Source organism: Lates calcarifer, linkage group LG7_1, assembly GCF_001640805.2.
Source record: "Lates calcarifer isolate ASB-BC8 linkage group LG7_1, TLL_Latcal_v3, whole genome shotgun sequence".
Lineage (NCBI taxonomy): Eukaryota > Metazoa > Chordata > Actinopteri > Centropomidae > Lates > Lates calcarifer.
Window position 1 is genome coordinate 22,045,595 of NC_066839.1, and position 221,704 is coordinate 22,267,298.

At 40.9% G+C, this 221,704-nt stretch overlaps 7 protein-coding genes across 10 annotated transcripts; 5 read left to right on the top strand and 2 right to left on the bottom strand.

The window, feature by feature from the left end:
- The first annotated feature begins 5,953 nt into the window (after positions 1-5,953).
- On the top strand, positions 5,954-19,611 carry si:dkey-119m7.4 (uncharacterized protein LOC560629 homolog). Its single transcript, XM_018699695.2, has 10 exons — positions 5,954-6,543; positions 9,026-9,129; positions 9,264-9,418; positions 10,186-10,354; positions 10,856-10,979; positions 12,782-12,888; positions 15,773-15,984; positions 16,229-16,337; positions 16,679-16,891; positions 18,846-19,611. Exons 1-10 carry the CDS (start codon positions 6,193-6,195, stop codon positions 18,925-18,927), a joined length of 1,626 nt encoding a protein of 541 aa, XP_018555211.1. The 5' UTR covers positions 5,954-6,192; the 3' UTR covers positions 18,928-19,611.
- Positions 19,612-23,300: 3,689 nt separating this feature from the next.
- On the top strand, positions 23,301-93,985 carry fynb (FYN proto-oncogene, Src family tyrosine kinase b). 3 transcript variants are annotated; one of them, XM_018699692.2, is made up of 14 exons: positions 23,301-23,470; positions 40,525-40,593; positions 65,029-65,285; positions 69,991-70,087; positions 76,979-77,077; positions 78,505-78,608; positions 78,741-78,890; positions 82,708-82,872; positions 83,187-83,342; positions 84,652-84,831; positions 86,027-86,103; positions 87,725-87,878; positions 90,044-90,175; positions 92,284-93,985. In XM_018699692.2, exons 3-14 carry the CDS (start codon positions 65,039-65,041, stop codon positions 92,490-92,492), a joined length of 1,770 nt encoding a protein of 589 aa, XP_018555208.1. In that variant the 5' UTR covers positions 23,301-23,470; positions 40,525-40,593; positions 65,029-65,038; the 3' UTR covers positions 92,493-93,985. The 3 variants fall into 3 exon arrangements, with proteins under 3 accessions (XP_018555208.1, XP_018555209.1, XP_018555210.1); XM_018699693.2 differs by lacking the exon at positions 83,187-83,342 and having other exon boundaries at positions 23,302-23,470; XM_018699694.2 differs by lacking the exon at positions 82,708-82,872 and having other exon boundaries at positions 23,302-23,470.
- A 3,938-nt stretch (positions 93,986-97,923) lies between these two features.
- Positions 97,924-99,840, top strand: LOC108899305 (probable G-protein coupled receptor 139). The gene is made up of 2 exons (XM_018699691.2): positions 97,924-98,002; positions 98,818-99,840. Exons 1-2 carry the CDS (start codon positions 97,924-97,926, stop codon positions 99,825-99,827), a joined length of 1,089 nt encoding a protein of 362 aa, XP_018555207.1. The 3' UTR covers positions 99,828-99,840.
- A 2,381-nt stretch (positions 99,841-102,221) lies between these two features.
- traf3ip2a (TRAF3 interacting protein 2a) lies at positions 102,222-109,270 on the top strand. Of its 2 annotated transcripts, XM_018699723.2 has the most exons (10): positions 102,222-102,315; positions 102,817-102,860; positions 102,973-103,485; positions 103,986-104,121; positions 104,245-104,429; positions 104,525-104,613; positions 104,696-104,764; positions 104,852-104,956; positions 105,560-105,634; positions 108,295-109,270. In XM_018699723.2, exons 2-10 carry the CDS (start codon positions 102,845-102,847, stop codon positions 108,439-108,441), a joined length of 1,335 nt encoding a protein of 444 aa, XP_018555239.1. In that variant the 5' UTR covers positions 102,222-102,315; positions 102,817-102,844; the 3' UTR covers positions 108,442-109,270. The 2 variants fall into 2 exon arrangements, with proteins under 2 accessions (XP_018555239.1, XP_018555240.1); XM_018699724.2 differs by lacking the exons at positions 102,222-102,315; positions 102,817-102,860 and having other exon boundaries at positions 103,301-103,485; positions 103,958-104,121.
- A 4,268-nt stretch (positions 109,271-113,538) lies between these two features.
- rev3l (REV3 like, DNA directed polymerase zeta catalytic subunit) lies at positions 113,539-179,249 on the top strand. Its single transcript, XM_051072055.1, is given in 34 exon segments — positions 113,539-114,228; positions 140,709-140,898; positions 141,553-141,627; positions 142,957-143,117; positions 146,442-146,568; positions 147,407-147,501; positions 147,823-147,927; positions 149,560-149,644; positions 152,315-152,457; positions 152,982-153,110; positions 153,488-153,725; positions 154,397-154,539; positions 156,009-156,238; positions 156,240-158,702; positions 158,704-159,848; positions 161,524-162,443; positions 162,599-162,684; positions 162,829-162,954; positions 163,657-163,852; positions 165,034-165,145; positions 165,399-165,514; positions 166,250-166,368; positions 167,450-167,568; positions 167,970-168,111; positions 169,034-169,278; positions 170,319-170,427; positions 172,093-172,299; positions 172,763-172,872; positions 174,341-174,455; positions 174,612-174,749; positions 175,131-175,321; positions 175,937-176,183; positions 176,868-177,083; positions 178,036-179,249. Coding segments are annotated over 34 exon segments (9,123 nt in total). The 5' UTR covers positions 113,539-114,089; the 3' UTR covers positions 178,177-179,249.
- mfsd4b (major facilitator superfamily domain containing 4B) lies at positions 179,171-188,623 on the bottom strand. Its single transcript, XM_018699700.2, has 4 exons — positions 187,488-188,623; positions 186,055-186,223; positions 185,648-185,764; positions 179,171-181,252 (listed from the first exon to the last, which is right to left on the bottom strand). The coding sequence occupies exons 1-4, from the start codon at positions 187,767-187,769 to the stop codon at positions 179,946-179,948; spliced, it is 1,875 nt and encodes a 624-aa protein (XP_018555216.1). The 5' UTR covers positions 187,770-188,623; the 3' UTR covers positions 179,171-179,945.
- A 702-nt stretch (positions 188,624-189,325) lies between these two features.
- Positions 189,326-205,198, bottom strand: slc16a10 (solute carrier family 16 member 10). The gene is made up of 5 exons (XM_018699701.2): positions 205,026-205,198; positions 201,740-202,169; positions 194,560-194,703; positions 193,938-194,166; positions 189,326-192,175 (listed from the first exon to the last, which is right to left on the bottom strand). Exons 1-5 carry the CDS (start codon positions 205,148-205,150, stop codon positions 191,946-191,948), a joined length of 1,158 nt encoding a protein of 385 aa, XP_018555217.2. The 5' UTR covers positions 205,151-205,198; the 3' UTR covers positions 189,326-191,945.
- Positions 205,199-221,704: the final 16,506 nt, after the last annotated feature.

A 221,704-nucleotide genomic window follows, 5' to 3' on the forward strand; every position in this document is an offset into this window, starting at 1 on the left:
CATTTTCTGTGAGAGTTTGAAGAAATAGGGTAGGGCGGTGAGGAGCAACGATTGTGCTGGTGCACCCCCAAAAATTCTGCATTGTCACAATGCTATGAGCTGTCGCATTTGGTCATAATCCTGACCTGATGCATCATCTTTGGCCTTGGAGACTGTGGTCTCCTCCACTGCAAAGACTGCTATTTGGTCTCTGGGTTGTAGCCATGGACCCAGCTCTTATCACTGGTGCTAATCATCAACATGAGGGTTCTCATCCTGGGCCTATTGGGCCATCTGCGACAGAGTCCCTTGCGGTCCTTGACGCGATGCTGCTTCTGTTCCATGGTGAAATGTACACCTGCAAGTGGTCACAAAAACATTAGAAAGACAGGCCCCCCGATGTTGATCACATGATGTAACCTGGAATTCTGACTCATGAAGGTTATTGCTTGTACCTGCTGCATTACCATGCATTTCGATCACAGCTGTATATCAGCTATTGTAGTTCTACCATTGTCACTGTCCTGAAGGATGACTGCTTCTGACTTGATGGTGATCAAAATTTCAGTTTGTCCAACACTTGCCTTATGATCTGTAAAACAAACCAGTCCCATCATAAAGCTGTACTGTGCAACTTTTAGTATGCCAACATATTAAACTAAGATGAGAATTATTTCATGTTGCCAAACTAGCATTAGTATTCATGGGTCAGACTCTTGGTAATGTAGAAAAATCTGCCAGGGTGTGCTGTTTGTTGATAGCTGTTCAACTCTCAGTGGCACTTCACAGCTCTAAACTCCACCAGCAGAGAACAATCTTTGGACAGAACCACCACATGTGTGTACCTTTCCTTTTGGATATAAACACACACTCCACCAACACAAAAGCCCCACTAGACAGCAATGACTCCATGTTGTTCCAGTAGCAAGTTAGCAATGGCCTTGTCTGGAGTGTTGCTGCATAGCCATGTTCCAATGAATACAAAGCAGTTCTTCATTTCCTGCTGGATAGTCCATTGTCTATTTGATTTTTATGTAAAATACTGTAGACTATCAGTGTCTTGACACACTATAACTGTCCAGAAAAAACAGCAATTTCAGATCTATCCCTCTGGCTCTGCACACCCCAGCTACTGAATGTTGATGACTACTTCTCTGTGTTTGGAGCATCTGATGTCTGTAATAGGCATCTTCAAATGCAATGCTTTGCAGTGCTACCAAACTGCTATGTAACTACCAGCCCTCCTGAAGGGCAGCAGAGTTAAGAAGATAAGTGGTTGAGAAAAAGAATGTCAAGAAATACACTAAGCAGAAACAATGAGCTCTGGAAACCATCATCAAGCATCATCAACCATCATCAAGCATTTCTAATGAAGCATACTGGCTGCTTCAGTGTCAAATCACAGGGGTGACTCAGAGAACGCAGGTTACAGTTACTGGACAACAGGTTTACATGCACTGTACTACTGGTGTAGTACTGGTTACACTGCATATATACATGTAGCACATCAGTATTAAGATTAAGATTAGTTCCTTACCCTTTACTTTGAAAGCAGACCATTTATCTGTAGTAGTAGTAGTACTACAATAAGCTGCTTCCTGGTTTGTTTGTTTGTTTGTTTGTTTGTTTGTTTGTTTGTTTGTTTGTTAGAGGACAAGCTTTGTAGGGAGAACACAAATTTTTCTTACAGCACAATTATGTCTCAATTTGACAAATAATCAAAATGTCCACTGGTGGAAAGTGACAGCTACAGCTACTCTGTTATTTGTGCTCTAGTTTCACTCTGTCTTTGGATGGTTTTAAATATGGAATCTTTCCTGTCTTTCCTTTCTGTCACAGTGTTACTTCCCCTTCCTACAAATTATAGTATTCTTTGGCAGCTTGAACTATACCCTTCTATTATCTATATCTATCTATTAAAAGTCGGAGACTTGCAGAGCAGTAATTTATTTAAACCAAAAAAGAACAAAAGAAGAACCAAGAACTCTCTGTTCAAAGGAGCAGGAGAAAATCTAACAAACTATAGTCCACAGAAAAACACAGGGAGGAGGAGCATGAGGAAGACAACACAACATAGCATAACATAACGTAATACTCTGGCACAGACTAGAATATATATACACAGTGGGTAATGAATAAATGAGACACAGTTGAGACACAGGAAGTAATGGCACAAATGACAAGCCAGGATCTCATTACAAAAACAAAACAGGAAATGAGCAAAACACAGCAAGGAATATCAAAATAAGACAACAGAAAAGACCAACGACACACTCAAACACACTTTCAAAGTCCCAACTAAAACCAAAAACAGAGTATCTGAGGAAGGGAGGTCATGACAGGATAAAAAACAACGGTCTCTGATTCAGATTTTTTGTGGTGTACAGTTTTGTTGTCAGCCAACCAGAGAAGTAAGAACCTGATAATCAGTCACTTTGCTGCTGTTTTGGCAACTGAGATCTGTAAAAGTGTGTGGCAGTATGATTGTATGGAGACAACTGTGTCACCCTGAACCAAGGCTGATAGGCTCATGACGCATTTGTGTATCTCAGGCAGAGCAGGAGTGTGTCAAAAGTCACGTGTAAATAGACTTAATGTCTAAGGTGCACCTGAAGAATTGTTTTGGCAACTCTTGAAACCAAATACTTGAATGAATAAAAGGTCATTTACATTCAGTTTTTAAATGTGATATTTTCTCAGTCTTTCATTCTTACACAGATTTAGCTACACGTTCACAAATCTGAGCACAATGGACTGAAATACAGTGTCACGTTTTGAAGATTTACAAAAAAAGCTGCACAGTTTTTCTGTTCAGCACCCTGTCCCAAACAGTGGCATCTGTCTTCAGATGGAATGTAATGACTGTCCCAGGCAGCAGTGTAAGGGGGTGTTGATGGGGGGGGGCAGCGCAGGTCCCATTGCAACACAGACCAGAGTTGTATTCTGGTCATAGGAAACACTGCGGTCCAAACACAAGTCTTGAACAAGTAAAAGTAGCAACATTGTATTGAGGTACTGAGGCTACAGTATAGACTGCTACTTAATGCTATAACATACATGAAATACAATCAACCTTATAACCCAGTCTAAACACAACATTTTGTTTGTGTTTACTTTATTCTCAAAATAAGACTGAGACATTTCCCTTAAAATGTTTCAGAGAAAATTTCATGATCATCAAAAATATTTTATATATATATATAATATTTCATATTTTTATGTTTTTCTGTAATGACATTTTAATTCATCTCAGATTCTTTTTATTTCCCTGAGTGTGGCCCTAATATTCTGCCGTGGCTACATAGTAAAGACAGTGGTTAATAAAAACTCTCCAGATAAAACAACATTTGTTGTTCTGTCGTTGACTGACAATGGACAAATAAAGTTGAGGGCAAATAAGTTTTTTTTGCAGATGGCCAATTTCCACTCAAGTGAGTTTGACCAGAGCTCCTTTTACACAGAGATTGTGCAATACTGGTGTTAAGAATACGCTTGGTTACGCCGCCGTTTGTTTATAACCACACTGCTGCGGAGTAATACCGCCCCGGTGTGTGCCTAACTCAGCCTGACTGCAGTCAGTGTATGCTCCGCCATGCAGCTTCTCCTTCTTATACAGGCATCGCTCGGCTCTGTGACATGTGACCAAAAGACATTTTGCATGATAAAACTGAAATGATGACATTGCTCTGAACAACTGTAATAAATAAAGATGCTGACTGCACAAGTCTGCAGTGTGATCTGCAGTTTTAAAAAACTACCCCATAACACAAGGTTATATTGGAGTATATGAAGAAATAGACAGTAATTCCAACCATCTCCAGAAAACCCACACTTCCAATGGGTCAAAACTATCAACAGACACAATGTCATTAAATCAGCTGCATGACTTCCCTCATGGAATTTGAAGAATGCTCTGTGGTATATCCTAAGGAATACACATCTGTCAGTTTGATTGAGTTGAATGCAGAATGTAGGACTCAAGCTGTCAATAATTAACATGCAGACTTCTCAATTAAGTAATCATCTAAGAATGTAGTGGATTAGAATATTGTTTTATTCCTCTAACCTGTCTTGTATTTCAAGCCTCCTCCCTTGTTGATAGTTTTGTGTGTGAAGCCGGAGTCAGTAAATAGAGGACTAATTGTCTCCTCTTGTGCTTGAGGGCAGGTTTCTCCCTCCTCTTCCTTATCTCAACTTTAAAGACCATAATTGAGCTCTGTCTTTGATCTCACGTACTACATCCTGCAAGGTGTGTTAATCTAACATTCCACCCAGCAGGATGTAAGCCATCACTGTGACAATACAACTGTAAAAATTCTACATTTTCAGATAAATGATATGTTAGTAGTTTCCAATAATTCTATATCATTTTTCACTTAACCTCCATAGGAGTTTATTGTGATATAAGTTATTGCAGTTTGGCCTCTTGTTTTTCATTCTAACTTTCATATCAGTTGTTGTGTGTAATAACTTTTAAATCATATGATAAGTTGCCACATTGAATGTATACCATAGAGTCAGAACCATTCAGACTTTCCACTGTTTTTCAGCTCGACTTGTTATGGGCAGAAATATGTGAATTTGAAAATGTGTATTATTTAATTTGAATAGTTGCATTATTACATATTTCCATATTCAGCTCTCACAATTCAAATTCAGGTTTTGCAATTCAATATCAGGTCACTGAGACATATGTGGTCACAGAGGAGGAGCAGTCAAGTGCAGATTCACGTTGCAGATTTCCCACTATAGTGTCATTAAGAAGACTTAATGACTAATGAGACTAATGAGAAGACTCCTTGTTATGCTGCCTTTGCTTGTTTACACTGAACCAAACAAAGGTGGAATAATACCCCCCCCCCCCCCCCCCCCATGTGATTTTAGATTGCACACCAACATTGTGGAATCAGGGGTCTGACATGTAACACAACAGTGTCGGTGTATGTCCCACCATACCATCTCTCCCTTTCACACAGATGTTGATTCAGCTCTGGGAGTGCCTCCACTGCCAGCTTAAAGATGGGACAACAATGCCCCCCAGTCTGTGTTTATACCTTTTAAAAAGAACAGCAAGGTGTGAGTAACGACGGAACATTCCCGTCTTGAACAGGCTGTATAAAAGGGGCTTTTAGCTCCAGCTCACTCCTGCTGTGTTTTTGAGTTGGAAATACACAGACTTGAGCACTGGAGCCCCACGCCTAATCAAACACTGCCAAACATCAGTCTTATCAGATTACCACCAGGAGCTCTGTACCGGTGTTGTGAGTGGTTTTGATAGTGATGTCCACTTTGAGTTTATGTAGTAGTGTGAGGCTCACCTGGAGAAAGAATCACTCTCGTGTTCAAACTATGCAACAGCAGCTCAAGCCAAGAGATTAACTGATGGGACAGAGAAATGGGACTTGGTGATAACGAGAGAAAGTATGGAGTAGTCAGAGCCACCCTTAATCCCTCCCTGCTGTATTTATCTGTTTCTTTTGTGTCACCAGCTTAGACACTCACTCCCCCCACACTGCATCCCATGGTAGATGAACTACTGAATACCAGTTGGAATGTGCATGTCTCTTAGCCAGTGATACTGACTGAGAACAATTGGAAAAGTTTTACCGCTCAAACAAAGGCCATATGATCCCTCTGCAGTTTTTCAAAAGCACTGAAAGCACATGAGAAGGACATGTCACTGTAAAGGTGTTTGTTACTATAGTTTATAAAATTCTGACTGAGCAGTCTGTCCCATAAGAGGTATCACCACAAACTCTTGACATGAAGCCAAAATGGGTTACTTAAGATAAATGTTATGAAAGTTTTTGAGTGAGAGAAGGCTGGGTGGAGGGGTGGGTCAACAGCTCAGCCATCATTACACTGCAGCTCCGCCCACAGGGAGCAGTCACCTCCCTCCTGCTTTTGTTCACTCCCATCACACTAAGGTTGAATCACCCTCACAGAGCTCCATAACTCACCACAGATAGCCACAGGCTGCTCTCACAGTGCAGAGCAACACAGGTGTGACTGTATCTGAGTGAGGACATTTTCTACTGGTTAATCATCAGCTTGGTTCAGACATTAATTTCAGTCTTTTATGTGAGACAGTTGACTGTTGCTTGGCTCTCTGCCTTAATCTTCTTGTGCATCTTTGGCAGCTGCATTTTAGGAGAACTTTTGGACCTTTCGACTTGATCGGTTACAGAGCAGTACATTTTAAGAGTCAGAGAAATGAATTTTGATGAAATTCTCTGTCTTATCGGAGGCTTTGGGAAGTTCCAGAAGATCTTGTATGTGTGGATCTGCCTACCTCAGATCTTTCTTGCGTTCCACATGCTGGTCTCGGTCTTCACTGGGGCTGTTCCTCCTCATTTCTGCCGCTCCACGTGGCCCTCAGCAGGTACCCCGGTGTCTTCAAACTTCAGCCTTCTGACCACCCCTGATGGTCAGCCTGAGCTGTCCTGCATGTTCTCCTTTAACCACAGTGGTAGTGTATCTCTTGATGGTGGAAACCCTATTGGGAGCTGCCCAGGGGGCTGGGAGTACAGCAACAAGACCTTCCAAAGCACCATAGTAACTGAGGTGAGTCACTCAGATATAAACTTTTCGGATATCTACCTTATGTGTTTAACATGATGACCCCATGCAGCTCAGGAATGTGGAGGGGCTCAGCAGTTTTATTATAGTGGGCTCTGGTGATATCTGAGACAGGCTTAAACAGGGTGTGGGTTGAGAGATGAACTCCTGCAGTGCAGGCATCGTCTAGGTCTTCTCACACAACCTCTCTTCCTGCCAGGTTTTGTAACAGATGAACCTGAGGGGTGGGCAGCAGGCGGGGTTACATGACCAAAATGATGTGATTGGACAAACCAGTGTCACATGTGGCAACATAACAGGTCAACTGCAGTGACCACTGTAAGCAGGCAGGAGATCTGCATTTGATTTAGAAGTGTCTGGAAGTTGGCCAGTCAGCCAGCTCTGACCTTGTTGGGAAGATTCTCAGGGATCTGTAACGTTCCAGCTGTGGATAATATTCAAGACCTTAATGGTATATACAGTAGCCAGCTCTCCAACAGAGCACTGCTTATGTACAACCTAAAACCACAAGGACAATGACTGTAGTCTAAATCTAGCCATGACATGACTTGTGCCTTTTTTTAAAACAAGACAAAATCTCCAGAGGCTCAGGAAAGGTCCTAAAATGTCGCAATGTTATTTACACCACACAAAACAAATGATTTCTAGATTCTTACACCTATACGGGTACTGGCATTTGCCTATTGGTTTCTAACACTAGAGGAAAGGTTTGGGTTCGTAGATTCGGAGTGTCCACTACTAATAAGTAAGAAGTGATATCCAGTCATTGATGAGAAACCTAGGTCCAGGTGTTTGTCAAGTAGAACTGTGGGTGTAATCTGGCATCAAAGAAGAAGTCAAGGGGTGTCTATCCTCTGGTAGGCCTAGCCAATTTTGTCCCACTCTTTTCAGCTGTGTGACAGAACTGTAAAGCTTGATTTATACTTCTGTGTTGACTCAATGCTGTAGCTACAGCATAGGTACTGCATAGCCACAAAATCTGTACCAGCCTGACGCACACCTCCCTAGAAATGTAACTGCACGTCACAGCGACACAGACCACAGCAACGATTGGTCCACTTGGTCGGCTTGTATGTATCTCTCAGTGCAGAAAACTCATTGTCATCTTCCTCACTCAGTTCAGTGGCCTTACACATCATCTCCTCCAGTGCCTTCTCTTTTTTCTTCCTCATAGTAATTTCAGTTAAAGTAACTGTTCAACATTTATTAACTCCAACATGAACTACATGCAGAAACTCAACACAGTAGCACAGAAACACCACTGCCCACTAGCATTTTGGTGGTGTGACTGCAGAGCCTCCCCACTCAAACCTGCACCTTGATATAAGACTTTCTAACAAACCGCTCTCAGACTTTCAAACTTGGACCTCATCTCTCCTCCACTATCACACACTGAGCCCAACACTGTACACACTTTACACCTATGACTGTACACCTACGCACTCTACAAATACCATCATAAAATGTGCAGATGATACTACAGTAGTTGGACTCATATCAGGGGGGAGATGAGTATGCATACAGGGACGAGGTCCAGAACCTGCTGAGGTGGTGTCAACAATCTGACACTAAACACAAAAAACCCCAAAGAAGTAGTCATTGATTTTAGGAGGCACAGAACAGACCCCTCACCTCTGTTTATAAATGGTAACTGTGTGGAAAGGGTTCAGAACTTTAAATTTCTTGTCACCCACATCTCTGATAACCTCAACCGGTCTGTTAACGCCTCAGCTGCTGTGAAAAAGGCTCAGCAACACATCCACTTTCTAAGGATTTTGAAAAGGACTGGACTGAGAGAACAGCTGCTGGTGATGTTCTACCACTCGTCCATCGAGAGTGTCCTGGTGTACCGCTTCACAGTCTGGTACACTGACAGCTCTGCGGAGGGTAATAGGTACAGCCCCAAAAAATCACTGGCTCCCTTCCCTGGATGAGATTGCTAACACCCACTACCTCAGCAGAGCCTCAGTCATCATCAGAGACTGAACTCACCCAGGACACCATCTGTTTGAGATCATTCAAAACCCAGACTAATAGACTCAGCCACAGCTTCTTTCCTGCAGTACGCACACTGAACAGACTTGAATACACAATGAATGTGTCTTTCACTCGTGCAATATTCTTAATTTGCAGTTTTTAATTGCTACTTTTTGATTTGACCCATTATTTATTATCTTTTATCATTTATTAATATGTGAAATATGTATGGATGAGTGTAGGAGAATGTGTTCTTAACTTGTGGCACCTTACAAGAGTAGCACTTTAAATTTTGTTGTATGGTTTTCTGACAATGAAAATGAAGGCATTCTATTCATTTCTATAAATGCACACATTGTATAAATGTCTACACCGTGGTTCTGCATCAGTCTTACACAGAAGTATAGACCAAGCTTTAGACTCAGTGAGCAGATAGATTTTCCAAAAGGGAAAATGTTTTCACTTAATTTGCTGTTGCTGTTCTTTGCAGTGGGACCTGGTTTGTGACAGTGCCAATCTGAACAATGTGGGCTCCTCCATTTACATGTTTGGCCTCCTTATTGGAGCTGTGGTGTTTGGGAGCCTGGCTGATAGGTAAACAATCTATCCTCAGGGCACCATTGAACGTATGTCGTAACACCTTGTTCCCTGATTCCCTTAACTTTGCATAAGTACATACACTTTTGTTTTCATGGAATGGTATTGGGAAATGTCTTGTCTTGTTCCAGGTATGGTCGCAGGATCATCATCCTCATCAGCCTGGCTATCCAGACAGTATTTGGGGTTGGAGCTGCTTTCGCCCCTAATTTTTACATCTACACTGCCCTTCGCTTTATGGTTGGGACATCCGTCTCTGGTGTTATAATGAATGTGTTTGTCCTAGGTTAGTGTGCTGTACAAACTTTATGCTTTTCCTGTCCAATTTAATCTTTTTATTTTTGATTTAAAGGGTTCCATGGTTAAAGTTCCATGGCCGGGAAGCATTATGGTTCCGGGTTGTCTGTCCAACCGCTCTTGGGAATTAGTCACTGGAATTGTGCATGTCAATATAGTGATAACTTATTTTTTTCACAAAAAAAAATACACTTAATACCTTTTATTCAATTCTTATTATTAAATTCTAAGTCTCCATTACATATGTTTTATGAGTCTGGGCAGACATGGATAGAGGCATACAACCACAAGATGGTAATTCTACTTTATTGGTGAGAAAAATAGAGCAGTTTTTGTCAATCTTAGAATATCTGAATGCTTCAACAGTATAAGCTACAGATACTAAAATGGATGAATAAACAGGATAAATTGTGGTCTTGAAAGGACAGCATCAGTTTTACAAGAAAAGGCTATTTTACTCATCAAGAGGAGTACTAAATCACTAAATCATCACTTGAGGTATCTCAGCTTGGGTTTGAGGATTGCCAATTTTTAACAGACCAAAGGTAGTGACTACAATTCAGGATATTTAATGGATGCACATCACTAAATTTCTGGAGTAACCTTCTGATACTAGGTGGAATAATAGTGAAGATCCATGACACTGAATTTGAAACACTCTAAAATGGTAACATATTTGTAACATATTTATATTTGTGTTGTTGTGTGTACATTCAGTATACTGTGTGATGCCTGTCCTGTTTGTATCTCATGCAGGAACAGAATGGACAGGATCTAAGCAGCGGATGTTAGCTGGTATAATCACTGACTACTTCTTTGGTTTTGGCTACATTCTGCTGGCTGGAGTGGCGTACCTCATAAGAGACTGGCGTAAACTGCAGCTGGCTATTTCAGTACCTGGCTTCCTCTTCATCTTCTACATCTGGTGAGTGGGCAGCAGTGTGACCCAGATTTGATGCAGTATGTATAGTTTTTTTCCAAATGTTTCTGAAAAATGACTGGCAGTCTGAAAGTCTATGATAGGGGAAATAAACTTTCATTTCCTGCAATTGAAAACAAAATATTTAGCTAATGCTCATTGTCATGCATGTTTGGTGCCAAATTCCTCTCATATTGTTGGTAGAACTGCACAGGAAAATGCACTGACTTGGTCTGAGAAGTTTTTTTTTTTTGTTTGTTTTTTTGGTTTCTTGCTGTAGGTCAAGTAATTCTCATTTCCACCTGTCAGACATAATTGATGAAATTAGAAATGGGTGCACTCCATGCAGGTGTTACACCTGTTATTCCTGCCCTTTTTCTTGTTGTGACAGGTTAGTTTGTCTATTGTGTCAAACAACAATCTGTGTACCCCCTGCAGCACAATGAGGCAGGTACAGGTGTTTGGAAGTAAGTAGGTCACTTAAGTAATCTCTCCTTATATTTTAAGGGTGTTGCCAAAGTCAGCTCGCTGGTTAATGACCAATGACAGAAAAGAGGAGGCATGGGAGCTGATCCAGAAAGCAGCTCAGATGAACAGGAAGCCCCTCACCAAAGATCTGGAGATGTGTCAGGTACTGCTGCAACAAGTTTTTATACTAGTCTATAGATATTTTTAGTTATTCAATCTTTACAAATACCAGCAATAATAAGAAATACCTGTTTCACCCAAAACAGATTGAGAACAGATGTAAAATTGCTCATTCACTGAAGCCTGTCCTGCTATGCCTGTCGAGATTTTTGTCCTTACACAGCACTGTGTACAGTGACTATGATTTGCATAACACAGCACTGTGTTTACAGTGACCTATGATTTTGCCAGCTGAAATGACCACTGTACTTAGCAGATTTTAAAATCTATAGCTAGCTAATCAGGCTAAAGTTAGCGAGTTGACAGCATTTTTATTTCAAGTTTACAGCTGATCTTTAAAAGGTATCTTAAATATGCCCTCAATGGTTATATACATATATACATTACGGCTTCATATCAGGCTAAAAGACTGAGGCTAAAGTTGCATTCCCCTGGCAAAAAGTCACCATGCTGGGCTGTTAATGGTTCATGTTGAATTCACAAGAAATCAAGAAATAGCATGGCTGACACAGTGGCACAGTAGTTAACACTGTCACCTCACAGCAGGAAGGTTCCAGGTTCAAAGAAGGTTCCAAGGCTTTTCTGTGCAGAGTTTGCATGTTCTCCCTGTTTCTGTGTGGCTTCTCTCCAGGTTCTCCAGCTTCTTCCCACAGTCCAAACACATGCAGGTTAACTGGTGACTCTAAGTTGCCCATAGGTGTGAATGTGAGTGTGAATGGTTGTTTGTCTCTATACTGTATGTCAGTCGTGCGATAGACTGGTGATCTGTCCAAGACGTCAGCTGGAATAGGCTCCAGCAGTATAGATAATGGATGTATGTATCATATATTTTGTTCTAATGTAACCCAGTATGTTTTAACATTAATTTTGGCTAGGTTTAGAGTGTTCCCTAAATTCTAAATGAGCAGGACAAAATGAGTCTAAATCAATGCTGCCAAATGTTTTCAGTGGAAAGATACACAGAAGCTTTCTCGAGATCTTGCAAAAGTTTTTCAAGATCTCAGGAAAGCTTAGCAAGATGTCAAGAAATTTTGTGAGATCTCAAGATTTTGCATCTTTTTATTTTATTTTTTATTTTTGCAACCTTTTTTCCTCCATGTCCCCTACAGGGCTCTGTAGACAGAAGCTAAAGCATGCTCTAAAAGTCGCTAGAAAAAAAGATTACTTCAAGCTTAACTTAACTGACTCTAACTAGCTTTCTCATCAGCTGATGTTATTTTCCAAGCTGCTGTCATATCATCAGTATGTATCAAAATCTAACTCTTTTGAGTTAGAATTGTCACTGGCTGGTCATTAGTTACGCCCATTTCAGCTCATTCACTCTTCTGACATGCATACCTCATTGGACCAGCATCGAGGACCAGCTCATACACAGTGTGAATGTGAGTGTGAATGGTTCATATTAGAAATACTACACAGTGGATGTGCTAGCCACAAACAAGGCTTTTTAAACATAATCTATTAGACCAGAAACTAATGTGGTCAGAAAATGTACTATTCAACATGTACCAAAATCCTATTTTATATTCTGTGATAAATGGATATCAAAATCATTACTTGAAGACCACTTAATTGTAGTTCCTCTTGCTTTAGTGGCAGTGAGAGTTTACTACCTGTGTGACACAGGTAGCTTTACTTGTGTCTGAAGCAACCATTATTACTTTGCATAAATGTTTTGATCACTGGTTATCATTTAAACATGCAAACCACTTATATAGCACTCATTCGCTTTATAACCCTGTTTCCAAACTGTCCTATTTACTGTATTACTCACTGTTTCACCAGGTCTATAAAATTAAGGAGAAAACAGAGGTGAAGAAAAAACACTCATTCGTAGACCTTGTTCGAACCCCAAAGATGAGGAAGCAGTCTTTGATTGTTTTTTATCTCTGGTGAGTACGAGTTTAAAAAATAAAAGCATTTCTACACACTGGGGGTATGATGAATAAACTACACAAAATGTGAAATACTCATACTACTAATATACAGAAGCTGAAGCTCTACCACGGCCTCTTCTGGACACATGGTAGGATGTCTACCACGACATCTGAAGAGGCAGAGGACCAACTACTGGGATCCTATGACCCAGAGCAGCCTCTGGCAGTCTGTGTGATTGGTTGATGGATGTGAAAGCTCAGGAAAATCAGATTGAAAAAAACATGTTGACATGCCAATGATGCCAAAAAAAAACCCCATCCCCACCCCCAGTCTGTAAAGACCTCAAGTCTTCAAATGGTCTTGGGGCTGTGTGGCAGCTGACTCAACAGGACAAATTTCTGTTGGCTATTCTATTGTTAGACAACTTCAGAATCTTTACATTGTGATTTGATTGATGGGTGAATGCAGCAGTGCTACTGTCTGAGCATCCTTTCTGAGCATTTAGGTGCTGCTAGTCAAACTACAATTTCTGCTCATTCAACTGTAACACAATAGAAAAATATGTAAATGACACTCAGCAAGGAGGATATCTACCAAAATGTCCTGCTAATGTGGCCACATCATTTTCACATATGAACAGCATTTTTAAATTTTGCATAATAATGGCATAAATACATGTGAGTGTCAGATCACTTGTTTCAGAAAGCTACAACAAGCTAGTATGATGCCTTTACTGAGGACATACTATACTGTACTGTACACCAGACAGTTATCAGTGATCAGAACACATACACTGTCTTCAAAGCACATGTGTTTCCACAGCAAGAACCTGAAAAAAAACATTGCTGACCTTGAATAGTACTCCAGTCCTGCAGTCAGATGCATCCTCTTTTTTTCTTCTTTTGGCTTGTGATTATAAAACACTAAACAGCAGAACTACTCCACTTTGCCATCTGTTACCAAAGATATGTTGAAGCACATTCCTCCATCCCAATATTTGTGTATAAGTGATCTACTGATTTAAAAAAAAAAAAAAAAGAAGAATTTTTTCATAGTTTATATATGGCATTTACATGTTTTTTTTACATATGGGACAACCAAAAACACAAACTGAATGATTCATATGTAAAACCCATACAAAAACACAGAAAAAGAAAATAAGTGAGAAAAATAACAGGGGAGTAAATGTGTTTCGCAGCAGTCAAAAAGGTTATGTTGTACACTTCCATTATTTTTCATGACCATTTATAAGGCCAAATTTTTTCATTTATTGCCTCTTAAACAGATTCAGACCAGACATTTTACAGACTAAAGACAAGTATCTGGAAATGCTACTTTTGAAGAGGCTTGTGTAACATAAACTAACCAACAGTTATCTGAACGTAACATGAAAATAAATTCTGTTCTAAGTATTCTATTTTCTAGATAACGTAACAGATAACTGTAAATTAAGGTCATTTTGTGCAAACAGCTTTGAATGAGTTGTAGGAACAGGACTGTAGGGGTGTAAAGTTTTTTAAATGTTAGTCTTCTCCTTCCACCTATATAACATATCTAACACAGTTTGGCATTATATGGTAGGAAATAGCATGGCCTGTGTGCTGTATTGTATCAAGGCAAAAACAGTATTACAAAAAAGAAAGAAAGAAAGAAAGAAAGAAAGCCCACTTGTCCTCTTAGAGGGAGGGGTCACTGGATAGTTTGATGAGTATGAAAATAATGCAAATCATACTGTATGCTGTAGCTTTCACTGTGACCAGATCTCAACCCACTGAACACCCATGGGAGATACAGCAAATGGTCCAGGCAGCTGGGCGATGAACTGGGGCCTCACTACTCAGAGCACTTACACCCACATGGTACATGTGACCACTCAGGTATTATTTGACAGTCAGTGGAAAAAGACAGGAAAGGAGGGGAGAGAGGGAGGGGATAACATGCAGCAAAGAGCCCAGGCTGGATTCAGACCTGGGCTGCTGTGGCAAGGATCCAGCCTCGCCATATGGTGAGCACCTAACCAGCTGTGATGGATGACTTCTGGAGTTACAGTCATGGTGAAATAAACATAGAAAAAAAATGGTAGCAGGTGGTATGCTAATGTGCTAACAGTTTAGGAATGCTACCATTAGCATGCTATAGTTTGCTAACATTCAAATTAGCACTAAACACAGCATGCAGCTGAGGCTTATGAGTTCATTAGTTTTGCAGGTGTTTGGATGTAAACCAAAGTCATGGACAAATTTGAAGTATGATCTGAATATGGAAGTGGAGAAGGTGAAAAACATTACCTGGTGATTCTACATTATCCCATTATTATCCCATTATCCCAAACTGATATTTAGAGGATTTCATTAAGGTGTTTCTGAGAAATGTTTCTAATCCCTTTATGTGTCTTTGTGTGTTTGGAAGCTTTCATGCAAATCAAAAGTTTTGCTCATAAAAAAGCCCTTTAATCAAATTCAATCTCTAGTCTACAGTAAAACATTTTGCTGCAATGGCATCTGTAAAAGTTGCTTCATTGCTTCATTGTAGCTGTATAGTCATAAAGATGCAGTGTCAGATTATGTGGAGAGTGTGGAGTTGATCTTTAACTTTATAAATTGTGGTAAACCCTGTATGTTTAGATCATAATACAACAGTGTGCAGTTTACTTTGCTTTGCCACAGGAAAACTTTAGAAATGGTTTTACTGAAAATACCAAACTGCAATTTTACATTTTCTAATATACTGATTTTCAAGTGCTTAGAATTAGAACGTGAGAGTCTTTATCTCATCTGTCTGCTGAATACAGTGACAGGGTAATGATTATATGATGAAGGTAATAAAGAGGTCTCACTATCTAACAGCATTCTCCAAAATGATGCTATTTTCCATCCTTGTCCTGCCCACCTGTCTCAGGTTTGTCAATGTGCTTGTGTACTACGGCCTGTCCCTCAACATTTCCGACTTTGGAATGAACATCTATCTGACCCAGATGATCTTTGGCCTGGTAGAGATGCCTGCACGCACCATCACCCTTTTCACCCTTAATCGCTCACGCAAGATCTCCCAGCTCGCTTTCCTAGCTGTGGGTGGCACAGCCTGTCTGCTTACCATCTTCATTCCTAGTGGTATGGACACACGTCAATGACTGGGAAATGACCATATAGTTAGAGCCACATGCTGATAAACCTTTGTTGTTGCTGGTGACTTTTTTTGATTCTGTCAACGTACATATTTAGGTCCTGTCAGTTCTAAAAATGTAGTTGGCAGGTGGGAATAAGCTACTTTACATAATCCATTTTTCTCTTTTTTGCTTATTTAAAGTCTGTGTCAGCAGGCTTCTCCCTCACTTTTCTTTGTCCTCTCTTCCAGACCTATCTGTCATCAAAACAGTCCTGGCCATGATTGGGAAGTTTGGAATCACAGCTTCTCTGTCCATTATTTATGTCTACTCAGCTGAGGTGTTCCCCACTGTCATCAGGTGAGTATGATTTTCAGAGGTTTCTGACTCTGTGCTGTTCATTTTCATTTTATTATTATATTATTGTCTAAGAATAGGGGGGGGGGGGTTCACTGCAAAGCTGATCAGCTTCTGGTCTGTTAACAGTGCAGAGTTTGCTAATGCAGACATTTGTTATATTTATCAACAAATATTTACTCATGACACAAGCTAGTATTCTGAGTAATCAATGACAAAAACGACAAGACTAACACTATCTCTGAGCACTGTAAAAGAAGTCTGCAGTCTTGATAATAATGATAGTAATAATAAGACATTCTGACTCCAGTCTCTCTTTCTTCTCATTATTCTCTGATTTCTAGACAAAATGGGATCGGTATAGGCTCCATGTGTGCTCGGATTGGAGGAGTTCTGGCTCCCATGCTGTATCTGCTGAGGAGCATCAGTCCTCAGGCTCCCATGGTCCTGTGTGGACTCTGCCCCCTGCTGGGCTCTGCCCTCACCCTGCTGCTGCCTGAGACAGCCAATAAGCCCCTGCCAGACACTATTGAAGACATAGAAGCAACCAACCTCAGGTCTGATGCCACCACTTTTATACCATTGTTTTCAAAGGGTCAGTTCATCCAAATTTGGAACAAGAACAAAGAAAGCCCTCTAGAACGATCTAAACTGGCAGAAAGTGGTATATCACAACCACAATGATAGTAATTATAATCAACAACCATAGGGTCAAACATTTGGATATTACATATTCTATACATGCAGCCCAGCAGCAAATGCTCTGTGGCTCAGTAGTGATCTGCAGCCCAGGGGTTGGAAATCCAGTCATACCTACTCACACATACACACATACTCTTTAAGTGACAATTTTTCTGTTAGGTATGAATGAAATGATAAGTGCAGGCCTGTGGTATGACTTATGTAAAGCAGCGAACACATGTTTGACCTAAAATCATAAAGCCTTAATCAGAACAATGTTAGGGTTGAAATATGAAGCAGAGATTAACTCTAATAAAATACATGACCAACATGTCTTTACCATCATCCTCTGATGAGAGTCTGACATCACCTACTGTAGGCTGTAATATTCTTTTCTTTAATATCTCTGTGAAACTTACTTCCCCTGACTGTCACTCAAATTAGTCACTGACTATTTTGCCTTAGAAAGATGTTTTCAGCTGCGCTGAGCTGGTCTGTACCACTGCCTCTCCTCTGTCTGTCCGTCTGTCACAGTGCAGCGCTGCTCTGATGACACGTTGTCTGCTGCTGTACAAAGTGATCTGCTGATTTCTGACTACAGACTTGAAGCTCAGCAGTATACATTTTTCCTTGTCTTTCTTTCTTTTTTATTTTATTTATTTATTCATTTTAGTTTTTTTTTGGTAACATTTCTGTGAAGGAAACTTAAATAGAAATAGAGCTGAACAGTTTGCTTTGTTTGGCAATTTTAGAGGCATATATTATAATGAACATGCTCCTTATGAATGGGTACAGTTTATCAGACTGAAACAAGAAATTAAAATGTACAAAATGATAAGAATTAGAACAGAATAAGAATATGAAAAGGTTTTTGCATGAGGTCTAATGTCTCATGCAAAAGAGATGCTGCTGTCAGCTCTAGTTTTTAGTTTTAAAAAAACATACTTTGCGCTTTTCAAACACATCATTTATCTCTACCATGTTCTGGTAGAGACAAATATCTCAAACACTGACTGGAAACCTGGGCAAATGAAACCAAAGCTAACTGCACAGAGAGATACCACTAGAGGACAGAGAGAGAAAATCTATTTGATTCATTTTTATCATTTTGGTGAACAGATCCTTTAAATATCTATATGCTATATTCCATACATCTGTTATCTATACCACTTATCCGTTAAGGTGTGTGGGGGGTCTGGAGCCCAGTGTCAGCTGGGGTACACCCTGTACGGATCGCCAGTCCATTGCAGTGCCAACACATATAGACAAATAACCATTCACACTCACATTCACATTCAGTTAACCTAACCTGCATGTCTGTGGACTGTGGGAGGAAGCCAGGGTATCTGGAGAACACAGGGAGAACATGTAACCTAAATGAGTTTCTGCTGCATGAACTCAGATATTTTGTTCATGGATCAGGGAATGTCAAGGTGTGTGATTACTTCACATTTGACTTCCCAAAACCAAAAGTACTTGCACCTTCACATTGTCTTTCTCACCACTTATTTACTTCAACCTACACTTGGAGCTGTGACACTTAAAAAACTTAATGGAACATTAACTAATGTATTGTGGTATTTAGACAAAAACTATGTGTTGCTTGGTTTGTGTAACCAAGCAATTACTGTGTACAGGTGGTCACACGTGTTCCAATGGCCATTAAATCAGCAGTAAAAAAACTCTTTGATTAGCATTGGAGTCAAGGCAGATTATGTTTCACTCAGTCTGAAGATTCAGTATTAGCACTGTTTTCCCTCTGCAGTAGTTCCACAGCTGTAGTGAGGCAGAAAGCAGCTGCTAAATAAAATGTTTTCATCTCTTTGTCAGTGAGGAGGATGACAGCGTGAAGCCAGTCATCTTTGACACATCTCTGAGGAACACAAACGTAGGCAGCACCAGGACGGACTGACAAACAACAGCAACACCAGTGTGAGCTGTCACATCTCATGCAGCAGTCAGTATTTTTCAGGACTATACAAAGACAAAAGTCTATGCTTCCAGTGGAAGTCAAGATTTGTTTTTGTGTGTGTGTCTTTGCAGGATATCCAGACTCTGAATACAAATACAAAAGTTTGAGTGCAAGGTTTTTTTTTACTCTTTTTCACTTGTTTATGTAGAAGTTTTTTTTTTCATTGTTTCACCTGCCTTTTTTTTTTTTTTTTTTTTTTTTTTTTTTTGTTTGTTTGTTTTTTGGATGGTATGGAATAAATGGTAGAAAATTATTCACTTTGAATGTTATGTAATGTTAAGAATGAGACATGATCCATATATTAGGATGTAGAATATTGCAGATGACAAGATGCAGCTTGCTCATTGCAAACCCATGCCACAGTTGAACAAAGTGACTTTTTAAATCCATATGGAGGTAAAATATCCACAGAGAGCCAGTAACTAGGAGCTGATGACACTGGTCCCATGCTCGTCCTCTTTCAGCTGCCATAGCACCTATTTCTGAATTTCAGGTGCATGATGCCATCCAGCAAGGCACTGTGTCGGCCAATCACATACATGCAAACTGGTTCCTCCAGTTGGCTCAGTGTCTGATCAGTGTGGTACATGAAACAACACACCTCAACCAGTGAAGCCTTTTGTGCTGTTTAACACAGTAAAAATATCACTAACATCAGTGAACAAATCCTAGCAGTTCAACATCAAGCAGCTGAACTAGAGAGTGAAGGCTGTACGCATTTTCATGCTCACGATTCTGGAGTAGCTTCTCCTTTCAGTTTCAGTGTGGTTGTATTTTGAATGTTGTAGCTTTATCAGTGCTACATGTACAGTGCATCCCTCTGTGGGCAGAGAGTTACTCCTCCTGTCTTATGCAAACACACTCCCCACGACCTGTCTGAGGCTTTGATATGATGCACTCCAAGAAAACACTTCTGGCCTTTGCTGTAGAGGTCCAGTTATCTGCACTGTAGGGTTTGACTTGACAAATTGGCAACATTGCAGACACTGTCAGCTTCGTACAACCAGTGAAAACTGAGTGATTACCAGTGTACAAGATATGCCAGCCTGTAACATTGTGTTTTGCCTGCTTTGGGGACTGATAAGTGGGACATTTACAGAGTTCATTTAATGTAACAAAGTCCAGATAATAATAGACACATTTGAAAGTCAGTCAGGGATAAAGATGAAGTGAATCTCTGGTACTCAGTCTCTGGACAACACAAGTCTCGTTGTGTTCATTTTCACAGAATAGGAAGTTGAATGGTGGTGAGGTGCAGTATATTTAACAGCAACATGTTTACAGAAATAATCAACAGGAAAACAGCTGACAAAGGAAATGCTGACACTCACTGGTGTGAAGTGAGTATCACATTTTTTCTGACAGCTCTGTTATCAGGTACTTGAAACAATGTTTTACATAACTGTTTATCATGACTCGTATGTGCTGTCTTTTCACTGTTTTCACTGTAAAAATGTTTCCGTTGATGCATATATATACTGTAGTTTTACATCTATAAGCAGGTAGGTTCATTTGCATGTCTGTGACTAAAAGTTTTTGATATGCTGTATCTGTATTGATGTCATTTGTACAATTATGGTTTGTAAAAGTTCAGTCTGGACTTTTAGCTAATGAACCACTGCCTTCACAGAACTGTCTTGTCCTTCTAGTCAAAGAAAGAATTGATGATATTAAAATGCATAATAGGCTGGCTGCAAATATAAATACTAGTAACCCATTAATCCATTCACACACTCACTTCTTGTTGTTCTACTCCAGTGGTTGCAAAACTGGGGAAAAATGAGGGGTGAAACTACCTTCTTCTGTATTATGTGGAACAATAAAAATCATAACTGCTCTGATGCTTGCGAGGCTATCAAGATTCAGAAAGAAAAACTGAAGTGTAAAGTACAGGAGTGATGGATTTGTGAAAAGGACACCAGCAAACATGTCACTCAGATGTATGATATGAGGAAGCTTTTATGGCCTTTAAATAGCAGGACACCCATGTGTTTTTTGTTTGGATGGATGATTGATCCTATTCCAACTCTATCCTACTATATCAAGTCTAGATGTAAGGTGATGATGTTGCTGAATCTGGTATTTCAGTGGATGATGCCAGGGCTGGTTACATGTTAGGATCTGAGTAATGGTCAGTGTGTGACTCAGTCCTGCCAAATAGGAACAGCTGTAGAGTCTGAGCTGTGGGAAACTAGTAGATGGCAGCGTGGCTGTCAGCACTGACTGACCAGCCTGTAGACATCAGACAGCAACTGGCACTCCCATTAACAGAGGGTCTAGTGAAGCAGCAAAGGCAAGGACACCACTATTCTCCCCTCACTGTCAGACTCTGTCACAGCAGCTCTACTTGAACTGTCTGCAGCAGTTCAAAGATCACAGGCTTTCAGATATACACTCATTTTCAGTTTATTAGGAACACTTAATGCAGTCTACATAACAGCCCTGCTACAAACCATCCCTTCATGAAGGTTAGAATCTTCTTCTGTACTGAAACTGTGGAGGAGAGATGTCAATTTAACTGTATGATCATTTGGAGGATGTAGTCTGTGCTGCTGTTAAACTGTATGTCATTATACAGAGACGTGTTTCTGTTAATTAGCCAACCCTCGCTGATTTGAAAGAAACACCTCTAAACATAATACAATTTAACAGCACCACAAATTGCTGCCTTAATTAAACTGACAACTGAATGTGTTGTACTAATGGACTCATCCTGATATTTTGTTATGAGGCTGCTCATCTTTGATACTTTGCTCCAGTGTTCATTATTTACACTTTTTTTTATTGTAATGTTTTTATCAAGATTTTTTTAAAGCCTCTGAAACAGCATTCAGACCACAGTATATACACTGTAAATGATAATATTAAAACACTTTTTTCAGCTCTAAATATATGAATTAAATATATGATAGTCTTAATTTTTGAATTTTCAGACAGTTTTGATTGTTTATGAATGGTGAATGTGCATGAACAGTCAGAAAAAAAATAAACTAGAAACTTATAATTCAGTCCATTTAACAATTGTGCTTAAAAATCTGCATTTTTTAAAATAATACTTAATAACATGAAACTACTTAAGGAATTAATCAAATGTGAAAAAGGTACATAATTTCTGTATATACTGTTTTATGTCTATAACCAGGGAAGAATCTACTAAATACTCCAATATTTAAAAATGAATGAAAAGATGCATCACTTGTTAACCCTACACACAACCTGGTTTGTTAATGTTCAGAAAACATGTCATTTTTCCAGCAGCAGGAATTATTACATTATATTACATTTCAGCTGTGTGTTTCTTCTCTCTGTTTGTTCTCATATTTCATTAGGCTGCTTGCTGGTCTGTCAGACAGAAGATGGCGCTCCAATGTAAATTTAAAAACTGTGCAACTAATGCAGCGGTTTATCATTAGTCAGAGGTCAGTTAACAGACATCAGGTCACTTACCACCAACACAAACACTACATTTAGATGGTTCAGAAATTGAACATAGCGCAATCAACCTGAATTACATGGCAGCATCTATAACTGCTTACTGGGCAGACTGGTTCACCTCCCTGTCACATGGCCTCATAAAGGAAATCATTCCTGCCCACAGTAATAACTCTTCTCAGCTCTTACAGCTCCCCACTTCTGCCTGACAGAAAACTCTAGAAAATTCTAAAACTTTAGTTTCTGCTTCAGCTAAGCTCTACAACCTCTATCTATGAAGACCTTATAATGTTATTTTTCTTCTATACTATTAAACCTATAAAAGCTAATAAAAGTCTGGAATATTTTAGTTTTCCTGTGATACCTGCATGAAATCATTTCAAGCTTTGGTTTACTTGACATTTCATATGTAGAAATCGGTTTCTACAGCCCCCATCCTATGCTATTCTCTGATTGGACGGGCGTCCTGTCAATCTATGGACCGAGCCCACTGTGTTCACTTCAATTGCTCCTTTAAAAAAAAATAAAACTCATCAGTTCATGTATTTTTACACAATGGAAATAAAAGCAGCAACGTAATCATTAGAGTAACGGTAACAGGAACTTTCTATTTAAATGCTGCCATGTAACAATGCTACTTCCAAGTAAGCAATGTACATCGTATAGTAATAATGGTTGCAGTTTAAATAAAATCACCCACCAGTTACGATAAATAATTAGCATGACTTTTGCGTCCTCTTCCCTTGAGAAATCACCTTTCGACAGCCTCGCCAGTACAAAAGTACATCATTCTTTTTCGTACCCTACACCCCTTTGTTGTTTAGTGACGTCTGCTTACGCCTAACTAATTGTACTATTTCCTACAGCTCGTGAAGGCAGCAGCGGTTTCATTGTGGCCCTGCAGAGCTAACGCCATCACACGCAGCGGCTACGACGGGCAGTACGGCGACATCAGGGCCACCACAGCGGCGCAGTCTTTATTACTGCCAATCTATTTCATTACAACGGCAATGGACCCTAGAGCTGTGGATTATTAGACGCGTTTTAATCGGTAAGTACCATTGTTTTCCAATTTACTTATCATTCACCCGCTGCTATTTCTAAAGCGGAATGAATTACTTTGATTTTTCCAGATATTGGTATTATTGTTGATTTTTCTTGAACGCAAACGTGTTCAGCCTGTTAGCTAGCTACATCTCTGTCTGCCTCAAATGGAAAGACTGTCTAGGTGAGGCGTCGGCTGTTTTTAATGCTATACCCAGTGTATATTCAATACATAGAGCAGCATACATCTAGTCTATGTAACTAGAATACAGAAACAACACCCGAAGCGAATAAGACAAGTGGGTTATCAACGGTCACTGGCCAAAAAAAGAGTTATTACGCTGTATTAATTATCACACAGGAGGCGTTTAGCCTTCAAAACATCTTGACGCATTGGTTTTTGAGCCTCTCTGCTCGGTTGTTTACCATGCTCTCCCCCCTTTCCACTCTTCCCTTTCTCCCATCATCATCAGCATCTCGGTGGAGTCAGATGAAGGACACAGCCTCACATGATTCAGAGAGGCTCTCTTATCTAGGATGCTTTTAGGCTTATGCTTGCAGTGGGGAAACCACAGTACTCAGTTAACTTTGAGGACCAGGTTGCATTCCTCCACACAAGGTGTGTGCATGTGAAGTGCTACCCCAAGCTATTGTATCTCTCTGGATGTTTGGTTGTGATTTCTAGAGGGTAGCGTGGTGTTCACCTCACGTATCTCCGCTTTGGAGAGAGATGTATTGTAAGTTTAACTTACAAACCCTGCATTATAAACAAGCTTGTATGCACTGTGCTGAGAATATTATACTTTCTTGAGATGCAAGCCCTCTTCCTCTTCATCTTCCTCGTGATGAGAGGGAAGTTTCTCCCCTGTTTGTGATTTAGGATTAAATGCTTTTGTCGCCTCTGTCTTCTTTTAAAACATTGATGGACATCCATTCCTTCAGACCAGGTCTGAACTGCAGCCATTTGTTCTGCACATTGTTCCTGCCCAGCACTTTCACTCTTACATCAACCCCCCACCCCACCCCCAGCCTCTATTTACAACATGTGATGGACAGCAGGTCCTACTTGTAATGAATTTATTTTAGGTGAAACTCAAGGGAGAACTGCAGAAACTACAATGAGATGTTAAACTATAACCACCCCTTTAATTTTGTTGTAGAAGTACTATTATCTGTGGTTTTGAGAATCCGTGTGTTTTGAGTTTTGGCAGCAGCTGGCAGACAGCTCGCTGACTCCACTTAATTTAAGATTTTTGCACCAACAATACAAAACTGCTTGTTTTACAACCTGTGATGTTATAGCCAACTGAGTTCAGGAGCTGCAGATGCAGTGTGTGGAAGTACACTGTAGTGTTAGGCTCAGGAACCATTGATCCTTTGTGCTTAATGTAGAAGCTGTATATATGCACAAAGTGCAGATCATAATCTCATGGTCTGAGGGTTTGAATTTGTCTGCATGAATCCTGCTAAATCAGAAAACTGCAGATATGAAATAAAAAATCTTTACTTCTTTATGTTGAATCTGGCATTGTTGCCGTGGAGTTTTACGTATTGAAGATGTCCCCATCTGACTTGTGGAGTTTTTGGATTCAGACTTTTCGGGTTGAGTTCTGAGTTTCGAGCTGCTCCTTTTTATTCTCAGTGCTGCTGCTGTACAAAAGGATGAGGCATGCATGGTATCACCATGATGATGAAAATCAGTCGCGTTAAGCATGTTGGCCCAGACAGTTTTAAACAGATCGTTTACACTGTGGTGAAATGCTGCCGAAGAGCTGTGTTCTTAATCACAATTCTCCCTGTCACTGACTGACAGAAGGATAGTTTGGGCTGGCAGGAGAGCCCTGATCAGGCAGGCTGTCACACAGAGGTGAGAAAGGAAGGACATTAGAACACAGGAAATGTGATGCAGTAGAAGTGTGTGCATGTTGTGTCTGCTAATGAGTCGCTCTTGTAATTTGAATAGTTACAGTAATAAACTTGGGCAACTTTAATCCACAATCAGTTTTTTGATATCATGGACTTGTGGTTTTTATATACTGTATATTGTTTGATTTTAAAGCATTTTTAGAGGCTCGAAGAGCTGAAAATATTTCAGATTTTACACATGAAAAGCAAAACAGCCTGCTAGAAAAGTCACTAAATGTTTCTAGATGACAAAATATGCAAATGTATAATGTATTTGTAACACTGTCATGTTGTATTTGCATTCAGCCCAATTTCAAGTATGAAATAGTGACTGAGACGTGGCCCATTAAGACTACATGATAACCAGCAGTCACTTCCAAGCTGTTGCTTGCACTGCTAAAATCCTGATTTAATAACTTCATCGTCATCTGATAAAATCACCAGATGCCGATGTTAGAGTCAACGGCTGTGCTGTGATTTTAGCGATGTTTCCCTGTGAGATGATTATTCAGGGAGAACATTAGAAGCTCATTCACATGTATGTCAGCTACTGTGCAGTCAGTTGAACAGGACACAGAGAGGTGTACCCTGGGGGAGGGAAATGACAATGTTTTTTCTGTTTTATCGTTTTTGTCATCTCTTGACCTCTTAGATTTATGTTGTGACTCCTAGTGAGTAAAGACTCCAGGGCTGTGAAATACTAATTTAGCAGGAGGTATAGTGGGTGGGAAGGTAGAGTAGGCCATGAGCCATGGAAAAAGTGATTCATTTTTTGTTTGCTTTTGCTAAAATTGCATATTAGGATGAACTTTTTGCTGATAATCCATATGTACCATGAAATTATATTTTGTGTATTACTATGCATAGAGATATGCATGTGCTGGATTATTTTTATATGCAGATCTTGATCAGATTAAAAGACTGATGATATTTTCTGTGATCACAAAAACCCATTTGGAAGATCGTGCTGTCTTGGTCCAAGTATCTGCTCTTAGAGCGATTTCTACTTTTAAACTTGCCTTGGCATTGACCCACTTTGGACTAAGTCAGACTCAACCTGGATAGCACCTGCTCTTGGAATTCGCTCAGACTCAGACTCAGTTAGTGTGGCCCCCATTCTTCCCCGTTATGTAGCTTTGATTCATGCTGCTGAGGTTTGCCTGGCTCTACTGTACACGTGTGATGTACTGTGCTCCCATTGTGCTCAGTTTGCCTGCTCAGTGGGGGACATATACTTACGCTGAAGTGCGAATCTGAAGTGTATTTACAGTGGTTACATCATGCCTAATGTCACTCTGGCTCTGTGGCTGGAGCCTTTTTGAACAGATTTGGACCTGTCTAGCAGCCAGTGCACAGAGCTGGATTCAGCCATGGTAAAGCTCTAAACCTCATCATTTTGCAACTTTATGTAACCTCTAATCTCTGTTACTTAAGAATTACACTCTCTTCCAACTGTAAACATGCATCATTTGGTTCCTGCATACAGATGACATTCAGACAGTTTGTTAATAATAATGAACAAACTGTTAATTAACAAATTAGCAGGAGAGGCACCAGTGGCCTGCTAGCATCTCCACCACATCTACGTTGTGTGTGTTTACAAAAAAACCCACACACACACACACAAGATATTTTGGTCTGACTTTCTGACATTTGGGGTCAACATCTGTCCGTCTTTGTTTTTAGAGAGACTTATAAGCTTGTAGGAGCTTTTATTGTACTTAACGTAACAACGTGTCAACCTGTCTCCTCTGCTCACTGTGTGTGTAGACTGTCACACTGAGCTGAGATGAAATGTGTAAATAACAAAAAATAATAACTTGGGTTTTTTTTTTTTTTTCTAATTCTTAAAAAAAAAAAGTTTTTTGTTTCTTTGGAGAGTATGGGGGTTGTTGTTTTTACCTGGTGGCCTTAGTAACCTAAATGAATTATAAATAAAGGTAGAAACCTATTTGCAGCATTCTCAGGTCAGCTGTGCAGGATCCCGCTCTCACTTGGAAAAAGTTTGCAGGGAAAACCAAAGAGCTGGTGGTGAAGTTCCAAAGGTGCAATCACTCCAGTAGGGCTGTGTGATATGACAAATCTCATATCGCGATAACAATATATATGATTCCTGCTGCAGAGATAGACCCTTATTTAGGAATGAGCTCCTCGATTTGTCTCGGCCCGGTCCTTGTTAAGAGCCACCTGGTTCTGTTTCACCTTCACTTCACGTGCTGGTATTCACATTTCTGCCTGCCTCCATGTGGTGGCATGTAAGATTGCAAACTGTCATCCAAATGATGTCAAACTATTGCAATAAACTGTGTATTTTGAGTTTGCACTAGACTTTTTTTGGCAGCCAATTTGTCCATAATATTCAAGAATTCCAGCCATATAGAACAATTACTGGAGATATGTTTTAAATAGCTATATAATAGCCAACATTTAAATAAAAATAAAGCACAAACACTATGAAACAACTAATGTCATTTATTTAAAGTAGTCAGCATGACTGAACTCCCTGAGCGATGTCTGCTTAGACATGTCAGAGTCATCCTAAAATCTTAAGATGAGAGTCAAGTCGGTGCGAGTCACACACATTGATAGGGACAAAATCTTTGTTAACAGTGCAGGATTAATCAGAAACAGTGAACCCGGACACTGTGAACAGCTGCTGCAGTGTGAACAAACTGCACACATCCACATCAACACGTAAACTCAGATTTTGCAACACCACAATGATAGAACATAATTTAAAACAATAGATGTTTTTCTTTCCACTTCTATGGAGCAGTCTACTGGGGCAGCAGCATCTCAACTGCGAACAGGAAGAAACCTAATAGACTGGTTAAGAAGGGCAGTTCTGTTCTGGGGTGTCCCCTTGACTCAGTGGAGGTTGGAGAGGGAGACAGGAGAATAATGGCTAAGCTAACATCCCTTATGGAGAACATGTCCCGCCTGATGCAGGACACTCTGACAGCACCGGGCAGCTCCTTCAGTGACACACTGCTTCACCTGGGCTGTGTGAAGGAGAGATACTGAAGGTCTTCCCTCCTGCTGCTGACAGACTTTACAGTCAACACTCTTTAACAATAGACCACTCACACCAAAACTGATAGATTCACTCATGTGCAACATCAGTATATATGATACTGTGCAATATCAATATTTCCTATGTGTAATAATGTGGATTCATCTGTTGAGCCTGTTTACTCATCTATTTTACTTCCTTCCTTTCCTTGTGTAAAAAACAATACGATCATGTATAAAACAATTATTAGACCAAACATGTTGGAATATGCCAGTTCTGCTATTTTCATTTTCAAAGCCTCAAGTGTTAGACATGAAAGTTGACAGAGCATCCTAATGCAGACAAGTTAGCCTGCTGCTGTCAGATCAGATGATATGCCATGTTTAATATTTGAGCTGTGATAGAAAACCGCTGTTTGCAAAGTTTACAGTTGACTCTTTTGTCATCCACCAAATGCAGCCACACCAGTGACATCTTTGACATGGTGTCAGTTAGTTTGGAGCCGACTCCAAGTAAATCCGCTCACTAAACAATAAGTTAGACCTAGCAGTCTCCATTAGGTTGGGCGAGTTCCGTTAGTCAAAGGTAGCCTGTCCATCCCACTGCCTGAAAATAACAGATTAACCGTTTAAGGCTATTGATGTAGTAGTAATACTGACAGTTGTCTAATGAATGAGTATTTGGTGAGATGATATCAGTCGATCAGTCGACTGGGAGATCGCAGCCCTAAAAGAGACCACAACAGCACTGTCCTTTGTGTCACACTTCCAGTGAAGAGGGGTAAAATGTGTGTCTCTCTCTGTCTTTTCTTTCCCCTGTAGTTGGTGGCTGAGTCGTGACGCACTCACAGGCTCAAATGAAGTTATTGTTACAGATAAATAAATGTCGAAGCACAGATGAATGCAGGCTACGAGGAGCCGGTGGAGACGCACATAGACATGTGAGAGCAGAGCTACAGATCATATGATCGCCTCTGAACACCCGCAATCCCTCCAGTATCTCCCCATCACAACTCCTAGTTTCTTTCACTCTGCTGATTAAAAACCCAGAGGATGTGCTTTTTAACATTTTACGATTCATCAGCTGCATTTAAAAAATAGGACTGTTTGTCAGCCAGGCATATGCCGCTGGGTCATCGTTGCAGTGATATCATGGGAGGAAATGATGTGTGAAAGTGATACACTTGCATGAAAGCTTGTCAAAACTGGGCCCACTGAGATGTCCATCTTAGGAGTGTTTCTTGAGAGGAATTCAATTAGCAGGAGTTGTTTGTCTCGCTTCAAAGAGCTTGAGTAACACAGATCCTATCGCGCTGATCACATCACGCACAATCCCCTATCAGCCCACCACTTCCACCTGCCACAGCTCGTCTTTGTGTTTGTTAATGTGCGTACTGGCTCAAAACGTGCAAAGTCAGTTACTGGTCTTTGAGTGTGGCTTCATTTCCTCTGAAAAGAATCACAGTTGCTCATTTACATCTGGAGCACAGGCAAGGCATGAGAGCACCAGCCAGCGTAGCTTTCTCTCATATCCTGCTCAACATTTTCCATTTTTAATCTCCCTCGCTTTTTTTTCTTAATCTCTCCAATTCCATTTAGCTCTCTAGTCCATTTAGCCTTTATTCAGGAGTTCAATAGTGCATTGGAGCGCCTCAGTCTATATTTAAAACCTTACCACTGAATAAATCGAGCAGAAATCTTTTAATTCTGCCAGCCACCACCCAGCCTGAAAGTTTATACTGCTACAGAAGCTGTGGAATGGCAGTGGCAGGTTCCTATAACAGGTTTTAGCCATATGCGGGTGTCTGAGCAGCTAGCCAGAGATCCAAGGCATTATGTGGTGGTTAGAGAAGCAGCCAGGAGAGCAGAGAGAGCTAACACACCATGTATTATGACTTTTCCTGTGCATTATATGCTATATCTCTTCAGCTCATATTACTTAGTGTATTTTTTTATATATTTAAGCACATACATAGACTTAATATTACTGCTTACCTTTAGAAATCAGTATTTTCCCACCCTCTGGTGCTTTCTTTTCACAGATAATACAGACACACAGACCTGTGCTTACAGCTGCTTTACAATTTACCATGCAATAACAGTGTACCTTTAGTGGACAAAAATGAAGCAGACATCTAGAGGTGAAACAATTAGCCAGTGGATCAATTAGTCATTGTCCGAAAATTAATTGTTAAATATTTTGGGTGTAATTGTTTTCTACAGGCCAACCAATACTGGATTTTAAGGCCCATTAAAATATTTTAAATTAATCCATAACATGAGCAGAACTTTTTCATATGGATTCTTTAATTTTGCAAAGAATTGTGGTCAAGACATGCACTGAGTGGGACTTTATGCATCTGAAAACTAAACTTGTCAGTGCTCTCATGTGGACAGACAATATATGTGCAAGTGACACTTTCTAAATTACTTTCAATTCAATTCAATTAGTTCAAATTTCTCAATGTTTCTGTACTGCAATGTCTTGTTACCTACCAGCTGATATACTATCTGGGTTTACATCAAGAAATTGGTTAGCAGAGGTGGTAAGTTGATGTGTTATTATAAAAATTATAATAATTTCTGACATTAATGGAGGGTCCCTTTGTATCAGGCACAGTGGGGTATACTGGCACTGTACCCTGTAGGCTGATAGCAATATCTGTGTTTGGCTATTAGCTGTTATACCTGACTGACCAGTTTATCAATTCAGCTCCAATTTGGGCTGTTAGGAAACAATTGCAAATGGATAAGGTATAATTGAGGTAATTAAGAAACATGCATAGTTTGTAAAAACCACTTAGTCCCACCTTTTACTTATCTTGGTCATAATTCTTCACTTAACACATATAAGGGATTCTTGTTTATGTGGTTATGTAAAATCAAAATGAAAATCAACTCAATATTGTTCTATTTTTCAACTTTCAAATATCGATGTGGCTATTGGCCTCATAAACCCAGAATCACTTGGGTTCTAGTAATAGATAATGTAGTAAATGCTGGAAATCATGAGCTAAAGCAGAAGGAAACAAGGCAGGTGGAAAGAAAGAAGGCATCAGATACAGTGATGGTTCATCACAAAATAGCTGATTAAATGAAACAAATGTTGATCAATGACTATGCCTTACAGTAGATTTTAATAGTTTTTCTTGACTAGGGATAGGCATTTGAAGAAATTTCCTCGATGGATCATTGGGAAAATCAATTAATTGGGAATTATCAATTAATCAGAATTTTTGAATACTGAAAATGCCCATGGCTGAAAACAGGCTACTAAGAAAAGTATGTTTTCCCTCGATGAAATCTTTATTCCAAGAAGAAATTATAGTCCAACAACAATCCTCTCTTAAAGGCAGCGGAGCCTGAGGCTCAAACCGAACAGATTAACAAACCAAAGCTACAGCGTGTCATAAACGCAACTGAGAGTCTTTTAGACACAGTCCAAAAAAGTTAGCAATCACATCAAAAGCTAATAAAACACTAAAAAAATATTCAGTATTAGGCTATTTAGTGCAGACAGCTTTCCCAAAACTCCACCATGCTCTCCTCATGTTACCTGCGATTTCTTCAACAGCTCAATGGCACCTATTAACACCAACCCATGTTTCTGCTAAATTTTACTTGCGCCTCCTGCTGGTTGCTGCCACAAAGTTAAAATCATTATAGTGCTTCAAGGACACACTACACAACGTCACTCATACAACTGTATTAATTCAATTCCACGTGATTGACAAAATTCTTGTGATCAATAATCAGTTGTTGGTTAATTATGCCCATCCCTACTTAGAGCCACAAAACCAAACAGAAACAGGAAAGTTGGCAAATTTTCGTTTTATGCAGCCATGGTGACTTAACACACAAAGATATGGTGAAATGCTACCAGTTAAGCTTCCTTCCTTGTACTTTGTGGACTATAGACAAGTAGAAGAAAAAAATGGTTTTCAAAAGTAAAATTTGTTAATTGATGATAATACTGCTCTTCATCTTTAAATGGTGTTCTGATGAGGATTGTGAAGTGAAGGATGTGATATTTGGGATCAGACTGGTGGAATGGCTATGTGTTGATGATTTGTCTGTATAATTAAAAGCACAGTGCCTCTTCAGTGAGCTTTTGAGCATCTTAAGGCTCTCTGTCTGCCACAGACACAAGTAGCAATCATGTGGGCGTTGCTCTCCTTGCTGAAATGATGAGTGAGACGGACAATACGTCTCACTACGCCTTATCATTTATTAATGATATGTTTACCTATGGTGGCAGGCAGACTGAAAACAAGTGTTTGTATTTTGAGGAGAAAACAAAAGTGGTTACTATACATATGTTAATGACCTAGCACATCTTCATACATAATTAACTTGCTGTGAAATTTCTGTGTCTAATGTCATGTGTGAGTGACAAAGGCTATATTCTGTCTCAACAAAGCCTGCCTGTGCTGCATGTGGATGATGCTGTTTGTAAATCTGCATTGCAAAGAAGCTTTCTTTTTTATGAATTGCGTATGCTGTTTCAGATTTTGCGTCATGAACACAGATTTCCATCCAGAGCACAGCAGAAGAGTGGCTGTTTATATGTAGAACTCAAACTTCTGAGCCTTCATTTTATCTCAGATAGTAACTATGTATCAGACTCCTCTCCGAGGGATTCTATTATGGCCAATTTCCACAGTATACATACTGAACTCTGCTTCCTGTTTGCTCTCTGTAGAACGCTCTGCTCTGTGTTCGACTGTGCAGTGTCATTTCTCTGCATTGCTGATGCAGCTGCGAGATGCTGACAAAGGCGATGATTGCTCATCTTGGCTGTGGTATCATGTTGGCACACTAGACCTGGGTCTTCACCCATTAAAAGGCTGTGATGTCGCCAAGAGATAAACCCATGTTGACAGAGTCACAGGGCTGTATTACCAGGATCAGGATGCTCTGTCACATTTTAAATTTCCCCCATAGCTAGAGATGTTATTCTCACTCTGACCATTTTGTACCTATGTTTTGACTGGGGTTGGAAGCACATACAACCATCAGAATGTGATTAGTTTTTATAATTTCACAGATACCCTTGGAAATGAAATGTATAAGTATCAATTTGGTCTAAATAATTTGTTATGGTAGGTTCTTCGTGGCATGGATTCCACAAGATATTAGAAACTTTCCTTTGAGATTCTGCTACATGTTGACATGATTACATCACATAATTTCCACAGATGCAGTTGATCTCATTGTTATGTTCATGACACCAGTTTGAGAAAGTTTTGCTTTGTGACATGATGCGTTATCATGCTGGAGGTAGCCATAAGAGTAAATTGTGTCCATATAGAAGAATCTTTATATATTCAAGTATGTTATTACATACACAGGAAATTAGGCCTCTGTATTTAACTTATGTGAAGAAGTGATTGCATGTACAAGGAATACACACCCAGAGCAGTTGCAGGGCAATATAGCACTTGTCTAACTACTAGAGCACAGTTGTCTATTAATGGGATGAACATGGTCAGCAACAATACTCAGATAGGCTGTGGCATTAAAACCATGATTGATTGGTATTAATGGACCAAAAGTGTGCCAAGATAAAATGCCCACAATAGTACACCACCACCACCCAGCATGGATTCATACTGCTGATGCCAAATTCTGAGCCTACCATCTGCTGCCTCAGCAGAAATCCAGATTCATCAGACCAGGCTACATTTTTCCAGTCTTCAACTGTCCTGTTTTGGTGAGCCTGTGCCCACAGTCATGATTATCCGATCCATTTTTATTCACTAGCTGAGATTAGTGATAGGTCAATAAACATACAATAGGTCAAGCTGATAGTGAATTTCATGAGCACCTTCTGCTGGACCTCGAGGCAAGCTACTTCTCTCCCAGAGCAAAGACAGGATAACAAACCCAGTCTATTGTTGTGGTATATTGTTGTTTTATGTTAAAACTAAACAAAACTGTTATCACAAATAAAACATTATTTATTTACATTTAATAATTCAGAGCATTCACAATAATCACTCAAAATCAGCAGGGGGAGGTACATGGAAACAGCTGTTTAGGGCTTGCTGTTCGGTCCTGTTGTTTCCCTTCAGTCTGTGTATCTCTACAATGGAGGGAAAATGGAATTCGGGTCAGAAGTTATATTTACAACCACAATCGATCTCTTCTGCTCCGTTTAAGTGCTGTCAGTGGGGCACCTACACGCAACAGGCAGCGCTGTGTGTGTGTTGTGTGTGTGTGTGTGTGTGTTTGGGTCATAAGTGTCAGTTATATGCAGGGGTGTGAAACTTTGGCAGGCAAATCAAATTTAATATTAACTTTACACTATTAATAATGATAATTGCTCTGAATGTCGTCGATCACTGAGATCATTGTGTATTGGCACAACCCCTACTTTAATTCAAAATGAACCATCTATAAGGACGTCAAACAGGTTGGAATATTTTATTTGATTGTTCTTTGAACAAGATGATCACAGCCCTGGTAGATGCAGACAACCAGTGCAGGGCCTAATGTGCTGTGAGGATAATTGTCCATTTTAATCCAGTCCTTAGCAGTGTGTGTCAGTCAGCCTTTCAGTGAGGGCTGGCAGCCCACAGACAGTCCAGTCAAAATCACTTCCGTCAGGGCTCACAGGAACAGGGATGAAACATTCAGGATTTAATTAGTGCTATAGCATGTCATATCTTTACCATGACCTATATTCATGGTATTTCAGGAAAAACCACAGGCTGCTGAATATATTATCACACTGAACTAACCCACAGTCTGTAAGGTTGCTCTAAATCCATGTAAAGGCTGTAGCCTGCAGCTGTAAGCTTTGCAAATGCAGCTATTATTGAAATGGCAAAGTGCCCTGGATACCCTTTAGAGACTGAAGTGAACCAGAAGTGGGTGGCTGTCGGTGAGTTTTATGTTAAACTGTACAAGGCATGTGTGACACAGATGGAAAGGAGTTGCACCCCACCAGAGACTTGGGTCCCTTTCCCAGCAGGGGCACCTCAAGCTTGGCCTCAGCCCCCAAAACAATATGAGTGGCTGTGTTCACTGAGGGAGCGTGTCCCTGTTGCTGAGACAGAGACTTCTGCAGACCTGTTCAGAGTGCTAAGTAGCTTGGTTCCTCTCCTCCAAGTCTGTATCTACTTCAGAGTACCTTTTCATTCAAAAAAAAAAAGAGTTATCATATGCATTTTCTCAACCAATAGTTGAACCTGTTAACAATCAATAATCTGTTAATCATTAACCAGAAAAAAAGATACAAAATGTACATCTCAGTTTCCTCAGTTAAGGTTTTATTGAAATAACTGCACATTTGTGTTACAATAGTTATGCGACATTCATGTCATGAATCATAAACAAAAATAATAAGGCTTTAGCTTTAAAAAGCCACTTTTGTCCTTTATAGACTAATAAGGCAGACTAAAACAAGCCCCATTTTAGACAGATAAATGAGGTGCTGTATAAAAGGAAAAGACCCCTCACCTCTCTATAATAAACCTGCAAGGTCAGGTCAGGACTCAGGAGTGAGTTGTGAGTGCAAAGAAAAACTCTCAAGCTCACAACACCATATTTACAAACCAAACCCATTTTTTTCATAAACACTAAGTGCTGTGTATAAAAGGAAAAAAGTCTAATTCTGAACACAATAAACTTATGCAGTCAGGATTAGTCACTTCTAGTGCAGAAAATAGAGGAGAATCTGGTTGAAAGTAACACGGGACAAAAGTAACAAGTTGATTTTCTCTGAGCCTGTACAAGTCTGAAATGTCTGTGTTTTTTTTTTTTTTCTCTCCTGCAAATGTGTTAATTATTACTAATTACCAACAGTGTTAAGCTTCTCAAATGTGAATTTGTGAAGTTCCTTGGTCTTTGGAAGAAAATTGAATATCTTTGGTTGGGACGCACCAATACTGAAACCAGCACCAGGTATCGGTCCGGTACCCTGTTCCTCTACTCGTACTTGTATTTATAAAAGTGTCCTAATACCACAGCACCCAATACCACTTTACGGCAGTGTGACGTTGAGTTGGGCGGTCAGGTGCTAAATGAGAGCAAGGAGGAGCAATGTCGACGGATGTGGAGGTGGATGATGGTGACAAAAGTAAAGCAGACTGCAAATTATGCTCTGCAAAGTTGTCAAGAGGAGGACGAAAGCGAGTACTTTCACCACAAGCAATCTGATGAAACATCTAAAAAACCAACACGACGCCGAGTTCAAAGAGGGTTAGGGTCAGTCACAGCAATTTCTTACAGCCAGGAAATGAAACAATATCTGATGAAAATAAAACACGTTTTCAAGTAAATCAAAGTGTAATGGCATTATTAAGTATTCATATTGGTACTCGGTTTCCGCAAGTACTCAAATGTAAGTACTTGTAATTGGATTGGAAAAATGTGGTATCAGTGCATCCCTAATCTTTGGGTTGTTGGACTGTCAGTCAGACAGAACAAGATAACTTACCATGTCAAATAATTGGCAGATAAAGCAATAATAACAATAAGCAATAAGCAATGACTACCAGAATATACTACAGCTTCTCGGGCCCATCAGATAGGGGTAGGTGGTGACAGTAGCTCTAATAGATACACACAGTATACTGTACAGTACATGGTGTGCCTGCCTTCCTGCCCAGAAGTCTGTTACGTTCTGTATGGATCCTGCTGTGTGTCTGGCCAGTTGAGTGGCCCACTCATCTGTCGCAGTACCCGAGCAGCAGCAGCAGCAGCAGCAGCAGCAGCAGAATAACTGAACCCGTTGTGCTTTAGCTGGTCATGTGACAGCTCAGTGTGGCTGAATGACTTCCCCCACAGCCCCACTGCCATTATGTTTTATTGGAGGGGCCTGCTGATGAAAAGACAGAGTCAGCTCTCCCTCCAGGGCCAGGAGATCCACACAATCACAGCAAAGCCTGCTGGGAGCCCGTCTCCATGACTGCTTGGGCCAACAAGGACGAAACGGAGAGGAGGAAGGAGTCCACAGACATGTGGGGCAGCCAAATGGCAATTTTCTGCTGGTAAAGGAGACTTAAATCACATGTTTCAGTCACACACCGAGGTCAGCTGGAGTATTTTTGGACACCCTCAGTTCTTATGTGCAGACACACTGAAACCATCAGCTGAAAAAGCTGTTGGTTTCTGACTGAACATTTGAATACTACAGGAACTTCCCACATCCCACTATAGTAACAGTTGTTTTTAAAGATACTTTCTGAGCTTGTGAGTGAAATTCTTAGATGGACAGTGCAGAGACATATGATGTCATTCATAGTACATGAGAAAATGACACCGCAGACCTAAGGAGAAAGTTAGGGGACCTTAACATCAGGGACCTCGGCCCAGATCCAAGTACACTTGACCAAGTCCGGTTTGTTTGATAAGTCTACCTGAAGGTGGGCTCTGTACACTTCATTTGTACTCTGGTATGTTTTGTATCAGATATGAAAATAACTACCAAAACAGGGACGCAGACTGTGTAGATATCCAAGTGCTACTTGGGTATTGAACAACAATACCAATGTGAAAGCTGACATGGGGAAGGGGGGCAATCGTACCCAATATGAAAACCTCAGAAGAATCTCAAACCAGATCTCTTCTCCTCCTGTTGTCCTCATTATCATTATTTTTTGTCTTATTTCCTCTGTCTCTTCTTCTCCTTTGTCTCTGTGTTTTGTGTTATCTGCTAAGTGACAAAGAGGCCAGAGCAGTCAGCACTTAACGTCACTATCTAGCTCCTCACATAATCCACCTCACTATCTACATCCACGTATCTGCCATTCAGCTGTTATACTCGAGGATTTTAAATTAGAAAGTGGTGTTTTTAAAATTAGTAGGGAGTGTGTGTGGGTCGTCAAGCAGGCTGCGGCACCATGACATTGGCTGATAATATCTACAGTGACAATCTCATGACCATTCCACTTGAGCATAATTGTCTGCATTGCCAGATAAAAGGCTCCACACAAACTAATTTATATTTTTCTGGTTATTTCCCATCATGCCCTGCTTCACATGTTCACATTTACACACACACACACGCATTTTCACCTGTTCACATTTACATTTACATTTAGTAGGCCATCACATTTGTGAAGACCTAATAAACCAACAACAGGAAATTTTCATGTAATTGACCCAGACAAACACAAACCACCACCAGCAGCAGCAGCAGAAGCAGCAGCAGAAGCAGCAGCAGCAGCTTTCCACGTGGGCGGCTGCTGTTGCAGAGCAAACAGTTGCATCACATTGGAGAAGCCTGCATGCACTTGCAGTGTCATTACTGCTCTGCTCCAGCAATCAGTGAAGCCATGGAGACAGATTAAATTAGATTAGCAGGGCTGAGCTTTAAAGTCAAATCAGCAGCTAATGAGTTCTACAATATTTGGCAGCAGAGACAACTCGTCTTTTGTAAAGAAAGGGCAGTTAGGAGGCGTGCCATGCAGTTAACCCCAACCCCCCCGACACACAATGATTCCACTGTGAATTCTGCTGTCATTCAAAGAGCTGGCAGCTACTGTAAAGTTTATCCACGCCTGGTGGAGATTTATCTTGTAAATAAAAGTTGCCATGCAGTGTATCAGAAATGCCCTTTATGGTTTTGTGCTGTGCTTCTCTTCCCTGCACACTTTTGGTCACAGTTCTGAGATTTACAAAGGACTTATTCTAATCCAGAAGTTACTGAAGGCTCTATCAGTGAAAGCATCAACTGAATGAAAAATTACTGAGGCAGAATTCTGGCACTTTTTTAGGATGTGTTTGTTTGGCCAAAATGGACATGTTGCAGCCTTTTTTAATACTACCTCGGTTTGGAAAGATGGAAATAGTTGAAATGTTGCAATTAAGATTGCAAGTTAATAGATTTGGCTGATGTGGAGAGTTGATGTCCCGATAAAAACAAACTGCAAGAAAGAGCAATGGAAACAGACGTTGCAAAAAATCATAACATACTTAAGAATGTGACCACTGAAGAGACAAAAACAGTGGCAGATGAAAACATCAGATCTGTGTGGAGTGATAAGGAGACCGTAGCATTCCTCAAATTAAGACATGAAAGAAACTAATGTTATATTTTGTATGTGTTAAAATGTTATATGTTATAATTATGTCATCTTGTACTTATACTTCTTCTGCAATGGTTTAATAGACAAAAGGACAAAAAAACAAAGATCAAAATTTATAACATAAATGTGCATTTTTCCTCTTTATACCCCATTAATTTTCTCAAGATCCTTATCCTTATCTTGTGACCCTTCTTCTTGAACAGTGCTGTATGTGGCAGTCTAACAACCCTTGTTATTACTGACGCCTGGCCACTAAGTGAACTGCAGTCTGCGACCAGTCTGCACTTCATTATGTAGACTATGGTTAGTTGTCAGGCGTGAGCAGGGATTGGTATAAAGTGGCTGTGTGTCCAATCAAATATTTTTGACTTGTCTTATATTTTTACTGTAAATGAGAAAAGCTGAGAGGTAAAACTGGTGAAGCACCTTGTTTTAGCAGCACTGAATAGGTTTGTTTTGCCCATGTGGATGTATTGCAGTTCTTGCATGTAAAGCAACCTCCTTTTAATGACATGCATGCATGAAATGAAAACACCAATGCCAGATGGCAGTGGGGAGTTTTTTTCAAGCCCTCTTGAGATGCCCTACATTTTGTAGAATCTCCTCGTTCACACCTGGAGAAGAGAATGAATGGATTTCTACCCTCCACCTGCCTGCTGTAGAGGCAGAAAAAACTACAGTAGCAAAATGGGGCCATCACACATGCTTTTGATTAAAGCTGGCAGCTCATTTGCGCTTTGCGGCAACCTGTTGTTTACTAGTTGAAATATTACAGTCACAATACTTTGTCGGTTAGGTGAGGGTTTTTTCCCTTCTAACTGGATAGGGGTCATTTATTCCAGCTGGACAAATCCGTGTTTATCAACCTCTTCTTTATCCTCTGTCACACTGTTTCACATTTTAGCACTATGACGATTGGTCAGAAAAGCTGTACTAATAGAAGTTAAGGCTGACAGTCTCTTGGCGTGGTCCCAGAGCATTCTGGGAAAAAATTTGCAAGACCTATTTTCCCAAAGAAGCGTGAATGACAGCAGTTGGCACATGCAGTTGATATTCATGTTTTATTGAATGGGATAATGAATAATTGAGCTTCTCTGTGTCCCTGCAGGGCCTCTGTTTTGGTGGCTCTCAAAGCAATGTGGAGGAAATAAAGATCCTGACAAGCTGAAAACCAGAGGTATGACTTCACACTCCACTGGACTCTTAAATACTCTGACACACAATTGTAACTTCACACAAACACACTTGTAGACTAGTTCAAGCGTGTTTACTCACATCACATCACAGTATAAGAATAACCTTGTGTACATTCTGATAGCAGATGGAAGGATGGTAAAACATACTCATTCTGGAGAACCTTTAAATGCATGCATCATTAGAATAGCAGAGCAAGCACATACACATTCATTAAACCATGCACAGTTACCCACCAGCTGGCCATCACTAGCTCAGATTGTTAACCAGAGGCTAAGCTGCTGTCCCAAGTACATACACATACCTTTGGTGCATTAGCATGGACTGTGAATTCTATACTGTGCAGCATGTTTACAGTTCCCTCATAAAAGAAAATTATAGCAAAGGCCACCTTGTGTTTCTTTTATCACTGGAGTGGTACACTGATGTTGTTACAGGTTGAACCACAGGACAGCAGATGGTAAAAGAAGCTAACGCTAAAATGTTGCACTCCTTTATATCTTTTACAGTATGACCTGACCCAAGTGTCTGTTTCTGCTGCTTCCATCTTTACCCTGCAGTGCAGCAATAAGGTTGCCCCATACATTGTTGAGGGGTTTAATGGGTTCAGCCAGTACATAACACCACAACACAATCCTTTTTTAGCTTTGACTCCATCGTCACTATTCTGATTTCTAATGTATACCCCCCTGATCTGAAGGGTTTTTTTTGCCTTATCAGATGCAATGTATTTCTGGGCTAAAATAGCAGCAGATGAAACATCCTTCACTTATTTCCTAATCCAAGTGTTAGCATGCTGGTCCCCGCTAGGTTAGAGTAGAACACAATAGCACTGAGATTAGTCATCAGCAGTTAGCAGCAGTGTGTTCTTTACCTCTACAAGTCAGAGAGCAGTGACACAGGTTAGACCACTATAGCTGTTCGTAGGTCCTCAATCTACCTGACTCTAAGGACATTGAGGTAGAATTTTGTCATTTTGAAAGTGAAAATGAAACTAGGTGCTCTCTAACACCACACACTGATTATATGAAGGATGGGTGACACTGAGACAGGAGCATAATGTCCTTTCAACCCTCCCGCTGCCCTTCGGGTTCCGTATACTTTTTTCTTCTTACTATTATTCAAAAACAAAAGATAACCGCTTCAGAATCATGAATGTCATGCACAACAACAAATCCTACTACACACACATACACACACACACACACACATGAAGGCATGTTGTCCGCCACCGGTCACTTGACCAGAGGACAACACGAGGGTTAAATTCCAAGCCTTTGATCTGGATTCAGTTCTCAGATTATTCTGTTCTCTATTCTGTTTTTTTTTTTTTTTGTTCTTTATGACCTGATCTAAAGAGTTTTTTGATTGTGGTTCAGCATCCAATAAACAATGTATAGTTCAAGGACACGTCTCACATTACTGGACAGAAACAGCTTTCTTGACTGACAAAATCTGTATATCAGTATGAACCACAGTATGAACACAGACAAAAGAAACATAGAAGAAAACAGTATTTATTTTGGAAAATGCAGACAGTCACCACATAAGTTTAAGACAACGGCTTTCCCACTTAAAATGGTCCCTAGGTAAATCTCACCAGATGATTAAATGGATAAGAAAGAAAGATTTTCTTGTTAAATACTGAATACCTATACTTTGTTAAGGTTGAATTGCTCATAACTCATGTTCATAACCTCATAATCTGTGAAGTGGGCTGAATTTGGGCAAATGATGGTGCTAAACACTTTTTTGTTTGTTTGTGTGTTTGTTTTGTTCTTACACTCTGCATCTTGGCTTCTTGTTTTATGTTGTATTTATGATGGATGAATGTGTTTTTTAACACCTGACTGCAACCAAATTTCCCTTGGTGGGATAATAAAATTTGACTTGGCTTACCAATCCAAAAAAGTTTGGGAACCGTTGTTGTACTGAATGGTTCAGAATTCAAGTCACATGTCAAGTCTTTACTTTGACAAATATGTCATGATGGTGCTCACTGAAACCTTTTTTTTTTACATACAGATGAAGGATGAATGAAAAAGATGAATCTGCTGCTTCACACAACGACTATCTACAGCTAGTACAAATCTGTAATGCAATGACGATGGTGAATAGAGCAAGTATGCAGAGAATTCACAAAGACTGAGTCGGCGTGTTGATGACATTTTGTGCTGGTCTCCCATGTCTGCAGGCACCACTCCTCACCTAAACCGCATCTCACACTGATATTCTCCAACTATTTGCTGCTTGTGTTAAAGGGCAACACCGCATGGCTTAAGTGCATGGAAAAACATAACAGGTGTTTCAAAGACACAAGGGCTCAGTGAATGGTTTTATGAAAATGCTGTGAATCACTTCACAGTCATCGGACCTCAACCCAGTTGAGCACCTATGGGAGATTTTGGAGTGGGACATGTGTGTTGGACAGCACTCTCCACCAGTTCCAGAGATAGTGGATCTATGACAAAGAGGCTTGTGGTGGCCAAACACCATGGGAACACCATATACTGTGGTAAAAATTCTAAACTCAAAGTTCATGTAGCAGGTAAGAACACTTTATCAAGACACTTGTTAGTTTTTCTTTTAATTTATCACCCACTGAAAACAAGAATTGAAACACAAAACCTGTTTTGGCCCAGCAGCTGGCAACCAGACCTCATCATATTTTCAGTTTCCTTGGCAATTTCTTTGGGGCCCAAGTTAAGAGCCATCTCTTCCACACAGCAGCCGTTTGTGAGCTTCACTTGTTCTGTGACCTGTTTTGAAGCCAAAGAGATGTCTGTGTCTGGCCCGCTCCGAGCTCTTTTAGTCTGTAGCTTCCTCTTCTTGAGTGTGAGCGGAACTTCCAACAAACTGAACCCAGCCTGCTGATAAAGAAGACACATTGTGAAAACCCCAACAGAGCAACCAACAAACTTAAAATGGAGATTTGGGGGTAGATTTATCAATGGGTTAGTAGAAACGAGGGATTTTTTCCTCAAAACCAGAGTCAGCTGAGCATCCACAGCGAGAGTATTCATTCTGGCAGGCTCAATCATCGCTGCACTAAAAACTCCTTTACTATGTGCGCTCCAGTTTCCTACAGTGCTTCTGCATGTTGAACAGCTTGGCAATGGAGCCAGCAGAAGCGGGCTCGTTGCAGAGCAGAGTCACAGTTTTGCGCGTGACTCAGCTTTATTCGGAAGAGCCTCGCAGCGAGTGAGGTGGCCGTGATATGGAAGACATGCCACAGTACACAGCGGGTGTCAGAAGAAGCTCTGCAGAGCTGCAATGGTAGCACATCAAGAACCCTTACTGTGGTAACGTGGAGCAGATGTATGTGTGAGTGTGTGTTTCAACGCTCTTGCTGGGTGGGTGGCATTGTAGGCTGGTGAGAAACAGCAAATGAGTCACTGATTCCAATCATGTTTTCATGCTTCTCTCCTTCTCTCTGTGAGTTTCTGCATTGTGCAGAAAGAAGAGCTAAACAGCACAGTGGTAATTATCCTCACATTATCCAGACATTGATATTCATTGCTAGAATAATTTGCAGCCATGAGACAAACACATACTTGTGTTTGCCTTTTGCCTCCTCACAGCTCCACTGTTCACCCTCCCCTCCTCCCTGCTTGTTACCTCCACGATAATAACTGAGCCACTGTGGGCTGTGCAGCTATTCACTGAAATGTCAGCATTGCCCTCAGACTGTGCCTCCATTGTGGTTCCCAGTTTTCCTGATGGTAAGGAGATGCAGTCAGTAGGTGCCTTTAATGACAATAGTTTAACTTCACTCCATTATATCGACACATCTGGTGGCATTTTTCATCTGCTTGCTTTCCCTCCTCCACCTAATTAAGTAATCTGCTCAGGATCTGGGCTGGAAACAGAAGTGTACCCACCATAGCTCACACAAGACATACTGTACTGTATGTTAGCTCTCCGTGCTTGTTACAGCAGCCTAAAGGCCACTTGAAACTCAGCGTGACACATCACCAGCAGTCACCAACAGATTCTGATCATAGAACGTCCCTTCCAGTCTTTCTTTGCCCATTTGATGGCCATTAAGTAGCCTGCCTCATAGAGAGAATACTCTGTCTTGACCATCAGATCCACTCACATCAGAGCACCTTTCTCTCATCCTCACCATCCTTACCCTGAGGTGCTGTGTTTGAGAAAGTGGAAACGTCAGTGAATTAGCTGCAGCAGCAGCACTGCTGGACCCCGTTGAGAGACGTCAGCTATGGGAAACATCAAAGCGTCGCTGTGGTGAACTGGATCCTGGGATCCTCAGTCAGCAAGCAGGGACTGAGATGCCTTACTGTCACTGCTGCTTCATAATTGTAGCAACTGCTCCGGTTGCAGAAACGATATCTATGTGTGACGTGCTCGTGTGCCTACACACATACTGCAGAATGTGTGTGTGTGTGTGTGTGTGTGTGTGTGTGTAAATGTAAATATCTTTATCATTCAGGGGTTGCTCATGTAGACAAAGTGAAGGAGGAAAATCTCATCTCTTAACATTTTGTCCTTTAACCTGCATTTCACGAAGGGCAGAAGTGAAAGTGTATGATGGTATTTACTGAGGTAACAACAGAGGAAGGTAGATTAGACTTTTTCATTAAGCATAAATCCCAATGAAGATAGGAGGTAGGACACAATCCCATTGAGTCTTGATGCTGGTGGTGGTGGTGTAGAGCCAGCAGGTGGATGCTGGAAACCTTCAGTTGCAGAAAACTCTGCCAGAAATATCTTAAAGAAAAGAATATACATCCAAGCAGCAAAATGAGCCTTTGCTAATAATGTTTTTTTTCTGTTGTTGTTTTTTTTTTTATGGTGAATTTTTCCTTCATAATAAGGTCTTTTGTTTGTTTTTCTGAAATATTCATAGTTTGAATACCCTGCTGTTGCCCCATTCGCCCGTCCAAACTATCTAGCAAAGGTGTATGGAGAAAAAAAGGCTAGAGGAGAAGGGTCGATTGACCACCTGCTGCACCTCTACAGAAAGTCGTCTTGATGTTAAGCTCTCTCTTCCATCCCTCATCCCTCCATCTTACCTCAGGCAAAAGAAGTGAGGATGGGTGGAGGTTGCCTGTAATAGAGACTGGTTGGGTGGATAGAGGCCAGCTACAGGGGGCTGCAGTTTGGCCTCAGAGAGGACTGGGATTATATCCTGATTTGCCTGGTTTGTTAGACTGGGGAAGTGACATAGTTAAAAGTACACAGATTGTCTATTCAGCACTAACATGCTGGTTGCAACATGTCGTTCTGCTGCTTACAGGATATAAGTGTGTGTGAGTGTGTGTGTGTCCTTAATGTATGTGGTTGTGAGTGTGAGTGAGAGTGAGAGAGCCTGCTGTGCGGATGGTACAATACCATAACCTCATCCTGTTTTACTGACTCGCCAATTTGTTAAAGAGCCCACCTTCAACACATCTGCTGCAGCATACTAATGACTTGCATTAGAATGTTCAGTGATTTATGTCTCAGGCATTTCTCCTCCCAAGTCAACACTCACATTGTCATATGACTACACCTCTCATTTTTCCTGTTAATTTCCACTGCATGTTTCTAACAGAGCAGAAATGGACCTTTAGACACTTTCAAGGCTAGCTGAGCTCCCTGTCTATATGTATGCAGATTAAATGTCAAGGCCACCATATGACTCAGGAGAAGAAAATTAACATAGATTCTTACTGACTAGTTGAAAAAAGTAGAGGTGGGGAATCAGACGGCTGGAACAATAATAGCTGTGGCTTCTCATTGACAAGTTTTAGACTTACTGCCCAGCCTGCTGAGAGCTGTGACAGGTATATTGTCACCAAAGCTGTGAGAAGCTCGGAGTATAACAGGTCTTCCAATAGCTTCACACTCGGATGGGCTTAGGACACGGCTGCGCAGAGGCTAACAATGGAGTCTTTCACTTGGCCGTGGCAGGACTGAAAACCTCGCACGGAAACATTTCTGGTTTGCAAATTAGCCTAATCTTAACCCACCCAGACATGAGGGCCATCAGTCCCCACAAAGAAAACCTCTGGGGCAAAGAACCCCTACAAATCCCATCAAGTTAAGAAATCACCTCATAGAGCTTCATTTACCTAAATTCACTACATGACTAGACTGCACTGTGATTCCTCAAAGCTCTGTGTTCCTGTGTTATTTACTAATGTACTGACTGAGGGTCGTCAAGTGGTTCAGTGCTGTTAAATTGTGCCAACACCAGCACTTTTGATGTTGTACTAGCTTCCGCTGCTTTGGGCAGTCTGGACTGTCAATAACCGGCCACAGTTTCCATCAGTGCTCCACATGTTGGAGGTTTAGTGGCGACGTGGTTTTAATTATAATGGGGGATAAGCATTGGGAGAGGGTAGCTGTTGGGCTGTGGCCATATGCCGGCCTTGGGTCCCCAGGGACTAAGCCAGAGGCTTAATGAGCAGCCCCGTAGGAATTAGTGCTACTTTAACCTCAGTGTTTTGACTGCTGGGAGAGGCCCACTGCTCAGCTGATTTACAGCCACTGATGGGTAGAAGAGGAGGAGCAGAGGAGGAGGCTGGGACCTCATCCTGTCTGCTAGCAGACGTGGTGACTTCTTCCTAAATTGTTTCAGATGGAGTTTTAACACATCACTGAAAGTAGCACAGTTGTTTCCTCCTCCATCTAAAAGCAGTTAGGAAGACGCTAAACAGTCTTTCATTGCTAAAGAATAAGGCTTAGAATAAGATCATCATTCCAATCATACATTTAATACCAGCTTTGAGCACTGGACAGTTTTTGATTTCCTCAGTACAAGAAAGTATTCAGGTACCACTAAGTAACTAAGTATTATTAGCGCAAATTACACATATGAACAAAAGACCCTGAACATTCAAATCTGAAAAAACAGAGACTCTAAATGTCATTATATTGTGCCATAACCTAACCCTGTGCAATAACTCTACCATGGTCAGAGAGGACTAAATTGGGACACTGAGGACCCAGAATAATGCTTGTGTAGTCCTCATAAGATTAATTGCATTCACCTTGCATTGATTGAGTGGCTAAAATTAAACTATCAGGGTTTTACAGGAGTCTAAAACTAAGAAAGGCAAAATCTACAAGCCTCTATTCTGTGGAATCAGTTTCACTTCAATAAAGCTCAAAATAAATCCTCACGTTTTGCATTTGTGACAATTCAAGAAATCATGCATTGCAAGTTTGATGCTTCAAAATCACATCATCATCATCTGTGTCCACATGATGCAATTATGACGCAATGAAGCACATGAACAGTGGTGGTATTATATTGCTTATATGAAGTAAGGTCAGGAGCAGACTGAACAAACCACCACCACCAAAACTGAAGATAATAGTAACTGCAGTGAATCGCTTTCTAATCTGCCCTGGATTTTACAATCTCTTTATTTACTTAACTCTGTCCAAATGTCACTGAAACGTCTGTATTCAGAATGTATGTACACTATTAGTCAAAGGTTTTAGAAATGTACATGTACAATTTAAAGAGTACACTTAGACTTTACAGTGGAATCATGGAATCACAAATACTAGATTTCATCTACATTTTTTATTTCATTCAGCAGCTAAACACGTTCATGGCATTCATTCTGCAATGGAAACATTGTTTGGTTAATTCATCCCAACACTGTTGCAGAAGTTCCCACAAATGTGTTGTACTTGGGTTGCTTTGTTTCAACCTTCTGTCCATTTCACCCCAAACCAGCTGTGCTTTGGCTTATTATCTTGCTGTAGGATAAGCCCCTGTCCAACCAGTATGTCTTCCTTTGTTACTGCCTTTCTCTCACCATTCTGATAGCAATATACAGTCACATCACAGTTCCTGCAAACACACACACTGTCAGACAAGGGGGAGGAGACACAAGGGGAGACAAGGCAGGAGAAAAATACATGGAAACACCAGGGAAGCTAGATGTCAGTGGGGGAGCTGTGACACTTAGCTTCAGTAGTTTATCATCATTCTATTATTACTTGAACTGCTTACATTTCGGTAAAAACTGGAACAATGAGGGACGTTCTAATTCTTTTGACCAGTAGTGTGTTGACTGCCCTCTTAAGACATTATCTGTTGATTGATTGTAATGTCGCCCACCCACTGTGTTGTACTGTGGCCTCAATAGAAACAAGAGGCAAATAACATTAGGCCTGCTTCCCTCATACCATATTACTGTGGTCTGAGAGATGAAGAATATACACTTAATGCATCGGTGTCAGTGGTTACAAAGGAGAAAATGCTTCCATCAGACATTGATTTGCATCAATGTTTAAAGAGAAACTTTGACAGCCAGGAGACAGAAACCAGGGCACAAATTCCCACACTCAATAGTGTTATATCATCTGAGTTTACCTATAAACCTATTTATAGATGTATTGACTGGGACCCGTTGTGTCTGATGTTGCTCCACCTGGGGACAGGTATGGTAAGGCCTTTCCAGGAAGTGCTTGCTGTGCTGCAACAAGATTGACAGGCTGTGTTTGTTTCCACATGGCCTCACATGATTGAACCATGACTGGTGGTAACTCAATCACAGGAAGCCCCCTGACCCATCGTTCAGCCTGCCCTCAAAGCAGCAGTACTGGCTCTCCTCCTCCTGCGTCACCAGTTTCACTTATTTCCATTGATGGATTCTGGTCTAGTTACACCAGGATGTTGTTGTTGCCAGTTAGTCAGTCAGTCTGCATTTGTAGGTCCATCCATCAGTCTGACATCACTTGATATTGCAGCATCTACTGGCCAAACTGACATGAATGTATGGTAACCCCTGACCTCTTGCTCCATGGCCAACATCAAGCCTAAATTTCCCCTTGACCAGCAAATTGTTGATAACAAAGAAACTTGCTTTGAAACCAATTCTTGGTCCCTCTTAAAACCCCTACAAGCTTTCCTCCACCACTACATATTTGCCATTATTTCAAAATAAGACTTTTAGTCTTTTTAGCTTCTTGTCTTCTTTTTCTAAACAATTTAGAAATTCAAATGCAGATACACTTTGCAAAAATAGATTTTGTAAAGCCATGGTCATGGTCTAGCTATTCAAGATTCTGATATTTGTGTTTTGTTTGTTTGATTGTTTTTCCTAAATGTAGGCTATCAGTAAAAGCTGCAAACTGACCTACCACAGTGGCACAACATGAAAACTCACCTGTAGGGGTGTCACAATACTGGATATTCTCTACCAGTACCAATCAAACACCATGATAAAAAGGAAGAAGCAGCAGAGGCTGATATAGACACGTGCTAAGACACAAGTCAATGTTATATTTTGACTGAACACAGTGACAGAAGCCTATTAATATTAAGAGCTCCCAGCTCACATTATGAGCTATTGCTACATTAGCCTATACAAGACAACGTTAGTCTTTGTCGAGTCGTCTTGATGAAGCTGCTGTTGTAAAAAAAGGTGCACTTTGAAAACAGTTGCCACTCATCTCAGTAGAATAAAACATCAGTGATGTGGGAACATATGGGGCTAAGGTAATCACTGGCAGGTCAGTAAACAGTAATATTGATTTATCATCAAGCCCTGTGTACACACATACATGTGTGTTTGTGGCTCATCCATCGAGATGACATTGCGAGAGACAGGGTAAACCTTGGACGGTCAATCACACGGTTGACATATAGAGACAAACAGCCATTCACACTCACAGTCACACCTATGGGCAATTAATAGGACCTAACCTGCCTGTCTTTGCACTGCGGGAGGAAGTTGGAGGAAGGGAGAAAGAGGAAAGCGACAGTGCAGCACTTGTGTATGGCTGTGTTCTTCTGGGTTTGCATGCATGTGTACCCATCCATATCTTCTACATAAACCATTTGAAGAATGGCGAGCATTAAAGATTATCCTCAGCCGGAACACAATCCTCTTTGGAGATGCTGAGCAGTGGGGGCGTTTCTGAGTCTGGGTGCTGTCTAGACGCTGCTGCTCTGTGTGCAGGAACGTGCTGTGCTGAGCCAGGCAGTAGCACACATTGGCTAACAGAGTCACAGCTGGATCACACTGTCTGCTCTGAGGTACAGCATATTCTCGTGTCAGAGGTCACCCCGTCACACACACATACACACTTGCAGAAACCAAGATTTGTAGTTTTATCTTTCCAGATAAAATTTGAAGCAGTTGTGACAAAGAATGAGTAATGTTACTCTGTCTAGACTATCTGCCAAAATGTGTCTCCTCGTCCTCCATCATTCACAGGCTCTTAAGTCATCATAGCTGCTGCGTCATTTCCACTCCCCAGACTCTGCCAACCTGGCTCTGCCAGCAGAGCAAAGACCCATAGTACTCACTGTGCTCTGGAATGTGGTAACCTAGCAACGGGGCTATAGAGACAGATCACTCTGTTGGGTCTGTGATGGGCAGTCGCGCCTCATCTGCTTAGAGGTAAATCCTGCTACTGAAGGGCACGTGTGATGTTCCCCTCTGAGGTTTATTTGCTGTCTTTGATACACCTGAATGTACACATTTAGATGTTTAATATTACTAGTCTTCAGTTGTTTACTTTGTGGCAACAGAAATGTAAAATGGCACAATTTCCATTTTTTAATGTGTGTAGCACTTCTAACCTCTGATGCCTATGGGAGCATATATGCTCCCAATTATCATATTGTCTTTGGAGCATCATTACTCTGCAATGGTTTGGGCTAGAGACCTTACATTTTTCCCCTTAAACTAGAGAATCAGCACCAACAAGCCTGTTTGCCATTTAAATCAGTTGACAAACTTATATGAATAGTTGGAAAAGATTAGAATGGTCTCACCTATTGCCTGGCCCATTGCTGCATTCTATCTGTGTGTATTGATCAGTTCTCATCCAGCATCTTAGTTGGTGACATCAACAGTCATGTTTCTGAATCAGGCGCTCCAGTTGACTCCAGTGACACATTTGCTGAGGTTGTGCTGATTCTGTATAAAACTTGATGATAGTGTTAAGAATGGTCTCAGAGGAGAGTGAAATAAAAAAAAAACACACAGATAAATCAACTAAAAAAGTAGTGCAAGCCACCAGAACAGATAGTGTTAAAGGTTAAGAGTACAGTTGGGTGGGGCATCCTGGTGGAATAGTGATTAAGATGAATGCCATATAACCTAAACATCCTTTCTTCAGTTCCAACCCTTCCCCCTCTCTCCATGTTTCCTTTCTTTTTTGTCATAGTTAAATAAAAACAAAGTATCAAAAATGCCAATCTAATAAAAAAATCCAATAGAAAGGACAAAACCAACAATGCAGGTATATATATATGTATGTATATATACTTCCATATATCATGATATAAAAATGAAAGTTGACATACAGTAAAAGAGCATATCATAAAAACATTTCTGTGAAACCTTTGTGGGTGAGTGGGTAAGTGGGTAAACTATATAGGCAGAGATGTTCTAATTATGGACTGAGTTTATAACACCTCATCAGAGAGGTAACCGTGGGTATCACACACACACCATGTGTGAGTGCAGAGGATTACATTTTTGCTCCCAGTAGTGTCAATATGTAAAAAGACACCAGAGAGTTTAGGGTAAATGTAAAAGGCACAGTGTCAGTGTCAGAAAGGCACACAACTGCTGTGTGTGGTGCTCTCTTCTCATCTGAAAGGTAGAAGAAATTACAAGTTACTCCAGCACAGAACAGTATTGCATCAAACTCATTCATCCTGTCTATATAGGCCATGTAAAAAAACATGCATCTGTTGTAAAGGGGAAGGCATAATAGCTCTATATGAGAAACGCTGTGTAGTTCAAAGCAAGCTTCTTTTTTTTTTCTTAGAGGCTGTACAGGCAAGGGTGAGCAGGGAGGATGACAAGCAACATGAGCCAGAGTCAAACCCATGCAGCCTTGTTTGACTCCAGGTTGGTCTAGTCATTGAAGTGAAACTGTGAGGATGAAATACAGAGAGCTGGAGCAGGACACAGAGGCCTCCTTGGCCTATTTATAGAACGACTGATCGACTCAGCTGTAAGTCACCTCATCAGCAGATCTTCCTTCCTCCGAATGGAAGAAGTGAATGGTTATTTTCAGCTAAACCATATTATTACACAGCTCTCCTACAACATTGCTCTCTGATGAGGTGAATGGAAACTTAACACACTTAAAGGTGTATTTGTGGCTTTTAACCACATCCTGTAGGCAGTCATAATGATGGCGCTGAGATAGTTCTCAAAGTGTTAGGTCTCTGTCAGGGAGGTTTTGCATAGTGTTGCAATTGCTTCACATCTGCACATCTGCAGGCAGGTGCTACACCCACAAGTTGAAATGCTCAAAAGCTTTTGTTGTTTTCTGGCTCTGACCTTCAGTTTGTTTTTGTCATATTTGGGTTGTTCCTTTTGGCATTTGGCCCCTGGAGCATTGTTACTGTCATGCTGTGTCCGTAGTCCATAGGCTATTCTATTCATGCATGTAAATGGGCTATCTTGGGTGCCTTGCATCACTGCAAGACCATGTATATTTAAAGTGGAAGGACCCAGTAGGTAGCAAACAACATTTTCTACTACCACTGTCAGTGAAAGCATGTGCTTGGACATGCTCATCATTGTATGCGCAGGTTCTCTTCTAATAATACAGTATTTGAATAAAGAACAACCTGACAATACTGTCCTATGTCTTACAGACCTGAATGTTGAGGACCTGCGGGAATTACAGCAGTGTGTTCTAACCAACATTTATTTTCTCCTGATTCAGGAGATACTCTGAAGATGTCTTGACAGTGGGGTTTTCCTGTATATTTCAGTCGTCATAGTGAGTTGAAAGTTGTCTTTCTCTGGCTCATAGTATTGTGGATCTAATTTAGCATGATCCAAACATCATCAATCTTTTTTTTTATCCTAAATTCATGTGAATTATATCTCTGTAGGTTACATTCTCCTCATATCTCACACAGATCTGTATGACGTTTTCGTCTGCTGCTATTATTTATGTCTTCAGTGGAGAAGTCACATGATTCATGTACGTAAGGGGGGGTTTACTAAGGTGGTTTCCTTAGCTTTTTTCTGGTTAGGTTGTGATCAGATTGTCACAATGCAACACAGTAGGAATCTGTGGCCAGCTATGTGAGAAATCTTTCATGCAAACCGCTTTTTCTGCTGCTACTGGAAACACACTCTACGATCAATCACCCAAGATGAAGTACATATAATTTACTTACTCAGTGTACTAAAACAGAGAGATAAGTGTTATTACGTAGCTCTTAAAGAAAGCATCATTTGTCATAACATTTACTGTGAATGATAAAATCTCTATATGCAACTAAATTTGAAACTACAACTGAAGGTAAATTTAAAGTGTAAGACTTCCTGTCTTGTACCATGGAAGCAAAGCAGTGGAATAAAATTCAAAGATAATTGATGGTTTCCTTCAAGGAGCAGATGAATATTTCAGTGAGTAGAGCAGAGGCAGGATCTTGTGTTGTGTTGTGGTGTTGATTCACCCAAAGCCCAGGGGAAGGAAAGAGTGTGGGGGCTGCCAGGTCAAGTCCTGGACACAGCTGCATTATTAACAGAAGGTCAGCTGTCAGCACACGTCTGCAGGGCTAACATCAAGCAGCTCACTCAGTTTTGTGCCTCTGACTGACATGTTTGTAACCTTGTGGGCCATTTAATGAAGGTTCACAAGCCCTCTCTTTTACTTTCTTCTTTTTTTTTCTTGTTCTAATAAAACAGAGCCAGACCACAAGGAGCATATAATGCACAGTGCATCTGGAACAACTTTTATTACATTGCCATAAAAAGATGTTCAAGATATATTGGGCAAGGGCCTGCACATATTCACCCAAATAGTTTATAGGACTGCAACAAAAATAAGCTTCACAGTATTTTTGTGCAATATTTGATTAGTCTCTGAAATGTCAAAAAGGGAAAATTAATATTCATGTACATAAAACACATACTTTTCATAATAGTGTTTATTTTGTGTGTGTGAGCACAGTCAGAGAACAGTCAAAGTTCCTTTTGTCAAGTCTCATAAAAACAGTGTGATGAGTCTGTTTGTACATGAACAACAACCTAATGCCCTGTTTGTTTGACTGCACAATCCTGCACATTTTAGTCAGACAGCTGAGTATTGACCAACAGCTAACTCTAATAGATAGCAAACAGTAGTCTGGATCTCTTCTTTTAAGCACATAACATCAATATTTTAATGCCATCAAGCAGCAAATTGTCATGTCAATTTGTAAAACTCTTAATATCAGCTAATGTTAACTAACGTAATGTTAGCTTGGCAGCCAAAGGGAGACAGAGCATATATAGCAGGATCTTTTTAGATGGTATCTTTAACTGTCAGATGTGACTAACTAGCAGTTGGTCGTTATTGTGGGTGCCCCAATTTAAATTGATGGTAATTTAACAATATAGTAGGAGAATAGCTATAACTAAGTAGCTACTACGTAACTAAGTCATTTTAAGTGTCTCACCCATGTATCTATTTTTTCACTCCATGTGAGCTATTTGGCCAGGTTGTCAGAATACACACAGTCATATGACTGATATCTGATAAGGACTACAGTGTGGTAGGAAAATGTTGGCATTCAGGCGGTGAATAAAGTGAAAGAATGACTTGATAATTTTGATGAGTTTTATATACTGACGAACTGACAAAACTGCTGCTGCTTTTTGTCTTGAAGCCTTCAGCAGATCAATACTCCTAACATTATTTTGTAGTATTCACTACATGTTCAGGTATGTAGGTTTCATGATATAGTTTATGTCACCTTGGAAGGGGGAAATTAACTAACTGACCTATTTGAACTCCTCCCAGACATTCCTAGTTTAGACACCAAACATTTGGTTAGTCTGCTATCAGAACTGTCAATAGTTTGTTTTCTGTTGATCAACCAATTTATCAACTAATTGTTTCAGCAGCTACAGATTTCACCCCTACAGTTTCACTAAGAAAGAGTGTAGTTGGCTAACAGCTGAGCTAATCCTTGTCAAAAGCAAATAGTTTTCATCCAACAAAAGCCATGCATAGTGCTTCATCAAAAAGCACTGCACTTGGGTTTTGTTTCTATGACAACAGTATCTTGACAACATATCACCTGTTGATAGACTAGCATCAGCCTTTGCTTATTACCATTTGTTTGACATTGTTTTTTCACCATGAGTACCAACCAGAGGATGCTTGCCCTCATACTTTGTATGGATGACCTTGTCAGACCTCAGTCTGCTTAGACAGTTGTAGAGAGCAAGAAGGATCTGGGTACATGACGCGATCTGTTGGAAACAAGAAAACGATGAATCACCTTGTCCAAGAACTAGATGGAGCCCAGTTCCAAGTCTCTTTCATTCAATTGGTGGCCTGAAAAGGAGCTACAGTGATGACACCAGCAACTTTCTGGAAAGTTCCAAGATTTTCAACAAAAAAGGCTCTGAAAAAATACACTGGGTGCGGCTCCTTTCTCTAGGCAGCCACATACACTCTCTCCTCATTGGGGACAATTGGAAAAAAGATGCTAGCGCTCTGCCTTCTTTTTCTCCAGCTTAGAGGATCATCAGGTGTCCACTGTCATCTTCCTCCAGCTTCTTCCAGTTTTGCTGCTGCTGCTGCTGTTGTTGCTGCTGCTGCTGACAATGAGCTACCCTGACACAATGGTGTCACCACTGGCCCCGCCCAGCTTGAATTTGACTGACACGAGCAGGGAGGACAGAGGCTGCCGCCCTTCTATGCAATATGGAGAGAGATGAGAAAGACAGGGAAGAGAGGATCATGGGAGCAGACATGGTTGAGGCCTGTGTTGTTGTGATCTGTGCTCAGCCAGCAGGAAGGGCTGTAGACAAGCATGTGGCCTTTTCCTTGTTCCAGCGGAACCACAGACAAGCCGTGTGGCAGAAGGAAGTGTTGTTCAAGTTTTGACAGCTCATAGTTCATGATCCCAGCCAGAGAGGAGAGACATAAGCTGCTTATTTAAAAAAAACAAACAAAAAAAGATGAAGAGACTGGATTTTAAATTCTGTTCTGGATTTTACAGAGAGCCAGTTCAGAGAAGCTATTATGGGAGAAATATGACCTCTGTTCTTAGTTCCTGTCAGTAATCGTGCTGCAGCATTTTGAATCAACTAATTCTGATGAGAATTACAATAATCCGGCCTAGAAGTAACAAATTCGTGGACTAGTTTTTCTACTTATTTTTGAGATAGGATGTGAGCAATTTTCACAAAGTTTTAGGGCCACTTTGCTCTCAGTTTTGTCTGAATTTAAGCCGAAAATTGCAGGTCATCCATCTTATGTTCTTGGGGCATGCTTGAAGTTTAGTTTACTGAGTGGCATCATCAACAAGTACTTCATGATGTGTTGTCTGTACCACGACAGGGTGGGAAACAGCAGGTTTGCTGACCAAGGAAAAGACCATTGCAAACATAGGAATAGTAGAAATAGGTGGTGCAGGGAACTTTTTGTCGTGATATTCTGTCAACTTGTGGGTGGTGCCACACAGCTGTCGTGATGGCTTCCTCCATTTTGGACTCTGATTCTTTCTCCCTCAAAGGTCACCACTGTAAAGACAGTTAACAAAACTTTCGTGGCATGAATTATCAAATGTACTTTTATTGAAAGGAAATGATTTTGTTAAAAGGGCAGTAATGCAGAGGACTATGGCAGCTTTCAAAACTTTAAAGCTGAGTTTAATATTTTTATATGAACAGTGGGACAATTGACTTCATAAGGCAAAAGATTTCTTACTCAATGCTGCTGTGACTCAGCCCTTCAATGACTAAAGGGATGTGAAAAGCCTTTCCTGGGGGTTTATACAACACTGTGCCCTCCATCTCCTCCTACACCAACCAGACTCCCCTCCCTCCTCTCCTGCTTCTAATGAACCCCACCCCATCACCTTCTCATCTCACCATAATTGGAGGAATCTCTGTCTGTCTGTCCCTCGGTTTTCTCAACAACCGCTCGTCTGATCGACCTCAGATTTGGTGGATGTATTGTTGAAGACCCAAGGAATTGCATTGTAAAGAGAGTAAACAGAGTAAAATTTGAGTGGTTCTCAAGAAAGCTTTAAATATCACTTTCCCTGAGGGAAAAGGCGGAGTTACATCGCAGGGGCAATGCATGGGGCACATGTGGACAGCATCTTAGTTAAGCAATTTTCATCCCATGAGCTCCTTTAATCACAGTTTTTACATCTTAAGGTATTTTAGGTCTTTGGCTTCAATTAAAGAACCTAATGAATTTTGTCCATCCTGTGTTATGTGAATAGCCTTTTGCGTTAACTAATTATAGATCTGACTCCACTACTGATCATGTCCGGCTCTGTAATGGGATTTTCTCCAGGGGTTCATCGATTTAATGTTGAAAGTGGCTGAAACACGGTAGGGGGTGCTTAGTCTGGTATGAATCATGGGAAAATATAGTGTTAGCTGCATTGTCAAGCTTTTATTTTGACAAGAGAAGAATAATTCATGATGCCTGCATTTTCAGACACTCTTTGCAATGGACCATTTTAGTGAAATGATCCTATGAGCCTCAGTTTTGATTGTTTCTTTAGTTGCCTCTAGAGTTGCTTCCTGCAGCCCTCTGGGCTGAGGAGTGAAAGACTGGGGGAGTAAACAGCAGAACAGCCCCTATGGCAAGCAAGGAAGAATAATTAATCAGCAGAGAGGGCTGTGTGAAAAGGAGGGAAGGAAGGGGCAAATAAAGAGATTAAAGAGCCTTCAGTTCAAAGAGAGCAGTCAGTGATGACATTGGCCCCAACTGGGCTGCAGAGGGCTGTGGAGGAGGGAGTTGGACAAATAGGGCTAATAACAGTCACGGCTGTCTGTGTAGAAAAGCAGATTGCATTTAACATGATTTCAGTAATCTGACTGCTTAAACAATTGTTCTAATTGATTAGAGTTGGTAAGAACAACACAGTAATTGCATTACATAATGTAATATTTCAGACTTAATATGACAGGGGGCATTTAAGTTGTTCTGTGGGGTTATGGTGGAACCACCCCTCACTAAGACACTTTGTGTTGTTGTTTTTTATATTTCATTTGTCACCTATCCGTATGAAGCTCTGTCACCTCAAAGCAAGAAGATTCAGGGTTTGCTTTTCTGTGGAGTGTGCATGTTCTCCCTGTGCCTGTGTAGGTTCTGTCCAGGTACTCCAGCTCCCTTCCACAGTCCAAAGACATGCAGGTTAATTTGTAACTCCAAATTGCCCATAGGTGTGAATGTGAATGGTTGTGTGTCTATAAACATTACCCCTGTGATAGACTGCCGATTCAATCCAGGGTGTACCCCACATTTCACTCAATGTCGGCTGGGATTGGCTAACTGCAGTGGTGGTTGTTTTACTTGACCTTTCCTCTGTATGTGCACTTTCAACAATCTGCACAACTGCATCAAACTTCCTCCTAGCTTGTTGCGTTTTTGTGGCCATTTTTCTGATTCTATTTTTTATGAATACAGGGAGGCAGCTAGCTAGTTACTGTATGTAGGAAAATGACACAGCCACTCTTAATCTCTTAATCTTTTTGAAGTGCTGAAAAAATTCAGGAATGGCATGGTGATTCATAGATATGGAACCAGGCTAAAATATTTGTAACCTATATGTCAGAATCAGTTGACCTTTTTTAATAAAGTTATCCTAAAATCACTGCATTAGCATAATGTGCTATTTGACTAATTAGGTCTGTACTGTTAAAGGGTAATGTGGAAATGCATATATGTAATGAAGGTAACCTTCCCATTTAGGGGTTTCTGGCTCTTTGTGCTGTATATGTCACTGACAGCAGCAGAGGAGAGTAATAATACTCTAACTGAGCCTCAGGTAGCAGCAGATACAGTTAATTACTGACTGATGTGTAATGTTACTCAGGGTGACAGCAGTGCCTCCACAGTGCTTCACATATCGCAGTGATGAGAGATAATAGTATGTGTGTTTGCAGATGGTTGTGTGTATTTATGTGTGTATCCACCTACATCCAGCACCATATAACCAGCTGTTAAGTCAGCTCGCTCCCTGAGAATAGACTTATCCGTCATCATCCTTCCTCCAAAGATTATCATTTAACAACTGCACCAGAACAGCTTTCATTCCAGCTCAAAGGGATCAATACACTTGTTTCCCTCCCAAAAGCTGATTCAGTCTGCCTCTGCCAGTCATGGCTTATGTAAAGAGAATGCAGAGCAGTTTGTGGTTTCAGTCGGTGTTGGCTTCTGCTGTGAGCATATATACGATTAGAAATGCTCTGCAGTCTTGCACTGAGCGTAGCATTGCTGCTGTTGTTGCCTGGCCCCCTGCCTGCCCCTCTGTCCTGTCACACAGGATTACAGCACTGGCTGACAGTGTTATCATGGTGTGTTCTACTGCACTGCTGCTGCATATGTGAGTCGGCCATTTCTCTTTGCCTGTGGGTTTGATGCCAGGTCATTGACATGGATCAAACCAAGTTGATTACAAGAAGCACAAAGGTGATATTCCATTCTTCCTGAGCCCCTTTTTTTTGCATCACATAAGCTTATTCTTGCACCAGCACTGACATTTTACAATTCTGAAATTTAGTAAAACTGAAGACAAAAACACTTCTGCTTTTCTCAAAAAAATAATATAATAATATAATAATCAAAACCAAGCAATTTAAAGGAAACACTAAAAAGACCCAAACAGGAAAAAGAGAAACAGAATCAATGTAAAAGATAAGAGAAAGAGAAAGGACATGGCATTCAGTATGAAAGGCCCGTCCTTGGCATAGACTTGTTATCTTGTTTGGTTGAAAAAAATACAAATAATACGGTAGGATTTCTCTCCCTCTAACACCCCCACTTCCTGTGACAACCTCTGATTGTACTGACAGGCATTTCGGCCTCTGTCTGCACCAGTGTGCCATCTGAGGGATCAGTCTGTAATTATGTTGAAAGAGAGTGGTCACGGTGTGTCAGTCAGTGTGGGGCTGTTGTGCTAATTGGTAGAGGAGAGTTTCTCTCAGTGGCTGCGCTGGCATTAACAAAGACCCAAGCCTAAACAAGGGTAGCACTTGATAATTTTGTGAAAGCTGTGATCTTGATACAAATCGCAGCATGGAATATCAACAAGACTACAAGGTTAAAAACCTCCTAGTGGCCTCTACAGGCGACAATATTTTTATTTTATATCTTTATTGAAGGAATAGAGAAAAGTTAAAGGCTCTATCGCTCTTGTATTGACAATTCCCTCTTCTTCTTTTGTGAACATACACATCCCTGGAGAGATAAGAGGTAAGATGAGAAACACTGAAGCAGCATGAACCCACTCAGCCATTCTAGACAGCTGTAGTTACTGAGGTACTGTACCTAACAGCAGTGTACTATATTGGATAGAGCAACAAGGGGATAAAAACATACATTCAAACTTGCATACACCTGCCCTATATGTTATATTATGAATTATGACTAGGGTCAGGATTAAATAGGATTAGACAGACTAATACCAAATGCTTTGGAATTCCTTACTGAACCTCATTAGATGCAGTCACAAGTGTCAAGTATCTAAAATCCAAATATTCAATTCACCCTTTGTTGACTGAGAAGGCAGAGATGCTGCAGTTCAAGATGTGGCAGCCTTAATGATGTTCAAAATCTGAACTTGAAAATGACATAACTGGGAATCTTGGGCCCTGGCATTCATCTGGATGTGACTTTGACAGACAATATGAAACACAATATGGAAATGTTGGGCAAAAGCAAAAACAATGTTGATGTTCTCCAAGACTTACAAATAGAATTAAAAATGTAAACCTGTCCTGGGCTGGAGTGGTCAAAATGGAAACTCAAATTTTGGCCTGAGGCAAAGGTCATTGTAGTCATGAAAGCCACTAGAAATCATCCTCTGGGGAATATTGTGCTCTTGTTTGGATATTCAGCTGCTTACGGTCTTTTATCTTTTCAGCCTCTTGTCTCCAACAGCTTGTCATTATATTGGTGTGTGATTATCTCAACTTAGAGTAGTTATTGTTTGTCAGGGACACTGCTGATTAGAAGAGGTTCCTTCCTATGATCCTCCACTTGTTTGTTGCTGCTCCTAAGACAGGGAAGGCCATACTCTTCCTTCATTTTTCTTGTCTATGTCCTCACAGTGTGTCACAAGTGAATGCATTTCCTGCTCCTCTCTGGAGTCAAATGGCACAAGTGAGGCAGAAGGCAGCAGGACAGCAGGGGAGAGAGAGAAGAAGCAGGGAGTGATATATATTCTCAAGTGACACATTTGAAGGACAGATTGGTGCTGAAGGCAAGACTGGCACCTTGTCTTCCAAGGAGAGCCTGGATTTATTGCCTGTTGTGTCTGCACTGAAAAACCATGCCAACACACAATTGTTTTTTATTCTTGTTTGCAGACAAACAATTAGATGGCTTTAATTCCTTTGGGAGTGCACAAAAAACTTTTTAAACTACTCATTTATTTATTTTTCAGTAGCAATTACACTGAACAAAATCCACAACAAAATGCCATAAATGACAAAATTAAAAATCAAATAAACATAAAAGTATTTTTTAAGAAACAGACTGGGCTCTTCTCTCTTTACAATCTTTAATCCATCATTTTCAGACCAGCTGAGAACACAATACATCTTTTCTCTTGTATTCAGTCATTTTCCCCAGTGTAGCTCTTGGGTCCCTGCTTTAGTCGTCAGATAATGGGTCAGTTCTCCCAAGAAAACTATATTCCTCTACAATGTGCAGCCCTGTCGTGGTTGTGAAGGGTCACATCTCAACCATCTTCTTGTGATGGCCTTTTTACATGTATGTATCAGGATTTTGAAGAAATAGGTGTCCCTCTTTTGAATTATGTCCCCAGGTATCAATCTCAGACACCCAATCTGGATCTGAATAACATTGTCACAGAATGTTTGTATTTTTATACATGACCAGAAAATATGTGAGCGATTGGAATTCTTCGGCCCACGCCGTCTTCAGCATTGCTGTTATTAACCCCAATTTTTGAGGTTAACAACAGCACTGGACACTACACTTTCCAGAATGCAATTTGATCTTCAAACCCAGGCTCATATTCCCCAGTTATGTCACTACCACTAAATGTCACTACTAAAACTCTACTCATTGGACAACTGTTTCCACAGTTTGATTAGTAAATTGACATGTCATGTCAAATTGGTGGAGTGCTCATTTGTAATTGTAATACCACAATTGTCACGAAAGTCTGGCTCCAAAAAAGTTGCACATTATCATGATAGTCTCAAAGATTCCAAACTTTTCTCTAACATAAAGTCAGAAAAGTGAGGGTTTTTTCCCAAATTAAGATCCATTTAACAGTTAATTTCACTGTGTTTTTATTGAGCTTGTACATCATGTTAACTCACACTACATATTTTAATTGGCTTGTCTGCAGAGCCAGAACCTGCAACATTTAGACTCACACTTATCAGATTAGTTGACTAAACACTGATTCTCACACTGAACGTAAGCATGGAACCACCATTTGGTTCTATATATTGACATTTCCAGCATCTCCATTCAAATAAACATCCTACACAATGCTATAAAGAAGAGGGAAAGGCAGAATTACACAGTGCAATTCTAGAAACAGAAAATCAAGAGTAAAAAAGACTAATATTGGAGCTGGAAGATACAGACAGTATGCAAGCTAAGTTCAGCTTCATATATCACAGTGGTTTCAGTCAACACTAGTTTTAGCCACACTGTGCTAAATAGTTGCTTATGCAACTGCACATCCATCCAGGCTTTACTTTGACTAAACTTGAATTTTCCAGGCCCAGTAAAGACTGTAAATGACATCAAATCAAACTTAAAGAACTTTAAGGACTTCCACAGATTTAGACAGAAGATGAGTTACTTTCATTAGTGTACTACTATAAAGCTCAAACATGTATTAGATACTCAACCCAGTGTACACATCAGTGATAAATGGCAGTGGTTGTGGTGAATGATAATGAGGTTGTTGTAGTGGTTCTGACCATAACACATCAAATCTATCCCATCTATGTATTCTGGTTCATGATAACATCAGTGTCAGTCATTTTTCCTCCATGGATAAAGACAGCACAAAGGTTTATCTTTATGATTGGAGGCAACTGATACACAAAGAAGGTGTAAAACTGGAGGTCTGGATCACTGATAAAAGTGAGTTTTCGGTGGCATCTCATGGTCTTCATTGGAGGATATAGTTTGCTTAGTTGTTGTGATTTGATGATCTTGTGAGCAGAATCGGTGAAAAGTCTAGTCAGAATGACGTGGACATACACCTGGCAGTGAGCTATGATGCTGTTGGGTTGCATTATTAGAAGTATAGGATACAGCTTTTCAGATCTTGACGTATAATAGGAACTACAAGAATATGGATGTTTCAGCCACTGCTGCTTTGGTTTTGGCTGATCTGTCTCTTCTGATAGGCTTGACATTATGGAAATATAATATTAAATTGCTCTACTAACCTTCAAAGTAACCTAATTTCTATTAATGTTTTTGTACAATCAATGTCATGCTTAGGACTTAGGATTCTAGCCTGTAAAGTAGAAAAGTAGAAAGTCAGAATTTGCAACTTGTCAACATGGAAGACTGCATTAGAACTTTTAATACGTTTTAATAGGTAGACTGCAATGTAAAAAATAGAGCTGAATGCTTGATAGCATCCAACATGTGGAAGACAGGTGAAGATTCTTACTTCTGGCAGCTCTGACCGACATTGGTTGTTCAGCTCCATGATTATACCAGCGTCCGGTCGCCAACAGGCTCTGTCCTCCCACCTCTCTCCACTGAGATCAACTTGGCAATGTTGACAGCACAGTGCCGTGCCTCCACGTTCCCCCTTCTCTCCAGCCAGCCTCCCTGACATCAGTGTGATAGGAACTGTTATTCCTCCTGACCATGAAAGAGAAACACTGTATGAGTCATCCAGAGACCAAGCTGTGTGTCCGGCCGGACCTTTGCTGCATGTCATTCCCCTACTCTCTCTTACTCTAAATAATGGCAAAAAAGCCCAAAAAAATACTGAAGGTCTCTGCCTCCCAGACCAGAGTGCTAATCGGTGGAAGGGTGTCATCTGTGGAGGAAGCAGTGTGCACACCTTAAACGGAGTAATGAGTTCAGTTCTGTTTGGTGTGCTGTGCAGGCGAGCACTGTTCTTTTTGCTCATTTTTCTTTCGAGACAGCATGATTCATCTTATCGATCCACCAGTCAAGGTTATAGACTATAAGTTGAATTCATTGCCTGCATTAAGGCTCTTTTAGCCTGTTTATGTTTTTATTTCTACATTTCATTTCTTATTGTTGATGCAATCTTCCACTGCCACATTTTCTTAAGAGTTATGATCCAGATGGTCTTTATATACCCTTAACCTGCGGTCTTTTATAACTCTCTTGAGGTGGTGGTAATATTTTTATGTAATGTGTTTTGATGTTTCTAACCACTGATTTATCACTCAGGTCCAGTTTCACCTAAACCACCCTAATGTAATATAACCTAATCATTTCCTTTTTTGTCATTCTCACCCAGATTATAGATAATGGGCTGTGTGCAATGCAAGGATAAGGAAGCAACCAAACTCACAGACGACAGAGATACCAGCATCTCCCAGGGAGCAGGCTACCGCTATGGGGCGGACCCCACGCCACAGCACTACCCCAATTTCGGGGTCACCGCCATCCCCAACTACAACAACTTCCATGCCCCTGTCGGACAGGGGATGACTGTCTTCGGAGGGGTTAGCACTTCCTCTCACACCGGAACCCTGAGGACTCGTGGTGGGACGGGTAAGAGATGGAAACAATAATGATCAGAAGTTTGTGAAAACCACTCACAATCTCACTATAATTCATGTTTGGACTTTCTGCTCAAATATAAAATATGAAAAATTATACTCCCCTGATATGTTTAAAATTCTTTTTATTTAAATATTTTTCATTCCGTTCAATTCAATTTTATTTATTTTATTTATATAGAGCCAAATCACAACAAAGGTCATCTTTAGTGAGTAGGGATTCCTGCCTCAAGTCATCATTACTGTTCCATTCACTCACTGCAATACAAATTTAAGGTGTGTTTTGACAGAAAGCAAACTTTGCTTTGCATCATTCGTACAAATTTTACAGCTGGACAGATGATAGCTGCAAACTTGCTAGTAATGAACCATGTGAATGGGAGGGTGCTTGTGTGTGTTTGTGTTCACTGCAGCCTCTGACTTGTCTCAGAGCTTACTAAAGAATCCAGAACACTTTGCATTCTGTATAACAGTAAGTTTGTGCCCAGGCGTGGGACCCTGGTGTACAGAAGGAAACTTGGATATTTCACAGTAGCTCTGCAGTGTGAACCTGACAGTTGAACTGATTGACTTGAGCATAATAGTGAGTAGCAAAATCAGAGTGCAGTGCTCAAGGTAATGCTGCCTCAAAGTTTAGGGTCTCAGACTGATGACAACAACATGTTAAAGCAGAAGTGTCTGTAAGTCTTCTGTTGTAGCCTCCTCCTGGTTAGATTCCAGTGCCTCTGTGATCTCTCTCAGTGTGTCTTTTGCTTGCCCTTGTAATGTTAATGTGATAAATCATACAAAGGGGAAATACAGTGCACACTTTCAGACAGACTGTCCTTGGAAACATCTGTGCATTCACACTCAAATGGTTAATCACTGCATAAATGGGCACAATTGCCCAATTGTTTTGGGCCAGCTGTGGCTCAGGAGGTAGAGCAGTCACCCACCAATCAGAAGGCCAGTGGTTTGACCCCCAGCTCCTCCAGTCAGCGTGCCAAAGTATCCTTGGGCAAAATACTGAACCCCAAAACTGCCCCCGGCTCTTTGAGTGATCAATATGACTAGGAAAGTGCTATATAAGTACAGTCCATTTACCATTGTTCTGTTTTGGAAACTTACAAAATTGTTGGAAACTGCTGTTAGACTGGAGCTTTAGAACCTCCTGACAATCCGACAGCCACCTCATTTGAAGGCTCTCAGCTAATCACCAGTTTGATCCCTCCACTAGCATGATAACCTGGGGTGGGAGAAAGAAAGTGCAGTGCCTGTCCTGCACCTGCACCACCACTGATGTTCCATTGTACAGAACAGCTCAGTGGCACACAGATCAGACTGTATATGTTTGAAAAAGAGAACATCACTCTCAATGACTAACTGAGAACTAACCAAGCTGATTTTTACCACACAAGTGAAGTAAAACACTGATCAGTTCCTGGGTTATCAAAAGTTGATCTCTGAGCAGTTATGTAGGAGCAAGTGTGAGGACAGACACAAACTGAAGTGTAAGGGTCATTTCTCTTTTTTTCATTCCCTCTCAGTTTCAGCGTTCTGTTCCCAGTGATAGTTGAATAGGCACATTCACTCACAGCCGCCCACACACACACACCTCCATATGCGAAAGCACAAACATTATTTGTTCTGCTAAAGACTTCCCATGGCATCCCAAAATCCTGACAATCCTTGCCTTACAGCCACTACAGCCCCACTCCCGACCCCACCCCAGCCCTGTCAGGAACGTCCGGGTGGCATTAGCACCAGGCTTTGTGCAGTGGGCTCATTGTTTAGGTAGGGAATATTCCTACTCAGGATATCCTTTATGTTCAACTGAGCCCAGCCTGCTGTGCAGAGGAACTCAGCATTTCCACTCAACTTAGCAGGAGTCCTCTGCCTCAAAGTGTGGATTATTTTCTGCATGGTATAATCCAAATCCACAACAGTGGCAGAGGAGGAGAGAGGTTTAGCTTTTTAATTTTCTCCCAGTGGGGACATTTGGACATAAGCCACCTATTCCCGCTCAACCTCTGTCATAACACAGCTGCCTAGCTTGTTTGCCTAGTTTGTCAGCCACAATCACCCCTCCACAGCCATACTGCAGAGGAGCCCAAAGTGCAATTGGCATCAGACATCTTATTGATTATCAGTTGATGTTTTGCTGATGTCATTTTCCCCACATGGAAATTTACAGCTAGTCCTGTGACCTTATGTAACTAATTGAGTGGGATCCTGGCAGATAATTGTGAAGTGAATCAACAAACCACTTTGTACGTAGTGCCCACCTCCGCTGACATAATGGAACATCTGAACATTGCAAACCACAGCTGTGATGCACTGAAGGTTTTGTAATTGTTGTGAAGGTTAGAAAACCAAAGTGTTTCAATCAGATACTCTTGTTTTTAATAGTCTGCTCCCCTTCTCTTGTTTGTTATCACATGAATAGCAGCAGGTCGTTTCTATCTACAGTCCTATCAGCAAGAGCCTCACATACCCTCTTCATATCAACATTTCCCAGAAATCCTCAGCCTGATGAGAGTGTCTGAGGTGAAATGACTTGAATAAATGTAATCTTGAGAGTTTAAGTGGACTTTGAAGAAGTGCCCATTCACCTTCCATTTGTCACTTAAAGGCATGAAACAGCTGCAGTCACCTCAAACCTGAGAAAAACACTTATCTCTTATCTGTCTTTTGTTACAGGGCAAGAAATTTCAAACTAGCCTAAGATAAAGAGGGAGATGGTGTTCACAGCATTCTACATAACTTTCAAATTGGAGTCTGCTGGTGCAAGAAACATAAGCAGTCACCCAATTGGACTGATTGGAGACAGACCCACAGATTTGTTGCCTTCAGACCCGCCCTGAGTCTGGTTCTGCTCGAGGTTTCTGCCTCTTAAAGGAAGTTTTTTCCTTGCCACTGTCGCCTAGTGCTGCTCATGGTGGGATCTGTTGGCTCTCTCTCTCTGTAAACACCTATTTTAAAGAGTACGGTCTAGACCTGCTCTATATGAAAAGTGCCTTGAGATGACTTTTGTTGTGATTCGGCGCTGTATGAATAAAACTGAATTGAATTGAACTCATTTGAAAGTGGGAACAGGCGAATGGTAACCTGAACTGTTCAAAATAAAATTCAGTCTCAGTTAACAAACAACTTCCTGGTTCACCTTTGACTTACCAGACACTCACCTTCAGTTTAACCTCCTAACTAAGGGGTTTTAATTCTAAACTGTTGACCAAAAACCTTTGTTTGAAATATGCACATCTTGCTCAATACTGCACAGAGTTTTCTCCCTATCAATCTTACATGGGACAATATACCTTTCTAAAGCCACTGAAACTGTTATAGGGATGTTTTAGCTGATGCACTTATTAAGAGAAACACACAGTGAATTGTAATTTTACATTTTTGCCTTAATTAAACTGAAGCAGTACTGAACTGAGACCCAGATGCAGTGGTTCAGTTTGACCAGTGAGATCCCACACCTACAGTATGTGTTCTTCTTGTTACAAAATGTTTTTCTCCCTCTGTTATCATACATTCACATAATGGACTGTTTTGTTATATTAATGTTCTCCTCTGAAAGGGTAGTTTGACAGTCTGAGTTTTTCTCTTCTTTACAAATTCGTTTGTTTTATTAACCTCCTGCTGTTATCTGTTAACACATCCTACAGTGAGCCTAAACTGCTTTATCACTTCTGCCACAAGCAAGCAATAAGCAGGAGGGTACGGATGAGAAAATATTCCTGTAAGAGAAGTGCTATTGGGGGATGTTAAAATGAGAGCCACTGTTCTTTTTTACATCTGTGATGATAGTAAAATTAGTAGGATTAGTGACGGGAGATGTAGGAGATGGGATAAGAGGGTTAGAGTCAGGGTGACTTCAGATATTTTGTGAAAATAATTGTGACTCTGCAAAGGTTACTCTGCCATTATGAAGCCAGTTTTACTACAGGAAAGCTGTGATAACAGTGTGATTATAAGGGTTTAATGTTCTTGTAGCTAGCTAGCTTGTGCAACATGTCATCTGACCACATCTAAAGACAAAAGTGTTTGTTAGTGTTGTGAATGACCAAAGCCTGCTGTACTACCCTCCTCCTGGCTGCATTACATTGCCTCTCTGATGTTAGTTCAGCATGTTAGCACTAGTTTATTAGTGCTAAGAGTTCAGATGAGGATGATGTCAATGTCATTAGGTGTTTAATCACTGTTTGACCAATTAAATTTTGACCTGGTGATGGCCACTAGATGAATCACCAAAAGTTAGCACACTCCTAAATTCAGTTCATCCAATAAGTCAATACATTTCATTCAAAACCAAAATTGTCTGCTTCACGGTGTCCAGGGATCAACAACATACACAAATCTACAATCCACCAAGTAGGAAAAATTCCACTGTTGAGATATTTTCAGTCTGTCCAACATTCCTACCCCAACAGCCATGTTGCTGTGGGGTAGGAATGGCAGATATAACCTCCAACAGGAAAATGTCTGATGTAGGAATATGACCAAATAAACTTACTGTGCTATCATCGTTAGGAAATTGTCACGAGTTATCAATTGTAAAAATCTGAGTTCCCATCAGTGTCAACACAACTGACAAATGACCAGATTCATTCAATGTACCGGAGCTTTCCAGTGCTCTGTCAGTCAGTTTTGAGCCTTCATTTTCACTCTCTAATCTGCTGAGTGCTAACCCTGAGTTTTTATCACTTCTGCAGGAGTCACCCTCTTTGTGGCACTTTACGACTACGAGGCGCGGACAGAAGACGACCTTAGCTTCAGGAAAGGAGAAAGGTTCCAGATTATCAACAGCACGTAAGTAGCTGCAGCTGCTTATCAGACTTTCTGCACTTGGGAAGAATACAAGATTCCCCTTTTATCACTGTCTTAAAGGGGATGGTGTTAGCTGCTAGGAGGGGAGCAGACAGGGCTTCACATTTCAGCTGAGGTAAAAGTAGCAGCTTGTGCACAAAAATGAAGTGTTTTGGTATCATAATCCAGAGCATGCTAGAACCCAAAATAAGTCAGCAGTTCCTCATTTTGTGGAACAACAAAGCTATAAAAAAAAACATGTTCATCTGTTACAACCAACCAACCCTAACCCGTCAACCCCCAAAGCTGAATCATTTGACACAAGAAAAAAGGCCTAAGTCCAAGTGGAAATTGGAAGGACTGTCAGGATTGGCAGCTGCTTTATATAGGGCACAATGTTAAAGGCTGCAGAGTTAAAAGTAGTGGCTTGAACATGAAACATGACAATCAGCAGCAAACAATTTAAGGTTCACAAAGGGTGGAGCAGGGTTTCCAGCCAGCAGTGATGAGTGTGGTGTTCCTTCAAGACTTCCCTCTGAACTTGGACAGGAAGTGCCCTGTTACACCCACAATGATGTTGGCTAGTCTTTCCTCCAGTCAGCAGCACTGCAGATGACTCTGTGTGTGTGTGTGTGTGAGAGAGAGAGAGAGAGGAGAGGTATAATCATCTGCCAGCATTTTAACCATCTTAGCCTGAGCTTGGGGATGGTTTTCATTTTCTTTCTGTCTGCATGAGGCTGTGTGTCGTCCTACTGGAGTGAACCTCAGCTGCCTGTCTGTCTGTTTGTGCGGTGGTGCAATGACAACATTTGAGGATGCTTGGAGACTGTGCTCTGGTCCCATAGATTTGATTGTAATTAGGCTGCCCGGTCCACATACTAACAACAGGTTTACTATGACTCCACTGTTTGATAATCTGGATGATTACCTGTATGTAGTGGTGACTACACTGATACATCTCTGATTTCTGTGCACATAGATGAATATATGAACAGTGGATTGACATTATGTCAATGACGGTACCCCTCAAAGATAGGTGCACAAGGTTGTGTGCATGCACCTGCCTTTGTCCCACATTATAAGGAGAAGAAAGGGAGCAAAGTATTGGCAAACTAATGGGGAGCACTGAGGACAAAGTAAGTAGTAAGTAAATGAAATAACAGAAACAGAAGAAAAAAAAAAGAAATCTAATAATAAGCTTCAAAGAGCTTTCCTGGAAAGAATCATGTAATTTGCTTCTAATTATAGGGAAAGTGGAGAATGTGAGTCAGTTGTTACATTTCCAAGTAATTAATTCCAATTTATTGCTAGCATAATCTAGAGAGTCAAGCATACAATTCAACATGTGCAGTATGAATTATTATATTTCCAATAATAAATGAAAAATGAATGAATATTAACTTGGATTTAAATTGAACTTTTTTCAAAGAAATTCTTATCCTCCTTGTAGTTTCTACCAAAGCACATAGTTCTTTCTCAGAAATTACAGACCTGTCAGTGGGGTGCTTTGGGTGCTTAGAATCCTTATCTCAGTATCTCTAAGATCCAGGCCCTGGTTCAAGTAGGGCAGACTGATTGAGAGGTGAAATCCAGGGCAAAAAAACTCACAAAGTGCACGTTTTCCCAGGTATCAGCAGTGGAAATCACACCCTTGGCTGTGATGGTGCATGGTTTTCTAATATTAGTCAAAGTAATGTTATTATAACAGCACTATAGTGACTTTGTTAATGCTTCAGTCTAATCAAGCAGGAACATTGCTTTCACACAAACATGCAGTATCTCAAATATAAATTGTTAATGCTTATGGCAGATGTATAAACCTTACGAATTGTAAAAACTGTACTGTACTGTACATGGCTGCCTGTCGCCTTAGCCTTTGGCCCAGTAAGGTCAGTCTTCCTCCTCACCACACCCAGTTAGCATCCTGTCCCAGCCGGGGTCTTGCACATTCCACCACACACCTGGGTCCCTGCTGGGTCTCAGCCAGAGCAGGAAGACACCATCATTAGAGCCCAGATTCCCTCCACCTCCTCCTCTCTCTCTTCTCCTCCTCCTCAGCAGGAGCCAGACAGAGCTGCATCTTCGCCTCTTCTCCCCTCTCCCTTCTCTTTTCTCCACCTCCCTCTATCCGCCCACACCTGGCTCTTTGAACCAGCCTCTAATGCAGACTGGGCTTCTTCTAGCCAGCCAGACTGACCTCTGCTGGACAAAGGCAAAAAAAAAAAAAAAAATGCCCTAAAATCTTCATCTGCTCCAGCCTGTCAGAACTGGCATGAAAGTGAATGACAGATGCCCACACAGGCAGGGCTCATGTGAAGCGGGGCCACCAGAGATCCCAGTACTGCCTGAGCTGACAGACGGCAGTGTTGTCCCTTTTTGTTTTGTGGTGGCATCCTCCAGGAAACAGGCTTCCATCTCTGAATGTTTATAAGCGCTGCATTCAGCTCAGGCTGTTTATAACCCACCAGGAGCGGGTTATTGTGTAGCTTCTTCAGACACAATCAAGAAATGGCTCCTGTTTTTACTGAATGCTACAAGTCTGCACTGTAAGTAAATTAAATAAGTATTGTTCTGATTCAACTGCAGGCTATGAATAGACATGCTGTGGTGTTGTGAATGTTGCTGTACTATGACTCCTTTCAGTCAACACAGTCCTGTGTTTAATTATTCTCTCATCAGCAGTCACCATGTGGAGAGAGGATTTGAATCCATGTGGAGACAGGAGGGAGGTTCTTTGTTTACTCTTGTTGTTCTCTGTCTTTTTGTGGTGGAGCAGGGTTGGTTTAAGGGGGTTTGTTTCTGGAGACAAAAGAGGCAGTGGGACAGACTGGGGCCCACCCCGCCCTGTCTGTTTATGTCTCTCCGGCTTCATGCAAACACACATACCGACACATACCGCACAAACACATCCTCTCACTCCAGCATACTTTTTTCCCTCAGAAGGCAGATTGTTGAGTCCCTCCCTCCCCTCCTGAGGGATCCTCTATAAAGAAAGGGAAGCGGGCCGGTTTCTGCCTGGGATGTCATCCCCAGGCGATCGTCAACCGTGGCTTTATTCAGCATAAATGAAGGACCAACAACGCCTCTCCTCCCTCTCCCTCTACCCCCTTGTCTCTGTCTCACACACCCAAAGACATTCCCTCCTGGTGTGTCAGGGCTGTGATAGAAACAAGCACAGGGTGGTACAGTGGTTCAGAGAGACACTGTGAAAGCTTGGAGATGGGGGAAGGACATGTACATCTGTGATTGTGCATTCATGTGCAAGCATTGGTAATGACGGATGGTAAGCTACTACTGCTAGCCTGTCTCTTAAGGCAGCTGGATATCGGTGTGTGTGAAGAGAGTGGAGGAATGACGTAGCCAGAGAAGAAGGGAGATGGTGGAAAGATAAATGATATGTCTGTACAAGTGAGAGTAAACATAGACGTCAGTAACAACACAGAAATCTTCCTCAGTTTGCCCACTGTCTTATCTGCTTCTGCTTTAGCTAAGGATATTATCCACTATCTATACTGTACCTGTCAACAAATCCTATGAAAAGATCAAAACCAATAAGAAATAGTATAATAATGCTTTCCAGTTTCTCTCCCCTGTCTGTGCCACTCAGCCTGAAGCCCTTTGGTGCCTGCTGAAGATGTTATAATCTTTCAGAACAAGTCACAAATATATAGTTTAATTTGTTTAAAAACATCTCAGTTTTTTCGGGTGGTGCGGTGATGCAGTGGTTAGCACTGTCACCTCACAGCACGAACTGTGGTTCACCCGGGGCTTTTCTGTGTGGAGTTTGCATGTGTTTTACCTGGGTGCTCCAGCTTCCTCCCACAGTCCAAAGACATACAGGTTAACTGGTGACTCTAGATGCAAATGTGAGTGTGAGTGGTTGTTTGTCTATATGTCAGCCCTGTGATAGACGATCCCCAGCTCTTCCATATCATCCCTGGGCAAGATACTGAACCCCAGATTTGCCCCAGTGTATCATCGGAGTGTGTGAGTGTGTGTGTTGGCACTTAGCATATAGAATAAGCATTGTATGAATGTGTGTGTGAATGACTGAATGTCAGCTGTAGTGTGAAGCTCTTCTAGATGCTGACTAGAAAAGTGCTATATAAGTGCAGTTGCTGTCTGCCTGTTGTCTGGTCTGGCTAGTTCTCTGCTAGTTCTCATCCTAATGCCAAACTAGACTCAATAAAGTTTGCATTACTGATTAGTAATTTCTGACTCTCATTACTGACAGTATTTGTAGATGATGTATGCATATTATCTTATATAAAACCAGTCCACAGTGGGGAGATTGGCCTAAACTCTTTCATTATTTACTGTTTAAAGCTACAGTCCTTTTAATAAAGGGAAAGATGAGTCAGACTGTGTTTCAGTTGTTACATTTGTCCAGCACCACTAGTCTGAGCTAATCAATGTTCTACAATGAAGCCTGGAAGTTGCGCAGCACTGGATTTTGTCTGGCCAAATGCTGAATAGCAAGACAGGAGTGGAAGCTCTGTGATTTTAAATAGTCATTGTTTTGTGTTGTTTAATTTATAATTAAAGCATTTTGGTGTCTTACTTAGTTTTTTCTCTAAATTCCTAATTTAAGCACACATTCATTTTCTCAAAATGTGTTTATTTCCTGAATATTAACCTGAACTTGACCAGTATTTGTTGGATTGAATCAATTGAATTGCAGTGTGTGTGTGTGTGTGTGTGTGTGTGTGTGTGTTTCATGGTAATAAAGGAACATGTCACCAAGTGCAACAGTGTGGCTCACTGGTGTGTCTAATAGTTTTTAGACAACAATGGAGCTCTATGGCACAGAACAATGAGCTACAGTATATCAGGCTGGAGCTACACAGACAGATCTTGTTAGTGGGATCAATTTATTGTTGGTTTTGGACTTTTGGTAGGATTTCTTGATAATGACAGAAATAGAAAATATCAACAATCTTATTCTTTAATGATTTCCTTAGTTTCTCAGAAACACTGATGACTGTTGGACACTGGCACAAATTAGTGGCCTAAGTAAGAGGCTCATTGAGGAAAACCATACCAAGATAACTTTCCCCTTCAATTTGTCAATTATCTGTACATTGTATCTGTGTTGAAAATATCTCCATGTTGCGACGTACCCTTTTAAAATGGAGTAGTTTATTAATAGGAGAAAAATAAACACTAAATAACACATCAGGCTGAATGTGTTTTAGAAGAGATTTGTCCTCTAAGCTGGACACAGTGGTCAGATGTTGGTATTTTAGTCATCACCTTTACAAAAAGTCAGCCAATTAACAGTCATAGTGCCATATCACTTACCCTTTTCCTTTTTAAAATCTGGCAAATATCGAAAATGTCACAAGTAATGAATTAATTTGAATGTGTTTTTAAAGAAAGTTCTATGTCTCGTAAAGTTTTGATGCAATTCTTAACAATCCAGTACTGTGACCAAATGAAAATAAATGAATGAGAAGGAGGAGTGATGGACTTTTGGGCTTAAAGCTCATCATCATCAGGAGGGAATATGAAGGGAGGAGAAGCAGAAAATGTGAGAAAGGGAGAAAGATAGAAGATGAGCAGCTGAGTGGCTGCACAGATGAGAGTCGGTGGTTAGTGAGGAGGAGATGCACAGAGGACATCAGAGAGAGACACTAATGGCTGTGTGGGCGTCCAGGCTGAGAGGTCTTTAAGGAGCTTCTCCTTCCTTCTCCTTTGCCCCTTTTTTCACTTTCAAGACACTCAAAGCAGCTTAGCTTCTATTCATGTGTCACCAACATCACCCACAAGCGATCGAGTGCAGATAAAACACAGTGCCTAATGCTGTGGGATAAAACAGTCAAACTATATGTTTATTTTAAAAATTAGTTCAGTATTTTGTGAAATGATAAGTGATTTTGATTTTGTGTTTTGAGCTACAGTCAGGACATGGTTATCTTAGTTTAACACTGTGATCACGAACCTGTGGCTAGAGAAAAAAAAAGTAGGTGACAAAGATGTAGATGGTCTGCCAAAACTAAAAACATAAAATAACAGTCCACAAAACATCATACTTCATACATTAAGTTCATATTGGCAGGTCATTTGATATGTTTCAAATCCCCACAGAATTTCACAATTTTACTCCAGACACTAAATTATTTCTTGGCCTTCTTTCTAAGAGTGAGAGAAGATCTCATGTTTGTCCTTAGAGCATGGAGCTGAAGTCAGGATGTGGTTAGCTTAGCTGAGCATAAATACCGGAAGCAGGGGAAACAGCTATGATGGTTCTGTCTGAAGACCAAAAACATCCCTACCTACACATCTAAAGCTTTGTTGCATCTCGCTTATTTGATCTAGCCTGCATATAAAAAGAAATTCAAAAACAATAAAAAATAATTTGTCTTTGTCCTTTTTATTTTTTTCACATTCCTTTCTCTCTCTACATGTTAAAATAATAACAGTTTCTCTGTGGTGTGGTATTATTCACTCTAAGAAAAGTCTACAGTTGAGATAATCGGAGGATGTCACCTTCATGAGTGATAATGTTTAGTATTGCTCTGCTGGGTGATGTCTAGAAAATTTCAGGTTTACAGTGCATGTGTAACAGCAGCTTATGTCTGTGTGGGACAGGTAATACAGGTTTTTTATTTTATTTATTTTTTCATCCTGCTCTGTTGTAATTTGTGTGTTTTTTTTAAGATCATAGTGTTTCCTGAGCCACATGTTGCACTGTGTTTTACTCACTACAGACTCACTCGTTCCTTTATGTCTTCCACATGACAGTATTAGCGAGCAAGTCAAACTAAAGCTGTGCTTTGATGTGTTCAGTGGCACAGAAAATGTCAGCTCATATAGTACGAAATAAAAGCGTATTAATGTGGTACTTCTTTTCTCAACCCTCCCAACCCGTCTCTCTCTCTCTCTCTCTTTCAGTGAAGGGGACTGGTGGGATGCTCGCTCGCTCACCACCGGTGGCAGCGGCTACATTCCCAGTAATTACGTGGCTCCAGTGGACTCTATCCAGGCTGAGGAGTAAGTAGTGTGTATGTGTGTGTGTGTGTGTGTGAGTGCCCCTCAGAGACCCATGGCACACTGGTCCAGGACTGGTGACTTTCATCTAGGATGTGCTCTAAAGTAGTTTGAGATTAGTGGACACAAAGCCACAGACTGACAGACACACGTGCAGAGTTAACCTTCTGTGGAGGGGAAAAAAGATCACCGTCATCCCACAGATTCTACTTTCCCTGCTGGGCGGACATTTCTACTGACCCGATAAAATGACATTTTTATATATGGATGGATTTAGAATGTAAAATGTCAGCTCGACTGTGGGTGAGAGGTAAATATATCCTCTGGATGGGGCTTTTTTATTTTACAGTTACATTTTGCATTTTTAGCATGAAAATGTATGCACACCTAAACCATGAAGTTCCATTCATATGATGAATGGAAAAGAATGAATAAATAAACCTACTTTAATCTTCCTCTTCCTGTGTGTGGTTATGTCTGGGTGCTCAGCATCAACTGCTGACACAGACCTGAACCCCGCCACCCACCTGCCCCCGACCTGACCCTTGACTCAAAATAAGGTTTCTGAATAAAGACATTATGAGCCCACTGGAGCATGCTGGGATTAAAAACTGAGAGAAAGAGAGGGAGCAACTCCTCTTATCTGCACTGATCTACTTTCTATCAAACACACACTGTGGTGTCATACTGCTTACATTTCCTGACATTTTTTTCTCTCAGTGTAGCTTCCATTCATGTTAAAATGTTTTGACACAGTGTTAAAAGGTTCTACTTTTACTTCTACCTCACAGTTTTTCCAGGTTTAGAAACTGTGTCATGACAGTAATTTATGCAGAGGTCTGCAGGGAAGAAGGCAGTAGGTCTTGAACTGGTCACAGACAGTATAGGAAATTACATAAGAGAAATAACAACAAAACTAAGATTCTGAAGTGTCACTAGCAGTCCCTAGAGGCTGCAATGTTCATGACATCCCACAATATGAAAGTGAGAATTTCCTCTTAGAGCCTTACTTATCAGGGGGCAAAAAAAAGGCACATTTTGTCCTGAGGGTGGGGGTAAAGAAAGCGTCATGGAGTGACCTGAATGCAGATGATTCAGCCTTTTGGGCTCAGTTCATTTTTGAATGTGTGCATCATCAGCCATGTTCCTCTTTATCACATCTTTGACTATTATAATAATGACACTAAGAGTGTGCCAGCTGCCTTATTCTAAGACACTCCACTTAAACCAGTGTCTTCTATTTCTAATAAGGATTTTCAGGTAACACATCATTAAGTTGGTGTATAGGACTGAACAGTGGTGACTAAGAAGAAAGCAGAAAATCTTGTACACTGCTGGTCAGGTGTAGAGATTACTAAAGTGTAATGCACTGACTTTATGGCCTTCTAAATCTACTGTTTGAGTTAACATGTTTTGTCCTGTAATTGCAGCTGGTACTTTGGTAAACTGGGCCGTAAAGATGCAGAGAGGCAGCTGCTGTCCACTGGAAACCCACGAGGCACCTATCTCATTCGGGAGAGCGAAACCACAAAGGGTAAAGCCACAAACTCATATCAACCTGTGTGACTCTGAGTAAGAGTGTGTAAGAGTGTGTAAGAGTTTGTAGTTCTTGGTGTTCAGTCACTCAGACCTCATTCCCTCCATCTCTGATCTGTGTCCCCCCCAGGGGCCTTCTCCTTGTCCATACGAGACTGGGACGATGTGAAAGGAGACCACGTCAAGCATTATAAGATCCGCAAGCTGGACAGTGGCGGCTACTACATCACCACCAGGGCTCAGTTTGACACGTTGCAGCAACTGGTTCAGCACTACTCAGGTATAAAAACTACGCTTTTCACTGATATTTTCATTCACATTACATTTGTTTGTGGAGGTTAATTTTAGGATGTGTTCTGTTTAATCTCCAGATGTGTTCAAATTCACTTTAGATTCATGGATCCAAGTACACATGTACTACATGTAAATATAGGCCAGACTTAAAGCTCCATTAAGCAGCTTCACACTTATGTGGCCTTGAACAGTTGAGGGTTTTCATTATCCAAAGATTAGGTGGCGTCACTCCTGTAACATGTTAGCAGTTTTTTTCCTCCTAGTTTGAATTTTTGTATCTGGCTGTATAGCTCTATTGACTTGTGCAGCTCAAAGCCTACAGCAGTGAAAGAAAATTGTATTGTAAATGACCTGAAAACCAACAAGGCTGCCTCTCAGTGGTCTGGCTGTAAATTGTCCCTGGTTAAAAATACATGGACTGCATGGACCACTCTTTATTAAAAAGAGACAGTTGTTGCCATAGAGAGATTTGTTATGGTAGAGACAGAGCGTCAATGCTGTTGCCTCATTTACACAAGCCCCAAATAGCAGTATTAAACTCTTCTGTCCAATGTCCATTTCCTTCAATTGATCCAGAATGCATTAAGCAGACACTGTTACACGATATAATTGCATTTCGTCTGCTTCACATACAGGAATAAAAGGTGGCTTTTACCATGAGATGCAACTAGAAAGATAAGAAAGCTGCTGTACATCAGATCAGCTGCACTTGCAACCTTATATGCTTTTTTTATTTAGTTATTTATATTCACAGTTATTTTTAATGCAGACGTCGATAAAAATGATGTTGTGGTCACAGTGGAAAAGCAGTTTGTTAGCACCCTGTTGAGCAGAGGGAGTTTCAGTTTGAGTTTGTTCCTCCTGGCTGTGTGTGTCCTCAGGAGGTGACCACTGCATCTGTGCTGCTGACACACATATTTGATTATCAGGTTTACAGGACGAGACAGCAAATCATTATTTTAGTTTTACTAATGCATGATTTTATTTCTCTGTCGCTCTTGAGTTCATTTTTATTTGTATCTATGTGTAGCAGTAATAATGATGTGTATCTGAGTCTGTTCTCTGTTCTGTTATATCACTCTCAGTCTGTCTCCATCTCGCTAAGAAAAGGATGTCACCCCTGTCATGCTCTAATTAACACATTGACATTTGGACGTTTCAGCCCTAAAATCAACACCATGGATTTTCTGTATGTGTTTATGTCATGGAACATTAACTGTCCCTCTATTTTTTTATCACCACTCCAGATGACCTATGGAACCAACAGCACACCTTTGCAAATAACCTTGACTCTTTCAGGGCTTCTGTGGCTGTCTGCTTTCTTCTACTTTTCAGTCTTTGAAGAGCTTTAAAGAGCATATCTGGCAGATATCTGGCATCATATACTGTAGAATATTCTTCACATGTAACTGAAGAGATCAGAAACAACAAAATAGATGAAAAGTTAGACATACATTTTTTGACTTCATTTGTCTTTTGATTTTGATGTGTTATCTAATGATTTTGATTGATAAATTACTGGTTTTCTTTGTTTTGTTTTTTTGTTTTGTTTTTTCTTTGCTGAAATGGGCTTCCACAGTTACTCACAGATCATTTTCAATGGTTTTATCACAAGAAATTAGTGAGCTCATATCAGTGTAATTTTGACTCTTGGTGGTTCAGCATAGTCACACAAACCATTGTGTACTGAATTGAAACACCTTTAAAGTTATGCTGATAGTAGAAGTGTTGCGTGTAAAGGAACATGAGAGGTGAAACTTAGTGCAGTCCGCGTGTTGCCTTCAGCCCATTCATTCATTGTACTGAGGTTGAATTAGTGTTTTTACTAAGATAAAATTTTATTGATTTCCAAGGGAGGAGATTTGGCTATTGCCATGTAGTAAGATCCAGTCCACATATTGAGAGGTTTTGCTGCAGCCAGTGGAGTGGACCTAGAGATGTGGTGATGTCTGAGCAGAGCAGCTGAAGCAGGCAGGCCAGATGGGTTTTAATGGTTGAGTTGAAGGTTGAACACGGTCCTTTATCTCATCTTTACTGCCCCGCTCAAACACCCTGGAGTAAACAACACATCCCACCAACCCACACCACCAGTAGATATCAGGTCCTATAGACTTCAGCATGAAGGTATCAATGGAAACTCTGCCCTAATTCAGGGGTTTAATCAATGACTGGCAAACACTGGCACTTCCTCTAGACTAAACACAAGAGATGTTTGACTTTCATGACACAGTGTCATCAGTTAAAGTGACAACCTTATACAGAGAGGAATAGAGAGGATCGAAATGGAAGCAGCTGGAGTACCACTCAGCCGCCCTAAATAAACATGGCTGCTAATGCTTTTCATGGTGCAGAAAGTCCCTGTGCTTTATCTTTATGTTTAACCACAACTGGAGATGTACATTTCCCTGATGAATAACTGACACCCAGAGCTATCTCTTTACATACATTACTGTCATTATCATAAAGTGTATGTAAGTCATAGATGCCATTAGCCAAAGTAAGTCATAACATAGTCTATACTTTTACAGTGACTTGCACCCATACTAGCTGTTCGTTCATTCAGCAAGATGGCTACATACCATGGAGAAGATTGGACTCTGAAAGAAATAGTTATTATAATTTATCCCCAAAATAAATGTGTTATGTAGATGTGTAGTATTACTAACACCAGCCTCTAACTGCAAAGATACATGTAACTTAAACTAAAAACACTATTTGAAGTAAAAATACATATTACTGGTGATTAAACATGGCCATGCAATAGTCAAATTATTATGGTGTCTCTTTTTCAGTTGAAGAGTACTGCAGCAGTGTAGCATTGCTAGAGTCTTGTGGTGGTGCTAGATGAATTAGGATTCATCCTCTGGGGACTATGAATGTCTTTACAAATTGCCTGGTAGTCTGTCCTAACAAATTTTTCTTTGGTTCATGTCTTATGAAAATAGCAAAAACACACGTCATTCTGCACCACCAGTCTTTGTCTGGATTAGAAAACATTCAGAACTTGAGAAGCTAACTACCAACATTTTTCATCGCACAGCAGATGGAATATTTTTGGACTAGATGGTTGGATGAGTCTGTAAATATTCTGGAAATGCCTAGCCAGGTGACTTGAATGTAATGGTAATACATTAGAAGCAGAAACTGGAAATAGGGCCAAGGTCCAAAAAAAGTGGATCCTTCATTTCCATTAATGCAACTCAACAAAATTCCCAGCCCCAGTTTGTAACGCAGGATTTTTGTAAAAAAAATATTGTCTACAAGCCCACCTGATGACATCATGGTCGCCTGATGACATCATGGTCGCCTGATGACATCATGGTGGGCATTGTTTTCTCAGACATGACAGAAGTCCTCCAGACCCAGAGAGGATATTATGTAACTGTTTTCACAGGCTGAGTAGTGTTCCCCATAAATAGTAAACTGACTGTGATGTGTGATGATGAGTTCCCCTTTAAAGTGCTAGGACTGTGAAAACACCTCTGTCTCACTGGTTCCTGGAGATACATGCCTAGTAGCATTTTAGTTGTGCTGAGATGTGTACAGCCAGGCAGCACTCTGGTAGATTAGATGATCAGGAAGGATCAGGGAGAGTGCATTAGACTGATTACTGGTGGATAATCTGACCTGGAAGCAGCCTGTGTACCACCCAGGAAGCAAAATGAAGTTTCATGTTTACCCTTGTCATCCTTGTATCTAGTTTTGCTTTGAGGCTCTGCGCTCTCCCTTGCTGGGTGCTATGCTAATTCTCTGTACACTTCTCTCTGTGCTCTTATTTCGTGTTTGCTGTGTGGCGTGCGCAGACCGAGCCGCTGGGCTCTGCTGTCGCTTGGTGGTTCCCTGCCACAAAGGGATGCCCCGCCTTGCCGACCTGTCCGTCAAAACCAAAGATGTGTGGGAGATCCCGCGGGAGTCACTGCAGCTAATCAAGCGTCTTGGGAATGGGCAGTTTGGGGAGGTCTGGATGGGTACGAATCCGGTCGCCTCCAGAAGACGAGGTGACAAGGAAAGGGCCACAGTGAAGCAGCAGAGACACCAGACTGAATCCAGTAATACAAACAAATAATCTGGCCGGGGGGGGGGGGGGTTGGAGGAGGGGGTGCGGTGCCAGGGAAAAACATCTGGTTTCTGGCCCCTTCTTCCCAAAATCACCTAGAAAAACATCCAGCGTGTCAGGAGACTCTGCTCTCACAGTCTGAAGGTGGCTTCCTTCCCTGTCCCTCACTGCATGTTCCTCTCCCCGGTAGTTAACCCTGTGTGCCTTGCCTTCCCTCCCCTGTAGAGAGTGCGGATGGTTTGTGCTTTAATTTAACGGGCGTGTGTGTGAACTACATCCCTGACACTGTGGGCTTGAGTCATGATGCCTGGGAGATCAGCAGAGACACACTTGAGTTGGAAGTAAAGCTGGGAACAGGATGTTTTGCTGATGTGTTTTATGGTAAGAAAATCCCCTCCAAAAAAGAACCTATTTTTTTCACTGTGGGCCATTGTGTATATTTAAATGTGCTGAGAAACAATTTGTAATTTTGTTAACTAATTGGAGATGAAAGCAAATGCTATCGTATCCCTCTCCAACATTCCCACAGGAGGCAGTTACCTTAACAAGAGCTTAGAAACGTGCTAGATGCTAGATGCTACATGATACCACCACTAACAGAATGTTGTCTGTCCTCAGCTTGTCACTATCACATACAGTATGTGTTTACATCAATAAACAAACAAAACATAATGCAGCGAGGGATAATAATAATGAAGTTTTGGTCGAACACTAAATTGGGAGTTAATGGTCTCTCTAAGACAGGCTGGGGGGCTGAGAGGTGAGTGGATTGGCACTGGTGTCAACACTGCTGTCATGAAAAGTGATACTCTAGAGTGTCATTGGGGAAAATGCTATTATGAAATAAAATCAGGCTTTTAAAATGGACATTTAGAAATCAACATCTATAATGAAATGCAGTGAAATCAAATAAAACTTATGAAAATAAGTGATGAAATAATACTTCATATTGATGAGTTGAGTTGTAACAAGTCATTAAATAGTTTCACAATCAGTTTATTTGTATGCTTTACTCTCTATATTCATATTCCATAATGTGTTATTTATGTAATATTTACCATAGACGTCCATGTTGCAGAACATGACATTGAGCAGCTGGACAGATATTGGGAATAGGTCCTCTCCCAGATGACACCCAGCCTCTGGGATCCTCACCCAGCAGGGTGATCATCACCTGCTAGGTCCATCTCTTATTATGTGAACTCTGACACAGTAGCATTGGTGGTATAGCCATGCTGTGTTACAGTAACTGGCACGCAGCCAGTGAGGAGCTTATAGGTTAGTTTTTGTTACTCATCCCACAAAGGATTATCTGCCCCTGTTTTGGAATATTGTGTCTCTGGAAGGATCTGCTGGATCTCTCCTGGCTTTTAAACACCATTTCATATTAAGGTCCCCTCTAAATCTCCTACTCATTTAGTTGTCTTTCAGCATAACCTTTGTGCATGAGAATTAAGACAGGCTGATTCTCCTACCATCTCCTTATATAATTCTGCGTTGCATGTTTACCTCACTGTCATTTCAAACTAAGACTTTTCCCCTTGTTTTTGAATTGCCTCTCAGTCACCAACCATCTCTTCAAGATGGACCACAGGGTTGTTAAGTCTGTCTTTGAAATGACATGACTTGAATATGAATCAATGTTCGCGGTCTGCTGATTCCAGTGTGTGTGTATGTGTGTGTGAACCAGGAACATGGAATGGCACCACTAAGGTGGCAGTGAAGACTCTGAAGCCTGGCACCATGTCCCCAGAGTCCTTCCTGGAGGAGGCTCAGATCATGAAGAAACTCCGCCATGACAAGCTAGTGCAGCTCTACGCTGTGGTGTCTGAGGAGCCCATTTACATTGTCACAGAGTATATGGGCAAAGGTAGATGAACACACACACAAATATGTCCATATATACACACCACTCACTAACATGGCATGTATTTAGTTATTTAAATTTCCCCTCTGTCTTACCAAACAGAAAACAGAACAGAAATGAAAATGTCAAATTAAAACCAGACCTGAATTTAAAGCCCCAGCAGCAGCACCTTCAGACTGCAGTTCATTGTGTCCCATGATAGAGGCTGAGTTCTGCAGGGGTCTAAAGCTGAGACCCGAACTTGGCATGTACTGGCATCTTAAAGAACCAGCTCAGTTGGTCCCAGCTGGTGCTGCTAAATTTGAGACCTGAACCTGACTTTGGACCCAAAGCTATATCTTGACTATGACTGACTCTGTTTCCTCTGATATTCACCTTGGGGATTGTTAATCTACTTGCAACACATGACACACAAGGCCATCCCATTTTGTCTCAGGGTTGAACATGAGGAAAGACCGAGCTCTGTGTTATATTTTGTGCCTAAAGCTTATGCTCAAAATCAACCAAACCAGTAACATTAGTTCTCAACCCTTTGCTTTGTTTGACCAGGACAAAAAATTCCCACACTAGCACAAGAAAATATGAAATATCTAAATCAAAGTACTGGATTCTGGATATGTGTCTGTTTCTGTTTTTAAATCTATGGCACTGTGCACAAACATGTATGCAGGGTTTTTGTTCTTTTCCCTTCAGAGAAACAGTAACAGTTTTGATATGGTAAGCCTTTGTTTCAAAGAGACTGAAGATGATTAAGGCCTGCAGAACAATCCTCCAAAAGCCTGGAATTTAGAAACCGCACAAGAAAGAGCTGTAGATGCACATTAAACACCAAAGAGCACAGTAATGGACACTTTGATGTGCATCACTATGTCTGTTGTATGCAGAGGCTGCCACATGTAGGTCAGCCCATTAAGATGAAAAGGGGAATGTGTTTTTAAATGGAGAACCATTGAGTGTGAAATTGTATGAATGTCAAAGTATTTGTGGTCAACATCAAGTTCCCCCATCCTGTGTTTATCCACTGATGATAGAAAGATGAACAGGCAAATTACAAACCTCATGTCTCCAAAACATTCAGCTGTCAAATTGTTGGACCACTGATCCACTGATGGATGCAGGGAAAGAGCAGGGAGACGTGTCTTCAGTGAGTGTATGTGTACATGGACTGAAACGAGACATATGTTTATGTCCACTGTAGGAAGCCTGCTGGATTTCTTGAAGGATGGAGAAGGACGAGGGTTAAAGCTGCCGAACCTGGTGGACATGGCAGCACAGGTACACCTGGATCAAAGAACATAATGTTTTATCTGTAGACACTGTAGTGTCTGGAAAGTTGTGTGTGTGTTTCTGTTACATGAACAGCAACATAATCCTTTTACTTACCTGGACTGCAGAGAGAATCAGGAGTTATATTGAGATATGTCCTGGTTTGTTTGTATGTTTATGTGTTTTATTATATTTAGTTGTCTGTTGTCTAATTTGGTTCATTGGTAATTTGCTGTTGATGCTGTTTGCAGTTAATGCAAACTCAACACCTCCACGTTCACCTGTTGTCTTTATGAATTCATTTCATTAAACTGATGGAATTAGTGCTGTACTAGAGTCATGTCATATGCATCAGTAGGGCTGCAACTAAAGATTGTTTTCATTAGTGATTAATCTGACAATATTTTTCAAATTCATTCATTTGTCAATAGAAAAGAGAAAATTCCTATTACAGTTTCTTAAAACACAAGGTGACATATCCATAATTCTTGTCCATAACCCCAAAATATTTCATTTACCATCACAAATGGAATCCTCCAGTTTGAGAAACTGAAAGCAACAAATGTTTGTTTGAAAAATTAATGGATTAATCAGCTGTTTGTTTCAGTTGTACTCACCACTGTTACTCAGTGTCTCTTTTTGTAATTACCGTCAGTCAGACTGAACACTTCCTTCACATATTTATATCTCATCGTTAACTTTCACATCAGTGCTGGAAGCTGATAGGCTTTTATTTTGAGACATAGACAAAGAGCTGAAGGAGCCTTTCGGGTGAGAGGTGAAAAATCTTCAAGGATCCAAAAAGAAGTCCAGTTGCCTTCGACTCTAAATCTAAATCTATATCTGAAGATAAAGACAAAGAATGTTGAGTTTTACTGGTCAGGAGTTTAGCAACAGTCACAAAAAACAGAAAGGAAGAGATCCCCGGTAACAAAAAGTAGCATATATGACATGACTCTGTTGTTGCACTGTTTGAATTAGTGCTGAATTAACTATGTGAGCTACTAGAGTACAGATAATTCCAGACTCAGCCAGTGTGTGAATGACAGTTGTCAGAATGTGGGTCTGTCTCAGCCTCTTCATTAATAGATCATCTGACGGTTCGTTCTTTATTTTCTAGAATAGCATAGAAAAGAGCACCCTTTTCTTTATAACTCATACAGTCAGTCCGTAGCAGCACATCCTATTTTGACCCAGATTTCTAGCAAGTAATAAGTCATCTGTGATAAAGGTAACACGTCTTTTGAAATCACCCTTCCTGGGCCTTTCTGCCTGTGAGACAACTGCATTTTTCATGGAAAACTGTTAAAATGGAAAATATGAGCATTTCATAATCCTAATAGAGTACAAGAGGCTTTTTCCCTTATGGAACATGTTTCAGATTCTGTCCTAAACAAATTTGGCTCCAAATCCTTTTTATTAAGTAGCTGGTAATGTCGCGTTCTCTGCCAGCCAAAACTAATCAATATTTTGAAAGTTTATTTTGAAAGTTCTATACAAAGTAGGACCTAAAGATGTGTAACATATGTATCCTGAAGCAAATCAGTATTTACAGTATTCAGCAGAAGCAATGTCAGGATGATTTTTTCAGTGAGTGTTGATGCAGCGTGCTCACTGTGCTGCGCTCCAGGTGGCAGCAGGCATGGCCTACATCGAGAGGATGAACTACATCCACAGAGACCTGCGCTCCGCCAACATCCTGGTGGGAGACAATCTGGTGTGCAAGATCGCTGACTTTGGACTGGCAAGGCTCATTGAGGACAATGAATACACTGCTCGGCAAGGTGGGGCTCCCCCGTTCCTCTCACACACACACACACACACACACACACACACACACACACACATCATGTTAAATGCACATTCCTGATGTTCCCACTCACTCACATTCACGTTAACTGCACTTGGTCATGGAGGAAATTCCTTCAGTGGGTTCACATGAAAAAGACATGGTTTATGTAATGGTTAGCACTGAAGCCACAGTCCAAGTCAGCGAGTCCAAGAGTTACAGGAAATACATGTTACTCTAGTATCGACTGAAGATGTCTAGAGTGTTCGTACCCTGATAATGACACTGAATTAGCTTTTTTCAGTTTTGAGAGGGAGTATCTCAGAATCAGAATCAGATTCAGACTTTGTTGCCAAGCAAGTTTGCACATACAAGGAATTTGTCTTGGTATATCGGTGCTAAAGAACAGTGATAGTAAACAAAGACAGATAGAAAAGTAGAAGTAAGAGTAAGGAGTAAAGAGCAAAAAGCAAATACTATATGTACAAGGAACATAAATGTACTTCCACTTACTAATCTAAATGTAAAAACAGAACGTGCACCAACACACCGAGGCAGTCATCCATGGCACCATCTTCCATGATGTGTCATATATATATATATATATATATATATCTTCTCCTAACCAGTTAGTAGTGGTTAGCAATGCCAATTGTAAACAGTTTCCTTTAGCAATAGTTAACCCCATTAACAATCAATGGTCAGTTAATTGTTATGTCTTTTTCCATAATAAAATGGTGTAACTGTTTACCACTGTTGTGACCTGTGTTAGCTACAGAATCACAGTATCACAGTAAATGAGGTATTTAGAAAACAGACATGTCTGTGTGTACATACGCACTGTTAGTGCAGCTGTTGAAAACACCTGCTCATCTGGGACAGATGCACAAATAGTCCAGTTTGGCATTAGCATGAAAGAGCCTCAGATAGCTAGCTGAACCAAATTTTCACAGTTTTGCGCTGCAGTGTTCATCAGCATTACTGCCATAGTGAAAGCTCACTAAACATGTTTAACTCCATCTCATTAAACATTAAGACACACCACCTAGAACATTCATTGTTAACCTTTGAAACAGTAGTTTGATAAAATAAAATCTTAAGTCAAGGTCCACTTAGAATATATTGCCTTCATCAACTAATAGAGAAGTCCCATTGTAATGGAGATAGTTTAATAATCACATGGTCTATATATGGTCACCATTCTTACCACCTGGGCAACTTCATTTGCAAAAGAAGACATCAAGATATCACTGAAAGCTCCAGAAGAAATCTAGCAAAACACAAACACAAGCAAAAACAAATAAGGGCAAAGAAGCAATTTCTTTCTGCATAAACACAGTGTTCATGGGTCACAGTCTTTACTCAGTGTGTACAGAAGGATACAGAAACACGCAATGAAAGACAGTTTCAAACAATGCTACAAATGTTGCCCATGTTAGGTTAAGTGTCAATAACAAAAGTATTCACAGTATACACCCAGCATACTGTAAATGCCCGTCATCTCCCTTGAGTTCATAACAGCTGCTCTTGTTGATGCAGTTTTTCTGTGCTCAACCAATGCTGCTATCATTTATGATGTTTCTCTCCTCTTTGACGTGTTTTGAGCTGCTAGTTGTCTCACTTTGAAAAGTCAGGCCTCTTTTATAGCTAACAGATGCTGTAAGTTGGCATTCAGCCTAACATGACCCAACTTTATAGCAGTAATTATTCTCTTGAATTTAGATTTTTCTCTTCAACTTTTCCATTGACTAGCTATAAAGTTCACATGTATTGTACATTCTGTGACCCACCAGTGGATCACATTAGAATTAAAGCAGCAATGTAAACTTTTTATATGTATGTGTATTATTTTACTCCAGAATTCTTCTGCTGCAGCTAACATGTTTCAACTATTCTCTTTTTCTTTTTCTTTTTTTTTTTGGTCAACATTTTGTCAATCATGCTAATAAAGAAAAAACAAAAACAGAGCAAAGCACAGAGCAAAACAACAAGATTATGTTTAAGGCGTTTCTGCTTCTGCTTTTCTGCTAGCTTACTTTAGCAGGCAGCATTAGAGACCACATGCTTTGTCACACGAAGGAGAAGACGACATGTGACAGAAGGTCAGAGGTTACGTAAATGAATCTGAGAGTCTCTGTTCATCTGACTGGTCTCCTACAGGTGCAAAGTTCCCCATCAAGTGGACCGCCCCAGAGGCTGCGCTCTACGGAAAGTTCACCATCAAATCGGACGTGTGGTCATTTGGCATCTTGCTCACAGAGCTGGTCACAAAGGGTCGGGTGCCTTACCCAGGTGAGGAGGGGTGGGAATGGGAGGTAACCTGGCACAGCTTTCACCCTGAGCCACACGACGATGAAGTGTCCTGAAAAAGAAACCTAGACTTGTTAGTTGTTACTAAAACGCACACAGCTTCTCCTTTCAGGAGGCCCCTCCTGCTGTTTATGGGAGTAAAAGGTTCTTTAATGCATGGGTAACCTCTCTGCCCCTGCCAGAATATCAGATGACCCTTAATTACTGCCACTCGCCACTCAGACATGTTGAATTCAGACAGAGTGAGGAACAGGCTGAGCTGGGCACAAAATGCAGTTCCATGCAGGGAGGGGGAACACATGTTTGTCCAGGTGGGGCTGGTGAGCTGGTTGTGCTTCACAGAGAAGATAAGGAAGGTTAGCACACAGACAGCTGAGGGAGTAGCATCACGCTAACGGATGTGTTAGCAGATTTCTGAGGCCATCGCTGGGTTTGTGACAGAGCGTATGTAACTGCTATCTTGTTCCCCACTTCTTATTTTATGTGGACATAATGTATGGTCTTCAGGTAAAGGTAAAGACATGAACACACATATGTACAGTCAGTTTGTGATGTAATGTCATATCATCATCACCTGATAATTAAATATTTATGTTGCAGAACAGTAGTTTCAATCTTATCTTGTAAGTAGTGATCAAAAAACACCCAGGTCAGTATTAGAAAATGTGTTATATAGTATATGTTAAACTTGTACATCAGTAAGTAAAAACATGCTGCACATTACTTGTTGTTTCCTATAATGTTGATCTAGTAAAACTGTACATAGTTACAGTCCAACACTGTATATTACATGCATATAACACATACAATCCATTAAATGCATTATGTAAGGGCCATGGAAACAAGATCATGAGCTCAAGAGTAAATATGACATTTTGATAGTAAATGTCTCATATTAAATTACTTATTTATCCTAATTACATTGTGTGAGGTCACATCATTTATTGTCATTATTCAATACAGGTGTGATTAATTATGCAGTGTTACTTAAGGAATCATCATGTGTTTAAACTTAATCATTCATTCTAGTTTCATGTCTTATCTTTTTTGTATTTCCTATAGCTGCATATATTTACTGTTATTTATCCTCCTCATCAGGGGCCACTTGTATGACCATGTCTAATTTTCCTAAAAACTGTAGCACAGAAGCTCAGATACTGTATTTACATTACAGGAGCAGGAGAAGTTCATGCTACATTCATGTGTGGGTATAAAGGCAGTGGAAACAGAGTTGATATGCAGAGCTCATTCTAGTCTGAGTTAAAAAGCAGTTTATTACTAGCATGGATGATTTGTCTTATACTGAAGCTTCAACCATGATTTAACAACAGTAAACAGTCATTAGAGAATCACAGGAGACATAGGTTCAGTCAGAGCACCAGTTTGAGAAGGAAGGAACAGAAAGTACATTTAATAAAATATGGATAAAAATAACAAATAAATAAAAGTAGACATTTTTCTTCCACAGTCTACCTGCATGAGAGAGAAAAAGAGACATTAAAACACCAACAGTTATGGAAAGTTACTTTTCATTCATGTAATGGAGTAAATGTACCTGTTGGTGCCCACACGTGGTCCTGGATCAGATTTTGTGTTAGACTGAAGAGACAGTGAACCTTTTCAAAAATTAGCTGCTTGTCTCAGTTAAAAGGCAGATTTGCAGATTCAAGATGTTAAGACTGGTGCCACTGGGACTGTAAAGCTCACTGTCTGTTTTTGGGGCGGCATGGTGGTACAGTGGTTAGCACTGTCACCTCACAGCAAGAAGGTTCTGGGTGTGAGCCCCGGTGTGAGCCTGGGGCTTTTCTGTTTCAGTTAGCATGTTCTCTCTGGGTACTCCGGCTGCCTCCCACTGTGTTAGGTTAATTGGTGAGCCGTGGGCGTTTGTCTGTATATGTTGTGTACCCTGCCTCTCACCCAATGACAGCTGGGATAGGCTCCAGCCCCCCCGCGACCCTTAACAGATAAGCGGGATAGATAATGGATGGATGTCTGTTTGCTCATCTGATCATATTGATCTGTTTCAGAGTAGTGGGCAGACCTACCTGTCACACTGTGAATTGTTTTATTTATTTATTTTTTTCTTTTAGGGATGAATAACCGTGAGGTGCTGGAGCAGGTGGAGCGGGGCTACAGGATGCCGTGCCCCCAGGACTGCCCCATCTCACTGCACGAGCTCATGCTGCAGTGCTGGAAGAAGGATGCAGAGGAGCGTCCCACCTTTGAGTACCTACAGGCCTTCTTGGAGGACTACTTCACAGCCACTGAACCTCAGTACCAGCCCGGGGACAACCTCTAAACCCCCCTCCTGACTCTCTCTCTCTCCAGGGGTCGGGTGCCACTTGGGGCTGGGACCACATTGGCCGAATCAGTGCTGTTAAAAAAAAAAAAAACTTTGGAGCCTTCCCAGTCAGGCCTTTATTTTAGGGATCTGTACAGCTTCCTCAGCTCAACCCGAGCATTTCAGTTCAATACCAACCCCCAGAAACACAGCCCTCAGTCTCTGACACCCCCTCTAGTGTCTGAACTCTGCAAATGCGATAATTAGGGAAGCTGAGGGATGGAGGATGGACAGAAACAACAGGGGTTGTGATAATGCAATGAAATACTTGTATTCAGTGTAAATAAGAAAGGCTCATTTTAGTTTGTTTGCATCTGTTTAATATTTTATTTTCTCCAGCACAAAATAATAATAATGAGAAAAATAATAAAGGCAAAGAAAGATGAGCACCTGAGCAGGCACAGTTAATCTGTACATGTATTATACTGTAGTTCCTGTATTATTTTCTAGAGACTGAATTGGAAGCCTCATTTTTTTTATATTTTTTTCCCCATAATGTAAAAAAAAAATGTGCCCCCAGATTATTGCTTTATTCTTGACTTTTCAGTTAGTAGTATTGCAGAGGCTTCTTTGGACGAGCATGATGCAGTCCTCCGTCAGCCTTTTTTCTCTTTTCTTGCACTCCTCTGAAGCTTCCTTAGAGCGCTAGTTGTTAGACTACTGCTGTTTGGAACAAGGTTCTTTTACAAATGATATTCAGTATGTCACATTTTTGTAAATTAAAGCCAAGCGTGCAAGGATTTTCAACATATCCCTCCTCACTTATAATTTTAAGAAAACCTGGGTGGATTGTTTCTGTCTTTGTACCACAAGTGTTGTTTTTGTTTAAGCAGGGAGAGAGAAAGGTTGACGTAATTTAAGAAGAGTATGTATGCCTTTATTTGAGCTGTCATTCCGAGGCCTCTCCTCATCATCAAGGTTCTTGTTTTCGGGGAAGTCTGCGTGGACAGTGTTTTTCCTCGTCTCCTGCACATCCTCCTGCAGGGCGCTGACCTGCAGCTGAACCTGGACCACCTCACCCTCTGAGTTATTCCTTCTTTTATGTTTTACTGACAAGGCTGTATTGGATCAGTATTTGAGTCTTTGATTTCTACAGATTTTTTTTTTTTGTTTAACCTTTTAAGTGATCCTTTAACAGTCAGTTGTATTGTAAGTTCAGAGGAGCTCTGGGGCCAATTCATGCTGCAATTCAGAACAGAAAATTGAAGATTTTAAGAAAACCACTGAATTGAAAATGAATTGAACCCAGCTCTGATCTGGTCTTTATGCAGATGGTTTCATGGCCAACGAAAACCCCTCATTTTTAAGTTGTACAGCTAAATGGTTTTTAAGTGTTGCTAACTTCCCTCCTTTGTATCTTTCATTTGCATTTTTTAACATAACTTGTTTTGTTAATTCAGTGATTTGGCGTTTGAAATTCAAAAAAAGAAAAATAAACATTTTACACTCTGTCCAAGACATTTCTTTTCCACTTGCCAGTGTTTGTAACTATGTGTGTGTGTGTAACTATGTGTGTGTGTGTGTGTGTGTGTGTGTGTGTCTTGTGTGATGGTAAACACCAGGCCCTGCTCATCACCTGGCTGATACCATCCCTACAGTGAAGCATGGTGGTGGCAGCATCGTGCTTCTCATCCAATCTGATGGAAAGGGGCTTTTTACACACAAGTACTGGATTAAGGGACAAACATGTTTTCATGACATTATGGGTTACTGAGTGCAGACTAATGGGTAAAAATTACAATTTTATTCATTTACAAGTAGATCTAAAACAGAATAAAAAGTGCAAAAAGAGTACTTCCTGAAGCCACTGTAAATAGTCTGGAGGTGTGAGGTGCCTACATCAAGACATAGAGCACCTGTAGAGAAATGGAACAGGTGCCAAGAAGACTCAGTGCTGAACACCACGGTTGTCATAAAACCTGGAACAGTAGATAAAAACAGAAGCAGCCTTTTTTTCTTTCTGTTTGTTTGTTTACTTTTCCCCCCATTTTCTCCCCAACTGATTTGTCTTACTCTAATTCACTGCAGGTTTATCACTTCTAACAAAATCCCTCACAGTGTTCTCACAGAGCCATTTTGTTTTCAAAAGACAAGAGATACTGCAGATAGAAACTGGAGAAATTGCTAGTTGGAATTTTTTTAATCACTACCACAGCTTGGAGTCCCAAAAAGCTATTTGAATTCATTCAGATATTAGTCATATCCACAGAGAGACCCAGGACCTGCAGCAATAGAACAGGACCCTCACATAACCCTGAATATAACCAGCACAACTTAGGTTCCAGGTTGACTCAAGGTTACTACCAGGAACATACCTTTCTCACAGCATACATTCTCAAATGTCATAGTAAAGAAAGCACAAGCAATACCAATTCAAACATCAGTGATGGCCGAGGTTCCAGCTACAAGTCCCAGTGGTTTAACCTAACCCAGTGAGCAGAGCGCAGGTCACTGGCACACCTAAATATAACTGTGGCATCGTTAATGTAATGTGTTTTTAAAAAGTGTGGACAAGTCAGGATGTGTGCTGTGAGAAAGGTCTAATACAGCTGTTAAAGCATCTCACTTCCCATGAGGAGAATTTCACAATATGGTCATTGTCATTATCAAACTTTTGTCTCCAGCATCTGTTTGTCCTCTACTATTTGATTTCAGAATCAATACTGGTGGGAGACGTGAAGAGCACTAATAGCGCACTAAAAACTGTTTACCCAGGTCAAAGTTTCCCCTGCACCTCTGCAGCAGAACAGCCATTTCCTGTTCTCTGTCATGACCTGAACTCATCCTGCTGAAGAGACACTTCACGTCCCTCTCTCTCCCCCGTGGCAAACCTCGTCCACCCGGTCTTCAGACTCACTGTGTGTATGTCTTATTATTGATGGCTTCTTGGGGACTTCTGAGCAAATGTACTCAGTATCAGCACATGAGCTTCTGGAAATGTATTTTATTTGAAGACATCAGAAGCAATCAATCACAATACTGGATTCTAGCTTTTCAATGTAAAGACCAATCTGGTTGTCTTGGTGAACTACATCCACTTGTACCACATGTAGCCATACTAGCAGTGCAGATCTAGGAATGACAATGTCACTGATTCAGACTGAAATAAGCTAAACTAAGATGATGACCTTGGGAGACATGATATAAGTCAGTATGTTAATGTCATGAGCATGTTAGCATGTTTCTGCATTATCTAGCTCAGAGCATCACTGTGGCTAAATACAGCATCACAGAACTGCTAGCATGGCTGAAATTGTTTTATTTAACTGTCCACATGAATACCTGAAATTGATCTTCCACATCGTTATTTATGATTATTTAGGAATTTCTTCATCTCCCAGAGCATCATCTGGTAATTCTGTCATCCAGATCTGTTATGTTAGCATGACATTAGCAAGTCCTGTACACTTGAAAAAAGGTGGGATTGAAAAAAAAAAAATAAAGAAGCAGTTTTGGTACCACAGTTTGATGAACTGGCAAGGTTGAAGAATATTCCACTGGGTGACTGCTGACCCCTCAACTCCAAACTTTAGGTACCTGTCCTCTCAAAGTTCCTTTTGAATGCAGTCCTCAGATTTTGCCACAGGGGGACAAAATAAGTTACATTAATAATGCCTGATCCACCTTAATTGATAAAAAAAAAAAAAAAAATCCAAGAGTCTATAAAGAGGTTTCATAACAACAACAGTATTTTGATGATATCTTCACTGATGTATGTGTTGAACTCAAACCATAAAACCATCTCAGAACCTAAAAGGGGTGTACAACAAACAAAATGTTACTCACTGTATGTAAAACTAAACCTAAATATAACAAAGCAGAGAAAATGAAAATTCATGTGAGCCAATAGAAAACTTTAGGTTCCGCCTGTCTGAAGAGAGTTATGTTGGAAAACCCTCATCAGGTTCTTCCTCACACACATAAAACTAAACTGTGGAGTTAGTGGAGATGGTGTGTGTGTTTCAAGGCAAATCAGTACCACATATTCTAGCCCTGCTCATTAATAAATTCTTTCCATCAGGATCTCCTTACTGTTTTGCAAAAAGTTCTCCAGTTTGATCATTTGGAGACCTTCAGAAAATGTCAGATAGCTGTTTCGGATTCTGAGTGCTGCTGGTAGAAAAGTCTGCCAGTATGCCAATGACTGTTTTCCTTTAGTTACATACATCTTTTCATTTTTTTTTTCTCTCTCTCTAGAAGTCTTTCTTTCCCATAACTTTGTTTTTAGTTGCAGCTATCCAGTGGAAAAAGAAACACAAGCATGTGTTCTTAGGAAAGAATTGATTCTTGGCTCGTAGTGTGATATGTTCTTTGATTAAACATTTCCCTACAAAGTTAATAAAATATAGACAATCCAAATAATTTATAACATAATAATTTTCTATCATGTTTTCAGACATTGAGTATCTCTTGTAGGAACAGCTGACCCTTCACATCATCTGTATCTGACGTGATGTAACTCCCTCCTCCTGAAGCTTTATAGGAGCACCTGCCTCTCACATCCCTCCTCATGTCACATAGTCTTGTCCTTGTGGAAACATTTCCAGTTGGCATGCACCTCTGTGGATGAAGCCACTTCTGTATGATACCTTTATAGCTTTAAGGAAGACACTGAAGAGGATCTACACACAGCAGGTATGTCTGAATTTATCCATTTTAACGCTGAGGACTGGTGTTTTCACCCAGATGAGAATAATTAACCTGTATCAGTCCAGGTTAGTGATAATTCACCGTGAAAGGTCAAAAGGATGAAGGAAATATTTTAGCGTTCCTCACTTCCTGAAAAGATTATTTATGTTAACTTAAAGACAGAGAGCTATAGAGATCTGTGTCAAGATAACAGTGGATATGTGTGCTTATTATGTAACACTGGATGGCTATTTTCCAGGAAGTTATAGAAGGGAAAAAAAAAACTTATAGAAACTTCCACTGCTTCCTTCTCTTCCTCCTTCAGTAACTCTCAGGTGAGCCCCACCCAATAACACAGATCTATTGTGAGTCATCATGGCCCAGTTTAACTTAAGAGCTGACAACACATAGGGAGCTGTCTAATCTTTGTGTTCAAGTTCAAACATTTCTGAGAGTGATGACACATACAACCAAACAGGCTAAAGTGGCGTAACATTACCTCTCTGCAAGTGTTTAATTCAAATACATATCCAAAGCTTAATTGATTTATATGTGTAATGACTTCATATAATTTGTGCTTTTTCTCCCTGACTTCATCTATTACATTGTAGTCATGTGATTGATATTTGTATTTGCAAGGTGAGTTGTGGACCCTCACCAGAATGTGTTTATCGTCCTCTCTGTATCAATAGCAGCGCTTCATCTAATGGCTTTATTGCAGGTATTAGCATGTGCGCAACTGCCTTGCTGTGAATGAATCATGGAGGGTGCCGGCGTCACCATCTTTGTCACTGTTCAGAAGATCTACTACCCATTACTTTGCATCATGGGTATTCCAGGTTAGCTTGCCATTTTATTTGGTCTTTGGCTCCATGTTTGAAGAGGTACAATCAAGCATACTCAGTACCAAAATACAGAAAGGTATACAATATATATAATTAACGACTTTATAATATATGTAATTAATAACTTTATTGATGGTAATAAATCACTGCTAGCTCACTTTGTCCTCTCAGATAACAAACAGAGGCAAACTACAATATACTCCTATGACCAACTGCCCTCAGAGAATTCAGACCAATAACTAGTTATTAATGACTTTCCAACAGGCTAGAGAGTAAAACTATTAACCTAGCTTTGTAAAACGTGTAAATGTACACTTCCAGAAAATTCAGTTCTATGTCATTCAGCATGTAGATATAGAAATATGGAAATGTGACAGTATGGTTTCAGAGGCAGTTAGCATTGGAGCTGCTGAGTGCACTGACATACAGACATCCTGTTGTCATAGTAACAAGTCCTGACAAAATTTGGATCATTGGTAGTACCAATTATTTACACACTGATTATTTCATCTAATTACAGATTTATCATGCATTAAATGCTTTGTTTAAACCAACCAGCACTGTTTTTTCTACAGTTCCTTAAATTACTTACTTTGTGTCTGCTGGGCATTAAAGCAATTGTTAGCTAACACATCTGACATAACAACCTTATTAGGTGAGTCTGTGTCAGAGGCATTTTTGCCAAAAAAAAAAAAAAAAAAAAGCTGTAGCAGTCAGTGATGAAGTCATTATAACAACTTCATGTATTTCCAGTAAGACAAATGTTGGGTGTTCATCCAAGCCTCTGTGTTCCTGTCTTTTCCTTCCAGCCAACCTATTCACATTCTATATGATCTGCTTCCGTAAATGTGGGATGTCCAACACAGCCATCATTTACCTGAGCTGTCTGGCCATTGTGGACACCTTCTACCTGATGTGGGTGATCCTCATTGACCTGACCCTTACCTTCTGGCTGCTGCAGCCCTTCTGGCACTCTCACCCCTGGTGTGGCATCCTGGGATTCCTGCAGTACGGCTCGCTTTACAGCTCCTCCTGGATCGTGGTGGTGTTCACCATTGAGCGTTACCTTGTCCTCCGAAGCACTGCAGCCAAGCAGCACTTCTCTCAAGCCTGGGTCACTAAACTGACCTGTATGGCTATTGTTCTGGTGTCACACCTTTTCTCTGTGCCACTGGGCTGGATCAATATTGTCACACCTGTTAACTTTACTGTGGATGGGGAGAATGTGACGCTGCCCAGGTGTCGTTACCGTGATGAGGCCTACTCTACTGTTATAGTGTGGATAACCACCTTCCTCTCAGGGGGAATCCCCATTGTGTTGGTCATCATCTTCAACTACCTCATCGGATACCACCTTTGCCGTGCCAGCAACCTCTTCACCAAGGAGGAGCGTCGTGTCATGCGAGGGAAGAGCACCAGGGGCATGTTGAGGAGGACCATCCTATTGCTGGGCACTGTCTCTGTGGCCTTTGTCGTTCTCAGCCTGCCTCGCTTTGTCACATACTGTATCCTGAGAACCGAGTACAACAATGAGCACTTCAACAGAAATGACTATAGCATCCCAATCAATGTGGCCGGAGATTTAGCCAACATGCTGCAGAACCTTAACTCCACCACCAACTTCCTGCTCTACTGCATGGTCAGCCGGCGCTTCCGACGGGAGTTGGTCCAGGTGGTGACTTGTAAAGCAAAGGTGCGTGAGCTGGGCTCTGTTCTCACTCACACAACCATGAAAGTCTTCTCAATTGTGGATCATAAGGCTTCACCATCCAGTGACCCTGTGACTGTGGTGCTTATCAATCTCAAACAGACAAAGTAGGAAGGAACAGAAGAACTGAAAGTTCAGTGTTGACCTCGGAAATAGCTGTTTTACAAAAATAGTTTGTAAACCAGAGTCACCAACCAGTGTAGTAGATGCATTACCACCATCCTCTGCTCCTGAGTGTCGACCAGGGATTAAATCCTCCCTATTGATCCAGTCTGTCTAATAAACTTGAAGGAAATTCTTTATTAACAGTTTGATGCTGAGTTCCTGAACTTATTTCAGTCAATGATTGCATGAGTCATATTCTCTTCAACCTGACAATGCTCATATTTATTTTCGGTGTGCCGTTTAGTTGGTATGACCTAGACTTATTCTGTTGTAAATGACCTCTTCTTTTTTAGACCCACCTATATTTCTGTTTCAAAACCTACCCCTTGTTTCAGTGATCCACTTCCTTTAATACTATTTTTATTGTTTTTGACACATCTGCAAAACTTGTGTGTACTGTGGGTAGTGTTCAGCAGGTAGAAGTCTGTTTGCAGTGTTTTGTGTATCCATGGCTCAATCTCTAGAATTACTACTGTTGGGCTCATTTTGATATTATTATTATTACTATTATTATTATTATTATGTTCTCTGCATACATTTTAGTGGCATACTCTTTGTCTTCTAACTTTTGTGACAGATTGCTCTTAATGCCCTCTGAGGTTAGTCCAGTTGTCATTAACTGCTTCCTTCTAATATCTAGTGGTTTTCCTCCTATTTTTACTGATTCACAACACTGTCTCTGAGCTTGTCCTTATGTACCTTCATCATCAGTGACACATAAATATGATATGCCCATTTTAACTCTGAATCAAAAAGAATTCCTAGTAATCTAAAAAAAAAAAAAAACATTCACTCTCTCCAGTGATCATCCATACAGATGATATGGCTCATTTCACAGAGAACTCTTTTTCTAGTGAAGACCACTGTACTTATTTTTCAACAAAAAATTTAAATGTCCAATCATACACCTTATTGATCAGTTCTTACACCTTCCCATTAATATGCAAAATATTCCCTCCAATTTTCACAACACCCCATCATCTGTTAAAAAAAGAGAGAGAGAGAGAGAGAGAGGAGAGAGAGAGAGATCTATCTATAAGCAGTTGAACTTGAGAGAAAACGTCATTGATCATTATTAAAGAAATTAATGAGATTATTACACTATTTTGTGGGGTCTCGTTTTTTAAACCACAACCTACTTGAATAGTTCTATCTACAATAAAGACCTTTGTCCAAGCGAACATCCTCCCTCCTATATCCATCAACTTTAACTCTGTGGTGACTCTTTGATGATATATTATTCCTCTCTTTTCTACAAAATAGCCACTATTTCATTATCATTTTCTCTATGACTTTTCAAACGTTGGATGGAAGGGCTATTGGCCTATAAATAGAGGGCATAGATGGCTCCTTCCCTGGCTTCCTTCTAAGAATTATTAGAATTTCTCTCCAGGCTTTGGGCAGCATTCCTTCCACACTATTATGAAAAGAGTTTTCTTAATGCTCCATTACTAAGATGTCTCAACATTGCCAGGTATTGTCTGATTTACAAATCGCTCTTTTCATTTAATCTGGAGATAGTTTGGTTGATCCTACTCCTTTCCAGTGCTTAGAAATGTTATTTACGAGCACTATTTTCTCCTCCTTCTGTCTCGGTCAAATTTCCTGAACCATGTATTTGAACAAAGGCTTTAACCATCATTTCTGATTTATCCCTGTCTGTAACTGCTACTTCTTCTGATTCCAATACTTGATTCACCCTTTCCTTTCTATTACTCCCCATTCTCTTAATCATTCTCCACACTTCAACTGGACTTGACCTCCCAGTCTTTTTCTTTATATTGGTGAAGGAGAAACATACACTACACCACAAAAAGTGGCTGACATATGCAGACAATACAAAACATCATATTCATACATACATACAGCCTTTTTTTGTAAAATAAAATCATAACTTTGTATGCACTTTTGTACCAATGGATGTAATTAAGTGACAGTTAATTAAAGTCATGGGAAAGTTCATCTTTGGTATGTAACTGAAAGTTTTTGAGTCATTTGGTTCATTGTCAGGGCAACAGTTTTTCACTGCTCATCCAAAACTTCCTCATGAATATTAACAGTATAGTCGTTTGTTCTGAATTAATATGAACAATGCTGCAAATTCTATTCATATGCACCATGACAACTGTTAATTTGTTGTCTTATTGTAGCTTATTGCTTTAAAATGTTTTTTCCAGTGATTGGCTGAAAATGAGACCTGACATCTTAAAAATAAAAAATAAAAAAAACCTGGCTGGCTGCAGTCTGCCTACCTTGGTGAACAAACTACCTGATTGGCAGCTGTAGTCTTAATGCCCCGCATTATTTGCATACATGGGTCACGAGACTTCCAAGCTTTGCATAAAACAGAAAGGGACAAAGCAGTGGGAATGTTTCCTGTTTGCCTCAGAACAGGTTTGTGCTGTGGCTGAGGGAAAGGCAGTGCTAAGAAAAGGTAGGTGTGATGATTACAATAAAGTAGAATTTATTCTCTGTATGTGAATTTGTAGGGGAACACATACTGTAAACTTTGGGCACTGTTGTTAAGAAGACATATTTGACATACCTTTAGATCAGTGATTTTGACCTTTGTACTAGTTTGCAGTGATCGGGTTATGTTACACCCAAAGACATTTGTAAAGGTACATGTGAGAGTTACATACCTGCTCAGTGAGTAAGATACAAGGCTGTGTAAATTCTACTCCTCTGAACAGTTCATGTCATGTTATCATACTTTTACCTGCTATTTACTTTGTAAAATTTCCATTAGTGGTGATAGTTTAGCTGTTGGTAGTGGCTATGTTGTTAAAAGTGTGTTTTGAATCTCTTGGTTATATCTACAGTTGTTTTAGTGCCAGTTGCTGCTTACGTAACGTAAAGTGCTGTATGTGTCTCTTTAAGGTGCCATGCACTATTAAATTCCTTTAACGCTGTTTTCATTTTCACTTCCCCGGAGCCAACAGACGCTTCTCCTCTGAGACAAAATGGACTCTTTCAACGGTAGGAAAACAAAACCTTGTCAGACTCGCCGCACTCAGAAATCTGTCGAGTCTATCGAAATGTCTTTCTGTGTAAAGCACACACTTGTTTTTCTGTTGGCTCTCTTTGTCAGGACCTTGCCCTCATCAGAGTGTTCCTGTTGAGATGGATGAGAGCATGACATCCTCCAGTCTGGACTTGGTCTGGCCACCCTCTTGTAAACAGTGTAGTGGCAATGTAGAGACCAGCAAAAGGATACAGGACTATGGCTGTGAGCCACCTCAACCTAGTGAAGCACATGATGTCAGACAGAGGAGACTCCCAGAGAGCCAGGACCAGTGTGAATCCAGGGCTGCCTATTATGCTGCTCCAGAATCCAGCATTAGACCCCAAACACACCCAGGACAGATGAAACCCTTCCACCCTGCAGATTTCTGGCCTCGTGGCCCCAGAGAGCAGGCACCACTGTATGAACGGGAACATATACTTAACTACAGTAGAGGCTTTGCAGGCCCCTCAAACTGGCCCCAGGACTGCTCTATGGAGGAGGCAGAACACCTGGAAGCCCCTCTCCCACTGATGTCTGACATTAACTACACCTATTATGTTCCATCAAAATACACTGCAGCCCGTTTGCCTGTTCAGCGTAAGTGTTTAATTATTAACATGACGTCTGGTGCTAGTGTCAGGATTGAGGGAAGTGTGTATTTTTATTCTATTTTATTTTATTTTATTCCATTTTATAGTCCGGTACCAAAAGAATGCAGTTATTCCATAAGAGATTATTAGATTTGGATTGTTAGTCTTAACATACACTGAGACTAATGTATCAGTTTAACACAATGTCATCACAGAGCAGCTAGCGATGGCTTTGCGCTCTAAGTCATGTTGTATATTAATTTGTGTATACCTTGTGTTTCCTTGCTGCTGAATAGATGGGTTTCATTGTCTTAATGACCTGTTAAGCCTAAAAAGAATTTTATTTGTGTAGGTCTCAGTGGAGAATAGTGTCCCATTGCAATTAAGTAATAGCTAGTGTCGTATGTGATTCTTTACAGGTCTGGTAAGCATGACATCTGTGAAAAGTTTTGAAAGTTCCCTCCCCCTGACTTTGTCAGGTATTATATCCTCCATGTCTCTCTGCAGGCCCCAATCCAAAGCAGGGGAGTTATCACAGACATTGTGTGTGCTGCCCTCCATCAAATCTGCACTGTAATTATGGCCATTATAAGCATTACCCAGCAGATTCACACCAGAAGCCACAACACCACCAACAGTCCTGGTAGGAGGAAAATCCCTGTCCTGTTTGTCATTATGAACTAATATTTAGTTGTTAATTCATACAACACTCATGACAGATGTCATGAGTTACTCTCAGATTGTTTCTGATTGTCTCCTTTTACAGGGATCCATCCCAAAACAGGTTGCAACTTAAAGATGCTCCAAATCCTCCCCAAGAACCTGTGCCTCCGTGCATGGCACCTCCTAGAGATGTGATGCATGAGGTCAGCGTGGATTGCTCCTTCCAGGCAGGTTCAGGACCTGCCACAAGGGAGATTAGGAAGACCATCAGCCTACCTGAGGAGTGTAGTAAGTCACATCAATATCCCTGCATACAAATTTTCCTACACTTAAAGGATGTAACAGGCACAGCTAAAGATATTTCACTGACTGTTCATTGACAGGGAATGTTTTCATCACATACTCAGTGGACACAGCCAAAGATATCATTGTTTTCACCAAATTCTTGACGGATCAGGGATTCAAACCAGCTGTAAGTCTAGTCAGTTTTCCATCACCTTTACTTCTTAGTGACTGCCCATACAAACACTCACACTCTGCCTGTTTCTAAATAGATTGACATCTTTGATAATCCAATCCGAAGGATGGGCATCACCAAGTGGATGGACAGATATCTGAATGATGTAAGTTCAACCACTGAGCTTGAGCAGACAGTGAATCAATTGATAATGTAATCTTCTGCAAACTGACAGCGAGATAATATTTAACAGAAATCAGTGCTCATCATTGTGGTCATCAGCCCCAAGTACAAGGAGGATGTAGAGGGAGATGGAGATGATGACCATGGCCTGCACACTAAATACATTCACAATCAAGTAAGCACTCACACAACTACGGATACAGCTGTCAACTGTTTGCTTGCAATACTACCCTCATGTGGTAAGATTATGTCAGTGAACTCCCTCCTCCCACATGCCAGTGGGAGAGGAGAATGAGGAAATGGCCCTTTGGACTTAAAAACAGGATATCTCATTTCTCAGTTCTGCCCAGTCTCCCTGACACTCACAGTCCCACAGTGTTGGTGTTAGCTGGCTTGGAAGGCTGTCACAGCTCAATGCTGCTCAGTGCAATCACGTCTCTCCAGAAAATCACTTGTTTATTGTCAAACAACACTTCAAATGTAAAAATGAAGAAGCCATTTGATTACTGTTATCCAAAGGGAAAATGAATTTCATTTACACAGCTATGTCTGTCCAGTATTCATTGTGTTTTTCAGACTACACAGAAAGCTTCAGGTAGCTCTATGGCAGGTTCCACCAACACTTTAGCACAGAGTAAGAATGATACATAGATAAACTCTAATGATTTTATCTACACAAAGATAAAGAAAGCAGTGCGTTGATTTTTAGCCTGTGTTAATAAGTGTGCTTAAGGTAAGATTGTGGAGTACTGATTAACCTCTTTTCCCATTGGCACAGATCCAAAATGAGTTCATCCAACAAGGCTGCCTGAACTTCAGACTGGTACCTGTACTGTTTCCTAATGCAACTAAGGTAAGTTCATGAAAACTGCACTTCCTATATCTCAGACCTTTCAACTCCCAGTCTTCACTCAGCTCCCTTTTCCAAATGAAAATCGCCTTTTTTTTTTTTCTTTCCTTTTTTGTGATTTGGGTGAATTGCAACTTTAATGTCAGTAATTCTGTGTTCTTTGCCACCTCTCATTTTAGACCACTTATCACTAACCCGTACAGTGTTGGTTCAGTTTCAGGCTCCTGGTATTGTCCATGCTGGCTCATGGTCACACTATGTGGCTTTGAGACACTTGCATGGAATAGGGTCATCATTACTATTATTAGTACCACCTGCACTTTTCTGCTATGAAAAGTAAAAATGGCTGCTCTGAAAAATGCATATCTACTACAGTTCTTAGGCTTTGATGCATACAGTAGCAATGGCTAAGACTCATGGGAGATTAAGTTGTTGAACACTAATATTTGTTAAAATGATGAGAGACATGAAAGAATAATAATCAAACTGTTTTTATTGATTTTTCATAATTATACAACACAATCAGACGAAGACATTAAGACTCCTACAATAACAAAACAGGTCATACTAATACCAGACATCAGACCACCACCAGTGTGGCCCAGACACTCTTGGGAAAAGAAAAAAAAAAACTGAATAAATAAGAAGCTGGGAAGGGGGGGTCTACCAGCTGCCAACTATATTAGAGCAGATGAGAACTCATGTTCAAAATAAGAAATAAAAGGTTGCCAGACCTTACAATACCTCTTAGTGTTGCCCTGCAAAGTAAATCTAAGATGCTCTAATTTAAGGTGTGCCATCACCTCCTCTACTCATTGTTTATGAGATGGCAGCTTCGCTTTTATCCAGTTACATAAATCAGTCTCCTGGCCAACAATGAAGAAAATGCTATCGCTTTCCTTTGAGTAACTGTTAGTTGTACTTCCCTGGTGTCACTCCAAGATGGCTGCCAGGGACCGGGCTCTATATCCTTATTATAGATTGATGAGAAGGTTCTAAAATTTGACCAGAACTCTTTCAGCTAGGCAAGACCAGAACATATGACATATGATGCTGCACCTGTTACATCTTGGCAGTCGGTCAGCCTCTGATAAATTCTTGCCAGTTTGTCCTTGATAAATGAAGTCTGTGTAACACTTAATTGTATCAACCGTGTCTAACACATACAGTAGAAGAGTGTATCAGTTCCACTGCCAGGTCAGGTATATCCAACTCTAACTCTTCCTCCCATTTCCTTTTTATGTAGTCAAGGGATGGGGAGGCCGCCCTCTGGATATTTACATAGAGCATGGAAACCATCCCTTTAAGAGTCCATTCATGTCCAGTAGTCCATCTATCCACCCACTTTGTGGCAACTCGAGGGATGAGGAGAATATCTTTTTCACAAAATCTCGAACCTGAAAGTATCTGAAATAATTGGTTTTTGAGGGAATTCCATACTCCTTCTCTAACTGAGCAGCAGACATGAACACACCATCTTTAAAAAGGTTTTTGACACATTCCACCCCAGCTCTGCACCATTCCGTAAACACTGTTCCTCCAAGGGCCGGGGAAAACAAATGGTTGCCATAAACAGGAGCTGATAGGTAGGGCACTTTTATTTCTAAAATGTGTTCTGAATTGGGCCCATATCTTGATAGAGTCATGTACAACAGGGTTGTTTGTATGAAGGTGTTTGCTTAAGGGCAGAGGGGCACAGACCAGAGAAAATAGAGATGAGAGACCATGAAAGAAAACCTCTCTGGGAAAACATATTGAGAATCAGAGGTCAGTGGAGCAGAAGCTAACATAGGTGTTTTATAATTTTTTTTCCACCCCCATGGCATATTTTTCCATATTTCATTTTCTGAGAGTGGTCATGCAATGGACTGGTGATCTGTCCAGGGTGTACCCCACCTCTCACCCAGTGTCTGGGTCTGGGATTGGCTCCAGCTCTGTAAACCTTAAGGATAAGTGGTGCAAAATGAATGAATATTCTGAGACTGAAAAAGAAGCAACATCAGTGAATTTTTACACTATCAAACACATTCTGTGAAAAATCCTGCATTCAGAAGTACATGTTATTTATGTTTTTGTTTTCTATGGGCATATATATTGGAGCAGCTGTGGCTCAGGAGGTAGAGAGGTTGCCCACCAATCAGAAGGTCGGTGGTTTGATTCCCGGCTTCTCCAGTCCGCATGCCAAAGTATCCCTGGGCAAGATACTGAACCTGAAATTGCCCTTGATGTGCCATCGGTGTATGAATGTGTGCATTAGAGAGCACTTACTTAATGTATAAAGTAAGTGCTGTATGAATGTAGTGTGAAATGCTTTGAGTGGTTGATCTGACTAGAAAAGCGCTATATAAATACAGACCATATTCTATTGGCATATTGCTGTTTTAGAAGGGTTTGTTTTAGAAGGGTTCTACAGACTGTAAATAATGTAGACTTTGTTGGTACAAGATTTTTATAATAGAACAACCCCAAATCCAGTGTGACTGGACAAGACCAAACATCAGCACTGAGCTGGGAGAAATTCTGGGCTGTGGGTTAACTATTTTGCATGTTAAGAATCAGGAAGAGCAACTTCAAAATTAAGGATTTGAGTAAATTTTACTGCAGCTGAAGCTCATATACAGAGTTGCAGGACACTGACTTTACCCACTAACTGTGTGTCACAGAGACATGTCCCCAACTGGCTCCAGAGCACCAGGATCTACCGCTGGCCCCAGGACACGCAGGACCTGCTGCTGCGCCTGCTCAGAGAGGAGCGCTACATTATGCCACAGCGGGGGTCGGACCTCACCCTCACTGTTCGTCCCCTCTGACAGACATTCATTTCAACAGCCTTTCCAATCTCACATCATTCTCTGAATACCACTCAGTCTTCACTACAGAGCCTGGAGTTTGCCACAGCAATATTTATAGACTTTAACAGTTACAGTGGAGTCATAAAATGTATTTAATAATGTTAAAACTGGCCACTCAGACTCTCTGATAGTCTGATTGTTCAGCTGTTTCATATTGGTAGTAGTTGTACTTTGTGGGTTGAACACATTTTAAACTTAAATAATAATTAATTAATTTCTTGGCATCAGAATGCCCTGTAAACACATCACATGCCAGTGGGAGAGGAGAATGAGGAAATGGCCCTTTGGACTTAAAAACAGGATATCTCATTTCTCAGTTCTGCCCAGTCTCCCTGACACTCACAGTCCCACAGTGTTGGTGTTAGCTGGCTTGGAAGGCTGTCACAGCTCAATGCTGCTCAGTGCAATCAAGTCTCTCCAGAAAATCACTTGTTTATTGTCAAACAACACTTCAAATGTAAAAATGAAGAGGCTGTTTGCTTACTGTTATCCAAAGAGAAAACACAACACCTGGCATACTATTACATTATAAAGCTGATATGGCAAACAGGTTATCAAATGAGTGCCTATTTACACATCCAGCCAACAAGGAGCAAAATTAGCATTAATGAGTCACGTTTCTGACCACCTGATCATTGAATGTTTGGTGAATGTTTTGTATTTTGTCATTTTGTTTTGAATTTTTTTAACTTTCAGTTTGATTATATACCATTTGCAAATGTATTTAATCAAGTCATGACTACTTCTTCAGATTCATCAAATTATTAAAAGACTTAATAAAACACTGCCAAAGCCTATAACTGCTCCAGTGTCATACTCCCAAGTATACCATCTGTGTATTTCGTGGTAAAGCGTATGGTTAACCAAAAGGTGGCAGTATGTCACACATAATGAAAACACTCTCAGCCTTTGAGACCTTTTCATGGCAACAACTCTAATACTCTTACATTTCTGATGTTATATTGTGATGTATTACTTTGGACTAAACTTACTGTTTTAACTAAGTGATGTGGGCATCTGAGCGATGATTTTCATCTTGACTGTGGTTAAAGAAGGATGGGTTTCCAAGGGTCATGAGAACAACATTGTGATAAAGGATGTGTAGATGGGGCATGGGGGCATCTGAGAACAGAAACATCCTGTCCATATGCTGCACACCGACTCCCTGATAAGCCGGCGTTGTGTAGGACACCACTAACAGCTAAGTCTGAACTTCATAATTTGTGCTGTCAGTGTGGACAGACTAGTTCAATCTGTTTACCAAACCTGAAAAAAAAAAAAAGATTTACTCACATCAGTGTGTGTGAAGGGAACTGTGGTGATGTCCAGGCTTTTATCAGCTCCAGCATGAGGGTGATTTATGTAAACACAAGCCCTGCCAGCACCAATAAATCCAGTGTTTGTTATTGTTCCAGGACTTACGTGCCACTCAACTTATTTCCTTATCTGGTCTGTCTAAAGCAACCAGACACAGATATTTCCCCAACAAGGTCTGGATACCCTATCCATCTTCTCTGCAGCACCCTCCCTGTACTGGCTCATTTAATGATTTTTACCCTGCTTCTACACTATATTCATGATAACATGCTATTAAAGTGGCCTATAAACATCCTTGATGTATAACTAATGAGTGGTGCTCTTGACCTGTTATACCCTGCTTTTTTGTTTTTCCATTTCTATTTTTAAATTCTATGTCCAGGGTTCATGGGACACATTGACACAGGCAGCTGTGAGGGTTGAACCTGTGATGTCTGAATAAAAAGATGCTCAGTCTAACAGTCAGGTCAGCTGCAGGGGAAATATGGAGAATCAGACTGATGTTCTACCTCTGTCTCTATCAAATCGCATGAGGTTGACTTGATGACTTGAATTTTTGGTGATGGTGTTCCTTTAAGCCACATTCTTTTTTTCATTCATTTCCATCACCATGACAGAGAGGAACACACCCCTAAAAGCAAATGGGTTTTCATGATGGGAGTGAATAGAACATGGCACTTCACCAGGCCCTGCTCCCACTGGGGCCATCCATACTAAAAATCTATGCACTCAGTGTACTGTAAGGCACTTTAGATAAAAGCTCCACCAAACACTGCATTACATTTGGCTTATATAATATTTCTGGATCAGTCTGATGTTAAATGTGTCCCTCATACATGCACATAGACCTTGTACTTGCTGCTGGCAAATGTAAGCAGATGCCTGCTGATTGGTTCATTAAGAGGGCCAGGCTCTCACTCAAGGTCAGCACACACTACAGCAGACAGAGGCTCCATCTCCATCGAGATTAAAATGCTAATGAAACATTTTTCATCATCGGGGAGTCATTGACGACAATGTCCCTGGTATGAACTGGACCGAACCAGCTGTTTGGAGAGGGTTATGGCTCTTTCAGTGGAGAGGAAAAAGCAGTGAGCTCAGCACATCCACCACTGATGCCTGCTACGTATAGGCCATTACAGGAAACTGACTGGAATACCAAATGGCCCTGAAGATGTGTAGGGGGCAGAAAGATATCAGACACATCACCTGGCAAACACTTGTAGGTGGTCCTGTAAATTCACTGAAAAAATATATACATTTACATTTCTAAAAGCCAAAAAAGCCAAGATTGTGGTTATATTTGGGAGACATTTTTGTTTCATCTTTGGCTGTAAAAAAAAACTGTGAATTCAGTGAGTCAATTTCTATATTGATTTAACTGTTAAATTCTGTTTTATGTCACTATATATTCCTACATTTTGCTCTAAATGCCTTTTCAAAACAGTCATGTTTTAGTATACTGACTATAAACATTTACCAATACCAGAATCATTCTTAATAAACTCACCACATGTAATTTATTTATGGCATTATTTAATGTAAATGGATGGATGTTTGACAGATGTTTACATGTGTGGTATGTTTTTTAGTTTAATGTATTCTAAGCTAATGTATCAGCAAACCCCTCACAAACGTCTAATGAGGAAAATGATGCTTTCCAGCTCTTTGATGTGGATCTGATCCTTGTTTTGATGCTGCAATGGCAAATGAGGTAAAAGGTTGTCAAGCATAACTGAATGTTCCATAGTCCTATTTCCAGTTCCTAAACTGAAATGCATTCAGTTATAAAATAAGAGCCCTCCAAAGGTATCAGTTTGAAATTGTGGGTTGTGTTGCAGCATTGGTTGAGGTTGGCTTCAAGTGCTGTCTGTACTCTTATCATTGAAGAATACACCCACATACCCACATAAAATAAAGGTGTGACATACAGTATATCTCCCACCACTTGTTTTTAAATTAGCAATATTAATTATGATTACAAAGTATTTTAGACTTTTAGTGAAATTTGATGGTAATACTAAGATCGTATTACACAAGTGGTATGTTAGGTATGAGCTTAAGCTTCATGTGCTGGTTTAAACTGATATTAAGTGTAACTAACAATAACTAACAACAATAATTGGGCTCTGAGTGAGGTTTAATGGACACTTCTGTCAATAGGAGGGGTGTCCTGGTCTTCTCTAACCCACTTTCCATGTTGTAAAAGATGACTGAATATGGCATTTGTTTCGATACCTGCTCATGTGACATATGACCTTAACACTTTGTACTTTTCTGGAACACATAATGCGCTAATATTCATATATTTTAATAGCATGTTTGTTCTAACAAATTCCAAAGCTCTTTTCTCTAAAAAAGATCCCACCGTTTTTTTCTCATGTGCCCAGCAGGCTGCCTCAAATTCAGATCAAACTGTTCAAATCCTCTTTCATCAGTCAAATATATGACACAAGAGGAGAGATTTCAGTGTCATCTAAGCATTTAGAAAATGATGGCTAAATGTCCCAAATGTACATCTAATGTATCATGGTTGGATAAGAGACTGGTTTCAAGAACTTTGCAGGTATTACCTGTGGTGGAAGAACAATGGCATGAATCCTTTCCTCAGTGGAAACTGATTGAGATTAATTTTGGCCCAGTCCAAAGCAAAGTCTAGCCATTATTTTGATGCACAGCTGAAGCCCTGAGGGTTTTTTAATTCAAGTCTGTATGTTCTCATATATGAGCTCAACCAAACAAATTACCGTTAATCACTGTATGTTGAAATGACAATAAAGTATTGAATCTAAAACTTTACTCTTGGACGGACCAATATGGCCGTTTTACTGTTCAGATTTTTGGGCTAATATTTTGAAAATAGCACACAGGACATTCACAGATTTCTCTGGTGCAGAGGCCTGTACTATGAAGCGAGGTTACTGGCTTATCAGGGTAACTTCAGGATTAACCCTCCTTTAAATGGGGGTGGGGGGGTTATTGTCCTGAAAGACAATATAATACGACAGGCTGTTGTAAGTGTAGACTACAGACCAACACATGCAGCATTAATGATGGAAATATGAATGTGTAGCTCTTTATAGAATGTTTGTATTGATCCAGGTTCAGTTTCCACTGAGGCTGAAATACTGTTAACATGAAGTTCATACTGAACACAACAGCATTACATTCATACATATACAGCCTGAGTGTTCCAGGCCAGAACATCATTAACAGTAACAGCTCATTCTCCAGACATGTGACCCACGTGTTGTCTGTAATCCAAGTATCCGAATATTTTCCGTGTCCTTACATCTCATATTACAGATTAAGAACCCAGAGAACATGTGACACGTCTCCCTGTCTTTGTTGACAGCTGTGTCCTTAGAGTCTCTTTAAATTCTTCGTAAACCGACAGAATTAACGTGCGCTCTTCAACTGAGAGATTTTATGCAGTCCGTTTTATGCACGCGCACTAACTCCGATTAAGTTAACACCGACTCAGTTTACCGACATCTGAACCACCGTCGTAGTACCGTTTAACACCAGCTCGAGACAGTCGCGAGTTTGTCAACCCAGACTTTCCTTGGTAACCCCGAGTTAAATCAGAGTAGGTTAAACTCCATTCGTGGTACAGGCCTCAGGTGTGATCCTTCAAAAATAAATCACTCTGGTGCTTTGTCATCAACGCGCTCATGAGTCTTTAGCGCTGCTTTTATTCTGAAAGTCGCAGCCGGACGTACTAAACGTGTGTATTCTGACTAACTTGTAGTCTGTCATAGGTTAGCTAACGTGGGCTAGCCTGTTATGGAAGAAGAGGGAGCACAGCTAAGGGGCTGTCTGATAAAACGGGACTGGCTGGGACTAGTTCTGGGACGTGATTTGGAAAGATAACGCTGCATACCGGAAGCCTGGGTAACGTCTTCCTGACTGAAAACAAAAACAGCATAGAGAGTGCTAAAATTACGGGGCAGCTCATAGACTGTGTAACCACAATTACAAGTACAACATGGATCCGGCAGCTACGGAGCGTCGGACAATTACCCGCCGCCGTCGAGTTTAGGTCTCCGCAGTTGAACGTCCAACTGCGGCGGCACCTCCGGGTGCGCTAAAGCCACGGGGATCTTTGTTCGCGTTTTTATGGGACTCAGCCGGGCTTCCCCGCCGCTTTGTCGTTCTTTTACCCCCAGTGACAGCACTCCCCTCGGTTGGTATCGACTGGCCGCCAAGAGCCCCGCATCTTATGGACTCCTAACAGTAGTTTCTTGAATTTTCTGTCGGTCGGTCCCTCTCTGACGGACGCGGTAGTCATGTTTGCCGTGCGCATCGTCACCGCCGACTACTATCTGGCTAGACCCATTAAAGACCTGGATGTCTGTTATTCTGAATTCAGGGAGAGCGACGTGAAGAAAGTGCCAGTGGTGCGAATATTTGGAGCAACACCCGCAGGTTAGTTAACTCTTCTGTTTATTTTGGTGTCTGTCTTTATCGTTGAAGGTAACGGTGGCTGCCTTTCTTGGACCGCACCACGCTGCATGTTACGTGGTTGTAGCTGCTATTTGAACACGCGCGCACACAAACAACATCCGCACTGTACTGTAAGAAGGAAATATTACGGGTGTAGCATGCAAAATTACGACAGTGAGATGATTAGGGTGTTGACACACTGTGCGCGGCGTGCACCGCTGTTGCTTCACATACGGGCTGCCTGCAGCGGTGGGAGACCTCCTCTGCTTCCCCTCCTCACACGGCTTGGCTTTGTTTTCGCTCCCTCGCTCCATCATGTCATGGTGGTGGCGGACACCGTTGGCTCCAAGGGCTCGACTCATGCCTCTGCCTGCCACATGTGGCATTCAGGGACAGCTTGCATACTTCCCATAATAGTGGTTTTATTGTGCTTTTAGCAACCTGTGGAGTGGTAACAGGCTAGATAACAAAATGCTGCCGCCTCTTTGAGCTTTCTTCCATTTTTGTAGCTTAATATAAGAAAAAAGAGAGAACAATGAAAGGAAACTTTCTTCATCACTGTAGTGAGATTTTGTGATTGGAGCAATGTCAGCAGCCAAAGAAATAATATATCAGGAGCAGAGAATGAGAATGTGCTCTTTAGAGTGCAGTGTAGGCAGGAGCCTTCGTGACAGTAGGAAATAAGAATGGGGGAGTCATGATGCCACATACTCTTACATTGTGTAAGAATGAAATTCACAGTGCATATTGACATTACTGACAAGACCCTGCTATCATTAAATTGGTACACACGTACACACTGTACAGAAGAGAGGTTAAGATTTACAGCTGAGCTTTGGCACATCCCCTGCTCTCTAATAAAGCCATTACAGCCTAGCACTCTGGGTACCTTAATCCCCATGCTACAAAACAATAGAATCATTTCCTGCACAATGGCACGGCATTAGCATCCCAGCCAAATCCTCTTGTGATTTTCACAACCTCTCTTCAACCCCATTTGACAGTGAAAACACTGACTTTGTTTTATATATTAAGCAGGGTTCGTTTCCAGTGGGGAAAAAAAATGGCAGTCAAACTTGTTCCCCATACTGTGTCAGTGCTCCTTGGCAGGGTAACCTGGAGCACCCAGTAGGACGCACCTCAGTGAGGATTAAAGGCTTTAGAGAAATGAAGGACAGTGGGTCCAGGGTTAGGGTGTCAGGTCTACTTTGGTTCTGTTATAAACCTGCAAGTTGCATGCAGTTGTGCTGATGTGAGGAGGCTGCACACACATACACTGCAGCAGAGGCAGTCTGGGTAGTTTTTCTGTTGAATGTATGTTGAGCAGCAGTTCATCAACACTGATCAATTCAGTTCAACACTTCAAGCAGGAAAACCCAATTGACATAGCATTGCTGTTTGGCTTAGAGTTGCCTTGTATACTGATATACTGAAAATTCATATCATGATGCAAGACAGGAAGTGCTTGGGATTTTGGTGAGCATCATAATAAGACAAGTATAATGGCATGTCATGGCTTAAACGTTTTCTTCCTTTTTCTGGCCCGGTGTTAAAGGCTGAGCTTAGTGGTGCATTTTCTTCAATTTGTTAGACAGCTCCTCTTGAGTTAATCAACAATGTTTGGCCTTGAGGTGAAATGTAAGTCGACAGTCAATTAATCATTTAATTTATCGGCAGAAAAGTGATTAATCATGTAAGTATTTTGTCAAGCAAAAATGCCATTTGCTGGTTTCAGTCTTAAATGTGAGGATTTGCTGCTTTTCTTTGTTATAGTGATGGTAATTTGAATATCTTTACTGTCTGTTTTCAAGCATCACCTTAGGCTGTAAGAAATTATAATGGCCGGCCAAGGAGGTGGCAGGAAGTCCGGTTAATGTCCAGTCTGACTGATTTGGACATTTGTGTTTGCACATACAGCTCAGCTGGGTAATGTCTAAAGATAACTGGTTGCCCTGTAAGTAGATTTATATGCATCTAGCAAAATAGCTAATCCAGGGGTTATATTCAGGATTTACCTTTTAGACTGATTTTTATTTTATTTTATATTTTTTTTAGACTTTGAGACAAGCATTTGAAATTATTCATGTAAGATAATCTTGAAGATGCCTGATATTTGCCCACATATACCTAGTTTTGGTAGTTGTTGCCCAGATCTCTTCAACAGTACACAGTTAGCATGACCTATAGTCATAGAAATGGAACAATCATGGGAAAAATAGCAGAATTTGTCTTTAATGAGAATTGACTTAACCTGAATTTCCTTGTGTATAAATCTGCTGTTTCTCACTAAATGATTTTGCCATGTTACACAGCCAGTAGTTTCCACACAAAACTTCAGTTTCATGTATGTGTCCAGGTAAGCCCTTCACGTGTGTCAGTAAGTACAATACAAGGACCTTGGAAGAAGCTCACCCACATGGAATGCAGCCATTGTTAATGTTACTTATTACCTCTGCTACTTCTAGCCACCTTCCCAATATAATGTGAATTTTTCTGCTGTTAAAAGTGTTTACAGCAACAAAGACATATACAGAGGAAATGGAACTGGAATGAACTGCCACAGGTGTGATAATTGTCATAACAATGGTCTTTTTTTGAAACCTGTCTAAATTCCTACCCACTGATCCTGTCTGATAGGAGTATTAAAATCTTTGACTGACTGAATTCTTACTCAAATATGTAGCCATACACAGTAGTTTGCATTGTTTCTCTGTTGTGTGTGTGGGGTATGAATGAGACTGTGTTGTTTTACTTTACAGTATTGACAAAATAGCCTGTCTGTAGTTTGTGTGCTGTGGTGGAAGCCTGTAGATTTGCACAGTTTGCACTCTTTTTTTTTGCTCAGTTTACGTATCACTTGTGGCGAGAGTCAGAGTCGGCTCTGTGTTTCCAGAAATAAAATTACATCACCATCTGGAACACATTGAAGCAGGCAGTGATCTCTTTCTTTCTCTGTTTCTCTGTTGCTCAGAATCAGGCCACACCTACCCATAAAGAGTTACTTTTTAGCATTTCCTCTAGCCTTCATAGCAATTTGTATTGTCTGGCCTGAAGGGAGGAGTTCATGAGCAGCTTTGCTAAAAGTGTGTCGACTTTTATCTTATCATTGTGTTTACCCTGTTGTAAGCGGTCAGCGGTGCATCTGCACATGCACCATGTGGCTCTGGACACTACCCCAGGCCTCACATTCCCTGTCCTTTCCTGACCTAAGGCATGCACACTCCCACCAATCAGCCCTTTGTAATTCGATGCCACGCTTCCTGCTTTTTCCCCTCCCTTTTCTTTGTTAACATTCAGTGCCTGGCCTGCCCCTTTTGCACTCATCCTGTATGTGCATGCCCGTCTCTGAAGTAGCTCATTTCCAGTTCTATATTGATATTGAAGTACTCCCCTGGAGTAGCTTTGTATGATTTACAGTTTCAAAAAGTTATTACTTATGTATGTCAAACTGCCTGTTATGCAGCCTCTCAGTTGAGCCCCTGACTGAAATAGGCAGTATCAGCTCAGTCCTCCTGAAGAAGCCTTCTCAAGAGCCCACTTTCTTGTGATTGGCCACATTTCCAGAAGCCTGCCAAGGGGCAGCACATCCCGTGCTTGTAAGCACTGCCTCATCCTCTTAATGGTGTGAAAGCACTGAAAGTCAACTGTTAAACTATGTAACCAGTAAATAAAAAAAGTAAATCTTCTAAAATCCACCCATACACATCCAAGCCCAGATCATGTGGAACATGCACTGAAATTCTTACTTAAGTGGAAAACAACTGCTGTCAGGAAATACCAAGTGAACTATGAAATGTTATTTTGTTGTCACCAAGCAACATTGCAGTAAACATGCCCTGTTGGTTATTTGTTTGCTGGTATACATTAAATGCCTGTAATATAACTCAGACTGCTTTGGGAGAACAAACTTGGAGTGGATCATGTAAAGAAGTCTGTGACAAACCTGACGTTAGCTCGTCGTGAAAGTAGGAAAAAAAGATTGAAACAGAACAGTCTGACCCTGAGCTTTTGTCTCACAGGGATTACATTCATATATGTTTATCTCATTATTTGAAACTTTGCCAATGTTTAATATTGATATCCAACATTTTAACATTATATGTAGACAGAAAATAAGGAAAAATAGGTCTCCTTAAAGGAGGAACTAACAGGAATCCTTTGTTGTGAAAATTGCACTTGTGATCAGTATTGCATTATGCTCATTAATTATCAGTGGCTGAAAATCCTCCTAGGGTTGTAAACAGCAAGCATCTCCTCACACTGCTGAGAATTGGTGCTGAGGCAGCTGCAATCTTTTTAAGTTTGACAGTGTTGATCTCTACCCTTGATACTCACAAGCTCAGGCCCAGGGCCCCCGTGACAACAGGAAGCTCCAGGGTTTTCCAACAGTGTGTACAATGTCCACCTGTGAGTGAATTGCATTTATGTTGTGTTCTATTCATAGGTTAAAATTCCTTCAGTGTTCCTTCAGAGTTCAGGGGGGTTTTATGGGGAATCAAATTATCTGTAGAGGTGTCCTCCTCCGAAAACAAACAGTGATTACAACTGGTAAAAACACTGAAAAGAATCTGTTTCTCTGTGATGTTCTTGGGTGGACACAGAGGTCAGGAGGGGCTGTGAGAGGGGCTGTTTGCTCAGCTTGTTTCTCTGATAACTTAAGATGCAGACATCCAATGACAAACATGCTTCATCCAATTAAGAGACTATAGTGATAAGGTTATAAAAAGTGAGGGTGACTTGAAACAGTAAGAGAGTAATCTGAAAATGTTTTAACATCTGTTGCTTATGGAAAACTCTGAGGCACACTGTTTTGGTTCCTTGCTTAGACATGCACTTGAGTGTGTTTGTGAGAGCAGAAGAGGAGGGAGTGCATGACAAATTGACCTGAATTAGGGGGCCAAGACGTGAGGCACAGCAAGAAATAAAACTGACCTCCACCCCTGGTTTAGCTCTGTACAGGGGGAACCCCTAATGCCATGTGACAGAATTCCTTCTGGATTCATTAGTAGAATAAAAGGTGGATTTGAACAGACTCTTTGGCTCATTAGACTGAAAGGTTGTTGTCCCCTTAACTGTTTATTTCCTGTTTATTTACCTCTCTTTCTGTAGCTTACCTGGGTTCAGTTATCATCCTGTAACTACGTCTTTCTTCTTACTTTGGAATTGAGAGAGATGTCTGTTGATATAGTATCTCTAGATTTGATTTTCAGTCTTTTGTCCAGTTTTCTAGTCTGGGACTGTCTAATTAGTGTCGCATGAACTTCCTGCAGGTTTATCAGAGGACAGTAGAGCCATATTGATTAAAACAAAAAGAGACTGAACACTGCTCCACACAAATCCTCAGTCTGTGATGTTTTTTGAGACCACAGATTGAGACCCAGCTTCTTTTCAAGGCTCTTGCAGTTCAGTCAAAGCACGTTTTACAGAATTTTGGGTGCGGGGACACTGAGCTTCTACTCATGAAAAAATAACTTGAGTTGCTCCATCTAGAGGACATATTGTCAGTTAGGATTACATATATACAGTGTATATATACCATAGTCATTGACTCTGCATTTATAAGAGCATAATTTCTGACTGAAAAAGGATGAATTTTAACAGAATCTTCTCGGCCAAGGAGCAAAGCATATCCACACAAAGTACAAGTTTGGTGAGATTTGAAAACCAGATTTACAGGTGACCAATTCAAATCTATCTGGACTGGAGAGCTGGAAAGTCCAAAATGAAGGAAGCTGGGTCATCCTCGTGGGGTTGCAGCACCAACCCCAAGTATGCGTCAGTCTAATACATATTCTTCTCAATTCCATATTCTTCTCATTATTTTCATAAAGCTGACCAGTTTTCAGCCATGATGTTTCTTTATCGAAGTTGTTATCAAATTCAATATTTTTGCCATCGGCTACATTCTTTCAGTTAGTGTGGGCCACCAGCTCAGCTTTTCATGCCACAGCAATCTCCCTTCTGTTACTGGTTACTCTGTATCGACTGATACAATGAGTTAAGGTACCAGTATTAATGTTAGGAGAGAAAAAGCTGGATCGTTGCTTAGTTAGCTACTGAGAGTCTCTCACGCTGTATGTGGACAACATGGGCACCCAACATGGGCACGCACACACTTCTACACCTCTCACTGTGCAAGTATTTAACCAGTCTACCCTTGCATGTCTTCAGCTCATTCAAAATGCAGCAGCTAGGCTATTAAACAGGACTGGTCAGCGATCCCACATTACTCCAACTTTAGCCTGTACTGGTTGCCAGTACAGAGAGGCAGAGAGTCATTATTTTAATCGCTCATAAGGCACTACATGGCTTAGCCCCAACCTACATTACTGAATTACAGACACCTTACACCACTAACCAGCCTCTTAGGTCATCTAATCAGAACCTTCTGGTTATTCCTCACACCAAGCTTAAAACCAAAGGCGACTGTTCTTTTGCGTTCCTCGCACCCAGACTCTGGAACAATCTCCCCCCTCACATCAGATCAGCTGAATCTGTGGACTGGAAAAACAATTATAAACACATTTCTTTGGACTGGCTTTCCCATTATCTATAACAAGAATAGGACAAAGGACGTGGAATACATACATGCCGAAAACAATATGAGCATCCATTTTACTTTTCAGGAGAATGCACGGTCAACGCTTGTGGAGCAGATAGTCCACGTAGTTCAACTCCACAGGGACTTACTTTACTTGTGCAAAAGGGCCCGAAATCTTTTAAGCAGTGGATGATGCCACAGTAGCTGCATCAGTTTTTCCTCTACATCACAACCATACCAGCATAAATTAGATACTCTCAAATCAATTTTCTTCATTATACATGGTATGATACTGATACTGATACATGTCGACCCTGTGTATTATTTTGATTTGTAAAACTTTACATCTCACACAGTTGGAATTATGAAGTGGTATCTGGCAGTGATTTCCTTTTGTCTGGAAGGAGCTGTATATCTACAGCAGCTACCTCAGTGCCCTTGCTGCTGCGGCCCATGCAGTCTGATTGATGGCTACAATAGCTCCCTGTGGCTCCTCATTGGGTATCTTATGGCGTCACTGTCGAGGGTGCTGGCCTGACACAGCAACAGTCCTGATAATGTATTTCCTGTCACCTTGATTCACACTGAGTCAAGTGGGACAGGTGAATTTACACTAACACCTGTAGAACTGCCACGTCTATTCAGTGTCTTGCCCATGGACACTACAGCAGTGGGACAGTAAGCACTGTGAAAATGTCCAGCTGTTCAGTCCTCAACGACTTTCTTATTGCTATAAGTAACAAACAGATGAAAGCAGAAAATGTGCACTGTATACCATTTGTCACGTTCATTGCTGTCACCAGACTGTACATGGCATTATTATGCGATAAATAGGAACAACTAGACCCCCCCCCCCCCCCCCAGGAGACCATAGATCTGCTGTCCATTTGACATATTTTTCAGTCCAGAGTGTGCCCTCCTCTGGTTACATCAGTGTGATGGAGTTGTTGGGAGGGGGTGGAATGTCCCACCCTCTCTCATTCAAGTAACCAGTGAACCCTGCTGCCCCTCCAGCTAACACATACACATATGGGATACACACATTGCTTATCCTGGACAGTGAATATTTGCAGTTGATCTGTCTTCCAGCATAGCAACCAGAACAGTCAATGCATCTGCACTGTGATGAGTTATACTGTCAGTGTGTTTGGCTTGGTCAGTTAGTTGCATCTTTTCTGTAAGACAAAGGGTTAATCTTGTCCAACACATGCTTTGAGGTTTGTAGTATATATAGTATAATTCTTTGTTGGAGTTTATGGTGAGTTCCTAACATCAAACCAAAACACTCAAGTCACTGACTATTTAACTCAGAGACCTCTGCATTATATTAATCCCTGAGCGTTTTTAAGATAACTAGTATGACAGTGTCTTTGTGTCTATTTCACTTTCCATTTCCTGTCTGTACAGATGTAACCAGATACAGTAACAGGCTTGTGTTTTAATCACATTTTTGTATTCCTGCCCTGAGTGTATTGTAAGAGACTGGGGCATACAGGTTGTGATACGGCAAGGCTGGAGTTGGAGCCAAGGAGTTGTTGTTGCTCTCTGGTAGCTGCATGCCAGATGACTTTGCCAATGAGGTAATGTAATTTAGTTCATCTCCATGGTGAGATGGATGCCCATTGGTGAGGGGGGAGTGAGGGGGGATAACAGGAAGTATTCTGTCTTTTGATGCAGCTGTATTAAAATGCCAGTGTTTGATGTGAAGTGCCTCCTAATGCAGGGGCCCAGTGTGGGCTGCTGTTGGCTGGTGCTTGTAAAGTCGTATATTCTGGCAGCACATCGTTTTTTCCAAAGCAGGTTTCTGTAATGTGGTTCTGTGTGGTCTGAAGAGAGGGCCTGCATTGGCACGTGGTGTTGGGTCATTTCAGGTCCTCTCCTCAGTGTCGGGCTCTTCCTCTCTCCTCCTGCACCATTGTTCCCACAGAGAAAGAGAGGAGGGGCCCTGCTTTGTCTGCCCAGCCTGTGAGAGAGGGAGACTTCCCACTCTGTGTTCCCCCGGGGCCCCTGGCACTGCTGCAGGAGAACTCTGCAGTGTTTCAAGGCAGATTAAGACCTTGTTTAAAAAGAATGAAAGAATTTGGCAGGCTGAGGAAACCTTGAATTACAGCTACAGGGAGCAGAATGCTTTGAACTTGCCATGCTGTGCCATTCAGCATGGATGAGGCCTGTGTGTGTGTGTGTGTGTGTGTGTGTGTGTGTGTGTGTGTGTGTGTGTGTGTGTGTATGTGTATCTTTGCGCATGTACAGACTAAGGTTGGGTACTGTTCACATTGGAACTGTTATGGTACCAACACCAGGTACCAGTACCCAATGGTACCTCTTTTCGGTACTTTAATCTGTCTGTAGTGTTTCAGCATAATAAATAACATGTTGAAAAGGAATTTCAGACACAGCCAGTGGCTAAGAGCTGGGTGACGCTAGTAAAAATGCAAAGCTAACGTCAACCAAGACAGTGAGTACAGTGGGGAAAAAAAGCTGTACATTTAGGCTGTTCTTGTGCCAAAGACACTGAGCATGTCAATGGTGAACATATGCTGCCAGCGCAAAACCTTCTGCCTGTGGACACACACCTGTGGACAGTGACACATGCCCTTTCATCCAGTAGCCCCCCCAGCTGAGGTCAAATTTCAAAATACCAATAGTGACCTTGGACACAATATGTGGGACTTTGCACTTTTGCACATTCAAGTACAACTTTAAGGTCTCTGGTGACTGCTGATTTTAGTCAGTCCATTATTTTGTTCTCTTCTTATGGAGGGCCAATTAGTCATTAGAAACTGTTAATCACATCTCAAATCTCAATACCATACAGCAATTATACTTTGGTCTTTCATAAGCTCAAGATTTTACTAGATCTGTATAGATTTATTTGCAGAGCATATTTGCTTAAAGTCAGTCTGTACCTGTGAAAAGTCTTGCTTAGATAGACTAATGCTTTTAAGAGCATTAGTCTATCTTTCTTTCCATAGCTGTGTACAGTCATTTTGAGGGCAGGCTTATTAACAGGGGGTTAGGAGGGAAATTCTGGAAGCCCAGTTCTAAAAATAGCTTGTGCGAGTGTGTGTTTGTTTTTTTTATTTGACTGCACTTGAGTCTCTGCAGATAGATGGCAGGCTGGTTGTTGTTGTTGCTGCTTAACAGGCCACCAATTGTACATTTTTGGGAGATCGCTATCTTCGCCCAGCTAAAGCAAATAAAGTTGGCCTTAGCTAGCTATCTTGTCCCAGCTAAGGTGAAAATAGATTAGCAAGAAACACCCTGCTATGAGGCCACATCTTCGTGTTTCGGCTGTCCTTTTCTGTGCTGCCCAGAAATAGCAAAAATAGCTAGCTAAGATCAGTTTTATTCGCAGCCAATGTAGTAGTAGTAGTCGTTCTTTGTTTTCCAGTTTCATTGTTCCAAAATGGAAATCAGTAAATGGCTTGTTTCTTATTGGTTTCTTATTCCAAAATGAAAAACGGGAAAGGCTCGTCATCTGTTTTCTGCCCTGACGGCGACCATAGACTCTCCAACGTGGTTGAACAGGTATTTAGTTGGCTGCAGTTGTCGTTCTCACCACTAGATGCTGCTGAATCCAACACACTGCCCCTTTCAGGATAACCAAACCACTTCCATATAATTGACATGGTGTTACCTTTCTTGTCAACAATTTACTGTTCAGAGGATAATGTTAGTTCTTCACTCCCACTTTTGTGCCTCTCACTGGTTTCACTCAGATTTCCTACTTTTCTTACCAATAATGGCTTGCAACAGGAATTAGGAGTGTACTTTGACATTTAAGCCAAAAATTGCTGCTTCATTGGCTGTTGTCACGTTAATGCCTGCCTTCTAGTAGGCTGTTAGAATGAAATCTCCAAATAGAATAAAAATGCCCTAACCTTATTGTCTTATGTGATATACATTTTATTGCGATCCCAGATAGAGATCATTTTATTGCCCAGCCCTACTTAGACCTGCTCTGTTCTTTTTGTATCCACTCTCTGTTCTGTGACTGTAATGTGCTTCCAGTCATAGCAATATCTCAGCTGCAATTATTATCTGTTTCTTCATCTCTGTGCATTAGAGGTGTGTGTGTGTTTCTCGATCATCCAGTGCACCAGTCATGCTACTTCCCGTGATGTGTGGTAGAGAGTGAGACACACTGTGAATATCAAATTTTGTCCAGGCTGAGAAGGGGAGGATAGGCGGTGCTTGGAAATCTCTTCTGTTGTCTGGTGAGAAATTGCTGGGCCTTATCAGGGAGCAAGTCCGGATGCACGCTTGCATACACACATCTTCTAGCACTGAGGCAACCACTTGGCTCAAACCTGTTCCCCTCACACTCATTATGAAATCTGTGGCATCTCCCTGCAGTTCATGCCAGGCTTTGAAGGCTTGTCCAGACTTATGATTTCTCTTACATGGATATCTCTCTCCTTGTATGCCTTTTGTTTCTTTTGGCGTCTGCTGTCCCATCATCCTTTTCCTTTTCTTTCACTTCTCCCTCTCGTGAGGCGTTCCACAATAGATTTGCCAGTCCACCAGATATGAATCTACAGTAACAAAGGAACTGAACTGCAGTCTGAGAGAGAGAGAGATGCTTTATTGAGCTATGTCTGCCTCTAATAGGTGTGGGATAATATGAAAATTTCATGTGATGAATATCCTGGCCAAATAATTGTGATTACCGATATTATTGTGATAATCATGAAAATATGCTTTAAACTCTTGGAATAGCTCCAAAACACACTGAAATCACTTTTCATCATATTTTGGTACACATCGTTTTTTACTTTTGACATGAGGTGCCCTAGCAAAAGTAATGAAAAAATAAATAAAAATAGCAACTGGTCTTACAATAGGCTACGTTAAATGAGAAGATGGATTTTCTGTCAAATAAATAAAATTCTGATTGATTTGAACAGTTCCTTGTTGGCTGTGGCCAAGTTAATGTTATGGTTAACGTTAAAGGAAAAACTGTGGTCAGTTCACTGGAGACCTCAGCCCGAGACAGCAGAGCTATTTACTGTTAAGCTACATAGCTAACATTACCTGGCTAACCTTAGCTCAATTCAGCGATGACCAAAACGTTATATAACATTCACAACACACAGTGGCATCATAACATAACAAACATTTAGATAAACATAAATGTTAGTATAACTGAACCTGAACTTAATTTTACCTGGAGTTCTATGTTTTGGAATCCATAATATTTCCCCATATCCAGTTTCACTTTCTTTTGCAGGGAATACTGAAAGCAAACCGAGCCTTAAGCCATGGTGACAGGCTGAGCATTTTGGAATGACTGGAAAGGTGCAGCTCCCTCTTGTGACAATTCAAAATAAATCTATATTGTATGTTGGCAAGCCAGACAGCTTTCTCTTTCACTTGTCAGGATATTAATGATTATCCCTATACATGATTATCCTGATGATGAAAGGTCACTGCAGTCAACTTATTGTGAGTGTTTTTTATTGCGATGGGTGATAAAATCATATATCATCTCGTCTCTAGCCTCTAATACCAAATATTACAAGAAAAAATAAAAAGCTCACTGTTTCTGGCTTCATATATAATTTGTTTCATAATTCATTTGTCATTGCATGGAAAAATCTCTATAGGAGGTGTTAATGAGATGAGAGACTGATCTGACATCAAATTCACTGTGGACTGTAACTTTGAAAGATACAGACTTGACTTCATTTAGTGGGACTGCTGAAGATACAGCTGAACGTTAGAGTGCATTTGCATGGACCAGTGACCAAGACTTACTCTCACGTACATACGGGCACATCAGTATTGGTTTAAGACAGATCTGAAAAATCCTTAACCTATCCTTTAATGCTCTTTTAGGGAGCAAAATTGGATTTCACTCCCCTTCACTTTTATAGAGGGTTGTTTTCATTTTTTTCACATTTCATGTTGGTGCAGTCTGATTGGATTAGGCTCCTCCTCGTCCTCCTCCTTCCTCTATCCTCCTCTATCCGCACTGCTGTCTCCTCCTCACTCTTGTTGTTGTAATTTCTTCCTCCTCCTCTTCATACTTTGCTGTAGGATTCAGGCTTCCACCAGTGTGTGCCTCCTCTCCTGGCCCTGCTCTGCTGCTGCCCACAGGCTGTGTTTGGCCTACATGGCCTACGCTGATGCTCCCCATATTTCTGCACAGAAGTCTCAGTCCTGCTTTTTTCACTCCCTCCCTTTCTGCTCTGAGGAGAAGGTCAGCTGAGGTTATATGGGAATATAGTGTCCTAGTTCACAGGGTTCTTCCTGTAAAGTCTCAGCCTGCTAATTACACTCTCACTGGATGAACTGCTCTTTTCTCACAATGCCTCTCTCTGATTGCTCCCTCTCCCTGTGGCCCAGACTCTCGGTTTGTTTCTCTTCCTCTGTTCAGTTTGTCTTCTGTCATTCTCTCTGCTTCTTTGTGTCTCTCTCTTCTGTTTCAGTCTACACTGTAGTAAAAGCCAATTTTGTCTCTCTATACAGACCTTTCCTGTCTCTTAGCTCTGCAGCTGTTTCCCTTCAAGTGTTGCACAAATTTTAAATGGATTTCCAAAATGTTGGCAAAATTGAATGCAGGACAAGATGAGATTACATAACTAGTAACTTTATACCTGGCACATTACAGCTGCTTCCCACCAAGTATGCTGTTTTGACTGAATTTGAATGAATTTCTCTCCTTGTGTTGAGTGTTGAGTGAACTGGTGGGTGACAAAAACAACAAAGGTCTCTGGCAAAACTTGATGGCCCAATTTGGTCAATTGAAGGATTTGCTCATTTGTTCTTTTTTGGGGGGATTGAGAGGCACTCAGGGTGAACTGGTAGAGGGACTGACATGGCCCATAAAAACTGTATGGAATTCTTTGATGTCCACCATAGGGATTTGTCCCGGTAGAGTGAATCAGTAGTTCTAAAAATCTACCCTTCATCTTTCATTTTCTCCTCTTCCTCTCCTGGGTATCACAACTGTCTCAACTTCCTTTCAGCGTTGTTTCAAATTAGAAGCTCTCTGCAGAGCAGTGTAATTGCAACCTAATAACATTGCAGTAATAATACATATGTGTGTGTGTGTGTGTGTGTGTGTGTGTGGAGAGAGAGAGAGAGAGAGTGAGCGAGCGAGCAACACTAAATAAAGATGAAAACTGGTTAACTCAGCCTCCTTACAGTGGAATCTGACTTTACAGATTTTATTTAGGTACACATCCTGTATCTACAAATACTGTGGTGCCAACTGTATCAGTAATGCCATGCATGAACATCATATAGCTATCTAAAACTGGACAGTGACCAGACAACAACATCAAGGGGTGGAATTTTCACCCCTTAATGCTGAAGAGTTCATCAGTGTGACTACCACAGTGAGCACAGAAAGCCATGCTGTAACCTATTTCTTTCCAGATGGCATGGAGGTGTCTCATTCTCCTTACACACACACTCCCCTTTGTAGTTAATGTGACTGATGCAGTTTGGTGCATGGAGACAGGGTTTTAACTCTGCTGGATATCAAGCCTCCTAGATTTCCATTGTCTGCCATTCTGTCCTGTTCCAATGTGCAGCTGTTTGTTAGCAGACCTCATTGAGGTGGAGAACATCTGACTCACACAATTTTGGAGGTGTGGTAACAATGGATCTGATTTGATCCAGCTCACTTTGGACCATGATCCTGTTTTCTTACAGATCCCTCTGCAGAGTCTCAGACCCCAGCAGATGAGACATCATTTAGTTGGATGGGACAGATGAGACATGATGCACAAATGCTTGTAGTTTGTCTTCTGAAACAGACACAGATCCACAGACCTTGTCTTACATCTTGCCCAATGGCACAAAACTGTATGTCTATGCAAACAGAAGACAGATTAGTTAACACCTTCTCCTTCAAAATTGAGTTTTGCCTAAAATATAAATCATTGTTTAATATTGAATCGGTAAGCTATTTCAGCTTCAGGGTAGCTTACAAAGTGTAGAAGTATATTTTCCCAGTATAGATGCAGAATGTTTCAGAATGGACCACTTAGATAGTTTCTTCTCCAAAAGAGATCAGTTGATCATCCACAGGTAGCTTGAACCAAGCTGACTGCTCACATGAACTGGAAGGGGAGGGGTCGTGTTAATCCAGCTGCACACTCAAAGAATCCCTGCACTTTCTGTCTTTGACAAGTCATTTTACTGGGGGGTGGGGGCCGAGGCTCATATAATGCCTAAATGTCAAACAGTGTGCTTGGACACATTACACACTGTCCAAAAGGTAGAGCAGGGGAGAATGGAATGGACCGAAAGTAGAGAGAAAAGAGAGCCGTCAGCTCTCACTTTTGCAAAGACACCCAAGACTTAAGAGACAGCACCATCCTGATACACCAGCTGTTCATTGTTTGAGCATATCATAAATGAGGATGGGATTCACACGCCTAGTCTGGTCTCATTGGAACTGTCATTTGCAATTCCAGTAGGTCACAGATCGTGGGTTCTTAATGTTGAAGGTTTGACATTTTCACAGCTCTCTGACTGATTGCCAGTAGAGAAGAACGTCCTTTCTCCTGTTTTTCTCCTGGTTTTGGTGTCTTTCGGATCATGTCTCTTGAGTTGTCCGTCTTGCTTTTGATTCATCCCTGACCCAATCTAGATCTGTCAAATCTGCCGCTTCCATCTACACTGTGTTCTCACCAGCCATGAACGGCAGAATGACCAGCCTGCACAGTCACAGTGTAAGCTGGCCATCGTCACACTACAGACAACCTCAGTTTCGCTGTTCATATTTATGAAGATTGATGTATCCTTGCTTTGTCTGTTTAACGAGGATCTGGCATGAAACACAACCAAGTGACCATCTGGTCAGCCTCATCCTGTCTGCTTGAATGACTGGCTCTGCTGTGCTGTCTGCCTCCTCAGCCAGGGAGACGTCTGGGATAGCTGGCATGGAGGTACACCCTTGCCCATTCTCCAGCAGGCTTAGTTTGAGCAATGAAGACATGCTGGCAACAAAGTGGTCATCAAGGAAACATGGGGAGCTGATTGTGTTTGGTGTTAGGAAAGTGGGGCAGGGGGACAGTGAGTTGGATGCCATACATTCTGTCCATCACAAGTTAATGACGTCTGCTGAAGCTGCTTTGTCACATATCTTACTGATTCTGTGATGCCGCATGCTGTATAAAATCACATACCAAAACAACATTACACAGGCTTCATGTGGTTCTGTGTAAACAACCTTCGGCGGCGTATTCGAAGGTCTGCTTACCACCAATATTGTGTGATCTGTGTGTAAAAGGGGCTTTCAGTTGTCCCCTTACTTTCTTGTTGTTAACCTTCTTTCTGTGAGTTGCTGAAGTTGGGGGGGGGGGGTTAATGGAATTGGGACTGAAAGTTCGATTAACAACCACAAAAAGCAAGCAGGCTAAGAAACCAACTAAGTGACATGTTCTCAATCAATTTCCTCCTCTCTGTTTCAGCGGGGCACCTACACTTTACACCTACATTTTGTGTATATGTTCAGCTTTTTTACACCAGGGGATTTTTTTTCACACCAACAACAAAATGATGAACAACAGGTAGGAATTGGAGGGACTTTGTGAATGCAGTAATTCACAGAGACATGGCTACAGGTCACTTTTATTATTGTTTGTCAGTCATTTAGGTGTGAAGGTGGTGAGTTGTAGATGGAGAGATGAGTGAGGGAGCTTGCTGTGCCTTGTCAGCTGTAGTCAGAAAGCCTTCTCAAGACATGAGATGTCCCGGTGGTCTGATTATAATGTACCTAGTATGATTCTTGCTGGGGACCTTTGTTGCATGTCACTTCCCATCTGCCCCTACCCATTTCTGTCCACACCACTTCTGTCAACCTCTGAATAAAGGCATGATTTAAAAAGGAGCAGACCTCTCCCATCAAAAGGTTTAATACAGTGTCATCACATGACCAACAGCCTGCATATTGAAATGACAGGTCATGACTGATTGTATTTGCTAATGGATTTCAGACAATAAATATGTAATTACATTGATCAACTCGATCAATTTCATTGATCAACGTGACACCATTCTCTCCCACTGCAGCAACAGCACAGCCACTGTCACCTCACACTCTAATCACAACGTTTTTCACTCTTCCATCTAAATGTTTTATTCTGACCACTTGAATTGAAATACTTGAATTGCAACAGGCCGAGCACCTGAATTGATATTTTTAGAGAAGCACTCTCATAAGTGGTTAATTCCAGGATTGATCCCTAACACTCGCTGTTCATTCAGAGCTGTTGACCTTTCTTTGTTTAGACTTGTTGAGGGGCAGCAGGTCACCATGGTATAGAATACACGTGTTCTACTTGCATTCTCGTTCTTTGTCAAGAAAATACACCAGCTATCTGATTGCCTGTGTGTTTTAGAAGGAGGCTGCAGAGGAAGTGATTGACGAACTCTTGACAGTTCATTGAGAATCCTCATTCCCTGTCCCATCTACCCACACCCCTCCACCCGCCACTCATCCTCTTGTTGCAGTCATACTTCTCTTACACACACACACACACACACACACACACACACAAAGGAACCTTCCTCATTCTGTGGCTGTGCATATCCCTGCATGTCTGACCTCAGGGCTGATGATGTGAATTTACTGTACGTAAAAGCTGTCTTTAAGGATCTTTATATGGGAGCTTTGTCACATTTACTGATTTACATCATGGTGTGACATTACCACACACATCACCAGCAATGAACTCTTTAGAACAATGGCAGAGAATATGAAGAATAAAGCCAGTGATGCTGCACTGGGAGAACACCTGATTGAGGCTGGTCTCCTCATGCAGAGTAGTTGTTTTTGCGTTGGACAGACTGTATTTTACAGAGCCCTGGAGTGGTCATAGAGAGAAAATACATTCATTGAAATCCATGTTTTACTACATTTAGTGCAAGAATGAGATATAATCCATTCCCACATTTGAATGAATTTGCTCCCACGTTTTACTTAATTCGCTACACAAAAGATAAGTATATTATTATATATTCTCTTACAAAGCATGAAGTGCACTGCACCTACTTCAAATATCTGTGTTGATTATTAGCTAACAAGGCAGCATTAGTTAGTATAATTACATTAATTAAATACATTAGTTAGTCATTAATCATGAGAATGTAAATCAAGAGATAACTGGGTCTGCAAGCTGGGCTGCACTGCTTCACCTGTGCATCTACTTACTGAACTGCTGCAGCTCACATGCAGCTTTTTCTACAAAGTGTCACAGCATCACAGCACTCTCTGGAGCATACCCAGTTTTCTTCAGGATAAGGTGAAGTGAGTCTGATGCGGTTATGACACTTTATAGTTTTTAATGCTAGAAAGCTCCAACAGCTTAAAACTTTGTATAGTATTCACCTGTGCATTTACCTCTCAGCTTGTGCAGCACACAAGTGTGTGTGTCCATTCCACACCCCCAGCAGCGCTGCTACAGCAGCCCCAGCTTTGATAATGGCCATAATTAATTGAACGTCAGAGCGAGAGAGAGAGAGAGCATGGGAAATACTGGCCTTCATCTAGTGATCTGTTAACTTGTTGACATAATATAAATATAGTCTGTCTCCCTCACCTTGCACTGAAGAGCTCCAGGTGTGCTCAGTGGTTATGTGCACCCAGCACTCTTTAGCAAAACACCAGGTGTGTGCCGGACGCCCAAGACTGCTGAAGAGCCTGTGGTCCTCAGCTTAAGCCTGAAGGAAAGACTGATGCGATAGTGTAAAAAGTTCTGTTCCACTCATTCATATGCTAACTGCTCATCTGATTATTCTGTCCTCTCCTTTCTTAATTTAGGAGCAAATGATAGCATTGAACCTGTTAGAAGAAATGTGATTTAGAGGGTTGTCACCATATGTTATATGCTACGGTACAAATCTTGGCATAACACCGGTCCATCTGTCCCCTCAGTCATGACTTGCAGGCAGAACCCTGCAAATATGTTGCAACAAAACACAGAGTGACCCACCAAGAGGGTGCTGCATTTGCTTCATCCAAAACAAACAGGCTTTCAAACCCAGACTCTGAGGTAACTTAAGGACAAATTTAAATTGGATGTATTTTTGTGTACTGAAATTCCACAAAGAAAAGCAAAACTTTTGTCACGTTTCTGTGTGTTTCTGTTGCTTCTTGTCAGATTTCTTGAATGTTACTGTAACTAAACTAGTGAGGTCCAGTGTTATTTTCCTTTTGGCAGGTTTGCATAGTCATCAAACAGCTTGAATAGAGCAGGAAAGCAGATGCAAAGTTTGTAGGTATTAAATCACATCTGGATTGAAACAGATTCCTTTTGAAACATGGAGATACTTTGTACAGTATCTGTATTGTGTCTTTTCCAGTTCACCCCCTGTGTGTCCTCAGATTCCCAAACTGTACATTTGCATTAACATTTTGGCACTTGATTAAGTTCTTGAGAGAGAGAGAGGCAATTTTTTTCCCTCACTTTCTCCACCATCACCATGAATGTGAGTAGTGAGCACATATTCTGCAATTCTGATGTTCTCTCTCCAGGCGGTGGCACTGCTCAGTCCTCAATTTCATCCAACTCTCTCTCTTTAATTAATACCACCACTGGTTTTATTAACATGTTCTTCCACTCCTCCCCGTGGCAGCTGTCTGTGTGATTACTGACAGAGTCTGACTGCGCCCCCAAACCTCTGAGAGTGAAAGAGAAAAAATGAACTCAATGCACTGTGTTCATATATAGAACACACTGTGAGTGCCTGAATCTATTTTTGCTATGTCCAGTACAATTAAGTGCACAGTTTGAGCCTGAGGATAATTGGCATCACCAAATGCCACAGATCTATGTGTTCTGAGGAATGTTCCTGGAAAGGAGCACTTGTACACTGCAAACCTACCTTGGACCTTGACAAAGTCTCTTCTTTCTGCTTCTGTGTTCCAGTGGGCAGTCATGAATCTTAGGCTTGTAGAAGTAATGCTTATAACAGAGAGAGGATTTGCTGCTTTAGCAAAATCAACAGCTCTGCTCTGTATATTTGCATATTCTACCAGCTCCTGAGAAGGGACAGAAACTCGTCTTTTTGTCTTTCAGCACCATCATTGACAGATTCTGTCCTTGCCAGGAAACGACTGTTTTTCTCATAACGCGTAGGACTCTCAAACTGGAATTGGATCTTTAAATTGTAGCTGGTTACCAGGCAGAGTGGCTGACAGAAAGTAAACAGACTCTACTGCCAAGGAAAAAGTTAGCAGTGTTACTGATGGCCTGCTCTGACTCTAAGCTCTTGTTCTGATGAAACCTGGCTTCTTTAGAGCTGTGTGTTGTATCTACATGACCAAAGTATACCATTGGAAGACACACCAACAAAACATTTGATGTGAAGCACTGCAGGTTAGTTGTAAGTGTGGCTTTTACTTCAACTACTGATGGTGCACATACAGAGGTCAGTAAAGTTTGAGGTCTTGAATGCTGATAAGCCAAAGATGTAAAGACCGTTTCTGCAAATTCACCATAGATGCAACATATCAGCAACAAATAAGTGTTTCTGAAACATGCAGTGTGTTCAGTGTACTGTACATTTCCTTCAACCTCCGTATGGCCATTAGTTCAGTTTCTTCATCAGACTGATTAATTAGTAATTGTGTATTTCTGACAATAGTCAATTAGACACAATAGTTTTTAAGTACTACATAAAAAAGCAACAGGGGGAAATGATTGTTGTTTGTATTAATTGAGGAGGCCTCTGTTTGCATTTTCCAAATGAACAAACAAGTGGGATTAACATATGCTAGTAAAGCACATCACCACATACAGTTTTTGGTCTAGTCCATAAATATGAGATATGAATAAACGTTGCTTTTCGGCACTAATCAATGGGACAGTAATCACTTAAATTGTCATTTAGTCTGTCCCCTGTTTTGTGACAGCCCAAAACCAGTGCAACAAGAACGTGCATGATATGGCTGAACTTCATCTCCCAGTTCCTATTAGCATATGCCAAGAATTGCAGGTTAATTATTTATCAAGTTGAATTCTAAAGGAGGCAGACCATTGAATTAACATCAACAAAATAACATGACAAAAATGACTAAAAAAACAACTGGTGATGAACTCAGTGGCCAACTGCCAGTATATTCATCCAATCGCCTAACACTAATACTTCACAAAGGAATCACCAGAGGCTAAATGATACGATATTATCATGATACACAAGTCACAGTATGATGTTATTGCAACTGGAGGAGGCATTCAGGCCTGTACTGTTCTCTTCATGCAGTTTTTTTGTTTGTTTTGTTTCTCTGGCTACGACTTACAGTTGTCCCCTGAACGTTTCACATGCAGACACTACATTACTGATGCTACATTTTACCAGTGTCCCCTTAATTCCTCACATTGAGACTACTAGTTGATGCAACACCTAAACCCAAAATGTTCCCACTGTGGGGCTGCTCTGAGTGCTGATTTGAGACCAGGTCCATTGTAACTTGTTCTTCCAAACTTTCTGGCTTGAATTATGTAGTCTTTGGGGAAAAACAACTATAAGCCTCAAGTAACATGTTATCATCATTTCACCTGGTTCAGTGTGGCTTTTGCTGTGCGTGTGTGGAGGGGCTGGCTGAGCCATGCCCACGGTTAGACCATGAGGGACTTGTTTTGCCACAGCCACTAAAGTCTGTATTCGATATTATTAGATTTGTGGCAAACAAAGATCAGTTAGACCACATACAGCCATCTTTCATTTAGCTTCACAGCCATGCTGTGGTTGTGTACAACATGCTGGAAGACTGAGAACAGGTGGTTTGAAGTGCAGTTGTCGTCAACTCGAGTTATCTTCACCTGGTTCCCTGTGACCACCTTCTCTGCTCTACTGATCAGAGGGATCCAGTATTGACCAAATGTGACCAATCACATGGAATACAGTTTCTTCACCAATGTGTCTCCACTGTCTGTTACAATTCATACAGATGTGGTATTGAAATTGGTCACTATTGAGAACCTACAAAGTACACAGTGTGAATAACAGTGACTGGCTGCTACTTTGTGTCTGATGAGTGTTTTTGGTTTACTTTCTGGTACATTAAAGGGGCATTCTACAAAAGGCAGCATGTCTGGAGAAACTTTCTGAACATAGTATCATGACATAAATCAGATCAATTGGAGATTCATAATATCAGTTTCAGAAGGTTCTTGGTTCATTGCCCAGTCAGGAGTTTGACTACAGCAGGTGTCTGTCTGAGGATTTCACTCTGATTGCTTTTCTTTTACTTACTTTTGTCCCTTCATCCTCTCCTCTGCTAACATCTTTTTCTTTCTCACACACATTTATACTCTGTCTTTATTACCCCTTCCTGTTTTCTTTCTCTCTCTCTCTCTCTCTCTCTCACACACACACACACACACACACACACACTCACACACTGCAGTTAGAATTCTCACACAGTCTTGTCTCCATGACTTCAGGGGACATTATATTGATTTACATTCATGTCCTGGGGACTTGCACTGTCTTCGACCTTAAACTACTACTTGCCTAACCCTAATCTGTACTCTAACCCTAAAGCTTCACCTTAAAATCTAATGATTTCTGTTATGGGGACTTGCTTTTTGTCCTCATAAGGAAGACAAGTCCCCATAACATATGAATAATACCACACACACACACACACACACACGCTCGCACTCACTTTCTCCCTCTGTCTCTCTCTGTGGCCTGACCAGCTGGGTGGAAAGAATCACTTGTTTATCTCTCCCCCTGTCCATCAGGGGTTTTTGCTGTGCCGGCACTGTTGCTTAGCAACTGCAGCAGGAACCGGCATTGGCTGCTCATGGTGTGCGTTGGCGTGTGAGAGAAAGAGAGTCCATGTTGACACGGAAGGCTGGGGACAGACAGACGCGTGCTGTCCTCACTGCTCCCTCACTGCCTGAGTGGCTGCCAGCCTTTGTGTGGCTCGCAGTGGAGCTACACACACCTTAGCCTCGTTCAGCAGAGACACACAAATACACACTGCAGACTAGGCTGAGACCTACTGATCCCACTGTCTCACTTCATCTCCCTGGATACTAGCGTTGGGTATTTCAAGCAAAAATACTGTTCGATATTCACTACTATTAGACAACTCTTGGAAGACTCCACCCTCACCCCCGGTGCCCACGATGTACGCACACAAAGAGAGCAAGCAAGAGACCCTTCATACAACTCTGTCTACTGTATAGCATAGATGTGGTAGATGTAAGATATGGTAGTTCTACCTGCCTACAAAATAATCAAACAATGAAAAATGCCCATCACAGTGTCTTGTTTTTCATCTAAGCAACAGTGGAAAACCCACAGATATTCCATTTACAGTAATGTTAAATCAAGGGTCAACTGTGAAAGTTATTTCAACTAATTAATCGTGAAATGACTTTCATGGTCAATTGATTATCAGTTGATAATTAATCTTCAAATCAACTAATCATAGCTGCTCTTATGTGCATATCAACACACAGGGAGACCTTACAACAAAGTGCTGATGTGTTGATAACCAGAGTTATTGATATGTTGACACACGTAACAGCAGTGACATGGACATTAGATGATGGTGATCAGATAATTGAATAAAATGACAGCATGTTTTGAATGAGCACTGCACTAGTTTGTGTAAAAAAAAGAGAAAAGCAATGAATCGTCACACTGGAGAGGCTAGAACCAGATGTTTGGCATTTTTGCTTGACACAGTTGTGTCTGAAATGTTTTATGTTCTGTCAAGACTCACTCAAGCACTAGCATGATTTTTCATCTCTGCTCACAGTAATGTAACATCACCAGTGTACAATGGACTTCATAGATTCTGCTCTAGATTGTTCACAATTTGGTCTTAAAATTGTGATATTTTATAATGTAGCCATCATGGTATTCAAAAAAACATTAATTCACTTCCAAGAATGAAAAATCTAATAGAAATTTCCCATTTATCATGATGATGATCTGATGTGTGCGTCGCTCTCACACAAATCTGTCTCGATACCACTGCCTTCCATAGGGAGCTTTAGTACATGCTGCTCCTTCAGTCTTAGCAGCGCAGTAGATTTCTGATTCAGGCTTACACCAGCCTGCTCTGAGAAGCTCATTGTCTTTCAACACCACATTCCATGTTGCATCCCCTCCCCTGCTGGTTGGAAGCAGTCATATGTATTATTGTGCAGAGGGATGCTAAGAATATTTCTTCCTCTTTTGGAACCTTCACTTTTGGTCCAGCAGTCTCAACGATTGTGCCCAGGGAACTGTAGCGTTGCATTGCAAGCGACATCTGTCATTCCATAGTGTGAGGATGGGCAGTTGGCAAGCTGAGAATGTATGGGCGCGTGTGCATGTGTGTTTGGGGTGGAGGTGGTAGTGCCTGCCCCCTGCCCCCCCTGCTCTTTTCCTGAAGCTCCACTACTAGCAGTGAAGGTTAGGAAGGCAGGCATGTCTCTGAGCATGTGCCAGCACATGCGGGCACGTCTGGGCAAGCCTCAGGCTCCTACTCTACACTGCCTCCTCCTGTCCAACTGTCTGTCAGTCAGTCACTAATGCAAGATGAATGGAGGGAGTGAAAAGCTTAGATTTTTGTGAGCACCTCTTTGTTAGTTTTTTTTTTTTTTTACACTGCTATTAATATCCCTTATGTAAACTGATGAAACACAATGTACAGATACAAGCACTGGCCCAAGCTGATAATGGCATAAAGGCAATGAATCGTAGCATGGTGCCTGCAGCACAGCTCACCTCAGATGACTCTTCAGCAGTGTGCGTGTCTGTCTGGGACTGATGATGTCACACCAATCCTATTATAAATACTGTATTTCCCTCTGCCTATACTGGCTGACCTCACTTCACATCACTCAAGACCTCAATCCTCTCCACTCTGGTCCACTCACAGCCTCCAGCAGTGTTCTTCCACCCTGTTTGTGTTTAGTTCTTTGTGCTGTGCTGTGTTGCAGTGATCAGTCAGTAAACGTACAGGTGGAAAAAACTGTTTACTCGAGCCTCAGAACACTCCATCCATCTCAGTTGCACCCTCAGTAGATTTAATAGTATCTGCAGAAGTCGTCAAATTGATGGCAGCTACAGCACATCAGCTTATATGTTTCTTCAGGACTGTGTCACTGCATGCTGGGAAATAAATGTTTGAGCAGAGTGGGTTGATTCATATTGCCCTGCCAGGCTGTTGATTTTTTTATGTATTTTGATTTGTTGATCCTTAAGGGCAAACTCAAAAATAAAATGAAATCATTCCTCCATTATTGTCATGTAGTCTGATGTGTACTTGCACATCCAGAGTTTAATTTTCTGTTTTGTTTGTTGGCATTTTTCTGTCTTTCTTTGCAGTCTTAGCATTTTTTACCAGTGAATATAGCTGAGAAGTATCCCTATGAAATTGTTAAATGGATGTGGTAAGAGCTCGGGCTGAACAGTTAATCACAATATTATTGAAATTGCTGTATGGCCAAATTGCAGAAGTTGGAATTTTTTGATAAAGGTAAAAATGTGGCACAAAATATCATTATAAATGAAGCATTGTGGTGTTATGGTGAGATGCCCTGGCATACATTTCTTCAGACATGAGGGAGTATATACAGACCCCAGTAAAAGTCATGTCATCAACATTTTTATTTTTTCAGTGGAAATTAATTGCAATAAAATTGTGACTCATATCATATTTGCAGTATTTGTTAAAAATAATTGCAATATGATTTTTTTTTAAGTACAGTAGGTGCCCTCCATTTGTGTTTCAGCTAATACTGTATGTAGATGGTGGATTCAGCCTCAGGAACAGACAGTGAGGCAGAGCTTTAGCTCTGTGCTCTACTTCTCTGAGTCATCAAACTTAAAACTAACTCAAACTTGATGCAGGCTTTGTTGGTTAAAACATGTCCAGCTGGTGATTATCAGACTAACTTCAGCCTAGAGACTTGCATTCCTCTTTTTATGAGGAATGCAACTTGTAAAAACTTTTTTCTCTCAATCATTGCAACACACTATACTTTTTGTCTTTCATAAAAGAGAGAAAGAAAGAATCTTTGGTTGGACCACAGAGATTTTTTTTCTTTTCTGATTTGATCTTGATGTTTGTAGGCCACTTGATCACTCAGTTCTGGACTTGTACTTTGCTGATGGAATTAACAAGTGTTGCTAAGATTCATTCATTATCTATACTGCTTATCCTTAAGGGTTGTGAGGGGGCTGGAGCCTATCCCAGCTAACATGGGACGAGAGGTGGGGTTCACCCTTGACAGCTCGCCAGTCCATTGTAGGGCCAACACATGCTAACAGCCATTTACACCCACATTCACACCTATGGGCAATTTAGAGTCATCCAGTTAACTTAAGCTGCATGTGTTTGGACTGTGGGAGAAAGCTGGAGTACCCAGAGAGAACCCATGCAGGCACAGGGAGAACATGTAACCTACACACAGAAAAGCCCTGGACGAACTGGGGCTCGAACCCAGAATGCTATTATTTATACACCAAGCATTGAAAACTGTCAAGTACCATAAGCTGGCCTCAAATGTCTTGTCATGATTTTGTCAACGTTAGAGTGAGTTTTTTCATGTTTTGACGTTTACTTTTAAGAACTTAAACAATTTTTTAGGAATGCAGTTGTAGGCTGTGAACACAGACAGTGAAAAAATATGATTTTACTATACTGAGACTCAGGTACCACATCACCATGACACAGCCTTAGTTGTCAGCTTACTAATATACTATACAAGTTGTGTTCAATGCATGCCAAACATATGTAAAATAAAGAGGTAATGAAAATACAAATAACAGATGAGAAATGGAGAAAGTGTGTACTGTCATTAGATCTGAGAACAGAAGCTCTTGTGTTTTCATATTAATGCAAAATAAAAAGGCTTCTGCCTCAGAAAGAACAGAAAACATGAAGGTAGACGAAATGGATAAAATTATAATCCTGTTGTTGAAGAGATTTGTTGTTGTTGTGTTGCAGGTCAGAAAACATGTCTTCACCTCCATGGTGTGTTCCCTTACATCTATGTACCATATGATGGCTATGGGCAGCAGCCAGAGCGCTACTTGCGGCAGGTGGCCTTCAGCATCGACAGGGCCCTCAACGTTGCCATGGGAAACCCCGCCTCCAGCACCCAACACGTCTTCAAAGTGGTGCTGGTCTCTGGCATGTAAGTGACTCATCATTGCCAAGTTGACCGAGCTGATGAAGTAGAGATTTGCTCAAATAGAAGTATGAAATATGTAGCGCTGACCCGAATGCTTTGCGTTGCCATGGTAATTCCATGTGTCCAAATCAGTATTCGAATGCCTTGCATTTTTAAAATTATTATTATATATGCATTATCAAAATATCCTGAAATAATACAAAGTAACACCATCAGTTATTCCAGACAAGGACATTTAAGTGTGGTGATAGTTTTGTGCATCACTGTGCGACGTTACCAGCACTGACACTGGAATGGTGACATGCCAAAGGAAACTGGTATATCATAAATCTTGGCTGTCAGAGTTGCAGTCAGCATGTTACCTGAAAACTGTAACCAACAGTTGAGCTGTCTTGCAATTGCTAAAATGTCCTTTATTTCTATTATGGCTGATGTTGGTGCGACCAGCATGCTAACAAAATATAACGTTGATGTCTAAATGTTGTCCTTAACCCCACCCCCACCCAAAGCATAGGATATTTGTGGGTACACAGCCCCCAAAATGGCCCCAGAAATATGACTATAAAAGTATTTAAAATTTGCAAAGTAACAATGAGGGGACATTTTAAAATGTATATGTAGTAAGTTGATGTCTCCCATCTGGTCTTTTTCTTACAGGCCATTATATGGCTTCCACGCCAAGGAGAAGCACTTTATGAAGATCTATCTGTTCAACCCTCAGATGGTCAAAAGGTAAGGTTACTGCAGATCAGTGCAGTCAAATGTGGATAGAGATCATCACGGGCTCCTGTTGTTTGATGACACTGAACACCAAACTATGTGCACAGGATTCCAGCTCGCTAAACTGAAATCGATTGTTGCGCATTCAGTTGAACAAATTGATTGGCTGAGTGCGTATGTTTGTGTGCGTATGTGTATGGAAGCAGAGAGCGAGTGACTCACAGAGTGGGAAAGAGGGAGTGAGACTGGAGAGAGAAGGAATAGCAGAAAAGGGAAAAGGGCAACTGAGGACGAGAAAGAATAAGGGAGCAAGATAAAATAACTGACAGATGGTAAGGTAGAAAAGTATGAAAAGGATATGAGGAAGAGAAGGAAGAAAAAGGTGAGGCTGAGTTGTAGGTCTGGCTGCCCTACATCCTCCTCAGTCAGTCAGTCAGCATGGTGGTCTGACCTTTAAAGGGGAAACATGACTCCAGGACAGACCTTAAACCTCCACACAGTGCACTGCTCCCCATTCATCTTTAAATATCAAGCAGGTACTGCACAATCACAGTGGATTGTTCTGGAAAGCAGGTTGTCTTTTTTCTGAGTATATGCTCAACACAGAGTTAGATGAAAGGATTTTATATAATAATACATCTATTTATAGATTTATATATTTGAAGTGGCACCATAATTGTAAATGTCAAGGGTCAGAGTCAATCTGATATTCAGAACTACTCAGTATTATTATGGTTAAATTATGGTTGTATTAAATCTTCTAAATCTATAGACCTTTTTACATTTTATAGATTACTAATAAACAACAAAAAAGTATGAGAAAATTACTGCTGTGATGTTTTGTTGGGACAGACTTGAAAACTATCATAATCTTGTCTTACAAATTGTGCATTATTGTGTTGTTTTATGTGTTGGTGTCCTGTTGCATTGAAGGACTGGCCTCATTCAGTTCATTCTAATGGAAGAGAGGGTTGTGTTTTTTCATGCAGGGCTCAACTCTGAACCTGAGGCTACGTTCAGATAGCACTGTGAGAAAAAAACGCAACCCTCATTCATTTGAACGAGGCTACACAGAGGTTTTTATTTAACAAAGTAGTTTAAACTACTTTAGTAGCTTTAGTTAACCAAACCAGATTTCTCCCTAGTGTAGCCTGGCTGAAGTTCAACTTCTTCCACTGAAGTAACTGGTAGCGTAAGTAGCTTGGAGAAGCTAATCTACACCATCTCAACTAAATTAAAGGACTAATTATCTCTAATCTGCAAAGGTTTGTTTGTTTGTTTGTTTGTTTTTACCCAAGTGGCAGATGCCTTTAGTTATGGAATAATCCCTGTTTATTGCAGGGTATGTGAGCTGTTGCAGAGTGGAGCAGTGATGAGCAAGAATTACCAGCCGCATGAGGGTCACATCCCCTACCTGCTGCAGCTCTTTATGGACTACAACCTGTACGGCATGAACCTGATAAACCTGGGAGCCGTCAAGTTCCGCAGGAGCCAGAACACAGGTAAGGGATTAGGACAGAAAGAAAACAGAATTTAAACAACTCATCCTAATAATTTGGGAACCATTTTTTCCAGGCTTTTCCTAGCTAATCTGAAATGAATAGATACTCACTGAAATGTAATTCTAGTTTTAACATGTAACTACAATGCTGACACCTATGCTCATCATTCATCTATCCATCCATTATCTATACTGCTTATCCGTTAAAGGTCGCAGGAGCTGACATTGGGTGAGAGGTGGGGTACACCCTGGACAGATCATCAGTTAAACTGATCATAAAAAAGAACAAAAAAAAAAAGTATGAATTAAATTTGACGTTTGCCCCCGCCCCCATCTGTTTTCTCTTTGAGGCAGTTCTTTGGCTACACATGTCTAGGTATTCCCCAGTGCTGTTGAGAAAGTGGTCTACTCTGACTGTCTCATCAACATCAGGACACACTGCTTTTTGTCCTCATGGGACAATGTGGGCAGAGCCAGCCATCTTCATGCTCACTGTGTTGTTCCCTATGGCTCAGCAGGGATAGAGAGCAGGCCAGTGATGGCTGCCATGCCTCATGTCATATTGAATTAGTCCTGATCGCACCTCAGCCTCAGGATACCTCTGTCTTTTGAAAACCTTTTCTTTTTTCCGCTCCCTTGTCTTGCCATCTCTCTTCTGTTCATATTTGGTCTCATGGGCTGTCTTGCCCTTGGACTTTTTTCTTTTATATTTCTTTCTTTGCTTCACTCAGACTGGCTCGTCTTGCCCATTTCAACCATTTTGTTCCTTTCACTGCTTGGCAGGAAGAGAAAAGTAAAAACCAATGTTAGAATAAAGCCTCCTGAAAATAATTTGGGAAGTTTCCACAAAGATTGATTAGAGATTGTAAAAAGAAAAAGGGGGAAAAAAAAAAACTAATTCAAAAGGTGTGAAGAACTTCTGGCTCTGCTTCTATCAGAGATGGCAGCCTAAAGACACAGAGGAAAGTAGAAGTGCAATGAAAAAGCAAAGGTAAACATGGAGAGGATTCTACAGGAGATTCAAGTCAAGAAAACAACCACCTGACACAGTGGACACCAGACTACAAACAATGGTGCAAGAAGTGAAAAACATGCTCAAGGTCACCAGCTGAGGAGGCCTTTCAGATGAGAGGTGACATGTCTTCAAGAAAACTAAAAGAAGTGCAGTTGCCTTCAGCTCTGGCACTTAAGTGGATTGCTCTGATTACCTGTGAGCGTTTGTACCGTACAGATGCTTGCTGGCAGACAATATGTATTTCAAGGCTGGACTATTCATGAATTTAGTGAATTTGACTCTAATGTCAAACAGTCCTAATGATGTCTGTTTTATTCATTTTTAAATAAATAAGTTCTCATTTGATTGAAATGAATGACTGATTAAGATATCCATTAAATGAATGATTTGTTGTTTGGCAAACATGTTGCGTCAGTGTGAATTCGATGCGTCAAATTGAGGCTGCTTGACAGCAAATTTTTACAGGCTGCTCTTTGGTGCCAGTTTGCCGCTGCTCTGGGAGATTAATTTACACAGCTTCATGAATGAAAATTCTGAGCATGACACACCTTCCTTCTTCCTGGCTCATCCTGGGCCTGGTGATGGACATTCTCACAGACTTGGACATGTGCTGCTTCTGCAAGTGGTCACAAAAACAAGTGTAACACAGGTTACGCAGGATTTTGATCGCTCAGACTCACGAAAGTTATTGTTTGCACCTGCTGCGTGTGCAGTACCGTGCCACGCTTTGTTTGTAGCAGGAAAAGTCTCTGGTTTTTTTGATCGTACCTCACATTCCCTAATTCCTTTTGTTCTTATGTTGGGTTGGAGATCCGTCTTTTTCCTTGTTCTCGGCCTGCAGATCCCTCACTGATTAGTAACTCTTGTAACCTCTGAGTGTGTCTATTCTTTACTGCTCTGCTCTACCCTTAGGTATTGTTCAGAATTCACATCTGTCACCAGCGACAGCAAAGCAACAATAATCTTGTCATTTGAAATCTGTATATGTGCAAAGTGTGTACTGAGTGGGGACAGTTTGTTTCTCAGGCAGTGAACATAACCATCACTTTGGGCCTCACAGAGGGAGTGTCAGAAAGAGGGTTTCCTTCTCAGATCTTAGGTGAACCTCACCCTCACAAATCCAACTTCCCTTCCTTCCGATGGAGCCTAAACCTCAGCCAGCCAACTTTGTTTGATCAGAGCTTAGTCCTAATCTCTGACCAGTTCGTCCACTCATCACGCCCCATCAGGGCTCTCTCTTCAAACTCCCGCAAGAGCATCCAGCCCAGCAGGGCCACCTTCAAATGTGAGGGCATTAACGATTCAGGACAGGAAATTCCACACTTGACTTTAATAAAGTTCCTTTTTCAAAATCCTCACGCTTGACTCTCCTCTGACAAAAGCAGGGTTCCCATGTTTGATCCACCTCTACACTGATGCAATCAATGGAAAGAGGGCTCCAATGCCCTGTGCAGCAAAGAAACCAAAATACTCCAATAATAGGTACACCTGTTTACATTTCCTCTCCCCTGCAGCTCAAACTTGAAAGCAAGTCCTTAATCTTGGATCAAGTGAAGGATAAAAGGCGCTGGGTTGCTAAAATGGGCCATTTTAAGATCAATAGAACTCTTAATGTGTTTTGAGGTCCATTATCCAGTTTGCATACTTACCTTCAAAACACTTAGAATACCTTAGTAGAGTTTATCCTTGAAATGTCCCAATGTTATAAATGACTGTATCTCTGTATTGTAACTACCTGTTGCAACCTAGTTAACTGTTAGGTATAGTAATTATAACTGGATCTTATTTTTCATAGCTCTGGCCATCATTCGTATCAACGAACAACCTTGTTCTCACCCACTTCGTTGCTTGAAACTGGGAATACAGCAACATGACGCAACAAAAGAAAAAAGTCCAACTGAGTAAGAAACACAAACATAAAGATGATCAGACAGGTTGTAACCAAAAACCCAATTCAGCTAAACTTTTTTTGGAAGAATAAACGCAGTAAAATGATTACCGTAAAAAACAGACCAACCTCAGCATTTGACTTTGACTTACTATACTCACTGTAAGTTGAACAGTGAAGATTCATCACCAAAACATTCACTTTCAGTTTTACCTCAAAATAAAGTGATCTAGATTATTTGGATAACCTGTTGGCTTGTTTACAACCTGTCTGATCGACTGGTTGTGTTTCTTGCCTGGTCAGACTTTGTTGTAATGATGTTGATCTCCTCAATTTTGCTATAACTGTAATTCCAATGTCTTCTAAGCCTTCTGCAGTTCCTCCCATATTTTGTCATTTTGTCTGTGTGTGTTTTCCAGAAGTCCAGGACAGGCAAACTCCCAGCAGTCATTCCAGCATCAGCCCATGGAAGAGCCCCAGGAGCTCCAAGCTCAACAACAGTACCCCGGGGGGCACATTTGTCCGCTGGGAGGAGAATACCCTACCCTGGTGAGTCCCAGCACAGGCTGCATTATCTCTTACTCTAAGTCAACGTCCTAAAAAGACGTACAAAGAGTTTGTTTTTTTTTTTCCAGTTTTTTATATGATAACCCTTCCTTACTGAAAGGGGCTACAGTTCTATATATCCATATATTTTTTGGAGACAATTATGTCCTTGAGTGCATTATTCTTTATATACTTATAATTTTTTGCTAACTAATGATTAGTTACTTCCTGTGGTTTTGAATAGCTGATAATTTTGTTAAGTTCTTTTCGCTTTCTTTTTTCTTATTTTTAAAGATATCAGTATATTTCTTTTTTCCCCAATATTGTTGTCTCATTATTTGAACTAGTTTTAGTGTTTATACTCAAACACTTCAGTTTCTTTGAAAGTTATTCATTTGTATTTTTGTTCTATTTTTTATTAATAAAATAATCTTTTAATTGCAACATGTACAGTGCATTCAGAAAGTATTCAGTCCCCTTCACTTTTTTCACATTTTATGCGAACTGGCACCAAAGAGCAGCCTGTAAAAATTTGCTGTCAACATGTTAAAACAGTCTAATTCCTTCCTCCTTCATCAGGCTGCTCTACACTACAATACCTCATAATGAGAAAGCGAGGCACAGATCTGGGAAAGGCTACAGAAACATTTCTACTACACTGAAGAAAAAAAAGTGAATGGGGTCTGAATATTTTCTGTATGCACTGCATAATTGGTATGCACCAAAAATGAAAAACAAACAAAAAATTAAAATAAATGTGATACTTTCAATATTTTTCTAGACTTTGTGAGCACTTCAATGTGTTTTTAATACCAGTTGTGCATGAATTCACTGCCTACAGCTCCTTAGTCCTGGATGAGGTGGAGAGGCAGAGCACCTGTGAACTAGAGGTTGATGCTGTGGCTGTAGACATCCTCAACCGCCTGGAAATTGAAAGTAAGTTCTCTCAGGACCAACATACAGCTGGAATCATCAGTATTGGATCTTTTGCCTCTTTTTTTACCCCCTCTTTCAAATCATGTGCTGGTAAACACATGACTGAGATCAGGCTGGACACAGGTAAACTGCACTTACAATGAAGAAAGAAAAGGAATGTCCACTCCAGGGCAGGCAGTGCATGTGTTCTGACTCACTATAACTTATACACAAAAATCAGAAAAGTTTTGTTGTAGGGTTTAAAAATGTCATCAAAAGACAGTAATAAAATGTGATTGTTTTGTTAACTGACACACTGTGCTGTGACTCGTCTCTGTCCAGATCAGATTGGCAGGAACCCTGGCCTGCAGGCCATCTGGGAGGATGAGAAGCAGAGGAGGAGAGAGAAGAACCAGGCCACCCAGATAGAAACCCCCGAGTCACAAGGTGAGGAGATTCTCAGTAGTAACTCTCTCTTTGTTATGTTTTCACACGTCTGTCCTTTTTCTCACATTAACAGTGACCTGTCTTGAATACAGACATGCGAGAAATATCATTATCATTAGACTTTTAACATGCTAGCAACCTACACAATTGCCATTTAGAATTTCCATCGTATTCCTGGTGGATTACCTTTAACGTAAATGCCATATCTCTAAGCTTAACCTTGTGATCACCTTAAGAAAAGATGAAATAGATAGGGCCATGAAAATTTAGTAGAGAGTAAAATCCTGCCTCTCTAGTATTATAAAATGCCATGCCATGTTTAGATGTATAAATTGATCTTTTCAGATTGTATTCCATGTCTTGCAGGTAGCTTTCATTGCTTTTACACACCCCAGATGAATAACTGGAACCTTCCTACCTTTTTTTTTTTACCTTTCCTGCACGTCGTACCTCCTTCTCTCTCTCGTACAGACACTATCAAATATGAAAAGTCCAAATAAAAATAATATTAAAAAAAAACAGTAATACACTGATTTTTATCTGAAGTTGCTCATCAGTACCACAGGTAACCACCTTAGACCACTCAGCAGTGCAATAAATAAGTGGAAGAATACTTTCTGAGCATTAAGGTCTTTCTGTTTTTTTTTTTAAATTTTTTTATTTTAGTAAGTAACCACAATGAACCTCAAAGCAGATAAATTTGTTTTTATGCAAGCTCATTCTCTCACTCTCTCATAGGTTCTCTTGTTGTTGGGGCCCCTGTTTTAGATATTCTGGCTAAACTGTTTTAAGAGAGCAGATGCTTTGAAATAAGTATGATGTAGGTACATAATAGAAAGAACCTGTATTCAAAATGCTCAAAGCTTCAGCAGAACTAAAGTGAGCTGTTTTCATTTCAGTGGCGCCAGCCTTTCTGCTTTCTGCTAGTTATGACAGTGTTTTGAGGCAGTACAAACTCCTCTGTGGCTAACTGTATTGTTTCATCATGTCTAGCTCCTTATTATCAATACTGTGACATCTGTCTTAGTTTTGTTGTTGAGCCCTTGAAGACAAAATTTTCCATTACCTACATAAGTCAGAGAATCATCACTCTTAGAGCTGTCCATATGATGGGTGATACCACAACTTCTAACCACAACAAGAACTTAAATCATCAAAAACTACTTATTGCCACACACAGGGAGCTCACATAACAATATAGAGATAAATTCATCACAAGCTGATCCACTGTGTTGTGATGAAATGTGTTTGCTGTCACATGTGTAGGCCTCTATCCAAGCAGGCAGAGATTCCAGGTCTGAAAAGCACAGTGAGAGGAAATGATCATGTCCAGAATTTACACAGATTATAGTTTATACTGAAAATATGACAAGTTTGGAAAGATTATATATTTCATGGCCTGGTATGTATAATTACATCCAGTCCGATTTTATTATCATGATTAAAGTACTCTAGCTGCACTGACAGTAAAGTTTCCCAGCCACTACCAGCATACTTAACAGCAGTTACTGACCAAAATGTTTTAATTGTAGCTAAGAATTTGAGGTCTGGAAAAACTCTGGAATCTAAGAACAGAAGTTTCCAGGAATTATGCATGCAGCATTGAAGTTTTTTTTGTCTGACGTGTTCCAGATCGTGGGTTTGTCACGTCAACGGAGAGTGAGAAAATCTTCATGAAGAGATTCAAGGAGATTCTGAAGGAGAACGACTTTGACGTGTAAGTTCCTCATCCTTTGTCTGATCTGTTATGGTGACAGTTGGGGAAGAAGCGAAAGGCTCATCAGACGTTTCACAACAAATTATATCTGAAAGTCGTTCTTGGGCGATTGTCCCATTTCCCTGAGGAAACCCAGAGTAGACAACAAGGGGCTGGAAGTGTTTGAAAATAAGCAATGCTTCCAGTCACATTTGTGAGAGACACAGTCTCAGACAACATCTAAGTCAAGATTTTCATCTCTGTGTTGAACTATAATGAAGCTATTGCATGTCCTCAGTTTTCCTGTGCATCTCAGCACCATGTCTGTGTTTGTCCTCTCAGGGCAGAGAGGGAGGGAATGAAAACAGAGGCTGGAAGAGTTGGGAAGGAGGGATGGAGAAAGTGAAGTCAGAACAGATGTATTGAGAGGGTGGGAGCAGAACAGTTGTAGTCCAGAGAAAGGGAGAAGAAGAGAGTGAAAAGATGTTGATGAGGTTACACACCCTTCCCTCCTACTCCCACGATGTTCAGGCAGAAACTATTTCCTGTTATAAGTACAGTTGGCTCGGCAGCCGTGCGTGCATCTCCAGATGGCTTCTATTCACTAACCCCAATATCAAACAGGAACATAGGAGAGGGGGAGAGCAGTGTAGTGAGAGAGCAGTGTGGGCTTTTGGTGTAGAGTGGAGCTTGTTTTAAGTGATGGAGCACACAGTTCTCTGGCAGCTCTCCTAAGGCCTGGCCGTCTCAGTCACTCTCTCTGTTAATACTCACACAGAGTCGGCCACTTTTTTGCTGTTGGTTTTTCCTCTATTATGCACCACTACTACAACAACAACAACAAAATGTGTGCACACACACCGTGTACACACAATTCCACTACCCACTATAGCTTTTCACTTGACTGATCAAAAACAAAAATAAAAAATAAAAATTCAGATATTTAGAAAAAAGATGGGGTTGTGGTTAAAAAGACTTTGTTACCACAGGGCAACAGAATGCAGTATAGGGTTATGTCGCCTTGGTTTTTTGGTCTCCCTTCTGTTCCTCTTTGCTTAGGTACATCATTCTCAGTGACAGAGACAGTGAAGGCAGCGAGGGGGGCGTGGCTTGGTAGCGAAATGTGTTAATCGCCGCCGTAATCTCCTGATGCCTGCCAGGCTCCCTCCCTTGTTGCCTCTAAAGTCATTAGCTAGCAGACTAATTAAGAGACAACCAGGCAGTAGCACGTGCACACTGACTCTCTGGAGCCCTCTCCTCATACAGCCCGGCAGAACAGTCTCTGAATGACAATCAGACTGCAGTAAAGTGTCAGCAACAAAGTGTCAGCCGACGCAAACTCCAAAACATTAATTTCATATATTTACAGCCATGTTTTCATCATTCATCACCATTGAAAATTATTCATTATTGATCAGCCTAGCTACCAGGTTGGGATTCATCATTTAGAGCAAGCAGCACTTAGCTCATTCATCATTTGTCTGTGGCTGCAGTATAGCGTTTGTCTGATCTGTTTTTGGTTTATCCTCCACTAATGCTGTGTCTCTATCTGGACTCATTCCAGATGAGTGTTTACTCCTCTGGACCTTCTACTAGGCTCAGACATTGTGCTATGCAGCTTCACCTGTCTGTCCACATAGCCACTCTCAGTGTTTTCACTCTCTTTCATCTGAATGTGTTTCTAAGCTTGAAGTTGACAATGCATGCCTGCAGTCAAGAGCAACAGGGGTTGGATCAGTAACTTGAGTGTATTTCATATTCATTTTTCCTGCTCATAGTGAGATTTAAACCTGCAACCTCCTGGGCATGAAGCTCTGATCTCTAGGCTGCTTCTGCTCGGTCAGATGTGAAAATCCTTCCTCCACTCAGGGTTTGGATCAGTTCAGAATTCACCCTTAAATGGAATTATTATTTTATTTCTTTTTATGACCATTCCTGTGAAATTTGTTCCACTTCCAAGTGGTGGTTGTCTCTGAAATATTGAAATGTAGACCAGGCAGGTCTACATTTCAATATTTCAGACTCACTAAGTGGTGAGTTGCTAGGCGATGTAGTAGGGCAGTATGGGTAAAGGAGCATGATAGGCAGCTTGTAGCTGGGAGCGATCTGGAGGGATACAAAAACCCACTTGGCTGCCTGCCCATTTTCCATTCATATTCTTTTTCCATCACACACATGCACACCACTTAGCTGCACACACTCTTATATGCTCACACACACTTGTCATATGAGAGGCACTCTTTACTTGCGCAGCCACCCACATGCGCACACACTTGCACACCACCTCTGTGTACAAATACACACAGAGTAAACAGATCACTTCCCCTGATTAAGACCCACAGTAACGAGATGCCGATAAAATATGACTACACTAGAACAGATACCAGCGGGTCCTCTACTTTAAAATGGGAATGAGAATTAGTCCATCTTTCCTCTGCATATGTGATCCATGCATTTGATCAGTAGGCATGTTTTGACTACATGCTCAAAATAAACTTTTTTTGTCTGAGCCCAGTTACTGCTAGGCCACCGATATGATGTGACATCGTTTAATCAATTAATGAATCAAAGTAAATGCAATGAATATTAGTCAGTTCGTTCCCAATATCTCTGGGGGTATAAAGTATGTAATTGCAGCAGTCATCACTCATCATGCAGAAATGAACTTCATTTCTGTGTTTCTCTGCTCAGGACACAAGCTTCGTCTGTGGGTGATGGGGAGGAGGACCAGGATGATTTTCCTGACCTCACTCTCCACTGTGACCCCCTGACCCCAGAGGGACTACTTTCTACGCCTGCTAATGCTGTGGAGGTGCACAGGAACTCACAACCAGGTAAGGAAAACCTACTACTGAGATGAATAAAACCACTCACTATAGTCCCAATAGCTAGTTATATTTTTAGCCATGCTATAGCCTACCCCATAACACATACATATAATCAGCTCTAGTCTTCACTGTTCAGTTAAATCTATTAGATTTTACTCTTTCTTTACTTTTTTGCCTCTTCATATTACCTTTGTTGTTCTGACCATGTGTTTGGCAGGAGAGATACTCTGTGAAACTAACATCTTTTTCCTTTGCCCCGTTACTCCCACTGTGTCAGTTGTTGAAAGTGTGACATTGTGTGATTAGTATCGGGCTAATCTGTGGGCATTCTCTGCCAAGTCTCCTGCAGGAGCATGGAAGCTGCCAGGGGCAGCACTGGCACTCACACATAGGGCTACTGCTGCCCTGGTGTGTGTGTGTGTGTTGATGGACCTCTCCTTTTATGATGTTTTAATCACGGTCTGCCTGATACATAGCAAAGTGTTCAGATATGCTAACAGGGCTTTTTTTTTAATGCTTCCTTTCTCCAGACTCTGTGAGGAGCACTGATAAAATCCCAGAGGAGGCCATGGTTGATGAGGAGGCCATGTTGAGTCTCCTGGAGAACAGTCAGACATTCCTCCAGCTCTCCCAAACATCCAGTCACTCACCTCTGTTAGGTATGGGAGCCACTTGAAGAAATTCCCTACAGACCCACACAGCTCTAGTCTGCTCACTTTCTGTCCTTCTTTTCTGTTCAAAATTCTCCCTGAAATGTATATTTACAGTATTTGAAACACTCTTTGGATCATAAACTGGTTTACTTTCTGTTGACAGTCTGTGGACATACAAGCTGCTTTTTTCAAAAAAAAAAAAAAAAAAAAACTAGACAAACTCATAGCATTTTTAAATAGATAATCCCAATTTATTTTGAAAATATCAATAAATGACATGCCAGGCTAAGACATTTAGTGACTGTACCCAGGGCCTGTGAATAAAGGGAATAAAAACTGAGTAAAAAAGTTTTTAAAATTCTTTGATTTTGTTGCTTGTGTAGATAGCAGCCAAGACCATGCCATCATGGATTTGCTGGCAGGCCTGGAGGACGATGGTTTCTGCAGGACCCCCATTAGGCAGAATTCCCAGTCCCTGTCTCTTCCTGGTGCTAGGAGCTACCACTGCAACAGTGATGAGGAGGAGGCAGGACCAGAGCTGGACAAAGAAGAGGCAGAGCTCAGTGTGATAATGTCACAACGATGGGACACCGAGCCTCCTGAAAGTTCATCCTTAGCAAGGCAAGTTTGTCTCTCTTGTATTTGGGTGAAAAATCTACACATTTTACTTAATAATCAGTTAATTGTTTATCTAGTACATGTTTCCCTTTACAGTAGTAGTAGTAGTAGTACATGTTACCAGTTTGCAATATAATCTGACTTGATAAACAACTAATTTTAAAAAACAATATAAACATTACAAATGAAAGATAAATTAGTATATACAGAGATAAAAACCTGCCAACATGCTGCACCAACAGAAATGTTTCAGTGAATATTGTCAGTTGTCTTACATGGCTGCCCTTGCTCATACATTTGAAAGATCTGGCTTCTTTTGTTAAATGTGAAATGGATGAGACTTATAAGAATACTGAAGGCAGCTTAAGAAAAAAGCTCTGTACAGAACAGTGTAAGGCTGGGCAGACAATAGGCACAGTGACCCCTCCAAAATTAGGCTTATTCCATACAGTATTTGCACAACTAAAGAAAGAATCATGTAAGTTATGGGCAATACAACATCAAGATGAATTAGAAATGTAGAGTAGAGGTGTATGCTTCACTGTCCTCATTAAAACATTTGTCTGGGTGCAAACATGAGCCAGCAGACAGTGAACAGTCAGATCAAGGTTATCCACAGTGAGCTGCGTCTGTGCATTGTTTAATCAGCGTTCCTGTCGTTCCTGTGTCTACAGGCCTGGTGTGAAGGAGGCAGAGGACGACCTTAGTGAAGAGCAGCAGGAGTCCTCTGATGAAGACATGGAGTGGAGTGGGAATAGCTCTCTGTTCGCCAACCTGTCCATCCCCCAGCTCGACGGGGCAGCAGATGAGAACAGCGGTGAGTCATCTCATGCTGAGACGTACTGAGACAGCACTTAAATGTCAGTTTGCTTTGACACTTATCTCACATCTCCTGCTGATTCATGTTCCATCAAGGATATCAGAATTCGCATCTGACAGCTGCTGCACAATAAAAATCTGGGTTGACACCAGGTTTTAGCTGTATGATCTAATTTCATTATGAGGGAGACTTGATTTAATATTGTATAATACAAGACTTGGGGATTTTAAATGATTCCCTGTAATTAAAGGTATTATCAAGTTGCTATGAAGGCAGTGTTTGGCACATGGTGGAAGTTAAGCACTTATTACACTGTATATTTATGTAAACATAACACTTGCTTTCTTATGTCAAATTGTCTTTTTATATTACTGCCAGACTTGCTGGTGTCGGAACCAGAGCACATTCTCACCCATTCTTCATATTTGAACATGTTTCATTTTAGGTGGTAAAAGAGGTTGTTTGTGCACTCCTCTGACAGCCCACTTTCTTAAAACCAAACCATGTCAAATCTATGAATGAAGTACACTACTACACTGTTTTTGTATCACTATCTGTCTCTACTTCAGTTATTTCTCTACCTTTTCTTAGCATGTAAATACGCGTAAAGTGAGTTTTCAAAAATAATGGGGGGTATCTGTGCAAATACAAGACAAAAGACTAGTGAGAAAGTACTTTCATGGAATAAAGTAGGAGAAGATAACATTTTTATGTCATGACCCTGGTGCAGTACATTTTCTGAAATTGTTTATGGATAAAATAAACAGTTCAAAAATCCAGTGAATTCAGTTCCTGACAAATCAAGGTACTTTTATGAGACGGAAATGATCATATTGTCATAAAGAATTTCTGCTCAATGATTTGAAGGTTTTTGTACAATGGCTGATTACATCTAGATATAGTGAAGCGATAGCTATCACAATATGAAGAGTAAATATAAAGAGCAAATGTATGTCTTTGTGTATGTCATTGAGTAAATTATCATGTTGTCAGCTGCATGCTGACTCAATTTATTTAGGTTGACAACATTTTGATACCAGTCTAAAGGGAGTCAGTGTGCCAGTGTTACTTTTTTCATCTGTGTTTAGGTGTTTTTTCATCTATGTTTACTAATCATTGTATGTATTACATATAGGTACCCCCTCATATTATCATATATCCACATATTAGGATGCAGCATGTGTATTCAGTAAGGATATACTGTATATGGAATGCATACACTTTCATAGAAATTTACCTGTACTGCAGTGTTTGTATTTGATACAACCTTGTTTTTAAACATTAGAACTGAGAATAGATGGGAATTGTCAAATCAGCAGTAGTACAACTGGAGGTTGCTCCTTTATGGTATAGATTTCTAAGGTCTTTCTCATAATTCTCAATGGTTCAAAAGTTTTCTAATTATTATATCTAAAGTAGACTGATAATAATGAGGCACCACTTCTTCTCTTCTGTTGTATTCATAGATTCATCCCTAACAGACAGTAGCTCCAGGACCCAATCTTCTCTCATAGTCACAGAGAAGATACTTGGGAAAAGAAATCCCTTCCCTGGGGAGACAGTCCACCTGGAGCCACCTTCTTCAGCTAAGATCCTTCTGGAGTGCAAGCACCCTGAGCGCAGACCAGTTCATGTGCTGGACACGGAACAACCACTTGACAAGCACTTTCAATCAAAAAGCAGCCAGGACAGCAGTTAGTGAATGTTCAACAGGGTTCAAGGTTAATAAAGAAATCCCCTACATCCCGCCAGTCAAGCACCCTATCCCCTGCAAAATAGCCAATAACTCCGAGGTGTCTCCCATCTGTGTGGACAAAAAGGATATCCGACCCCTGTACAGCTATGACAAGAAAACCTCTATAGCCTTGAATGAGACAGATTTAGAAAGTTTCCCATTTGGTAATGGAAAGGTCACCAAAAGCAGGAAGAAGTACGGCAGCATAAAGAATGTAGAAACAAACTGTCTGTCCATTCTTCAGAACCACAGGACTTTCTCTCTCTGTTACTCAGAGCTGAGAAACTGCTCTGCAAAGACAGAGCTGGAGCTGAGCCAGAAAGACAATAAAAGCCCCATCCTGAGGAACATCTCCTCAGCGCCATCACCCATGGAAGAGGATGAGTTCCTTGTTCCTAAGGAGGAAGAAATGGGCCAGGACAGTGAGGAGGGAGATGTTGGTGAGCTCAAAATCAGGTACGAGGACTATCAGGAAAATAAGACTGAGAGGACTATCGTGGCCCAGCAGGAAGCACACTACAAGTTCTTTCCCAGTGTCATCCTCTCCAACTGCCTCAGTAGGAAGAAAGCTGGGAACAAAAAGCTCACTGATTGCTGCAGCAAATTAGTAGAGGCCCAGCCTCGTAGGTCTAGGCTAAAAGTGAATAAGAAAAGGTTAGGCATGGTAGGACAGAGGAACAAATTAAATATAGTTGAAAACTCTCCCTCTGACAGCCACATTAGCACTAGCCTTGCCTCAATCACATCTGCTTGTCCACACACTGTGGACACAGAGATGTCAGTTTCAGATGAAAAGTCAAAAGAGGCTGAGCCAGTTAAAGATGGGTACGTCACAGAGGGAAAGACAATCACAAAAGAGGAACCAGGGGTGGAGGAGAGGTCAGAACCAGAACCACTCTCAGAGCCCCCTGCCACCAACTCTACCACTGCTTCCTGTTTTTCTGAAGAAACTAAAGACACAGCAGAGGATAGGTTAAGCCCACTGTCAGATTTATCTGCTCAAGTCACATGTACCAAACCCTCAGCCCTACCTGGTAGTAAATACACCCTGAGGGCCAAAAGGAAGATGATCTATGACAGTGAGGATGGAGAACACTCAGGTTCCACTCGTTTTAAAAACCCAGCCTCTGTCAAAGACAGCAAGCTCAAGGAGAACAATGTCCACAGTCCACAGGAAGTAAAATACCAGAAACGGCGCAAGAAAGAACCCCCTATCATCATCAAGTACATTATTATCAACAGGTTTAAAGGACAGAAAAACATGCTGGTGAAGCTGTCCAAAGTGAATGCAGAGGAGCAGTTGGTGTTGCTCACACAAGATAAGTTAGAGCAGTATAATAAACTGGCACCTCTCAAGGATTACTGGCCCAAGGTGCCAGAATCTACTGCAGTCAAGTTTCCCATCACTGAGCCGAAGGCAAAGAAACACCCCAAACGAAAGGCAAAGGTAAACTCCACTAATAAGAAAACAGTCAGCTCCTCCAAACCTCGAATCACACAGGCTGGAAGGGTCAAAAGAAAGAAAGCCTGTCAAAGAGGCCCAGCTTTATCCTCTCTACCACCCCCTCGGCCATGTTACTGTGAGCTAGCTGATGACCATGACATTGAGTATACTGATGTTATGGTAGAATTGGGTTACCTCTCTGATAGATCCCCAAGCCCTACAGGCTCAACACCCCCACGTTGTTGGTCCCCAAGTGACCCTCTTATGGACAGCTCTGAACAGCTGCTAAACCCACTCAATGACCCGTGTCTTGGTTCTTATTTTCACAAGCCACACACTCTGTCTTCAACCAAAGGACCACAAAATAAGGGTCAAACTGCTAGACCTAAGAAATCTGCAGACAGTAAAAGGAAAGTAAGCAGGACAGCTCCTAAGCCTCCAGTGGATGCAGAGCCCAAAAAAGAGAAGTTAAGACAAAGCAGTGGTGCTGCTCCAAGGCAGAGGAAGAAAGCTAAAGATGTAGCTGAAGGTACTGTTAACAGCTCTACAACCACAAAACCTAAAAGGTCTCGCAAAAAGAAGACTGAGGAACCCAAAAGCCATGAGTTAAGTAAAGACAGCACTCAGCTCCTTTTCCCTGAGGATGAACTACCTCCATCTGAAAGTTCCTCTCAAGAGGTCCCTCCATTTCAGCAGCCAGTGAGCACAGATAGCAACAACCAGGTCAGTCCCCAGACTGCATCTTCACAAGACTCTAACTCAGTAGCCCAGTCTATAGAACCAAAGGTTGAGGACTGTGAGACCTCAATCATGGAGGTCAATCAAAGCTTCTCACAACCACCTCAGCTGAAGCAGCAAAGTTGCCAGACTACTGTGGTAAAGGCAGAGGCTTCACAGGAGGAGTGCAGTGCTCCACCACCTCCTCTGGTTGGTCGACTCATACTGGAACACAATAAAGACAACCCAACCAGCTGCAGCCTCCCTACACTCCGGCCCTAAGAATGGGGAGATCCCTACTCTTTGTGAGACTCCCTCTGGTTTGGCTGTTCTCAAGCAGCTTCTCCAAAAGAGGCAGCAGGGACAGACCCTTCCCCTACAAACGGTTGGTACAGACAGCCGCTCCACTGCCATAGCTCAGGCCGAAGCACTACTAGATCCTACAACTAAACCAGCTAAATCCAGGAAAGCTCCTTCTGCCGCTCAGCGTAAACCCAGGGCCCCAAAATCTGCCCCCAAGGATAAAAAGCCCAGAATAAGGAAAGGCAAGACAAGCAGCACTCAGCCAAATTTGACAGTGAAGCAGGAGGGCAACATATCAGATGACTGCCCTCTCTTTCTGTCTGACCAAGGCCTGGGCACTTGCAACTTCATAGAGGACAGCTTGTCGCCAGAGCTCCCACACAACTATTCCTTTGATATAAATGCACTTGATCAGACTGAGTTCTCCAGCCCATACAGTGGTAACCAGTTTGTCCTGACTGATAAAAATTTACCAGTGAAGTTCCTGAGTGATGTAAGCCAGGAATCTGTGTCTGCTCAGACATTGGGCTTTGAGAAGAAACTGGATAGGCTGTTTGGTTGTGGAGAGGAGCTTCAAAGGGGCTCTGAATGTCACAAAGCAAGGCCTGTTAGCCCTGACCTCCTCGACAGACCTGAGAATGGGGAGTCTTTTTCAAATCACCTCACATTCCTTGATTCTGAAAGAATCAAGAGCAGAGAGTGGGACTTCTCTTTATGTAAAGCCCATACCCTCAGCCCCTTTCAAGACTTTCACTGTGAGAGAAAAGAGCTGCTTTTTTCCGTCTTTGATCCTGACCTTCCACTGCCTTTAAGCTCAGCATCATTAGTTGACAATGAGGGCTCCCCAACAGGGGAGCTTCTGGAGAGCATTGATGGACTAACATCCACCACACCTGGTAGCTCTCCCCGCTCTATTGGCTCACTATCCTATGTGAGGGCAAGCCAGCTGCTGCGGGGGGCAGGGAGTGGAGCCCACATTCTCAAGCCCCTCATGTCCCCTCCAAACCGGGAGGAGATCCTCAACACTCTGCTGGACCTGGAGATGTCAGAGGCTACCTTCCAGGAGCCTTTCTGCAGTGACCCCTCTGATGCCCCAGTGAAACCAATGTAAGACTATATACACAAGTGCTCCAAGCTGAAATAATAATGTTTACACTGTCTTGCATGTGAGTAAACAGTGTTACGAGTTAAGTACATAGATAAAAATGTATGTGAAAAGCCTCCTACAAAAGAAATGGAGCCCAACTGATACATCAGTTGATATTATTGGACTATTTTAGCTTCATACACATATCTGTCTTTGACTCTGATACTGTATATTGTATCAGCATATAGGTTCATTGTTAATTAAAATTACTCTGGAGAGTTTTGAGCAGTGTTAGCATCACGGAGCCAAGTCTTTACAAATTGCTCCTTACTTTTTTACCATAGGTTTCATGCTATGTTTTTTGAGTAACATATACATAAAAATGCTGATAAGAGAAAGGGATCTAAGTTTGATGGATGATTTGATATGAATGGCAGGAGCTTCAGTCCCAATGACTGCTCATCTGGCTAGTGTTTCTATAGGAACAGTGATTTAAGTGAAGTCTACAATAAGATCTATGGGAAAGACATCAGGAAATAAGGCCAGAAATTGTGGTTGACAACAAACATTTGATGACTGTGATGCTCATGCATTAGTGCGACATATAAGGAAAAACAAAAGAGCAACTCTTCCTCCAGTGACTGAGAATGTCAGTGCAGTGTGTGGTCAGACTGTATCAGCAAGAACAGTCTGTCGATAATTACATAACAAAGATGAATGAACGTTTGAGAGTTCAGTGGTGCAAAAACCACTGGCATTGGTCTATGGAAAGTGATATGGTCAGATGAATCATGTATCCTATTCTCAACAAGCAGACCCGTTCATGTGTGGCGTACACCTAGAGAACTGAATGCTTAACACCTCCAGTGAGGTGATCTGGTGACTCTTTTATGATGAGGAGGCATTTTGCTGGCATGGTTTGAGTCTACTTGTCCCTTTAGAGGGAGGGGTCACTGCAAATCAGCAAATCAATGTAAAGCTGTTCTGAGTGATCACCTTTATCCTGTTGTGAAATAGTGCCTCCATCCACAGTGTATGAGAGAGTCACTGAATGGTTTGATGAGTATGAAAATGATCATGAATCATTATGCTATGACCTCTGCAGTCATCAGATCTCAACCCATTGAACACCTATGGGAAATTCTGGTCAGATGTGTTTGACTGCTTTCCCACCACCACCAAAATACCAAACTAGAGAATATCACCTGGAAGAATGGCGTTCCATTCCTTAAGTAGAGTTCCAGAGACTTGTAGAATCAATGCTGAGGCACATTGAAGATGTTCTGGCAGCACAGGTGGCCCAACACCTTACCGAGACACTTCATGTTGATTTTTCCTTTAAATTGTCACCTGTTCGTTTTAAATTGTATTGTTGCTGTTACATATAGCTGTCCACTAGAGAGAGTACTGACATTTTTACTGTAAAATGTCCTACTCCGTATGTATCTGGTCACAATTATTTAACAACCAAATTTAGGGATCCAAAATAATCCAAAAATGGTGAAAAGGTGTCGGACAATTCAGCAATTTAAAAAACTCTCAGAGCTTCAAAAATGCCAAGTCAGTATTTAGTACTTTCTACGGGGCCTTATTTGGTAAATATATTCCATGTGATTCATTATTAGATTTTGTAGTAATGAATAATTTATAAAATATAAAAAAGTCAATCCCTCTGTTTTTTTTTTTTTTATCCAGGGAGGTTGGTGGCCGTAAGCTAACTGTGGGTACCAGATTGGCTGAGGAGCTAGCAGAGTTCAGTGGAGACCTGTCTTTGGAGGGACTACACTTCTGGAAGACAGCCTTCTCAGCCATGACCCACCCCACCACTACTATTACCTCATCTTCCCAAGTCCAGGGAGCTAAGGACCCAGAAGCAAGTAAAGAGCAAATCAAGCCCAACCCATACTCTGCCAGTGACAAGAAGGTCATCCTTCTGCCCTGCAAAAACCCACCAAGCAGAGAGCGTGTGCATCTGTGGCTGGAAGCCAGGAAACAATATGAGTGTTTACAGAAGTGGAGGAGAGACACAGGGCCACTGAAGGACAGAGGGCCTGAGTTGGATGTTGAGGAAGAGAACCCAGAGAGAACCAGGCAGCAATCTCCTTCCCGCTGCCCAGCAGTGAAGGTTGAGCTGTGTGGGAACCTTTCCAGTATCAGGACTCAAAGGAGAAAGAAACGAAACCTGTCCTTAATCATATCTCCTATGAAGAACACTGGATCTCAAAGTAAATCCTCAGAGGTGAGTCCAGTTTCAGATGAAGGTCCTGTGAATCTTGAGCAGGGGGAACAAGAAAAAGATGATGACGATGATAATAAAACCACATCTCCAGAGTCCCCAGAGCTGCCTCCATGGCAGCAGTCCTGTCAACCCAGCCCCTCAGGCCTAGACCAGCTCAATGAAAACAGGCAAAGTGAAAACTCTCCAGAACCACTGTCACCTACGCTCTCTAACTCCCCCGAGAGACCAGGAGAGAATCATAGTCCCTCACCCCTCTATATCAGTAAAAGGGAAGAGGGCAGGACGAGTCCCCATCTCCTTCACAGCACCCCCTTCTTAAGAGGTCGGGGAAGCAAAGAAGATCTTGAGCCAGTGTGCAGCACACCCATATCTGAGGGTAAGAAATTAGTAGTTTCATCTGTCTTAAGAACACAGGGCAAGGGCATTTGTGACTACTGCAAACCTCTGTGGTCCATTTTTATACTTTTTCTCTAATTTTTTTTATGCCGTCGCTTCACTCATTTCTGCTCTTCTGTTTCCTTCCTGCTGCAGAGAATCCTATTTCTCAGAGACTCCAACAGAGGAGGAGAAGCCAAGCAGACCCACTGAGAAGAGTGTTACTGAGCACACAATTAAAGGTCAGATGAAGTGTTTATTTTTCAGACTGCTCATCACAGTTAGCTAGGGACACATCTTTAGAATACCACTATAGAGCTCCACAAGGAAAATGTTATGCCTGTGTTGTCTTGTTCATTTTCTCATATTGTCACTGTCATCTACAGAACCAGTTTGCTGCTTTGAATGTGCCAAAGAAAGATGTTTCTCAGATTGAAGGGCCTACTATAGCCAACTCTTATGGCTTCAAAGTCAGCATGCAGAACTTGCAAGATGCCAAAGCTCTGCATGAGGTGAGCTGCAATTCGACTTTCTATGATAAATGCACTTCTCTCATATTGAAGTTGAGGATTTTTTGTTTGTTTCACATGTGGTTTCAGGGTTTCAGAGCTGGTTGGCTTAGCCACCAGAAATCATATCCCTTACTAGGGATATGACGATGTCAAAGTACCTTGGTAACATATCCACAATATGATTTTTTTTTTTTTTTTTTTTGCAATATTTAAAAAAAAAAAAGGAGATTTGAAGAGCTTTGCCCAGCAGACCCGTTGTTTCTTACTGCCCAGGTCCATGACCGTATTGAGACACTTGTTCTTGCAATATCATGACATTGACAATACTGTTAGATCCCTATATCCCACAACACAAACTTATGTTAAGTGGGCAAGCTTTTCCCCTGAATCCCATCCACCATGAAGGTCCTGCAGTCTATAAGGATTTACACTCAATGTTCCTGGCATTTAATGGATGCACTTATCCAGAGAGACTTTGAGTGGATGCATCAGTAAAAGAAGCAGAATAATAGCCCGACAGTATCCCTGCAACTAAAGCAATTATGAGATGAGCTGCTAGAAAAAGACCAAATGAACAGAGGGGTGGGGAGTAGTCTGAATGAAGAGATATAAAGTCATAGATAGAAGGTGACCTGATGTGCTTCCTCTAAAGGTGAGTTTTTAGACCTCTTTCTTTCTTAATCTTTTGTCTTTCCTCCTCAGGTCCAGTACCTAACACTAATGGGCATGGAGCTCCATGCAAGAACCCGTCGTGACCTCGAACCTGACCCCGAGTTTGACCCCATATGTGCCTTATTCTACTGCTTCAGTTCTGATGCTCCCCTGCCAGACGTAGACAGCACCGAGCTGACTGGTGCTATTGTGGTGGACAAAGATTATCAAAGTTGTGATGGTGAAGGTGAAGGTAAAGTCTTACTTTCTTAGAGCACAGGAAAATATTGGTTCTACTTTGTACAAAACCTTTACATTTGGGCCCTTGAGTCTTGTGCATTATTTTGCAGTATGTCCCTCCCTCTGCACTGAGAAAGTGTGAAAAAGATGTTTGTTGTTATACGTAATACATAACTGAACAAAGTTTACATTTTACTGTGAGTTTTTGAGGCTCTATATATTTTGCTATAAATGGTTTGAAGTAATGTGATCAGCCTGTTTACAGTCAGACCAATGAGTCTCTTTAAAGGCAGAATAAGGCATCCTGGAGAAAGACTGTTGATATTTTGATATTTGAATTCAGCAGCAAAACAAACACACCCTTACCCTCAGTGCTGCTTCAGAAGCCCCGCCCCCCCAACTGAAACTGATACTAACAACTGGCCGAGGAGGAAAATGGCAGAATTGCGCATGTCTGCTTTTTCATAGCTGAAGCAAAACAAATGTAATATAGAACATCATCAAAGGAATGACATAGACATAAACACAGCATCCATAATGGAGTAAAAAATTAGCAAGGGTTAGTGGTTTTTACAGAAATACAGTGACCAAAGACAGGCCTGTAGATTCGTAGCTATGCTAACAAGGAAGGTAACGTCATCTGGCGTAGCATTTCACAGTATGCATCAACCCTACTGTGCTCCATGTCTATAAAAGCCTTCGCAAATGTTGTAAGGACAAATATCACAATACAGAGGGAACGACGATGGAGCGCTTAGGTAGACCATTTCCCAGAGCTTGCACAGCAGCTGCAGACAGCAATACTCACAACTCTCCTCCCACTCTAACAAACATTACACCAAGAACAAGCAGATTTCCTCTTAGGCTGTTTGTCTACCACTATCTTGTTTCTACTCTGCAGCATTAGCATGCATTGGAATTTCCATCTTTCTGACTCTCAGTGCCCCCTTTATACCCTCACACCTCCTGTACATGAGCACAAACGCCATGATTCGCTGAAATGGACAACACTGATTCACTTCATTTATATCCCAATTCAAGAGCCAGGATTGTGTAGAAATACTAGACTGTTTTTTCAGCACACACACAGAGGGAGCAGTCTGTGGACTATGAGGAGATATTCCCTGAATTTGAATTAAAGTGCATTAGATTGTAATTGCTAACCCTACCTTAAAATGCCCTCAACAGGTAACAAAGGAACAGCACCCCTGCTGGTCAGGTCAGGCATCTCTGGGCTGCAGGTGAAATACGCCACTGATGAGAAGATGCTGTTTCAGGAGTTGATCACTATCATGAGGAGGTGTGTATATGTGTATATGTGCGCTCTCACTGAATGGAACTGACTGGGTTGCCACAGCTTTGTGAATAGCAAGTATCCAAACCTAGTGGCAGTATATCACTCAAGAACTTTTGAAGCATAATTTTCATCCTGCTGTGTTTCAGATTGCTTCCATCATACATTTGAAAACAACAAATGTATGAATTTGAAGCAGCAGCTAAACATTTTGATTGTAAAAATGAACTCTCTGTGCTGACATGCTGCGTTCTGCCAGATTTGACCCAGACATCCTGTTGGGATACGAGGTGCAGATGCATTCCTGGGGCTACCTTCTCCAGCGTGCTGCAGTGCTTGGAGTGGACCTGTGTCAGCAGCTATCACGAGTACCAGGTAGGGCTGGCTGTCACTAAAGATTGTGCAAATAATTAATGTAGAGGCTTAAGTCATCAGGGTTACCAGGGGCCAAGTATTGTTTACTCTTGATAGACATAATGTTCCTTAAAAAAATTCTTTACCTTTTTTTTTTTTTTTTTGAAAAAACTGATCAAGTCATGAACACATACATGTTAAAAATGAGCTGAGTAACAACCCACGTGTAAGCAGCACAGCCTTCTTCAGACACACTTTGAAGAAGCCTGAAAGTGTATGGAGTTCCCTCTCTCTCACTTGAGGTCTGATGTGCAGTAAAATTGAGACAAGTTCTAATTGACCACCCTGCATTATACAGGGAAAACCAATGTAAAAAGCAACAATGAAAATTACCAAAAATGTAGGAATTGAGATGACCTTATGGGCAATTTTGGGGTCCCTAAAACTAGAAGTTATTCTTTTCCCCTTTTAAGTGGCAGTGATTTAAACCAAGCAGTCAACTGAACAACAGAGAAAGCTGAGGTCAGTGGTAGAGGAATGAGACTTCCACGTTAAATGTAATACAGATATTTACTGGATAGGCCCAGGTAACTACAGACCCTACTTATCTGTGTATGTTTGTGTGAATGTATGAGTGCATGTGCACATGAATGTGTGTGTGTGTGTGTGTGTGTGTAGTAGCTGAATGGAGAGCCTCTGGCAGCTGTCTTCCTCCTCTGTAACTGGCTGTCTGTGTGGCTCTTTGCGCGTCCTTAGGTGACTCCAAAGAGAACCGCTTCGCTGCAGACAGGGATGAGTATGGAGCCGACACCATGACAGAGATCAACGTCATTGGACGCATCACCCTCAACCTGTGGAGGGTGATGAAGACTGAGGCAAGTGACCTGGCATGACCTTCACTTCTCTCACACTTTTGTCAGCCATCATCACTGAGTAGTGACGACTGACAACAGTGAGTTCTCATTCCTCGACTCTTTCAAGCAGGACATCAGGCAGGCATCTGTGCCATTTGATTTTTTAATATTAAATGTTAGTTTAGTCCTTTTATTAAACTATGGACTATGAAATGACACTAACACTAACAGCAAATAAACACTCAACTTGTTTCATTAAGTTTCATTAGTTTAGTTTTTCATTAGTTTTTACTTCTTCTACACACATTTAATTATTTATTTTTTTATTCATTCTGATTACCTTGAGTTTGCAATCTCTACTGCTGTCTGAACAGTGCAGCAGTTTCCACTGCTTTAGGCTATGAGCTTAGTTGTTTGGCCAGTAGTAGCATTTCTAAACACATATATATGATTGGGGTGAATTTGAGATGAATTTACCTCATTTCACACGCATTGTCTCTCATTATTTTTTGCCCCTGTATCCCAGCAGATTTGTGTAATATCTTAGAACAGTGATTCCCAACTGGGGCTGTGGGAGGCCTCAGAGGGTCACAGGGGTCACTACATAAATACAAGGAAGGAAATATGTATACATCTCTTTTTTTTCTGTTTTCTTGTGAAAATACAGGATACCGTCACCACCTAAGGTGTCTAAAAAACTTTCAAATGACACAAACTAAGATGCAAAAATTTGATCAACCTGTTCACAACTCATGTCCATGCCACAACCTGTGATTAGTGTTTATAAGTAGTTTCATTCTGAGAGCTCACAAGCCAAAAGAATCAACCGTCATAAACGATTCAACGGTGCGATTTAGACAAGGAAAGTCACAGTGATTTACAAACTGTACGTCATGTAGGACTATGCTGCATATTATTTTCCATCTGCTTTCACCCAATATTGTACTAAATGGTTGTTTTCAGTCTGTTCACCACTTCAGAACATCTGACTTTGATCAACATTAACAAATGAATCAAACTTTGACTGGCTTGATGAGGTTCTGTAAAAGTCATGGAGGTGCTACCTTGAGGAAATGGTCTGAGTTTGTATTTTCTCCTCCAGGTGACGTTAAACAACTACACTTTTGAGAATGTGGCTTTCCATGTGCTCCACCAGCGCTTCCCCCTGTACAGCCCCCGCATGCTGTCTGACTGGTTTGACCACAACACTGACTTATACAGGTTCGTGCCAAAATTCATTGTTTATTTTAAGGGTTTCTCATCACACATCTTATTCCGTTTCATTGATTAGCATGACCGTGCCAATGCCTGTCCAGTCCTCATATAATGTTATTGTTGTTTTGTGAAGAACTTTGTAAATCTCTGGTCCAATGTTCCCTCTAAGCTGTGCGCCTGTGCAATTGCACACTGCTCCCGCTTTCTCCAGCGCACAGCAAAACTATGTAGCGCATAAAATTACAGTGTGCGACAGTGTGCACGTCTGATGTTGCTCACAGTGGTCGGGGAGTTCTCAGGGAGTTTGTGTGTATGCTCAGACACATATGAAAAATTAGGGGGAACATTGCTCTGGTCTATAAGAACATAGTATCATAATGAATATGCTGTTGTGTGTGTTACTGTAGGTGGAAGATGGTTGACCACTACATAAGCCGAGTGCGTGGCACCATGCAGCTTTTGCAGCAGCATGACATCATTGGCAGAACCAGCGAGTTGGCCAGACTTTTTGGGATTCAATTCTTCCATGTTCTGACCCGAGGATCACAGGTACACACACACACACACACACACACACACACACACAGTGTGTCCACAGTTTTCTGCTCTGTAGTCTTAAAGTTACAGAGAGCCACAGATGGTTCCACTGATGATCCTGGTCCTCATACTGGTAATGTGATTTGAAACCATCTCAGTAGCCAACTTTATATTACACAATTATCATATATATTGACAATGGGTCAAATGAATGTGTGTAATATAAAAGGAGTTACCTGTGTTGACTAACCTGTAGAGAATTACCACCCAACGCTGCAGTTCCCTTCAGACTGACAGAGCTTGATTGTTGGAGTTTAAGGGCCAGCGACATTCTAGCTGCAAGAGGCAGCTGTTTTCAGACAAACCCACTACAGTTCACTACTCGACCAGCACCAAATCACAGAGAGACAGTTAGCAACTAGCTGTTGGAGCATTTAGAAGCTGAAGAGCAAGGCATTTTTCTCAGGAGTTGGTTAAGACTAAAACTGGGCTTAAGGAGAATGAATTTTTGGAGTAGTGTATATTCTTCATAAAGCACGAAACACAATGCTATTTCTGATATTCTATGATATTTGCATTTAGCATGGGACTCAAGCCAGCCAATCAGAGTGCTCAATAGATGGTAATGTCTCTGTGATGATAATCAGGCCTTACCAACTAGTTTGCAACATTTTGCCCCACAGGTCTCTTCAAAAAGAGTGAAAATTGTCAGTGTTCTTATTGTCCTAGACACCTGTCCCTTAGAACAGCAACTCTTGGATATAGCTTGTTAAGCTGTTTTAATAACACATAGATAAACAGATTGATAAATGAAAGATCACATTGATGGATAGAGACTCAGAAAAAAAGGCAAAATAAGATTTCATCCCAAAGACCTGTACATTTCAGAAGGTCTTTCTGTTTCATCGTGCTCCTCCTGTTCTCGTCCCCACAGTACCGCGTTGAGTCTATGATGCTTCGTGTGGCCAAGCCTCTGAACTACATCCCTGTGACACCCAGCATCCAGCAGCGAGCCCAACAGAGGGCGCCGCAGTGCATCCCACTGGTGATGGAGCCCGAGTCGCGCTTCTACAGTAACTCAGTGGTTGTCCTGGACTTCCAGTCACTCTATCCCTCCATCGTCATTGCGTACAACTACTGCTTCTCCACCTGTCTGGGCCACATCGACAGCCTGGGAACGTAAGACCCAAACACCTACAGCATGTACTGAACTTGCTTGGGAAAGTCTCCTTCCAGTACTGCCTTCCTTACCTCATTATTTTTAATGGAACAGACATGCTGAGAGCTGTGCATGTTGTTCACAGCTCACTGCGCTGCAGGTTAGGAAATATTTCAGTTTTTTCACCAGGATTATTGTAGTTGCATAGCAACAGCAGGAGCCATGAACACTATTACTGGAAAAAAAGAGTAGACATATACTGGCTCCATGCTTCTTATTCTCAGCATAGTCACAAGTGACAAATTAGTTCAGGGGATAGTTGGAAATTTTCTTTTGCAACAATATAGAGTATTTTTAAACAACAATTAGTTATTTTTTCATTTATACCCGACATCTCTATTTCTATATAATTTTATCAACACAAATGGCCAAAGCAATATGAAAAACACAACACAACATTTTTATTTTTATTTATTTTATTTTGAACAGTGTGGCAGTTTTGTAAGTAGCTGTCTTTAGATGACTGAACACTGTATATTTTTATTGATTAATTTTATATGTATATTTTAACAAACAAATGCTGTTTTAATTTAAACGTCTGCATTTATGCATTATGTCTGTTATGTTTTTGTGATATTTTAAGATGATTAGCTGCATTAGAATTGATTTTCTCCTACAAATTTGTCACATTACTTTTACTATGAATAACTGTTATGGCCCTGAAGAAGTAAATCCACTAAGTCACAAAAAAGTAAAGGTCAGAAAGGACAACTAGAAATTTATGTAGCAGAACAATCATTTTTCTTCTTGTTCTTCTCTATCCCAGTGATGATCTTACAACCCCAACAGATTTCAGTTTTAACCTGGTAAAGAGAATCTGACCTCAAACTGGGGAATCACAGGATTAAACAATGAATTGATTAGCCAATAAATAATAAATATCCCATTGCTGCCCCTTTAGCCTGATTGTGATTTTATCTTGACTTGATGACAACATTTAATAACAGGAAGTGACAACTACATTGTGGGACTGACATTCATAAACGTGTCTCTGTCTCAGGCCTGATGAGTTCAAGTTTGGCTGCACCTCCTTACGGGTTCCTCCTGAGCTCCTCTACCAGCTCCGCAATGACATCACCGTGTCACCCAACGGCATCGCTTTCGTCAAGGTACAGCACCCTCTGACCTCTACTCTGATGAGATTTCACCAGGGACTATGTGTTGTCTTGGAAAACCACTTTATGAATCGTGTCTCTGAGTCCTCTAGCTGATTTACTGAGGTTCAGTAGCTGCTGTGAATGCAGAGCACGTTTACAGAAAGCCCACTTCATGCTCTGCATCCTTCCATTCAGTCTTTCCTTTCATTCATTCCTTGCTCCACACTCCCTGGCTCTTGTCCCACAGCCTCATTACATAACACAAAACACACTCACTCATGGCCACAGCACACTGAGCACTGGTGTGTAATGAGGTTATTAAAAGGCACGGAGGGAAACCAGGTTTGGCCTGGATCTGGCTTTATTTTTCTTTTATTAGGCAGATGTTGCTAAAGCTGGCTAACTTGGCTGTGTTGAGTCTCCGTGGTCCTGCTGTGTTTGCTATAAGCATCATCATGTGCACATGCAGAGCTAAGATATCGACTAGTGTAGTGTTAACTTGGAATGCTACTGTGAAACATCGGTGTAGTTTGTAAAGACTGCCAATCAAAATGCTGAATGCTCTGAAGATGCTCTTAATGTCTATTCTGGGCTGTCACCCAAAGTCAGCTGATTACAATAACACAAGCATGTGCATAGTAACATTAACCACAGATGTCACATGCTCACCCAACATGTGTGATCGTTCAACTTGACTCTTTGGGAAGTAGTTAGGTTTTTAAACACTTGTCTTTGTTGAGGTGCTGATGTGAAGTTTGACAGAGATAGTGAAGAGAGCTAGTGAAGAAAAAAGTTATTAATGTGTAATGTATTTGAAGGCCAAAGCAAAAAAAATCTGATTGTACTGAAGGATCCATATATCCATGTTGTCTGGAATTCTGGAGGATTTTTTTTTTTTTTTGCACTGTTCAAATAACATTTATTAAGTGTCTAAGAATCACTCCATGAATCATAGTGACAGTTAAACTATGATGAAGAACACTTTTACTGGATGGTGAAAAAGTTGCACAATATAGCATCACTTATGATGTGTAGACATGTTTCTATTTAGACTTCCTAACATGACATAACTCTTATGATAATGTCATTTGCATAGCAGGTTGTAGATAAGCACGTATCCTGTCCCAGCCACATAACTGCAATGCGTGTGGTTGGACTCCAGCTGGTGCAGCCCTGTCTCCTGCCATTCCCCTCTCTCTCCCTTTGATTCACATCTCTCTATACTGACCGTTAAATAAACGCACAAAGCTAAAGAATACATACATAAAAAATACAAATAAACAAATGAATGTATACACAAATTAAAGAGAAATGGGTAATGCCATGTTGAATCAACAGATTTCAACAGCACGATCAAGGTGTGAAGTTTTTGACAAAAGTACCAGTTGCATCTTCTGTGTTACCAGAAGGCATAAGTTTGTGAAAACCTTGTTAGTGGAGTGATTGAATTGCACAAGCTCAGAAACAGCAATTATTACATTTTGTCAGAAATATATTTTCTAACTAGTTTATTGTCATCCAAGGATTCCACAAATATTTCCTGCTGCTTCTAAGAGGTAGAACTTCACTGAGATATGTGACTTGTTCCACTGGCAGATTCATGTAGCCTTACACACTCATTCACAGTGACTTGGAAGATGCTTTCACCTTAAATTCCTCCTCCTCCTTTATGTCCAGTCCTCAGTGCGTAAAGGGGTCCTGCCCAGCATGCTGGAAGAAATCCTCAAGACCAGGATCATGGTGAAGCAGTCAATGAAAACCTACAAGCAGGACAAAGCCCTCATGAGGCTACTTCACGCCCGACAGCTCGGACTCAAACTCATCGCTAATGTGACCTTCGGCTACACTGCGGCTAACTACTCTGGACGCATGCCCAGTGTGGAGGTAAGCACACTAAATTTTACTGTCAGCTGTCTGTTCTGTGTGAGAGTGAGGAAGACAAAGAGAAAGAAGAACTTTAACTGACGATTCATAACATTTAAATGATGCCACAGGTCTACTGTAATCTTGGTTTTAGAAAACTCTTGTAAACTTTAGTGGAAAAAGTTAAAACAAGGACATGGAGAGCAGCTTTGTTTTGGGTATGGTTTCAAATTCCAACTTTGACGATATTTAAGGCCCCCTCTGCTCCTTTTGGAATGGGTATTACACCACACATATTTACGAGAAATACTTCAGAAATAAGTTCCATTTTTACTGCTGACAATCTGGACCATGTTTTCCTGGGAAAAAAAAAAGCTTCACTTAATCTGTGTAAAACATGTTTTTATGTAGAACAATTGCATCAGCATTTCTTATGTTTCTTATGACTTGTGCTGCAGTATTTGTTCATTTCTGTTGTTTCCAGGTTGGAGACAGCATTGTTCACAAAGCCAGAGAGACCCTGGAGAGAGCCATCAAGCTGGTCAATGACACCAAGAAATGGGGAGCACGTGTTGTGTATGGAGACACGGACAGGTAAGCAGCACTGCTCCTTTCTCCAGTCCTTAGTCACTGTTCCATCATCTGAGCAGTAGCAGACGTTTGCAATGAGCCTAAAGCCTCAACTGACACACTGTCTCTCACCCCGTGTTAACACTGCAAGCAGCTCTGTTGACGTGGCACTATTTTTTCACTGATTGCACCTGAGCTGCATTTTCATGGAGCTCCAACATTTTCAACAATCACACACGTCAGGGTTTTCTGCCATTTACTTTTTTCTTGTTTTGACAACTAGCTCGAGGGCGCTAATTAACTCTCAGTATCAAAACGGCTGCAACTGCCATATTTGCCAAGCAATGACTCTGAGAGTCTCAGTTATAAGAAATGTGATCTTTTAAATGGCAGGGATCAACTTTTTGTCTCATGCACTTTGGTAATTAAAGTAAATTAGTTCAGCAGGGAAACAGAGGTCTGGGACCACATTTATTGTCTCAGAAAGAAGTCACCAGGAAGTTGGTCCAAAAATTCTCAGTGCCACACATTTGGTTTTACTTTCAGACTTTCCACTTCTTCAGTTCGTCAGTGTCTAGACAGGATGCATTCAGGCACAGCACTGATTGCAGGTCACAGCACGTAGAGCCCAGTGCACTGTAGGCACACTTGGAGAGATAGACCTGAAGCCCCAAAGGTCACATGGTTATACTCGTTAAGTGAGAGTGAAGCATGAGTCGTCGTTAAGCCTGTGTAGGTATTTGCACTGGTTACAACAGAGCCACCTCCTACTGTACTGTAACTTGACTTTGGGAATGACCGATGTTCCGGAGGTGTTGTCAGGAGAATGAGGTCAAGCAGAGACATTCTGTGGGAGGAATCTTGCAGGATAAGCTGCATCATCAGCAATGTCCTCACAATATTACACTGGTTGGTGCAATGCAAAATGTTTCAAGCGTAAGGTGGACTGAATGTAACTACAGCACTTCAGATGACGCACAGATGCACTCATGTCCCTACAACTCGCTTAACCTATGCAATGATATATCTGCAAATACAATTGAGATTTAAGCTCATGTCATATTTTTATGAGATTTCAGCTATTCCTTAACTTCTGCATCATATTCTGGCATATATAATACAGGTAGTATTGCTACATAAGTTAACTTCCTACACTCATAAAGCATACACATAAAAGGTGATGCTTTAGTTTGAACCTAAAATGTTTCCATTTCCAAAAATCACATTTCAGAACTGTCCTCCATGAGTTGCCCAATAATAATTAATTAATTAATTAAATTCTAAATGAATGTGTGTTGTGATTATGCTCACATAATGAATATTAACAGATGTTCAGTTTAATACATGGATAAAGTCCGATACCTTATACCTGCTGAATCGATGTCAGTCCTGAGCAAGAAGTGTGCAGTCCCTGAGCAACTCTGTGAAGTGGCTGAAGTCATGGTGACATATAAATGGACAGTGGTAATGAGCTTCTATCTGTTTTTTGCAGCATGTTTGTTTTGCTGAAGGGAGCCACCAAAGAGCAGGCCTTTAAGATCGGCAACGAGATCGCTGAGGCAGTGACTGCAACCAACCCCAAACCTGTTAAACTCAAGTTTGAGAAGGTAATGCCTCACCACAGGACCCATTACACACACACACACACACACACACACACACACAGTGATTTGGATTTTGTCAGTCTGTGTCACTTTTCTTTCTCTATCTGCACACATAGATAGAGGTAATAATTAATGTGTGTGTGTGTGTGTCTGTCACAGGTGTACCTGCCCTGCGTGCTGCAGACAAAGAAGCGCTACGTGGGATACATGTACGAAAGCCTCGACCAAAAGGAACCCACGTTTGACGCTAAAGGGATCGAGACGGTGCGCCGCGACGGCTGCCCCGCTGTTTCCAAGGTAACAAGCAAACCATTTTCCTCTCTACCCCATTTCTCTGTGCTCTACACCAATCACTGCCATGCCAGCTTTCTTCCTCCTCTCGTTTACTCAGACCTCTTCACACGTGTCAGTCAGGGAAAAGGTCTCTGGCTGCTCAGGGAGATGCTGGTATTGTGTCTAGACACTGAAATGTCCCAGTGTTTAATCCTGCCATTTAGGCTGAGTCATACACACATTTAAATATCAAAGGATTAAACAGCAAGTCAGATCTATATTTGTGCTCTTGTTTTATTCCATAGGAGTTCTGCTTCAATTTAACCACTTCATCTCTCAGTCCCCCGTGTTTATTCTGTCCTCTCATCTGTCACGTCTTTGTTAATTAATTCATGTCCTCCCCAGATTCTGGAGCGTTCCATCAAGCTGCTGTTTGAGACGCGGGACATCAGCCAAGTGAAACAGTTTGTGCAGCGTCAGTGTGTGAAGGTTCTAGACAGTCGGGCCAGCATGCAGGACCTGACTTTCGCTAAGGAGTACAGAGGCAGTGGCTCGTACCGGCCCGGAGCCTGCGTCCCCGCGCTGGAACTCACCAGGTGTGTTGGTGTGGGGCTGTGTGTCGATTGTGGTGCATTTTTCAAGAAAGCCACTGTGCATACAAAAACACATACCACAATACAAATCACAGTGCAAAACAGAGAACGTCTTAGTTTCACTTAAATATCAAGAACTGCTCAATAGAACTGCTCATTGACTGTGTGTGTGTGTGTGTGTGTGTGTGTTCGCATGCAGAGAGCAGGAGAGAGACAGAGCATGCTGTCAACTACACTTACAGTGCTCAGTGTGAATCCAATTACTCGTTCCCCACAGTGCTCATTGTCTGACTGCACTAGCCTGCATGTACAGTACCTGAGTCTGTTGCTAGGCAACCCAGCTCTTAATGGGTGAAAAAATCAGATTTCAGAAGCATGGGTAAGAAGGAAATATTCAGCCTCATTCATGAGCACTGGTGCAGTTTATCTGCTGTTTATCAGTACAGCAACACAAAGAACCAGGCTTGATGGTGCTGCATTTATTATTTAAAAAAACAAAACAAAAGATCTTTGACTGATTTACAGTGAAAAGGAAGAACTAGAAGTTCTTGTATGAACAAGTTTGTCAAGTTTGTTTTATTAGTTTTGTTAAATCTTTTGCGTCTTGGTCCACGTCAGGCGTATGATGGCGTACGACCGCCGCCTGGAACCACGCGTGGGTGAACGGGTGCCCTACGTGATTGTGTACGGGATGCCCGGAGTCCCCCTCATTCAGCTGGTGCGCCGGCCCATGGAAGTTCTGCAGGATCCGAGCCTCCGACTCAACGCCACCTACTACATCACCAAGCAGATCCTGCCGCCGCTGGCCCGTATGTTCCAGCTGATTGGAGTGGACGTGTTCAGCTGGTACCAGGAGCTCCCCAGGGTGAGAGGACGAGGCCTCATAAACATGCTTTACTTCTACAGTTGAGAGGCAATGCACATCAGTGTTGATTATTTTTTATTATCATAAAAAAGAGATCTGAATGAGCTTGAGGTTGGAGAATGAATTGTTGATTAATGAACTTTTATGTCTGACTACTAATTAACTGATCAGTTTGTGGTTGGAGTGAGAGAGAGAAAAAAGCCGACTGTTTTTTCATTCAGTGTATTTAGTGGAGAGGGAACAAAGGATGAGAGGAAAATCTCTGGTCTGCTTCCTGCTGAGGATCGAATGAGACTCATCAAACTGCAGTGCTGCTGCCTCAGCCTTTGTGTCAATACTGAAGTCAGCTTCTGCTCTGGCAGAGCACACATGCCATCTGCTGGTCGAACACAAGCACACTTCACCAAAATAATGAACGTGACCACAAAATTATTGCTCACCAACTTCGTTATCCTTCATTTAATTACAGGCATTTTGGCTTCAATAAGATATTTCAGCAGTGGAGAAACAGACAAAAAATGCCACATTATAGTTGAGTTTAAGTTCAACTAATTGGTGTACAGCAACCATCATTGTCCACGTTATTACTGGGTTCCTTCATATGACCTGAAAACAACTGGGTGTGAATAAAGCATCAGTTGTATTGTGATGACTTTTTTGTCTGTGGTCCTCGTCTCTCTGCAGATCCAGAAAGCTTCCTGCTCCTCTGCGTTGGGTGGAGAGGAAATGGGGAGGAAGGGAACCATTTCTCAGTACTTCACCACACTTCACTGCCCCGTGTGTGACGAGCTGACCCAGCTGGGCGTATGCTCACAGTGTCGTACCGAACCCCAGCGAGTCGCTGTGACGCTCTACCAGGACATGAGACAGTGGGAGAGCCGGCAAGATCAGCTGCTGAAGGTGAGAGGCTGGAGCTGAGTGGGAAGAATATTAGTTTAGTTTCTAGCTGAAGACCCCCTCCAGACATGGTGGGTTTGTGGCATAGAAATAAGATTATCTGAGGTAGGCTTTCAAAAAAAAAAAAAGTAAATTTACCTCTTACAATTACACCTACTCCCTCTCAGAATCTATACAGAAGCTGTGAAAATCCAAATCTTGTTTATTTAAACTGCTGAAAATGATGCCTGACGACCACAGACCACAACTGGCTGCCAAAATAGTTGTGAAAATCCTGCAGGTACAGAGAGAAAAGGTTTTGAGTGGAGGTGGACTTCAGTGTAGAATTTGAGGACGTTAGTGTAATAATAAGAAAAAGAGGACAACCTGGAAGCGTCCATCAACCTCTGTCACATTTGTTGCTGCTTCCAGTTTCTGTCTTATCTGTAATGTGGAGATTTGAGTAGATAAAGGGAGGGAAATCCCCACTGTCATTCTCAGTAAGGGCCATGACATAGCAGCATTTTTGTAAGAACATAGTGGGAGGACAGAGGGGAGGACTTGAGGCTGTGGGAGCTGTTTCTCCTGTCTGTCACTGACCACAGGTGTCTGTTCCTTCTTGTCAAACACTTCCTCGATTCATGTCACAATAAATATTTTAAAGACCAACCTTTGACCCAGTCTTCACGGGTTGTTTTGACAGTCATATAGATAAAGTATCAGAGGAACTGTGAAAGGCCAGGTAAGGTTAGAGATAATCAAATACCTTTTCTATCTTGCACTCAACTTGTCCCTCCCCTTTTCTACAAAGTAAATAAAGAGAATGTAGACTGTAGCTCAGCCTCAGGAGTCTGGAGTCCAAAATACTATCAAATAGTGACTGAGTGTGTGTGTGTGTGTGTGTGTGTGTGTGTGTGTGTGTGTGTGTGTGTGTGTGTGTGTGTGTGTGTGTGTGTGCGTGCGCGTTTTTCTCCAGATCTGTAGAAACTGCAGTGGCTGTGCGGAGCGGCAGGTTCCCTGTGTGTCCCTGGACTGTCCTGTCCTTTACAAGCTCGCCCAGGTCAACAGACAGCTTTCCAAGGCCCCCTACCTCCGACAACTTCTGGAGCAGTTCTGATTGGCTCCTGAACCCCAGCGCTCCCTGCTGATTTGGTGCTAATTGTTGCCCCCCCCCCCCATCACTCCACCTGTGTTTGACTGTCCACTCAGTTGTAATACTTTAAATGGTGCTTCAATTGAACCCCACTGGGTTTTCATTCTGTCTTGTAAGTTATTTGTTATAAAAGTATTTGTGTGTGTGTGTGTGTGTGTGTGTGTGTGTGTGTGTGTGTGTGTGTGCGCGCGCCTGCGTGCAGAGGAGCCTCCTGTGGAGAGGATCCCTTTCTCCTTGGGTCTGTGTTTGTCTTCATGCTTGTTTGCTGCCATCTTCGTTAGCTGCTATGGGCCGAGTGAAGCTGGTGTCTTCGGTGACGCAGCTGCAGACTGCCTCTCGTGGAATAAAGCGCAGACCAATCAAGGATGACTTGTATCTTGTACGCGCTGTAGCAGTTTGAAGTCATTGGTTTTTAAAGAGCTCCTTACAAAACTCAAGACAACTTACATTCAAAACCCAAATCAACTTAACTTCATTTTATATGACGATTGCAGTTTTGTAAATACTTCCTGTACAGCTCAATCTATAATCTCACTGCGCATTAGCATCAGACAAACTAAAGCTACGGCCATGAATGCAGTCAGATCTGTTTTTATGCATTCTGTTACAGGATGCCATTTTTCATTCAATTAACCTTGATTGTACTGATGTCCATTTAGGCAGATTTGACACTTCATACTCTGTCTATAGAGTGTGGAAACTGGAAACAATTTCAGTCTTTTAAAAATCTGGGACTGTTGCAATACTGTATTTTGATAATTTAAGTCATGAAGAGTCTATTATTTCCTTGTGCATATATGGTTTTGTGTACATTTCCGATTTTGTGTGCAAAAAAAAAAAAACAAAAAAAACAACCCATCATCAAACTACGTCACACTCTGATCTTCAGTTCCCCTGACAGCTGTACACAGGATCTGTGTATTTGTATAAATGTAAAAAATGATGATAATGAAGGAGGTGTTTTTTGTTTGTTTTTAATGGACATTGCTATGGGTGGAGGTTTCAGACTGATATAATAAAAAGTCAATGTATTTAAACACCTTCTCGCAATGATTTCGTTTTTTAAAAACTTCAAAAATCAGTGTAACAACACACAAGTCACATGACACATTACAGTACATAACAAAAACTAACTCCAAATCAAAGATTTACAAAAGTGCAACAAAAATGACTTCATTCAAATCTGAACACAACCATCACCATCACACATTCACTGCAGTAGTGCAAAATTAAATAACATTTTTAATTGTAATTTAATTCATCTGAATCAGTTTTGGGCAGCAGGATGGCATCATGATGAAAAGACGAGTGTCCACGGTTCAACTCCTTCACGTCCTTGAGCAAGGCACTGAATTCCTAGCAGCCCTAGGCTTCTGTTCTACAGCCTTCCCTGACCTTTGACCTCACTGAAGCAAGGCCAATACAGAGTACTACAGAGGGATAAAAAACATTAAAACAATTAATCATGTAAAAGTGGAGTTCATATTCCTATCAAGCTTCAGAAGATGCTAATGAATTTTTGTGCAAACTTTGAAGTTGACATAGTGTATGTTTTTATAAGCTGCATGATTCAGACAGTACTCAGTTCCTTTCACTACACTGTAAATGATCAGAACTGTCTTTAAATCTTTCCAGATTCTGAACAACAAGTGAGAGCAGACATGTTGAGGCATGGCTGTTCTAGTGTTAAGTGAGAGATCAACAGCACTTGGGAGTCACAGGAGGACGAGATTTCAGTCTCTCTTCTCTCTGTCAAGAGAGAGCAGCAGTTTGCGTCTGGGGGAGTCTCCTACCAGAGAGATGGTGTCTGAGAAAGAGGCTCCACCCACAGGCTCTGTCACCTGGGTGTTAGCAGCAGAGCTCCCTGTCAGACCGGTGACATCAGGGGGAGAGGAAGCCTTGCTGGGTGAACTAACCAGACTTGCTGTGTCATCCATCTCAATGACCTCAAAGTCCGCATCGTTCCACTGATCAGCCTCGTTGTCCGCCTCCTCCTCCTCTTCGTCATTGGCTCCTGAGTCCAGCAGTGCCTGACGGAATTCACTGTCGTCGGCTTCAGGTCGGCCCCTGGTGCGGGGTTTCCTGCTCTGGCCGCTGGGGGCAGAGGCCAACTTGTACATGACTGGGAAGAGGATGGAGGTGAAAGCTGCGGTGATGAGCGACAGGTACATCAGCAGGGGGTGATCATGGAACTTCCCCAGCAGAAAGCCTATGAGAGCAGGCAGCACCATTTCGCCCAGTGCTGCTCCCATCACAAAGACTGCTGCTGTGTGGCCACTCACTGTGGTGTACTGCTCCAACCAGGAGATGCCACTGGGGAAGGTGGCAGCCATGGATGCTCCGTAGAGACCAGTGCAAAACCACAAGGCCACCTTTTCTTTGTTGAAGAGGCAGAGAAGCAGAGAGGAGACAGTGGAGCCCACCAGGCTGAGCAGGATCAGGGTGCCTGGGTACACACAGGCTGCAAAGAAGATGGCCAAGCCACGACAGGCAGCAAACGTCGCCCAGAACAGAGAGTTCAGCCCAGCTGCCTGGGACTGAGGCATGTGCGCGTAGTCCTTGGCGTAGGTGAAGATGAAGGAGCCATATGCCACCTCGGCACCTACATAGGCAAAGAAGAAGAAGAAGAGCAGGACTACCAGAGCCATGTGATGTTTGGCCACCAAAGGCTTTCCTGATGACGTGCGAGCCTTGTCACGTGACGTGCTGCTTCGGGTGCAGAGGATGAAGAAGAGGAAGGAGATAAGGAAGAGAAAGGAGCCGATGACAATGTAGGCCCACATGGATTTGAGGGTGCTGCTCCTGCTGTGGACGTAGTGGATGACTGTGCGCACATCAGGGGCTTTGGTGATTTGGTCTGTGGTGGCAGGAGGCGTGGAGTTGCTTGGTATGGCTCCCATGCTGCTGCTCCCATCAGGCCCAAACAGCAGCTTGGCTATGATCGGAGACACGAAGGCCCCAGCTGCAAAACTGAAGTGCAGAGCCTGCATGTGAGGGCCTGCCTGCTCGCCCCATGTGTTCAATATGAGCACATTACCACCTGACAGAGAGAGGAGAAAAACACTGATTACAAAACAAACATTTATCATGGTGACTCTGTATGGACTACTATATGTTGGTGATAGTTGTAGAACTGAGGGTAACATTTCTCTTCTCTTGTTTATTTATTTATTTATTGAATCAGTTTTGAATGAATACTAATTACATGAGCCTTTCAGTTATAATGATGCTCAATGCTTTTAGGTACAATTTATGCATTAAATATTGAGTAAATGGCTCCCACCCCACACATTACTGGAACAATCAAGCCTAATTTTCCATTTTTTGTGCTTACTCTGCTGAAAATAAGAATAATCAGCTGCAGAGAATATCCACAGTGCATTCAGAAAGTATTCATACCCCTTCACTTTTTTTCACACGTTATGTTGCAGCCTCATGCTAAAACAAACACTACACTCAATACTGCACAATGTGAAAGCAAAAACAGAATTTTAGAAAAAATACTGAAATTTAGAGCTGCCTACCCAACCTAACTGAGCAAACAGGGGAGAAGGGCCAACAACCTGATGGTCACTCTGGCTGAGATCCAAAGAGCCTGTGTGGAGATGGGAGAAACTTCCAGAGGGACAACCAGTTCTAAGCGTCTCGTCTGGTTTCCTCCAGATGTAATACTTAGAATTGAGGCCAAACACTTCAATCTTGGTTTCATCAGACCACAGAATCTTGTTTCTCACAGTCTGAAGTCTTTTTTTGTTAACTTCCACTGAGGGGAGGCTTCTGTCACATTAAGCCCAGAGAGGTGAAATTCTGCAGTGATGGCTGTTACTCTGGAAATTCTCCCACCTCTATACACTTCTCAGCCACAGTGACCATGTTAGCTCTTGCAAACTGCTATTCTTAGATCTCTGTCTCATTGTTTATAAGACCATAAGAAGTTGCATAGTGCATCACCTTGGTGACTTTTCAGTTAAGTGTATTATTTTCATTTGCAGAGGTTTCAGAAAGTATTCAATCCCCTTCACTTTACACACTTTATTGTATTGTAGATTTAATCAAACTTCAGTTTCAGATTTTTAGTAACTTTGAAATAATTTCTAAAAACATTTTTGTCATTATGGGTTATTGAGTATAGATGATGAAATGTGATTATCCATTAAAAGTAGATCTACAACACAATAAAATGCAAAAAGTGAGGGTATGAAAACTTTCTGAAGTCACCGTATGCAATCCAGAATCTAATTTAAAGTGTATGAACTGAATGAAGTGGCCTACTCAAATTCTGAATGTATAAATGATAAAGTATTGGCCTCACATCTTTCACTGTTTATTTTCCTCTGCAGCAGTGTGCATCAGTAGACCATGTTGGACAGCAAAAGGAAGTGGAAAGAAGGTTTCTGTGTGATGACAAAGCTGTGGTCATTCCCTCACAGAGTGTACACATGTGGTGATATGGATGAACAGACAGACCACTGAGGTTAAAGACACAGAGGGCTGGCTCACAGTGGGCTTACTTTACGTTGCCATTGCTAATGGCTAGGGGCCAGTCAGCTCTTTCTTTTCAAAGCAGAAAAGGAACACAGCTGTAATTAATATCAATAACACTCCTCTCTCCCCCTTTTTTCCTGCAATGACAAGTCATAATGTCTGCAGTGAGAACACATATCTGCACAAACCTCCTACTGAATGTGATAATACTGTAATGTGAGGAGATGAGCTGATGCTTCTCCCTTAATGACCAAACTAAGCACCATGACATCGGTTCCCACTGCTACAGTGACTTTACCTGAGGAGTGAGTGCAGTTACTTGTGAACATAATTCAGTAATTTTCGAGAACTAATTAAAGGGCCAGTGCAGTAATGGAGGTGTTCTTCTGTCTGGTGGCTGATTTACAGCTTTGACGACCAAAGACAGCCTGCAGCAACATTCAGTGTCAGAAATTCTCAGTAAGACACTGATCCAACCCATGAATCACAGTATGGTATGAAATGAAGCAAAATACACTGGCCAATTTTTAGGCTTTTGCATATGGATTAAGGAAAAAACACACACTCACTTTTCCCTCACCATAATTAGTTCCACACCCTCCTCCTTCTCCTCTGCTGGATTTTCAAACCGTAAGAACAGCGCAGACAGATGACATGAGCAGAAGATGAGGTTCTGAACATTGTCCGCTTCACCACCCGTTCATTGCACATCACATGCTTTTGAGGCTTGATTTTGTACTGTAACCAAAGATATTGTACTTGGCCCCGAAAACCTCAGAAATACATTTTCTAATGACGTAGTTGGATCTATGGTAAGTGGACTTGTACTTATAAAGCGCTTTACACTACGCGTCACATTCACCCATTCACACACCGATGATACATCAGGGGCAACATGGGGTTCAATATCTTGCCCAAGTATACTTTGGCACAGACTGGAGAAACCGGGGTATCAAACCACTGACATTATAATTTGTTACACTAGATGGCATTGCCCTGGCCTCCAGCTCCACTGCTAAAGAATCTTTGAGTTATCTTTGATCAGGATATGTCCTTTAAGCTCACACATGAGACAAACTTCTAGGACTGCCTTCTTTCACCTGTGTAATATTGCCAAAATCAGACATTTTCTGTCTCAAAAAGATGCTGAAAAACTAGTCCATGCATTTGTTACTTCTAGGCTGGACTATTGTGATTCATTATTATCAGGCTGGCCCCAACAAGTCTCTAAAGACTCTGCAGCTGATCCAAAATGCTGCAGCACGATTACTGACAGGAACTAGGAAAAGAGATCATATTTCAACTACAAAGCCCTTAGTGGTCTGGCACCATCATCCCTTAAAGATCTCATAGTCCCTACAATCCCACCAGGACTCTGTGCTCCCAGAATGCTGGTTTACTGGTGGTTCCCAGAGTTTCTAAGAGTAGAATGGGAGGCAGAGCCTTCAGTTATCAGGCTCCTCTACTGTGGAACCTTCTCCCAGTTTGGGTCCAGGAGGCAGAAACACCCTCTGTACCTTTAAGAGTCGGCTTAAAACTTTCTCTCTCTCTCTCTCTCTCTCTCTCTCCACAGTATGTATGGATTCATATCCCATGTTCCATGTCACTAACTCGATATCTCCCTTTCCTGTAGTATTGTGCTCTCCGTCTCTCTCTCCTCTTCTGTCTCTTTCTGCAGGTATTTCTTCCTCTGGAGCTGTAGAGTCTGATCTGTGATGACAAGTCTCCTGCTGCTCCTACAACTCCACTCAACACCTGCTGCTAGAATTACAAATTACTTACACTGCTTCTAGTATTACTGCTACCATTGCATTTACAACTTTAATTGTCATTACTATTATTACCTTGTTTATTTTATTGACTTGCACGGAATCTGCATTATGCTATGTCCTCTGTGTTGCTATTCTCTATCCTCCGTCTCAGCTCCACCCCTCTCTCTCTCTCCTTCTCAACCCAACCACTCGAGGCAGATGGCCGCCCACCCTGAGTCTGGTTCTGCTCGAGGTTTCTGCCTCTTAAAGGAAGTTTTTTCTCTCCACTGTCTCCTAGTGCTGCTCATGGTGGGAACTGTTGGGTCTCTCTCTGTAATTAATCTAAAGAGTATGGTCTAGACCTGCTCTATATGAAAAGTGAGATTACTCCTGTTGTATAAATTTAGTTCAATTTAATTTAATTGTCTAATTAATTGGGCGGCTGTGGGTCAGGAGGTAGAGCAGTCGCCCATCAACCAGAAGTCGGTGGTTTCGATCCCCGGCTCCTCCAGTCTGCGTGCCAAAGTATCCTTGGGCAAGATACTGAACCGCAAATTGACCCCGATGTGTGTGTGCATCGGTGTGTGAATGTGTTGAAGAGCACTGTGTATGGAATAAGTGCTGTGTGAATGGGGTGAATGTGACCTGTAGTGTGAAGCGCTTTGAGTGGTCAATATGACTAGAAAAGCGCTATATAAGTACAGTCCATTTACCATCTAACACAGACTGGAAACCAGGATTTAATTAAAACGATTATGTAAGTTCACAAACAGTTAACTTACACAATCATTGTTATCACATAGTCACAATGTCATGCCGGCGCACCTGAATGTTCAATAGACCAGACCAAGACCCCGGGACCACCTCACTAAGTGGAGTGCCCTCATTGTTAATGTAATCAATTACGTCTGTGCTTTTCCTGATATGACATGCTGAGATGTCTCATCTATCAAGAATCATAAAGAGGCAAGATGCTGCATCCTAACAAGTGCAATGAGGATAATGGGAACGTTAAGAATACATCATTTATAAACGAGTCCCAAGTCTAATCAGCCAAAATAAGTGGAAAGTACCTGTGAGGGTGTACTTCATGTGTAGGATCTTCATTACACAAGCTAATATTCAATCATTAGCTTTATATTTTCTAAGGAGGCAAAGTGACCTTGAACTATTTTTTCATGCATAAAGTCTTGTCTTACCTGTATCCAGAATACCCATAGATACCCCAATGCTGGACATGAACCCGGTGAGGAACAGAGCCTGCTTACAGAATGGGATTGCACACATTCCAAATGCTGTGACCAGCATAGAAAAACCTGGAAAGAGAGATAAACAGAGAAAAGGTCTTTATTTTAGTGGATCAGAGGTGAATGTCTGACTGTAAACTGGACAGATCATGAACCTGCTGAGCCTAATGGATGTGCACACTATAGATACATGTGATGTGTGATTACCCAAGGTTATAAGATAAGTGTGATTTGGAGGTCGCCTTCAGGAACAGGTATGCAGCCAGGATGGTCAACACCTTTACACCAGCACCATTTGCAGCTACAGCACAATGTCTACTAAATATACATACAATAAATATATCTGAAAGCTGGATTACCTAGCAGGAGGTGGGGGTTCATGCAGTCAAAGAGAATGCCTCCTAAGAGGGATCCTCCGATGTATCCCACAGCGCGGCCGACGAAGATGTAGGAGATGTTACTGATGTTCTTATTCACATTCACAGCCAGGTCCTCAAACGTGGGGCCAAGAACTGAGACACTCATACCCTGAAAAACAAGCAAACTGTTACAATGATTGTAATGGGTTACAACAACAGGGTTGACTCTCTGCCAGGGAAGGCTACACGATTGGCAATCATTCCATTTACAATCTATCTACCCTTTCAAATATCATTTATCTGTGAGGTCTGGTGCATTCAAGGAGTCATTAAGCCATGTAACAGTCTAAATCTTTCCCTCCTTCCTCTGAAGGAGTATTTCTATTAACCATCCTGCCTAGATCTTTCAACGTATATGTCCAGGGTGTACCCCACCTCTCACCCAGTGTCAGCTCGCATAGGCTCTTTGACAGATAAGCAGTACAGCTAATGGATGGATGGATGTACAAGGGCATGAGGGACAATAATAAGTAACATGCTAAATTTACATCTCTTTCCCCTCTGTGATGAGTTTTTCTCTGTATAATCACTGAAGGTCAGTGCTTTAATGGAAACTCTACAAGGAAGCTCTAATGCACATATACTATCTAATTTTTATCCATAATATTTAATACTGTTAAAATGTTGTCTGTCATCTTATATACAAAAAACAAATAAGGTGCTTGAAGTGTAATGGGGTGTAATGAGGGGTAACTTCACGAGAGTGAACCAGAATACTGGTCGTAAGTCTGTGTGTGCTTGAGTTTTTCCTAGTGCAAACAGAGAAAGAAAGAAAGGACACACTCAAGCTGTATACAGAAGGATTACAGTAATATGATGTGGAGAAAGCAGTTGAAGAGCAAGTTTGACCACTATGTAAATCCCATCTGTGCAGGATACTGGAGCAGTCACTTCGGCACACTACAATGGGCCAACTGATACTGATAAAGGTATCACTGACCAACTTATGAATGTTATGTTTTATGTCGTGATACCCTTTTAACAAGTAGTGAAAGAAGTGGATAGAGGGAATCCACATAAGACAAGAGGCCAGCCAGAAATAACATGAAAGTTGTAGTTATCTATACAGGAAGTGTGGAGATGAAAATGAACTGAATACTTACCGTACAAGTCTTAGCTATGGTGTAATAGTTGCATACCCTACAACCAGACAAATAAGTGAATCCCTTGAGTACAGAGGTGTATGTCGTGCTAACTGTTACCATCATATCAGAACAAGCTCAGCCAATTGGCGTTACCTGGATATTCTAACCTATGAATTAATTGTAATTAATGAAGGCCTGAGGAAACACATGTACATTTTTATAGAATGTTTTTTCCTGTAAAACCACACAGCTTTCAGCCACCATTCCCTCATTCACTCCAATATTTACCAAGCCCAGGAAAGATGCACAGAGCGCGAGGGTGACAATCCATCGTCCGCACGCTCCATATCCGCCCCTTCCTCCGCCGAGCACTTCCACCCGGTCCTCACATCCCGGCTTCACCGTCCTCTTGACCGCCTTCAGCGCACTCTTCAGCCCTCGGCCGGTGTCCTTCCTCTTGTCAAACAGGGTGTCCTCCTCCTGGTCGTCGTTGTCGTCGTCGTCTTCCATGCTAGCGAATCGAACGTGCTTCTTTTTAACGACAGTGTCTCGTGCAGACGGCGAAGACATACCTGTCAGTTAGTTACTACGACTGTTGGCGGTGATGGTGCGCTCTCAGTCTGCCGTGAAGGGGCGAGTAAACACCGACAGACAGCTGGTATCGGTGTAATTGGCCTCTTCCCGTTTGCCGCTTCCTGTTTGGGGGCTTCTTGGGGCTAAAACGTTAAAATAAAGTCAGTCATCTTTAAAACAGCTGGATGGTTCGGAGAATGACAGCGGGCTAGCACTGCAGCAGCCGTCCAATCCCTCCATATGTCAACGCCGAATGTATAGCTGCTGGAGCTCCGCAAAGATCGTGTATTGAGAATGAGGCTCACTCGGTGTATTAAAGTCTGCCACCTTCCGAATGACGCGGAAGAGCAGAGCCATGTCCTGTAATCTGTAATAAATGAACTGCACCAACTATAGCTCGCTCTCTCTTTGTTCGGCTGTTTCCTGTCCTCTTGGTGGGTTTAGCGAAGTGTTTATATTTTAACTGCACAGCCGGCTGACATGAGTTTCTTTTCCTCTATCAACATCTCATAGCCATAGCATCTGAGAGCACAGCCCCACTCATCCAGCTCTGACATTTGACAATAAAAACTCACTCACTATATGTGTCCTTACTATGCATTCTAGGTCCGGTTGTTGGCCAGTATCAGTAATATAGAAAAAGACTAACAAACCAACTGTAACAGAGCAAAGTCTCTGCAAGGGAAGACCACGTATCACAAACCGTCGCACACGCCATTCAGATGCTTGTTGAGGTTCATGGTATCCTGAACTCAGAGCAGAGTGACATGTCTTACTTCATTTCCCTCTCTGATCCACTTGACGCGTTAAACATTATCCAAGGCTACAGGAAGTAGTGGCCACCAGGTTAAGCATTTAAAAGAAAATGGCGGCCTCTAGCGTATCATAATCGTGGATGTACAGATGACAGGTGACACACTAAAGGGGAAAAAGCCTGAAAAATGAGTGGAGAAAAGGAATAACAGCACCTCATCCATAGGATGTGAAGGGGGTGGGGGGTGGGTTGACTAGTGTCTTCTAGTAGTATTATCAATTACGTGCTATTTTTTCACCACTTGAGTAAATATACTCCATTACAGGTATGAGTCCTACCTAATTTTACTTAAGTGCTTTTTAAGGAGAACGATCCTCGGTACAATAATACATGGGATTATTGTTACAGGAATGATATTCTTATGAATTATATATAGCAATACATAATAAATGTACAGACCATCAATACACACCCACACAAAGTATCAATGATACTTTACAGTGGTGAGGAAGTTCAATTTTTCTCTTCTCAAGTTTTAAAATGTCTGTTTACAATCAACTTGTTTAGTTTTACTGCACCTGACCTTAGCTGACACCACACTGATGACACTGATGTGACTTTATATGTTTGGCTGCAGAGAGAAGGCCTGTTTGCCATACAGGAAAATCTAAACATCTAAACCTCTCAACTGTCTGTGTGTGAAGTACTTTACATACAGTGCATATACAGAGGAGACGATGTAATGATGTACTTTACCAGCCACATGGACAGATTAATTAGGAGGACATCATCAAAAATGTAAACATCTTTTTTTTTCTTTTACTGTGTTGAAAACATTGAAATCTGATTAGGTTTACATATATTACATATACTGCAGTTCACACATTCTGCAGCAGATGGCAAATACAGAGAAACTAATATTTAAGTAGAAAATATTTGAGTTAACTCATGAGAGACATGACTAATCAACCACATGCAACATAGATCATACATATCAAAACTGAGCATTAAGGAAACAGACCAGACAAAGATTATGCAAAATAGAATGAAAATAGCAAACATGCAATCTTTGCAGTAAAGTAAGGAAGGAAAACTTTATCTGTACTTGCAAACAAAATGCATACATATATACAGATATTTGGAATAAAGCCAGTGGTTGGATTGGATATGACAAAGCCAAAATAATAAGAACAAACAATATTGGTGCACATAAGCTCATCCAAAAAGCCTCTAAAAATGGCATGAGAGTCCTGTTTCCCTGTAAAGCCTATGTGGACACTATTAAGACAGAAAACTCTTTGTATGTCAAGGCAGTTTTATAAAGCTGTTTGTCTCAATGTGACTGTATAAAATCATTACTGGATAAAAAAGAATCATGCACTTTTTGACTTTTCCCAAGTATTTCTTTGGATGGCACAGATGATGTCTACAATCAAAATTCAGAGGTACAAACTAAGTAATTTCTGACAAGAAATTACTAAAGGCTTTCATTGTGAATAGCACTATAGTTGTAATCAATCTCAAAATAGACTAAGCAAACAAAGTCAGCTAACAACAGTCATGCATGACATTAAAAAATTTGGCTTGAATAGAAAGGCAACTGATGTGATTTAGTCATAATAAAAATATATATTTAGAGAGGATTATAAAAGTAAACACTGCTTAAGTTTCTCACACCTTGCATAAAATAAGGTATTTCATTAAAGAACAAAGCTTTGGGCAGCTACTTCAAGCTTTTCTAAGACTTTGCAGTTTATTTGTGTTTCTGTAGTCACACTGCTCAAACATGAACACTGTTGGACGGCCTCTGAAGAACAGGGTAGTCCAGACTCGGGACAGTTCTACTTTTTCCCATCATCTGAGGTAGAGAGTGTCACAGTTCTGCAGAGGAAAAATCATTAACCCACAGCAATTCTGTTATGGTACACTGTTTTTCAAAGGGCTCTTGAGTTTTCCCTAAGCAATCTGTCGCTGTCAACAGTGACAGACTGACGAGTGACATGTTCAGATGGTTCACTGACACTACCTGTAAGCTTTAGGGAGATGTATGACAACAAGCAAACAGGATTAACACTTTCAGCCATTTTCATTCCAGCCCATTTTGGTCTTAAGAACATGAAATCAAGGCTTCAGGCAAATGCCCTTCAATTACAGCATTACATTCTCCACAAAAACTAAAAAATAAATACAATATGGAAACATGAAACACACACCTTTCTATTAAAGGTTAATGAACTGGGCACAGAATTAATAATTAAGTTGACTTAGCTTGACTAATTACAAAGTCACAAAGTCAGTGATTAGTCAAACTCAAATCCTCAGTTCCATTTCAAATAGTCTAAAATGATAAAATACTGATGATAAATGTGTAATAGGCTTTTTATAAGGTGTTGAGGAACTACATATGCTCCAGGATTTTCTGTTTTTTGGTCCTTTTAAGAGGTCATCCATCCAAGCAGCTGATCTCTTGTTAACACTGTGACACTTGGGTTATGACCTGGACCTCGTCATTTAGTAGTAGAGTCATCACATTGTAAATTTATGCTGCAAAGTAAAAGTCTCACCGCTGTTTGTTTTAAAAGAAACACTGCTTAAAGTTACTATTTCAATCAGCCAATGCAGATTTAAACACAAACACAATATGAATGAGTATTTTGGTTCTGAAAGTGGGTGTATTTGTAGTGGCTAAGTGATAGTGTTAAAGGAATAGGTTCTTTCCTTTTTACTTTTTAAATAAAACAGATACAGCAGGTTAATTAGTGAGTCCGATTTTGCTGGGCAGGGTAGCAGTCTTCTCCTGTTTCCAGTCTAGCTAAGCTAACCAGCTGCTGTCTGCAGTATGACAAAGAGTGGTATTCATTTAATTTAGAAAGCGAACAGCGCATTTCCCAAAAATGTAGAATTGTGACAGTACAGTTATGGTTAGATTATACCCCACCCCCTACACACCATTTGGAAATTCAGCCATGAATACAGTCCACTGTATAAAAGATCAGATTTCCTGGATCCAGTCTGGGGGATAGTACTGCTTGTCTTGCCATGATGTGTCACATTTACAGCTCGGACTACCCCAGAGCTTCACAACTAACACTAATAATGACCTCCTAACTCCAAAACCCCACTTTCCACTTTCATTTAAGCTTCAGGTTTTCCTCCTCTACGCTTAGCTCAGCCTAATTTAATCTAATGCATAGTTCTCAATGATCACATACTGTGTTCTATCTGATATGTTTTATCACTTTGGCATTTTCTGACATTCTCCTATTAAAGGCATTATAACTCTCTCTCTCTCTCTCTCTCTCTCTCTCTCACACACACACACACACACACACATACGCACACACACACTTAATGCTGATGGTCAGCAGCAGTCTCAGTCTGACCCTTTGTGTCTCTCTTTCAGTCAGTCAGTGGGGCACTTAAAGAACAGACTCTCCAGTTTTGCACTGTTGTGCGTCTTCCTGAGCCTTCTCGTGCTCTATCATCTTCTGGGTGACGTCTTGCTCCTTGTTCTGGACCTCCTTCTTGCCCCTCTTGCGCCTGGCCTCCACCCAGGGTATCAAACATAACAAGGTTCCTCCGAAGATCGGGGGGATGCCTGCCAGGTAGAAGGCCACGTCGTAGTTACCTAGTCTGTCCCTCAGGAAGCCTGCAACCAGAGACAGGGACACAGAATAGGGATGTTATCATGATCCCATCACGGCTCAGAAAAAGACTGATAAAGGTCAACACTGAGACATTAAGGCAGACGTAGTTTTCAGACAGGTCAGGGTCCTCATTGCAACTGCTATGTTTAGAGTTGTAATACAAAGCATTTGCATGGGTCATGTAAAGACCCAGGAGACCTTTTCACATTATCTGGCTTCACTAAACCTAACAACTGCGGTCTTGCTAATTCCTGATTAATTCATGAGCGTCTTCATGTGAAAGAGGAACATCGTCAGGACCATGAATAAAGCAGTTAATACAACATGACAAGAAACACTGATTGCTGCAGTTACATCCAGTTACAGCAACATCCAAAAGTCATATTCAAAAGAATGAAATGTAGACAATATGATCACATCACAGAGCAGAAACAAAACACTAGAAATCATTTCCAATGAATAAAGTCAGGCTGAGGATATACTGTAGATAAGTACAGGAATTATTATTGAGTTTCTCACTGAGGTTATTTTTGCTCTTTTGTCTGAACCAACTGTTATGAACTGATACCCCCACTAAGAACTGAACCACTGTCGTAACCCTGACAACTTGAAGTTACCCCACTAACCTCAAATCCTGCTTCACAGTACAGGCAAACACCTGCAAACATCATTACATGTAGTGATGGTTCCATATTTTCAAAACCATTCATTCAGTCTGACTAAGCTGCCCTAGGCAAGAATCTATAGCCTGATCGTAATGGAGGGACAAAGCCTTAAGAGATGAACTCCTAGGAAAATGAATTCCTTGTCTTTCAGAGAGTTCATGTACTCTGCACATGAAGCTCACGAGTTGATCTACATGTTACTGATACTGACTTACACTGTGGGAAATCTATGAACACAGACAATGCAGCTTTAGTCAATCACATTCCAGTGTTGTCCAAAGTTGCATTTCACATGAAATAAAACACACACACACACACACACCCCTACATACATAGATCTCAGTTGAAAAATATTTTCGTCTGTTTGTTTTCTTGCTTCTGTTCTTAATTGCTGCTGTCTTTGTCTTGTCTTTGTGTACCTTATCTGGTACTGTGTGGTGTGTATGTGCACTTTATACCAATAAATAAAATGGGGATTAGTTCAACAAAAGTAAAGAATAAACACTAGGTGGTGCAAAACACCCATGAATATGTGTGTGAAAACACCTCTCGTCTTTATCTCTGGATAGTGACTAAGAACCTCACTAGAATGCTGCAGGAATGCTTGTGTCTGAGAGGGCAGAGGTCACAAGGCCACTAAAGTTGTCACACCAGCCCCATTTTAAGAATTATACATTCTGACCTTCCAAAACAAATAGCAGGGAATTATAGACTTCATCTAAGAACACAACAGTAAATCTTACCAAATAAAATGTTTGCTTCAGAAATTAAAAACAAATGACTTGGAAATGTTTAAAAAACAGTTTCACCTACAACAGCAATATGACTTTAAATCATCAGTTATTAAACAGATTGGTCACGGTTATGGAAAGACTCACTTTAATACAAATACATGTTTTCTTTATCATAAGATAGGTAAACTGATAATATATTAATTTGAAGAATAACAATGACAGCTGGTTTCCCTACTCCCCTTTTCTGTTGAAATACCTGGCAACACAAACATCTGCTTTTCAAAGACTGTGATGTGAATATGCACCTGGAAACATACTGTTCTCTCTGTTCTCTCTCAGATAGATAGATAGATAGGTAGATATACCTGCTATGGGGGGGCCCACAGTCATGGGCACAGACATCAGGCCCAGCAGGAAGCCAATGGCTTGGGACACGTCATTGGCCCCAACCAGCTCGAAGGCGATAGGGGCCATGATGCAGATGAAGCAGCCATCAAACAATCCCATCAGCAGGCACACTGCAATCAGCCCGCCAAAGATGTTGCACAGAGGGATCATCATGGACATGAGGCCAATGACAAAGAAGGAAGTCACCTGGGAGGAGATGAAAGAAGGGTGTGTTTACATGCTAACTGTAACTGTAAGAACTTTTCTTAGTTCATTTGATGGTTTAACAATGTTTACATAGTAATTTGAAAATATATATTTCCATATCAGGGTACAGTTTCCTTTAAAAATAAAGGTAGTTTGAACTGAAGTGAAGAATTTTAGTATCATGTGATCATCACATGATCATCTATGCTGCTTCAGAGCTTTTACAGGTCAGTTCTGAAGATTTTAAATATATGCATAAATTGGCAATAATTAGCAACACAGCAAACCAATACTGGTTGAACTGTGGGACACTGTATAAACTGGATAGTATGGGGGAGACAGCTATATTACTTTTGATTATGTTTCTTATGACTGTTAAAGCCAGGAACTCACCTGCAGGTAGACTTTGTTGACTCCATTAACATAGTCTGCCACCCTACCAAAGATGAGACGGCCTACGCCGGATGTGATGCCAATGCACATGAGCAGAACCTCTTTATTGGCTTCTGGTCCAAAACGCTCCTCAACATGCTTCATCTGTGGACAGTAAAGCAAACAGATTAACACAGCTATCTAACGGCTCAAATCCAATGCACCACCTGGAAAAAAAAGACTTACAAGGTAGTAGAGAATAAAGGTAGAACTTAAAAGTCCCTTAGATGGTCTATAGTGCTGGGAACTTTTTTTTTTTTTTGAGACTAGCCTGTGCTGTGGTGCAATGTAGCAACATCTGGCATCAGCCTGACGTCAGCCTAGCACCTATGATCAGACTATCACAGAGTTCATGGTCGGGGGAGAGGTGAAGATTGACATGAAGATTTACCAGGAACCTGCACTGAGGTAAAAGTATGGTCACTGGGAATTATGAGCTCAACACCCACCTGCTATTCAGCCTCTCCAGCATCCTGTGACAAGAAGCAGATAAAGAACTTTTCCTCCCAAACCAGGGTCAAAGGTCAAATGGCCAGCTCAGCAGAAGAAACTCTAATTGACTCGGGTTAGGAATGAACACTCTTTATTCTACAAAACAAACATTGTCTCTACATTAAACATTCAACTCTCGTCTTGTATGTGAGGGTTTATTTTTCCTCAACCCGTGAGAGAGGCAGGCAGGATCACAACTGCCTGCAGAGACATAAAGTCTGCGAGTAAACTCAACTAAAGCTGAACCGCTGAGACACGGACAGAACCTGTCACCGTGATAACTGGACACACGGCCTCCAGGAGAATCCACCTGGATCCTGCGTTTCCATGGTTACCACCACAACCTCAGCCGCCTGGATTCCAGTCAAGTCTGCAGCTGCCGCAACTCACAATAGGCCGGTCTTAACATTCTGATCTTACCATTGTCTTAACATTGGTCAGTGTATTAATAGTGATCTTGATATCAAAGTTAATATCCGATTTCTGTGAGCTGAGAGCAAAGCTCCTTTAAGCTTATTTTATCATTTCTGTGCATTATTGCTACAGCAGTGTTTGTTATGTTGAACTCAGTTGAGGACAGTCTTTCCCATACTGTTATCTTGGTGGTTGTGATTAGCACTGTTGCTCTGGGTTCAAACCTGTCTGTAACTTGGATTATAAAAAGATTCACTGATACTGTCCAGATGTCAGAGAAGACAATCTGACTTTTTCATAGAACTCACAGTGGTGAGTGTAATAGCTGTCTTAGTAATAAATCAAATGGTACTGTGGTACACAGTAATGGATTGAATAATGTTTTATCTGTTTTTAAAGGAGAAACTCTCTCTTCCTGTATAAGTATGCTAATAGTGCAACATCAATGTTTAGTTTAATTTCTTTTCCTAAACATAGCAGTTTCTGGATAATCTGCAGTCTAATCAAATATTTACAATGCTGTACTTTATCCATCAGGTTTCTGTTGAGAGCTTGGATCAGAGTAGGAACATCAGATCCATGCCCTTGTGAAATGCAAACATTTGTTTTTTGTTTTTTAAATCTCAGAACAAGTTTTAAATGAATAAAAGTCTGGAAGTTAGTAGACTGTAACCTAGAGAGGGGTTGAGCCAATAGCATAAACGATGGGGGAAAATGGACATTATGTCTGGAGTAAACAGCAGAAGGCCTTAAATTGAGCCTTGTGGGACACCTCTGTCAACCATCTGCAGACCTGACTGGATCCCACCTGCAATAACAGTGTAGACTCAAATCACACCAACCTGATTTGACCCAGCTGCAATAAGGAACCATCAAAACCAATAAAAAGCAACTAACTTGTCAAAATGTTACTGGGTAAATCTACAAGTGCAACACAATGCTGCTTTTTATCAAACAGATGAGTTACTAAAGTAACTCACAACAGTAGTGGTAACAGTTATTGTACCATGTCCAAGTCTAAATTCTGACTGCTAGGGCTGAAAGACATTTTGTTCCTCCAGAAAGGCATATACTACAGCTGGATGTTGACCAGTATTTCTAGGATTTTAGACAGACATGAATGCTTAGATCTAAGCAGTCATTTGATAATTTAGCCAATTTAAAGTAAGGAAAATGAAAGGGTAAAAGGTAAAAAAAAAAAGGGGGGGACATTCATAGTGAAAAGCCCATGCACTGATATCAGCAGTCTGCATACTTTTTGCAGAAATCTGGGTGGAATCGTGAGGTTTTGAGGTGTTTGGCAGGCCAACGTAACATTTCCAAGAAACTCCCAAACAGATCGGTGCCTCCCCTCTGCTCTGTGCTGTATCAGACATTTCCATGCATTAGTTTGTTGTTGCTACCATACAACACCCTACTACTCATCATCTTTATCAAACCTGGCCATATTTCAACGTTCCCCATTTATCTTCTCTTCTTGCTGCCAGTGAATGTTAGTTTCCACTCAAGACCATGAGAAAAGCAGTCCTGATGTTCATTTTCCAGACTGTTTGCTGAATCTCTGTCCTTCCTCCCAAAGCACAAATTTGTGAGGCCCACAGTTGAGGAAAAGAGGGGCCTGCTGTGTGGAGACCTGCAGGGGAGGTGATTTTCTGAGAGGTGCCAGATGCAACTTGCATACTCCCAACTGGATTTCTGTTTGAGAGGTTCAAATGTTAAAGTAAGTGTAAGTGTAAGAGGTTGATAATCAGTGGTATTCAGACATATGTCCAGTCACTGGGGATAATTAATGAATAAAGAGTATTGTTTTTAATGTGTTTACTTCACCAGAAAATGACAAAATATGACAGTTTACATTTTTTGGCTCAGCACTCTGAGATCCTTCCATCAGCTATACTTCTGATCCCTGAGAAAAAGATCATAGAGACAAACATTTACATTCACATTCACACCTACGGGCAATTTAGAGTCACCAATTAACCTAACTTGCCTCTACCTTTTCGGACCATGGGAAGAAACCAGAGTGCCCAGGGGAAACCCATACAGGCACAAAGAGAACATGCAGGCTCCGCACAGGGGGGGCTGGGCTGGGCCGACAGGAAGGTTCAAACCTAGAACTTCCTGCTGTGAGGTGACAGCACTAACCACCACACCACTGTTTCACCCGCACACTGAGAGATTACTCACTATTTCTTCACACCGACACTCTAAAACATGGGCACATGTGTAATGTATTGCTTTCTTATTTTTTTCTTTTGAGAAGGAGGTGGATGGTTCTTCATGGATGATGGATGATCAGGTTAAGTGGATTATGTAACCATGACAGCTGGGTAAAGACCAAGCAAGGAAAACACACAGAAACAAAAACACCACACACCTTCTATCCTTTGATAGGATCCATCTGGTTTACTAGTGACCAGCTGGGTAAAGGCTACTGGATTTTCCAGGCAGACACAAGAAGACATTCCCTATTGAACTCTCTGACTCATTCACACACTGCATCAGTTATGTCTGTTATGTATTTGAGGGTTCCTGCAAGGTTGCAGGATGGTGTTGTGTCACGTGTTTAGTCATAACAAATAAAAAAAAGAAAAACAACATGCAACTTTGTCCCTCGTCCGGTCATATAGATTCAGCAGTTCTTGCATTACCCCTGTTCCAGCCTGTATCATACTGCTATTCATAATGGAGTTTTGGCACTTAAAAACAAGCTGATCAGTCCCTACCAACTGTCAGTCTGTCTCCAGTCTCCAAACGCTACTGCACCCTGTCAGTCAGCCCTATTTTACAAAACACAAACAAACATTTTCTGCACCAATCCCGAGCAAAAAAGTTTATTTAAAAGCCTTTGGAGAAGATAATCCTACTTAAACTGGTGGATGGAGCACTGTTGCTTATCACAGATGCTTTTACAAGCTCCACAGATTGTGGCAGGATGTTTGCTTTTTGAGAGCCCTGCATGTCTTTGATCACATTTTCAGGAACACACACTCATTTTCATGTGACACAACCAGAGCCTGACAGGTGGCTTTGTGGCATAGAACATTACAACCCTGCAAAAAAAACATACACACATACAGACACAAACACAACAATGCATTCAGTGCAGGCAGAGTAGTTCAACCTCTAGGTACATTTTAGCTCTACCTTTTCTGCACTGATGCATGATTTATAATGCATCACTGATTGATTTTCTGATTAGGTGGATAGGTGAGTAGCAACAGTGTTTCCATAACAAGACTAAGAGAGGTGTTAAAGTGAAAAAAGAGAGAGACTGAAATTTTTACTCAAATTAGCAACATACCTTGTTGGCTGCAATGTATGATGATCTACTGAGGCTGCAAATGATAAGTCTAAGGTTTGTGGGAATTTTGGAAAGATGCCTCACTGTCAAGGACGGTCACATAGAACCTAATTTTGATTGCTAAAAACTTTTTGTTGTTAAAAAATAAGGCTGCACCTTATCATCATTAAATTCCATGGAATGATCAAAACAACAAGGCATCAGTGTTCTCTTAATACTTTATGATTTCCCAACTCTGTCTCTGGCCACAGCTGGTGCAGAGGCATAAAAATATAGATATATCACCAGACTGAGCCTTTAAACTCATTAACATTAAAAAAACAGGTGTAATTAATAACACTGGCGTCTGTATGTCATTAACATGCTACATTTCCATGGCCCTGGTTTTGTACTAATTGGCATGGCTTACAGCAACACATTAATGTAAAAGATCCATCGTTACTTTTATTAGTAACACCTGTGCTTCTCTGCTATGATGAGTGAAAATGTCTGATGTTAAAAGAGTTACTTGCTGGAATTAATATGACATGTTCCATCCAGTTAACCACAGAAAACTACATTACAAAATGGCACATCACCAGTACACTCTTAAAATCTGCTTTGATAGTGTGTGTTCGGGTGAATTTTCCCTTTCAGAACCTCACTGTGCACCGACCCGCATTCTCTCACCTCTCCCTTCCAGGCTGTTTAATAGTCATTAAACATCTTCTAGTCCACACACCACAGCCCTGGAGGTGCGCCTCATTAAATATACTGAAACAAGCCTAACCCAAAAACACCTTTGTAAAGTACCATTCTGTATGTTACTAATGTGAATCTCTTACGATTCAGACATATTGATTCAGCAAAGAAGGACAAGTATTATCTGTCTGGCTGATGAGATCAAATTTTCTTGTGTGCACAACAGAGAGAGTTTCTTACTACTCTGCCCTTGGCAATACCACACCTTTTATCAACATACTGACTGAGCAAACATGGCCATACCCAAAAGTCAATGTCTTATCTCGAATCAGCAATAACCAGAGAAGTGTTTCTGTGTCTCAAATTGGACTTTACTCTTTTACAGTCTTCAGATATGTACAGCTTGATGTGGAAAGAGAAAAAAGAGCTGAGGCTGTGTGTCTCTAAAAGGTTACACTCAGCATTTTGTTTGAGGAAAACTCAGGAGGGCCTGATAGGACCTTCCTGAGAGGCTGAACAATGTGCTGTTTGACCCATGTTTTTTCTATCTGTCTCTTCCACTGCAGTGTCACAAGGCGGGGGCTTGGCCCTAAGAGCAGGAGGGGAGGGGGGTTCTGTGTCTAGGGAAGAACAGCTGCTGGGGGTTTAAAGGCCAGGGGTAGTGCTGAGGCTGCAGTCGGGCCCCTGTGGTGTCCCAGTCTAAGTAGCAGACTGAGGAAAAAACTGTTGAGAAAACAGGCTGGGATCCCTGGGACAGGCTGATCTCCCTCCAATAACACAGGCACCATGTCCAAATAAACAGTCACCTCCTGAGCCCGTCCAACACATCCAGACTCTCTTCTGCAGCCCTCCCAAGAAAATGTTTTCTCCAAAGTCACAGTTTCACTTTTAACGGAAATAGAGCCTAGCTCGGGAAAGTGACACCTGTTTACAGAACTGTGTCTTGACTGCAATGAGAGCTACAGATTGAATCCTCCTGTCATATTTGGCTACATTCTCCAGGACCACACAGCTAGTGTCTCAGTATCTCATGTGGACACATGCTGCTGTGAGAGAATTAAGAAGCTGCTGTGATATACAGTCTGTGGGATGCAGTCATGTTAAGGGTTCAAGAACTGGTCATAAACATTTAGACTGATCATAGAAACATAACTAACCATGACATGAGTCTCTGCTTTTGGATCCAGGGTTGTGAGTGCACTTAAATGTACACATTTAAAAGGTCAGTTCACTCAAATTACTTGCTCTAGGTATGCAGTGGGTTTTACATAAATTTATGTTTTACATAAATTAATGTGACATAAATGGACCTTGGTCTTTTGTTTTTTTGTTAAAAAAAAAAAAAAAAAAAAAAAAAAAATATATATATATATATATATATATATATATATATATATATATATATATATATACTATTATATACCTTATACTTATACTACTAATTTTTTCCAAGCTGTTCACAGCAGAATCAGGGGCTTGTTCAGCAGTTATGTGTCAGAAACACCAAGCATAACAATAACAATATGTATTCAATGTGTACTCAATTTACTGTCTGTAAATTAGACGTCTTAAAATGGCAGCAACATAACAAGTTTTAAAAAAAAAACAGCGAGTGACCAGCAGATTTAACATCACATGACATTGTGAAGAGAATAGTGTTTAAGAGGGTCTCAAAAATATCACTAGTTAGAGTAGTGTATTTTAATCTTCAAGGTGAAGGCCAATTTCTGCAAAATGTTGGCATAACCGTCTAAATGAGAGACCGAAAACAATATACTACTTAAAATAAGAACAAATGCATTGTTCATTTCATGTAAGATTTGAGAGTTCTTAGAGTTCCTTTACTTAGACTGTCCTAATGAGCAGAGACAACCATATACATATATATATATCCATATACATAAAATCCTCACCCTGCTGGTAACACTCTGTACTACTATGTGATTTTCTATCTGTGTAGCTGAAGCTTCCTCACCCTTATCCCACCCTCCTCCTGCCAATGAACACATCCAAACCATGGGATTAGGATACTGGGAAATCCCACCACGGAATCTTATGTGCTGTCATTTGTTATCAGACTGACCTTTGGCTCAGAGAGTGGGGTGATGATACCCAGTAACACAAACAACACGTAAACCTGTGTGTGTGTGTGTGTGTGTGTGTGTGTGTGTGTGTGTGTGTGTGTGTAGACCAATGAAAATGAATTTGATTCAGGTTGCATGAAAGAAGTAGAAGAAAACACGAGCTTACCAGGTGGACATAAGGCACAAAGTAGCCATAGAGAGCTGCAGGGATACCGAAAGCCCAAATGCGATATCCCAAAGACTTCCAGATGTTGATGTTGAAGACCTGGCTCATGGGTGGGAACTTTCTGCCTGTTTGGGTGTTAGTGGATTTGACGGGCAGGAGGGGCTTGTAGGTGAAGCCAGCCAGCATCAGCACAAACATGAGGATGCAGAGGACACGCATGGTGTTCTGGAGGCCAACTTTTTCCAGCAGGCCCGACAGCACAAATGGTAAAGTAATAGTGAAGATGCTGCTGCCAGCCGTCACAATGCCATTCACCAGGCCCAGGCGCCGCTTGAAGTAGTGACCCAGAATGACGAGGCTGGGCTGGTAGGCGAAAGAGCAGCCACAAGCAAACACAATGCCATAGGTGAAGTACATGGGACCCAGGGACCTGTGAAGGAACAAAATAACAAGATACTATACAGCCTCACTGCTGACAAGTTCTTCCAAGACAAAAATTCATTCAGGAATCCCAGCAAAGGGCCAGCTAGGGATTTGGATTACTTCCCTAACCAAGTTCTTATGGCACTGGCTGTATGAAAAGCTAAAAAAAATAATGTTTCTATATGTCTCAGTATGAAGTGTTTTTGATCCATTATCCAAATGACTGCAACAACAAGATAAAGCAACAAGAAATGTATTTTTATCGTGGTTGTTCCTCACATTGTTTCATTATCTGTGTATTCAAAGGCTGCATGGATAATATATCTGTTGACTGTTATTTTAATTTAATATTTTAAAAATGTGGCTCAAAGACAGAGGGAGAATAACTGCTTAGTAGCAAGTAGTAAAGGTTGTCCTGTCATGATCTTTTTGGTGAATGTGTCTAACTGTTTGATTTTGTTAGTAGATGGTAATATTTCGTTAACTGAGCTGCTTTTAATTGGTTTTGATGATTCCACTTTCTCCTGGTTCAAATCATATCTTTCAGGTAAATGTCAGACAGATGGTTTCAAATAAAAATATAAGCATTTCACAACAGCACTGAGATTTGATGTTCCTACTCCAATCCATACTCATGATGTAAATCTAATCAATAGGCATGTCTGCACATTATACATATGTAATTTACTTCAAAAGAGTGTTTAAACTCAATTACACCTGAGTAAATTAAGTTTGAAAAACACAGGTCAGACCAGTCCATTTCCTGCTTATTATTTTTGGATTATAAGGCAGGTACAGGTGCTATGTAATTACTGTGAAAGTATCAAAACTCTCACTCCATTGAGAAATACAGACAGCATGTATTCAGAAGCTGTGCCTCTATACAAGCGGTCAGGACTTCCATAAAGTTGTGATGCCGCAACCCTGAGCTATGCCCTCAGCAAGGCCCATCCACACCCACCGTCCACCTTTTTTTTTTTTTTTTTTACAGTTCTAACTTTATTAATAACACAACACCAAAAAGTCATTCTGTTAGGTATCAGGAGGCCTATACATCATTACACAGATACCAGAACCAGCGATTTGTGTCTTTGTCATTTTCCTCAGCGGTAGCCGTTTGCATTTACCTGAGAGTTTTACCAGGTGACAGTAGGTGGCAATTCATTATCTGTGGTTGGGCTGGCCATACATTACTCAGAAAACAGTCAGCCAGGAGAGAGGCTCAGAGACTGGCACAAAACACCCTGTTCTCGTTTAAGCTCCCAAGGTGTGTGAGAGAGGAGATGCACAACCATAATGAGATGGCTTTTGGTACTTAAGATCCACAAAAATATCTTCTTATGATATCAAAACTTCAAATAAAACACTGGAAAAATGTAAAATATGGGATCTTTAATACAGTGTCTTGACAAGTGGTTGACTTTTGGACTTTATTTCAGCCTTATGAAATTACATCAAACATTCAGCAAGTCAGGGTAAAATGATTTTTGTCTAGGTAGTGCAGGTCTAGATAAGTAAGGATTGTGCTCCAGTGGTTACAAAGTCCTGTCTGAGGTAAATTAATCTGAGTGTCAGATTTATAAAACAACTTTCCAATAGAGAAATCACATAACTAAGAAAGTTTGCACCTTTTACTGTATGCTGCAAGGCTCAGTTGTCAGCCTGCACCATGTTGTGAAATACTGCTTTACAGTTATTTGATAAGCAGTAATTAAGCTATTTTATTACTTATTGCACTTGACAAATAACAGTGACAAAGTGAGGGTGGTGCGCTTGCTTTGGATCAGATATTTATGTGTGTTGGTGTGAGTGTTTCCTCATGTGTATACAAGTATGGGATTCCAGGAAATTATTAACAACTCAGTGCTAAATACAGAACCTCCTACCCTCAGAGGAATGATGAAAGCTAAAAGGAGCATAGTGTGTTTTGGGAGATTAACTTTTTTAACTTTAACAATTACATGCATAAGTGTCTACCAAATATAGAAATAATAAATGCCTCTATAATGTATTTGTAAGCAGATACATGGACATTTTTTGTGTTTATAAATATACTAATCACATTTATAACTCCACCTATACAAGTTCTCCTGTGAAACATCTACAGTTAGTATATAAGCAGTTAATGAATGCTAGATAGTAGCATTGTTGTACAGTGTTGTACATTAGATTGTCTTCATAGGTTTTAAAGCTGCCTGTGAATGATTTGAACAGGTGTTCAAACACTTAATAAATCCTTTATAACACACTACAAGGACTTGTTTATGTGTGTCATAATTTATAATTATAAATTGTTACAGTTATGTTATACTGTGCTTTCAATCATTATATCATCACAAGTCCATTTAGGAGCTTTCAGTTATATTACATGGGCTTCTTCTACAGTTGAAGTTTCCTTAGTTGTCATGGAATTGTAACTGCTCACAGTTTCCATCCATGCACTGTGTTGCAGAGATTTCTACTGAAGTTATTATTCTAACCAGCTAGTCCTGTCTCGTTCCACTAGTAGCACTTTGTATCTCAAGAGGTGATAATGAGTCACTGTAGTGTCCAGTCTGCCCTCTGCCCCCTGCTAAGGAGATCATCTAATACAGTTGAAACTCCAGAATAGCCACTGTATAGACCTTGTGGTGAGACTGTTTCCAAGGTCAAGAATAGAATTTTCAATCTCTACATTATAGTTTGTAATAGTGAGTTATGAGCCATGTTTATTTATTTTTAGCAAGCGCTTATAAATGTTACTAGGGTTCAAACAAGAGTTAAAAGATAATTGTTACAAGTAAATTCTATATGAAAACACATAACAAACATCCAAACAAGAAGCGTTTCTGATCATGATCTAATTTTGAATTGACTTCCTTACGTGACAAAGGAGCTGGCCAGGAGGCCGACCAGGCCGACAGCAGCACCACCCACTGCAGTAATCCTGCAGCCGAGGATGTCAGTGAAGACGCTGACAATGGGAGAACAGAAGAAGATCATGCCCATGGAGAGGGAGCCCACCCATCGCTGTATAAGGCATAGAGAGAAAACAAGAGAGAGTGAATGAATGAGAAAATCTGACATAACACACTAGTAAGTCAGAATGATTATTATGTCACATTCACAAGAGAAAACTGCTGAAGACATCAAACAAAACTGTCTATTATAAGACAGTGTTTAATCATGCTACAGGCACTGGCTGCAAACCAAAGCCCACTAATGCAATAATAGAGCACTAGTACTCCGTGCACACGTTCACACACATACACACACCATGCAGTCCATTTACTCAGGTCACCAGATGTGTTACGCATCAAGTGTTTCCTTTCTTAGATCTTAATCATAGTCCACATTGTTTATATCTGCATCCAGTTTTCATTGTAACTTTGAAGAAAGCAGCTTTGGAGATGCCAGTTGGCTAATGAGTAACAACAACAGGAAATCACAGTGGATAGGAAGGGAGAGATCTGGGAGAACCTGGGCCTAAAATTAACAATGAACACAGATAGCACAGAGATACATCATACTGGAATGTGCCTTCCTCAGTAGACTCAGGAATTACAAAAAATAATGCAGGCAAATAACTACTGTACATGCAATATTACCATTAAGGAATCTTGCCTCATACAGCAACTTTTGGGATTTATCAAAGAAAAGAAAAATCCAACTGTATTTGTAGATAAATGTAGACAGACTCAGATAACTTCTATATTGCTATGGCCTTATACTAAGTTGTTTTTATATTCCTTGAGACATACAGGCAGGTATTATGTGCTGACATATATTAGAAACACTTTCTTTTAGAAATAGAAACAGTGCAAGCTCTTCATTGTTTTCAACTTTTATTCTTAACAAGGAAAATAAGTAAAGATGAAGATGGGGAGGTGAAAACCATGTTACAAAAGTGACAAAACAGATAAGAACAAAAAATGGCCAAAGCACTCATGGAGCACAGCTTAGACCATAAAGAGGATGAGAAGACTAAGTGACATGAGTGACATGTTTTGGTAGGTACAGCTGCCTGGGGCACTTATACGTCTCCAATGATATCACAGTTTTGTGCTAGATAACAGCATAGATAGGATAAAAATGACAAGTCAGGTGAAGAACAAGCCTGCGCATGTGACAAAAGACATATAAAAAAGTGTGGAAGTTGTTTTTCTCAATTCTTAAGCTGGGTCACGAGAAACTGATGGGAAAAGGTAGAGCAGCTGGAATGTTTTTGTTGTCTGTTTTTTACGTGAGCAAGGGGAGACCACTGTGTCAGGTTTCAGGGTTATTACTGGTTTTACTGCTGTTTTTATTCTCTCTGAATCCTCATCTCACCCCATGTTGTCAGAGTAACTGTGAAATGGATAAAGGTTTTTTATTCCTCAGCAGCCATAGAGTAGTGAATGTAGTTGTATTCATGCTTAAGCGCTCATTCAGTTAACTTAATTAGGGTTCAAGCTCTGAGGAGGCAGCCAGATGGTGGTGCTGTAATTAAGGTCCAAAAACACAACTTTTGAAAGGCCACACCCTTCACACAGTAAGTCTGATTGCCTTGAAAATGGACACAAAAGTCTGTCATGATGGATTTTACCCCATGCAGAATTAAAAAAAACACTTCTTTTAAAATCTCCTCCTAAAGCGTAGGTTCAATTGCTACCAAACTGTCTGTAGATCATGGACCAAACTCAAAAGATGTCTTATTTAGATTTAAACATACTGATAAATAAATTTCACAAGGGGCATGACTTAACAGGAAAATGACTCATTAACAATTTGTCAAACCATCAGAAATCTGGGTGACATATCTTCAGACCGTGTTTGGGAATACTACCAAATTGTAGTATTGGAGGATGTAACACACACTTGAGGTTTGACAAATGGTGGAACATAGGACGACTTATGCTTATTACAGACAAATTGTTATTGTGTCTTTAACAGATAATGAGTAATCGACAGGGTTGACCCCTAAAAGGCGACCATTTATTGCATCAGTTGGGAGGACCCTGATTTGACTCACAGAATGTCAGTGTTTTTTAGCTGCCTCACAGTTCACACACAGAGCAATGTAGGAGCAACAGAGCAACAGGCTGTAAACTCTACAACCATATCTTGTATTAAAATGACCAAACCACTAAACTAACTGTGATGGAAGTAGAGACATGATGAAAATGGAGGACAGAGCGACACCGGACAACACGAGGCAGGCAGTTTGACTCACTTCAGTACTCTCAGCTTTGGTGTCAAGTGAGTTCTGCAAAAGATCACCAACATCAGTAGGATTCATCCTCTGGGAATCTTGAATGTCTACAAAATTTCACAGCAATGTCAAGATATTTCAGTTTTCGACCCAAGGGGTGGACCAATTAAGTGAATGACACAGCCATCCCTAGAGCTATGCCTTCAGCATGGCTAAAAATATTTTTTCTGTATATTCCAGTTTGTTTCAGGTCATGTATTTTGACCAGTTGTGACAGTGTCAACCACACCTGAACAAAAAAATTGGAAATATTTCTAAATATTCTCGCCATTTCCCACACTACTGTGTGCTGTGCTGTTTGAGTGGTTAGATATTCATTTTTCAGTGTCAAAAACTGAACCAACTTGGTGCTGGTTAAACCAAACCTTAGCTTTGATCAACAGATGTTTACTGGAAACAGAGCAGCGATATCCCTTAATCAAAGGCTACACATATTCATACTTCCACATGTAAAAATACTGACATGTAACCTACATTTAGTTTCCATCTGCTTGCTCAGTGTATCACTCTTGTTTCTCAGTGTGACCCAACACACTGCCAAAGCCTCTTAGGACTTCTTCCAGACACTGCAGTCCAAAGAATAGCCCAAATTCAATGGGATCTGCTCTGCCGCGTCTCATATTTGTGGGGATATCAGCTCCCTTTAAGCAACATAATGTAATAAATGGCAGTGAACAAGAAAGGCAAAGAATCCCTCAAAGACAACAGGAAATTGTTGTTATGGTTTCATGTGCCGACTCTCTAGATTTAAAAAGCATTTACGCTTCAGACAAAAAGGAATTCCAGATTGAAAAATGTAATTTCAGGATTCTCTCTCTCAGAGTGACATCCATTGCTAGCCGCGGGCCCCGCTTGGACACTGAGAGTCAAGGCAGAGTTGCCCTAAGTCGTCTGTCTGCTTTGTTAAAGGCTCCTTGCTGGAAACTCCTCTGCTCTGAACCCGATCACCCCACAATGACTGACCTAGAACATGGCACAAGACTCTGCCTCTTGTTTAACAGAAAGAATGTATTCAGAAGCCACTGAGGTGACACTTCTGACAGTTCTTACAGACCTCAGTTCCTCTGCATGCACAAGTTCTATCAGCAGTAATAATCTTTAACCCACATTGCTGGCTCCTAACTCTCTTACTCTCTTTTTGCCTAATGTAACCCAACAGCTCTATCAGATGAGCTCAAATACTCCTTTATCAAAAACACCCATCATATTCCAAATATGTTTTAATATATGTTATTATGTTTTAGATAATGAGCTGGATATTATTTAACAAAATCAAATGGATAAAAACTGATATTGTTTCAATATTTTTATATAGTTGAATTGTGAGTGTTTTTCATGGTTTAGGTCAATATGTACAAGTACCAACTTTTAGCTAGCTATTTCAACTGCTTACTAATTACTTTTAGCTATTTCAATAGCTTGTTTGCTAACTAGTTTTCACACACTCTTTATCACATCACATGATGTTACTGTGCTACAACTGACTCAGGCTGGTTATAAATATAATGTGCAGTCAGCCTACCTATTGTTGGTAGCTTACTGGATGTTGTAAATACACTTAAGATCACCATCACACCATCCCAACAGGGGTACAAGTACCACTGGCAGAGAGCATCTAATAAGACCAAGTGTATAAAGCTCAGAATGGCCCTAATGGATGACTTCAATTTGTTGTTCAGAAGGTGTGCATTGACGCAACTAGCAAGAGAGTTATCTATTTACCAAAGTTAATGGAAACACCTAATGGACGAGCATACTTGGCTCAAATTGCAGTGGTGTGACAAACCATGTTCCTGGCTTGGTCAAATAAACAACTTGTTCCTGTAGCACATTCTAGGAATCTGTTGACTAAAGATGCTCAGGGTAAAATCTAGCTCCAACATGGAGAAAGAAGTCAGGGTTCATTTAACACCAGAGACCACTTAAAACTCTGCCCAATATCAGGCTGTTACACTAGAACAAACACAGTGAGGAGAAAATATGTAAATCAAGTGAAAAAACAAACACACACACACACACACACACACACACAGAGGTCTATATGTCCCTCTGTATTGTTCCTCAATATAGAACCTTGCAGTATGGTTTATCATTTCTCTCTGGTTGTTTTGCCATGATGTAGTTGTAATGTTAATGTCTTCTGTTAATGCTGTTTGTTACATAAATATTTATATAATATCTTGTTAGTTTATTACAATCGATATCAGTGTATTAGAGTGCATATTTCAGTATCTTACTAGGAGGAAAATGTTACCATTTTTTAAAAAAGACACCCTCTGTGCTAATATACAATGTGGAATGCAGGCTAGCATAACATGAGCTACACTATAAATTATGGGGGAAGATCTCTCTTTTTTTTTTTTTTTTTTTAAACAAATACTACAGTTAAATTACTGGTTCAAGCACAAACAAAACGTAATCCTCAGTAGCCAACAATCAAAAGGTTGAATAAGTACTTTCTAAACTAATGAAGTGGGACAATGATCTTTCTCTAATATGACTACGTTTTTTAGTTGACCAAAACTAAACCAAATTGTATCTGCCAGGCAAAGGTATTTAAGGGAAACTATGATGTTGAGAGGGAGATTAATAAATGGTAAAGGTTCTGGAGAAATATGAAAACCCCTGTTATTACTGACACCTGTGGCCATTAAGTGAACTGCAGCCTGCATCCTGTTGCTCCTGTATCCTCGCACTCCATAAGAAGGCAGCTGTGAGCATCCCAAAAGTTCTTAGCAACCCTGTCAGTCTCTTTATCAGCCCTCACTGTGTGCTTGCAGGCAGTGCATGAGTCACAGTCCAATCATAGTGATAACGTTACTAAGAAAACAAGCAAAGGTTAGCTGGGTAGCTGTAGCTTAGCTACACTGCAGGGATCTGGTGTTGCTTTGTTAGTCACTGAAGTAAGTAGCAAACAGCAAGCTTGTCAATTTGCCAACCTGATCAGCCCTGGGAGTTTGGATGAATTACCACACAATATCAACTCAACACATTAGTTTGCTATTGATTTGTCCACATTAGCAGGCCAGCTAACATCCAGAGAGCATTAGTCACCTAAAACCACAGTACCACAAGAAATTTCACAGGCTTTGCAGTAGGAGGTCTGATAGGAGCGCCAGCTCGGGATCGGTTGAAGGTCCCTCCATGAATCAAATGCTCTGCTGATGTTGACCCTGTTTTCCCCTGTCATCACTCCAGTTCTCATTTCACTAAATGGGTTTCATGAGATAAAGGTTTGGTTTTTGTTCTTGCATGGAGTCTGTGTTGGAGTATTTCTTGTAACAGTGGCAGATTCCATTCTGAAGCTAGCGATAGGTGCTGTAGCAGCACGGAAGAGAGAGTGACACTCAGGAGTGAGCATCCCTTCTTTACATAGAAATTAATGTACAGGGTGTTATAGGCAACTGAGGAAGTCAGGGAATGGCTCATGTTTTATGTCACATTATGATCTTTTCACACATTGGCAATAAAAAAGGCAACTATTAAATGTAGATTGTTTCAATTGCTTCAAATTCTTCCATACAGGACCTTTAAGGTTGGGCATAGGCACTTTTTTCTATATTATTCATCTATATTCTCAATCAAACGCTTTAAAAAGCAACTATGAAAGGATCCTGAGGGGACACTTAGTCTTGGTCTATCTGACATATGTAATCTAGTTCAAATTCCTTATTCAGCTGGAATGTCAAATGTTATAGACTACAGTCTAACCCTGAAGCTGACCAGGTTTAAACTTAACCTCAGTGAAATACCTAACCGTTTGTGAGACAGATACTGATTTAACTGTTGAACAGTCAGCAAAGTCAGTTACATAAGAGACCTCTGTTTAACTTCACAACTACCCAAAAAGAGGACAAAGATATACATGCACAGACCTGCCATGTCTACATGGATTGCTCTTCCTTCCTCTAAATTAAGCCACTGACATGATTTTTTTTTTAATGAGGTGAAGGTGCATATGTGAATCTAAAGATTGGGCATTTTGTATTTTCCTTTAAGCAGTATTAATGTTTAATGGCATTCCCTCAAAGCTATAGCTCAGCTTGTTCCAGTGTGGGCTGAACTGCTGCTACCCCCACCCAACAGCCTCACCAGCCAGCTCGCATTACAATCAGAGTTTTAGACCCATGGGGTCAGGAAGTGAACCACACTGTACTGAACTCTCTGTTAGCTCCCACAAGGTAGAGCATTTTTTTCTTTAGTGAAGACAGTGAGAGAAGAGGACAAAGAAAGAAAGAAAGAAAGAAAAAGAAAGAAAGAAAGAAAAAGAAGTCAAGAAAAGCTAAGTAAAGGTGTAGAATTTGGTGTAGAGACCCTTGTGTTTCTCAGCTGGCCTTAGACTACATCCCATCAGAGCTTTGGTTCCTACTGCTTGTCTCATTAAAAAAAAATTGGCAACCAACTCTCTTAAGGAAAAAAAAGTGGAGCAAGCGGCAGGGTTAATGGGTTTAGAAGCTGCTGGCCTATGTTAAGCTAAACATGTTTGGCACATAGCTGAGATTCATTACTAATGTCTCTCCTGAAGGGAACGGCAGTAACATCTGACTTTTGTCTGCTCTGAAATTTGAGTCACTGGTCAAGATAAATGATGTTCTATGAAAATGTATAATCTGGACTTGAATGAGCTTTAAGACCAACCTGTTAGAAAACCAAAGAGGCACCGAAGTTGATGTTGAACCAAACTGCAAGTCAATGCATGTGTTGCCAGGGCAACAACTCTCTCATTACAGAGTGAGTTTGAGGAAGATATTAAAAGCAGAGAATGTGTTTCTTTAGCTTACAGGATTTTGTAATTTAAAATAAAGCCATGTGGTGCTGGGCTATGTTCATGCACCTTGGTGTTACACTGATTCAGTCAAGCCTTTATCAGAAAAGCCAGTTAATTTATTACAGATCCTGTCCAATTATTATTCATAAGTAATCCCTATTCCAATAGGATTAGCTCCACAGGAGGAGGTACACTGCAAAAAATATCCATGTGGATTTTATTAAAAAACAAATTTAAGTACTGTCTCATGCTTCTGATACAGATAAGCTCTTTAGGAGAGAGATTGTTTTGCCTTGTATGAAGACAATAATAAAGGTTTTATTGAAATCAAATTGATTCCCTCACTGCACTGGCAGAGAAAAAAAGGTGAAAAAGAAATGATACAACACTATCTACAGGCTAAGTAGGACTCTTCATGAATATTCATCTAATGGTCCTGTGTAAAATCGGTGGAACTCCCCTTCCCTGATATTTTTGCTGTATAGAGTGGTGTAATTATTACTGACACAGGTCCATGGTTTTATTTCCCCACATCTGTTGAGTCTGTGAAGGTTTTGTCATCTTTTACAACAATAATGTTTCCTGATATAAGTAGATCAAGGAAAATCAGCTGCAGCCTGATGTTATAAAACAGGAGATTCTTGAAAGCACATAAGGAAATTCTTGCTGCTATTCTCAGCTTAAACTCCAGACCCATGACAAACCTTAGGTGGTATTTATATATAACAACCATTCCTGTTTAAGCATGACTTCATAGCTGTTACTGTTCAACTTGCAAAGACCCCACTCATGACTGAACGAGGGCCTCACTGTGCTGCAGATGCACATCTGGCCCTGACTGGACGATATAACATCACAATCATTACTCCATCTGCTGCTTCAAGCAGCTGGAAGCCATTTATACAGGGCTGCTCCACTGGAGGGTCTGGAGGGGGAGAGGCAGTAAGAAATGCCAATTTTTGTGTGCTTGCATCCAAAGTTGCAGCTCATGTCCTTCATGTGTTTTCTGGCCTCACACCACAGGAAGTGAAAATTTCTGCTTGATGACACAGCAAAAAAAAGTCAGGGAGCAGCCGCAAAGTAATTTATGGCTGTGTATAAAATAGAGAAAACACATTATATGCATGCCTGGAATGACTTCTCTCTGCAGTGGATACCAGAGGTCCATATGAAAAATGTTAAATGGGAGCTGTGTTCTGTGTTAGAGGAAAGAAAGGGGGGTGGTGTGTCAGAGCTGGCTGGTGATTGGGGGAGCTTTTTGTCCACCCCATTTTTAAGTGCATGTATAGAGACAGCTACAAGCCAATGTTTGGATATCTCCAGAATGGATTAAGGCTGAGAAAAAGTTTTGCACTAATTCCTTCATCCAGGTTACTAAACTGCAGACAAAATATAACTTAAGATCAACACAATAGAAATTAAGAAAATAATGCATATAAAGGAAAATTGCAGTACAGAGCAATAATAATGAATGAGAATGCCTTTGTTGTTTACAGATAATGTCTTCTATATGTCTGTGCTAACCTTTCCATGTAGTTCCACAGACCAGACTGATTATATACCTCTGAATCATGTTATCTTGTAAGTGTGGTTTCGTATGGTGCTGTCTGTGATGTATGATGTCCATGATGAGTTCTGAGCTGTCATTAACAAAGTGAATTACCTCCAGGACAATAGATTGTCTTGTGCATTCGGGGATCCATAAGATAGTAAGCTGCACTGATCTTCTGAATAAGTCAGTCCCACCTCCACTTAAGGGATTTTAAGAAGAAAATTAATGCTCCAACTTTAATTACGTGGAACAAAACTGATGAGTGTATCTTTATCTTTAGCCTTATTGCTAAAATGGCAGAGTTGTAATGGGAGTCAGTCAAATACATCAAATTGCATTGGTTGAATCAAATCTTATTTACTGCAGTGACTATTTGATATCAAGCTAATATCTTGGGGTATTGACTGAATGATACTGTGTGGAGATGGATACTGAACTAGTATCAGCAGCAGGGACACATGTCCCACCTTTAATGCTCCCAGTCAACCAACCAGAAGTGCTGACAGCAGGCCATCATGCCACTTGCCCATGTCACTTTCAGTCCCTCAGGCTGTGGCTTGATGAAGTGAGTCATGTGCAGGAGGTCAGACAATTGGTCCTTCTGCTGCCACTGAAGTGGTGCTGTGTTTATCTGTGTGTTTTGTCTGTGTTTATCTCTGGACAACCTTCACCTAAACTCAAGCTTACTGCGATCAAACAGCCAGTCAAATATTAACCTGTGTGTGCATAAAACTTGTCAAGGTTTTTTGAACTGATTTGATCCATATAATGTTGTTATAACTGACCACAGCTATTAGAGCTCCTGACTCAAATGACACCAATATACAGAAAGTAATGCTACACTTGAAGCAAGACTACCTGACTTTTCACATAAGAAATCATATATTTTTTCTGTATAAAAGTTGAATTTGTGAATTATAAAATGAACCCTTTATCAATCCAACACACTCTGGGGTTTGCTGCTATAGCCTTACTTGCTGGCTCATGTTCGTAAACTTTACATTTGATATTGCTGTGTAACTGCCACTATGGCCATAAAGTGGCAAAATGGCCACTGTTACACAGAATTGTTTCAATGCAGGACTTCACTATTTATACTTTTAACTGAAATGAGTTACTTCTGACTGTCATTGCTACCTTGTATGGATCAAATATATAGATATGAGAGTGATATTGATCCACTCATGAGACTCATAAACAAATGAGCCTATGCAGTCACTACACAGTCAGCTCCTGGACTGTGCCTGGTACAGAACCTCCAAGACATACAAATATGTACTTTGTAAAATAAAGAAAAACTGTTACTACAGCTCATAATAGTACTCATAAAATTATTACATAATAATCTTTAACAACTGGGATAGGCTCCAGCCCCCCTATGACCTTAATTCATAATGCATTAGGAGGTAATAAACAGGATAAACAAAATATAAGACAAATCAAAGTCACACAAAATATACAGGTCCACACAGCAGCACAACCAGAGGAAAGAGAGAGTAGTGGAGTGAACCAGGTGGAGGAGGGGATGGGGTTGATATGGATATTAATTCATTTTTGTTTCTAATAATCAAAAAATGTAATGATTTAGTTATATACAAGCCTCTAAGTAATGCAAATTAATTAATTATTATTTAATTAAAATTAATTCAAAATGCATAATCATTCTGTCAACATGCACAATCCTCCCCTGAATGCACATGCAAGGAGGAGTCAGGCACACACTCACAAAAATGACATGGAAATTGCGACTCCATGCTGCTGCGACTGCTTGATATATACCACACAAGTTTAGGCAGAGTGCATCACATGTGCACCTGAAAAACTGGCGTAAAAACCCATAATACATCTAACCCTCAGTTTTCTACCATTAAAGTTTTTTGTGCTGCATGACAAAGATCCAGCACACCACTGCAGTGGCAACAGTATACCAACCCCACATAAACTTGTTGTTGTTTTGTTTTTCAGAGAAACTAAACTGACAGTAGCACTGTGCATTAAGCTAAAGAGAATCAGCACAGGGCAGAAGAAATCCAAAGTGTGAAAAACTAGAGAGCAAAAGGAAACAGGAAGGCCTAACACAGGGAGTCCTTCCTCTCTGATCACATCAGGTTTCAATGGGCTCTGCCTCAAAGGACAGGCTGCCTTACAGCAGTAAGACAGGCTGGGACAAAGACTCTGTGGGGCTATTACATTATCCAAAAATGTCATTTATGATCCCTGAGACAAGAGTGTACGAGGAACAGCAAGAGAAAATAACTGTACTACCTCTTGTTAATATGTCGAAGAGTTAGTATCCAGTCTGCATTGCACAAACACACCTGGGTCAGGGTCATGTCTTCTTGGTTTTATGGCTACCGCACTTAAACTGCATTTCATCTAGTATTGGCAGAAACAGGTCAAACTCCAACCAGTTACTGGCACGTCAGCTGCCTAGCTGCAGTGTAGTCTGTTGCTATAGGCCTGTGGGTGATCATGAAACACATATCCCAGCCACCTCACACTCAGCATGGTGGATTCTCACTGACAGCAATACTAAAACAATATTTTCAGCTTAGCTGTACAGTCAAAATATCAGCTTCAGCTATCTTTCTTCCCTTTATGTTTTCCTTTGATACTGAGCGAAAATGATATTCAGCAAAAATATGGGCACATGACTCTTTGTTATTGACGTAAAAGTCAATCAACCACATGAGATCAGGTTACTTCAGATTCATCAAAACAGCACAATCAAGGACTCTAAACTCTGTTTGGTCCAAAGGTCTTGGCTGCTATAACATTAGATGACAGGCAAGTGGTTTTAATGGCATGAGGCCCAGGAATAACCCCATCTGGTGTTCCCAGAGGGAGGGAACCAGTGCCTGTAACACAGATGTGAAGGCCACTGACCTAACAGCTCAGGCCAGTCTATGAGCTGGACCTCCCCGCCCCAGCATTATGAACTGTGATTGGTTAATTAAAATTTACAATTTCCTAGTTTTGTGCACATTATCTGTGGCACTAGAAAAGACAACATCTGCCACATGAAAGCTAAGGTCTTTAAGCAGCCTGTCATGAATAACTTGCCTTATACACAATGTGTCCCATATGGAAAAAAAAAAGGTCCCAGTTGGTTTTACAAATGTATTTATGCCACAAGACCAAAGAGGTGCATTTGACATTTTGTCTCTCACAAGATTTTTTTGAAGGAAGCATTACAATGCCTGTCTTTAGTAATGATAAGGTGACAGAATAGGCCTTAACACTGTAAATATTTATAATATAGCATTTTTAGTTGGAAATATGAGATCATAGGTAAGTGTAGGTAGGTGTAAAATGGAGCTAAAACACTGTAGAGATCCTGCAGCAGTGCTTGTTTGCTTATTTTTGTTAAAAACTCTTTCTGATTAATCATAAAAACTAATTCTACAGCCATCAACCAGCTAAGCGTTAGTTAACTCAATAACACTGAGCTTTGTGAGGCTTTAAACAAGTCATTCATTTCCTTATCAGAACACAAAATTAAGACTGAACCATACAAACTAAGATAAAGTATCAAAACAAGTCAGTGTGATAAATATATCAGACTACCTAAATTCTGACCTGAAATGATACCCACTGCAGTTGGTGACATTTTTCGCTAGAAGTCAGCTAAAGCTTCTTTAGATGAACTGTCAAAGTTATATCTGCATCAGAAGAAATCCAGGGTCATATTCATATTCAATCTCCCAGGCAAAACAACTAAATAGATGTCATTCTCTTTTCATTGTGTATCCATCTGGAGTCCTTTAAAAACAGCAAAGTCATGGTTCCCAAAATGAAAGGACATACTAATTTAATTAAAACAGGACTCAAGACAGATTTTAATTTCTGGAAGAATTTCAAATACCACCACAAACTACAGTGTATCTCCTACCATTGCCTTGGCCTCGACACCCACCCTCCAAAGAAACCAAAGAAAAAAATAAAAAATCCAAAAATTGTGTGCACTTGTTTAATTTCAGCTCAGTGTGAGAGTCTGTCACATTTTAATGTCAATTACGGTTGCATTTCTCTAACGTTCATTCCACTCCATGGCTTCATCAATCAGCCACAACAATAAAACCATTTACCTGGTTTAATGTTGTGGCTGGTTGTTGTATAAAGGCCCCACAACCAAATTATTCCTTCAATAACTTACACATTTTGAGATATGTAGTATCATTAGTATTTCATCACTTTAACATAATAACAATAAAAAACTTTTTTTTTTTTTAATGAAATGAAAATGTTTAGAACAGGTTTTCATGTTGAGGTAGTATATATTTCTAAGTATATTGCTATTCAACAGTACAGTTTGAATTTGAGAAGAGGCATGTTGCAACATGTGCTCTGGTATGTCTCCATTGGGCCTCACAACACAGGGAGCTCAGATGACTTTTCAGTATGTAACTGCCTGTACTGCCATCACAGACACACACACAAAGTCAAGGAATATCCAGCACTGTTTGTACCCATTTCTACAGTGAGTATCCAAAAAGAACAGACGTATAAAATGACCTATTACTGCACTTTGAAGAGCAAACATTACACAGTAAATCAACAAACAGTGATTTGGTAATCTCTCCATCATGGGGGGTGTTTACTGTATGTCTCAATGATTGTACCTTTTGACAATATACAGTAACATAAAGGCTGGGAAGTGGTCTCAGACATTTGAATCCAACTGTACATTCAAATTTCACCCATTAGGATAAATAAAATAGATTTAAAGCAGATGGAACTGTCCTCAAAACAAAGTGACTCAGCAGAATATGAGAACATGAGGTAGAGCCTATGACACAATGAGATATTACACCTGACTGAAAGCATACTGCACCACAATAAAACTAAACTGCAACTCTTATGCACGGCTCCACTCTTCAAAACCCAACCCCATACATTCCAGTTTCCACTTACATCTGATGTACAGAAACATCTCAGTCATTTGGCTTTTTAAAATGTCACTAAATATTGGTATAGCAGTGTCATATTTTTTTTTTATGACTTGTGATTTTTATTTTCATAGAGCAGGCATAATTAGTCTACTTCAAACCTAACCTGCACAACCTGCACATGGCATTGGCTTGCATATAAAGCTGTCACCAAAATGACAATAAAAATCAGAATGTTAATGAATTAATTAATTAAATGAAAAAAGTAATAATAGTAATAAAATCATGAAACAAGCTGATCTGTCACATTACATTGATGTTTCACAGCAGAAATATACATGTCCCACTTGAGGAGATATTTCTCTGTCCTGTACTACATACTATATGACATTCTGTCATATGCAGCTAATTTTCCTAATTCAGTCACTCAGTCCTGAAAGTAGTGTCATCACTTAAGTGCAAAGGGACCTGTCTGAGATAAAGTCCCTCTTGTGCCTAAAACAGCCTCCTCATGTTTAAGGCCTTTAACGTGCACTACATAATTACAATCACGATGTAGATCCCTTTGTTAGCATAATGGCTGCTCCCAGCAGTGTTTACCTTCAGTCAGATTCAGAGACAAGTGTTTGAAATGATTCATGTAAAAATCATGTTTTTTTGGAAAGCTGTGAGAAGCTCCACCAACTACCCCAATACACTATTATGCACAAGTGTTTTAGTTGTCACGACCCACTGAGCCACAATAGCCACAATTATGGAAGTACACCAGACTGAAAGGCTAAAGGCTGCAGTCTTCATTTACACAGATGGGAAACTGCTGTCTTAAGACAAATGCAGTGTGCAGATAGGTGAGGAATATGGTGTGTCGTTCCTCTTTCAGAACAGTGTGTGAGAGCACTGTTCCTTTCTGGAAGACAAATTAATGTCAATGGGAATACTGGTCAGGGAGGCTACAAGTGGATCTAAGTAAGAGTACATTATATTAGACCTACTTAGACCAACTACAAGTTGATTTGCTATTGACATGTGATAATATTTAACATTTGTACAGAGAAATTTTAAAGGCTGAAGCAAACCATTGTTTTCAGTAACAATCTGTCAGCCCTTTTATTAAAGCAATGTTTAACTCTATAAACTGCCAAAAAAGGCAGAGAATCCTCATGGTATGCTCTGAGAGATGAAGCTGACCTCATACAAAATACATCTTTGTAAACCTACTGACAGTTACTTGACAATAACATAAAAAGAAAAAAGCTGCAAACCTCCCATTTGAGAGGCCTGAAAAAGCCAATGTTTCTCACATACCTTGATTATTAATCCATTATCAACATTTTCCATTGATTACCAGTAATATCAATTTATCAAATTAAAATCAATTCAAATAATAAAAATAACTGAACTTGGTGACTTGGTATATCTTATTACAAGGTATGAAGTTTTAAAGGAGCACTCCAGCATTTAGTATGTTTCTAAAATGTTTGGGGACGTGAGGAAAACAGAAATGTTTTCTGTCTGGTCAGAACTGAAAAGAAGACATTACAAAGTACAACTGTTGTCACAGGCTGCAGAGTACTCCTCATGACAAGTAAACAGACGGTAATGTGTAAAATCAGTGGAGCATCCATTTCTTATTTTTTGCCTTTTCACTCACTATGTTGTCATCATATTCTATCACAGTAGTTCAAATAAAATCCATCACAATTATGAGAATAAGGGAGATGATTAACAGAGATCAAATTATCTGTCCAGCTGTGAGTCATACCTTAACATCACCCAGACATCTCACAGAGATAATCTAATCACTCTGTGCTGATTAACTAGTCTTTCCAGTGCTTCTTACAGCACTGTAAAGATTTAGCTTTCTTGATCTTACTGAGACAAAAATACCAATGTCAGAAGAAAAGCGATTCCATTATAATGATTCATGATGTTTATCTAGTGTTTCTGTTCTCTCAGTCTGACTGTCAAAGTGGCTGGCCCCTCCCACTTCCTCTTGCCAGTGTGCAACTTAAAAAAAAAAACACTCAAATAGCAGATTAATGCCTGTCAACCCACTGCTCAAGACAGGAAGACCTGCTGTAGAGAGTGGTCGTCCTGGCTGAAGCAGCGCCTCATGTTTACTCTGGGAACACGCAAACAGGTAGTGGAATCAGAAGATAAATGTGCACTCACATAAGGAGTTTTCCCCCTATTGTCATCACAGGATCATGAGCAAGAGACAGACTAAGTATAAACATAAACCTTTAAATCTAAACTTTGAAGCCGTAGTGTTGGGCATATTTTCAATTTCAGCTGCAGATTTGTCATCTAAAATAGGGACATTGTTAGAATTCTGTATTAGATTATGGGTTTTGCAGAAGTTATGATACTGTCACTTTACACTCACAGAAAACCCACCAGGGATCCCAGCAGTTGCAAAGGTTCAAGGTGGTTATGTCATACCTGTGGCATGTCATAAGGAAAACAAAGCTGACAGACGTTCCACAGAAGGTGCGCAGTGAAGGAAACAGGGACATGACACAGGAAGGAGATCAGGGAGAATGCTACACTACAACCCTACTGAGCAGAACCCCTTGGCATTCTGCCTTAGCAATGTCTGAAAATAATGAAGCATTGATGGCCAGACTGTAAGAGGTTTGGATGGGGGATAACAGCTGGATGGCAGCTGGAAATGATGAGAAGCTCTCACCCCAGATTACAATATAGAAGCACAAAGAGGGAAATAACACACTATACATAACACAGGAGGAGAGAACTTTTTAAACTCACATTTTACATTTTCTTGTAAACAAACCAGTTATGTTTCCATTCAGCATTACCCAAAACATACTGTGTATCCCTGAGCTCTAACAGAAGTGTTAAATATCCATTTGCAAAGCCAGTTTATGCTACATCCATGGCCCAATCCCTGAACCTCCACAGACTTAACTGACGTCACCTGGTAAGTGAAAATGCTATAAATGGGAAGGGGACAGCACTTTCACATTACTCTGACAATGACAAAACGTGTTTCATTGTGGGTTTGTACTTTTTGTTTTTTATTTTATTTTGTACTTTCTTCACAGCCAAGGCTCTTTTGTTTCTTCTGTGCTCTTTGCCTTAC

Excerpts from the sequence above, each read along its gene's own strand:
- si:dkey-119m7.4 (XM_018699695.2), top strand. The coding sequence starts at position 6,193 with ATGAATTTTGATGAAATTCTCTGTCTTATCGGAGGCTTTGGGAAGTTC. Across the intron at positions 9,419-10,185 it reads AATGAATGTGTTTGTCCTAG|GAACAGAATGGACAGGATCT; the intron begins GTTAGTGTGCTG and ends TATCTCATGCAG. Across the intron at positions 15,985-16,228 it reads TACCATCTTCATTCCTAGTG|ACCTATCTGTCATCAAAACA; the intron begins GTATGGACACAC and ends CCTCTCTTCCAG.
- fynb (XM_018699692.2), top strand. The coding sequence starts at position 65,039 with ATGGGCTGTGTGCAATGCAAGGATAAGGAAGCAACCAAACTCACAGAC. Across the intron at positions 65,286-69,990 it reads GAGGACTCGTGGTGGGACGG|GAGTCACCCTCTTTGTGGCA; the intron begins GTAAGAGATGGA and ends TCACTTCTGCAG. Across the intron at positions 78,891-82,707 it reads ACTGGTTCAGCACTACTCAG|ACCGAGCCGCTGGGCTCTGC; the intron begins GTATAAAAACTA and ends TGGCGTGCGCAG.
- LOC108899305 (XM_018699691.2), top strand. The coding sequence starts at position 97,924 with ATGGAGGGTGCCGGCGTCACCATCTTTGTCACTGTTCAGAAGATCTAC. Across the intron at positions 98,003-98,817 it reads TTGCATCATGGGTATTCCAG|CCAACCTATTCACATTCTAT; the intron begins GTTAGCTTGCCA and ends TTTTCCTTCCAG.
- traf3ip2a (XM_018699723.2), top strand. Across the intron at positions 103,486-103,985 it reads AGCCCGTTTGCCTGTTCAGC|GCCCCAATCCAAAGCAGGGG; the intron begins GTAAGTGTTTAA and ends GTCTCTCTGCAG. Across the intron at positions 105,635-108,294 it reads TGTTTCCTAATGCAACTAAG|AGACATGTCCCCAACTGGCT; the intron begins GTAAGTTCATGA and ends TGTGTGTCACAG.
- mfsd4b (XM_018699700.2), bottom strand. The coding sequence starts at position 187,769 with ATGTCTTCGCCGTCTGCACGAGACACTGTCGTTAAAAAGAAGCACGTT. Across the intron at positions 185,765-186,054 it reads GAACCCCCACCTCCTGCTAG|GTTTTTCTATGCTGGTCACA; the intron begins GTAATCCAGCTT and ends CTCTCTTTCCAG. Across the intron at positions 181,253-185,647 it reads TATGGGTATTCTGGATACAG|GTGGTAATGTGCTCATATTG; the intron begins GTAAGACAAGAC and ends TCTCTCTGTCAG.
- slc16a10 (XM_018699701.2), bottom strand. The coding sequence starts at position 205,150 with ATGGGCATGATCTTCTTCTGTTCTCCCATTGTCAGCGTCTTCACTGAC. Across the intron at positions 202,170-205,025 it reads CTGGCCAGCTCCTTTGTCAC|GTCCCTGGGTCCCATGTACT; the intron begins GTAAGGAAGTCA and ends GTTCCTTCACAG. Across the intron at positions 194,167-194,559 it reads TCAACAAAGTCTACCTGCAG|GTGACTTCCTTCTTTGTCAT; the intron begins GTGAGTTCCTGG and ends ATCTCCTCCCAG.